Source organism: Aegilops tauschii, chromosome 6 (assembly GCF_002575655.3).
Source record: "Aegilops tauschii subsp. strangulata cultivar AL8/78 chromosome 6, Aet v6.0, whole genome shotgun sequence".
Lineage (NCBI taxonomy): Eukaryota > Viridiplantae > Streptophyta > Magnoliopsida > Poales > Poaceae > Aegilops > Aegilops tauschii.
Genome location: NC_053040.3, coordinates 187,519,559 through 187,807,916, shown reverse-complemented (window position 1 = coordinate 187,807,916; position 288,358 = coordinate 187,519,559). Strand labels below are relative to the sequence as shown.

Sequence of the window (288,358 nt, the reverse complement as noted above, 5' to 3'; positions counted from 1 at the left end):
GGTCATACAAGCAATTCACAAATAATTAGTATAAGGAAGAGAACTTTCACATGCAAATACACTATCATGGAAATCTTTTGTGATTGTTAGCCCCCATCAAAATATTATATGCCAAAATTGTTGACGTTGGACAAGGAAGACAACATAATATTTATGTTTGCTCATATTCACATAGAAGTCATATTGCCATAGATCCTTCAACATGTGGTGCTTGCCCCCCATCTTTGCTAGCCAAAAATTCCGCACCAAGTAGAGATACTACTTGTGCATCCAAAAACCCTTAAACCCAAATATTATTTTCAAGAGTCCACCATACCTACCTAAGGATTGAGCAAGATCCTTCAAGTAAGTTATCATCGGTGCAATAAGGCAATAAAAATTGCTTCTAAAAGTGAGATCATTTAGTGTAAGAGAAAATTGAGCGTTGTACGAACTTGGATGGCAAAGAATAAAAGCGACAGACTGCATAATAAAGGTTGCCATCTTAAGGGGCAATACAACATGACGTTATTTTGCACTAAGGGATTGAGCATACAAACAAATAAGCGCATGGCAACCTCTGCTTCCCTCTGCGAAGGGCCTATCTTTTACTTTTCAGTATTTACTTTTATGCAAAGAGTCAAAGTTTTTCTCTCTATTCCTTGTTATTTTTCTCTTTTGGCAAGCATCATGTGGCGAGGAAAGATCTAGGCACACATGTCTAGTTGAATATGGGTAGCATGAATTATTATTGTTGACATCACCCTTGAGGTGAATACGTTGGGAGGCAAAATAATAAGCCCTATCTTTCTATGTGTCCGGTTGAAACGTTTTGCTCATGTGTATGTGGTGAGTGTTAGCAATCATAGAAGACTATATGATGGTTGAGTATGTGGAGTTCTTACTTAAACTCTGTTGAATAAGTTGAATTACAATTTCTTGGTGACTGAGAACATAGGTTGTCGAGTTTCAAGAGAATTCATTGTTTGAACCTTAACATGTGAATTGGTTGCTACTTTAACATGAGAAGTTTTATAAGAAAGAATTGCTGTTATGATGCTAGGAAAAGTGATTGAAATTATCATTGATCAAACTTATGCACTTTGCTAACATTAACACTTCATAAATTATTTCTTTTATCATTTGCCTACTCGAGGACGAGTAGGAATTAAGCTTGGGGATGCTGATACGTCTCCAACGTATCTATAATTTGTGAAGTATTCATGCCATTATATTATCATTCTTGGATGCTTTACAATCCTTTTATAGCAACTTTGTATATTTTTTGGGACTAACATATTGACCCAGTTGTTGGGGAACATAGTATTTCAAAAAATTTGCCTACGATCACGCAAGATCTATCAAGGAGAAGCATAGCAACGAGCGGGGAGAGTGTGTCCACGTACCCTCATAGACCGAAAACGGAAGTGTTTAGTAACGCGGTTGATGTAGTCGAACGTCTTCCCCGATCCAACCGATCCAAGTACCGTACGCACGGCACCTCCGCGATCAGCACACGTTCAACTCGATGACGTCCCTCGAACTCTTGATCCAGTTGAGGCCGAGGGAGAGTTCCATCAGCACGACGGTGTGGCGACGGTGATGATGAAGTTACCGATGCAGGGCTTCGCCTAAGCACTACGACGATATGACCGAGGTGTGTAACTGTGGAGGGGGGCACCACACACGGCTAAAAGATCAACTTGTGTGTTCTAGGGTGCCCCCCTCCCCACGTATATAAAGGAGGGAGGAGGGGAGGGCCGGCCGGCCCCTAGGGCATGCCCAAGAGGGGAGTCCTACTAGGACTCCCAGTCCTAGTAGGATTCCACCAAAAGGGAGAGAGGGGGAAGGAAGGAGAGGGAGAGGGAGTAGGAAAGGGGGCGCCCCCTTCCTGTCCAATTCGGACTACTAAGGGGGGGGGGGCGGGGGGCGCGGCCTGCCCTGGCGAGCCTCCTCTCTCTCCAATAAGGCCCATGGTGGACCATTAGTTCCCTCGGGGGGTTCCGGTAACCCCCACGGCACTCCGTTTTTACCCGAAACTACTCGGAACACTTCCGGTGTCTGAATAACATGGTCCAATATATCAATCTTTATGTCTCAACCATTTCGAGACTCCTCGTTATGTCTGTGATATCATCCGGGACTCCGAACAAACTTTTGTACATCAAATCACATAACTCATAATAAAAAAATCATCATCGAACGTTAAGCGTGCGGACCCTATGGGTTCGAGAACTATGTAGACATGACCGAGACACATCTCTAGTCAATAACCAATAGCGGAACCTGGATGCTCATATTGGTTCCTACATATTCTACGAGGATCTTTACCGGTCAAACCGCATAACAACATACGTTGTTCCCTTTGACATCGGAATGTTACTTGCCCGAGATTCGATCGTCAGTATCCTCATACCTAGTTCAATCTCGTTACCGGCAAGTCTCTTTACTTGTTTTGTAATGCATCATCCCGTAACTAATTCATTAGTCACATTGCTTGCAAGGCTTATAGTGATGTGCATTACCGAGAGGGCCCAGAGATACCTCTCCGATACACGGAGTGACAAATCCTAATCTCGATCTATGCCAACTCAAAAAACACCATCGGAGACACCTGTAGAGCATCTTTATGATCACCGAGTTATGTTGTGACATTTGATAGCACACAAGGTGTGCTTCCGGTATTCGGGAGTTGCATAATCTCATAGTCAGAGGAACATGTATAAGTCATGAAGAAAGCAATAGCAATAAAACTAAACGATCATTATGCTAAGCTAACGGATGGGTCTTGTCCATCACATCATTCTCTAATGATGTGATCCCGTTCACCAAATGACAACACATGTCTATGGTTAGGAAACTTAACCATCTTTGATTAACGAGCTAGTCAAGTAGAGGCATACTAGGGACACTCTGTTTTGTCTATGTATTCACACATGTACTAAGTTTCCGGTTAATACAATTCTAGCATGAATAATAAACATTCATCATGATATAAGGAAATATAAAACAACTTTATTATTGCCTCTAGGGCATATTTCCTTCAGTCTCCCACTTGCACTAGAGTCAATAATCTAGTTCACATCGTCATGTGATTTAACACCAATAGTTCACATCTTTATGTGATTAGTTCACATCTCCATGTGACTAATACCCAAAGGGTTTACTAGATTCAATAATCTAGTTCACATCGCTATGTGATTAACACCCAAAGAGTGGTCATGTTTTGCTTTGTGAGAGAAGTTTAGTCAACGGGTCTGCCACATTCAGAGCCGTATGTATTTTGCAAATTCTCTACGTCTACAATGCTCTGCAGGGAGCTACACTAGCTAATTGCTCCCACTTTCAATATGTATCCAGATTGAGACTTAGAGTCATCCGGATTAGTGTCAAAGCTTGCATCGACGTAACCCTTTACGACGAACTTTTTGTCACCTCCATAATCGAGAAACATGTCCTTATTCCACTAAGGATAATTTTGACCGCTGTCCAGTGATCCACTCCTGGATCACTATTGCACACTCTTGCCAAACTCATGGTGAGGTACACAATAGGTCTGGTACACAGCATAGCATACTTTATAGAACCTATGACTGAGGCATAGGGAATGACTTTTCATTCTCTTTCTATTTTCTGCCGTGGTTGGGTTTCGAGTCTTTACTCAACTTCACACCTTACAACTCAGACAAGAACTCCTTCTTTGACTGATCCATTCTGAACTTCTTCAAAATCTTATTAAGGTATGTACTCATCGAAAGTCTTATCAAGCGTCTTGATCTATCTTTATAGATCTCGATGCCCAATATGTAAGTAGCTTCACTGAGGTCTTTCATTGAAAAATTCTTATTCAAGTATCCTTTTATGCTATCCAGAAATTCTATATTATTTCCAATCAATAATATGTCATCCACATATAATATCAGAAATGCTATAGAGCTCCCACTCACTTTCTTGTAAATACAGGCTTCTCCAGAAGTCTGTATAAAACCTTATGCTTTGATCACACTATCAAAGCATACATTCCAACTCCGAGATGCTTGCACCAGTCCATAAATGGATCACTGGAGCTTACACACTTTGTTAGCACCTTTCGGATTAACAAAACCTTCTGGTTGCATCATATACAACTCTTCTTTAAGAAATCCATTAAGGAATGCAATTTTGACATCCATTTGCTAAATTTCATAATTATAAACCGCGGCAATTGCTAACATGATTCGGACAGACTTAAGCATCGCTACGAGTGAGAAGATCTCATCGTAGTCAACTCCTTGAACTTGCCGAAAACCTTTCGCAACAAGTCAAGCTTTGTAGAGAGTAACATTACCGTCAGCGTCATTCTTCTTCTTGAAGATCCATTTATTCTCTATGGCTTGCCGATCACCGGGAAAGTCAACCAAAGTCCACACTTTGTTCTCATACATGGATCCCATCTCAGATTTCATGGCCTCAAGCCATTTCACGGAATCTGGGCTCATCATCGCTTCCTCATAGTTCGTAGGTTCATCATGGTCTAGTAACATGACTTCCAGAAAGGATTACCGTACCACTTTGGTGTGGAGTATACTCTGGTTGACCTACAAGGTTCGGTAGTAACTTGATCTGAAGTTTCATGATCATCATCATTAGCTTCCTCACTAATTGGTGTAGGAATCACTGAAACTGATTTCTGTGATGAACTACTTTCCAATTTGGGAGAAGGTACAATTACCTTATCAAGTTCTACTTTCCTCCCAGTCACTTCTTTTGAGAGAAATTCCTTCTCTAGAAAGGATCCATTCTTAGCAACGAATATCTTGCCTTCGGATCTGTGATAGAAGGTGTACCCAACAGTCTCCTTTGGGTATCCTATGAAGACACATTACTCCGATATGGGTTCGAGCTTATCAGGTTGAAGCTTTTTCACATAAGCATCACATCCCCAAACTTTAAGAAACGACATCTTTGGTTTCTTGCTAAACCACAGTTCATATAGTGTTGTCTCAACGGATTTAGATGGTGCCCTATTTAACGTGAATGCAACTGTCTCTAATGCATAACCCCAAAATGATAGTGGTAAACTGGTAAGAGACATCATAGATCACACCATATCCAATAAAGTACGGTTACGACGTTCGGACACACCATTACGCTGTGGTGTTCCAGGTGGCATGAGTTGTGAAACTGTTCCACATTGTTCTAAATGAAGGCCAAACTCGTAACTCAAATATTTGCCTCCACGATCAGATCGTAGGAACTTTTATTTTCTTGTTACGATGATTTTTCAACTTCACTCTGAATTTCTTTGAACTTCTCAAATGTTTCCTATTGTGTTTCATTAAGTAGATATACCCATATCTGCTCAAATCATTTGTGAAAGTCAAAAAATAACGATACCCGCCGCGAGCCTCAACACTCATCGGACCGCATACATCGGTATGTATTATTTACAATAAGTCAGTGGCTCGCTCCATTGTTCCGGAGAATGGAGTCTTAGTCATCTTGCCCATGACGCATGGTTCGCAAGCATCAAGTGATTAGTAATCAAGTGATTCCAAAAGTGCATCTGCATGGACTTTCTTCATGCGCTTTACACCAATATGTCCTATACGGAAGTGCCACAAGAATGTTGCACTATCATTATCAACTTTGCATCTTTTGGCATCAATACTATGAATATGTGTATCACTATGATCGAGATTCAATAAACCATTTATATTAAGTGTATGACCATAGAAGGTTTTATTCATGTAAATAGAACAACAATTATGCTTTGACTTAAATGAATAACCGTATTACAATAAACATGATCCTATCATATTCATGCTCAACGCAAACACCAAATAACATTTATTTTAGGTTCAACACTAATCCCGAAGGTAAAAGGAGTGTGCGATGGTGATCTTATCAACTTGTAATCATTTCCAATATACATCGTCACCTCGTCCTTAACTAGTCTCTGTTTATCTTGTAACTCCTGTTTTCGAGTTACTACTCTTAGCAACTGAACCAGTATCAAATACGGAGGGATTGCTATAAACACTAGTAAAGTACACATCAATAACATATATATCAAATATACCTTTATTCACTTTGCCATCCTTCTTATCCGCCAAGTATTTAGGGCAGTTCCACTTGCAGTGACCATTTCCTTTGCAGTAGAAGCACTCAGTTTCAGGCTTGGGTTTAGCTTTGGGCTTCTTCATGGGAGTGGCAACTTGCTTGCCATTCTTCTTTGAAGTTCCCTTTCTTTTCCTTTGCCCTTTTGCTTGAAACTAGTGGTCTTGTCAACCATCAACACTTGATGCTTTTTCTTGATTTCTACCTTCGCTGATTTCAGCATCGGGAAGAGCTCGGGAATCGTTTTCATCATCGCTTGCATATTATAGTTCATCACGAAGTTCTAGTAACTTGGTGATAGTGACTAGAGAACACTATTAATCACTATATTATCTAGAAGATTAACTCCCACTTGATTCAAGTGATTGTAGTGCCCAGACATTCTGAGCACATGCTCACTAGCTGAGCAATTCTCCTCCATCTTATAGGCAAAGTACTTGTCAGAGGTCTCACACCTCTCAACACTGGCATGAGTCTGAAATACTAATTTCAACGCTTGGAACATCTCATATGCTCCATGGCATTCAAAACGGTTTGAAGTCCCGGTTCTAAGCCGTAAAGCATGGTGCACTGAACTATCAAGTAGTCATCATACCGAGCTTGCAAAACATTCATAACGTTTGCATCTGCTCCTGCAACAGGTTCGTCACCTAGTGGTGCATCAAGGACATAATTCTTCTGTGCAGCAATGAGGATAATCCTCAGATCACGAACCCAGTCCGCATCATTGCTACTATCATCTTTCAAATTAGCTTTCTCTAGGAACACATTAAAATTCAATGGAACAGTAGCACGGGCCATTTATCTACAACAACATAGATATGCAAAATACTATCAGGTACTAAGTTCATGATAAATTAAAGTTCAATTAATCATATTACTTTAGAACTCCCACTTAGATAGACATCCCTCTAGTCATCTAAATGATCACGTGATCCATACCAACTAAACCATGTCTGATCATCATGTGAGATGGAGTAGTTCTCAATGGTGAACATCACTATGTTGATCATATCTACTATATGATTCACGCTCGACCTCTTGGTCTCAGTGTTCCGAGGCCATATTTGCATATGCTAGGCTCGTCAAGTTTAACCCGAGTACTTTGCGTGTGCAAAACTGGTTTGCACCAGTTGTATGTGAACATAGAGCTTATCACACCCGATGATCACGTGGCGTCTCGGCACGACGAACTGTAGAAACGGTGCATACTCAGGGAGAACACTTATACCTTGAAATTTAGTGAGAGATCATCTTATAATGCTACCGCCGTACTAAGCAAAATAAGATGCATAAAGGATAAACATCACATGCAATCAATAGAAGTGATATGATATGGCCATCATCATCTTGTGCCTTTAATCTCCATCTCCAAAGCACTGTCATGATGACCATCGTCACCGGCTTGACACCTTGATCTCCATCGTAGCATCGTTGTCATCTCGCCAACTATTGCTTCTACGACTATCGCTACCGCTTAGTGATAAAGTAAAGCAATTACATGACGATTGCATTTCATACAATAAAGAGACAACCATATGGCTCTTGCCAGTTGCCGATAACTGTTACAAAACATGATCATCTCATACATCAATTTATATATCATCACGTCTTGACCATATCACATCACAAAAAGCCCTGCAAAAACAAGTTAGACATCCTCTACTTTGTTGTTGCAAGTTTTACGTGGCTGCTACGGGCTTCTAGCAAGAACCGTTCTTACCTACGCATCAAAACCACAATGATTTTTCGTCAAGTGTGCTGTTTTAACCATCAACAAGGACCAGGCATAGTCAAACTCGATTCAACTAAAGCTGGAGAAACAGACACCCGCTAGCCACCTATGTGCGAAGCACGTCGGTAGAACCAGTCTCATGAACGCGGTCATGTAATCTCGGTCCGGGCCGCTTAATCCAACAATGTCGCCGAATCAAAGTAAGACGTTGCAGGTAAGCAGTATGACTATTATTTCCCACAACTCATTGTGTTCTACTCGTGCATATAACATCTATGCATAGACCTGGCTCTAATACCACTTTTGGCGAACGTAGTATTTCAAAAAATTTGCCTACAATCACGCAAGATCTATCTAGGAGAAGCATAGCAACGAGCGGGGAGAGTGTGTCCACGTACCCTCGTAGACCGAAAGCGGGAGCGTTTAGTAACGCGGTTGATGTAGTCGAACGTCTTCGCGATGGACCAGAACACCCAGGATGGGCCAGAGAAGCACCTGGGGGTGCCCCGAGGGGGGCACAACCCACCAGGGCGTTCCCAGGTGGGTTGTGCCTACCTCGGTGGCCTCCCACACCCCCTCTTTACCCTATAAATTCACATTCTAAAAACCCTCGGGGTTAACCTAGATCGGAATTTCCACCGCCGCAAGCCTCTGTAGCCAGCAAAAACCAATCGGGGCCCCGTTCCGGCACCCTGCCGGAGGGGGAAATCATCACCGGTGGCCATCTTCATCATCCCGGCAGCCACCACGATGAGGAGGGAGTAGTCCACCCTCGGGGCTGAGGGTTTGTAACAGTAGCTATGTGTTTAATCTCTCTTTCTCTCTCGTGATCTTAAGATGTCACGAGCTTGATATATCATGGGCTTTGTTAACATAGATGGATCATATGATGTTTCTCCCCTCTCTACTCTTGTTGAGACGAATTCAATCTTTACCCTTTGAAGTTTTGTCTTGTCGGATTGAATTTTCAGATTTGAGAACACATGATGTATGTCTTGCGGTATGAATACTTGAGGTGACAATGGGGTATCATATTGATTCACTTGATGTATGTTATGGCACTCAACTTGCAGATTCCCGAGGTGACATTGGGGTAATCTATGCATAGGGGTTGATGCACCTTTTTATTATCTTTTCTCCGATAGAAACTTTGAGGTCTCCTTGTAGTTCTTTGAGTGGATTGAATATTATGATCATGAAGTTGTTTGATGCATATCGTAGACTTAACTCACGGATACTCATGGTGACATTGGAGTATCTAGGTGACATTAGAGTTGGTTGATGTGTGTCATATGGTGTTATTTTAGTACGAACTCTTGATTAGATCGATCGAAAAGAATAGCTTGCGTTATTTTAGTATGAACTCTAGGATAGATTGATCGGAAAGAATAGCTTTGAGGTAGTTTCGTACCTTACAAACAATTTCTATCTTTTGTTCTCCGCTAATAGGAATTCGGGAGTGATTCTTTATTGCACTTTGAGGGATAATCATATGATCCAACTATGTTAGCATTGTTGAGAGATTGCACTAGCGAAATTATGGACCCTAGGCCTCATTTTCAAGCATTGCAATACCGTTTGTTCTCACTTTTGTTACTTGCTACCTTGCTATTTTTTATTGTTACTATTACAAAATTCAATATCTACTATCCATATTACACTTGTATCACCATCTCTTCGCTGAACTAGTGCACCTATACAAATTACCATTGTATTTGGTATGTTGGGGACACAAGAGACTTTTTGTTATTTGGTTGCAGGGTTGCTTGAGAGAGACCATCTTTATCCTACACCTCCCACGGATTGATAAACCTTAGGTCATCCACTTGAGGGAAAATTGCTACTGTCCCACAAAACCCTGCGCTTGGAGGCCCAACACGAGTCTACAAGAATAAAGTTGCATAGTAGACATCACCCCGCTCCGGGAAAGACGATGAAAAAGGTGCCGGAGCCGCTGCTGAAGGTATGGAAGACGAGGTCTGTTTTCTGGGACTTGGAGTACTGGCACAAACTCGACATGCCTCATTGCCTTGATCAAATGCATATCTGTAAGAATGTCCTTGAGAGCTTGCTTGCGACACTGATGAACATGCCGGATAAGACCAAGCATAGGCCAAAGGCAAGAAAAGACTTGCAAGATTTGAAAATCGGGGCAGATCTGCACATGCCGCCCCGTAAAAAGTCAGAGGAGACAGAGACGGAGACGGGGGCGTGATAACACACAAGTATAGGGGATCAATTGTAGCCTCTTTCGATAAGTAAGAGTGTCGAACCCAACGAGGAGCTAAAGGTAGAACAAATATTCCCTCAAGTTCTATCGACCACCGATACAACTCTACGCATGCTTGACGTTCGCTTTACCTAGAACAAGTATGAAACTAGAAGTACTTTGTAGGTGTGATAGGATAGGTTTCAAGATAATAAAGAGCACGTAAATAAAATCTAGGGGCTATTTAGATAAAGACACAACTTAGTTACGTTTTAGTAGAGAGCTTTTGTCAACAAGAAAGTTATTTGTCCCTAGGCAATCGATAACAAGTGCCAGTAATCATTCTTGTAATTTTATATGAGGGAGAGGCATGAGCTAACATACTTTCTCTACTTGGATCATATGCACTTATGATTGGACCCCTAGCAAGCATCCGCAACTACTAAAGATCATTAAGGTCGTGAAACCCAACCATAGCATTAAGTATCAAGTCATCTTTACTCCCATACGTCATACCCCAGTTACTCTAGTTTAAGTTTCTGTCACTCTCGCAACCCACCATAAGCGAACCATGAACATATTGCAACACCCTACAGCGAGGGCCCCTCACGTTTGTGTGAGAACGGAGGGCACCGTAGGATAGCATCATAAATAAAATATACAATCATACCAACCAAGATCACGATTAACCCACAGGACAAAACGAATCTACTCAAACATCATAGGATAACCATAGATCACTGGGAAATAATATATGGAGTTGAGCACCATGTTTAAGTAGAGATTACAGCGGGGGGAAGAGGTGTTACACCGCTGTATAGAGGGGGGGGGGGGGCGGGGGAAGTTGGTGTTGACGGTAGCAAGATTGTTGATGTAGATCGCCGTCCCGATCGTTGCCCTAGTGGCACTCCGACGCCACCGGGAGAGAGGGGGAGAGAGCCCCCTCCTTCTTCTTCTTCCTTGGCCTCCCCCCTAGATGGGAGGAGAGTTCCCCCTCTGGTCCATAGCCTCCATGGCGCCGGAGGGGTAGGAGCCCCTCTGAGATTGGCTCTCCCTCTCAGTTCTCTTCTGTTTCACGTTCTCCAGATCTGGCCGAAAACCGTTTCTTATATTCCCAGAGATCCGTAACTCCGATTGCGCTGAGATTTTAACATGATTTTTTTCCGCATATATGCTTCCTTGCGCCCGAAGTAGAGCCCCAACCGACGTACGAGGTGAGCACAACCCACCACACCATGCCTGGCTCCAGGACCGCGCCCCGGTGTGTTGTGCCCACCTCGGGCCTTCGTTTGCGATGATTCCAACTCCCAAAAATCACATATATTCCAAAATAATTCTGCGTGAAATTTTATTGCATTTGGACTTCGTTTGATATGGATATTCCGTGATACAAAAAACATGCAAAAAACAAGAACTGGCACTGGGCACTGGATCAATAGGTTAGTCCAATAAATCATATAAAAATTTGCCAAAAGTATGTAAAAGTTGTATAATATGGGCATGAAACAATCAAAAATTATAGATACGACGGAGACGTATCAGCATCCCCAAGCTTAATTCCTACTCGTCCTCGAGTAGGTAAATGATAAAAAAGATAATTTTTGATGTGGAATGCTACCTAACATAAACTTGATCATATGTCTAATCATGGCATGAATATTAAGACATAAGTGATTCAAAGCAATAGTCTATAATTTGACATAAAGACATAAATACTCAGGCATCCCAACAAACAATCATGTCTTTCAAAATATCAACGCTAAAGAAAGCTATCCCTACAAAATCATATAGTCTTGTCATGCTCTGTCTTCTTAACACAAAGTATTTATCATGCACAACCCCGATGACAACCCGAGCAATTGGTTCATACTTTTTAATGCGCTTCAGCTTTTTCAACCCTGACGCAATACATGAGTGCAAGCCATGGATATAGCACTACGGGTGGAATAAAGTATGATGACAGGGGTAAATATAAAGAAGACAAAAAGTAAGAAAGTCTCACACCGATGCGGCTAACCAACGGGCTATGGAGAGGCCCATCAATCGATATCAATGCGAGCAGTAGGGATTGCCATGCAACGGATGCATTGAGAGCTATAAGTGTATGAAAGCTTAGTATGAAAACTAAGTGGGTGTGCATCTAATCCTATAATGAAAAATTCCCACTAGTTTATGAAAGTAACAACATAGGAGACTCTCAATATGAAAAACATGGTGCTACTTTAAAGCGCAAGTGTGGTAAAGGATACTAACAATGCCCCTTCTCTCTATGTTTATTTTTGTTTTCTTTTTTTTTCTTTTTTCTTTTTCTTTTTTCCTTTTTCCTTTTTCCTTTTTCCTTTTTTTTCTTTTTTTTTTCTTTTTTTCTCTCATTATCCGGAGTCTCATCCCAACTTGTGGGGGAATCATAGTCTCCATCATCCTTTCTCACTGGAGCACTACTCTAAAAATGAATAATGATGATCATCACACTTCTATTTACTTATAACCCAAAGAAATAAAAATTACAACTCGATACCTATGGCAAAGTATGACTCTATATGAATGCCTCTGGCATGTACCAGGATGTGCAATGATCTAGCGTAACATGTATGAAAAATGATAAACGGTGGCTAGGCCACAAATACTATGTCAGTTATATGATCATGCAAAGCAATATGACAATGAATGCTCAAGTCATCAAATGAAAGCGGTGGAAGTTGCATGTCAATATATCTCGGAATGGCCATGGAAAAGCCATAATAGGTAGGTATGGTGGCTGTTTTGAGGAAGATATAATAAGGCTTATGTGTGATTGTAGTGACCTGACCTCAGACGTTCAAGTCTTTGTGCTTCAGTGTCATCCCTGGATCGGTAATGCTGACACACACAGTACTCGAATGGATTTATAACAGAGTAGCAATCACACACTTATTACATCAAAAGTCTTAAAAGAGAACTTATTACAATAAATATGGCTTAAGGCCATCTAAATAAGATAACAGCGGAAGGCTTGGAATATAAAGTGAGTCCATCAACTCCAATGGCATAGCTAAGTGCATGACAACGGCCTAGCGAACCTTACTCCTCGTTTGAAAAGTCTACAACATGATACGTTGCAGCCCGAAAACGGGTCAGCACATGGAATATGCTGGCAATATAACACAGTAGAGCAATGAATAGATAAATGCTATCACTACCTGCATATATGCCTGGTGGAGGCTCTAAGGTTATATTGTTTTGCGAAAAGCCAATTTTTCCCTAGAACAAAGGAATAGATTTTATTTTAACTATCATGGTGGTTGAAACATCATCTAGAAGGTTCCTCCAACTCAATCCCAATTAAATTAATCATTAACAACCCAACAAAATTTATTTAGAGTGATGAGATCAAATCGATAATTCGAGTACCAGATACTCAAGATGTCCATAACCGGGGACACGGCTAACCATGATTAGTTTATACACTATGCAGAGGTTTGCGCACTTTTCCCCGCAAGACTCGATCTCCTCCGTTGGATTTCTCGCACTACATGGTGTTTGAGAAATGGATGACCGAGACACAGTCTTTCAGAAGCATTAACTCTTTACTCTGGGTGGACAGTTACACCTACTTTCCCTCTACATCTGCTAGCCCACCACTGAAAGAGGTCACACAACATACCCAACTATGCCATAGCCCATAATGGCTTGTGGCTGCACACGGAAGTTTCTAGCATGAATAATCTTATGATCCCTTTGAGCCTAGGTGGCGGACCGTAGGACGATCACACGGGTACTCCGGGATATCCTAGGACAACACTGGATTCTCTAGGTGCCCACAAGCAATCCACCCAGATGTGTATTAAAGTTGCCACCTTAAGTTGAACCATTAATTAACAATCTCACATCTGTCATGGATACACTCAAACCCAATCCACGTCTACGAGCATAGCATAGCAATATAAGCATAACATAGAAGTAACGCCCAAGGGTTTGATAATGAAACAGGTAATAGGTTCTACCTCATCAACTACTTCCCAAACCCACATGTTAAGAGATCCTACTCATGCAATGTGTGAGGGTTGTAACTAATGCATAAAAACTGGGTAATAAAGGGGTATGATCAATGTGTTACTTGCCTTGCTGAAGATCTGCAAATCCTAAAGACTCGTAGTAGCACGCTTCGCACTCCGGGCATTCTATCACAAACAAACAATAGAATACATAAGAAATCAAGCAAAGATGCAAGGGTAAATATCAAATAAGAAGATCTAACCATAAAGTTCAACTAAAGAACTCCGGTTTGCAAAAAGAATCAAATCAAACGGAGCAACGAAACTCAAACTGCGAAAGAAACAAGATCCGATTACTAATCTGGGCTAAAGTCAAATTTTACAGTACCCAAAATATTGTTCAAGTTGGTTAAACAGAAAGAGGGCTTCTAGACGAAGATCTAGGCGCTTGTTTCACCTGATTTGGATGAACGAGCGAAAAGTTATACTAGATCGAAGATTAGGGCAGAAATCGCGACCGAAAATAATCGCGGAAAACTCTGGAAAAAGAAAAACTGACGAATAGGCTAACGGATGAACGTTCGCTGTCAGCGGCTAACGGGTGAACGGCGTTTGTTAAAACGAACGTACGGACGAAAGTCCGCTATTTAACCGAACCGGAAAAAAACGAAACAAAACCGATCTAAAACAAAAAAAAGAGATCTAGGGTTTCGAAAAAAAACCGAGCGGCTTTCTAACAAAAACCGGCAGCGGCGGGCGGCTACCTCGGCGAGGTCCGGCGGGGTCGGCGGCGGCGGGGCGGCGGAACGGGGCGGCGGCGAGGCGGCGCGCGGCAGCTGGCTAGTGTTTCGGCAGGGCTGGCGGGTCGGGTGGGCTGGCGGGGCGGCTTATAAGGGCCGGCCGGGTCGGAGTCCAGGTCGGACACGGCCCGGTTAGGTCGGTAATTTAAAAAAAACCTGACGCGGAAAAACGAGTAAAAGAAATACTAAACTGACTCCAAAAATACTGAAATAAATTTTCACGGTCCTCTAATAATATCCCGAACAAAGTGAACATTTATTTGGACCTCTAATGCAATTTTGAAAAATGCATAATTTTTTCCTAATTCAAATAAAATTGCGATAAAAATCAAAATAAAATGTACTTATTGATTTTAATATCTTTCCTCCAATATTTCCTTATTTTTGGAGAAGTCATATTATCTCCTCTCATATATTTTAATACGAAATATTTTCGGAGAGAAAAATAATAAAACCAAAATGATCCTTGTTCAATATTTGGTAAAATTCAAATATGAAGAACGTGAAATCCCCAACTCTCTCAGTGGGTCCTTGAGTTGCTTAGAATTTCGAGGATCGCAAACGAAAATGCAATAAAATATGATATGCATGAATGACCTATGTATAACATTCCAAATTGAAAATTTGGGATGTTACAAACCTACCCCCCTTAAGATGAATCTCGCCGTCGAGATTCGGGTTGGCTAGAAAATAGGTGTGGGTGGTCTTTGAGTAGATCGTCCTCTCGTTCCCAGGTGGCTTCGTCCTCGGTATGGTGGCTCCACTGAACTTTGCAAAACTTGATAACTTTGCTGCGAGTAACTCGGCTGGCAAACTCGAGAATCCTGACAGATTTCTCCTCATACGTCAAATCACTATCCAACTGAATTGCTTCCAGGGGCACTGTATCTCTGAGAGGAATATCGGCCATCTCTGCATGGCACTTCTTCAACTGGGAAACGTGAAACACATCATGAACTCCTGACAGTCCTTCGGGTAACTCCAATTTGTAGGCCACCTCTCCCATGCGTTCCAAAACACGGTACGGTCCTACAAATCTCGGGGCTAACTTTCCCTTGACTCCAAAACGTTTAACTCCTCGCAGAGGTGACACTCGCAGATATGCTCTGTCTCCGATTTCATAGACTACCTCCTTGCGTTTTGAATCTGCATAACTCTTCTATCGGGACTGAGCTACCTTCAGTCTATCTCGAATCAGCTGAACCTTCTCTTCATATTCCTTAATCAAATCCGGTCCAAACAACTAGCGGTCTCCAACTTCATCCCACATCAACGGTGTTCGGCATCTTCTTCCATACAGGGCTTCGAACGGTGCCATCTTCAAACTGGCCTGGTAGCTGTTGTTGTATGAGAACTCCGCATAGGGCAAGTTGTCATCCCAACTAGATCCATAATCTAGCGCACAAGCTCTCAACATGTCCTCCAGAATCTGATTGACTCTCTCAGTTTGTCCATCTGTCTGTGGATGAAAAGCTGTACTGAACTCTAGCATGGTTCCCAAAGTCTGGTGTAGCTAGTGCCAAAACTTCAAAGTAAACTGTGTTCCTCTATCTGATACGATGGTCCTTGGAACTCCGTGCAGACATACGATCCTGGTCATATATAGCTTGGCCAACTTTGCACTTGTATAAGTGGTTTTCACTGGGATAAAGTGAGCTACTTTGGTCAAGCGGTCCACTACTACCCAGATAGAATCATATCCCGATCGGGTCCTGGGTAATCCGGTGATAAAATCCATGCCAAGCTTATCCCACTTCCATTCGGGTATCGGCATAGGCTGCAGTAATCCTGCGGGCTTCTGATGTTCTGCCTTCACTCTCTGACATACATCACATACGGCTACATACTCGGCAATATCCTTCTTCATTCCAGTCCACCAGAAATGCTCCTTCAAATCCCCATACATCTTGGTGTTTCTGGGATGTATCGAGTATGGTGAGTCATGGACCTCCTGTAGTATCAATTTCCTAATCTCTGCATTGGTGGGCACATATACACGGTCCTCAAACCACAAGGTGTCGTGCTCATCCTCACGAAAACCTTTGGCTTTTCCTTCACTCATCTTCTCCTTTATCTCGGCAATTTCTTTGTCATTCTTTTGAGCTTCTCGAATCTTTTCCAATAATGTTGACTGAACCTCCAATGCTGCAACAAAACCCCTAGGAACAATCTCCAAACGAAGCTCCCTGAGATCTTCTGCTAACTCCTTGGGCATTCCTCTGCTCACGAGGGTATTGACATAGCTTTTCCGGCTCAAAGCATCCGCTACGACATTGGCCTTTCCTGGATGATAGTGCAACTTCATATCATAATCCTTTATGAGCTCCAACCATCTCCTCTGCCTGAGGTTCAGCTCCTTCTGAGTAAAAATGTACTTCAAACTCTTGTGGTCCACACATCGCAACGGTTTCCATTGAGAAAATGTCTCCAGGTCTTGAGCGCATGCACTACAACTGCTAACTCCAAATCATGTGTGGCATAATTCAACTCATGCGGTCGAAGTTGTCGTGAGGCATATGAAACAACTCTTCCGTCTTGCATAAGTACTCCTCCAAGTCCTGAGCGAGAGGCGTCGCAATACACTTGGAAATCCTTGCGTATATCCGGCAGAATCAGCACTGGGGCTGTAGTCAAACGTTTCTTCAACTCCTGGAAACTTGCTTCACATTCTTCAGTCCAATGGAACTTGGTGTCTTTCTTCAACAATGCCGTCATAGGCTTCGCAATCTTAAAGAAATTCTCAATAAATCTCCGATAGTATCCCGTGAGTCCAAGAAAACTACGGATCTCTCCAACTGAAGTGGGTTCCAACCACTCGGTGACGGACTGAACCTTGGTGGGGTCCACTGCTATACCTTCTCCTGATATAACATGTCCAAGAAAACCAACTTCCTTCAACCAAAACTCACATTTGCTGAACTTGGCATATAACTGATGTTCCCTGAGCTTCTCGAGAACTAAGCGCAAATGCTCCTTGTGTTCTTCTTCATTCTTCGAGTATAACAAGATATCATCAATGAACACCACGACAAACTTATCCAAGAACTCCATGAACACTTTGTTCATCATACTCATGAAATAGGCAGGGGCGTTAGTCAGTCCAAATGACATAACTGTATACTCGTATAACCCGTACCTCATGGTGAAAGCTGTTTTAGGTATATCCTTTTCTCGGATCTTCAGCTGGTGATATCCTGATCGCAAATCGATCTTCGAAAACACTTTAGCTCCTTGCAACTGATCAAACAAATCATTGATCATCGGCCGTGGGTACTTGTTCTTGATCGTCACTTCATTCAACGCACGATAATCAACAACCATTCTTAACGATCCATCCTTCTTCTCGACCAAGAGCACTGGGGCTCCCCATGGTGATGAACTTCATTGAATGTAACCTTTCTCCAACAACTCCTTAATCTGCTTCTTAATCTCTTCCAGATCATTCGCGGGCATCCGGTACGGTCTCTTCGATATCGGTCCGGTGCCTGGCAACAGCTCTATCAAAAACTCGATGTCTCGATCTGGCGGCATGCCTGGTAGCTCCTCTGGAAATACATCCGGGTAATCCTTCACTACAGGCACTTCCTCCTGAACAACTCCTGAGAGAGAATTTACTTGGGTCCTCCTCGGCGCATGCCGGGATACATACTTGATCCTTTTTCCCTCCGGGGTAGTGAGCAAAATCGACTTACTAGCGCAATCGATGTTTCCCCCATACACCGATAGCCAATCCATGCCTAGTATCACATCGAATCCTTGTGACTCCAAAATAATTAGGTCTGAGGGGGAAATATGGCGTCCAATGGTCAATGGCATCTGAAAACATCCTTGACTTGCCATATACTCCGCTCCTGGTGAGCTTACTAACATAGGTGTCCTAAGTACTTTAGTGGGCAACTTATACTTATCCACGAATCCCCTTTATATGTATGAATGAGATGCACCAGTATCAAAAAGAACAATTACAGCAAATGACTTAACCAAAAACTTACTGATAACTACATTAGGCTCCTCTTCAACCTCCTCCACGTTCACGTGGTTCACTTGTTCCCCATTGAAAGGGTTGGGCTTCTTCCCAGAGCTTCCATTGCCATCCCCATTCTTCGCTTCAGGGCACTCAGTGGCATAGTGTCCAGTCTTCCCGCACTTGAAACAAGTAATGTGACTTAGGTCCTTCTTGGCGGGTGTGGCTGGAGTGGTGCGGTTCTGATTGTTGCCTGCTCCATTCCCATTCCTATTCTTGGGGCCATTGTGGTTATGGGAACTCCCTCCATTGTGGGTGTGGCCTCCATGGTTGTGGGTAAATCCTCCCGAGTTCGGGGTTAAGCGAGGCTTCTGCTGAGCTCCTGAGTTGTACCTTCCTTGTCCATACTTCCTCTTGCGGCTCTCACTCTGCTGCTGCTTCCCTTCAATCATAATATCCTTATCTACGAACTCCTGGTAGTTGTTAAATGTTACCACCATCAACTGCATGCTCATCTCATCATTCAGCCCTTCCATAAACTTCTCTTGCTTCGCGGCATCTGTGGCTACATCATCAGGGGCATAACGAGATAGCTTACTAAACTCATCCACGTACTGAGCCACAGTACGATTTCCCTGGCGCAAGTTGCAAAATTCATGCTTCTTCATGCTCATAGCTCCAGTTGAGACATGGGCTATGCGGAATGCTTGCTGAAACTGATCCCAAGTGATATTGGCTATGGGGAAAGTGGCTGTGTAATTCTCCCACCAGGAAGCTGCTGGTCCATCCAATTGGTGTGCGGAAAAACACACCTTCTCAGCATCAGTGCAACCTGCGGTGGTCAACTCCCTTCCAATCTTGCGTAGCCAGTCATCAGCAACTATTGGCTCGGTGCTACTGGAAAACACCGGCGGCTGCAACTTCAGGAAACGGGCTAAGTTGTCAACTGGAGGCGGGTTGTTGTTGTTGGTGTTGTTGCCTTGGTTCTAGACTAATATCTGCATCAAGGCATTCTGCTGCTGGATCAACTGGGTGATCTCCGGTGGGAAGACAAATCCGGTGTCACGTCTCGGAGGCATCTGATGTGTGTAGAGGGAAGAGATTAGAATAGAATGAGGTCTAGTGAGAAAACACTACCCATATGCACATGAGACAAACATAATCATTTCATATCACTCAATCAATCAAACAAGGACATACAATCGGTCTAGAACTAACGTTACAAAAGTGCTCGGACTACTACTATATACATGGAGAAAAACTACTGATCATATGGTGGTCATCTAGAAATATTGATCGGTGGAAGACTCCATGATATCTGCTCCAGCTTCGTCTTCATAATCATCATCACTACCATCAGGGTCGGAGTCGGTGTCGTCGATGATGATGTAGTCTTCAGAACGAATTTCCTTGGGTTCGTCGTCTTCTCCTCCTAGCGCGGGGTCTCCCAAGAATACTCCTATCTTTCTTATCAGGTCATCATTCTTCTCCACGAGTATCGTCATTTCCTCTTCATATCCATCGCGTGTACACTTGAGTTCCTCTTCTAGCTCTGTAATCCTAGTCATCGCCTTCTTCAAATCTATCATGCTTGAGCACATCTGGTTCTCCTGTCGACGAATGTGCTGGTTTAACTCCTGGATGAAAGCTGCAATGGACCTATCCTTCCTGGTGCTGATCATCTCACATTGCTCATCTCGGCGCCCACATATCTGGTAGATAGTGTCCTTCAGCTCCTGTTTGTAGATTTCTCCAATACGTCCCATAGCAATGCGGGCTGCCATGCTCTTGCCTAGGCTCTAGGTGGGTGCATCAAAGGAAAACTCTATTGGCACGGTGACTGGCGTGAATGTCCTTCCTGGAACTTGAACTCGAATCATCCATCGCTCCTCTTCTAGTAAAGTGGCGGTGTAGGTCCCGGTGAAGCTAGGTATTCCGATGTTCAGGTACCTAGTGACTTCCTTCAAGTGTCGTCCAAAAGGTGTGTCTTCATCCGGTTGTGCAAACTTGTTCCTTGAGTCCGTCATCCTAAAGAGTAGAAAATGGAGAGAAGTCGGAAATGAGTAGAGAGGAGTGACCTATGGCTTATCTTAGTGGTCGTGTCCTACATTCAGCATGTGCTCTGATACCATCTTGTAGCGACCCAACCTCAGACGGTCAAGTCTCTGTGCTTAAGTGTCATCCCTGGACCGGTAATGCTGACACACATAGTACTCGAATGGATTTACTCTGGGTGGACAGTTACACCTACTTTCCCTCTACATCTGCTAGCCCACCACTGAAAGAGGTCACACAACATACTCAACTATGCCAGAGCCCATAATGGCTTGTGGCTGCACAGGAAGTTTCTAGCATAAATAATCTTATGACCCCTTTGAGCCTGGGTGGCGGACCGTAGGATGATCACACGGGTACTTCGAGATATCCTAGGACAACACTGGATTCTCCAGGTGCCCACAAGCAATCCACCCAGATATGTATTAAAGTTGCCACCTTAAGTTGAACCATTAATTAACAATCTCACATCTGTCATGGTACACTCAAACCCAATCCACGTCTACGAGCATAGCATAGCAATATAAGCATAATGTAGAAGTAACTCCCAAGGGTTTGATAATAAAACAGGTAATAGGTTCTACCTCATCAACTACTTCCCAAACCCACATGTTAAGAGATCCTACTCATGCAATGTGTGAGGGTTGTAACTACTGCATAAAAACTGGGTAATAAAGGGGTATGATCAATGTGTTACTTGCCTTGCTGACGATCTGAAAATCCTAAAGACTCGTAGTAGCACGCTTCACACTCCGGGAATTCTATCGCAAACAAACAATAGCATACATAAGCAATCAATCAAAGATGCACGGGTAAATCTCAAATAAGAAGATCTAACCAGAAAGTTCAACTGAAGAACTCCGGTTTGCAAAAAGTATCAAATCAAACAGAGCAACGAAACTCAAACTCCGAAAGAACAAGATCCGATTACTAATCGGGGCTAAAGTCAAATTTTACAGTACCCAAAATCTTGTTCAAGTTGGTTAAACAGAAAGAGGGCTTCGAGACGAAGATCTAGGCGCTTGTTTCACCTGATTTGGATGAACGAGCGAAAAGTTATACTAGATCGAAGATTAGGGCAGAAATCGCGATCGAAAATAATCGCGGAAAACTCTGGAAAAAGAAAAACTGACGAACAGGCTAACGAACGAATGTTTGCTGTCTGCGGCTAACGGGTGAACGGAAAACAAACGTGCGGACGAACGTCCGCTATTTAACCGAACCGAAACAAAACTGATCTAAAAAAAGATCTAGGGTTTTGAAAAAAACAAGCGGCTTTCTAACGAAAACCGGCGGCGGCGGGCGGCTACCTCAGCGAGGTCCGGCGGGGTTGGCGGCGGCGGCGGCGAGCGGATCCGGCGGCGGGGCGGCGGAACGGGGCGGCGGGGGCGCTGCGGGGCGGCGCGCAGCGGCTGGCTAGGGTTTCGGCGGGGCTGGCAGGTCGGGTGGGCTGGCGGGCGGCTTATAAGGGCCGGCCGGGTCGGAGTCCAGGTCGGACACGGCCCGGTTAGGTCGGTAACTTAAAAAAAACCTGACACGGAAAAACGAGTAAAAGAAATACTAAACGGACTCCAAAAATCCTGAAATAAATTTTCATGGTCCTCTAATAATATACCGGACAAAGTGAACATTTATTTGGACCTCTAGTGCAATTTTGGAAAACGCATAATTTTTTCCTAATTCAAATAAAATTGCAATAAAAATCCAAATAAAATTTACTTATTGATTTTAATATCTTTCCTCCAATATTTCCTTATTTTTGGAGAAGTCATATTATCTCCTCTCATATATTTTAATACGAAATATTTTCGGAGAGAAAAATTATTAAAACCAAAATGATCCTTCTTCAATATTTGATAAAATTCAAATACGAAGAATGTGAAATCCCCAACTCTCTTCGTGGGTCCTTGAGTTGCTTAGAATTTCGAGGATCGCAAACGAAAATGCAATAAAATATGATATGCATGAATGACCTATGTATAACATTCCAAATTGAAAATTTGGGATGTTACAGTGATAGAGCATATCATATCACGGGGTTTGGATGCACCTGCGACGTTTGCACCACGTCTCGATGTGAGAAAGGGAAATGCACGGTACCATAGAGGCTAGCAAATTGCGGAAAGGTAAGAGTGTGTATAGTCCATGGACTCACATTAGTCATAAAGAACTCATATACTTATTGCAAAAGTTTATTAGCCCTCGAAGCAAAGTACTACTACGCATGCCCCCAGGGTGATAGATTGGTAGGAAAAGACCATCGCTCGTCTCCGACCGCCACTCATAAGGAAGACAATCAATAATAAATCATGCTCCAACATCATAGCATAACGAGAGACTATACGTGCATGCTTCGGGAAACACAAACCTTAACACCAATATTCTTACTAAACATAACCATTTACTAGTACCTACCACATATTCCATCTCTATATCGCAAAACTATTGCAAGGAATCAAACATATCATATTCAGTGATCCATAAGTTTTAGGGATAATTAGATTTATGCCCCTAGTTGTGTCCCACTCGTCTGTTTTACCCCTAATTCCCAAAAGTCACTGGTTCTGTCCAAGTCACTTTGCTCCTATTATGCTTTTTCCCTTTGACCGTTTGACCATCAGTTTGAAAACTCCATAACTAATTCATACTAAATCACAAAATGCAAATAAGATACCAAAATGTTCAGAAAAACATCACATATATGTCAGTGTCATTTGCATTCATGAAAAAAGTGTTGGAAAGTGCCCATCCGAGTTTTAGCTCTTATGCTACCACCATGAATAGTAAAATCTAAAAAAGTTCAAAAAAAATAAAAAAAGTTGGTGGCAAAGAATGACAAATGTTTTAAGTGCCTGCCAAGTTTCATCAGGGAATAACATTCGTGGGTGCCGCGGCAAAAAAAACAATCAGCACTCCAAAATAGATTATTTTTTTGCCACGACTTCCACGAATGTCGTTCCCTAATGAAACTTGGCAAGCACTTAGAACCTTTGTTGTTCTTCGCCACCATTTTTTTGAATTTTTTTAGAGTTCACTATTCATGGTGGTATCAAAAGAGCTAAAACTCGGATGTGCACTTTCCAACACTTTTTTCATGAATGCCAATGACACTGACATATAGGTGATGTTTTTCTGAACATTTTGGTATCTTATTTGCATTTTTCTGATTCAGTATGAATTAGTTATGAAGTTTTCAAACTGACGGTCAAACGGTCAAAGGGCAAAAGCATAAGAGGAGCAAAGTGACTTGGACAGAACCGGTGACTTTTGGGGATTAGGGGTAAAACAGACGAGTGGGACACAACTAGGGGCATAAATCTAATTATCCCTAAGTTTTATGTAGGATTTTATGACTAACCATGCAATTGACCAATTCCTTTTGACTCTCTAAATAGATATAAGTGAAGCATGAGAGTTTAATTCTTTCTACAAAAGACCATGCTCTAATAAATATAAGTGAAGCAAAAGAGCATTCTACAAACCACGGTTTTCTATGTGAAGAGAAACAGGCAAGCCAAACTTCAAATGATATAAGTGAAGCACATGAAGCATTCTACAAGGCCATACTCAAAAGATATAAGTGAAGTGCAATGAGAATCCTACAAATAAACCATGGACTATCTCATACCAGCATGGTGCATAAAAGAAAAATGAAAACTAAATTCAAAAGACGCTCCAAGATTTGCACATATCACATGAACGAAACGAATCCGAAAACATACCGATACTTGTTGAAGAAAGATGGGATGCCTTCCGGGGCATCCCCAAGCTTAGACGCTTGAGTCTCCTTGAATATTTACTTGGGGTGCCTCAGGCATCCCCAAGCTTGAGCTCTTGCCTCTCCTCCTTCTCCTCACATCGAGACCTCCTCGATCTTCGAACACTTCATCCACACAAAACTTAACCGAACTTTTAGTGGCGGGGTTAGTGAATATGGCAATGAAATCCCATCATGTACTGCTGCAACATTATTGTATAATTATAAACAAACATTACCCACTATATGCATGCTATCACAATTCTATGGCCCCAAGTCAAGGGGGCTTCAACAAGAATTCAAACATACGCAAATAATGAAGCTATAACAGCAATCTGTAAAAACAGGACAATCTGTAAAGATTTGAACATCCACCATACTTCTGTAACTCAAAAAAATCTGAAAAATTTAGGAAAAATAAAATTTTTGTATATAAAGACAGTGCAAAAAGTTTCAGAACCGTTTGATGTTCCAGTAAAAAATGTAAAATCGAACACTACAGCCAAAGTTTCTGTTTTGCACCGTACAAACCAACAAGCAATTTAAAAATCCTAAAGGTAAACCTTGGCACATTATTTTTATAATACAATGGAATTGTACAAGGGGATATTTATTTTTGTTGAAAAGTTTGTGTAATTAAGATTCACAAAGTTTCCATGGGCATGGACAAATTTCAAGGCATGCTCCCACTTCCACGGTGCTTGTCTATCTCACTTTCACTTTTCTTTTTGTGAAGTTTTAAGTTCCCCTCTATATTTTTTTTGCTTTCAAACTTTATAAAAGCACTCAACATAAATAAATGACTCTCTAAAACTTCCGGGTTGTCTCCCTGGCAGCGCTTTCTTTAAAGCCCTTAAGCTAGGCATAAAGTGCTCAAGTAATGAATCCACCCGAATCCCAAGGTATATCAAAGCCAATTTTAATTAACAATGATTTGGCATTTAGTAGTGAGCACAAATAAACATATATCATGCAATGACGAAGTCTAAATCTCTTCCTATGCATCGGCATGTCATACAGGAACAATTCATGAACATCAAGTAAAGGCCAATACATAGCATAAGAAGTTTCTTGCAATTCTTTCGTGTTGGAAACATAGAGAGGCGGAGATATAGTTCCTCTCGCATAATAAATTTAAGTAGGAGCAGCAAGCACATGCATATTATATTCATCAAAATCATCATGTGTAGTGGTAGAATGCAACCCATCAATATAATCCTTAATAAGTGCAAACTTCTCCGATATAGTGTAGTTGGGAGAATCCAAAAAGATAAGAGGACTATCATGTGTGGGTGCAATAGCAACAATTTCATTCTCAACATAAGGGACTATATCAAGTTCATCTCCATAAGCATAATTCATATTGGCATCTTGGCCACAAGCATAGCAAGCATCAAGTTCATCAAAAAGGGATATTTCAAATGAACCAACGGGATCATAGCAATTATCATAGCATTCATCCTTCGGTAAGAATGAAGGGACATTAAACAATGTATGACTTGAAGAGTTACTCTCATTAGAAGGTGGGCACGTGTGATCAATCCGCTCTTCCACCTTTTGTTCTTCACTCTCCTCATCATCTTTTTCATCCAATGAGCTCACAATATCATCGATTTCTTCTTCCATGGACTCTTGCAAAATATTAGTCTCTTCTTGGACAGCGGAGACTTTCTCAATAAACACATCAATATCGTAATTGCATTTATAATTATCATAGCAATATTTAAGGATAGCAAAATTTTCAGGTCTATAAACTGAATCATCAAAATCTTCATACTTTTCGAACAAAGATTCAATTTCATAAGCACCCTTAAAAGAAACAAATTCTTCTATTCGTTCCACATCATAATAATCATATCTACCATTAGCATAAGAAGCCAAGGTTTCATTATCATTAAATTCACATGAAAAGGGAAGATGTGGAGCGTTCATCCTAGAGCAACAAGTATAATCATATCTCAAGCATAGCTCCCGAGCATACCAATGCAACATATGAATTTGTTCCATAACAATTTCCCTTATGAGTCAAGTGACAATCCCTAAAGTATTCACGTTGATCCAAAGTTACTCCCATTATATAGTTGAATGGGGTTTTCTCAGGATTATCAAAGTAGTGCATAATATCTTTTACATAACGAGCATCGTGGGTTTTAGGAGATTCCCCATCTCCATGAGTAGCAAGTACAACTAATTTTTTTGGTTTTTCGTGTTCCATATCCATAACTAAAGATAGAGAACAACTTAGAACAGGAAATAAAAACTACTTAGTGACAAAGCAAACAAGCACACACGAGAATATTCACCCCACGTCATTGCTCCCCGGCAACGGTGCCAAAAAAGGTCTTGATAACCCACAAGTATAGGGGATCAATTGTAGCCTCTTTCGATAAGTAAGAGTGTCGAACCCAACGAGGAGCTAAAGGTAGAACAAATATTCCCTCAAGTTATATCGACCACCGATACAACTCTACGCATGCTTGACGTTCGCTTTACCTAGAACAAGTGTGAAACTAGATGTACTTTGTAGGTGTGATAGGATAGGTTTGCAAGATAATAAAGAGAACATAAATAAAATCTAGGGGCTGTTTAGATAAAGACACGACTAAGTTAGTTTTAGTAGAGAGCTTTTGTCAACAAGAAATTTATTTGTCCCTAGGCAATCAATAACAAGTACCGGTAATCATTCTTGTAATTTTATATGAGGGAGAGGCATGAGCTAACATACTTTCTCTACTTGGATCATATGCACTTATGTTTGGACCCCTAGCAAGCATCCGCAACTACTAAAGATCATTAAGGTCATGAAACCCAACCATAGCATTAAGTATCAAGTCATCTTTACTCCCATACGTCACACCCCAGTTACTCGGATTTATTTCTGTCACTCTCGCAACCCACCATAAGCGAACCATGAACATATTGCAACACCCTACAGCGAGGGCCCCTCAAGTTTGCGCGAGAATGGAAGGCACCGTAGGACAGCACCGTAAATAAAATATACAATCATACCAACCAAGATCATGATTAACCCACAGGACAAAACGAATCTACTCAAACATCATTGGGAAATAATATATGGAGTTGAGAACCATGTTTAAGTAGATATTACAGCAGGGGGAAGAGGTGTTACACCACTGCATAGAGGGGGAGAAAGTTGGTGTTGACGGTAGCAAGATTGTTGATGTAGATTGCCGTCCCGATCGTTGCCCCGGTGGCACTCCGGCGCCACCGGGAGAGAGGGGGAGAGAGCCCCCTCTTCCTTCTTCTTCCTTGGCCTCCCCCCAGATGGGAGGAGTGTTCCCCCTCTAGTCCATGGTCTCCATGGCACCGGAGGGGTGGGAGCCCCTCTGAGATTGGATCTCCCTCTCTGTTCTCTTCTGTTTCGTGTTCTCCAGATCTGGCCGAAAACCGTTTCTTATATTCCCGGAGATCCGTAACTCCGATTGCGCTGAGATTTTAACATGATTTTTTCCGCATATAAGCTTCCTTGCACCCGAAGTAGAGCCCCAACCGACGTACAAGGTGAGCACAACCCAGCACGCCTCGCCTGGCTCCGGGACCGTGCCCTGGTGGGTTGTGCCCACCTCGGGCCTCCGTGTGCAGTGATTCCAACTCCCAAAAATCACATATATTCCAAAATTATTCTCCGTAAAATTTTATTGCATTTGGACTTCGTTTGATATGGATATTCTGCGATACAAAAAACATGCAAAAAATAGGAACTGGCACTGGGCACTGGATCAATAGGTTAGTCCAATAAATCATATAAAAAGTTGCCAAAAGTATGTAAAAGTTGTATAATATTGGCATGAAATAATAAAAAATTATAGATACGACGGAGATGTATCAGGGCGCGGGAGAAGAAGGGCAAAAAAGTAAAGGAAGAGGATTATTGCCCCCCTTCTTGATTCACCTTAAGTTTGACTGAGATGGATCGATTCTTCAAGTGCCTTACATGAATCAAAGTTAGTTCCGGTTACTGTGGGAAGATAAGCAGATTTCTAGACACGAAGAAGAGAAGGTTCAGCGGGATGAAGTCACATGACTGTCATGTGATGATGATGCAGATACTACCTGTTGCCCTTAGAGGGATAATGGACAAGAACATCCGTGACACGCTTATTGGTCTCTGTAACTTTTTCGACGTCATCTCTCGAAAGTCGATCAATGTGAAGCAGCTCCGAAGGCTACAGTAAGAGATCGTTGTGATACTAGATGAGCTTGAGATGTATTTCGTGCCCATGTTCTTTGACGTCATGGTGCATCTGTGTGTCCATATTTTCGATGACATAATAGGCCTGGGGCGGTCATTCCTGCACAACATGATATCGTTCAAGAGGATGAATGGGGTCATCAAAGGATTCGTTCGTAACATCTCCCGTCCGGATGGAAGCATCGTCCAGGGCTATCTAATACAAGAGTGCATCTCTTCCTACGAGAATTATCTATATGGCGGAGACCGGCCTGGTGTTGGTTTGCCCGTTAAGAAGCACCTTGGGAGGCTCAAAGGAGAAGGTCGCTCCAACGGTCGCAGGGAACTGCATGTGGCCTACTCAGATCGACGCAAGGACCTTGACAGTGCAAACTTAGTAGTGCTACAACACCTGGACGAGGTAGATCATTTCATGACACTGCACAAAGAAATCATTGCAAAGAAGTATCGTGACCGGGGGCTATGCAGGACGGATGCCGAAGTTACTAGAGAGCACAACTCCACTTTTCTGCATTAGTTCAAAGAGCATATTCTTGCTAATCCCCCGGAAGAGGGCTCTAAGGACGGATTGCTCATATACGCCTTAGCACATGGCCCCTCCGCCAACCTCACGACCTATCAGGTATACGATATCAACAGATACACGTTCTACATGGAGGCCAAAGATATGAACAGTGATTTCAGAACTCAGGGGTGACGATTGAATGCATGACCGGCAGCGACAACGGCGCAACTGAGAGATTCTACGGAAGGGTCGAGGAGATCTGGGAGTTTGACTACTCTGGACTGTACAGCGCGACGATGTTCCATGTCAGATGGGCTAAGAATGTCAAAGATAAAACCGGTATTTCACTACCATGTCTATACCCTACGCCAAGAGAGCTACCGTGGACGCCATCGCAAAAAAGGAGCCATGGGTACACACTAAGCATGTGACACAATGCTTCTTCATAACCGACCCAAGCAATCCCAGACGTGTTGTCGTGAGGAGAGGCAAAAGGAACATCATTGAAATGGATGGAGTCGCCAACGAGGAAGACTACGACCAGTACAGCAACCCGATGAGGGAAGATGACGATGTCGATGAAGTATACGTCAGAAGAAGAATCAATACTACATTACCTAAGAAAGATCATACTCCATGGAAAAGGAAAAGTCACAATGAGGGCTCAATTATTCGTCAACGAACAAGAAGGGAAAGAAACTCACTCAAAAAAGGAAACATCGGCGTTGAGAAACTGTTATGGGTCAAACGATGTAATATATATGTTATGGGTCAAATGATGTAATATATATGTTCCTATTTTGTATGCACACTTAACCGTTATGGGTCAAATGATGCAATATATATCGCCTTAGTTATATGCATTGTATCACCTTCCCTTTGTTCTGGCTCTCAGAAAAAAAGGAAAAGAAAAGAAAAAGAAGAAAAGAAAACGAAGGTAAAGAAAATAGAAGAAACAAACAGGAAAAGAAAAGAAAAGAAAAGAAAAGAAAAAGGAATAATGAAAACAATAGCAGAAGCGCCTGTTGAGGAAAAGCGCTATAGCTAATGGTGATAGTAGTAGTGCGGTTACGGAACACGCGCTGTAGCTACTTTAGTAAGCAGTAGCGCTTTTTTTTGGAAATGCGCTATAGCTACCTTAGCTATAGCGCATGTTTTGGAACCGTGGTACTGCTACATTGACATAACCCCCCACGGGCTTCCCTCCTCTGCTTCCTTCCCCAAATACCAACCCCGGCCTCTCTCTGTGCCCTCGCCGTCGGAGCCCCTACCCTCGCCCCGCCCGCCCTCGCCGCTGGATCCCCTGCCGTCGAGCATCACCAGAGCCCCTCCCCTCGAGCATCGCCGGAGCACTCACCACTGTCTCCCTCGATAGCCACCGCTGCGCCAGCCTCGTCCCTTCCTCCTCCACCTCCCTGCCTATGTCTCCCCCGACAACCACCTCCCCACTGTAAGCCCTCCTCTCCTCTCCCCTCTTCTCTCTCTGCTCTCTGTCATTTGAACCTAGGTTAGTTAGGCTATATTATGAACCCTAGGTGCCATTTGAACCCTAGGTAGTATGAACCCTAGTTAGTATTAACCCTAGTTAGTATGAACCCTAGGTTACAAATTAGGACAGATTAGTTAAAGCAATTGTTGCTATTTAATTTTTTTAGTTAAAGCAATTGTTGCTATTAAAAAACAAAATTAGTATGGGTTAAATGAATTATAGGTATCTTAGGTGTAGTTAACAGAATTCTAGGTATTTACTTTTTTAGTTAAAGCCTTGTTGCTATTTAAATATGAAACAGAATTTGGACAGGAATTTAGCTAGGTTTTCAAATTAGGACAGAAATTTATCTATGTTTCAAATTAGGACAGAAATTTAGGTAGGCTGAATTTAGTTTCAAATATTGTGAAGAAAAATGACTTCTTGCATTTTTCTTCATGTTCTATATTTTTCTTCCTGTTACATGCAAATTTGAAGCGGACATATGTGATATGTGGACATGTGATTTGGACGTGTCATATTTGGACATGTGATGTTTTGGACATGTCATATTTTTAAAATGATGATCATGTGCAGGGTAAATGATCCAAGTGGCCTATATTTCGCCAGAATGTTGATTCATTTCTGTTTCGGTGAATTTCAGGCGCTCGATATGTCCACTTTTTAGCAAATCTCATGCCGAAATTTCCCATGATTTTTGGCATGACGTGTGCTAGAAAGTAGGCATATCGAGTGCCGGGATTTGCTGGGAAACGACATTCCGACAAACCATAGACCTTTTTTTATGTCATTAATCGTTTTATTATAGTTTAAGGATTAAACAAGGAAACTTAATCATAGGAAACATGTCGAACAACGAAGAAACCGGGCCTTCTGACCACGATGCAGACAAGATGGATTATGAGGGTGAACAACAGTACCTCGACTATTTTTCTACTAAGCATAGTCAAGGTTTTTAGGGCGGCCTCAATGATGGTACTGACGCCGACATCGACACCGACGGTGCTGGCACCGATGGCAGCACCGAGACCGGCGGGGAAGGTACCGGCGCCGAAGCCGCTAATGAAAAGAAGAAGTAGAGGATACGAAAACCTAACAAACTCGGCATCAGACGACTGGTGATCACAAAGATGGCCCCTAGCAAGTTTGAGCCATTAGAGCCAGAAGAACCTCGCAAGTGCTACGGGAACCAAGTCGGATGCATCCTACGGGAAACCGCGAGCATCAAAGATGACCACTTAAGGGGTAAAGAACATTTGACGCAGTTGCTCCTAACAAAGCTGCACAAGAGATTCAAGTTCCCCGACGGGATAACGACATGGAACACCCGTGGGATGATCCAAAGATGAAAAAGATTAACAATCACGCCATGGGCATGTTCAACAATGATTTGGCCTCCTGTAAAGGGAGGGTGAAACGAGCTATTGAGGCTGAGGAACCCCTGTCCAAGATTCAGAAGGAAAATCCGACACTTACGGAAGAGGAGTTCCAAAAGTCAAGGACACTTGCACTACCGAGGTAGCGAAGGCTAAGGCTGCAAAATTCAAGAGCCTTCAGCAAAGGAACACAGGGAACCAATGCCTCGGAAGCCGTGGCTAGCTTGGCAAAAGGCCCATATGGGATAAGGAGGACGCGGAACGTGAAGCCACGGGTCTCCCAGAACCCTTCATGAAGTTCACCAACCCTTGGAGCGTGACTTCATCACGGCCCGCTACAAGTGGGACAAGGAAAAGAAGGTTTTTTACACGGAGCCGATCATGAGGAAATTGATTAGAATACTGGTAATTATTCTTTTACCACCTTACATTTAGCTTCTGATCAAGTCGACTACACATTCGTAAATGATTCACGTTCCTTCCGCGGGACAAGCAACACAAGCTTGCAGCCGAAAGCCGGTTGTAGGATCAAAGGTATGTCTAGAGGGGGTGATTAGACTACTTGACCAAATAAAAATCTAGCCTTTTCCCAATTTTAAGTCTTGGCAGATTTTAGCAACTTAACACAAGTCAAGCAATCAACCTACACATGCAATTCTAAGAGTATAGCAGCGGAATGTAAATCATTGCATATGAAGGTAAAGGGGAGGAGTTTGGAGGGAGCAAACGCAATGTAGACACGGAGATTTTTGGCGTGATTCCGATAGGTGGTGCTATCATACATCTACGTTGATGGAGACTTCAACCCATGAAGGGTAATGGTTGCGTGAGTCCACGGAGGGCTCCACCCACGAAGGGTTCACGAAGAAGCAACCTTGTCTATCCCACCATGTCCATCACCCACGAAGGACTTGCCTCACTTGGGTAGATCTTCACGAAGTAGGCGATCTCCTTGCCCTTAGAAACTCCTTGGTTCAACTCCACAGTCTTGACGGAGGCTCCCAAGTGACACCTAACCAATCTAGGAGACACCACTCTCCAAAAGGTAATAGATGGTGTGTTGATGATGAACTCCTTGCACTTGTGCTTCAAATGATAGTTTCCCCAACACTCAACTCTCTCTCATAGATTTGGCTATGGTGGAAAGATGATTTGAGTGTAAAGCAACTTGGGGAAGGCTAGAGATCAAGATTCTTATGGTTGGACTGGAATGTCTTGGTCTCAACACATGAGTAGGTGGTTCTCTCTCAGAAAATGAATGCTGGAAGTGTAGGCACGTTCTGATGGCTCTCTCTCAAATGAAGAGGGGGTGGAGGGGTATTTATAGCCTCCACACAAAATCTAACCGTTACACACAAAAGAGCCAACTCGGTCAGACCGAATGGTGAAACTCGGTGAGACCGATTCAGTCCAGAATGTGAACGTTAGGATTTTCGGTGGGACCGACATGATCAACTCGATGAGATCGATGCACTAGGGTTAGGGCAAAACTTGATCTCAATTTGACCGATTACTTCAACTTGGTGGGACCGATTTCAGTAATAAGCAAACAGAGAGTTGGTCAGGCAAACTCAGTGGGACCGATCGCTCATTTCGGTGAGACCAAAACGTTACGAAAAGGAAACAGAGAGTTTTCATTGCCAACTCGGTGGGACCGATCGCTCATCTCGTTTATATCGAAACGTTATGAAGGGAAACAAAGAGTTTGCAATCCCATCTCGGTGAGACCGAGATCCCTACCGGTAAGACCGAACAGATTAGGGTTTCTGGCTATGGCTATGTCAAGTGAACTCAGTGGCGCCGGATAGATCAAATCGGTGGGGCCGAGTTTGACTTTAGGTTTGGGACATATGTGGAAATGAGAAAGTGGTTGAGGGATTTTGGAGCATATCACTAAGAATTTTGAGCAAGCAAGCCATTAAGCAACACCTCATCCCCTTTTAATAGTATTGGCTTTTCCTATGGACTCAATGTGATCTTGGATCACTAAAATGAAAATGTAGAGTCTTGAGCTTTTGCCAATATGTGTCCTTAGCATTTTGAGGGGTCCACATCTCTTAGTCCATGTCATGCCAATCATTGAACTATCTGAAATGATTATCTTGAAAGATTATTAGTTCAATGAGCTATATGTTGTTTAGAATTACCAAAACCACTCAGGGATTAGTTGCACTTTCAATCTCCCCCTTTTTGGTAATTGATGACAACATATAGATCAAAGCTTCGACAAGTGATAATAAGAATGAAATACATCGTGGCTTTGAGAAGTATGTGATAAGCAAGAGCTCCCCCTAAATTTGTGAATTATTTATGATTTTATTTTGAATGTGAATGCACAATAGATTAGGATCATGGGTTACTCTTCCATGTCACATACATCTTGGTGGAGCGCTCGAAATGATAGAATGTTAAATATGCACTCATCACCAAGACAAGATGTGAATGATCATACATGAGAGATAGAATATCATCATTCAAGCACAAACATTAAAGTATGATATGATCAAGCACATGAACATATAAGTATCTCACACACACATAAGTAGAGTATCAACCAAACAAGCAAGAAAATAAGTAGCAAGAGAGACCAAAAAGCAGCAAAACACACACTCTCTCGAAGCCTATGATCTATACACTTTCTCCCCCTTTGGCAACAAGTTACCAAAAAGCTCGAAAATGCATAGTGCTATACGACACTCTAAGCACGATCTCCGGGAGCTCCGGAGTGCAAAGATGGCATGGAGAGAACAACATCTGTGAAGACTTCTGCTGACGTCTGATGAGCTAGAGGGGTTGCCACTGGAGGGGCAACTGAGGCTGTGGCTGCAGAAGCTGAAATTGTGGCCCTAGAGTCAATCACTGGCACTGCTGCAGACCTCTATCTTCTAGGCACCCTCTGATAGGCATCTGTGGTTGTCTTGTCACTCCTGTCCTCAAGCTCTTCTTGTATCTTCTCCACTGAAGTCTGAATCTCTGTGACTTTGACATCCAAGTCATGAAGCTTTGTCTCAAAGATACTCTCAAGGCTATCTTGATTTCGAGTCAGGGTAGCTAGTCCTTTCTCTATTCTCACAGTGGCCTCAAGCAGATAATTGAGCTGGTCCTGCTTGGTCTTGAGATTGACTGCAGAAGGATCTGGAATCTTTGAAGCTTTTTCAGCTTGTGCCTTCTCTCTCTTCTCTTGAGCCTCAATAGAAGTTGGATGTGAAGTATCCATCACAACAATGTTATCCTCAAAATCAGGCCTCAAGGGAAGGTGCTCTCTGTCCAACAAATATGTGCTTGTGCCCATCTTGGAGTTTATGAGCATTTGAATATGTGGAGCATAGCCACATGATCTTTTCTGATCTGCTGCAGTTCTCTTGATAGTCTCTACAATCAAACTCGTCACTTTAAATTTCTGTGGCACATCAAACATCTAAAGCAAGTTGATGGAGTGGCCTCTGATCATCCCGTGATCTCTTGACTTGGGCAATAAAGTGTGCCTCAATATAGTGTTCATGGTGGCCAAACCAGACAACAAGTAATATACTGAGCCTAGCTTGTGTGTCTCCAAGGCCTTGTTAGGTATCTCCTTGTACATATTGGCCATGGAGTTGTGATCTTTCTTATGCTTGCATAGACATCAGTGTCATCTTCAGCTTATTTGGGGGCATTGATCAACTTGGCCTACTCATCAATAGTAGATTGGTACCTAGTACCCTCAGTCATCCAGACCATCCTTCCATCTGGGTAAAAATGTGCAGTGGAATAGAACCGCATCACCATCTCATCATTCCATCTTGTCAACTTCTGGCCAACAAATGTGTCAATTCCATTCATTCTGAAGCTCTCATGAACTCCAAGAAAATGGTCTTCATTGTTGTCAATGTATTTCTAGTCCACCCATCTCATGTCACACACAATGGGCTTCTTGTCCAAGAGGACTGTCTCATAGAAGTCCTGATGTTCCTTAGTGTGAAACTTGTAGTCTACAGCAGTCCTTCTTCTGGTGGCATATGGGTTTGTCTGCCTCCATAGCCTGAGACCTGCATCCTTTCTTATCTTCATGTTCTCAGCAACTGGATGATTGTCATCATGATCAGGAATCTTTGGTTTGAGTTTTCTGAGCACTTGGGCTTCTTCTTCTTCTTCTTACACTTCAGGCACTGGGGCCTTATTCTTCTCAGCAGCTCGTATGTTCCTAGTTGATCTCTTGGGTGATGTAGGCTTAGAAGCTTGAGCAGCAGTAGCAGCCTTGGGGGCAATCTTGGGCTTTGATGGAGCAGCCCCTGACTTGATGGCATCCCCCATCAACTTCTGAGCTTTAGGAGTTGGGGCAGCAACTTCTTCTTCATCCTCTTCCTCATCAGATTGGATCATCATAGATGGCTTTCAAATAACTCTAGCCATGGTCTTCTTGACCCTTTCCTTCCTCCTTTTGCCTTCACCAGCCTCCTTTGCTGGCTGAGCTTCCTCCTAAGTAGATGCTCTAGCTTTTGACATTGGGATCCTTTTGGCTGGTGCCTTCTTCATACTTGGCTTGGTTGAAGTTGCTATACCAAACTCTTTCTTGACAACCTTTTTCCTTGAAGTAACTTCCTCATCAGCAACATAATCTTCATCCTAAGAATCTGAGTTTCTCTAAACTCTCTGCCTAGTTGCAGCCTTAGGCAGGTTGCCTGCGGTGCTTCTGCTACCCTCATCATAGCTGCTTGAGGGACTAGTGCCCTCACTCAAGTTAACTTGTTCCTCAGACTTGTTTTGACTATTACTATTATCTAACATGACTGAAAGATGACCCTGTGAATAGATATAGTTGAGATAGAGTGGATGAGCATCATAAAGTGCAGAGATTTTGTAAAACAAATGAGTCAAAAACTTAGTTTTAGTTTTCTACAGAAGGCATTTCGGAGCTACCGATTTGTTGAACTCGGTGACACCGAAGCAATATTAGAGTCTAAACTAGTGAAATCGGTCAGACCGAGACACAGTTCAGTGACTTCGAGATTGCTAGGGTTTCACTAAGAATTGAACTCGGTCACACCGATTTGTAAGTTTCGGTCAAACCGAAAATTGCAAGTGCAATGGCCTAGGCCAAATCGGTGAGACCGATTTCTACAACTCGGTTGGTCCGAGATGAATTCAGCGGAAACCTAACCCTAAGTTTTAGAATCAAAACTAATCTAAAGGAGTTTTTGATTGGATAGAAGTATCTCAAACATGGTAAGATTCATGGCATTGACCTAAGTGCAGGAATCAGAGGTAAAGATTGCACATAGGGATCAAGTTCATACCCTAACTCGGTGGTGAACTCGCTACAGCGACAACGTTCGGCAAAGATTCCATTGATGGCGGCGGAGACCAGTGACAGGAGGTCGCTGGTGAGGGAGACCTGGACTAAGGGGTCCTCGGACATCCGGATTATGGTACGTGGGCCGGACTGATGGGCTGTGAAGATACAAGACCGAAGACTCTCTCCTGTGTCCGGATGGGACTCTCCTTGGCGTGGAAGGCAAGCTTGGCGTCCAGATATGAAGATTCCTTTCTCTGTAACCGACTTTATATAACCCTAGTCCCCTCCGATGTTTATATAAACCGGAGGGCTTAGTCCGTAGAGATAGGAATAATCATAGTCATACAGGCTAGACTTTTAGGGTTTTAGCCATTACGATCTCGAGGTAGATCAACTCTTGTAATACTCATATTCATCAAGAACAATCAAGCAGGAAGTAGGGTATTACCTCCATAGAGAGGGCCTGAACCTGGGTAAACATTGTGTTCCCCGTCTCCTGTTACCATCAACCTTGGACGCACAGCTCGGGACCCCCTACCCGAGATCCGCCGGTTTTGACACCGACATTGGTGCTTTCATTGAGAGTTCCGATGCGTCGTCTTCAAGAGGTTCGATGGCCCCGTCAATCATCTACAACAATGCTGTCCGGGGGGAAGTCTTCCTCCCCGGAGAGATCTTCGTATTTGGCGGCTTCGCACTGCGGGCCAACTCGCTTGGCCATCTAGAGAAGATCGACAGCTACGCCCCTGGCTATCAGGTCAGATTTGGTGGCTTGAACTACGTCGCTGTTATCCGCAGAAACTTGATCTTCGATGGATTCGAGCCCACGGTAGCCGCTCCCTGCAATCGTGATGAACATGACTTAAATCTGTCATCGGACGACACCCAGGAGATAGCACCTGTAACTACTCTGGCCTTAGACCCGGAGCAGATCGCGCCATCCAAGGATGGGAAGCTCAACCCCGCCACGGAAGCCGCAGACTCAGCAGCGTTGGAGCCGCACACAGACCCAACCTCAGGTGGAATCTGTGCCACCGGAGCCTCAGACTCGTTTCCGGTTACAGGTTCTGAACCACGTGCGTCCACGTACGTCGAGCTTGATCGAACATCGGTCGTCGAGTTCAGCTTCACAGACATCTTCCGGCACTCACCTTTAGGCGATGTGCTAAATTCATTAAAAACACTCTCCTTAGCGGGGGACTCACAGCCGAATTATATCCGGTTCGAACTGGAGGCTGATGATGGAGAATTTCGCTCCCCACCCACCGCCCACTTCATAGCCACTGTCGAAGACTTAACCGACATGCTCGATTACAGCTCCGAAGACATCGACGGTATAGACGACGATGTCGAAGAGGAGTAGGGCCAAAACATGCCGTCACCGGGTGCTGGACGGCCACTTCTTCATACGACGTGTACATGGTGGACACACCTAAAGAGAACAATGGCGATAACGAGGAAGATCCAGTCAAGGATGAACCTCCTAAGATACAACCAAAGCGCCGACATCAGCGGCGCCGCTCTAAATCACGCCACAGAAAAATAGCAATACCGGCACAGGAGAAGATAACACTCTGGACGGTGCCGAAGATAGAGAAGACCCCGACGAGCAAACTGGCGAACAGGACGACCGGGAAGATGGGAAAGTTAGCCCTGATGAACAGGCCATAAACAAAGACTCGGAGGACAGCAATTATCTACTACTCTTCGAGGAGGAGGTGAGTCTCGGTGACAAAGACTTCATCGTACCCGAGGAACCTCTCGAGCAGGAGCGCTTTAAGCGCTGGCTAATCGCCACTGCAAGGAGCCTGAAAAAGAGGCAGCAGCAGCTTCAAGCTGATCATGATCTGCTCAATGATAGGTGGACTAATGTCCTGGCAACCGAGGAATACGGCCTCGATCGCCCAACTAAGAGTCACCCGAAGCGCAAATTGTTACCTCAGTTTGATGACAAGGCGCTGGAGCCCGTACCATCATCGTGCAACGCGGCTGACCGACCACTACGTGGCCGGGACAAAGCGGCAACTCAAGCCGAACACCAGCCCGCACCACCTCACCGTACAGGCAGAGATAAAACAGCTCGGGGACATACATATGACCTGCGGCAGAACTTGGACAGTAGAGCAGGGCAGAACAGATCGATCTATGGATCACGGGGGCGTGCCCCGACACGTGACAGCGGCTACCTAGCCGGACGCAACAATCATAATCACGCCCGGGCTGAGAACCGCAGACGTACTCCATCCGAGCTACGTTGCGACGTGGCCCGATATAGAGGCGCCGCACACCCCCTTTGCTTCATCGACGAGGTAATGGAGCACGAATTCCCAGAAGGGTTTAAACCCATGAACGTCGAATCATACGATGGAACAACAGATCCCGCGGTATGGATTGAAGACTTTCTTCTCCATATCCACATGGCCCGCGGTGATGATCTCCATGCCATCAAATACCTCCCACAAAAACTAAAGGGACCAGCGCGGCACTGGCTAAACAGCCTTCCAGAGAACTCCGTTGGCAGCTGGGAAGACCTGGAAGATGCTTTTCGTGATAACTTCCAAGGCACATATGTCCGGCCACCAGATGCCGACGACTTAAGCCACATCATCCAGCAGCCCTGAGAGTCAGCCAGGAAGCTCTGGACTAGGTTCTTAATTAAAAAGAACCAAATTGTCAATTGTCCGGACGTCGAAGCCCTCGCGGCCTTCAAACACAGCGTCCGGGAGGAGTGGTTCGCCCGCCACCTCGGTCAAGAAAAACAAAAATCCATGGCAGCCCTTACCGCTCTAATGACCCGCTTTTGCGCGGGAGAAGACAGCTGGCTCACGCGTAGAAGCAACAGCGCCAGCGATTCGGGCACTTCCGAAGCCCGAGACGGCAACGACAAGCCACAACGCAATAAACACAAGCATCGCAATAATAATGAAAGGATGCAAGACACGGCGGTCAACGCCGGATTCAGCGGCTCCAAACCCGGTCAACGGAAAAAGCCATTCAAGGCAAATAGAGATGGGCCATCAATCTGTTGGGTCTTCAAACAAGTTACTCACACCGATAGAAGCTACTCACACCGACAGAAGCTGTTGGGTCTTCAAACAAGTTGGCAAGCTTAATGCCGAACACAAGGGGAAGGGGCCGCCCAGTGACAGCGATGACGAAGAGACTCACCAGCCAAATACCGGGGGTCAGAAGCAATGTCCCCCTGAAGTGAAAACCGTAAACATGGTATACGTGACGCACACCCCTACAGGGGAGCGCAGGCGCACACTACGGGACGCATACGCCATAGAGCTGTTACCCCCAAAATTTAGCCATATCTGTCCCGGAGGTTCGGCGGCTCTGATCATCGATCCAATTATCGATGGGTTCCATCTCACGAAAGTCCTTGTGGACGGCGGCAGTAGCCTTAATCTACTTTACCAAGACACTGTCCGCAAAATGGGCATCGATCCTTCAAGAATCAAGCCCACCACAACTACCCTCAAGGGAGCAGTACCCGGCGTAGAAGCTCACTTCACGGGCTCCATCACATTGGAAGTCGTTTTTGGTTCGCCAAACAACTTCCGAAGCGAAGGCTTGACCTTTGATATTGTCCCGTTCCACAGTAGCCGCCATGCACTTCTGGGGCGTACCTCTTTTGCTCGTTTTAAAGCGGTCCCACTCTACGCCCGTGCAAAACTTAAGATGCCGGTCCATGTGGCGTCATAACAATAAATGGAAATACGGAACACTCCCTCCGTACAGAGGATCATACTATGGCTACTACAGCCGAAATACAAAGCGGCCTCCTCAAGCCGCATATCTCATCGGCCATTAAGCCGCCGGTCTCTATTAAATGGAACCGAACAATCTCAGAGCTGGATTAGCAGTTCGGCCTCCGTCGTTCGCCTCATATACCCGTGAAGTTTATACCACGCATACATAATTATGTACTTAGAATATCCTGGTCATCGGCGGAGACACAATACGGACAGCCCTACAAACACTCCCATAGCCTCCTTTTCTTTTCTAACTATTTTTTATCTTTTACCACAGGTGGCTCAAAGACTGGTCATCTCACGGACTCTTTCGGAGTTCGGGTTCGTACACTTGCCCAAAGGCTATTCCCGTTAAGGAGTCCTTACACCGAGGTAGGGCGGCGCAGACGTGCGACAGGAGGTCCAAATAATTTTTCGTAGACCGCACTCTCTATTTCGAGCCTGTAAAGTGCCTTCTCCCTCAGCCTTCGACCACCGGCATGTCAAATAGCCTGGTTCGCAGCGTTATTATCTGTAAAATGGCAATTGACATATCAATCAGGTTCTAGTGAGCATAATTCGTATTCAGTATTCGCCTTTTCTAAAGAACTGAATTTTGCTTCTTCGGTTGTTTCACACACGCACCTCGCCACAAATTGCCAGGGGCTCAATATAGGAACAAATGAATTGCCGGCAAGTCCGAACAGCTTCATAGCACACTTCGGCGTCACGAGTTTGTCCTTATATAAATCAGCTCCGAATCATGTCTTTGGTCAATAGTTGGGTTGCCCGGCTCCTGTGCTTACTACCTTACGTTCCGCTCTATCGGCTAGGGTAGTAAAGGGAGAACTACTGCGATTGTGTCCTGGTTTATCCGGATGAGCACCTCAGTAGAGAAAGCCGAAAACTGACTGTCATGATGCGGCGAGAGCTGGTCAACCACTCGATGACTTATCAGAATCTTTCGCGATTCCTTCTGTATTACACGAAGGACCGTTCTTCTGGTCACCTATGTAACGCACCGTATTCGGATAAGCATACATACCAGGGGCTATATCGTAGACCCACCGTCAAACTCCTGTGGCTAAGTGAAAGTGTTAAAGCCCTATAGTCTGATTGCCTTGTTCGCCGCATTGACACCTCCTTCACGGACCAAGACGTTGGGTCAAGAGTGATCAAGTACTTTTCCGAACACACCCAGTATGCGAGGGGGCTGAAGCCGACGACTGGAAACTTTCAGATTATACAAAAATGGCCGCACAGGAGGAGCCAAAACTTTTAGGCATAGCCTTAAAATATCATAACGTTGTTTTTACAATTTCAATACATTTCACTCGAATATCATATCTTTCGAGCACTGACCCTCTATCAAGCAGGCTCCCTCTAAGACATCCTCAAAATAATGCTCTGGCGTGTGATGGTCCTTGCCCTTGGGTGGACTTTTCGCTGCAATATCGGTGGCCTTCATCTTCACCCAGTACGTCTTGACGCGGGCAAAGGCCATCCGTACACCTTTAATGCACGTTGACCGCTTAACGGCGTCGATACGTGGCACCACATCAACAATTCGCTGCACCAAACCGAAATAACTATTCGGAATTGGCTCAGTCAGCCACAGCCGGACCACCACGTCCTTCATGGTAGAACTGGATATCTTGTGGAGCTCGGCTCACTGGGCCATCTGTTCGTTCAGCAACAGCGGGCGCTTTGGCATGCCAAATTATGACCAGAAAAGCTTCTCCGTTGCATACCCTTCATGCGCTTGGTAAAATTGCGCCGCATCGGAGGCGCTCTTCGGCAAGTCCAAGAATGCGTCTGGAGAGCTCCACATTTGATTAAGTGGGGCATACTTCGGATCACCGAATTTAGTCTGTAATAAGAAAGGCTTACCGGCTCCTATCTCCCCAGCTTTCCGGATCTCCTCCCGAGCCACCCTAGACCCGGATCGTGCTTCTCTCGCCTCTTGTAAGGCCTTGTCGAGACTGGCCGCTTTGGCTTTGTTATCCCCCTCGAGGAATTCGCACCGGATAGTGGCTTCCTTTAGCTCGCGCGCCATAGTAGACATTCTCTCCTCGCACTGGCGCCGAGCAGCCTGCTCGGCTTTTAACTCATCAGCTGCCTTCTTGGCAGCCACATTACTCATCCGGGCTTGCTCCTTGGCTCGGGCAAGTTCAGCCCGAAGGGTCTCCACCGCGGCAGCACTATCTGCAGTTGCATATGTCTCAGTATATAATTCTAGCTTCATGCTCATGTTATTATACATACACACACTGACCGCCCCAACATACCTTCCGCCTCGTCGAGCCGCCTATTAATAAGCGTGATGTCGTCATCCACCACATCAAGTTTTGGCTTCAGACCTGCAACCTCTGTAGTGTGGACAGTCGGCATGGAAGCAACAGCCTGCGTTTCAATTCATTAGATTATTTCCTAGGCATATCTTTTCTGATCCTCTGATTGCCTCCCTTTGGACGCCAACCAGAGTCTCAGGGGCTACTATCTATACACAGGTGCATTTTGCGTGTAGAGCACAAAGCGAAAATACCTCGAAGCCTCTTAGCAGGCTCATGAAGGCTTCATTCAATCCGCTTTTCACGGACTGAATCCTCTCAACCACCGTACCCATCAAGGTACGATGTTCCTCTGAGACGGACGAATATCGCAACATGTCCATCAGTGTATCCAGCGCCTCCGGATTCCTGGAAGCAGTTGTGGGAGTACGGACTTCCTTTGAAAGGATATGTTTGCTCGACCCTAGAGTCGTCTCCGGCTGTAAACCGGATAGTCCGGGGCCTTTATTGTTGGTCCCCGTAAGGACCGCACAACCCGGACCCTGGGCGGCCGAAGTTTCACCTTGGGGCGTTGTCTTCATTATCCTCTGTTGATCGGGAGAGATCCTTCGGGACGACACCTTGAAGCCGTCCGCCCTATTGGGCGAGGAAGCTTGTGGAGGCGTCTCTCTTTACATCATCTCCGGAAGAAGATCCCCCGAGGAAGAGGATTGTTGAGGAAGACTGTGTGCCGGACTACAAAACATATATTCTAGATGTTACCCTTGTAACAGGAAAAGGAACGGGATATGTTTAAAACACCTTTGTTCACTTACGATTCGGCTAAAGGCTTGTCCTTACGCAGGAACTGTGCGACAACGTCGCCTTCCGAGCCCGAACCGCCTGACAGGGGCGTCTTACCTCGCTTAGGAGCCTTCACCTCCCAACCTTCGGAGGCGGCCCTTTTCTTACTATGGGGAGAATGGATGTCAGCTTCTCCTTCTCTTTTGTCTTCGCAAGAGAGAGCCTTAATCTCCTCGGACACAGTGTTTGGTGTACCTTCGGAATGGAGGTTACCTTTGGCCTTCCTACTCTCCTCATTGTCCTCTTTCACCGGCACCTAGTATGGTGCCGGGACCAGCATCCTTGTTAGCACAGGACTAGCCGAGTCTTCGGGAAGAGGGGCCAAACACCTAATTCGGTCCGCCTTCTTTATCCAGCCTTGGAAGAAGATGGTTTTCTTAGTATCTTATCACGGGATATTTAACTAAGCTGTGTTCAGGAGTCAAGTGCTTACCAAGGTATCCGGATGGTTGTAGTCGAGGCCGATGTCCTCGGTGGTGTCCGACCACTGTTTTCGTGTCCCAAAATATAACTTCCACATTCCTCTGTGCGTCGCGCTGAAGAAGTGCTGAAGGGTTCGTGGTCCTTCTCGATTAAACTCCCACATACGGAGGGGCCATCACTGGCACGGGATGACCCGGTAGACTAACATTACTTGAATCACATCGATGAGATCGGTGTCCTTCTCAAGGAGACTCCTGATGCGGTTCTGTAGAGTCTGCACTTCATCGACTGATCCCCAGTCCAACCCCTTATTGATCCATGATGCGAGCTGACTTTGAGGGCCAGATTGGAACGCATGTGTAGCTGTGCACTTGGTACCACGGGGTTCAGTGATGTAAAACCACTCCCGCTGCCATAAGTCGGAAGATTCTGTGAAGGATGCTTTTAGCCAAGAAGCGTTGATGAGTTTGCTCACTGTAGCACCACCACACTCCGCTTGTTTCCCATCAACTACCTTCGGCTTCACATTAAAGGTCTTGAGCCACAAGCCGAAGTGTGGGGGAATACGGAGGAAGGCCTCGCACGTGATAATGAACGCCGAGACATGAAGAAAGGAGTCCGGAGCAAGATCATGAAAATCTAGCCCGTAATAGAACATGAGCCCTCGAACAAAGGGGTGGAGAGCGAACCCTAGCCCTCGGAGGAAGTGGGAGATGAATAGGACCCTCTCGCTAGATCTGGGAGTAGGAATAACCTTCCCTTGAGCAGGAAGCCTGTGGGGGATTTCCGCGACCAGGTATCTTGCCGCCCGGAGCTTCGCAATATCCTCCTCTATGATAGAGGAAGCCACCCACTGACCTTGAGGGCTGGGTCCGGACATGACTGGGAAGCTCGAAGCAATTAAATTGAACCTTGGGTGCTGGAGCTCGAGGTTGGAGAGGTTGAGGAAAGGGTTGGCGTGAAGAAGCAAGACAGGTCTTAGTCCCTATATAAAGGCGATGAATATCGAGTGCCTCCTCCTAAGCCTTGAAACTTGCCTATTCCTAAGGAATCATGCCAATAGGATGGTTGTGATACCCACGCCCGTATTGATGAGGATCCCGCAATAAGGGGGCACGATCTCTGCTTTGACAAGATGTGCCAATGAAACCGCGTCTCGAAACATGGAGCGGCAGGCTAAAAAACGGTTCGAAATAATAACCGGGCAGGGACGTGATGTCACGCTACAAAAAGTTGTCAGCGGATTGGACTCGTGAAATATTATACTCTCTGCGGTTGTGTGTGGTACTTGTTTTGCAGAGCCGGACACATTCGTTGTGTTCAAAGAATGTGTTGGAGTATTCAGAGAAGGAACCCGTCTTGCAATGCCGAAGACAATCTGCGCGCCGGACACGTCGTCATTGAAAGCCTGGTTCGGGGGCTACTGAGGGAGTCCTGGACTAAGGGGTCCTCGGGCATCCGGATTATGGTACGTGGGCCGGACTGATGGGTTGTGAAGATACAAGACCGAAGACTCTCTCTCCCGTGTCCGGATGGGACTCGCCTTGGCATGGAAGGCAAGCTTGGCATCCAGATATGAAGATTCCTTTCTCTGTAACCGACTTTGTATAACCCTAGTCCCCTCCGGTGTCTATATAAACCGGAGGGCTTAGTCCGTAGAGACAGGAATAATCATAGTCATACAGGCTAGACTTTTAGGGTTTTAGCCATTACGATCTCGAGGTAGATCAACTCTTGTAATACTCATATTCATCAAGATCAATCAAGCAGGAAGTAGGGTATTACCTCCATAGAGAGGGCCCGAACCTGGGTAAACATTATGTCCCCCGTCTCCTGTTACCATCATCCTTGGATGCATAGCTCGGGACCCCCTACCCGAGATCCGCCGGTTTTGACACCGACAGCTGGCGATCGAGGAGACGATCCGGAGACATCGAGTCGGCAGAGCTGGATATGCGCGGGTGAAGGGTTTCGGAGAAATTTCCAAAATTTGACCCGTGGGTATATATATCCAGACCCTGTCGGTGTGACTGACTAGAACGACTCGGTGGCACCGAGATGCAGAATAGCAAACGGTTACTGCAACTCGGTGTGACCGAACTGTTCAAATCGGTTGCACCAAGATTGAAACCTAGATCAACTCAATGAACTCAGTATGACCGAAAGGAATGAATCGGTCAGACCGAAATACATTGAGAGGTTTTGTAAGTTTAAGTCTATGACGAATCGGTGGCTTTGAGGGCTCCTCACCCAGAGGGTTCAAATCTGACTTGATCAAACTTTGTGATGTAGCATGAATAGAGTTTGAGACGAGAAAATCATAGATAGCTAGAGGGTGTTCTTAGGCATTCTTATCCATCCTTCTGGCAAAAATAAAATACCAAACAATCAAAGCAACAAATGGATGTCCTCGAATGAGAAAAATATGCACTCAACATGCTCACACAATAAGATGGCAAATGAAATATGTGGCGAAGCATGCACAAACACTCTAGCATCTATCAAGCAATTTGTGATAACTAGGTCATCTATATATGAGTATATTGACTGAGGAGTCAAATGAGAACATTTGATCTTAGGTCATACTCATCGTTTAAGCACAAGTCGGGTTACCACTTTTACATAAAGCATTGTTGTGTTCACACCATTAGAGTTGCTTTAGCTCAATTCTTTAGAGTAAAGCTCCCCCTAGATGTGATATCCCCCCCCTAAGAGGGATGAACTAACCTTGGGTTTTGTCGATGATGACTTCATGTAGGTGTTGAAGATGTAGATGCTCAATGTTAATGTAGATCATTTGGAGCAATCCATGGATATCCATAGACATAGAGTGAAGTACACACAAGATGATGTCCATGAAAGCATTAGGTTACCTTGTCCCTTGACTTACCAACAAGAGGGTTTGTGACTCCTTGAACTAGTGCTAGTGTGAAAGTTGATTGCACACGTCCTTGCCAATATGAATATGAGTGAAGTATGTTGGCGGAGTCACCCTCAAGAACTCTCTAGTTCTTCTTCTTCGGGATCCACATCATCTTGATGGGAATCCTTGGAGTTGTAGTCGTACTTTATGAAGTAGAACTTGATGTAGTCTTGGGAACCCACTTGACCAAGGCCTTTGGTGCTTCTTAAAATGCGTCAATCTCCTCTTGAAGCTTGTCCTTGCCTTTTAGCTTGTGGTCTTGTGGTGGAAGATCGTCTTGAGCTTGTGTCCCCTTGAAGGAAGTAGGATCATACTTCTCTTGTTGAGGAACAAACTTCGCCTTGGGGTATTGATCTTCTTCCCACTCAACTCCATTGGCATTGAACTTGCGTTCAAAACAAACACCTTGATTCTTTCGGTGCCTTCCTTGCTTGCGTACAATTTCCTCAAATTTCTTACTTCCGACAAGGCTCTTATAAACACATTTCTCTATAATTCCCTTCAATAAGCTATTTTCTTGCTCAAGTGTAACTTGGCTAAGAGAATCATTAGTAGAATCAAGAGAACTACTAGAAGCAACAACATTGGATTTAACATGGTTATTGTTACTACTAGAAGAATCTTTCTTACTCTTGTTGCTAGATTTAACTTGTGGCATGTAAGTAGACAAGAGTAAACGCTTGGCAATGTAAGAAGAACTTTTCTTACGAAGATCATCATTGATTGCTTTTAAGAACCCATGCTCTTGCTCTAGATTGAGCTTTTCAAAGCGTAGCTTCTCATGAGTCTTTAAAAGCTCTCGATGATCTTCCAAGGTAGTTTCATGAGCTAACTTAAGAGTGTTTAGTTCTTTAGTTAGACGCTCAATCTCCTTCTTATCATCGTCATTCGTTTTATCTTGATTAGCATGATTAATAGCAAGTTCATCATAGTTTTCATCACTAGAGTTGTCAATAAGTAAATCATCATCTCCTAGCAAATCATCTTCATCACTATTGAAATCAACATACTTGGGGTGTGATACCTTTGGACCTTTAGCCATGAAGCATCTTCCAATTCCTTCATTGGGTGAATCAAATATGTCGTAGGAGTTGGATGACACAAGTGCTAGACCGGCAACACCTTCATCTTGAGTATTTTCGGAGTCGGAGTGATAACTTCTCTCGGAGTGGTTGTCGGAGTCGAAACCAGATACCCATTTACCAACATGAGCTTGATGTCTTCGTTTTGTGTAGCTCCTTGATGACTTGTCCTTCCTTTCCGAATCCTTGCTTCTGCGAGAGGTTCTTCGTTCATAACGATCATCTCTACTCCTTCTCTCTCTTGGAGGTGATTCTTCTCTTCTACTTCTCCTTTTAGGTGAGTCTTCTCTTCTTTTGTAGGATGTCGTACACTCACTTGAGTAGTGTCCGGGTCTTCCACAATTGTAGCAATTGCGATCACGACTAGAAGGTCTATTGTCATTGTAGGACCTTGACTTGGAACTTCTTTCTTTGCTTCTACTCTTGTAGAACTTGTTGAAGTTCTTCACCATTAAGCTCAATTCCTCATTGAAGACTTGTTTCTCACTTGATGATGTAGGAGCATCACATGAAGCTTTGTAAGCGCCACTAGAGTTGTTGTGAATTTGTCCTTGAGTGACATCTCATGAGCAACAATTCTACCAATGGGTTTGGATGGCGACTCCCACCCCCCTCCCACCCACGGCGACTCCCATGGCGACTCCGGCCTTCTGCCCTAGTTTCCACCCCTGGCGACTCCAATGGACGGCCTCCTCCATTGGGACTTCTCCCCCAGCCTTAAGGTCGAGGACCACTGCGTGCACGTTTTGGATCTATGGTCCATTTCGTCCCCAACCCCAACTCCAAGGAGTTCTTCCTTGAAGTTTCTTTCTCCCCGGCCTCTTTTCCCCTCTCGGAAGATTCAGTGGGTTTGGCCTTACAATCTTGTATTGGAGGGCTCAGTGAAGGTTTCAATCTGCTCCGTTTGGGAGATCGTCGTTTTCGGTTCTCGGTGGCATCTAATCGTGTGGGTCATTTTATTTTTGTCCTAAGTGATCGCATCTGGACGGACTTCATATGCCATTTTCACCTCCATCGAGATGTTAAATCTCTCCCTCGGGTTGTTGGTTGGCATGCGAACACTGAGCTCAAAGGATTGGCCTCCTCACCTAGTCCGGCTATTAAATCCAAATGGCTTCTTACTAAGTCCAGAGATGATATTGAACCAGCCTCGATCTCGGTTTTTCAAAATTTGGGGTTGATCCCGGCGCCGATGGTGAGACATTCCGGCGGCTGTACCTTACCGAAGATTTCTTTTGGAAGTTTTTCTGGTCCGGATTCTTAGGAGGATCAATATCCTTTTCGTATTCGGACCTTCAATGTACCAATTTTTTCCGGATCTCATGTCACGTTGCCGTCTTTTCACCGACATCGGTTTTCCCAAGGTTTATGGGATGCTATTTCTGATGATAAGCTTCTGTCTATTCTGGATGGTTGGCAAGCTGGATATGATAATGAAAGTGTTAAGTTGATGGTGGATCTCTCTAATATCCCAACGAAGGAATATATATATAAACGGCTTAAACATTGCTCTCTCTGTGATAGGTTTGGTCATCTGCCTTCAAACTGTACTGGTTTTTTTGTCAAAGATGTGGGGATGTCTCTGGGAATTGTTATTGTGTGGCATCTTTGCCTCAGCAGGTAGTTGATCACAATATTCCGACCTCACCACGTCATGAGCCATGCATGTTGGGCCCTCCTCTACCTATTCTAACCTGTTTGGCTTGCTCAGCCACTGGACACCGGGCGCTCAAGTGCCCTAGGCTCCGTCGATGCCGTATTTTTCATCACCGGCTACGTAAACTGTATTGGACACAAATTAGACCGCATGCAACAAAATCTGATGAGATCCTACCCAGGAATATCCCGATATCTCCTACGGCAGGTAACTCTACAGTTGTTGGTATGACCCGTGCTAATCGGGATACGAGGGCGAGTATGATTTGGATTCAGAAACAGAGAATCCCACGCCCATCGGGCGTGGCTCCCTCCCATTTCTTGACGATACGACTCCCTCCTCCTCGGGAAGTCAATTCCACCTGCCATAGACACCAATCGGCTGCAGAGACGTCCTCCTCGAGCTCGCCACCCCCACCAAAAAACCCCATTTGCTCCTCGCCGCCAGCTGCTCCCACTCCGGTTCATTGTTCTCCGCCGCCGACTGCTGCTATGGCGAACTTCCAGGTGCGCCCCTTTGCCTTTGCTCTGGATGGATCGACGTTCGACAGAGGCCCTGCTCATCGCGTTCAACGCCTTGTCATGGTGGTGGATGATCCTCCGCTCAACCATGATAGGTACGCCATCGTTTCTGTCGATCCCCCCGTTCCTGACCATCAGAAGGAGTTCTAGCTTGCTGAAGTCTGCCGCATTATCACGGTTGATCTGGAGTATGATTTGCTTGATGATTTCATCTATCCGCTTGGCATTGGCTGTGTGGTGTTTGCGGATATGGAGAGCAGAGATGCTGCAATTAGGGAAGGGCCTCACGCTTTGACTGATGACTCTATTTTCTCTTTAGTTCCGCATGATGAGAGTATCAATATGCATATGCCTGCTTTTGAATATGAGGTCTGGATTATGTTTCTTGCGTTCCCTATGGATTATCAGACTGAACATTATATCCATAAGGCAGTCTCTAACTTTGGTAAACTGCTAGTCTGGCCGCGTCCGGGTCAAAACAAAGCCCGCGTTCTGGTTAAGTGTCACATTAAGGATGTTGCTGAAGTCCCGCATAGTCTTTTGGTCACTAGAGTTGGCTTGCTGCCAGGTCTTGGTCGCTCTTGGTCAGTTCCAGTGTATGTGCTCAATGGCAAAAACACCATCCCAGGTCTGGTTGGCACTAAGGAAGCTCCTCCTCTCCTTAATGCATCACCGCATCCGTATGAGCTCCCATACTATACTCTCATGCAGCAGGCCAGAATTGATGATATGGTTGCGTAGGATGCTCTGAATGAAGCTGCCTGGAATGCGCCTGTGCCTGCTCAGGAACATGTTCAGGAGAATGGGTGGCGTATGTGGCCACTGATCCTCCCACCGTACTTTGGTTTCAGCTTCAGAACCTTTTCTCAGTATGATGGGTCGTCTTTGATGGATGGAGTGGACCCTGAGCATAACATTTTGGATAACTTGTCTGATGTTTGGTCTTCTAAAGAGGAGATTGAGGCTGTCGAAGCTTTAGCTGACAGTTTTGTTCTTGGGAATCCAGTTACATGTATGGCCTTTGTTAGAGCTGGTGGAGAGTTGGTTAATTTTACTGTTGCACTTGATCATGAACTGCTGCTTTGGATGGGAGGAATGCTCAAACGCATGTACACACCTGCCCTTACCAATGTGCAGTTGGAAAATGCCATGTTCCCTCTTATCCCTTCAGGATCATTCAGAGTCAACTGAACTCTGTCGTTGCTGCGTGGATGCTTCGTGTTGCGCCAGAACCAGTTTGTATGTCTGTGATCTTCTGTTCTAACTTTCAGTTGGGAGCCAGCATAATTCCCCATAACCTGCTGCATGAGGACTCTCTTGTCATGGTTGATACTGCCAATGTGGAATGGAACTTGGTTGATCGATCCCCTGGGCTCAAGGCTATTACCGCGAATTTTGCTTCTGAAACTGCAGGCTCTCAGTCAGTTCCTGTTGCTATGCCTGACCAAGGGAATGCCCTTCAGATGCTTGCTTCTTCGGCTCTGTTTTAGGCTACTACCTCTCGTAATGCTAAGGTGCCACTTGACACTACTGCAGTTAGAAGGAGTACCAGATCAAACAAGTATGATGTCTTCAAGGTCAACCATGTTTCTGACACCAAGCAAACCAGATCAAGGGTGAAAGCTCGTGTGGTGCCGTCTGTTAGTGCTATTTCCATGGCTGGTGCTCCTGCACAGGTTGTTGCTGGTTCTCACCCGCCTCCTATTTCCATCGAGGAAATTCAACAGATGGGCAGCCGCTGCGGGATTGCTCCTGACGATGTGTCTGCAGAGAAGCTGCTGGATGGCCAGCAGACGACCTCTGACAGTGAAATCTGATCCTTCCTTCGACATGAATAAATCTTGGAATGTGTTATCATGGAATATCAGAGGCATAAACTCTAATAGTAAACTTTTGGCTCTTAGGAATGCTATTGATACTAGCGGTTGTTCGGTGCTATGTATCCAGGAAACTAAGCTTGAATCTTTTGATTTAGCTTTTATTAAAACCTTCTGCCCCGAGCGCTATGATAAATTTGTGTTTGCGCCCTCGTTGGGTGCCTCGGGTGGTATTATCACTATTTGGAATAGTTCTGTGTTTGTGGGAACGCCGTGGCACATTGATTCTTTTGCGGTGGGTGTTTCTTTTGTTGCCACGCAATCCAGTGAGTCCTGGAATCTAGTTAATGTTTATGGTCCCTGTTCTGGTCAGAGATGGGTGGACTTTACTTTTCTTGGTTATTTGATCTTAATATACCTGATGATGAAAACCGGTTGATCTTGGGAGACGCTAATTTCATTCGTTCCACGGCAAATAGAAATAAACCAGGAGGAGACGCTGCGGATATGCTCTTGTTTAATGAAATCATACGAGCACAATCTTTGATGGAACTCCCTGTCAAGGGCAGATCGTTCACTTGGAGCAATATGCAGGATGATCCTCTGCTCGAGCAACTCGACTGGTTTTTGTCATCATCTAATTGGACCACATCTTTCCCGAACACGATGGTCTTACCGTTGGGCAAACCTGTTTCTGATCATATCCCGTGTGTGGTGACCATTGAATCTAAAATCCCCAAGTCCAAATTGTTTCTCTTTGAGAACTTCTGGGTCAATCATGCGGGCTTCTTAGATGTGGTCACTAGCTCCTGGTCCAAGTCATGCATGCTCCTAATTCTGCTGTGCTTATCTGCAAAAAGCTCAAAACTTTGCGATATGATCTCAAGCATTGGAGCCGGGGTATCTCAAATATGAAAATCATGATTCAAAACAGTAATGAGGCTCTCGCTCAGCTAGATGACCTTGAGGACAAGAGAACACTCTACGTCCAAGAAATGAACTTCAGGTGCATTTTAAAACTGCATCTGAACATGTTGCTCAAATATCAGATTGAATACTGGAGAAAGATATGCACTGTCAGATACTGCAGGTTTGCTGATGAAAACACCAAACTCTTTCAATCACTTGCGACGGAGAGGTTTAGACATAATTATATTGCCAATATACGGGATGGAGACGTGGTGGTGAGTGATCACGTTGGCAAAGAGGGGGTGTTGTACAAAACCTACAAGGAGCGCTTGGGTTCATCGAAGCCTACCAGCATGCGTTTTGATCTCTCTCGAATCATCCGACGGATTGATGGCTTGGATGAATTATTGGCCCCCTTCTCGAATGAGGAGATCGATGCTGTGGTTAAGGAAATGCCGACTGATAGGGCTCCTGGCCCTGATGGATTTAATGGTTGCTTTCTTAAGAGTTGTTGGCAGATAATCAAAGAGGATTTTTACAGAATGTGCCAGGATTTCCATGGTGGCAAGCTTGATATAACTAGTATTAGCGAAGGGTACATTACCTTGATCCCGAAGATCTCATCTCCAGAGACTGCCAATGATTACAGACCTATAACTCTGCTTAACTGCTGTATGAAAATTGCCATGAAAATTTTGGCTAATCGTCTGTAGAAAGTCATTTTGAAAATCATACGCCAGAATCAGTATGGCTTCATTAAAGGTAGAACTATCCAAGATTGTCTAGCATGGACATTCGAATATATTCATCAATGACAGACATCATAGTGTGAGATTGTGCTCCTTAAGCTTGATTTTGCCAAAGCTTTTGACACAATCGAGCATGCCCCCATGCTAGAGATCATGCGACACATGGGCTTTGATGACAAATGGCTGGGCTGGATGGAAACAATTTTTGGCTCTGGTGTTTCTTCTGTTCTCCTTAATGGAGTTCCTGGCAGGAAGTTTTAGTGCAAATGTGGGGTACGGCAAGCCGATCCTTTATCACCATTGATTTTTGTCCTCACTCCAGATCTCCTTCAAGCCGCGATCAATGATGCTTTTGCTCGGCACCTGATTGACCTGCCCCTTCCATGCAATCATAGTGGCGACTTCCTAGTGGTGCAGTACGCGGACGACACCATTCTGGTGATGCCAGCATGCCCCGATCAATCTGCTTGTATGGAAACCATCCTGGAGGATTATGCTGCCTCGGTAGGTTTGAAAATAAATTTTCACAAGTCCACCCTGATTCCCATCAACATCGACCGGCAGTGTGCTATTGAGTTGGCGCGGGTTTTCGGCTGCTCTGTTGGCTCGCTCCCATTCACTTACCTTGGCCTCCCCATGGGCACGACGAGGCCAACCTTGCTGGAACTCATGCCATTGGTGCATGGAGTGGAAAGGAAGATGTCTACGGCACTGTCTCTGATGTCGTCCGGGGCCAAGCTCACTTTGGTCAATTCAACTGTAACGTTGATGCTGATCTATGCCATGTGCACGATCAAACTGCACCCTAAGGTGATTGAGCACCTTAACAAACTGCGCAGATATTGTCTTAGGGCTAAAAACTCTGAAGATGGGGTCAAGAACAATTCTCTGGCGGCCTGGGAGTTGGTGTGTAGAACAAAACGTAAAGGTGGACTTGGGGTTATTGACATCAAAACCCAGAACGTAGCCCTCCTTCTAAAACACCTTTTCAAGTTCTATAACCGTGAAGAGGTCCCTGGGTGACCTTGATCTGGGATGCCTACTACACGAACAAAATTCCGCATGCAACAGACCCAGTTGGCTCTTTTTGGTGGTGTGATGTAATGCAACTCAGCGATGTGTTCCGTGGGATCACTAGAGTCACTCTTGGGAACGGTTCTTCTTCCCTGTTCTGGAAAGACGCCTGGTTTGATAGTGACCGAGATGCCACCCTCATGGAGCTCTTCCCTAGGGCCTTCTCTTTGTGCGTAGATGAGGATGAATCTGTTGTTAATGTTATTACAGCTACGGATCCGAGCATGCTCTTCCACCTGCCTCTATCGACTCAGGCTAGAGAGGAAGCCAGGGAGATCCAACAAGGCTCGATGCATGTGATTCTGGAGAGGGACTGCAATGACACTTGGGAGTGCACCCTTGGTGGGAAATTCTCCTCCAAGAAATTCTATGACCACTGCTTCAGAGAGACGGTTGCTGACGATGCTTTCGTCTGGCTTTGGAAGGCCAAAATCCCGATCAAATTCAAAATGTTTGGGTGGCTGCTGCTGGTGGACCGCTTAAACACGAGAAACATGCTGAGATGTAGGCACTACGTCGTTGCGGGCAATAATTACACTTGCATGTTGTGCCAAAACCCTCCTGAGGAAACTGTCGAACACCTATTTTTTGCATGCCCGTTCAGCCAACGTTGTTGGGATAAAGTTGGCATGCAATGGCCGGCGTTGGGCAATAGAATCTCTTTGTTACAAGGTGGCAAGGAGAATTGGCAGCAACCTTTGTTTATGGACATTTTTGTGATGGCTGCGTGGAGTTTTTGAAGGAGAGAAACAATGAATATTTCAGAGGGATCCCACACTCTTTTGGTTCATGGTTGGCTAGGTTCAAAAATATTTTGGGCCTTATAGTACACAATTGTAGAGAGGAACTTTGTCCTTTCTTAGCTACTTACATACAAGGCTTGTAAATCTTGTTGTTTAGATTCTTGAGGCCATGGCCGGGGGGCCACAAAAAACCCACTTGTAACATTGATGTATCTGTTTCCCTGTGAGTAATACAAAAGTTAGTGGGAGCCTCTCCTACTATCATTTACAATAAAAAACAATTCTACCAATGACTTCCGTTGGCTTGAGATCTTTGTAATTGGGCATCATTTGGATCAATGTGCACACGGTGTCATCTTTTCCATCCAAGGCTCTTAGGATCTTCTTGATGGTGAATATGTCGGTCATCTCTTCACTTCCCAAGCCGGCAATCTCATTTGTGATGAGAGCAAGCCTAGAGTACATTTCAGCGACACCTTCACCATCCTTCATTTTGAACTTGTCAAGTTGACTTTGAAGCACATCCAATTTGGATTCCTTGACGGAGTCGGTACTGTCGGATCTGGGGTTCCGGCAAAACCCTTAAGGTTCGAACTCTGGGGTGCGCGCGAAGTTCTTTCCCTCTTACCGATCCACGCCCTAGCTCGCTAAGATCTCGCGGACGAACTCGATGAACTAGCAACACAGAATGACACGAGATTTATACTGGTTTGGTCCACCGTTGTGGTGTAATACCCTACTCCAGTGTGTGATGGTGGATTACCTCCTGGGCTGATGATGAACAGTACCAGGGGAAGAACAGCCTCCTGAGGTTGGGGTGTTCTTGTGCTTGTCGAACTTGTGGGGGTGAGGACTCGATCAGATCTCTCCCCCCCACTGTGGTGGCTAGTTCTACTTATATAGTCCCTGGTCCTCTCCCCAATATTGAGCGGGAAGGGAGCCAACAACGATGGGCTAATTTAAAAGGGTACAGCTAGTACAAGCTATCCTGACAAAAGTGGTCTTCGCCTGCGAAAGGCTCTGGTAGTGACGCCGTCTTGGGCTCCATGGTGACCTCCGTCCTGCTGGCCGGCTGGTCTTGGTCTCGTTGCACTGATATGGAAACCTTTGCCTGATGCCTCGGTACTCCGCGCCTGCGCTTGCTTCCTTAGCACCAAAGAGGAAACAAGGATGCTGCGCGCGCTGGCGCCTGCCTGGCACCCGCCTGGTGCCGATCGTCATGGCTCACGTCACGAGAGCCTCGCGAGGTTTTCCCCACCTTGATATCTCCGCTCCTCGCGAGGCAGCCTGGAGAGGCCGCTCCTGAGGAGGTCTTGCGTCGTCCGCCTCGCGAGGCTTGGCCCCTCGCGAGGGTCTTGGACGCCTGGTTGATGAAGATGGGCCATACAAGCCCGCTAGCATAGCCACGCCGTGGGCCACAGGCAGGCAAGTCCGGGGACCCCCGTTCCCAGAACACCGACAGTAGCCCCCGGGCCCAAGGTGCGCTCGGGCTTGGCTTCGAGGCGAAGCCAAAGGTCAAGTACGGAGCGCCGCGGGCCCCAAAAGCCTGCGGCCTTGGTTGACGCATGGCGGTTGATTGGACGTGGGCATCTTCGCTTCCCCACGATGCCTTTGAATCCGCCTGGCTATGCGGCCCCCGCATCCTACACAGTTATTCTTCCTTCGCCCACGCCTGGCTCCCCAATCTCTCTGCTTCCTCGAGACTCTGCTCCTCCCTTCCAACCTGACCTGCGCTCCGCCTGCTTCATCGCCATGGCGCCAAAACAGGCTGACATTGGGAAGAAACCTCTGTCTTTGCCAAGTGCGCCTCCGTCCTTCGAGCCTGCGCTCAGCCGTCCCCGGGTGCTCAACGACGAGGCCATGGACAAGGTGCGCCCCATGCTTGCTTCCAGTTTCAATGAGTGGGGAGAGACGGTGGCTTGGCCCGCGTCTCGTTTCCGCATTGCTCGGGCAGCCACTGAGGTCCCAATCTTCATAGATGCCCTTTGGGCTGGCCTGATTCCCCCCTTCTCCGCCTTCTTCAACGCGGTGCTCGAGCATTATCAGATCCACATGTTGCATCTCGACCCTCAATCCGTGACTCTTCTCGCCGTCTTCGCCTTTGTGTGCGAAGCCATGGTTGGCATCGCCCCTCCTGTGGCCCTCCTTCGCCATTTCTTCTCATTGCATCTGACTGACCCTCGGCAGAGCTCAGGGTGTGTGAGCTTCCAAGCCGTGGCCGCGACAGCGGGCGCGGGGATCGACTTTGAGCTTCCTCCATCCACGAGCGAGTTTCGAACCCGATGGGTGTTTGTTGACGCCGGTGTGCTCAGCCCTCTGCTCCGTGCTCCACCAGGGCCCACTGTTCCCAACTCCAGTTGGGGCCACCAGATGCTAGCGAGCCCCTGTCTCACCCCCATCTGGCTCAGGCTGAGGAGGTTGAAGGACCGCAGCGTGACAGCGCCTATGGTGGTGAAGGAGTTCGTCAAGCGCCGAGTCGCTCTGCTTCAGCGCCATTCCCGCCCGATGTGGGCCTTGCTCAGCAGTCAGGACCATATGAGGTTTCTGGAGGAGGGGCTTCCTCTTACGATGCGGCAAACGGTGCTGACGGTCCTGACGGGTGTCCCTTTGCCGGACGACATGCCCAGGAAGAGCTGTCTGCTGTACCGCTGTGAGAACAAAGCCGAATTTGCCGCGAGCATGCCCTCCTTTGATGAGTGGGGGCTGCGCCCGATCGGCCTGGTGGGGCCCCGCGAGAACCCTGTCGACGTGGTCCCCTTCCTCGCCGCCGGTGCCGAGCTCGCCCCAAGTGAGGGTGCAGGAGGGCGAGCTCCGACGGAGACCTGTGGCCCAAGCGCTGAGGAGCACATGCCGCGTGGTGATCCTGGGGCGCCGTCCTCAGGAGCTCGCGATCCCTCACCTGGGGCATTGGTTACTGAGGCGACGCAGCATGCGGTTCCCGAGGTCAAAGCCCCGGAAGCCTCGGAAGGTCGTGGCGAGACGGCGCCCGACTGTTCACCGCAGCCGGGCACCCCTGAAGTTGTCCCTCCAAGCTCTCCTTCGGCCCCGCCTCGCGCTGGCCGCCACGTCCAGCGCTTCGGTCGGCTTTGCGTGGACTACGAGGAGTTCCGCAAGAGGAAAGGATCCCCGAGCGGCAACAGCATCTTCAGGCCGTTGAAGCGGGGAAAGTACTTCGCTGTCGACGAGTAAGTACTGCACCTTGCAATTTCTTGATTGTTGCTTTCCTTCCTGACGCTAGCTCTTCAGGACCCCTTCTGCCAGGACCGTTGGGTCCCTCGTGAAGCAATCCTCGCCTTCCTGGGCACCCCGATTGGCCTTGTGCACCCCGAGCCTGCATGCCGCGCCCGGAGCTGGGCCGATCAAGGGGGTGCGCTCGCCTTCATGGAGCCTCGAATCTGCGACCTCGTTGCCCTTCCTGCATGGTCTGGCTCGGAGCCTGGCGGGCATTCCCCGTTCTCCTCCTCTGGTTACGGACAGCAGCTGGTTGGGCTCGGCCTTCAGCTCCTCCTCAAGCGGCGGGCCCCGACTGGCTAGGGCCCCCCGCAAGGACTGGCTGGCGCCTGGGGCAGCACCAGCCCCAGCCCCCTGCCGAGAGGTGGTGCGTCGCTTGATGTCCCGCTTGCAGCCCCCGGGGTGGAGGATGAGGTGAGCCGTGCGTTCGAGTCCGAGCGCGGGCGAAGCGTCGTTCGCCATGAGCTCTTCTAGGAGGCGATGGGCGCGATGAGCCGACTTGGCGAAGAACTCGCGGGTGTCGACTCGCGTCTCGAGGCTGAAGGTCTTCGGCTGGCGGAGGAGTGGCGCAAGCTGAGGGTGGCTGTCAACCTGGGCCGCTACCAGCGTGATCTTGACAATGCGAAAGCCGATGCGTCCCTCAAGGTTTCCACGAAGCTCGCTCCCGAGCCTTGGAGGAGGCTCGCGAGGCTGACCATTGTCGCGAGGCTGCGGAGAAGCGCGCGTGGGAGCTCTAGGCCTGGAGTGCGTCCCTCGAGCAGCAGGTGGAGACGCGGATAGCCGCCCTTGTGTCGCTAAGGGGGACGCCTGCCGAGGAAGAGGAGGTCTGGAAGCGCGAGGAGGCGCTAGCTCTAGAAGCCGTGGAACGCAGCCTTGAGCTCGAGCAACTGGAGACGAGGGAGCGTCAAGTTGCTCAAGCAGAAGATGCCGTCGGGGCTCGCGAGGCCAAGATCCAGGAGGAAGTCGATCGCCAGGTGGCCCGGGTTCGCGCGGATCTTGAAGATCGGTACGACCTGAAGCTAAAGCTTGCAAGAACTGAGGCGGCGGGCAGGACCGCTGCTCTCAGGCCCAGGTTAGACGAGGCGGAGAGACGTGGGGAGGCCGCGGCCGCTGCCTTGGTCACGGCGCAGGCGGACTTGGCCTCTGCCCGCGCCGAGCTGCTTTTGCTCCAGAAACGGGTTGATGATGCCGAGGTCATCGCGTGACAGAACAGGGAGGAAGTGCTTCAATGGTGGACGTTGGAGCGCGAGCACGCCCCCATGCTTCAGGACCTCCAGAACAGGGCTAACACCGCCCTGGGCTTCATCTGCGACCAGGATGCACCGCCCCCCCCACTCGAATGACTATGCCAGCCACCTGACCTTCTTCACCAACGTGGTGACGCGCCTGGAAGCCTGGTCGGACAGGGCCCACCAGCTCGTGGAAGAGAGGAGTCGGGGCCTGCTCGGGCGCGCGTTCTCCCGCGTCTTCAGCCATCTCCGGAACACCTTCCCCGACTTCGACTTCGACGCCGCCATTGCCCCCGTGCCACAGGCCGTCCGAGGCGACCTGGCACGGTGGGTGGAGGACAACGTAGATGCGCTGGTCAGAGCCTTCGCCTCTGACAATGATGCGGTGGTGGTCGTCGCGGACGAAGGCGACGTGGTTGACGACGGCGACGGTGACGCTGAATACAACGACGACACGAGTGACGCGTCCGAGGGCGATGTAGCGAGCGACATATCTGGCTGATCCCGTGTTCTCTTGTCGTTTCATCCTGTACTCAAAAACTCGGGCATGGCGCCTAAAGATTGTGAGAGCATTTTGGGAGGGGGAGCCCCTCATGTAAGCAAATCATGATTTCTACTCCTTTATGCCGAACCGAAGGTGCGTTTTGGTCGGTCATGAGTCCGGTGGCAAGTTTTGCCGCTGCGGCTTACCTTAGCTGGAGTGAGCCCTGGATCGGGTTGTGAGGTCGAGAGTCGCCACGGGGCTCCGGAAGGGTCTGCTGACCCGCCCGAGAGGGCCTCGCGAGGTTCGTGCGCCAATCGGCGCGCGCGCCGCGTTCCCAGCCCCGCTCGCGAGGGGAAGGCGGCGAGCGTGAGCTCCAGAACAAGGCAAGAACCAGATGACAAGAAATCGCTCGAACGAGAAAATACACCCCCCGCACGCAACAACAAAAGCTTGACTTCAACTTAAATCCAAATCTAGAAAGCCAGGCTACAGAAGAAGAGATGCAAAGAAATGGCTGCGTCCGGCACCTAGTCTAGTCTTCTGGTCTTCGAGTCTTCTCACCAGCGCGGAGCTAAGTGCTGCCACTAGGCGTGGGAGGGAGCCCCAGGGCCTGAGGCCGGCACCCCTGGGACTCTGGGGCGTGTACAACCCCACTCATTATTATGTGAGAGTGTCATGGGCGGCGAGCTTCACAGGCACTGGGCCTTCTTCACAGGAACCGGCCTTGCTTCATATCGCCAGACGAGGGCCCCGCCTTGCGCCACCCTCGACCACCTTTGAGCCGACCGGCAACCTGGACAACACAAAGGGGGGGAAAGGGACGCCAGCGGTGCCCCCGGCGACCACGGGTCCTCTGCCGGGGGAAGGCTCACCGGCACCTTCCCAGCATAGGGCCTACCTCCGGGCGTTGCCTGGCTTCACGCGAAGCGGGGAGGGGCCTTGCTCCTGGCTCCCTCCTCGTGGCCCCCAGTGTGCTTCCCCCGGCGGAAGGGATGCCGCTGCGCCGGGGTCGTCGACCGATGCTGTGACCTGATTCACTTGCAACCCATGGTTAGCGTAAGCCTGCTCCTGAGAGATTTGCGGTACCCTGTAGCTGTTGTTGCTGGCGCAATCATTGCGGTTCTCCGTCGGTTCCTGGAACGCTTCAACTTCTAGGGTTCCTTCTTCCCAATCTTCTCCGAGGAACGAGCCAGGGTCGTCCTCTGGTGCGTACTCCTGGTTCATCATGCGGGCACGTAGGCTTTCGGGGCCGTTACCCCGAACACCTCGCCGTGGTGCCCCACACTCCATGTCGCCCGGCCCAGCGTGGCGTCCTGAGGATGGTAGCGCGGCATCACACCTAGACCATGGGAGGCGACGCTTGCGCTCATGCTTGTCGCGGGCGGCACGGGGGCGGCGGAGCCCCCGGCGCCGCCGGCCGTGCTGGCGTTGACGAAGCCCCCAGGCACACCCATGGGCGCGTGGTGGCGGCGAGGCCCGCCGTGAGACCCCGTAGTGGCCTGAGGAGGAAGCTGGTAACAGAAAGGTGGCGCTCCCGATGCTGCCGCATCCAGCAGCTCGGCGACGCGTTCCAGCAGCGCATCCCGACTAGGTTCAAAAATCTTTTGGGCCTTCTAGTACACAATTGTAGAGAGGAACTTTGTCCTTTCTTAGCTACTTACATACAAGGCTTGTAAATCTTTTTGTTTAGATTCTTGAGGCCATGACCTGGGGGCCACAAAAAACCCACTTGTAACATTGATGTATCTGTTTCCCTGTGAGTAATACAAGAGTCAGTGGGAGCCTCTCCTACTGTCATTTACAATAAAAAAAACAATTCTACCAATGACTTCCGTTGGCTTGAGATCTTTGTAATTGGGCATCATTTGGATCAATGTGCACACGCTGTCATCTTTTCCATCCAAGGCTCTTAGGATCTTCTTGATGGTGAATCTGTCGGTCATCTCTTCACTTCCCAAGTCGGCAATCTCATTTGTGATGAGAGCAAGCCTAGAGTACATTTCAGCGACACCTTCACCATCCTTCATTTTGAACTTGTCAAGTTGACTTTGAAGCACATCCAATTTAGATTCCTTGACGGAGTCGGTACTGTCGGATCTGGGGTTCCGGCAAAACCCTTAAGGTTCGAACTCTGGGGTGCGTGCGAAGTTCTTTGCCTCCTACCGATACACGCCCTAGCTCGCTAAGATCTCGCGGACGAACTCGATGAACTAGCAACACAGAAAGACACGAGATTTATACTGGTTCGGGCCACCGTTGTGGTGTAATAGCGTACTCCAGTGTGTGATGGTGGATTGCCTCTTGGGCTGATGATGAACAGTACCAGGGGAAGAACAGCCTCCTGAGGTTGGGGTGTTCTTGTGCTTGTCGAACTTGTGGGGGTGAGGACTCGATCAGATCTCTCCCCCCACTGTGGTGGCTAGTTCTACTTATATAGGCCCTGGTCCTCTCCCCAAATATTGAGCGGGAAGGGAGCCAACAACGGCGGGCTAATTTGAAAGGGGACAGCTAGTACAAGCTATCCTGACAAAAGTGGTCTTCGCCTGCGAAAGGCTCTGGTGGTGACGCCGTCTTGGGCTCCATGGTGACCTCCGTCCTGCTGGCCGGCTGGTCTTGGTCTTGTTGCACTGATATGGAATCCTTTGCCTGATGCCTCGGTACTCCGCGCCTGCGCTTGCTTCCTTAGCACCAAAGAGGAAACAAGGACGCTGCGCGCGCTGGCGCCTGCCTGGTGCCGATCGTCATGGCTCACGTCACGAGAGCCTCGCGAGGTTTGCCCCGCCATAATATCTCCACTCCTCGCGAGGCAGCCTGGAGAGGCCGCTCCTGAGGAGGTATTGCGTCATCCGCCTCGCGAGGCTTGGCCCCGCGCGAGGGTCTTGGACGCCTGGTTTATGAAGATGGGCCGTACAGGCCCGCTAGCATAGCCAAGCCGTGGGCCGCAGGCAGGCAAGTCTGGGGACCCCCGTTCCCAGAACGCCGACAGGTACCTTCGTGCATATCAATCAAAGTATCACAAATTTCCTTTGCATTCTCAAGACGACTAATTTTGTTGAATTCTTTGGGGCTCAATCCATTTAAGAGGATATCGCAAGCTTGAGCATTGTATTGTAACAACTTTAATTCTTCAGCGGTTGCTTCACGATTCGGTTCCCTTCCATCAAAGAATTCACCTTGCAAGCCAATACACACAATATCCCAAATGGCGGGGTTATGTCCAAGAATATGCATTTTCATCTTATGCTTCCAACAAGCAAAATTAGTACCATCAAAGTAAGGACCTCTACGGTGGTAATTTCCTGCTAAACACCATACTCTCCTAGGTTGTGAAACCAAGGCTATGATCACCAAAGCTATGGAAATCAAGGCAAATGGAGACCAAAGCTCTGATACCACTTGTAGGATGGAAAGTATGTCTAGAGGGGGTGATTAGACTACTTGACCAAATAAAAATCTAGCCTTTTCCTAATTTTAAGTCTTGGCAGATTTTAGTAACTTAACACAAGTCAAGCAATCAACCTACACATGCAATTCTAGGAATATAGCAGCGGAATGTAAATCATTGCATATGAAGGTAAAGGGGAGGAGTTTGGAGGGAGCAAACACAATGTAGACACAAAGATTTTTGGCGTGGTTCCGATAGGTGGTGCTATCGTACATCCACGTTGATGGAGACTTCAACCCACAAAGGGTAACAGTTGCGCGAGTCCATGGAGGGCTCCACCCACGAAGGGTCCACGAAGAAGCAACCTTGTCTATCCCACCATGGCCATCGCCCACGAAGGACTTGCCTCACTTGGGTAGATCTTCACGAAGTAGGCAATCTCCTTGCCCTTACAAACTCCTTGGTTCAACTCCACAATCTTGACGGAGGCTCCCAAGTGACACCTAACCAATCTAGGAGACACCACTCTCCAAAAGGTAAAAGATGGTGTGTTGATGATGAACTCCTTGCTCTTGTGCTTCAAATGATAGTCTCCCCAACACTCAACTCTCTCTCACAGATTTGGCTATGATAGAAAGATGATTTGAGTGGAAAGCAACTTGGGGAAGGCTAGAGATCAAGATTCTTGTGGTTGGAGTGGAATGTCTTGGTCTCAACACATGAGTCGGTGGTTCTCTCTTAGAAAATGAATGCTGGAAGTGTAGGCACGTTCTGATGGCTCTCTCTCAAATGGAGAGGGGGTGGAGGGGTATTTATAGCCTCCACACAAAATCTAACCGTTACACACAAAAGAGCCAACTCGGTCAGACTGAATGGTGAAACTCGGTGAGACCAATTCAGTCCAGAATGTGAGCGTTAGGATTTTTGGTGGGACCGACATGATCAACTCGATGAGACCGATGCGCTAGGGTTAGGGCAAAACTTGATCTCAGTTTGACCGATTACTTCAACTCGGTGAGACCGATTTCAGTAATAAGCAAACAGAGAGTTGGTTAGGCAAACTCGGTGGGACCGATCGCTCATTTCGGTGAGACCGAAACGTTACGAAAAGGAAACAACGAGTTTGCATTGCCAACTCGGTGGGACCTATCGCTCATCTCGGTTGGACTGAAACGTTATGAAGGGAAACAGAGAGTTTGCAATCCCATCTCGGTGAGACCGAGATTCCTATCGGTAAGATCGAACTGATTAGGGTTTCTGGCTATGGCTATGTCAAGTGAACTCGGTGGCGCTGGATAGATCAAATCGGTGGGGCCGAGTTTGACTTTAGGTTTGGGACATATGTGGAAATGAGAAAGTGGTTGAGGGCTTTTGGAGCATATCACTAAGCATTTTGTGCAAGCAAGCCATTAAGCAACACCTCATCCCCTTTTAATAGTATTGGCTTTTCCTATGGACTCAATGTGATCTTGGATCACTAAAATGAAAATATAGAGTCTTGAGCTTTTGCCAATATGTGTCCTTAGCATTTTGAGGGGTCCACATCTCTTAGTCCATGCTATGCCAATCATTGAACTTTCTGAAATGATTATCTTGAAACAATATTAGTTCAGTGAGCTATATGTTGTTAAGAATTACCATAACCACCCAGGGATTAGTTGCACTTTCACCGGTCTTCGTCGATGAGGCCCAAGTGGGACACCCCTCTCAACCGGGCCTTGAACGAACTTAAGGGACTCCCTTAGGACCAGCGGCCGCAATATGGACGTGTGCACGACGCTGGAGACGGCACCACATGGAAGGTCTTTTACAACGAGGGCCCGGAGGCCATGAAGCAGAAAAAGAAGTTCAGTCAGGCGGACATCGACGAGAAGGTGAAGCTTGCGTTCGATAAAAAAATAGCCGAGGACGCGAAAAAAGCAGCTCAGGAGAAAAATGAGTTGGTCCGGCAGGCAGTTGCTGCAGCTGTAGATGCCTGCAGAAATTATTTCGCTACTAACTTGATCCTGGCTATCATCAACTGGACGAAGGAAAATCCAGACAATACGGTAGGTGATTTTCCCGTGCCCAGCTTGATACGTCTCCAATGTATCTATAATTTATGAAGTATTCATGTTGTTATATTATCATTCTTGGATGTTTTAGAATCATTTTATAGCAACTTTATATCATTTTTTGGGACTAACCTATTGACATAGTGCCCAGTGCTAGTTGTTGTTTTTTGTTTGTTATTTACTTCGCAGAAAATCAATACCAAACGGAGTCCAAATGCAACAAAACTTTGTGGAGATCTTTTTTGGACCAGAAGACATCCAGTGGGCCAAAGAAGTGCCAGAGGGAGCCCCGAGGGGGGCAAAACCCACCAGGGTGCTCCTAGAGGCCCAGGCGCACCCAGGTGGTTTGTGCCCACCTCAGTGGCCTCCCGCACCGCCTCTTCGCCCTATAAATTCCCAAATATTCCAAAAACCCTAGGGGAGTCAATAGATCAGAAGTTCCACTGCCGTAAGCCTCTGTAGCCACGAAAAACCAATCTAGACCCCATATCGGCACCCTGCCGGAGGGGGAAATCATCACCGGTGGCCATCTTCATCATCCCGGTGGCCACCATGATGAGGAGGGAGTGGTCCACCCTCGAGGCTAACGGTTTGTACCAGTAGTTATGTGTTTAATATCTCTCTCTCCCTCTCGTGTTCTTGATGGAACGATCTTGATGTATCGCGGGCTTTGTCAATATAGTTGGATCATATGGTGTTTCTCCCTCTCTATCTTGTTGTGATGAATTGAGTTTTCCCTTTGAGATTTCGTTTTATCGGATTGAATATCTTTATGGATTTGAGAGCACCTGATATTTGTCTTGCATATGAATACCCGTGGTGACAATGGGGTATTATATTGATTCACTTGATATATGTTTTGGCATTCAACTCGCGGATTCCCGAGGTGACATTGGGGTAATCTATTCATAGGGTTGATGCACATTTTCGTCCTTGTTTCTCCGGTAGAATTCTTGGGGCACTCTTTGAGGTTCTTTGTGTTCGATCGAGTATTATGAATCTGAAATTGTTTGATGTGTATCGTATAATTAACTCATGGATACTTGTGGCGACATTGGAGTATCTAGGTGACATTAGAGTTGGTTGATGCGTATCCTATGGTGTTATTTTAGTACGAACTCTTGGATAGATTGAACGGAAAGAATAACTTTGCGTTATTTTAGTACAAACTCTTGAATAGATCGAACGGAAAGAATAACTTTAAGGTGGTTTCGTACCCTACAAACAATTTCTTCTTATGTTCTCTGCTAGATAAGAATTTTGGAGTGATTCTTCATCACACGTTGAGGGATGGTTATATGATCCAATTATATTAGCATTGTTGAGAGATTGCACTAGCAAAAGTATGGACCCTAGGCCTCATTTTCCAGCATTGCAATACCGTTTGTGCTCACTTTTCTACCTTGATATTTTTTATTGTTACTATTACAAAAATCAATATCTACTATCATTACTACACTTGTATCATCATATCTTCACCGAACTAGTGCACCTATACAATTTACGATTGTATTTGGTGTGTTGGGGACACAAGAGACTCTTTGTTATTTGATTGCAGGGTTGTTTGAGAGAGACCATCTTCATCCTATGCCTCCCACGGATTGATAAACCTTAGGTCATCCACTTGAGGGAAATTTGCTACCGTCCTACAAAACACTGCGCTTGGAGGCCCAACACGTCTCTACAAGAACAAATTGTGTAGTAGACGTCAAGCTCTTTTCTGGTGCCATTGCCGAGGAGGTGAGTGCTTGAAGGTATATCTTTAGATCTTGCAATTGCATCTTTTAGTTTCTTGTTTTATCACTAGTTTGGTTGATAAAAAGAAAACTACAAAAAATGGAATTGAGGTTGCATCATATTGTTCATCTTTATAATGTCTTTCGTGAAAATGATGGAAAGGAAAATTGTGCTCAATTGATAGAAGAAGAATTATATAAAATGTTTGACAAAAAGTCTTTGAATGATGAGCATGATTGGAGTGTTGTTGGTATGAACTCTTTGAATATCCATGATGCTAACGATATGCAAAGCCATAAGCTTGGGGATGCTATATTTGATGAAGATGATATTTTTAGTCCCCCAAGATTTGATGAGAAAATTTATTATGATATTTGCATGCCTCCTAGTTATGATGATTATATTGATTAAAGTGGATTTGGAGAGGTCATGACTTTATTTAATGATGAATCCATTATTTTGGAAGAGGTTCCAATTTACTATGACAACAAAGTTCCTTTCTATGATGATTATGGTGATGACATGTATGCTATATTGAATAATGATAACCATGAAACTTGTCATCATGATTTTAATTTTCAATCCCATGATAGTTATTTTGTTGAGTTTGCTCCCACTAGTATTCATGAGAATAAATTGCTTATGTGGAGAGTAATAAAATTTCTATGCTTGTGGATCATGAAAAGAATGCTTTATCTGATAGTTATATTGTTGAATTCATTCACGATGCTACTCAAAATTATTATGAGAGAGGAACTTATGCTTTTACTTATCTTAATAATATCAAGTTTCTTCTCTATGTTTTGAAAATCTTGATGTTTTGCTTGTTTTGCCTTCCTATGCTAGTTGATTATTGTTCACATAAGTTGTTTTCTCACAAAATCCCTATGCATAGGAAGTGGGTTAGACTTAAATGTGCTAGTCATATGCTTCATGATGCTCCCGTTATGTTCCAATTCTTTATTTTTATGTGAGCATCATTGAAATCATCATGCCTAGCTTAAAAGGCATTGAAGAAAAGCGCTTGTTGGGAGACAACCCAACACTTTACCTACTGTTTTTGTGTGTTCACATGATTAAACTACTATAGTAATCATGTTTTATAGTTGTTTCAATAAAGTGCCAAGTAAAGCCTTTGGGATAGTGTAGATGATAGTTGACTTGATTCTGTGCAAAAACACTCTCCTAGAACGTGATAAATTCTTGAATTTTTTTACAGATGATTGATGTACAAAGTTCCCATGTTTTCCTAGTTTTTCAGAATTTTTTGAGTAGAAGAAGTATGGTCGTTGTCCAGATCATTACAGACTGTTCTTTTTTTTGACAGATTTTGTTTTCAATGCATAGTTTGCTTGTTTTCTAGTTTCTATGGCTTATATTGCTCAATATAAATTGTGGAAATGATATGGTACAGTAGGTATTGTGTAGCGCCCAAGATGCGATTCTATCCCAATCACGTGATGAACTCATGATTGGGGCACAACCGCATTTCGAGCGCATAGCAAGGTGAATATCATTACAACATACCATGTACTGACTAGATGAGAATACAAGATAAAGGCTTACACTCGCCACAAGCTACATCATGCATACAACAGTTCATCAGTACATAGCAATCATCAGAGAGAAGAGCATGATCTGACTACGGATGAAATCAAACGAAAAAAGAAGAACGACATCCACCCTGCTAATCCCAGGCTCCCCGACCCGGAACCTATCCCTTGATCGAAGAAGAAGAAAGAAGAAGAAGCAGAAGAACTCCAAGCAAGAAAGCATCGCACTCGCGTCAAAGCTCCACATAACTTGTACGTGCAACTGTTGTTGTAGTAATCCATGAGCCATGAGGACTCAGTAATCCCATTACCATGGGTATCAAGACTAGCAAAGCTTAATGTGTAAGGATTGGATAAGTGGTGAGGTTGCAGCAAGCGACTAAGCATTGTATGGTGGCTAACTTACGAGTACAAGAATAAGATGAGAAATTACGCAACGGTCGCAAACTAGTAATGATCAAGAAGTGATCCTGAACTACTTATGTTCAAACATAACCCCACCGTGTTCTCTTCTCGAACTCACTCGAAAAGAGACGGTCACGGTTACACACGCGGCTGGTGTATTTTAATTCGAATCGCGTGTCAAGTTCTCTACAACCGGACGTTAAAAAATTCTCATCTGCCACATAACCGCGAGCACGGCTCTCGAAAGTTTAAACCCTACAGGGGTGTCCCAACTTAGCCCATGACAAGCTCACGATCTGCGGAGACAATCCTCCATCGCGGGACATCCGATCAGACCCGGGATCCCGGTGCACAAGACATTTCGACAATGGTAAAACAAGTCCAGCAAGACCTGCCGGCGTGCCGACACCCTGCTAGTAGCCGCACGTATCTCGTTTCAGGCCATGACCGGATGGGACAACCTACGAGTAAAACCAGATGCTCGGGTTGCGCCGTGGTGGCCCTGCAGTCTACCCGTTTGGGACCAACACCATCACCACTGGTCCCTCCCTATATTATGTTGAAAGAATCCTCGGGGACGCGGCCCCCTATGCCAATTAATTAATTATTAGGTTTATTATTATGTTAGCAAATGGTAAAACCAATGTTGGGCCTTGCTGGAAGAGTTTTATTCAAAGTGAACTGTCAAGAAGGCCCATAAACCCTCATCGTGTTAGGGACGCAAAATCAGGGAACATAACACCGGTATGACGGAAACTAAGGCGACAAGAGTGGAACAAAACACCAGGCAGAAGGCTGAGCCTTCCACCCTTTACCAAGTATATAGATGTATTAATTAAATAAGAGATATTGTGATATCTCATGATATCCATGTCCCAACATGGAACAAACTGCAACTGCACCTGCAACTAGCAACACTATAAGAGGGGCTGAGCAAAGCGGTAACATAGCCAAACAACAGTTTGCTAGGATGGTGAAAAAGGTAGAGGTTGTTTCATGGCATATTGGGAGGCTTGATAAACAAGTGGTAGGTAGCGCGACATAGCGATAACATCGAGACCACTAGCAAAGCAAAGATAGTAGTGGTATCCAGGGTAACAGTCATCTTGCCTGAAATCCCGCTAGGAAGACGACCGAGTCCATGAAGTAGCCGAACCAACGTAGTCGAACGGATCCTCACAATCGCAACATAACCGTAACTATCAAGAAGAAGCAACACCGGAAAAAAAGCAAACAATATAGTAAACAACCAAGCATAAACATGGCATGATGCACAATCAAGAATAATGCATGTCCAGTTTAATGAGACATGACATGGTAAAGTGCAACAAATAATACTACAAATTAAGTGGAGTTCAATATGCAACGGGTTGCATATTGACGAAACACCACATTCAAGTTATTTAGTTCTCTCTCATTTATGTACCCAACAATATTAAATGTTGGTTAACATGGCAAGAAGTGAGGCATAAGTAAACTACACATTTTAGGCAATTTAAATGAGGCCGAAAATAATTAACAACAATTCCGGAAAATCTCCATATGCATATTTTAAATTTAATGCAAACAACAGTTTTAAACATTTTAAATATTGTTATCATGATGCGGATGACATATCCAAGTTTTATGCAATTTTGTGAAAATGTTGGCATGAGCATGTTATGAAGCATTTGTCACCGTGGCGGAACGAAAGGGATGCCACGGCAACGACAACGAAAATGGTGCCACGGCAACATTCCGATGATCTGACAACTCATTGAGATACCGGTGCAAAAGAGCAAGTGTGCGGATGTGCGGAACATGCTAGAGATGGTGGGGTGATCCCGGATTACCGGGTTCCCACGGGTCGACGACATGGCGAACAAGGAGGAACGTGCAATGAGAACTCGGACATGGTGCAAACACGAGCATCTCATACAACACACATGCATTTGCCCACGGGTGGTCATCTCGGGTTTATACCTTCGAAGCGTGTGTTTTGAGGCGGACGGGTTCGATGGGATGTAGAGGGAGTAGACGTTCTCGGGACGGTCGTAGTGGAAGTAGTGGTACTCAGCGGTCTTGTCGGATCTATGGTGACGGTAGTGGTACATGGTTCAAAGAGGAACTTGACGACTCTTAGACCTCTGAGGGTCGACGGTAGTCGTACTTGACGGTCTTGGCGTTTCGGTGCGGTAGTCGTTCGGGTGTCTATGTAGTCTTGCCGATGGTGTACTTGCCGATATCCGGGGCGGTCTTGACGCATCCGTGCGTAGAGATACTTGGCAGTTTCGTGTAGTCGGTCTTGATGGCTTGAGCAGGGCCTTGGTCAACGCGTCAGGTTTTGGCCGTGGCTCGATGCGGCCTGTGTTGCTGGTCGTCTCCTTTGCGAGGTGACTGAACAAAGATGGCGGTAGGGGAACTCCAGCGCAGAACGCAGCGAGGCGGGGGCACGACGAGGACCTCCGGATCTGGCGAGGAGTCGAACGAGGAGGTCGGGGATGGGTCGTCGAGGCTGGATCCAGTGCGGAGGAGGTCATCGGCGAGGCGGTGGAAGGCGGGGCGCGGCCTAGGCTTGGTCGCATGGTTGACGACGGGGTCGGGGCGGTCCAGCGATGGAGGCGGGGCAGAGGACGGGCGGAGCAGAGGAGCTGCGGCAGAAGATAGTCGGGTCCAGCGGGAGCTCCTGCAGGGTGCAACTGCGGCGAGGGGCGGCCTGAGCAAGGAGATGGGCGCGGGAGGCCGACGGCTGCGGGCGACGAAGCAGCAGAAGCGTGGGCGCCGGGCCATGGCGACGGGGAGACGAGGCTTGGGGCGACGCAGAGGCGTGGGGGTTGAGGGGATCGGGCGCGGACGCGTGCGGTGGTGGAAGAGAGCAGGGGAAGGGGTCGCGCGGAGGAAGAAGAACCGCGGGGGCGGAGCTGACGGAGGAGGGAGGCACAGTGGGTCAGCCATGGGAATCGAGGCGAGGAGCTCCTCTCCTGTGGGTGTGTGGCGGTGGCAAGGGAACGAGAGGGAGAGAGTGGAGAGGTCGATAGATGGGATCGATCGGGCTAGGGTTATAGGGATCGCTGGGCTGGTGGAGGCCAACTACTGGGCCTTGGTTGGTCGGTCGGCCTGGTTGGTGAGGCCCAAGAGGCCGGCGGGTGGAGGCTCTCTCTCTCTTCCTTTTCTTTTCATTAACAGAGAACTGGAAGAAAGGAAAGGAGAGAAGAGAAGGTTAGAGGAAGAATTTTGGCATGCGGTTAATTTTCTTGGACTCACAAAAATGAGCTTGATCCAAGAAAAATAGAAAGTGAGCATGGGTGTGAAGTTGAATTCAACCTCATTTGAATTTAATTCAAATGAGTGTGAGAAAGAAGTGGGTATTCGGTAGGTCCAAAAATGTTGAGAATTTAGGAGGAGCCTCGATAAATGGAGAAAGAATTATGGAGAAAGGTTAGAGAGTCAAAACTTGAAGACGGAAAGGCCAAGGGATTTAACATGCACATGTGTTGTGGTAAATTCCAAATTAATGAAATATTATTTTATAGCTCCCTAAATATCGAGAGGATATGTTATAAAGAGAAATCACCATGTAAATTCCCTCAATTTAAATGGATCAAAGACCCATGCAATTTATTTATGAGAAAACATTTAAGTTGGTAAAGATGACATGATGCAATGCAAATGATGCAATGATGAAAGCAATGAACAAAACAAATCACACAACGGAACTCATAATACATGGAAGACATCTGAAGTGTTGGTCTCGGGTCGTTACATATTGTGTGAGAACAATTATGAATCTTGTCTTTGAAAGTACCAAAGTGAATGGTTTGCTCTTTACCACACTAACCTATCTCATGAAGTTCCGTTAAGTTTTGTGTGATTGAAGTTTTCAAGTTTTTTGTGAGATATCGATATGAGGAGAATAAGGAGTGACAAGACCCTAAGCTTGGGGATGCCCAAGGCACCCCAAGGTAATATTCAAGGAATATCCAAGCAACCAAGCTTGGGGATGCCCCGGAAGACATCCCCGCTTTCGTCTCCAACATTATCGGTAACCTCACTTAGGACTATATTTTCATTCATCACATGATATGAGTGTTGCTTGGAGCGTCATTTTATTTTGTTTGTATTTGCTTGATCTTATTTAGAATAATGTTTTGCATCTTTTAATTCAATAAAGATGTCAAGGATAGCCTTTACCATGCTTATTTTGCAAGTCTATTTGTTGCTGTTTCAAAACAACAAGTTTGTCGCTATTGCAAAAATTCCAGAGAAAAGTCAGAATGTGATAAAATGTTGAAACTTTTTTCACAATAAGCTATGACAAAATTTCTAAAGTGTGGTAAATTTTCATAATTTTTGGCTTTAAAGAAGTATGAATATTCTTGCATTCTTTACAGACTGTACTGTTTTGACAGATTGTTGTTTTGTTTGCATATGTTTGCTTGTTTAATGATTCTATTTGAGGATATGATTATTAAATATGCAGAGGCATTTAGTATGCAAGGTTAAATAATAAATTTAGTGATTTTCTAATGTAGGGAATGATAAGGTTTTTGCATTGATTTATACTAACTTATCTCACGAGTTCTTGTTGAGTTTTGTGTGGATGAAGTTTTTAAGATTTAGGGAAACCGTTATATAAAAGGAATTAAGGAGACACAAAAGTTGAAGCTTGGGGATGCCCAAGGCATTCGAAGATAATATTCCAAGAAGTCGCAAGCATCTAAGCTTGGGAATGCCCCGGTAGGCATCCCACCTTTTTTCTTCAAGAATTATCGGTTAGTATCGGTTGAGCCTAAGTTTTTGAAGGAAATATGCCCTAGAGGCAATAATAAAGTATTATTTATTTCCTTGTATCATGATAAATGTTTATTATTCATGCTAGAATTGTCTTAACCGGAAACATAATACATGTGTGAATATATAGACAAACAGAGTGTCACTAGTATGCCTCTACTTGACTAGCTCGTTAATCAAAGATGGTTATGTTTCCTAGCCATAGACATAAGTTGTCATTTGATTAACAAGATCACCTCATTAGGAGAACGATGTGATTGACTTGACCCATTCCGTTAGCTTAGCACTCGATCGTTTAGTATGTTGCTATTGCTTTCTTCATGACTTATACATGTTCCTATGACTATGAGATTATGCAACTCCCGTTTACCGGAGGAACACTTTGTGTGCTACCAAACGTCAGAACGTAAATGGGTGATTATAAAGGTGCTCTACAGGTGTCTCCAAAGGTACTTGTTGGGTTGGCGTATTTCGAGATTAGGATTTGTCACTCCAATTGTCGGAGAGGTATCTCTGGGCCCACTCGGTAATGCACATCACTATAAGCCTTGCAAGCATTGTGACTAATGAGTAAGTTGCGGGATGATGTGTTACGGAACGAGTAAAGAGACTTGCCGGTAACGAGATTGAACTACGTATCGAGATACCGACGATCAAATCTCGGGCAAGTAACATACCGGTGACAAAGGGAACAACGTATGTTGTTATGCGGTCTGACCGATAAAGATCTTCGTAGAATATGTGGGAGCCAATATGGGCATCCAGGTCCCGCTATTGGTTATTGACCGGAGACGTGTCTCGGTCATGTTTACATAGTTCTCGAACCCGTAGGGTCCGCACGCTTAATGTTACGATGACAGTTTTATTGAGTTTTGATGTACCGAAGGAGTTCGGAGTCCCGGATGAGATCGGGGATATGACGAGGAGTCTCGAAATGGCCGATACGTAAAAATCGATATATTGGACGACTATATTCGGACTACGGAAAGGTTCCGAGTGATTCGGGTATTTTTTGGAGTACCGGAGAGTTACGGGAATTCGTATTGGGCCTTAATGGGCCATACGGGAAAGGAGAGAAAGGCCTCAAAAGGTGGCCGCACCCCTCCCCGTGGCCTGGTCCGAATTGGACTAGGGAAGGGGGGCGCACCCTTCCTTCTTTCTCCTTCCCCCTTCCCTTCTCCTACTCCCACAAGGAAAGGAGGAGTCCTACTCCCGGTGGGATTAGGACTCCCCCCTATGGCGCGCCTCTCCTCTTGGCCGGCTGCCTCCCCCTTGCTCCTTTATATACGGGGGCAGGGGGGCACCCCAGAGACACAACAATTGGTCCTTGAGATCTCTTAGCCATGTGCGGTGCCCCCCTCCACCATATTACACCTCGATAATACCGTTGCGGAGCTTAGGCAAAACCCTGCGTCGGTGGAACATCATCATCGTCACCACGCCGTCGTGCTGACGAAACTCTCCCTCAACACTCGGCTGGATCGGAGTTCGAGGGACGTCATCGAGCTGAACGTGTGTAAAACTCGGAGGTGCCGTACGTTCGGTACTTGATCGGTCGGATCGTGAAGACGTACGACTACATCAACCGCGTTGTGATAACGCTTCCGCTGTCGGTCTACGAGGGTACGTGGACAACACTCTCCCCTCTCGTTGCTATGCATCACCATGATCTTGCGTGTGCGTAGGAATTTTTTTGAAATTACTACGTTCCCCAACAGTGGCATCCGAGCCTGGTTTTATGCGTTGATGCTATGCACGAGTAGAACACAAGTGAGTTGTGGGCGATATAAGTCATACTGCTCACCAGCATGTCATACTTTGGTTCAGCGGTATTGTGAGATGAAGCGGCCCGGACCGACATTACGCGTACGCTTACGCGAGACTGGTTTCACCGTTCGGAGCACTCGTTGCTTAAAGGTGACTGGCGGGTGTCTGTCTCTCTCACTTTAGTTGAACCGAGTGTGGCTACGCCCGGTCCTTGCGAAGGTTAAAACAGCACCAACTTGACAAACTATCGTTGTGGTTTTGATGCGTAGGTAAGAACAGTTCTTGCTAAGCCCGTAGCAGCCACGTAAAACATGCAACAACAAAGTAGAGGACGTCTAACTTGTTTTTGCAGGGCATGTTGTGATGTGATATGGTCAAGACATGATGTGATATAATTTGTTGTATGAGATGATCTTGTTTTGTAACCGAGTTATCGGCAACTGGCAGGAGCCATATGGTTGTCGCTTTATTGTATGAGATGCAATCACCATGTAATAGTTTTACTTTATCACTAAGCGGTAGCGATAGTCGTAAAAGAAATTAGTTGGCGAGACGACAACGATACTACGATGGAGATCAAGGTGTCGTGCCGGTGACGATGGTGATCATGACGGTGCTTCGGAGATGGAGATCACAAGCACGGTGCTTTGGAGATGGAGATCACAAGCACAAGATGATGATGGCCATATCATATCACTTATATTGATTGCATGTGATGTTAATCCTTTATGCATCTTATCTTGCTTTGTTTGATGGTAGCATTATAAGATGATCCTTCACTAAATTATCAAAGTATAAGTGTTCTCCCTGAGTATGCACCGTTGCGAAAGTTCTTCGTGCTGAGACACCACGTGATGATCGGGTGTGATAGGCTCTACGTTCTAATACAACGGGTGCAAAACAGTTGCACACGCGGAATACTCAGGTTAAACTTGACGAGCCTAGCATATAACAGATATGGCCTCGGAACACGGAGACCGAAAGGTCGAGCGTGAATCATATAGTAGATATGATCAACATAGTGATGTTCACCATTGAAACTACTCCATCTCACGTGATGATCGGACATGGTTTAGTTGATATGGATCACGTGATCACTTAGAGGATTAGAGGGATGTCTATCTAAGTGGGAGTTCTTAAGTAATATGATTAATTGAACTTAAATTTATCATGAACTTAGTCCTGATAGTATTTTGCAAATTATGTTGTAGATCAATAGCTCGCGTTGTTGCTTCCCTGTGTTTATTTTTGATATGTTCCTAGAGAAAAATTATGTTGAAAGATGTTAGTAGCAAAGATGCGGATTGGATTCGTGATCTGAGGATTATCCTCATTGCTGCACAGAAAATTATGTCCTTGATGCACCGCTAGGTGACAGACCTATTGCAGGAGCAAATACAGACGTTATGAACGTTTGGCTAGCTCAATATGATGACTACTTGGTAGTTTAGTGCACCATGCTTAACGGCTTAGAATCGGGACTTCAAAGACGTTTTGAACGTCATGGACCATATGAGATGTTCCAGGAGTTGAAGTTAATATTTCAAGCAAATACCCAAGTTGAGAGATATGAAGTCTCCAACAAGTTCTATAGCTTAAAGATGGAGGAGAATCGCTCAAATAGTGAGCATGTGCTCAGATTGTCTGGGTACTACAATCGGTTGAATCAAGTGGGAGTTAATCTTCCAGATAAAATAGTGATTGACAGAATTCTCTAGTCACCATCACCAAGTTAGTAGAACTTCGTGATGAACTATAGTATGCAAGGGATGACGAAAGTAATTCCCGAGCTCTTCGTGATGCTGAAATCGACGAAGGTAGAAATCAAGAAAAACATCAAGTGTTGATGGTTGACGAGACCACTAGTTTCAAGAAAAGGGCAAAGGGAAGAAGGGGAACTTCAAAAGAATGGCAAGCAAGTTGCTACTCAAGTGAAGAAGCCCAAATCTAGACCTAAGCCTGAGACTAAGTGCTTCTACTACAAAGGGACTGGTCACTGGAGGCGGAACTGCCCCAAGTATTTGGTGGATAATAAGGATGGGAAAGTGAACAAAGGTATATTGGATATACATGTTATTGATGTGTACTTACTAGTGTTTATAGCAACCCCTCAGTATTTGATATTGGTTCAGTTGCTAAAGAGTAGTAACTCGAAAACGGGAGTTGCAGAATAAATAGAGACTAGTAAAAGGCGAGGTGACGATGTGTGTTGGAAGTAGTTCCAAGATTGATATGATCATCATTGCGCACTCCCTATACTTTCGGGATTAGTGTTGAAACTAAATAAGTGTTATTTGGTGTTTGCGTTGAGCAGGAATATGATTTGATCATGTTTATTGCAATATGGTTATTCATTTAAGTTAGAGAACAATTGTTGTTCTGTTTACATGAATAAAACCTTCTATGGTCATACACACTAACGAAAATGGTTTGTTGGATCTCGATCGTAGTGATACACATATTCATAATATTGAAGCCAAAAGATGCAAAGTTGATAATGATAGTGCAACATATTTGTGGCACTACCGTTTAGGTCATATTGGTGTAAAGCGCATGAAGAAACTCCATACTGATGGGATTTTGGAATCACTTGATTATGAATCACTTGATACTTGCGAACCGTGCCTCATGGGCAAGATGACTAAAACGCCGTTCTCCGGGACTATGGAGAGAGCAACAAATTTGTTGGAAGTCATACATACAGATGTATGTGGTCCAATGAATATTGAGGCTCATGGCGGATATCGTTATTTTCTCACCTTCACAGATGATTTGAGCAGATATGGGTATATCTACTTGATGAAACATAAGTCTGAAACATTTGAAAAGTTCATATAATTTCAGAGTGAAGTAGAAAATCATCGTAACAAGAAAATAAAGTTTCTACGATCTGATCGCGGAGACAAATATTTGAGTTACGAGTTTGGTCTTCAATTAAAACAATGTGGAATAGTTTCACAAATTCATGCCACCTGGAACACCACAGCATAATGGTGTGTCCGAACGTCATAACCGTACTTTATTGGATATAGTGCAATCTATGATGTCTCTTACCGATCTACCACTATCGTTTTGGGGTTATGCATTAGAGACAGCTGCATTCACGTTAAATAGGGTACCATCTAAAATCCGTTGAGACGACGCCTTATGAACTGTGGTTTGGTAAGAAACCAAAGTTGTCGTTTCTTAAAGTTTGGGGCTGCGATGCTTATGTGAAGAAACTTCAACCTGATAAGCTCGAACCCAAATCGGAGAAATGTGTCTTCATAGGATACCCAAAGGAGACAGCTGGGTACACCTTCTATCACAGATCCGAAGGCAAGACATTCGTTGCTAAGAATGGATCCTTTCTAGAGAAGGAGTTTCTCTCGAAAGAAGTGAGTGGGAGGAAAGTAGAACTTGATGAGGTAACTGTACCTGCTCCCTTATTGGAAAGTAGTTCATCACAGAAATCTGTTCCTGTGAATCCTACACCAATTAGTGAGGAAGTTAATGATGATGATCATGTAACTTCAGATCAAGTTACTACCAAACCTCGTAGGTCAACTAGATCAAGATCCGCACCAGAGTGGTACGGTAATCCTGTTCTGGAGGTCATGTTACTAGACCATGGCGAACCTACGAACTATGAAGAAGCGATGGTGAGCCTAGATTCCACGAAATGGCTTGAGGCCATGAAATCTGAGATAAGATCCATATATGAGAACAATGTATGGACTTTGATTGACTTGCCCAATGATCGGCGAGCCATTGAGATTAAATGGATCTTCAAGAGGAAGACGGACGCTGATAGTAGTGTCACTATCTACAAAGCTAGAATTGTCGCAAAAGGTTTTCGACAAGTTCAAGGTGTTGACTACGATGAGAGAGTTTCTCACTCGTATCTATGCTTAAAGTCTGTCTGATTCATATTAGCAATTGCCGCATTTTATGAAATCTGGCAAATGGATAAACAAAACTACATTCCTTAATGGATTTATTAAAGAAGAGTTGTATATGATGCAACCAGGAGGTTTTGTCAATCCTAAAGGTGCTAACAAAATATGCAAGCTCCAGCGATCCATCTATGGACTGGTGCAAGTATCTCGGAGTTGGAATATACGCTTTGATAAGTTGATCAAAGGATATAGTTTTATACAGACTTGCAGTGAAGCCTGTATTTACAAGAAAGTGAGTGGGAGCACTACAACATTTCTGATAAGTATATGTAAATGACATATTGTTGATCGAAAATAATGTAGAATTATTCTGCAAAGCATAAAGGAGTGTTTGAAAGGAGTTTTTCAAAGAAAGACCTCGGTGAAGCTGCTTACATATTAAGCATCAAGATCTATAGAGATAGATCAAGACGCTTGATAAGTTTTTTCAATGAGCACATACCTTAACAAGATTTTGAAGTAGTTCAAAATAGAACAGTCAAAGAAAGAGTTCTTGCCTGTGTTACAAGGTGTGAAATTGAGTAAGACTCAAAGCCCGACCACGGCAGAAGATAGAAAGAGAATGAAAGTCATTCCCTATGCCTTGGCCATAGGTTCTATAAAGTATGCCATGCTGTGTACCAGATCTATTGAATACCCTACACTGATTTTGGCAAGGGAGTACAATAGTGATCTAGGAATAGATCACTGGACAGCGGTCAAAGTTATCCTTAGTGGAATAAGGATATGTTTCTCGATTATGGAAGTGACAAAAGGTTCGTCGTAAAGGGTTACGTCGATGCAAGTTTTGACACTAAATCTAGATGACTCTAAGTCTCGGTCTAGATACATATTGAAAGTGGGAGCAATTAGCTAGACTAGCTCCGTGAAGAGCATTGTAGACATAGATATTTGCAAAATACTTACGGATCTGAATGTGACAGACCCGTTGACTAAAATTATCTCACAATCAAAACATGATCACACCTTAGTACTCTTTGGGTGTTAATCACATAGCGATGTGAACTAGATTATTGACTCTAGTAAACCTTTTGAGTGTTGGTCACATAGAGATGTGAACTATGGGTGTTAATCACATGGTGATGTGAATTATTGATGTTAAATCACATGGCGATGTGAACTAGATTATTGACTCTAGTGCAAGTGGGAGACTGAAGGAAATATGCCCTAGAGGCAATAATAAAGTATTATTTATTTCCTTGTATCATGATAAATGTTTATTATTCATGCTAGAATTGTATTAACCGGAAACATAATACATGTGTGAATATATAGACAAACAAAGTGTCACTAGTATGCCTCTACTTGACTAGCTCGTTAATAAAAGATGGTTATGTTTCCTAGCCATAGACATAAGTTGTCATTTGATTAACGAGATCACCTCATTAGGAGAATGACGTGATTGACTTGACCCATTCCGTTAGCTTAGCACTCGGTCGTTTAGTATGTTGCTATTGCTTTCTTCATGACTTATACATGTTCCTATGACTATGAGATTATGCAACCCCCGTTTACCGGAGGAACACTTTGTGTGCTACCAAACGTCACAACGTAAATGGGTGATTATAAAGGTGCCCTACAGGTGTCTCCAAAGGTACTTGTTGGGTTGGCGTATTTCGAGATTAGGATTTGTCACTCCAATTGTCGGAGAGGTATCTCAGGGCCCACTCGGTAATGCACATCACTATAAACCTTGCAAGCATTGTGACTAATGAGTTAGTTGCGGGATGATGTGTTACGGAACGAGTAAAGAGACTTGCCGGTAACGAGATTGAACTAGGTATCGAGATACCGACGATCAAATCTCGGGCAAGTAACATACCGGTGACAAAGGGAACAACGTATGTTGTTATGCGGTCTGACCGATAAAGATCTTCGTAGAATATGTGGGAGCCAATATGGGCATCCAGGTCCCGCTATTGGTTATTGACCGGAGACGTGTCTCGGTCATGTTTACATAGTTCTCGAACCCGTAGGGTCCGCACGCTTAACGTTACGATGACAGTTTTATTGAGTTTTGATGTACCGAAGGAGTTCGGAGTCCCGGATGAGATCGGGGATATGACGAGGAGTCTCGAAATGGTCGAGACGAAAAAATCGATATATTGGATGACTATATTCGGACTTCGGAAAGGTTCCGAGTGATTCGGGTATTTTTCGGAGTACCGGAGAGTTACGGGAATTCGTATTGGGCCTTAACGGGCCATACGGGAAAGGAGAGAAAGGCCTCAAAAGGTGGCCGCACCCCTCCCCATGGTCTGGTCCGAATTGGACTAGGCAAGGGGGGCGCACCCTTCCTTCTTTCTCCTTCCCCCTTCCCTTCTCCTACTCCCACAAGGAAAGGAGGAGTCCTACTCCCGGTGGGAGTAGGACTCCCCCCTATGGCGCGCCTCTCCTCTTGGCCGGCTGCCTCCCCCTTGCTCCTTTATATACGGGGGCAGGGGGGCACCCCAGAGACACAACAATTGATCCTTGAGATTTCTTAGCCGTGTGCGGTGCCCCCCTCCACCATATTACACCTCGATAATACCGTTGCGGAGCTTAGGCGAAGCCCTGCATCGGTGGAACATCATCATCGTCACCACGCCGTCGTGCTGAAGAAACTCTCCCTCAACACTCGGCTGGATCGGAGTTCGAGGGACGTCATCGAGCTGAACGTGTGTAGAACTCGGAGGTGCCGTACGTTCGGTACTTGATCGGTCGGATCGTGAAGACGTACGACTACATAAACCGCGTTGTGATAACGCTTCCGCTGTCTGTCTACGAGGGTACGTGGACAACACTCTCCCCTCTCGTTGCTATGCATCACCATGATCTTGCGTGTGCGTAGGATTTTTTTTGAAATTACTACGTTCCCCAATAGTTTTTGCTTCTTCACATGATGTGTGCTATTCTTGGAATGTCATTTTATTTTCTTTTGCTTGCTGTTTTAATAAAATACTTAGATCTGAAATTTTTAAATAAGAGAGAGTCCTCAATTAGCTACCCATTTACTTAACTACTCGCTTGATCTTCACTTATATCCTTTTGGAGTAGTTTATCATTTACTCTTGTGCTTCACTTATATCCTATGAGTAAATTGTTGAATGAATTGAATGTCATGAATTTGAAGTTATATGTCCATATCATGCCTAGTAGTAGCTTCACATTGGGTTTAGAAAGTGAAATCTTTTGAAGCTTGATAATCACAATATTGGTCATACAAGCAATTCATGAATGATTAGTATAAGGAAGAGAACTTTCACATAGAAATATATTATCTTGGACATCTTCTATGATTGTGAATACCCATAAATTATTTTCAAACTTGAGCAAATTAGTTGAAGTTGGACAAGGAAGACAACGTAATGAGTTATGGTTTTGTATATTTTCATAGAAGTTATATTGTCATGGATCCTCCAACATGTGGTGTTTGCCTAGGATCATTTGCTAGCCAAAAATTCGTACTAAGTAGAGATACTACTTTTGCATCCAAAAACCCTTAAACCCAGTTTCTTGCCATGAGTGTCCACCATATGTCGTGGGAAACCACGACCACCTATGGGGCCATGAGCCCCTTGTGGTTCAGCAGGGGGATGAGCACATTGCACAAGGAGCGAAGAACGTAGCACAACACGACAGAGATCACACGGGCAATTTTACCCAGCTTTGGGCCGCCGTGAGGCGTAAAACACTACTCCTGCTTTGGTGGATTTGATGGTGGATTGTGGTGGAAACGCAACGCTCTAGCCTGGCAGGGTTGCCACGGGGCGAGAACGGCTACGCGCGTATGAGTGTACAAGGGTCCCAATCCTTTCTATGGTTGCCACGGGCCTCCTTTTACAGATCAAGGGGTCACCACAATGGAAAATCAGTCATTGTGTACTGATTAGGTAGCAAACAGTGCTATCATACCTAACTCTGCAGACAGGGCAGAACGCATTAAATGCGCCGCTTAGTGTCACATCATGGCATGCCCGACAAGCCTTGCTGGGCAGTTCGGCCACCTCCTCGCCTGCCTGCATGAGACGTCTTTGGACAAGTGTCATTTGGAGGTGATTTCCATAGGAAGTGGCTATCGTGTGTGAAGAAACAGCCATTTAGTCACTTGGGGGCTTGACACTGCACCGATCGATGACTTGCGTTGCTGTGAGGTGGAGCGGTGGAGCCTTGGCGGGGTGGTCCACCCTTGGTATCCTCGGCAAGCCTGCCGGGACAGTCTTGAGACTTGTCTTCGAAGCAACCTCGACCTCGCCAGGCTTGCCTGCCCGACAAGGGAGGTTTTCCCTTAGTGGTATCTTGCTTCGTTTGGCTTGACTTGGTATTCTTGATCCGCTCTCTGACTCCTCAAAGAGTTGATCTATGTTGCTTGGTCTGGTCTTGGATGTCACAATCTTGCCAGGCTGGTGGTTTGCTGTCCGTGCACAAGTCAGGGGGAAACATACACCCCTGTTTGTGTACCCTGACAGAAGCCCCCGGGCCTGAGCCATACGTGTCACTGGGCACATTGGGTTAGGCCCCAAACAGTGCACGGATACACGTGGTGAGAGAATGCTGCGCGTGCAGCGGTTTGTCATGATAACCAATCAATCCAACGTCTACTTCGTGTATACCGCGGGTCGTGGGGTAGTGGGATTGCAGCAGTTAATTGTGAAATGGTAACTTTCTGATGGGCCGTGCCCTCCCCCACGTCCTTTCCTTAAGAGAGGAAAACGCAGAAGGGCACTGCTCATTCATTGCCCGCTCCGCCCCTCTACCATCTTCTTCCGCAAGCCAAACGACCGTTCTTCCTCCTCGCCCATACTCACCGCCGATCCCTTACCCAACTTCCTTCCTCCATCCGCGTCGCAGCTTGTAGAAAAGGGGAAGAAAGCTGCCGCCAAGGGGAAGCAAGCGGCCACCGCGAAAGAAGCGACCGCTGAGGGGACCAAGAGAGCAACTGAGCTAGACAGGAGGCAGAGGGGAGGTGCCATCTTGTTCCCACTGAATCTGGACAGCGAAGTGCTAGAAGCAAGGTACGGATATCTGTGGGGGAGGGAAGTCCCGAAAGGGCATGGCGCACCCAAAGTTCTGGCGGAGGGGAAAGAGGACCCGCCAGATTCATACCGATTCTTCTGTGTGTATTTCATCTGCGGCCTCTGCCCTCCTTTCTCGGGTTTGTTTGAAGCAATGACAGATTCCATCTTCTGGATTTCACGCCAAATGCAATGGCGTGCATGGCAATTTTTGCCCACTTGTGCGAGAACTTTGTTGGAGTTGCCCCAATGCCGATTTGTTAAGGCATTATTTTGTCCCGCGGGTGGAGAACAAAGCCCACCATTCCGGGAACATAAGTTGGATGCCACGGGTGGCGAGGGGAAGCTGGGATTACCTCCCAGGTCAGCAGCGCGATAGATGGACGGAATGGAGAGCAAATTGGTGCTGGATCCAAGACGAGAAGGCCCCAGATTTCTGCCAAGCGCAGATAGAGTGTGTCGAGCGCGACAACGATTGGAGGGAAGTCAGCCTTTCCGACACAGGCTCCGCCCGACGATAAAAAGGATCACCCGCCTAAAGGCTACCGGGCTAACTATCGGGCATGTGGGAGCTCTCCGATACACAAAGTGACAAATCCTAATCTCGATCTATGCCAACCCAACAAACACCTTCGGAGACACCTGTAGAGCATCTTTATAATCACCCAGTTACGTTGTGACGTTTGATAGCACACAAAGTGTTCCTCCGGTATTCGCGAGTTGCATAATCTCATAGTCAGAGGAATATGTATAAGTCATGAAGAAAGCAATAGCAATAAAACTTAACGATCATTATGCTAAGCTAACGGATGGGTCTTGTCCATCACATCATTCTCTAATGATGTGACCCCGTTCATCAAATGACAACACGTGTCTATGGTCAGGAAACTTAACCATCTTTGATTAACGAGCTAGTCAAGTAGAGGCATACTAGGGACACTCTGTTTGTCTATGTATTCACACATGTACCAAGTTTCTGGTTAATACAATTCTAGCATGAATAATAAACATTTATCATGATATAATGAAATATAAATAACACCTTTATTATTGCCTCTAGGGCATATTTCCTTGAGTCTCCCACTTGCACTAGAGTCAATAATCTAGTTCACATCGTCATGTGATTTAACACCAACAATTCACATCTTTATGTGATTAGTTCACATCGCCATGTGACTAACACCCAAAGGGTTTACTAGAGTCAATAATCTAGTTCACATCGCTATGTGATTAACACCCAAATAGTACTTAAGGTGTGATCATGTTTTGCTTGTGAGAGAAGTTTAGTCAATGGGTCTGTCACATTCAGATCCGTATGTATTTTGAAAATTTCTATGTTTACAATGCTCTGCATGGAGCTACTCTAGCTAATTGCTCCCACTTTTAATATGTATCCAGATTGAGACTCAGAGTCATCCAGATTGGTGTTAAAGCTTGCATCGACGTAACTCCTTACTATGAACTCTTTATCAGCTCCATAATCGAGAAATATTTCCTTATTCTACTAAGGATAATATTGACCGCTGTCCAGTGATCCACTCCTGGATCACTATTGTACCCTCACTACTGCAAGATACTGCTAACACGACACTACGATCAGAGTCCCTTTGCCGAAACTGTGTGCGATGCAATAATCGCAAACGGTGGTGTAAAAAAACCGTCAAAAAATGTGTAAAACGTTTGCAATAGTGGGGCCATCAAACACGGTTCAGATTTTAGTTGCGTGTGTGATGCAGGACACACGATTAATCCATTCAAACTGTCTGCGATGAGGCAGAACAAATGAAACGAGCAGCCATAACAATGTGTATGCGATGCAGGACACACGGTTAATCCATTCGAACTGTTTGCGATGAGGTAGAACAACAGAAACGAGCAGCCATATCAATGTGTGTGCGATATACGGCATACGGTTAACTTGGACGAACTGTTTTCGATTAGGGAACACAACATGAATGGTTCAACTTAACAAGACGTGTGTGATATGCGGCATACAGTTCACATGGATGAACTATTTGCGATGAGCCAAAAGAACACAAATGAGTCGTGTAAACAAGATGTGTGTGATACGTGGCGAACAACCGACTCGGGTGAACTATTTGCGATGAGAAATTACAACACAGACGGTCAATGCAGTTACTTCATGTGCAATTCTGTGTGTACAAAAAACTTCGAAAAATGCAAACTAGTTGCTTGCGGTGGCGGAGTATCGCACACGATGCGTCTGCGAGTACTCGTGTGCGATGATTAGTATGTTACACATACGTTTCCTTATGTTAACATGTGTGTGAATTTGCAATATGGACAGTTAATATGCAAATGCCTTCTGGTCACTGGGCACACGCTTAAACTCAATGAACTGTGTACGATACTAATACTTTCCATGAAAATTTATGAACTTGGGTAACAGCATTTGAGTAACATATATATAGTGGTTACACTATTCGACAAAAGGAGGATCTTCGTAACACGGTTTTGACAACCATATGGTCCATATCTACATACTTAACATAGTAACAACTATCACATTTTAAGAGGCTAAGGGCCAACAACCATATGGTCTATATCTACATACTTAAAAGTATATAGTAACAACTAGCACATTTTAAGAGGCTAAGGGGCCAACAACCACAACTATCCACTGGAAGCAGCTTGATCATGGTGACTCGGCATCTCGTCAATGAAAAGGAAGAGCCCTCCCGTGCATTGGTAGATCATGAGTAGAACAGTGTCTCCAATTTTCCAATATGGATGCATTGCCACGAGAAGCGAGAACTTGTTAATTTGAATGGTTCCATTTCTGCGGGAAATGCAGTACCTTGCAACTACTTTGGCGTTATTAGCAGGCACAAGTGTAATTCTACCACGCCGGGAAATCGATCCAGGAACTGCTACAGGGGGATTTCTGTTGACGTGTAGAATATAAAACAGTTGTAACATATCATTGAAGATATATATAGTTTATGAGCATCAACATTAAAATAAGACTTTTTACCAGCATTTTGTGCACACAATTGGTCTTGTTCAGTGTGTGCACCATAGGTCTAATTAATCCCATCCAAAATCCAGCGTTCATACGTTGTGCTATCTCTGTCAGATTATCAACAAAGTTTATGACATGCTTCAAGTCCTTCCAGTGAAATTTGGTACGCTTAGTAACATACAGATCGATCACTATGCATCCAACATATCCTGCTTAAAAGGTGGGAAGGTATTATTTATTCAGAACATGGTAGAAGAATAAATAGTGCGCATAAATTGGTAAATAATTTGTTACTGCCTAGGAACGGAGTCAGAATATGATATCACAATTGGTTGCTTAAATAGCGATCAATTGGTTGCTTAAATAGTAATATGACAACAAGGAGAAAGTTGAAAGGACACTAACCTAGATCAGACTTTGATCGGCTGATGACGTTGGGGAAGTAAACATCCATGTTAATTAAACCAGGCTGTGGTGCATGCACTAGAATTGTATTGCCAGCTTTCAGTTCATAACACTTAGACATTTTTCTCCAAAGGTCCGCATTAAAATAGGAGTGCCATCTGTATCAAGTTTTACGCTAACTGTCATTGTAAATCCATGATGCGTTGTCAATATGACATCCTGGGAGTCATCAGCAAAGTAAAGCCCAAGATTTCCTTCTACTCCTGTTCTTGCAAAGCAAGGGATGTACTGCTTGAAATGAAAATTAAGATCGTAAATTAGACATATTGAAATAACAGAGCAAGATGCAAATATGGGAGTAACTAATAGAACAGATCCATATATATATATATATATATATATATATAGAGAGAGAGAGAGAGAGAGAGAGAGAGAGATATATGAAAGCAAAGTACAAAATATAGAATTAAAAGTAGATAATGTAACAAAGATTTGATGCAAATATATAGATAATGTAGCAACAGACGGTATATGTTCACAAATTTAGGCCATGCCGACCGTGGTAGGTTGAGATTGAACATACCGAGCTCCTTGAAGTCATCCGAATGGTGAGATAGAACTTCGTTTCCGACTGGGAAAGACCACAGTTGCCCGATTTGTGCTCGCACTATGGACACATGAATGAACACCCACGAATCAGCTAGAACAAAAATGATTCCACGGTGATTTCTGCCGGTTGATTAACAGCGACGGACGGACTGCGATAAGAGATGAGTGAATATTTGGCTAATTAAGTTGATTACCTTCTCCATGAGAAAAATCCCTAGCCCAATCCCGATGAAAACCCCAGTCGACCAGAGTCTAGAATGTCGGTGTAGATAGGCGGCGGAAAGCAGTGGAGGCGAAATCCGGTGCCGTTTGGAGCGCGACCTACGCCCGCCGCCAACAGCCATCGAGCTTAGGGTGCAGAGTTGCGGAGGAGTCTGTGGCGAGTGAGTGGGGATGAAGTGGGCGAGGGTTTTCTTTTCCTTTTGCATGTGTGAGTGAACACACACGGTTCATGGAGGCGACGAAGATGAATCGCGTGCGATAGTAAATAACCGAGATTGAATGGGAATCCAAATTTCCTTTGTTCTTCATCATGAGTTTTTTTTCTACATGAACATAAACCCTGCTAATCACCGTGTTCAAATTTGACACTTTTCCGGGTTCATTTACAGTGTTTAGGAGATTATGTGCATTTTATAGGCATTAATGCACGTAATTCAAATTCAAACAATCAGTGCATGAAAGGGTGCTCAATAACGGTCTGGAAAAACCATACTTGTGGTATTTAGTAACTTCTCAAGCCTTTTACAAGGAATGGGCAGAGATTTCAATGGAATGCGTGGCAATAGTCAACCACAAACGCATCATTTACTGGGTTATCAACTATAGAACAATGAAATATGTGCTTGAAAAATGTGACGGCTGGCATGGTGCCATGGTATGGCCTCACCGTGCCCTGGTTAAAAGCTGAGAAGGTCTGATTTATATCGTCATGCACTCCCTTCATAAATCGAACCATGACCGAGGAAGTTTAATGCTTTCGAGAGGGAAATCACCAAGATTGAAGGGGAATCCAAATTTCCGTCCTAGTTTGTCATTCAGTTTTTTTTCCAACGATCAACATACTGCCTCAAATGCAACGTGTTCAAATTTGACATTTTTCGAACTCATTTACCATATTTAGGGGATTATGTGCATTTTCTAGGCATTAATTATGCACATAATTCAAATTCGAACAATCGGTGCATGAAAAGGTGCACAAGAACGGTCTGGAAAACCATGCTCGTGCTATTTAGTACATTCTCATGCCTTTTACAAGGAATGGGTAGATATTTCAAGGAAATGTGTGGCAATAGTCAACCATAAATGCGTCGTTTACTGGGTTAACAACTATACAAAAATGAAATACATGCTTGGAAAAACATGACGCCTGGTGTGGTGCCATGGTATGACCTCACCGTGCCCTGGTAAAAATGTCCTCATGCACGCCTTTCATAAAACGAACCAACACCGAGGAAGTTTCATGGTTTCGAGGGGGAAATCACCAAGATTGAAGGGGGATCCAAATTTCCTATGTCCTTTGTCCACGAGTTTTTTTCTATGATGAACGTACAACCTGCAAATCACCGTGTTCAAATTTGGCACTTTTCCGGGTTCATTTGCCGTATTTAGGGGATTATGTGCATTTCTTAGGCATTAATGCACATAATTCAAGTTCAAACAATCGGTGCATGAAAGGGTCCACAAGAACGGCCTGGAAAACCATGCTCGTGCCATTTAGTAAATTCTCATGCCTTTTACATGGAATAATGGATAGATATTTCGATGAAACGTGTGCCAATTGTCAACCACAAATGTTTGTTTGTTGGGTTTTCAACTATAGAAAAAATGAAATAAATGCTTAAAAAACATGATGCCTAGCATGGTGCCATGGTATGACCTCACCATGCCCTGGAAAAAATTTGATAAGGTTTGGCTTATGTCGTCATGCACGCCCTTCATAAATTGAACCAGCACCAAGGAAGTTCCATGCTTTCGAGAGGGAAAATCCCCATGATTGAAGGGGAATCCAAATTTTCGTCCTAGTTTGTCATTCAGTTTTTTTCCAACGATCAACATACCGCCTCAAATGCAACGTGTTCAAATTTGACATTTTTCGAACTCATTTACCATATTTAGGGGATTATGTGCATTTTCTAGGCATTAATTATGCACATAATTCAAATTCGAACAATCGGTGCATGAAAAGGTGCACAAGAACGGTCTGGAAAACCATGCTCGTGCTATTTAGTACATTCTCATGCCTTTTACAAGGAATGGGTAGATATTTCAAGGAAATGTGTGGCAATAGTCAACCATAAATGCGTCGTTTACTGGGTTAACAACTATACAAAAATGAAATACATGCTTGGAAAAACATGACGCCTGGTGTGGTGCCATGGTATGACCTCACCGTGCCCTGGTAAAAATGTCCTCATGCACGCCTTTCATAAAACGAACCAACACCGAGGAAGTTTCATGGTTTCGAGGGGGAAATCACCAAGATTGAAGGGGGATCCAAATTTCCTATGTCCTTTGTCCACGAGTTTTTTTCTATGATGAACGTACAACCTGCAAATCACCGTGTTCAAATTTGGCACTTTTCCGGGTTCATTTGCCGTATTTAGGGGATTATGTGCATTTCTTAGGCATTAATGCACATAATTCAAGTTCAAACAATCGGTGCATGAAAGGGTCCACAAGAACGGCCTGGAAAACCATGCTCGTGCCATTTAGTAAATTCTCATGCCTTTTACATGGAATAATGGATAGATATTTCGATGAAACGTGTGCCAATTGTCAACCACAAATGTTTGTTTGTTGGGTTTTCAACTATAGAAAAAATGAAATAAATGCTTAAAAAACATGATGCCTAGCATGGTGCCATGGTATGACCTCACCATGCCCTGGAAAAAATTTGATAAGGTTTGGCTTATGTCGTCATGCACGCCCTTCATAAATTGAACCAGCACCAAGGAAGTTCCATGCTTTCGAGAGGGAAAATCCCCATGATTGAAGGGGAATCCAAATTTTCGTCCTAGTTTGTCATTCAGTTTTTTTCCAACGATCAACATACCGCCTCAAATGCAACGTGTTCAAATTTGACATTTTTCGAACTCATTTACCATATTTAGGGGATTATGTGCATTTTCTAGGCATTAATTATGCACATAATTCAAATTCGAACAGTCGGTGCATGAAAAGGTGCACAAGAACGGTCTGGAAAACCATGCTCGTGCTATTTAGTACATTCTCATGCCTTTTACAAGGAATGGGTAGATATTTCAAGGAAATGTGTGGCAATAGTCAACCATAAATGCGTCGTTTACTGGGTTAACAACTATACAAAAATGAAATACATGCTTGGAAAAACATGACGCCTGGTGTGGTGCCATGGTATGACCTCACCGTGCCCTGGTAAAAATGTCGTCATGCACGCCTTTCATAAAACGAACCATCACCGAGGAAGTTTCATGGTTTCGAGGGGGAAATCACCAAGATTGAAGGGGGATCCAAATTTCCTATGTCCTTTGTCCACGAGTTTTTTTCTATGATGAACGTACAACCTGCAAATCACCGTGTTCAAATTTGGCACTTTTCCGGGTTCATTTGCCGTATTTAGGGGATTATGTGCATTTCCTAGGCATTAATGCACATAATTCAAGTTCAAACAATCGGTGCATGAAAGGGTCCACAAGAATGGCCTGGAAAACTATGCTCGTGCCATTTAGTAAATTCGCATGCCTTTTACATGGAATAATGGATAGATATTTCGATGAAACGTGTGGCAATTGTCAACCACAAATGTTTGTTTGTTGGGTTTTCAACTATAGAAAAAATGAAATAAATGCTTAAAAAACATGATGCCTGGCATGGTGCCATGGTATGACCTCACCATGCCCTGGAATAAAATTGATAAGGTTTGGCTTATGTCGTCATGCACGCCCTTCATAAATTGAACCAGCACCAAGGAAGTTCCATGCTTTCGAGAGGGAAAATCCCCGAGATTGAAGGGGAATCCAAATTTTCGTCCTAGTTTGTCATTTAGTTTTTTTCCAACGATCAACATACTGCCTCAAATGCAACGTGTTCAAATTTGACATTTTTCGAACTCATTTACCATATTTAGGGGATTATGTGCATTTTCTAGGCATTAATTATGCACATAATTCAAATTCGAACAATCGGTGCATGAAAAGGTGCACAAGAACGGTCTGGAAAACCATGCTCGTGCTATTTAGTACATTCTCATGCCTTTTACAAGGAATGGGTAGATATTTCAAGGAAATGTGTGGCAATAGTCAACCATAAATGCGTCGTTTACTGGGTTAACAACTATACAAAAATGAAATACATTCTTGGAAAAACATGACGCCTGGTGTGGTGCCATGGTATGACCTCACCGTGCCCTGGTAAAAATGTCGTCATGCACGCCTTTCATAAAATGAACCATCACCGAGGAAGTTTCATGGTTTCGAGGGGGAAATCACCAAGATTGAAGGGGGATCCAAATTTCCTATGTCCTTTGTCCACGAGTTTTTTTCTATGATGAACGTACAACCTGCAAATCACCGTGTTCAAATTTGGCACTTTTCCGGGTTCATTTGCCGTATTTAGGGGATTATGTGCATTTCCTAGGCATTAATGCACATAATTCAAGTTCAAACAATCGATGCATGAAAGGGTCCACAAGAACGGCCTGGAAAACCATGCTTGTGCCATTTAGTAAATTCGCATGCCTTTTACATGGAATAATGGATAGATATTTCGATGAAACGTGTGGCAATTGTCAACCACAAATGTTTGTTTGTTGGGTTTTCAACTATAGAAAAAATGAAATAAATGCTTAAAAAACATGATGCCTGGCATGGTGCCATGGTATGACCTCACCATGCCCTGGAATAAAATTGATAAGGTTTGGCTTATGTCGTCATGCACGCCCTTCATAAATTGTACCAGCACCAAGGAAGTTCCATGCTTTCGAGAGGGAAAATCCCCAAGATTGAAGGGGAACACAAATTTTCGTCCTAGTTTGTCACTCAGTTTTTTTCCAACGATCAACATACCGCCTAGAATGCAACGTGTTCCAATTTGACATTTTTCCGAACTCATTTACCATATTTAGGGGATTATGTGCATTTTCTAGGCATTAATTATGCACATAATTCAAATTCGAACAATCGGTGCATGAAAAGGTGCACAAGAACGGTCTGGAAAACCATGCTCGTGCTATTTAGTACATTCTCATGCCTTTTACAAGGAATGGGCAGATATTTCAAGGAAATGTGTGGCAGTAGTCAACCATAAACGCGTCGTTTACTGGGTTAACAACTATACAAAAATGAAATACATGCTTGGAAAAACATGACGCCTCGTGTGGTGCCATGGTATGACCTCACCGTGCCTTGGAAAAAGTGTCGTCATGCACGCCTTTCATCAAACGAACCATTACCGAGGAAGTTTCATGGTTTCGAGGGGGAAATCACCAAGATTGAAGGGGGGGTCAAAATTTCCTTTGTCCTTTGTCCACGAGTTTTTTCTATGATGAACATACAACCTGCAAATCACCGTGTTCAATTGCCATATTTAGGGGATTATGTGCATTTTCTAGGCATTAATTATGCACATAATTCAAATTCGAACAATCGGTGCATGAAAAGGTGCACAAGAATGGTCTGGAAAACCATGCTCGTGCTATTTAGTACATTCTCATGCCTTTTACAAGGAATGGGTAGATATTTCAAGGAAATGTGTGGCAATAGTCAACCATAAATGCGTCGTTTACTGGGTTAACAACTATACAAAAATGAAATACATGCTTGGAAAAACATGACGCCTGGTGTGGTGCCATGGTATGACCTCACCGTGCCCTGGTAAAAATGTCGTCATGCACGCCTTTCATAAAATGAACCATCACCGAGGAAGTTTCATGGTTTTGAGGGGGAAATCACCAAGATTGAAGGGGGATCCAAATTTCCTATGTCCTTTGTCCACGAGTTTTTTTTCTATGATGAACGTACAACCTGCAAATCACCGTGTTCAAATTTGGCACTTTTCCGGGTTCATTTGCCGTATTTAGGGGATTATGTGCATTTCCTAGGCATTAATGCACATAATTCAAGTTCAAACAATCGGTGCATGAAAGGGTCCACAAGAACGGCCTGGAAAACCATGCTCGTGCCATTTAGTTAATTCGCATGCCTTTTACATGGAATAATGGATAGATATTTCGATGAAACGTGTGGCAATTGTCAACCACAAATGTTTGTTTGTTGGGTTTTCAACTATAGAAAAAATGAAATAAATGCTTAAAAAACATGATGCCTGGCATGGTGCCATGGTATGACCTCACCATGCCCTGGAAAAAAATTGATAAGGTTTGGCTTATGTCGTCATGCACGCCCTTCATAAATTGAACCAGCACCAAGGAAGTTCCATGCTTTCGAGAGGGAAAATCCCCAGGATTGAAGGGGAATCCAAATTTTCGTCCTAGTTTGTCATTCAGTTTTTTCCAACGATCAACATACCGCCTCAAATGCAACGTGTTCAAATTTGACATTTTTCGAACTCATTTACCATATTTAGGGGATTATGTGCATTTTCTAGGCATTAATTATGCACATAATTCAAATTCGAACAATCGGTGCATGAAAAGGTGCACAAGAACGGTCTGGAAAACCATGCTCGTGCTATTTAGTACATTCTCATGCCTTTTACAAGGAATGGGCAGATATTTCAAGGAAATGTGTGGCAGTAGTCAACCATAAACGCGTCGTTTACTTGGTTAACAACTATACAAAAATGAAATACATGCTTGGAAAAACATGACGCCTGGTGTGGTGCCATGGTATGACCTCACCGTGCCTTGGTAAAAATTTCGTCATGCACGCCTTTCATCAAACGAACCATTACCGAGGAAGTTTCATGGTTTCGAGGGGGAAATCACCAAGATTGAAGGGGGGGTCCAAATTTCCTTTGTCCTTTGTCCACGAGTTTTTTTTCTATGATGAACATACAACCTGCAAATCACCGTGTTCAATTGCCATATTTAGGGGATTATGTGCATTTTCTAGGCATTAATTATGCACATAATTCAAATTCGAACAATCGGTGCATGAAAAGGTGCACAAGAACGGTCTGGAAAACCATGCTCGTGCTATTTAGTACATTCTCATGCCTTTTACAAGGAATGGGTAGATATTTCAAGGAAATGTGTGGCAATAGTCAACCATAAATGCGTCGTTTACTGGGTTAACAACTATACAAAAATGAAATACATGCTTGGAAAAACATGACGCCTGGTGTGGTGCCATGGTATGACCTCACCGTGCCCTGGTAAAAATGTCGTCATGCATGCCTTTCATAAAACGAACCATCACCGAGGAAGTTTCATGGTTTCGAGGGGGAAATCACCAAGATTGAAGGGGGATCCAAATTTCCTATGTCCTTTGTCCACGAGTTTTTTTCTATGATGAACGTACAACCTGCAAATCACCGTGTTCAAATTTGGCACTTTTCCGGGTTCATTTGCCGTATTTAGGGGATTATGTTCATTTCCTAGGCATTAATGCACATAATTCAAGTTCAAACAATCGGTGCATGAAAGGGTCCACAAGAACGGCCTGGAAAACCATGCTCGTGCCATTTAGTAAATTCTCATGCCTTTTACATGGAATAATGGATAGATATTTCGATGAAACGTGTGGCAATTGTCAACCACAAATGTTTGTTTGTTGGGTTTTCAACTATAGAAAAAATGAAATAAATGCTTAAAAAACATGATGCCTGGCATGGTGCCATGGTATGACCTCACCATGCCCTGGAAAAAAATTGATAAGGTTTGGCTTATGTCGTCATGCACGCCCTTCATAAATTGAACCAGCACCAAGGAAGTTCCATGCTTTCGAGAGGGAAAATCCCCAGGATTGAAGGGGAATCCAAATTTTCGTCCTAGTTTGTCATTCCGTTTTTTTCCAACGATCAACATACCGCCTCAAATGCAACGTGTTCCAATTTGACATTTTTCCGAACTCATTTACCATATTTAGGGGATTATGTGCATTTTCCAGGCATTAATTATGCACATAATTCAAATTCGAACAATCGGTGCATGAAAAGGTGCACAAGAACGGTCTGGAAAACCATGCTCGTGCTATTTAGTACATTCTCATGCCTTTTACAAGGAATGGGCAGATATTTCAAGGAAATGTGTGGCAGTAGTCAACCATAAACGCGTCGTTTACTGGGTTAACAACTATACAAAAATGAAATACATGCTTGGAAAAACATGACGCCTGGTGTGGTGCCATGGTATGACCTCACCGTGCCTTGGTAAAAGTGTCGTCATGCACGCCTTTCATCAAACGAACCATTACCGAGGAAGTTTCATGGTTTCGAGGGGGAAATCAGCAAGATTGAAGGGGGGTCCAAATTTCCTTTGTCCTTTGTCCACGAGTTTTTTTCTATGATGAACATACAACCTGCAAATCACCGTGTTCAATTGCCATATTTAGGGGATTATGTGCATTTTCTAGGCATTAATTATGCACATAATTCAAATTCGAACAATCGGTGCATGAAAAGGTGCACAAGAATGGTCTGGAAAACCATGCTCGTGCTATTTAGTACATTCTCATGCCTTTTACAAGGAATGGGTAGATATTTCAAGGAAATGTGTGGCAGTAGTCAACCATAAACGCGTCGTTTAATGGGTTAACAACTATACAAAAATGAAATACATGCTTGGAAAAACATGACGCCTGGTGTGGTGCCATGGTATGACCTCACCGTGCCTTGGTAAAAATATCGTCATGCACGCCTTTCATAAAATGAACCATTACCAAGGAAGTTTCATGGTTTCGAGGGGGAAATCACCAAGATTGAAGGGGGGTCCAAATGTCCTTTGTCCTTTTTCCACGAGTTCTTTCTATGATGAACATACAACCTGCAAATCACCGTGTTCAACTGCCATATTTACGGGATTATGTGCATTTTCTAGGCATTAATTATGCACATAATTCAAATTCGCACAATCGGTGCATGAAAAGGTGCACAAGAACGGTCTGGAAAACCATGCTCGTGCTATTTAGTACATTCTCATGCCTTTTACAAGGAATGGGTAGATATTTCAAGGAAATGTGTGGCAATAGTCAACCATAAATGCGTCGTTTACTGGGTTAACAACTATACAAAAATGAAATCCATGCTTGGGAAAACATGACGCCTGGTGTGGTGCCATGGTATGACCTCACCGTGCCCTGGTAAAAATGTCGTCATGCACGCCTTTCATAAAACGAACCATCGCCGAGGAAGTTTCATGGTTTCGAGGGGGAGATCACCAAGATTGAAGGGGGATCCAAATTTCCTATGTCCTTTGTCCACGAGTTTTTTTCTATGATGAACGTACAACCTGCAAATCACCGTGTTCAAATTTGGCACTTTTCCGGGTTCATTTGCCGTATTTAGGGGATTATGTGCATTTCCTAGGCATTAATGCACATAATTCAAGTTCAAACAATCGGTGCATGAAAGGGTCCACAAGAACGGCCTGGAAAACCATGCTTGTGCCATTTAGTAAATTCTCATGCCTTTTACATGGAATAATGGATAGATATTTCGATGAAACGTGTGGCAATTGTCAACCACAAATGTTTGTTTGTTGGGTTTTCAACTATAGAAAAAATGAAATAAATGCTTAAAAAACATGATGCCTGGCATGGTGCCATGGTATGACCTCACCATGCCCTGGAAAAAAATGATAAGGTTTGGCTTATGTCGTCATGCACGCCCTTCATAAATTGAACCAGCACCAAGGAAGTTCCATGCTTTCGAGAGGGAAAATCCCCGAGATTGAAGGGGAATCCAAATTTTCATCCTAGTTTGTCATTTAGTTTTTTTCCAACGATCAACATACTGCCTCAAATGCAACGTGTTCAAATTTGACATTTTTCGAACTCATTTACCATATTTAGGTGATTATGTGCATTTTCAAGGCATTAATTATGCACATAATTCAAATTCGAACAATCGGTGCATGAAAAGGTGCACAAGAACGGTCTGGAAAACCATGCTCGTGCTATTTAGTACATTCTCATGCCTTTTACAAGGAATGGGTAGATATTTCAAGGAAATGTGTGGCAATAGTCAACCATAAATGCGTCGTTTACTGGGTTAACAACTATACAAAAATGAAATCCATGCTTGGAAAAACATGACGCCTGGTGTGGTGCCATGGTATGACCTCACCGTGCCCTGGTAAAAATGTCGTCATGCACGCCTTTCATAAAACGAACCATCACCGAGGAAGTTTCATGGTTTCGAGGGGGAGATCACCAAGATTGAAGGGGGATCCAAATTTCCTATGTCCACGAGTTTTTTCTATGATGAACGTACAACCTGCAAATCACCGTGTTCAAATTTGGCAATTTTCCGGGTTCATTTGCCGTATTTAGGGGATTATGTGCATTTCCTAGGCATTAATGCACATAATTCAAGTTCAAACAATCGGTGCATGAAAGGGTCCACAAGAACGGCCTGGAAAACCATGCTTGTGCCATTTAGTAAATTCTCATGCCTTTTACATGGAATAATGGATAGATATTTCGATGAAACGTGTGGCAATTGTCAACCACAAATGTTTGTTTGTTGGGTTTTCAACTATAGAAAAAATGAAATAAATGCTTAAAAAACATGATGCCTGGCATGCTGCCATGGTATGACCTCACCATGCCCTGGAATAAAATTGATAAGGTTTGGCTTATGTCGTCATGCACGCCCTTCATAAATTGAACCAGCACCAAGGAAGTTCCATGCTTTCGAGAGGGAAAATCCCCGAGATTGAAGGGGAATCCAAATTTTCGTCCTAGTTTGTCATTTAGTTTTTTTCCAACGATCAACATACTGCCTCAAATGCAACGTGTTCAAATTTGACATTTTTCGAACTCATTTACCATATTTAGGGGATTATGTGCATTTTCTAGGCATTAATTATGCACATAATTCAAATTCGAACAATCGGTGCATGAAAAGGTGCACAAGAACGGTCTGGAAAACCATGCTCGTGCTATTTAGTACATTCTCATGCCTTTTACAAGGAATGGGCAGATATTTCAAGGAAATGTGTGGCAGTAGTCAACCATAAACGCGTCGTTTACTGGGTTAACAACTATACAAAAATGAAATACATGCTTGGAAAAACATGACGCCTGGTGTGGTGCCATGGAATGACCTCACCGTGCCTTGGTAAAAATGTCGTCATGCACGCCATTCATAAAACGAACCATTACCGAGGAAGTTTCATGGTTTCGAGGGGGAAATCACCAAGATTGAAGGGGGGGTCCAAATTTCCTTTGTCCTTTGTCCACGAGTTTTTTTCTATGATGAACATACAACCTGCAAATCACCGTGTTCAATTGCCATATTTAGGGGATTATGTGCATTTTCTAGGCATTAATTATGCACATAATTCAAATTTGAACAATCGGTGCATGAAAAGGTGCACAAGAACGGTCTGGAAAACCATGCTCGTGCTATTTAGTACATTCTCATGCCTTTTACAAGGAATGGGTAGATATTTCAAGGAAATGTGTGGCAATAGTCAACCATAAATGCGTCGTTTACTGGGTTAACAACTATACAAAAATGAAATCCATGCTTGGAAAAACATGACGCCTGGTGTGGTGCCATGGTATGACCTCACCGTGCCCTGGTAAAAATGTCGTCATGCACGCCTTTCATAAAACGAACCATCACCGAGGAAGTTTCATGGTTTCGAGGGGGAGATCACCAAGAATGAAGGGGGATCCAAATTTCCTATGTCCTTTGTCCACGAGTTTTTTTTCTATGATGAACGTACAACCTGCAAATCACCGTGTTCAAATTTGGCACTTTTCCGGGTTCATTTGCCGTATTTAGGGGATTATGTGCATTTCCTAGGCATTAATGCACATAATTCAAGTTCAAACAATCGGTGCATGAAAGGGTCCACAAGAACGGCCTGGAAAACCATGCTTGTGGCATTTAGTAAATTCTCATGCCTTTTACATGGAATAATGGATAGATATTTCGATGAAACGTGTGGCAATAGTCAACCACAAATGTTTGTTTGTTGGGTTTTCAACTATAGAAAAAATGAAATAAATGCTTAAAAAACATGATGCCTGGCATGGTGCCATGGTATGACCTCACCATGCCCTGGAAAAAAATTGATAAGGTTTGGCTTATTTCGTCATGCACGCCCTTCATAAATTGAACCAGCACCAAGGAAGTTCCATGCTTTCGAGAGGGAAAATCCCCGAGATTGAAGGGGAATCCAAATTTTCGTCCTAGTTTGTCATTTAGTTTTTTTCCAACGGTCAACATACTGCCTCAAATGCAACGTGTTCAAATTTGACATTTTTCGAACTCATTTACCATATTTAGGGGATTATGTGCATTTTCTAGGCATTAATTATGCACATAATTCAAATTCGAACAATCGGTGCATGAAAAGGTGCACAAGAACGGTCTGGAAAACCATGCTCGTGCTATTTAGTACATTCTCATGCCTTTTACAAGGAATGGGTAGATATTTCAAGGAAATGTGTGGCAATAGTCAACCATAAATGCGTCGTTTACTGGGTTAACAACTATACAAAAATGAAATACATGCTTGGAAAAACATGACGCCTGGTGTGGTGCCATGGTATGACCTCACCGTGCCCTGGTAAAAATGTCGTCATGCACGCCTTTCATAAAACGAACCATCACCGAGGAAGTTTCATGGTTTCGAGGGGGAAATCACCAAGATTGAAGGGGGATCCAAATTTCCTATGTCCTTTGTCCACGAGTTTTTTTCTATGATGAACGTACAACCTGCAAATCACCGTGTTCAAATTTGGCACTTTTCCGGGTTCATTTGCCATATTTAGGGGATTATGTGCATTTCCTAGGCATTAATGCACATAATTCAAGTTCAAACAATCGGTGCATGAAAGGGTCCACAAGAACGGCCTGGAAAACCATGCTCATGCAATTTAGTAAATTCGCATGCCTTTTACATGGAATAATGGATAGATATTTCGATGAAACGTGTGGCAATTGTCAACCACAAATGTTTGTTTGTTGGGTTTTCAACTATAGAAAAAATGAAATAAATGCTTAAAAAACATGATGCCTGGCATGGTGCCATGGTATGACCTCACCATGCCCTGGAAAAAATTTGATAAGGTTTGGCTTATGTCGTCATGCACGCCCTTCATAAATTGAACCAGCACCAAGGAAGTTCCATGCTTTCGAGAGGGAAAATCCCCAAGATTGAAGGGGAATCCAAATTTTCGTCCTAGTTTGTCATTCAGTTTTTTTCCAACGATCAACATACCGCCTCAAATGCAACATGTTCCAATTTGACATTTTTCCGAACTCATTTACCATATTTAGGGGATTATGTGCATTTTCTAGGCATTAATTATGCACATAATTCAAATTCGAACAATCGGTGCATGAAAAGGTGCACAAGAACGGTCTGGAAAACCATGCTCGTGCTATTTAGTACATTCTCATGCCTTTTACAAGGAATGGGCAGATATTTCAAGGAAATGTGTGGCAGTAGTCAACCATAAACGCGTCGTTTACTGGGTTAACAACTATACAAAAATGAAATACATGCTTGGAAAAACATGACGCCTGGTGTGGTGCCATGGAATGACCTCACCGTGCCTTGGTAAAAATGTCGTCATGCACGCCTTTCATAAAACGAACCATTACCGAGGAAGTTTCAGGGTTTCGAGGGGGAAATCACCAAGATTGAAGGGGGGGTCCAAATTTCCTTTGTCCTTTGTCCACGAGTTTTTTTCTATGATGAACGTACAACCTGCAAATCACCGTGTTCAAATTTGGCACTTTTCCGGGTTCATTTGCCATATTTAGGGGATTATGTGCATTTCCTAGGCATTAATGCACATAATTCAAGTTCAAACAATCGGTGCATGAAAGGGTCCACAAGAACGGCCTGGAAAACCATGCTTGTGCCATTTAGTAAATTCTCATGCCTTTTACATGGAATAATGGATAGATATTTCGATGAAACGTGTGGCAATTGTCAACCACAAATGTTTGTTTGTTGGGTTTTCAACTATAGAAAAAATGAAATAAATGCTTAAAAAACATGATGCCTGGCATGGTGCCATGGTATGACCTCACCATGCCCTGGAAAAAAATTGATAAGGTTTGGCTTATGTCGTCATGCACGCCCTTTATAAATTGAACCAGCACCAAGGAAGTTCCATGCTTTCGAGAGGGAAAATCCCCGAGATTGAAGGGGAATCCAAATTTTCGTCCTAGTTTGTCATTTAGTTTTTTTCCAACGATCAACATACTGCCTCAAATGCAACGTGTTCAAATTTGACATTTTTCGAACTCATTTACCATATTTAGGGGATTATGTGCATTTTCTAGGCATTAATTATGCACATAATTCAAATTCGAACAATCGGTGCATGAAAAGGTGCACAAGAACGGTCTGGAAAACCATGCTCGTGCTATTTAGTACATTCTCATGCCTTTTACAAGGAATGGGTAGATATTTCAAGGAAATGTGTGGCAATAGTCAACCATAAATGCGTCGTTTACTGGGTTAACAACTATACAAAAATGAAATACATGCTTGGAAAAACATGACGCCTGGTGTGGTGCCATGGTATGACCTCACCGTGCCCTGGTAAAAATGTCGTCATGCACGCCTTTCATAAAACGAACCATCACCAAGGAAGTTTCATGGTTTCGAGGGGGAAATCACCAAGATTGAAGGGGGATCCAAATTTCCTATGTCCTTTGTCCACGAGTTTTTTTCTATGATGAACGTACAACCTGCAAATCACCGTGTTCAAATTTGGCACTTTTCCGGGTTCATTTGCCGTATTTAGGGGATTATGTGCATTTCCTAGGCATTAATGCACATAATTCAAGTTCAAACAATCGGTGCATGAAAGGGTCCACAAGAACGGCCTGGAAAACCATGCTCATGCCATTTAGTAAATTCGCATGCCTTTTACATGGAATAATGGATAGATATTTCGATGAAACGTGTGGCAATTGTCAACCACAAATGTTTGTTTGTTGTGTTTTCAACTATAGAAAAAATGAAATAAATGCTTAAAAAACATGATGCCTGGCATGGTGCCATGGTATGACCTCACCATGCCCTAGAAAAAAATTGATAAGGTTTGGCTTATGTCGTCATGCACGCCCTTCATAAATTGAACCAGCACCAAGGAAGTTCCATGCTTTCGAGAGGGAAAATCCCCAGGATTGAAGGGGAATCCAAATTTTCGTCCTAGTTTGTCATTCAGTTTTTTTCCAACGATCAACATACCGCCTCAAATGCAACGTGTTCCAATTTGACATTTTTCCGAACTCATTTACCATATTTAGGGGATTATGTGCATTTTCTAGGCATTAATTATGCACATAATTCAAATTCGAACAATCGGTGCATGAAAAGGTGCACAAGAACGGTCTGGAAAACCATGCTCGTGCTATTTAGTACATTCTCATGCCTTTTACAAGGAATGGGCAGATATTTCAAGGAAATGTGTGGCAGTAGTCAACCATAAACGTGTCGTTTACTGGGTTAACAACTATACAAAAATGAAATACATGCTTGGAAAAACATGACGCCTGGTGTGGTGCCATGGAATGACCTCACCGTGCCTTGGTAAAAATGTCGTCATGCACGCCTTTCATAAAACGAACCATTACCGAGGAAGTTTCATGGTTTCGAGGGGGAAATCACCAAGATTGAAGGGGGGGTCCAAATTTCCTTTGTCCTCTGTCCACGAGTTTTTTTCTATGATGAACATACAACCTGCAAATCACCGTGTTCAATTGCCATATTTAGGGGATTATGTGCATTTTCTAGGCATTAATTATGCACATAATTCAAATTCGAACAGTCGGTGCATGAAAAGGTGCACAAGAACGGTCTGGAAAACCATGCTCGTGCTATTTAGTACATTCTCATGCCTTTTACAAGGAATGGGTAGATATTTCAAGGAAATGTGTGGCAATAGTCAACCATAACTGCGTCGTTTACTGGGTTAACAACTATACAAAAATGAAATACATGCTTGGAAAAACATGACGCCTGGTGTGGTGCCATGGTATGACCTCACCGTGCCCTGGTAAAAATGTCGTCATGCAGGCCTTTCATAAAACGAACCATCACCGAGGAAGTTTCATGGTTTCGAGGGGGAAATCACCAAGATTGAAGGGGGATCCAAATTTCCTATGTCCTTTGTCCACGAGTTTTTTTCTATGATGAACGTACAACCTGCAAATCACCGTGTTCAAATTTGGCACTTTTCCGGGTTCATTTGCCGTATTTAGGGGATTATGTGCATTTCCTAGGCATTAATGCACATAATTCAAGTTCAAACAATCGGTGCATGAAAGGGTCCACAAGAACGGCCTGGAAAACCATGCTCGTGCCATTTAGTAAATTCTCAAGCCTTTTACATGGAATAATGGATAGATATTTCGATGAAACGTGTGGCAATTGTCAACCACAAATGTTTGTTTGTTGGGTTTTCAACTATAGAAAAAATGAAATAAATGCTTAAAAAACATGATGCCTGGCATGGTGCCATGGTATGACCTCACCATGCCCTGGAAAAAATTGATAAGGTTTGGCTTATGTCGTCATGCACGCCCTTCATAAATTGAACCAGCACCAAGGAAGTTCCATGCTTTCGAGAGGGAAAATCCCCAGGATTGAAGGGGAATCCAAATTTTCGTCCTAGTTTGTCATTCAGTTTTTTTCCAACGATCAACATACCGCCTCAAATGCAACGTGTTCCAATTTGACATTTTTCCGAACTCATTTACCATATTTAGGGGATTATGTGCATTTTCTAGGCATTAATTATGCACATAATTCAAATTCGAACAATCGGTGCATGAAAAGGTGCACAAGAACGGTCTGGAAAACCATGCACGTGCTATTTAGTACATTCTCATGCCTTTTACAAGGAATGGGCAGATATTTCAAGGAAATGTGTGGCAGTAGTCAACCATAAACGCGTCGTTTACTGGGTTAACAACTATACAAAAATGAAATACATGCTTGGAAAAACATGACGCCTGGTGTGGTGCCATGGTATGACCTCACCGTGCCTTGGTAAAAATGTCGTCATGCACGCCTTTCATAAAACGAACCATTACCGAGGAAGTTTCATGGTTTCGAGGGGGAAATCACCAAGATTGAAGGGGGGTCCAAATTTCCTTTGTCCTTTTTCCACGAGGTTTTTTTCTATGATGAACATACAACCTGCAAATCAACGTGTTCAATTGCTATATTTAGGGGATTATGTGCATTTTCTAGGCATTAATTATGCACATAATTCGAATTCGCACAATCGGTGCATGAAAAGGTGCACAAGAACGGTCTGGAAAACCATGCTCGTGCTATTTAGTACATTCTCATGACTTTTACAAGGAATGGGTAGATATTTCAAGGAAATGTGTGGCAATAGTCAACCATAACCGCGTCGTTTACTGGGTTAACAACTATACAAAAATGAAATACTTGCTTGGAAAAACATGACGCCTGGTGTGGTGCCATGGTATGACCTCACCGTGCCCTGGTAAATATGTCGTCATGCACGCCTTTCATAAAACGAACCATCACCGAGGAAGTTTCATGGTTTCGAGGGGGAAATCACCAAGATTGAAGGGGGATCCAAATTTCTTATGTCCTTTGTCCACGAGTTTTTTTCTATGACGAACGTACAACCTGCAAATCACCGTGTTCAAATTTGGCACTTTTCCGGGTTCATTTGCCGTATTTAGGGGATTATGTGCATTTCCTAGGCATTAATGCACATAATTCAAGTTCAAATCGGTGCATGAAAGGGTCCACAAGAACGGCCTGGAAAACCATGCTCGTGCCATTTAGTAAATTCTCATGCCTTTTACAAGGAATAATGGATAGATATTTCGATGAAACGTGTGGCAATTGTCAACCACAAATGTTTGTTTGTTGGGTTTTCAACTATAGAAAAAATGAAATAAATGCTTGAAAAACATGGTGCCTGGCATGGCGCCATGGTATGACCTCACCATGCCCTGGAAAAAAATTGATAAGGTTTGGCTTATGTCGTCATGCACGCCCTTCATAAATTGAACCAGCACCAAGGAAGTTCCATGCTTTCGATAGGGAAAATCCCCAGGATTGAAGGGGAATCCAAATTTTCGTCCTAGTTTGTCATTCAGTTTTTCTCCAACGATCAACATACCGCCTCAAATGCAACGTGTTCCAATTTGACATTTTTCCGAACTCATTTACCATATTTAGGGGATTATGTGCATTTTCTAGGCATTAATTATGCACATAATTCAAATTCGAACAATCGGTGCATGAAAAGGTGCACAAGAACGGTCTGGAAAACCATGCTCGTGCTATTTAGTACATTCTCATGCCTTTTACAAGGAACGGGCAGATATTTCAAGGAAATGTGTGGCAGTAGTCAACCATAAACGCGTCGTTTACTGGGTTAACAACTATACAAAAATGATACATGCTTGGAAAAACATGACGCCTGGTGTGGTGCCATGGTATGACCTCACCGTGCCTTGCTAAAAATGTCGTCATGCACGCCTTTCATAAATCGAACCATTACCGAGGAAGTTTCATGGTTTCAAGGGGGAAATCACCAAGATTGAAGGGGGGTCCAAATTTCCTTTGTCCTTTGTCCACGAGTTTTTTTCTATGATGAACATACAACCTGCAAATCACCGTGTTCAATTGCCATATTTAGGGGATTATGTGTATTTCCTAGGCATTAATGCACATAATTCAAGTTCAAACAATCAGTGCATGAAAGGGTCCACAAGAACGGCCTGGAAAACCATGCTCGTGCCATTTAGTAAATTCTTATGCCTTTTACGAGGAATAATGGATAGATATTTCGATGAAATGTGTGGCAATAGTCAACCACAGATGTTTGTTTGTTGGGTTTTCAACTATAGAAAAAAATGAAATAAATGCTTAGAAAACATGACGCCTGGCATGGTGCCATGGTATGACCTCACCATGCCTTGGTAAAAATTTGAGAAGGTTTGGCTTATGTCGTCATGCACGCCCTTCATAAATCGAACCATCACCGAGGAAGTTCCATGCTTTCGAGAGGGAAAATTCCCAAGATTGAAGGGGAATCCAAATTTTTGTCCTAGTTTGTCATTCAGTTTTTTTCCAACGATCAACATACCGCCTCAAATGCAACGTGTTCAAATTTGACATTTTCCTGGGCTCATTTACCATATTTAAGGGATTATGTGCATTTTCTAGGCATTAATGGACATAATTCAAATTCGAACAATCGATGCATGAAAAGGTGCACAAGAACGGCCTGGAAAACCATGCTCGTGTTATTTAGTACATCCGCATGCCTTTTAAAAGGAATGGGCAGATATTTCAAGGAAATGTGTGGCAATAGTCAACCATAAACGCGTCGTTTACTCGGTTAACAACTATACAAAAAATGAAGCACATGGTTGGAAAACATGACGCCTGGCGTGGTGCCATGGTATGGCCTCACCATGCCCTGGTAAAAATTGGAGAATGTTTTCCTTATGTCATGATGCGCGCCTTTAATAAATCGAACCATCACCGAGGGGGTTTCATGGTTTCGAGGGGGTAATCACCAAGATTGAAGGGGGGGGTCCAAATTTCCTTTGTCCTTTGTCCACGAGTGTTTTTCTACGATGAACATACAACCTGCAAAACACCATGTTCAAATTTGGCACTTTTCCGGGTTCATTTGCCATATTTAGGGGATTATGTGCATTTCCTAGGCATTAATGCGCATAATTCAAGTTCAAACAATCGATGAATGAAAGGGTCCACAAGAACAGCCTAGAAAACCATGCTCGTGCCATTTAGTAAATTATCATGCCTTTTACAAGGAATGGACAGATATTTCGATGAAATGTGTGGCAATAGTCAACCACAAATTTTTGTTTGTTGGGTTTTCAACTATAGAAAAAATGAAATAAATGCTTAAAAACATGACACCGGGCTTGGTGCCATGGTATGACCTCACCATGCCCTGGTAAAAATTTGAGAAGGTTTGGCTTATGTCATCATGCACGCCCTTCATAAATCAAACCATCACCGAGGAAGTCCATGCTTTCGAGAGGGAAATCCCCAAGATTGAAGGGGAATCCAAATTTTCTTCGTTCTTTGCCCTGGAGTTTTTTTTCTACGACGAACATACACCCTGCAAATCACCGTGTTCAAATTTGGCATTTTCTGGGCTCATTTACCATATTTAGTGGATTATGTGCATTTTCTAGGCATTTAGCGCATATAAATCCAATCCAGCTACAGGTGCACGGGTGTGATGTGAGGGACGTGGATTGCCATTTGATCGCGGCGCATCCAACGGTGCACACGCGCGATCCGCGTGGCTGGGGTTCCGACCAATCATAACGCAACACACAATAGGCTCAGCGCACACTGTTTCCGGAAGCGACGGAGATGAACCGTTTGCGATAATGGACGAGCAAAATTGTAAGGGAAGCCAAATTTCTGTTGTTGTCTGTCGTTGAGCTCTTGAATACCACCACACTGTACGGCTGCCCGGCCTCTCCATCCCAGAGCTCTCTCCAGACGTCGTCCATGGCACCGCGACACACAGTAACAGGTAAGGAAGCGATGGCATCCCGCCACGCCACGTTCCTCGCCGCCTGCGACCGCACACATGGTAAGGAAGCGATGGCATCTCGCGGCGCCGAGTTCATCGCCGCCGGCGGCCAGACAGTTACATGGGCGGACTTTGAGGCTCCCATGGCCGAATGGGTGGTGGATCTAGAGGCGGCCAAACCCGCACAGAAGGAGCGGAAAAGGCAGAAAACAGTCAAGAAAAGAGAGTCCCGCCACCGCAAGAAAAAAGAGGCCGCACGCCGTGGTGAGGAGAGCTTGGCGGAGATCGAAGCACGGTGGGCTGCCGCTACAAGGTCGGGAAGGAGAACGCCGGCGTCTGGCCAGCATGCCCTGATGGCAGCATGTGAGAAGTAGTTTAAGTTTGTAGTATTAGAGCAAATTACCAGTAGTACTTTAAGTTTGTAGTATTAACGTACAATGTCGGTAAGAGCATCCTTTGAGGGCTTTGAGCGTTGATTAGCATGTGTGCCCGTGTGCGTTTTTTGCGTTAATCATTAGAAGATCATAAAACACACAGTTTCTATGTCGTACCCGTCTGCATTTTTTTGCATTAATGACCCATAAGTCAGTTACCTATGTGATATTTCCTAATAAACCATGTGTACCATTGACAAAAAAAAATCAAGTACACGTGTACATTTTTTTGGAGACGGGATCTGCCAACTTTCTTTTTTCTCGCACACGATTATTTTACGCGCTTCGTCTGCGTTGTGTGTTTCCCCAGCCCAAGTTTCAAGTTTCGCACCGAAATTTTCATTAGGCGCGCGATTTCAGAATTTATTCCTCCAACCACATCCCCTTCCCCTCAGTATCCCCCCTCCCTCGCGCCTCCCCCTACCGGCATCTCAAACCGCCACTGCCGCAACCATAGCTTCAACCACATCTACATTCTGCTCGGATCCAGTTAGGTAACCCACCGATCTCTATCACATCCCCTGCCTGATTGTTTAAATGGCGCCTGCGAAACATCCTCATGCCTCCAAATCCCCCACCAGGAGCTGATGGCGGTCCATGGCGCGATGGCCACTGTGTGTGTTGACCCGGAGGAACACCTCGCCTCCTCCGCCGCGCCGATATGGTGAAGGCTCTGGCCCAGATGAAGTCCCCCAGCGACTACCCCCCAGGACTTAACAGGTAAGATCTGACTAGCTAAATCTTACCAATACCACATGCAATGACTATGATTTGTACGGTTGATGTATTAAGCATGTTCGTGCCTTGTTTATTTCAGTACTGCACACTATATGATGTTCAAATATTACCATGTCCAGCTCAATTTCACCAATACCAGCAACAAACTTACAATACATGACTCAGGATATCACTAGAGATGCTGCCCATTTGCTATTTTTAGTGGATGCTTTTGTTTGCCGTCGAGGTGAGCTGCATCCCATGTCTTACAGTATTTCACATAATTTGTGCAATTGCAGTTTAACTTCTACCATTTACTGGTTGCCGTAGGTACACATGTCAGTGGCACTGATCCATGCTTCGACCCGGAGGAACAGCTCGCCTCCACCGTTGCTGACTTTGGGAGAGCTCTGGCCAAGATGAAGTGCCCCAGCAGCTACCTCTTTGGACTTAGCAAGTATGTACTCACCAGTTCAGTCTTACCAATACCAGTTGCAATTAATGGCTATGTTCTGTACGGTCGATGTATTAAGAATGTTCTAGTAAACATGCCTAACACATTTTTGCTACTTTCCCTACCTTTTAATAGACATCTGGGCCATTCTCTGCTCTGGCAGCACCTGCCTTGTGACGTTTAACTATGCCAATTGCATTTTTATCAGTACCGGTTTCAATGTCTATTAAGCCTGTTGCAATTAACCATTGAATCCATTTTTAAACAGATGTATTTCAATGGCTACAAACTTACAAAACATGACTTAGGCAATTAACAGTTGTATCCATTTTTTAATCTGTCCATTTGCTACCATGCTACTCTCCGCAATGAACATATACTAGAGATGCTGCCCCATTTGCTATTTTTGGTGGATGCTAACCCTGTTGTACTTAACATGCTTGTCCATGTACTTACGCAGGGTCATAACGGCCGATGCTGTTGTTTGCCGTCGAGGTTAGCTGCATCCCATGTCTTACAGTATTTCACATCATTTGTGCAATTGCGGTTTAACTTCTACCATTTACTAGTTGCCTGTAGGTACACATGTCAGTGGCACTGATCCACGCTTCGACCCGGAGGAACAGCTCGCCTCCGCCGCCGCTGACTTTGGGCGGGCTCTGGCCAAGATGAAGTGCCCCAGCAACTACCTCTCAGGACTTACCAAGTATGTAGTCACCAGTTCAATCTTACCAATACCAGTTGCAATTAATGGCTATGTTTTGTACTGTCGATGTATTAAGCATGTTGTAGTAAACACGCCTAACACGTTTGAGCTATTTTCCCTACCTTTTTATAGACAACTGGGCCATTATCTGCTCTGGCAGCACCTGCCCTGTGATGTTTAACTCTGCCAATTGCATTCTTATCAGTACCGGTTTCAATGGCCATTAAGCTTGTTGCAATTAACTGTTGTATCCATTTTTAAAGAGTTGTATTTCAATGGCTACAAACTTAAAAAACATGAATTATGATGTTGTTAAGCCTGTTGCAATTAACAGTTGTATCCATTTTTTAATCTGTCCCTTTGCTACTGTGCTACTCTTTCGAAATGAAGATATCACTACAGATGCTGCCGTTTTATTATCATTTGCTATTTTTGGTGGATGTTAACCCTGTTGTAGTTAACATTGGTTTTCCATGTACTTACACAGGACTACAATGGGCGATGCTGTTGTTTGCCGTCGAGGTTAGCTGCATCCCATGTCTTATACACCATCTATTCCTAAATATAAGTATTTTTAGAGATTCCAATATAGACTACATAAGGAGCAAAATGAGTGAATCTAGATTCTAATCTAAACTATATCTATAATTCTATATACATCCGTATGTAGTTCATATTGAAATCTCAAAAAAATACATGTACTTAGGAACATAGGTAGTTGTATTTTACATCATTTGTGCAATCTCAGTTTAGCTTCTTACATTTACTGGTTGCTTGTAGGTACATATATGAGCGGTACTGATCCACGCTTCGATCCCTTTTGCGTATGGAGCAATGAGATATTCATGAACAAGCGTCAAGTGAGGAAACTAAGAAAGATTGTTAGGCGAAAGAAGCAGGTGATTGGAATTAAGCTCTTTATTTACACTTTGTCAAAGACAACAGTGAACTTTAGGATGGTAAGTAATGTGTTGCCTTTTCCCCCTGCCCACAACAAGTTACTCTTTTAGACCTCAATATCTGATATTTTTCTCTTTTCAGTGGTTTCCGAAGCTATTTACTGATGATTACCTTGCAAACTACATGACCGGAGTGGAGGCAACTAAGGTTAAAGTATATAATTCATGCTACCATGATAATGCTCTAGAAGTCTTCTTGAAGGCGGTAAGGATGGGCGGGCGATCGTCACAAGGGATTGGACAGAAGTGGTTCGTGCCTATGGCATGCAGGAAGGCACATTATGGGCATTCCTCTTCTTCAACACCGTCGGCAGTCAAAATGATTTACACTTATCTCTTCACCTTTACCGCCTTTAAATACTGTGGTTCATCATAGTTAATTGCTGCCTAATCCTATAATTACTGAACATATTGTACTAGCAATTTTATTTATGGATTCATTGTTGAACCATTGTGCTGAGAATTTGAATTGCATGTTTCATATTTCAAAATTTCCAATTAGAATAATAAATTATAGGCAAAAATAAAAAGAGAACAGACGGTCATGGAACTTTGCAAACGGTTCTGGCAGTAAAAACACTTGTGATGGATAGCCTAATGCCACACAGTTGTCTACATCAAATCGTGTGTGATGTAGTTAATGAAAGCAAACATTAACCAAGGCAGAGCGTGTGTGATAGTTACACCTTTCACACACGAGCGTATACATAAAACTGTGTGGGATGTACATCTGAACGGAAATGTTTTCCCTGGATTGACTGTTTGGGATGTACATAAGAACGGAAATGTATTCCTTGGATTGACTGTGTGTGATATACATACGAACGGAAATGATTTTCTGGGATTCACCGTGTGGGGTGTACATACCTATGGAAATGATTTTCTCGGATTACCGTGTGGGATGTACATACCTATGGAAATGACTGGGTTTTGATGCCTCGCCCGATCACACACCGCCCCAGCCTGTGTCCCAGGAGGGCCTAACCCCGACGATTTCTGGGTCGTGTAGGAAGGACACCCTATCGCACTCACTCACTTGGCGACGGTTCCAAATGTCATCGCGGAAAGGGGTTAAAAACTGTTTGTTTAGGACCGACGCGTACTAGTGCCTCTTGCCAAACTCATGGTGAGGTACACAATAGGTCTGGTACACAACATAACATACTTTATAGAATCTATGACTGAGGCATAGGGAATGACTTTTCATTCTCTTTCTATTTTCTGCCGTGGTCGGGTTTTGAGTCTTTACTCAACTTCACACCTTACAACTCAGGCAAGAACTCCTTCTTTGACTGATCCATTTTGAACTCCTTCAAAATCTTATCAAGGTATGTACTCATTGAAAAAAATTATCAAATGTCTTGATCTATATCTATAGATCTTGATGCTCAATATGTAAGCAGCTTCACCGAGGTCTTTCTTTGAAAAACTCCTTTCAAACACTCCTTTATGCTTTCCAGAAAATTCTACATCATTTCCGATCAACAATATGTCATTCACATATACTTATCAGAAAGGTTGTAGTGCTCCCACTCATTTTCTTGTAAATACAAGCTTCAACAAAAGTTTGTATGAAACCATATTCTTTGATCACCTTATCAAAGCGTATATTCCAACTCCGAGATGCTTGCACCAGTCCATAGATGGATCGTTGGAGCTTGCACACTTTGTTAGCACCTTTAGGATTGACAAAACCTTCTTGTTGCATCATATACAACTCTTCTTTAAGAAATCCATTAAGGAATGTAGTTTTGACATCCATTTGCCAGATTTCATAAAATGTGGCAATTGCTAACATGATTAGGACAGACTTAAGCATCGCTACGAGTGAGAAAATCTTATCGTAGTCAACACCTTGAACTTGTCGAAAACCTCTTGTGAAAATTCGAGCTTTGTAGATAGTAACACTACTATCAGCGTCCGTCTTCCTCTTAAAGATCCATTTATTCTCAATGGCTCGCCGATCATCGGGCAAGTCAATCAAAGTTCAAACTTTGTTCTCATACATGGATCCCATCTCAGATTTCATGGCCTCAAGCCATTTCACGGAATCTTGGCTCATCGTCGCTTCCTCATAGTTCATAGGTTCGTCATGGTCAAGTAACATGACTTCCAGAAAGGATTACCGTACTATTCTGGTCCGGACTACACTCTGGTTGACCTACGAGGTTCGGTAGTAACTTGATCTGAAATTTCATGATCATCATCATTAGCTTCCTCACTAATTGGTGTAGGAATCACTGGAACTGATTTCTGTGATGAACTACTTTCCAATTCGGGAGAAGGTACAACTACCTCATCAAGGTCTACTTTCCTCCCACTCACTTCTTTCGAGAGAAACTCCTTCTCTATAAAGGATCCATTCTTAACTTGCCTTCGGATCTGTGATAGAAGGTGTACCCAACAGTTTCTTTTTGGGTATCCTATGAAGACGCACTTCTCCAATTTGGGTTCGAGCTTATCAGGCTGAAGCTTTTTCAAATAAACATCGCGACCTCAATCTTTAAGAAACGTCAGCTTAGGTTTGCCAAACCATAGTTCATATGGTGTTGACTCAACGGATTTAGATAGTGCCCTATTTAACATGAATGCAACCGTCTCTAAAGCATAACGCCAAAACGATAGTGTTAAATCAGTAAGAGACATCATAGATCACACCATATCTAATAAAGTACGATTACGACGTTCGGACACACCATTACGCTGTGGTGTTCCAGGTGGCGTGAGTTACGAAACTATTCCACATTGTTTCAAATGAAGACCAAACTCATAACTCAAATATTCACCTCCAAGATCAGATCATAGAAACTTTATTTTCTTGTTATGATGATTTTCTACTTCACTCTGAAATTCTTTGAACTTTTCAAATGTTTCAGACTTATGTTTCATCAAGTAGATATACCCATATCTGCTCAAATCGTCTGTGAAGGTCAGAAAATAACGATACCCGCCGCGAGCCTCAACACTCATTGGACCGCATACATCAATATGTATTATTTCCAACAAGTCAGTTGCTCACTCCATTGTTCCGGAGAACGGAGTCTTAGTCATCTTGCCCATGAGGCATGGTTCGCAAGCATCAAGTGATTCATAATCAAGTGATTCCAAAAGCCCATCAGCATGGAGTTTCTTCATGCGCTTTACACCAATATGACCTAAACGGCAGTGCCACAAATAAGTTGCACTATCAGTATTAACCTTGCATCTTTTGGCTTCAATATTATGAATATGTGTATCACTACAATCAAGATTCAACAAAAATAGACCACTCATCAAGGGTGCATGACCATAAAAGATATTACTCATATAAATAGAACAACCATTATTCTCTGATTTAAATGAATAACCGTCTCGCATCAAATAAGATCCAGATATAATGTTCATGATTAACACTGGCACCAAATAACACTTATTCAGGTCTAAAACTAACCCCGACGGTAGATGTAGAGGTAGCGTGCCGACCGCGATCACATCGACTTTGGAACCATTTCCCACACGCATCGTCACCTCATCCTTAGCCAATCTTCACTTAATCTGTAGCCCCTATTTCAAGTTGCAAATATGAGCAACAGAACCAGTATCAAATACCCAGGTGCTACTATGAGCATTAGTAAGGTACACATCAATAACATGTATATCAAACATACCTTTCACTTGAAGGAAATATGCCCTAGAGGCAACAATAAAGTTATTATTTATTTCCTTATATCATGATAAATGTTTATTATTCATGCTAGAATTGTATTAACCGGAAACATAATACATGTGCGAATACATAGACAAACAGAGTGCCACTAGTATGCCTCTACTTGACTAGCTCGTTGATCAAAGATGGTTATGTTTCCTAGCCATAGACATGAGTTGTCATTTGATTAACGGGATCACATCATTAGGAGAATGATGTGATTGACTTGACCCATTCCGTTAGCTTAGCACTCGATCGTTTAGTATGTTGCTATTGCTTTCTTCATGACTTATACATGTTCCTATGACTATGAGATTATGCAACTCCCGTTTACCGGAGGAACACTTTGTGTGCTACCAACCGTCACAACGTAACTGGGTGATTATAAAGGTGCTCTACAGGTGTCTCCAAAGGTACTTGTTGGGTTGGCCTATTTCGAGATTAGGATTTGTCACTCCGATTGTCGGAGAGGTATCTCTGGGCCCACTCAGTAATACACATCACTATAAGCCTTGCAAGCATTGTGACTAATGAGTTAGTTGCGGGATGATGTATTACGGAACGAGTAAAGAGACTTGCCGGTAATGAGATTGAACTAGGTATCGAGATACCGACGATCGAATCTCGGGCAAGTAACATACCGATGACAAAGAGAACAACGTATGTTGTTATGCGGTCTGACCGATAAAGATCTTCGTAGAATATGTGGGAACCAATATGACCATCCAGGTACCGCTATTGGTTATTGACCGGAGAGGAGTCTCGGTCATGTCTACATAGTTCTCGAACCCGTAGGGTCCGCACGCTTAACAGTACGATGACAGTTATATTATGAGTTTATATGTTTTGATGTACCGAAGGTTGTTCGGAGTCCCGGATGTGATCACGGACATGACGAGGAGTCTCGAAATGGTCGAGACATAAAGATTGATATATTGGAAGCCTATGTTTGGACATCGGAAGTGTTCCGGGTGAAATCGGGATTTTTCCGGGGTACCGGGAGGTTACCGGAACCCCCCGGTAACTTAATGGGCCTTAGTGGGCCTAGGTGGAAGAGAGGAGAGGAGGCCAGGGCAGGGCCGCGCGCCCCTCACCCCCCAGTCCGAATAGGACAAGGAGAGGGGGGCGGCGCCCCCCTTCCTTCCTCCCCTCAACCTCTTCCCCCTTCCTCTCCTAGTCCAACATGCAAAGGGGGGGGGGGGAGTCCTACTCCCGGTAGGAGTAGGACTCCTCCTGGCGCGCCTCTCCTCCCTGGCCGGGGCAGGGGGGCACCTCTATACACACAATTGATCAACAATCTTTTAGCCGTGTGCGGTGCCCCTCTCCACCATATTACACCTCGATAATATCGTAGTGGTGCTTAGGCGAAGCCCTGCGTCGGTAGAACATCATCATCGTCACCAAGCCATCGTGCTGACGAAACTCTCCCTCAACACTCGGCTGGATCGGAGTTCGAGGGACGTCATCGAGCTGAACGTGTGCTGAACTCGGAGGTGCCGTGCGTTCGGTACTTGATTGGTCGGATCATGAAGACGTACGACTACATCAACCGCGTTGTGTCAACGCTTCCGCTTTCGGTCTACGAGGGTACGTGGACAACACTCTCCCCTCTCGTTGCTATACATCACCATGATCTTGCGTGTGCGTAGGAATTTTTTTGAAATTACTACGTTCCCCAACAGTGGCATCCGAGCCTGGTTTTATGCGTTGATGTTATATGCACGAGTAGAACACAAGTGAGTTGTGGGCGATATAAGTCATACTGCTTACCAGCATGTCATACTTTGGTTCAGCGGTATTGTGAGATGAAGCGGCCCGGACCGACATTACGCGTACGCTTACGCGAGACTGGTTTCACTGTTGCGAGCACTCATTGCTTAAAGGTGACTGGCGGGTGTCTGTCTCTTTCACTTTAGTTGAACCGAGTGTGGCTACGCCCGGTCCTTGCGAAGGTTAAAACAGCACCAACTTGACAAACTATCGTTGTGGTTTTGATGCGTAGGTAAGAACGGTTCTTGCTAAGCCCGTAGCACCCACGTAAAACTTGCAACAACAAAGTAGAGGACGTCTAACTTGTATTTGCAGGGCATGTTGTGATGTGATATGGTCAAGACATGATGCTATATTTTATTGTATGAGATGACCATGTTTTGTAACCGAGTTATCGGCAACTGGCAGGAGCCATATGGTTGTCGCTTTATTGTATGAAATGCAATCGCCATGTAATTGTTTTACTTTATCACTAAGCGGTAGCGATAGTCGTAAAAGCAATAGTTGGCGAGACGACAACGATGCTACGATGGAGATCAAGGTATCGCGCCAGTGACGATGGTGATCATGACGGTGCTTCGGAGATGGAGATCACAAGCACAAGATGATGATGGCCATATCATATCACTGATATTGATTGCATGTGATGTTTATCTTTTATGCATCTTATCTTGCTTTGATTGACGGTAGCATTATAAGATGATCTCTCACTAAAATTTCAAGATAAAAGTGTTCTCCCTGAGTATGCACTGTTGCGAAAGTTCTTCGTGCTGAGACACCACGTGATGATCGGGTGTGATAGGCTCTACGTTCAAATACAACGGGTGCAAAACAGTTGCACACGCAGAATACTCAGGTTAAACTTGACGAGCCTAGCATATGCAGATATGGCCTCGGAACACGGAGAACGAAAGGTGGAGCGTGAATCATATAGTAGATATGATCAACATAGTGATGTTCACCATTGAAACTACTCCATCTCACGTGATGATCGGACATGGTTTAGTTGATATGGATCACGTGATCACTTAGAGGATTAGAGGGATGTCTATCTAAGTGGGAGTTCTTAAGTAATATGATTAATTGAACTTGAATTTATCATGAACTTAGTACCTGATAGTATCTTGCTTGTCTATGTTAATTGTAGATAAATGGCCCGTGCTGTTGTTCCGTTGAATTTTAATGCGTTCCTTGAGAAAGCAAAGTTGAAAGATGATGGTAGCAATTACACGGACTGGGTCCGTAACTTGAGGATTATCCTCATTGCTGCACAGAAGAATTACGTCCTGGAAGCACCGCTAGGTGCCAGGCCTCCTGCAAGGGCAACACCAGAAGTTATGAACGTCTGGCAGAGCAAAGCTGATGACTACTCGATAGTTCAGTGTGCCATGCTTTACGGCTTAGAACCGGGTCTTCAACGACGTTTTGAACGTCATGGAGCATATGAGATGTTCCAGGAGTTGAAGTTAATATTTCAAGCAAATGCCCGGATTGAGAGATATGAAGTCTCCAATAAGTTCTACAGCTGCAAGATGGAAGAGAATAGTTCTGTCAGTGAGCATATACTCAAAATGTCTGGGTATAATAATCACTTGATTCAACTGGGAGTTAATCTTTCGGATGATAGCGTCATTGACAGAATTCTTCAATCACTGCCACCAAGCTACAAGAGCTTCGTGATGAACTATAACATGCAAGGGATGAATAAGACAATTCCCGAGCTCTTCGCAATGTTAAAGGCAGCGGAGGTAGAAATCAAAAAGGAGCATCAAGTGTTGATGGTCAATAAGACCACTAGTTTCAAGAAAAAGGGCAAAGGGAAGAAGAAGGGGAACTTCAAGAAGAACAGCAAGCAAGTTGCTGTTCAGGAGAAGAAACCCAAGTCTGGACCTAAGCCTGAAACTGAGTGCTTCTACTGCAAGCAGACTGGTCACTGGAAGCGGAACTGCCCCAAGTATTTGGCGGATAAGAAGGATGGCAAGGTTAACAAAGGTATATGTGATATACATGTTATTGATGTGTACCTTACTAATACTCGCAGTAGCACCTGCGTATTTGATACTGGTTCTGTTGCTAATATTTGCAATTCGAAACAGGGGCTACAGTTTAAGCGAAGATTGGCTAAGGACGAGGTGACGATGCGTGTGGGAAATGGTTCCAAAGTCGATGTGATCGCGGTCGGCACGCTTCCTCTACATCTACCTTCGGGATTAGTTTTAGACCTAAATAATTGTTATTTGGTGCCAGCGTTAAGCATGAACATTATATCTGGATCTTGTTTGATGCGAGACGGTTACTCATTTAAATCAGAGAATAATGGTTGTTCTATTTATATGAGTAATATCTTTTATGGTCATGCACCCTTGAAGAGTGGTCTATTTTTGTTGAATCTCGATAATAGTGATACACATATTCATAATATGGAAGCCAAAAGATGCAGAGTTGATAATGATAGTGCAACTTATTTGTGGCACTGTTGTTTAGGTCATATCGGTGTAAAGCGCATGAAGAAACTCCATACTGATGGACTTTTGGAACCACTTGATTATGAATCACTTGGTACTTGCGAACCGTGCCTCATGGGCAAGATGACTAAAACACCGTTCTCCGGTACTATGGAGAGAGCAACTGATTTGTTGGAAATCATACATACAGATGTATGTGGTCCGATGAATATTGAGGCTCGTGGCGGATATCGTTATTTTCTCACCTTCACAGAAGATTTGAGCAGATATGGGTATATCTACTTAATGAAACATAAGTCTGAAACATTTGAAAAGTTCAAAGAATTTCAGAGCGAAGTTGAAAATCATCGTAACAAGAAAATAAAGTTTCTACGATCAGATCGTGGAGGAGAATATTTGAGTTACGAGTTTGGCCTACATTTGAAACAATGTGGAATAGTTTCGCAACTCACGACCCGGAACACGACAATGTAATGGTGTGTTCGAACGTCATAATCGTACTTTACTAGATATGGTGCGATCTATGATGTCTCTTACTGATTTACCGCTATCGTTTTGGGGTTATGCTTTAGAGACGGCTGCATTCACTCTAAATAGGACACCATCAAAATCCGTTGAGACGACGCCTTATGAACTATGGTTTGGCAAGAAACCAACGTTGCCGTATCTTAAAGTTTGGGGTTGCGATGCTTATGTGAAGAAACTTCAACCTGATAAGCTCGAACCTAAATCGGAGAAATGTGTCTTCATAGGATACCCAAAGGAGACTGTTGGGTACACCTTCTATCACAGATCCGAAGGCAAGACATTCGTTGCTAAGAATGGATCCTTTCTAGAGAAGGAGTTTCTCTCAAAAGAAGTGAGTGGGAGGAAAGTAGAACTTGATGACGTAACTGTACCTGCTCCCTTATTGGAAAGTAGATCATCACAGAAATCAGTTTCTGCGACACCTACACCAATTAGTGAGGAAGTTAATGATAATGATCATGAAACTTCAGATCAAGTTATTACTGAACCTCGTAGGTCAACCAGATTAAGATCCGCACCAGAGTGGTACGGTAATCCTGTTCTGGAGGTTATGTTGCTAGACCATGACGAACCTACGAACTATGAAGAAGCGATGGTGAGCCCAGATTCCGCAAAATGGCTTGAGGCCATGAAATCTGAGATGGGATCCATGTATGAGAACAAAGTATGGACTTTGGTTGACTTGCCCGATGATCGGCAAGCCATTGAAAATAAATGGATCTTCAAGAAGAAGACTGACGCTGACGGTAATGTTACTGTCTATAAAGCTCGACTTGTTGCGAAAGGTTTTCGACAAGTTCAAGGGATTGACTATGATGAGACCTTCTCACCCGTAGCGATGCTTAAGTCTGTCCGAATCATGTGAGCAATTGCCGCATTTTATGATTATGAAATTTGGCAAATGGATGTCAAAACTGCATTCCTGAATGGATTTCTGGAAGAAGAGTTGTATATGATGCAACCGGAAGGTTTTGTTGATCCAAAGGGAGCTAACAAAGTGTGCAAACTCCAGCGATCCATTTATGGACTGGTGCAAGCCTCTCGGAGTTGGAATAAACGCTTTGATAGTGTGATCAAAGCATTTGGTTTTATACAGACTTTTGGAGAAGCCTGTATTTACAAGAAAGTGAGTGGGAGCTCAGTAGCATTTCTGATATTATATGTGGATGACATATTGCTAATTGGAAATGATATAGAATTTCTGGATAGCATAAAGGGATACTTGAATAAGAGTTTCTCAATGAAAGACCTCGGTGAAGCTGCATATATATTGGGCATCAAGATCTATAGAGATAGATCAAGACGCTTAATTGGACTTTCACAAAGCACATACCTTGACAAAGTTTTGAAGAAGTTCAAAATGGATCAAGCAAAGAAAGGGTTCTTGCCTGTATTACAAGGTGTGAGATTGAGTAAGACTCAATGCCCGACCACTGCAGAAGATAGAGAGAAGATGAAAGATGTTCCCTATGCTTCAGCCATAGGCTCTATCATGTATGCAATGCTGTGTACCAGACCTGATGTGTGCCTTGCTATAAGTTTAGCAGGGAGGTACCAAAGTAATCCAGGAGTGGATCACTGGACAGCGGTCAAGAACATCCTGAAATACCTGAAAAGGACTAAGGATATGTTTCTCATTTATGGAGGTGACAAAGAGCTCATCGTAAATGGTTACGTTGATGCAATCTTTGACACTGATCCGGACGATTCTAAATCGCAAACCGGATACGTGTTTACATTGAACGGTGGAGCTGTCAGTTGGTGCAGTTCTAAGCAAAGTGTCGTGGCGGGATCTACGTGTGAAGCGGAGTACATAGCTGCTTCGGAAGCAGCAAATGAAGGAGTCTGGATGAAGGAGTTCATATCCGATCTAGGTGTCATACCTAGTGCATCGGGACCAATGAAAATCTTTTGTGACAATACTGGTGCAATTGCCTTAGCAAAGGAATCCAGATTTCACAAGAGAACCAAGCACATCAAAAGACGCTTCAATTCCATCCGGGATTTAGTCCAGGTGGGAGACATAGAAATTTGCAAGATACATACGGATCTGATTGTTGCAGATCCGTTGACTAAGCCTCTTCCACGAGCAAAACATGATCAGCACCAAGACTCCATGGGTGTAAGAATCATTACTGTGTAATCTAGATTATTGACTCTAGTGCAAGTGGGACACTGGAGGAAATATTCCCTAGAGGCAATAATAAAGTTATTATTTATTTCCTTATATCATGATAAATGTTTATTATTCATGCTAGAATTGTATTAACCGGAAACATAATACATGTGTGAATACATAGACAAACAGAGTGCCACTAGTAACCCTCTACTTGACTAGCTCGTTGATCAAAGATGGTTATGTTTCCTAGCCATAGACATGAGTTGTCATTTGATTAACGGGATCACATCATTAGGAGAATGATGTGATTGACTTGACCCATTCCGTTAGCTTAGCACTCGATCGTTTAGTATGTTGCTATTGCTTTCTTCATGACTTATACATGTTCCTATGACTATGAGATTATGCAACTCCCGTTTACCGGAGGAACACTTTGTGTGCTACCAAACGTCACAACGTAACTGGGTGATTATAAAGGTGCTCTACAGGTGTCTCGAAAGGTACTTGTTGGGTTGGCGTATTTCGAGATTAGGATTTGTCACTCCGATTGTCGGAGAGGTATCTCTGGGCCCACTCAGTAATACACATCACTATAAGCCTTGCAAGCATTGTGACTAATGAGTTAGTTGCGGGATGATGTATTACGGAACGAGTAAAGAGACTTGCCGGTAACGAGATTGAACTAGGTATCGAGATACCGATGATGGAATCTCGGGCAAGTAACATACCGATGACAAAGGGAACAACGTATGTTGTTATGCGGTTTGACCGATAAAGATCTTCATAGAATATGTGGGAACCAATATGAGCAACCAGGTTCCGCTATTGGTTATTGACCTGAGAGGAGTCTCGGTCATGTCTACATAGTTCTCGAACCCGTAGGGTCCACACGCTTAACGTTACGATGACAGTTATATTATGAGTTTATATGTTTTGATGTACCGAAGGTTGTTCGGAGTCCCGGATGTGATCACGGACATGACGAGGAGTCTCGAAATGGTCGAGACATAAAGATTGATATATTGGAAGCCTATGTTTGGACATCGGAAGTGTTCCGGGTGAAATCGGCATTTTTCCGGGGTACCGGGAGGTTACCGGAACCCCCCGGTAACTTAATTGGCCTTAGTGGGCCTAGGTGGAAGAGAGGAGAGAAGGCTAGGGCAGGGCCGCGCGCCCCTCACCCCCCAGTCCGAATAGGACAAGGAGAGGGGGGCGGCGCCCCCCCCTTCCTTCCTCCCCTCCACCTCTTTCCCCTTCCTCTCCTAGTCCAACATGGAAAGGGGGGGAGTCCTACTCCCGGTAGGAGTAGGACTCCTCCTGGCGCGCCTCTCCTCCCTGGCCGGCGGCCTCCCCCTTGCTCCTTTATATATGGGGGCAGGGGGGCACCTCTATACACACAATTGATCAACGATCTTTTAGCCGTGTGCGGTGCCCCTCTGCACCATTTTACACCTCGATAATATCGTAGTGGTGCTTAGGCGAAGCCCTGCATCGGTAGAACATCATCATCGTCACCACGCCGTCATGCTGACGAAACTCTCCCTCAACACTCGGCTGGATCGGAGTTCGAGGGACGTCATCGAGCTGAACGTGTGCTGAACTCGGAGGTGTCGTGCGTTCGGTACTTGATCGGTCGGATCGTGAAGACGTACGACTACATCAACCGCGTTATGTCAACGCTTCCGATTTCGGTCTACGAGGGTACGTGGACAACACTCTCCCCTCTCGTTGCTATACATCACCATGATCTTGCGTGTGCGTAGGAATTTTTTTGAAATTACTACGTTCCCCAACATCACTTTGCCATCCTTCTTATCCGCCAAATACTTGGGGCATTTCCGCTTCCAGTGACCATTCCCTTTGCAGTAGAAGCACTCAATCTCAGGCTTAGGTCCAAACTTGGGCTTCTTCACTTGAGCAGCAACTTGCTTGCCTTTCTTTTTGAAGTTCCCCTTCTTCCCTTTGCCCTTCTTCTTGAAACTAGTGGTCTTGTTAACCATCCACACTTGATGCTCCTTCTTGATTTCTACCTCCGCAGCCTTTAGCATCGCGAAGAGCTTGGGAATTGTCTTATCCATCCCTTGCATATTATAGTTCATCACGAAGCTTTTGTCGCTTGGTGGCGGTGATTGAAGAACTCTGTCAATGAGACTATCTTCAGGAAGATTAACTCCCAGTTGAGTCTAGTGGTTGTGGTACCCAGACATTCTGAGTATATGTTCACTGACAGAACTATTCTCCTCCATCTTGCAGCTATAGAACTTATTGGAGACTTCATATCTCTCAATCCGGGCATTTGCTTGAAATATTAACTTCAACTCCTGGAACATCTCATATCCTCCATGACATTCAAAACATCGTTGAAGTCCCGATTCTAAGCCGTAAAGCATGGCACACTGAACTATCAAGTAGTCATCAGCTTTGCTCTGCCAGACGTTCCTAACGTCCGGAGTTGCTCCTGCAGTGGGTCTTGCACCTAGCGGTGCTTCCAGGACGTAATTCTTCTGTGTAGCAATGAGGATAATCCTCAAGTTACGGACCCAGTCCATGTAGTTGCTACCATCATCTTTTAACTTAGCTTTCTCTATGAACGCATTAAAATTCAAAGGAACGGTAGCATGGGCCATTGATCTACAACAACATAGACATGCAAAATACTATCAGGTACTAAGTTCATGATAAATTAAAGTTCAATTAATCATATTACTTAATAACTCCCACTTAGATAGACATCCCTCTAGTCATCTAAATGATCACGTGATCCATATCAACTAAACCATGTCCGATCATCACGTGAGATGGAGTAGCTTTCAATGGTGAACATCACTATGTTGATCATATCTACTATATGATTCACGTTCGACCTTTCGGTCTCAGTGTTCCGAGGCCATATCTGCATATGCTAGGCTCGTCAAGTTTAACCCGAGTATTCTGCTTCTGCAAAACTAGCTTGCACCCGTTGTATTTGAACATAGAGCTTATCACACCCGATCATCACGTGGTGTCTCGGCACGATGAACTATAGCAACAGTGCATACTCGGGGAGAACACTTGTACCTTGAAATTTAGTGAGGGATCATCTTATAATGTACCTCCGTACTAAGCAAAATAAGATGCTTAAAGGATAAACATCACATGCAATCAAAATAAGTGATATGATATGGCCATCATCATCTTGTGCCTTTGATCTCCATCTCCAAAGCACCGTCATGATCACCATCGTCACCGGCTTGACACCTTGATCTCCATCGTAGCATCGTTGTCGTCTCGCCAACTATTGCTTCTACGACTATCACTACCACTTAGTGATAAAGTAAAGCAATTACATGGCGATTGCATTTCATACAATAAAGCGACAACCATATGGCTCCTGCCAGTTGCCGATAACTGTTACAAAACATGATCATCTCATACAACAATTTATATCTCATCACGTCTTGACCATATCACATCACAACATGCCCTGCAAAAACAAGTTAGACGTCCTCTACTTTGTTGTTGCAAGTTTTACGTGGTTGCTATGGGCTTCTAGCAAGAACAGTTCTTACCTACGCATCAAAACACAACGATTTTTCGTTAAGTGTGCTGTTTTAACCTTCAACAAGGACCGGGCGTAGTCAAACTTGATTCAACTAAAGTTGGAGAAACAGACACCTGCTAGCCACCCGTGTGCGAAGCATGTCGGTAGAACCAGTCTCATGAACGCGGTCATGTAATGTCGGTCCGGGCCGCTTCATCCAACAATACCGCCGAATCAAAGTAAGATGTTGCTAGTAAGCAGTATGACTATTAGCACCCATAACTCATTGTATTCTACTCGTGCATATAACATCTACGCATAGACCTGGCTCGGATGCCACTGTTGGGGAACGCAGTATTTCAAAAATTTACCTATGATCACGGAAGTCTATCTAGGAGATGCATAGCAACGAGACGGGAGAGTGTGTCCACGTACCCTCGTAAACCGAAAGCGGAAGCGTTTAGTAACGCGATTGATGTAGTCGAACGTCTTCACGATCCAACCGATCCAAGTACCGTACGTACGGCACCTCCATGTTCAACACACATTCAGCTCGATGACGTCCCTCGAGCTCTTGATCTAGTTGAGGACGAGGGAGAGTTCCGTCAACACGACAGCATGGCGATGATGATGATGAAGTTACCGACGTAGGGCTTCGCCTAAGCATTACGACGATATGACCGAGGTGTGTAACTGTGGAGGGGGGCACCGCACACGGCTTAGACAAATCTTGGAGTGTCTTTGGGGTGCCCCCTGCCCACGTATATAAAGGAGGGAGGGAGAGAGGCCGGCCCTCCTAGGGGTGCGCCAAGTGTAGGGAGTCCTACTAGGACTCCCAAGTCCTAGTAGAATTCCCTTTCCTTTTTGGAGTAGGAAAGAAGGAAAGGAGGGAGAGGGAGAAGGAAAGGAGGGGCCGCGCCCCCACCCCTTGTCCAATTCGGTTTGGGTAGGGGGAGGCGCGCGCCACCTTGTGGCCCTTCTTCCCTCTCTCCACTAAAACCCAATAAGGCCCATTAACTTCCCCCGACGAATTCCCGTAACTCTCCGGTACTCCGAAAAATACCCGAATCACTCGGAACCATTCCGATGTCCGAATATAGCCTTCCAATATATCGATCTTTACCTCTCAACCATTTCGAGACTCCTCGTCATGTCCGTGATCTCATCCCAGACTCTGAACAAACTTTGTTCATCAAATCACATAACTCATAATATAAATCGTCATCGAACGTTAAGCGTGCGGACCCTACGGGTTCGAGAACTATGTAGACATGACCGAGACACATCTCCGGTCAATAACCAATAGCGGAAGCTAGATGCTCATATTGGCTCCTACATATTCTACGAAGATCTTTATCGGTCAAACCGCATAACAACATACGTCATTCCCTTTGTCATCGGTATGTTACTTGCCTGAAATTGGATCGTCGGTATCATTATACCTAGTTCAATCTCGTTACCGACAAGTCTATTTACTCGTTCCGTGATGCAACATCCCGCAACTAACTCATTAGTCACATTGCTTGCAAGGCTTATAGTGATGTGCATTGCCGAGAGGGCCCAGAGATACCTCTCCGATACACGGAGTGACAAATCCTAATCTCGATCTATGCCAACCCAACAAACACCTTCAGAGACACCTGTAGAGCATCTTTATAATCACCCAGTTACGTTGTGATGTTTGATAGCACACAAGGTGTTCCTCCGGTATTCGCGAGTTGCATAATCTCATAGTCAGAGGAATATGTATAAGTCATGAAGAAAGCAATATCAATAAAACTTAATGACCATTACGTTAGGCTAACGGATGGGTCTTGTCCATCACATCATTCTCTAATGATGTGATCCTGTTCATCAAATGACAACACCTGTCTATGGTCAGGAAACTTAACCATCTTTGATTAGCGAGCTAGTCAAGTAGAGGCATACTAGGGACACTCTGTTTGTCTATGTATTCACACAAGTACCAAGTTTCCGGTTAATACAATTCTAGCATGAATAATAAACATTTATCATGATATAAGGAAATATAAATAACACCTTTATTATTGCCTCTAGGGCATATTTCCTTCAACAGGTTCGCCTGGGAGTATGGAAATGCTATGGATAGGATGAGATTGCTCCCTAGCCTGGCCAACAATCTGTCAGTCTATGGCCATGCTTGGTTGTGCGATCAACTGTTTGGAAGCTTTGGGCTGTTCAAATTGCCGGCAAATGTCATCCCAATGAACATTAATTCTGCTAGGGACCAGATCTTGAAATGGATGCCAGATTGCAATGCTCATGGAGTTTCGGGCGACTGGAAGTTACCCATGCTCGATGAAGAGCTTGCATGGTCTCGACCCTGTGTAGCGACCAGACCTCAAATAGTCTAGTCTCTGTGCATCAGTGTCATCCCTAGATCGGTAATGCTGACACGCACAGTACTTGAAGGATTTATAACAGAGTAGCAATCACACACTTATTACATCGAATGTCTCAAAAGAGAACTTAATACAATACATATGGCTTAAGGCCATCTAAAAACGATAACAGCGGAAGGCTTGGAAGATAAAGTGAGTCCATCAACTCCAACGGCATCACTGAGTATAAGACCACGACCTATGGCACCTTACTTGTCGTCTGAAAAGTCTGCAACATGATGCGTTGCAGCCCGAAAACGGTTCAACACATGGAATATGCTGGCAATGTAACACATAGAGAGTAATGAACAGAATAATGCTATCACTACATGCATATATGGCTGGTGGAAAGCTCTATGGTTACAGTTTTGCGAAAAGCAAATTTTTCCCTACCACAAAGGAATAAATTTTATTTAACTATCATGGTGGTTGTTAAACATTGAGAAGGTACCTCCAACTCAATCCCAATTAAGAACGTGATTAACCCAATCAAATTAAATTAAGTAACATCATGATGAGATTCACATGATAATCCAAGAACTAGATACTCAAGATGTCCATAACCGGGGACACGGCTAACCATGATTAGATTGTACACTCTGCAGAGGTTTGCTCACTTTTCCCCACAAGACTCGATCGCCTCCGCTTGATTTCTCGCACTACATGGTGTTTGAGAAACGGATGACCGAGACACAGTCTTTCAGAAACAATACTCTTTACTCCGGGTGGACAGTTACACCTACTTTCCCCTACATCTGCTAGCCCACCTCTTCAAGAGGTCATGTAACCTACTCAACTATGCTAGAGCCCATAATAGCTTGTGGCTGCACACGGAAGTTTCTAGCATGAATAATCTCATGATCCCTTTGAGTCTGGGTGGCGGTCCATAGGAGGATCACACGGGTACTCCGGGATATCCAAAAATACAGGCAACACTGGGTTCTCCAGGTGCCTCAATCCACCCAGATGTAAATTAAAGTAGCCGCCTTAAGTTGAACCATTAATTAACAATCTCACATCTGTCATGGAAAAATTCACTCAAACCCAATCCACGTCTACGAGCATAGCATAGCAATATAAGCAAACGTAGAAGTAACTCCCAATGGTTTGATATAAACAGGGCAATAGGTACTACCTCAACAAATTTCCAAAACCCACATTTTAATTAGATCCTAATCATGCAATAGTTTGAGGATTGATCTAATGCAATAAAACTGGGTGGTAAAGAGGTATGATCAAAGTGTTAGTTGCCTTGCTGATGATCCGTGAAACCTAGAGACTCGTAGTAGCACGCTTCGCACTCCGGGTACTCTATTGCAAACAAACAATACATACATAAGCAATCAAGCAAGGGTGCACAGATAAAACTCAAAATAAGAGATCTAACCAGAAAGTTCAACTTAAGAACTCCGGTTTGCAAAAAGAATCAAATCGAATGAAGCAACGAGACTCAAACGGCGAAAGAAACAAGCTTCGTTTACTAATCTGGACCTAAGTCAAATTTTACAGTAGCAAAAACTTGTTTGAGTTGGTTAATCAGAAAGAGGGTTTCGAGACGAAACTCTAGGCGCTTGAATCGCCTGATTCCGATAAACGAGCGAAAAGTTATACTAAAACGAAAAACAGATCGGAAATCGCGATCGAAAATAATCGCGAAAAAATCCAAGAAAAAGAAAAACTGACGAACAGGCTAACGAACGAACGTTCGCTGTCTGCGGTTAAACGACGAAAACCGTTCGTTAAAACGAACGTACGGACGAACGTCCGCAAAATAAATAAACCGGAAAAAACTAAACCGGTCTATAAAAAAACAAACCGCGGTTTCCAAAAAAACCCACGGTTTTCCGAAGAAAACCGGCGGCGGCGCGGGTGGCTACCTCCGGCGGCGGCGAGGACAGGCGAGGGGCTGCGGAGCTCCGGTGACGGCTCGGGGCGGCGGCGTCGGCGGGCAGCGGCGACGGCGGCGGCGGCGGGGCGGCGGCTAGGGTTTCGCGGGGCGGGCGGGCGGCTCGGGCTGGGCTGCGGGGCTCGGCCTCCCGGCTTATAAAGGCCGGCCGGGCCAGAGTCCTAGCCGGACATGGCCCGGTAGGTCGGTTGGTTTTTTTTAAATCAGACGTGCAGAAAAAAAAGAAAAAAAATACTAAACGGACTCCAAAAATCCCGAAATAAATTTTCCCCGTCCTCTAAAAATAAGTCGGACAAGATGAACATTTATTTGGGCCTAAAATGAAAATTTGAAAAACACGTATTTTTCCTAATTCAAATAAAATCAAATAAAATCCAAATAAAATCAAATATTTGTTTTTAATATTTTTCCTCCAATATTTCATTATTTTTGGAGAAGTCATATTGTCCCCTCTCATATATTTGATATGAAATATTTTCGGAGAGAAAATAATTAAAACAAATGATCCTATTTTCAAAATTTGAGAAAACCCAAATATGAAAATAACGAAATCCCCAACTCTCTCCGTGGGTCCTTGAGTTGCGTAGAATTTCTAGGATCGCAAAATAAAATGCAATAAAATATGTTATGCATGATGATCTAATGTATAACATTCCAAATTGAAAATTTGGGATGTTACAAACCTACCCCCCTTAAGATGAATCTCGCCCTCGAGATTCGGGTTGGCTAGAAAATAGGTGAGAGTGGTCCTTCCTTAGATCTTTCTCTCGCTCCCAGGTGGCTTCATCCTCGGTATGGTGACTCCACTGAACTTTGCAAAACTTGATAACCTTGCTGCGGGTGACTCGGCTGGCATATTCGAGAATCTTGACTGGTTTCTCCTCATAGGTCAAATCACTATCCAGCTGAATCGCTTCCAATGGCACTGTATCTCTCAGTGGTATCTCAGCCATCTATGCGTGGCACTTCTTCAGCTGAGAAACATGGAACACATCGTGAACTCCTGACAATCCTTCGGGTAATTCCAACTTGTAAGCAACTTCTCCCATACGCTCCAAGACTTTGTATGGTCCTACAAAATGTGGCGCTAACTTTCCCTTAACTCCAAAGCGCTTCACTCCTCGAAGTAGTGATACTCGAAGATAAACTCTGTCTCCGACTTCGTAAACTGTCTCCTTGCATTTAGAATCCGCATAACTCTTCTGCCTGGACTGGGCTACCTTGAGCCTATCGCGAATCAACTTCACTTTCTGTTCAGAATCTTTAATCAAATCTGGTGGAAACAACTGGCGGTCTCCAACTTCGTCCCACAACAACGGTGTCCTGCACCTCCTTCTCTACAGAGCTTCGAAAGGGGCCATCTTCAAACTGGATTGATAACTGTTGTTGTAAGATAACTCTGCATACGGCAAATTGTCGTCCCAACTAGATCCATAATCTAGCGCACAAGCTCTCAGAATGTCCTCCAAAATCTGATTGACTCTCTTGGTCTATCCGTCTGTCTGTGGATGAAAGGCTGTACTGAACTCTAGCCTGGTACCCAAAGTTTCGTGCAATTGATTCCAAAACTTTGAAGTAAACTGGGTTCCTCTATCTGATACAATGGTCCTCGGAACTCCATGCAGACATACGATCCTGGTCATGTATATCTTTGCCAACTTGTATAAGTGGTCTTTACTGGGATGAAATGAGCTACCTTCGTCAAACGATCGACTACAACCCATATCGAGGCATAGCCTGAACGAGTCCTCGGCAATCCTGTGATAAAATCCATGCCTAGCTTATCCCACTTCCATTCGGGTATCGGCAATTGTTGTAGCAATCCTGCTGGCTTCTGATGCTCTGCTTTTACTCTCTGACATACATCACAAACTGCTACATACTCCGCAATATCCTTCTTCATTCCGGTCCACCAGAAACTGTCCTTTAAATCCAGGTACATCTTGGTATTTCTTGGGTGAATCGAATATGGTGAATCGTGGGCCTCTTGCAAGATCAACTTCCTGATCTCCGGATCATTGGGCACATAAACGCGGTCCTCAAACCATAAGGTATCGTGCTCATCCTCACGAAATCCCTTGGCTTTTCCTTTACTCATCCTTTCCTTTATCTCGGCCATTTCCTTGTCTGTCTTCTGAGCTTCTCTGATCTTATCCATCAAAGTAGACTGAATCTCCAATGCTGCTACATAGCCTCTCGGAACTATTTCCAACATAGTTCGCGAAGATCCTCTGCTAATTCCTTGGGTAACTCTCCGGTCATGAGTGTGTTGACATAGCTCTTGCGGCTCAACGCATCGGCTACTACGTTAGCCCTCCCTGGGTGATAATGCAATCTCATATCATAATCCTTAATGAGCTCCAACCATCTCCTTTGCCTGAGATTCAACTCCTTCTGCGTGAAAATGTACTTCAAAATCTTGTGATCCGTGTACACCTCACAATGGTTTCCGATGAGAAAATGTCTCCACGTCTTCAACGCATGCACTACGGCTGCTAACTCCAAATCATGTGTAGCATAATTCAACTCATGGGGTTTAAGCTGTCGTGAGGCATATGAAACAACTCTTCCCTCCTGCATTAGCACTGCTCCAAGTCCTCGACGAGAAGCATCGCAATATACTTCATAATCCTTGCGTTGATCTGGCAGAAAAAACATTGGCGATGTAACCAAATGTTTCTTCAACTCCTGGAAACTAGCCTCACATTCCTCAGTCCAATTGAATTTGGTGTCCTTCTTCAACAACTCGGTCATAGGTTTTGCAATCCTCGAGAAATTCTCAATAAATCTCCGGTAGTATCCTGCGAGTCCAAGAAAACCCCGGATCTCTCCAACTGTCGTGGGTGACTCCCAATTTGTCACAGTGTTAACCTTGGTGGGATCTACCGCTATTCCTTCTCCGGATATAACATGTCCAAGGAATCCAACTTCCTTTAACCAAAACTCGCACTTGCTGAACTTGGCATATAACTGATGTTCTCTGAGCTTTCCAAGTACCAAACGCAAATGCTCCTTATGCTCTTCTTCATTCTTCGAATAGACCAGAATATCATCAATGAACACTACGACGAACTTATCCAAAAACTCCATAAACACTTTGTTCATCATGTTCATGAAATAGGCGGGTGCTTTAGTCAGGCCAAATGACATAATGGTGCACTCATATAGCCCATACCTTGTGGTAAAAGCTGTCTTGGGTATATCCTGCTCTCGAATCTTCAACTGGTGGTATCCTGATCGCAAATCAATCTTGGAAAATACTTTAGCTCCTTGTAGTCGGTCAAACAGATCATTGATCATCGGCAGTGGGTACTTGTTCTTGATTGTTACTTCATTCAATCCATGATAATCAACAACCATCCTCAACGATCCATCTTTCTTCTCCACTAGAAGTACGAGTGATCCCCAAGGTGACGAACTTGGGCGAATATATCCTTTATCCAGTAACTCCTTAATCTGCTTCTTAATTTCTTCCAAATACTTAGCGGGCATTCTGTACGGTCTCTTAGATATTGGCCCAGTGCCTGGCAAAAGCTCAATCAAAAACTCGATGTCTCTATCCGGTGGCATGCCTGGCAACTCCTCTGGAAATACGTCAGGGAAATCCTTCACCACTGGCACTTCCTCCTGTACAACTCCTGATAAGGAACTCACTTGAGTCCTCTTCGGCACATGTCGGGATACATACTTAATCCTTCTTCCTTCTGGGGTAGTAAGCAAAATTGTCTTACTGGCGCAATCGATGTTTCCTCCATACATCGATAGCCAATCCATTCCCAAAATCACATCCAAACCTTGCGACTCCAAAACTATTAGGTCCGAGGGGAAAACATGCCTACCTATGGCCAATGGTATCTGAAAACATCCTTGGCTTGCCATATACTCTGCTCCTGGCGAGGTTACTAACATAGGTGTTCTAAGAACTTTGGTGGGAAACTTAAACTCATCCACAAATCCCCTTGATATGTATGAATGTGATGCACCAGTATCAAAAAGAATGATTGCAGTAAATGACTTAACCAAAAACTTACCTATTACTGCATCAGGCTGTGCTTCAACCTCCTCCACATTAACGTGGTTCACCTGTCCCCTGTTGAAAGGGCTCGGCTTCTTCCCCGAGCTTCCATTGCCATTTCCATTCCTAGCTTCCGGACATTCAGTTGCATAATGTCCAGTCTTCTGGCACTTGAAACAAGTAACGTGGCTTAGATCCCTTTTGGCTGGGGTTGATGGGTTGGTACGGTTCTGTCCGTTGCTTCCTCCATTCCCATTGCCATTCTTGGGGCCACTATGATTGTGCGAGCTCCCTCCATTGTGATTGTGACCTCCATGGTTATGCTGAAGGTGTCCTCCCGAGTTCGGGGTAAAACGAGGCTTCTGGTGAGCTCCGGTACTGTACTTTCCTTGTCCATACTTCCTCTTATGACTCTCAATCTGCTGCTGCTTCCCTTCAATCATGAGAGCTCTAACTACCAACTCCTGGTAGTTGTTAAAAGTTGCCACCATCAACTGCATGCTTAGCTCATCATTTAGTCCTTCCAGAAACTTCTCCTGCTTAGCTGCATCTGTAGCAATGTCATCAGGGGCATAACATGCTAACTTACTGAAATCCTCCACGAACTGGCCAACGGTACGTCCTCCTTGGCGTAAGTTGCGAAACTCATGCTTCTTCATGGCCATAGCTCCTGCTGAATCGTGGGCAGTACGGAAAGCTTGCTGAAACTGGTCCCATGTGACGGTGTCAATGGGGTGAGTGGTTGTGTAATTCTCCCACCATGATGCTGCAGGTCCATCAAGCTGATGTGCGGCAAAACGCACTCTCTCCGCATCTGTGCATCCTGCAGTGGTCAGCTCCCTTCCAACCTTGCGGAGCCAATCATCTGCCACAATCGGCTCGGTGCTACTAGAGAACATCGGCGGATTCAGCCTAAGAAAACAGGCTAAGTGATCAACAGGTGGTGGTGGTGGTGGGTTGTTGTTGTTGTTGTTGTTGTTACCTTGGTTCTGAACTAGCGCTTGCATCAGGGCATTCTGCTGCTGAATCAACTGAGTGATCTCCGGTGGGAAAACAAATCCGGTGTCGCGTCTCGGAGGCATCTGATGGGTTTTAGAAAAGATGAGAAAATACGATAGAATGAGGTCTAGAGGGAAAACACTACCCATATGCACATGAGACAAACACAATCATATCACTCCAATCAATTCAAACAAGGCATACCATCGATCTGACTATCGTTACAAAGTGCTTGGACTATACTATATACATGGTGGAATACTACTACTAATTTGGTGGTCTACTAGAAAAATTACTCAGTCGAAGACTCCATGATATCTGCTCCGGCTTCATCCTCCCAATCATCACTGGGGTCCGAGTCAGCATCGTCGATGATGATGTAGTTCTCCGGGCAAGTAGAATCGTCATCATCTCCTCCTGGTGCTGGGTCTCCCATGAAAACTCCTAGCTTCTTTATCAGGTTGTCATTCTTCTCCAACAATGTTGCGATTTCCTCCTCATATCCATCACGTGTAGCCTTGAGTTCTTTCTCCAGTTCCATGATCCTTGTCTTTGCCTTCTTCAGTTCTATCATGTCTGCGCACATCTGGTTCTCCTGGCGACGAATGTGCTAGTTTAACTCCTGAATGAAAGCTGCAATAGAGCTATCCTTCCTGGTGCTGATCATCTCCCATTGCTCGTCTCGGCGCCCACAAATCTGATAGATAGTATCCTTGAGATCATTTTGGTACACTTCTCCAATGCGTCCCATGGTGATGTGGGCTGCCATGCTCTTTCCTAGACTCCAGGTTGGTGCATCAAAGGAAAACTCTACGGTTCAGTGACTGGCATGAACGTCCTTCCTGAAACTTGAACTTGAATCATCCAACGCTCCTCTTCTAGTAGTGTGGCGTTGTAGGTTCCGGTGAAGCTTGGTATTCCGATGTTCAGGTACTTAGTAACTTCCTTCAAGTGTCGTCCAAAAGGTGTAGGTTCCGGTTGGGTGAACTTGTTCCTTGCATCCGCCATCCTAAAAGAGTGGAAGAAAGGAGAGGAGTTAGAAATGAGAAGAGAGTAGTGATCTAGGGCTTTAGCTTAGTGGTCGTGTCCTACAGTCAGCGTGTGCTCTGATACCATCTTTGTAGCGACCAGACCTCAAACAGTCTAGTCTCTGTGCATCAGTGTCATCCCTGGATCGGTAATGCTGACACGCACATTACTTGAAGGATTTATAACAGAGTAGCAATCACACACTTATTACATCGAATGTCTCAAAAGAGAACTTAATACAATAAATACGGCTTAACGCCATCTAAAAACAATAACAGCGGAAGGCTTGGAAGATAAAGTGAGTCCATCAACTCCAACGGCATCACTGAGTATAAGACCACGACCTATGGCACCTTACTCGTCGTCTGAAAAGTCTGCAACATGATACGTTGCAGCCCGAAAATGGGTCAGCACATGGAATATGCTGGCAATGTAACACATAGAGAGTAATGAACAGAATAATGCTATCACTACATGCATATATGGCTGGTGGAAAGCTCTATGGTTACAGTTTTGCGAAAAGCAAATTTTTCCCTACCACAAAGGAATAAATTTTATTTAACTATCATGGTGGTTGTTAAACATTGAGAAGGTACCTCCAACTCAATCCCAATTAAGAACGTGATTAACCCAATCAAATTAAATTAAGTAACATCATGATGAGATTCACATGATAATCCAAGATCTAGATACTCAAGATGTCCATAACCGGGGACACGGCTAACCATGATTAGATTGTACACTCTTCAGAGGTTTGCTCACTTTTCCCCACAAGACTCGATCGCCTCCGCTTGATTTCTCGCACTACATGGTGTTTGAGAAACGGATGACCGAGACACAGTTTTTCAGAAACAATACTCTTTACTTCGGGTGGACAGTTACACCTACTTTGCCCTACATCTGCTAGCCCACCTCTTCAAGAGGTCATGTAACCTACTCAACTATGCTAGAGCCCATAATAGCTTGTGGCTGCACACGGAAGTTTCTAGCATGAATAATCTCATGATCCCTTTGAGTCTGGGTGGCGGTCCATAGGAGGATCACACGGGTACTCCGGGATATCCAAAAATACAGGCAACACTGGGTTCTCCAGGTGCCTCAATCCACCCAGATGTAAATTAAAGTAGCCGCCTTAAGTTGAACCATTAATTAACAATCTCACATCTGTCATGGAAAAATTCACTCAAACCCAATCCACGTCTACGAGCATAGCATAGCAATATAAGCAAACGTAGAAGTAACTCCCAATGGTTTGATATAAACAGGGCAATAGGTACTACCTCAACTACTTCCCAAAACCCACGTTTTAATCAGATCCTAATCATGCAATAGTTTGAGGATTGATCTAATGCAATAAAACTGGGTGGTAAAGAGGTATGATCAAAGTGTTACTTGCCTTGCTGATGATCCGTGAAACCTAGAGACTCGTAATAGCACGCTTCGCATTCTGGGTACTCTATCGCAAACAAACAATACATACATAAGCAATCAAGCAAGGGTGCACGGATAAAACTCAAAATAAGAGATCTAACCAGAAAGTTCAACTTAAGAACTCTGGTTTGCAAAAAGAATCAAATCGAACGAAGCAACGAAACTCAAACAGCGAAAGAAACAAGCTTCGTTTACTAATCTGGACCTAAGTCAAATTTTACAGTAGCAAAAACTTGTTTGAGTTGATTAATCAGAAACAGGGTTTCGAGACGAAACTCTAGGTGCTTGAATCGCCTGATTCCGATAAACGAGCGAAAAGTTATACTAAAACGAAAAACAGATCGGAAATCGCGATCGTAAATAATCGCGAAAAAATCCGAGAAAAAGAAAAACTGATGAACAAGCTAACGAACGAACGTTCGCTGTCTGCGGTTAAATGACGAAAACCGTTCGTTAAAACGAACGTATGGACGAACATCCGCAAAATAAATAAACCGGTCTATAAAAAAACAAACCGCGGTTTCCAAAAAAAAACCACGGTTTTCCGAAGAAAACCGGCGGCGGCGCGTGTGGCTACCTCCGGCGGCGGCGATGTTCGGCGAGGGGCGGTGGAGCTCCGGCGACGGCGGCTACGGGCGGCGGCGGGACGGGCGGTGGCGGCGGCGGCTCCTGCGGCGGCGGCGGGGCGGCGTCTAGGGTTTCACGGGGCGGGCGGGCGGCTCGGTCTGGGCTGCGGGGCTCGGCCTCCCGGCTTATAAAGGCCGGCCGGGCCAGAGTCCTAGCCGGACACGGCCCAGTAGGTCGGTTCGTTTTTTTAATCGGACATGTAGAAAAAAAGAGAAAATAAATACTAAACGGACGCCAAAAATCCCAAAATAAATTTTCCCCGTCCTCTAAAAATAAGCCGGACAAGATGAACATTTATTTGGGCCTAAAATACAATTTTGAAAAATGCGTATTTTTCCTAATTCAAATAAAATCAAATAAAATCCAAATAAAATCAGATGTTTGTTTTTAATAGTTTTCCTCCAATATTACATTATTTTTGGAGAAGTCATATTATCCCCTCTCATATATTTGATATGAAATATTTTCGGAGAGAATAATCAAAACAAATGATCCTATTTTCAAAATTTGAGAAAACCCAAATATGAAAATAACAAAATCCCCAACTCTCTCCGTGGGTCCTTGAGTTGCGTAGAATTTCTAGGATCGCAAAATAAAATGCAATAAAATATGTTATGCATGATGATCTAATGTATAACATTCCAAATTGAAAATTTGGGATGTTACACCCTGGTGGAAGGGGCTACCAAGGTGGAGACCAATATGTACAAGTGCACCTCCAAGGTGGAGGAGGCGTACATCATGAAGCAGCCTGAGGAGGACATGGCGCTTCGAGCTGCCACAATGGCGAAGGCCGGGAAGGCAACAATGGGAACGAAGGAGGTTGTGGACGAAGGTTCCTCCCACGACAGAAGCATGGCGCAAGCCACGGAGGAGGCTGCCGGGGATGATCCTACCTGGGGCGAGCATACCGGGTACGAGCCTTTCGGGATTGAGGATCTGTACGTCACGGGCAGTAGAGGCCCAGGAGGAAGAGGAGGTTGAGGAGGCGGAGCAGCCCGAGGAGGAGTGGCTCGTGGAAGGCCCTCAAGCCCCCGAGCCAGTCTTGGACCAACGCCCTCGCAGGCGGGTTGCCAACCGGGGAGCAGTGGTTCCCGATCCTGCGCCTGCTGCCAAGAAGGTGAAGAAGATTACCTCCAAGGGCAGCAAGCCGAATGCGGTGCGCCAACAGTCTTCTCACCTTGCCGAGGCTAGACCCCCCGCCAAGCAATTGGTAGTTGCGGGAGTTGACTCCAGCTCCCAGTCCGGCTCAGGCTCTTCGCAGAGCTCGTCCTCATCGGAGCCCCCTGCGCCTCAGCAAGGCTCAAAGCTGCCGGGGAGCTCCATCCCTCGACTCCATAAGAGAAGCAAGCCGTGGAGTTCGAGCTGAGCTCCATGCTTATTGATGAGGGACCACTCCTCTTTTCTTGCAGTAGTTTCAGTGTGTTTGATTGCTCTAGTTGACTGATCTCGCTTGCCGTCGTTGACAGGGAGGAGGAGGAGACGAAGACCCTCATCCACCGGTCAAAATGGCTCAGGCATGCGGAACCGAAGACTGTGGAGGGTACGGGCCTGGTAGGGAGCAGCACAAACGACCCGACACCAAGCCCCCAACACGAAAGCACGGGATTGACCCCTCCCGTGGGGAGTGATGCAGGAGAGCTCCCAATCTCTTCGGCTAGAGGAGTGGGAGAGATGACCCAGGATGAGCCCCTTAAAGAAGGGCTTACTCCCCCCGCCGATCAAGTCAAGGAACCCCCGACGATGACTTCCTCGGGAGAGCTTGCCCAGGACGACGCTGTGGTTGTCGCGGAAGGGGACAGACATCATGGCCCGGCAACTGATGTTGCCGGGGAAACTAAGGCTTCCACCTGGCAGACTTCTCCAGGTAACTCATTTGCTCTTTTTCCTCGCTTCTTTCTTTTATCATCTCGCCCTATGCTTCTGGCTCTCTAATACTTCTGCTTCTTTATTATTGCTTGTTGTCTTCGCTTGCAGTCCCTCAGGCCGAAGAGCCTGAACTGCTGGAAGAAGTGGTCAGCATAGGAAGAGATGCCGCGGATGAAGCCGCCAAGATCGCCGTTGCAGAGGGGTAGGGACATGCTGCCGGGAGTATCCACGAGCCCCCGATGGAGATGGAGCAGATCCATGACATTGTGCCAGGGGCGGGGGCGACGGTCGAGGAGAAAACCCCCTCCAAACCATGGACCCCTCCCCTCATTTGGAACCACGGTGGAGGCCTCGCCGCCATCTTTGAGCCAGTTGGCGCTGGTGCTGGCGCAGCATGGGCTCAGAGCCCCCGCTCGTTAGTGGCGATGGGCACAGAACTTGATGAAGAGCTTCCGCGCATTCTGGCATCGCTGTACCAAGGGGTCGATGAGGCAGACGACTCTGTCGCTGTCTTGACGGACTTGTCTTTCCTGGAGTCCATGGCGGCAGGCATTAAGGAGATGTAGGGCCGGCACAGCCAGAAGTGGCAGGTGCTCAAGGAGCAGCGCAAGTCCGCCAACAAGGTGGACCAGCAGCTGAGGGATAAAGGTAACGAGCTGCGTGATTGGCACGGGCAAGCAGTTCCAGGTCCTGATGAAGCAGTACGATACAATCTCGATGGCGAGGGAGGATGTCATTGCCCGGGAGGCTCGCATGGAGGAGCGCAAGGTGCTTCTAGACGCTAGAGAGCAGGACATCTCTTCTCGGGAGGAGAAGCTCATGGCCACACTCCGCGCCAAGGACGATGATCTGGAAACCCTCATGCAACAACTCACCAAGGTGCTAGAGGACAAGCACCGAGCCGCCCTAGATGCCCTCACTACTGATTCTGCCACCCAATTGAAGAAGCTCGCGGATGACCTTGCCGCAGCATCCACTTCCAAGACTGACCTCGACCAATAGGTGGCCAAGCTAACTCAAGAGCTTGCCGCGAGCACCAAGGAGGTCATGACCCTCAAGGAGGAGGCGCAGAAAACAGAGATCCTTCTGAAGGATACACAATTGCAGCTCTCTTCCAAGAGCCAAGGCCTCGAAACTGCCACTAGCACCATTGAAGATCTGAAGGCCAGGATTGACACCTTGGAGAGCTCGGTGGAATCCAGCGGGGCCCGTGAGCATCAGCTGGCAAAAACCGGTATACCGCAAGGTGTCTCCGAAAGGATGCAGAGGATAAGCTGGTGAATCATTCCGAGCAGGTCGACCACTGGTCAAGAGCTTGATTGACATTGCCAAGCGTCTCACCGCTCAAGCTACAGCGATGGGCATGGAAGGGCCAGTCTTTTTGGCCAGCAGGCAGGAGGTCCCCAGCGTCAAGCTAGGGGTCTTCTTCAACGAGCTGATTGACAAGCTGAAGGTGCATGAAGAGGAAATGGTCGGTCGCTTCGTGACTGAATCCCAGAAGCTTGCCCGCAATGCCATCCTCATGGTTCTGAGCAACGCCGCCTGCCGCCATCTGGACCTCGACCTTGTCGATGGCTTCAAGAAGCCATCGGAGGGTGCAGACGTTTCTGCTGCCAAAGAGAAGGCTGCCCCCTCGTCGACAAGGTCATTTCCGTCCCTACGGCTTCGCGAGGTCGCCATGCCCGGCATTGAACTATCCTCGCCACCGCACTCTTCTGTAACAAAACATGATGCATGCCCAGTGTTTAGACATCGTACTGTTTATGCTTGTGTGAAACTGATGCTTTTGCTTAATCTTTGATTGCATGTTTATCCCTTTTAAATCTATCCCTCGGTGTTTGTATGATTAGTCCCTATGCATGTTTCGGTTGCCTGCCGGTATCATATGGCCGTGATTGTCGCAAGGGTCAGGCCCTTAGCATTCATCTTGGCATGGATGTGTGGTAGTTTTCGACGCAGCCACCCATTCTGCGAGCAGGCTCGGAACAAACGAGGGTGCAGACAGAAAACTAGCAAAGGTGCCATCACATGAAGGATTTCCTCATACGAACACTTCGATACGCAAGGGATAAACAAATGTGAAATCTTAAATTCATAAGGGAGTAATAACTGCATGGACTTAGCTTTTGTCCTCGCTTCCTCCCATTCCTCTCAGCTGCGAGCGCTTGCCGCGTTCGCATGCTTCAGGAAGAATGGATGCCATGCGCGTAGTTCTCGGGTTCCCGACAAGGGCCGATAAAAAATCATATTTATCTTGCGGGCGGCAGGAGTCGGTGCAAGGTACGACTGGTTTCTCTCTCATCCCCTCCATACTTTTCGTACAATCTGGTGGCGGCTGGCATAGAAGTCACGCTAATGCGGACGGCCTTGCCGGGGCGCACTTGCCGGGGTGTCAATCAATGGATTCGCACCAACAATCTAGTCAGGATTTCCCTAATTAGGATAAATGCTGAATCGAGTTTCGCGTGGTACTCGTCGACATTGACGATTCTAAAACCTAGAGTGGCTCGATTGTTGATAAGTGAGAGTGGCGGAAAGAGAAACCTTGTACCTATACTCTTTGTTCCTTTCCCCTAGAAGGGGCCTACATGGCGATCATGCTACCTTGAACCGTCGGGGTTGGCTCACCGCCATCACTACTGGTTCCCGCCACCGTAGCGGCCACGGCGAAGGGAGGCGATGGAGATTGAACAGGGTGTGGGGGAAGCGATATCGCTGCCCTTCTATGTTCCCATCATCCCCCACCTCTTCTTAGGCATCACGGATGATGAAGCCGTCGAGGAAGAAAATGATGATGAAGATGATGTGCTGTGTACGCTTCTCGGGTTCGCGCAAGCGCTTCCCCTACCTAGCGCGCCAAAGATGTCATGGGAAACCACAGCCACCTATGGGGCCATGAGACCCTTGTGGTTCGGCAGGGGGGATGAGCACATTGCACAAAGAGCGGAGAACGTAGCACAACACGACAAAGATCACACGGGCAATTTTACCCAGGTTCAGGCCGCCGCGAGGCGTAAAACCCTACTCCTGCTTTGGTGGATTGAGCTGGAAATGCAGCGCTCTAGCCCGGCAGGGTTGCCTCGGGGTGAGAACGTCTACACGCGATGAGTGTACAAGGGTCCCAATCCTTTCGATGGTTGCCACGGGCCTCCTTTTATAGATAAAGGGGTCACCACATTGGCAAATCAGTCATTGTGTACTGATTAGATAGCAAACAGTGCTACCTAACTCTCCAGACAGGGTAGAGCGCATTAAATGCACCGCTTAGTGTCACATCGTGGCATGCCCGGCTAGCCTTGCCGGGCAGTTCGGCCACCTCCTCGCCTGCCTGCATGACACGTCTCTGGACGGGTGTAATTTGGAGGTGATTTCCATAGGAAGTGGCTGCCATGTGTCAAGAAACAGCCACTTAGTCACTTGGGGGCTTGACACCACACCGATCGATGACTTGCATCGCTGTGAGGTGGAGCGGTGGAGCCTTGGCGGGGTGGTCCGCCCTTGGTATCCCCGGCAAGCCTGTCGGGACAGTCTTGAGACTTGTCTTTGGAGCAACCTCGACCTCGCCCGGCTCGCTTGCCCAGCAAGGGAGGTTTTCCCTTAGTGGTATCTTGCTTCCTTTGGCTTGACTTGGTCTTCTTGATCTGCTCTCTGACTCCTCAAAGAGCTGATCTCTGTTGCTTGGTCTGGTCTTAGATGTCGCAATCTTTCCGGGTTGGTGGTTTGATGTCCTTGCACAAGTCAGGGGGAAACATACACCCATGTTTGTGTACCCTGACGCCATACCTACCTGTGGATTGAATAAGATCCTTCAAGTAAGTTGTCATTGGTGCATAAAGCAATAAAAATTGCTCCTAAATATGTTTGATATTTTATTGTAAGGGAAAATTTAGCGTTGTACGAACTTGTGATGGCAAAGTAATAAAAGCGATGGACTGCATAATAAAGGTTGCTATCATAAGGGGCAATATAATGTGACATTCCTTTGCATTAAGAGCTTGGGCATCCAAATGAAAAGCGCATGACAACCTATGCTTCCATCTGCGAAGGGCCTATCTTTTGCTTTTCAGTATTTACTTTTATGCAAGAGTCAATAGTATGCATTCTCATTTCAACCTTAATTATTCTCTAGTTGTCAAGCATCATGTGGTGGGGAAAGATTTAGGAGCATATGACCAGTCAAATATATTTGATCATGAATTATTATTGTTGACAATTATTTCTATGATAAATGAGTTGGGAGGCAAAATATTAAGCCCCTCTCTTTCTCTGTGTTCGATGGATGCCATTTGTTCTAAGAATATGCTTTGAGTACTAGCAATCATGGAAGACTATATGATGATTGAGTATGTGCAGATCTTACTTAGACTTTGTTGAATAAGTTGAATTGCAATTGTTTGGTGACTAAGAATATAGGTTGTTGAGTTTCAAGGGAATTCATTGTTGGAACCTTAACATGTGAATTGGTTGCTACTTTAACATGATGAGTTTTATGAGAAAGATTTGCGCTGTTATGATGTTAGGAAAAGTGATTGGAATTATCATTGATCAAACTTATGCACTTTGCTAGCATTCACACTTTATAAATTATTTCTTTTTATCATTTACCTACTCAAGGACGAGTAGGGATTAAGCTTGGGGTGCTGATACGTCTCCAACGTATCTATAATTTATGAAGTATTCATGTTGTTATATTATCATTCTTGGATGTTTTACAATCATTTATAGGAACTTTATATCATTTTTTGGGACTAACCTATTGACATAGTGCCCGGTGCCAGTTGCTAATTTTTGCTTGTTTTTTACTTCGCAGAAAATCAATACCAAACGGAGTCCAAAGCAGCAAAACGTTTTGGAGATTTTTTGGGACCAAAAGACATCCAGTGGGCAAAGAAGTGCCAGAGGGAGCTCCGAGGGGGGCACAACCCACTAGGGCGCGCCTAGAGGCCCAGGTGCGCCCAGGTGGGCTGTGCCCACCTCAGTGGCCTCCCGCACCGCCTCTTCGCCCTATAAATTCCAAATATTCCAAAAACCCTAGGTGAGTCGATAGATCAGAAGTTCCGTTGCCCCAAGCCTTTGTAGCCACGGAAAACCAATCTAGACCCCATTCTGGCACCCTGCCGGAGGGGGAAATCATCACCGGTGGCCATCTTCATCATCCCGGCAGCCACCATCACTAGAAAAAAAAGACACATCCGTGACATTTTGGGCCGAACGAAATTTTTCTGTCATACTTATGACACTTCTATGACGATAATTGTGACAAAACCCGGTATCATCATAGATGTGGTGGGGTCCTACTTCTATGACAAAAAATCATGACAGAAAATGGGCTTTTCGTCCTGGGCGGGCCGGAGACGCAGCTGCATGACATTCTTTGGGCCGTCCATGACGGAAAAAACCGTGGTAGAAGCGAGGGCGAGGAAAATATCGGGGTGTTCTCGGTTACGGTGGGTGGTCAGGGCTGAGCGATGCGCGTTTCTCTCGTACACGCACGCGCGTGGGTGCGAGGCATTGGGCTCTAACTGAACCTGAGCGATTGCACTGCAGGCTACACGTTACTGAACCCGAGCGATCGATCGATGGTTGTTAACTGAACCCGAGCGAGCGATTCCTTCGCTACTGCTGCTAACTGAAGCCGATCGATGTTGCCTCTGGATGAACAGTGAGCGTTGCGGGGGGGTTTGGATGAACAGTTCCCGGTGGGGGTGGATGAACAGGACCCCGTGGTGTTGCCTCTGGATGAACAGGACCCCGATCGATCGAGCCGGTTGGGGCTGGATAAACAGGACCCCATGGAGGGCAGGATGAACAGGACCACCCCATGGAGGGCAGGATGAACAGTAGACGGTGGAGGGCTGGATGAACAGTAGCCCGTGGAGGGGTGGTTGAACAGGAGCCCGTGGAGAGGGCTGGTTGAACAGTAGCCAGTGGAGTAGCGCGCGGTGGAGGCTGGATGAACAGGAGCCCGTGGATGAACATCGTAGGTGGAGGCTGGAGGAGGTCGATGGTGGATGAACAGTAGCCCGTGGAGGCCGGAGGGGGTCGACGGTGGAGATGAACAGTATCCCGTGGAGTCCCGTTTTGCGGTACGCCACACCCCTCCCGATGAACAGGACCCCCGTTTCGACCGTGGCGCTCCAACACAAGTCCGTTTCCTCCGTTTTGCGGTACGCCATACCCCTCCCAATCAACAGGACCCCTGTTTCGACCGTAGGAGGTCCGTTTCATCCGTTTTGCGGTACGCGAGAGCCCTCCCGATGAACAGGATCCCGTTTCGAACGTGGCCGGTCGAACAAAAGGCCATTTCCTCCGTTTTGCGATACGCCAGGCCACGTTTCCATCGGCTGTTCCGTCCAAGCCCTCCCGATGAACACGACGACGCATTCCGTTCCGACCCAGCCGGTTGGCTCCCCATGAACACAACGACGACGCTGTTTCTCCGTTCCGACCCAGCCATGTACATGAGCCCTGGCAGTACGTATGCGCGAGTAGGCGTTCGAGACCCTGCCCGTATGTACGTACGTGGCCGTATTTTCTTTCTTGCACACTGGCCGCTGTACATATGTGTACATGCTACGTGCGCTCCTCTACTACGACACGTGCGCGCCTGTACATCGACCAGTATGTATGTACATGTTCGCGACCATAATGACAATGCTACGTACGCTTCGACGAGGTGGGTCCCGACTGTCAGGCACTTCCTTGCGTGCGAAGATGTAGCTGGTGGGTCCCAGCAGTCAGGGGGGCGAATCGTTTTTTTTGTTTTTGCCCAGACGCACTTCCTTGCGTGCGAAGATGTAGCTGGTGGGTCCCAGCAGTCAGTGGGAAATGTTTTTTTTTTGCGAAATACGGTGGCCCGTCCGGTGGATCCCCGCTGTCAGGTGGAGGAATAATTATTTTGCGCGTAATAAGGAGGCACTTCCTTGCTGCGGCCGTGGACCCAGCTGTCAGCCTCTCCACGTATAGTCCACATCCGATGGAAGCCGTTCCTTGACCACGTTGACCACGCCGCGCCGAGAGCACCAGGCGGTGGACGACGGCGAGGCCTAGGAAGGGGACGACGCGGAGCCGGGGAAGACGCGGCAGTGGATGCCCACGTGTAGAGGAGTACGAGGGTTCACTGGTTCGGCTGCGGTGTGAGGCTGCCATCGCCGCAGAATAACAAGGGGTGTGGGTGAGTAGAGGGATGGCCTGGCCAGCGGTGGGTATAGTAGGGGGCGGTGAGGCCTCCGGGGCAGCACAGCCAACCACGGGAGGCAGGAGGATGCGGCACGACCGGCGCTGCTTTGGGCGGCTGGAGCAACAAGACCATAGGTTGAAGAAGCACTACGGCCGTTGAATGGACATCGTATGGTCACTGGAGCTAGAATCGTTCATATTGACTAAGTTGACAAAGCACTCCGTCCCCGTCAACTTAGTAGGCCCACAAGTCAGCCTCCCACCAAGGTGGGTCCCAACTAGCAGGGGGAGTATTCATTTTTTTGTGCGTAATAAGGAGGCACCTCCGGTGGGTCCGAGCTGACAGCGGGGGGAACGTTTTTTTCGTGAAATACGTTGGCCCGTCCGATGGGTCCCAGCAGTCAGGGGGGAAACGTTTTTTCGCCAAATACGGTGGCCCGTCCGGTGGGTCCCCGCTGTCAAGTGGAGGAATAATTATTTTCCGCGTAATAAGGAGGCACTTCCTTGCGGCTGCCGTGGACCCAGCTGTTAGCCTCTCCACATACAGTACTCTTCCGATGGAAGTCGTTCCTTGACCACGTTGACCACGCCGGGCCGAGAGCACCAGGGCGGTGGACGACGGCGAGGCCTAGGAAGGGGACGACGCGGAGCCGGGGAAGACGCGACAGTGGATGCCCACGTGGAGAGGAGTACAAGGGTTCACTGGTTCAGCTGCGGTGTGAGGCTGTCGTCGCCGCGGAATAACAGGAGGTGTGGGTGAGTGGAGGGATGCCCTGGCCAGCGGTGGGAGCAGTAGGGGGCGGCGAGGCCTGCGCGGCAGCACAGCCGGCCACGGGAGGCAGGAGCAGGTGGCACGACCGGCACTACTTTGGGCGGCTGGAGCAAGAAGACCAGAGGCTGAAGAAGCACGATGGCCGTTGGATGGACATCGTACGGTCACTGCAGCTAGAATCGTTTATATTGACTAAGTTGACAAATCCCTTGATACGCGTCAACTTAGTAGGCCCATAGGTCAGCTTCCGAAACGGTGCGCCCCAGATGCCAGGGGGAGGAATCATTTTTGGGCGGGTGAAGCTAGAATATCCGAGATTGAAGAAGAAGCACGGCATCCGTTGGATGGACATCCAACGGCCACTGCTGCTAGAAGCGTGTGTTGACTATAAGTTGACAAAGCCTTGCATACGCGTCAACTTAGTAAGGCCACAAGTGTGTCCCAGCTGTCAGCCGCTTCTTGTGCAATTCTCTCGTTTATTGACTACATAGGTTGAGAATGGTGTGGGACCCTGATGTCAGGAAACCAGGAGGAAGCAAAAAAATTATTGTTTTATATACTAATAAGGAGGCACTTGCGTACGTGCAGCTATGGCCCTGGTGGGTCCCCACTGTCATCCTCTCCAAGTAAAGTCATCTCCTCATCCTCATGTCCGTTGACCATGTTGACAACGCGAGACGGCGGTGCCACGCCAAGCGCAACAACTCGAAGGACGACGGAGAGGGCCTCGCGGGCCCTGCGGATGGTCTGATACAGTGCTCGCTGCTCATTCGGGGAGCCAGGATCATAGGGCCACATGTCCGTGACGGCATTGTCGTTCGCTTGTTCACCGGTGCTTGTTGAGGAGACGGAGGTTGCAACACAGGTCCTCTTGTGCTGGTAGCCCTTCCACCATTAGGGCGTCGAAGTGCGGCCGCACCTGCTCTCTGGTCAACACGGCATGAACCGGCTTGGACAGTGGCGCCGGCTCCTGGTCGGAAGCTACGTCCATCGTCTGATTGTCGTCGCTCAGCTCGGCCAGGTAGCTGGCGATCCAGCATGTTCGGCTGCTGGACCGACCCGCTGCCAAGCACGAGTCTGACTGCCCTAGCCCACCTAGACCGCCTCCCTCGCCCGCGCGCGCTTTCCACCTGAAACGGTTAGCGCCGCCCGCCTCGCTTCCCGGTGCATGCGATTGCTCCGCCTTCAAACGACACAAGTGTCGTCCGTCCATCCTTCTACCGCCCACATTAATGATACGCGGTTGCCGAGGCGGCTACTCCGGCGCCACACGTCCATCCCTCCACCGCCCACCATTGCTATATAAACTGCTGCGCCGGCCATAGCCGCAGTCATCCGCATCTGTTCCTATTCTCCTGTCCACACCACTACTGCCCACCATGGCTTCCTCGCACTCCAGCGCTCTTCGGGATGGGCGGATGATGGACCACAAGGAGATGGCAGCCATTGCTGCCGACTGGCTGGCCGGCAGGCAGCCGGAGGACGACGACGTCCCAATGGAGAACATGGTAGTCGACGATCCGGCGCCAACCCCCTCCTCCGCGCCATCCTCGCCGGTGCATTGCACCATGACCATCAGCGAGGCCCGTGCCCAATATATGGACACGGTGAGTCAGAAGCATGAGGAGCAGTTCCGGGAGGCGCAGGCCGACGCCGCCTACAACCACCATCTCCTCCAGGAGCACCTGCAGGCGGAGGAGCAGATCGCCGCGGAGCGGGCGGAGCAGGAGGCGCTGCTCGACTTGTACCGCTCCGCCCGCGAGGGCCGCCTCGAGCGCTGGCGGTACCGCATGCGGGTGGCAGAGGCTGCGGCCGCCTACAAAGAGGGCGATGAAGCGGGCGAGGTGCTGTTTGGCGAGACCGAGGACGAGGTAGAGGACAATGCGGGCTCCGACGAGTCTCCGTTCCGCTGGCGTCGACGAGGCCCTGCTCCGCCAAGGCCCTGCGGCGCCAACAACGAGGCAGAGGACACCGCCGGCTCCGCCGAGGCCCCACCCTACCGGCAACGAGGGGGAGGATTTCCCCCGCTTCGCCGAGGCGCCGCCCGCCGGCAACGAGACAGAGGACATCGCCGGCTCCGCCAAGGCCCCGCCCCGCTGCCAGCGAGGCCACGCCACACAGAAAACAAGGAAGAGTAGAACACGGTAGGTCGCCGCCGCTCGGGTCCAAGTAAGGCCACCGCTACTACCCTCGGTTGAAGCCAAGCTAGGCGGGTTGACCACTGACGGCCGGTTAGCTTCTTGGCGGCAACGTGGAGTCGGAGAGCTATGTTGGAGAAGGACGCTGCTTCTACTTAACTGCTGGTGCAGTTGGCTGAATGACACGTGGGCCCAATAGGCATCTTGGCCACATGTCAGTTACGCAATTGCACCTGCAGTTAAGTCACTGAAGCTTCTATTCGGCTCAGCAGGACACATGTGGGTAGCTTCATTTAATTAATTATACCTCCGGCGCACCCTTTTTAGTTGAAGAATGTATGAAACGTAATGAAATCCGGCATGTTTATATGAAATCTGACCATGTATGAATGAATTTATTTTGATTAGTTTGAATTCTTGTATCACTGGCATTGGATGAACATGCAAAACAATACGTACTAGCATTATTCCCAGGGTGATCACCTCGTTTGCAGCAGTTTCGCATGTACTCCCTCCGGTCCTTTCTAGTCTGCATACAAGTTTTGTCTGCAGTCAAAGTATCTCTACTTTGACCAATCTTATAGAAAAAAGTATGCACTTTCACAATGTGCAAAATAAAAAGGAACAGAAGGAGTACAAAGAGTTTGAGAAGCTTTTTAGCGTTCCTGTACACTGCAATCAAACACACAAGCTTGGCAATTCATAGAGAACATTAAAAACAATCGATGATTATGCATCTCAACGATTCACATGTCAGAGCCAATATTTACTTCATAACTAAAGAATAAAGAAAAAATGGATCGACGCTGCTGAGAGCAAAGGGCGTCCCATTCAAAAATATCAAACGCATGTCTTCTTGCTAAAATCAACGAGCAAAATTTGACAAGGTTTTCCCATTCCAAAATATCAAATGCCTATGATTGTGGAATGGGCAGGGTTTGCCATCAGTTCGGACATTGACATGGCACCTTGTGCTAAATAAACCAGCTGTTCTTTTTGTGCAGTTCCACCAAAATCAACCAAATTCGTGCGTAGCTTGTATGATTTCGCCCTTATATGTTGCAACACCTTGAACTTTCAGCACCTCCTTTCTTGTGGTGGAAATGAATGATTCGATGTATTCATGAACATTTTGTGCAGTTCCCATTGAAATCAAGCTGAGCACCATGTTTGCACAAATACAAAAAAAGTGATTAGTATAAAGCAAACTGTACTATGAATTGACAGTTTAAACAGGCACCGACATGGTCCATGCAGAGCACACTTTTTGAAAAATGGAACTCATCAGAAAGAATCCTAGAACAACATTGTGCTCGCACATCACAGCAAGAAAATGGAGATTTGTCAGTCCTTCTGAGCTGAAGTTAGTTTGGTCTTGTGGGGGGTAATGTAACCATCCTTCAACTGCTCCTTCTGATGAGAAGACAGACATGGCTTCTTCATCCTGGCATAATCGGAACTAGTCACTTCACGTACTCCATATTCTTCTTCAGAGGAGGATGATCCTATTGTGCAAAGACAAGAGGATAACTAAATGCTAGCATCCCTGTTTGCTCGAAAAAAAGGAAAGGAAATATTTAAAACAACACAAATGAAGCACTTCTGAAGGACAATACCACTTTTTGATGACAGTATCTAAACAGTAGCACAACACCAATAGAGATGACAAAGCTCGATCATATGGATGAAATCAGTGGGCGAGTACCAACCTTTGTCAGGAGGCTTATTGTGTAGAGCATAGAGATGAAGCACTTCTCCGGAACCATCTGTTGCTATCTACTGTGGTGGCCATGCTTACTATATACTCCTCGATTAGATTAATGTTTCCAACATCTTCTTGTGCAGTTCCACTAAAATATATGGTATCTTCAAAGAAGAGACCTGTTTGCACAAGTAGAGATAATTACGTATTACATTAAGAGTGGCATCAAATCAGTGGCAAAACAATTGATCGTTCCAGCCATAGCAATAAATTAAGATGCAAAACTATATCATTACTTGTGTCATCATAGTTCCAGTGCTTCATTACAGCACCAGGAGTTGATTTTTGTTTTCCTTCCGCTTGTTCTTCCCCTTCATCACTTGGTTCAATAATAGACAAGCTTCGCCTTCAATGTAAGATTTGGCATGTCAATTAGGTTGCACAAGTATAGCACTAAACAATGACATTAATTTTCTGATGAAAGTGGCAAAATACAGGCCAACAGTTGTGAAATATCCTTATCTTACCTCAATGGGATATTGCGGTGCACATACGGATTGGAAGTCTTGTCTCCATTTGTGCAGTTCACTAAAATCAAGCAACATTACCGTACAAGTAGCACAACATATGAAAGCACACTGCGGAATCATGTGAAAGAAGGCTAGTACTGACCTCTCATGATGCGGAATTCAAACAACTCACAAGAAGAAGATCTGAACCAAATTTGCCAACACGGATAGGAAGTAAGATCTCCTCTTGTGCAGTTCCACTAAGATCAAGCAATAAACCAACGTTGTCGGTGTGAAATTTTGGTTGAACTGCACAAAACACTCTTAAACCAAAAGTGTTTTGTGCAGTGCAACAAAAGGTCAATGGCAACGAGGTGAAGTAGATAACCCTGTTTACACAGAGGTGCAAAGGAAACAACTACTGGTCAATAACGGTGGATGACACAGAAGCCAGCAAAAAGAAGCATCTACCTTACCTAAATGGGAAAGAAAGTAAGACGGTAGCATTTCTCAAACGGTGGCATTGATTAATATTAACAGAGAGATTATATTAACAATAAAATTTGTTAAACATGTAATTTCCTTTTAACTGTGGCATCGCATCAATTTTCCAGCGGCATTATTAGAGGGTGCTTGTTTGCAGGGACATTTTGGTGGAGGGACTAAAAAAACTCCATGTTAGTCCCATCTAAACCAAACAGGAGGGACTTTTAGGGACTAAAAGTGGGCATTTGGGACTAAAGAAAGAAGACCCCGAGGGAGAGTCTTTTTGGGACTTTTTCCAACAGTTGCCCCTGCCACGCGTTGCACCTTGTCTCTATTAGTTCATTACTAGGGGTAACATGGTCTTTTAGCATGTCATTTAGTAACCTCTAGTCCATGTTTAGTCCCTGGAACCAAGCAGGTAGGGACTAGGGAGTTTTTAACCAAACAGGGCCTTAGATTAACAACAACTAAAGAGTTGCACGGGACAGTGGACGCACCAGCACCATGTGCATCTACCGATGTACTGGGGTGATGCACGGTCTGTTGCAACAAAGAACAAACAACCAAGGAGCATATTCGTGTTGGTCCCAGTTTTGTTATCTTTAGACACCTTTCCCTATGTGAGCGCAGCAAATCTAGTCCTGCTCAAACTCTACAGCCTTGTCCCACAAAACAAAAGATCAGTTCGTTACAGATGTGCCTACTGCGTTTGTCATTGTTTTCCCTTTTCGACCAACGTAGGTGCTGGATAGCCAGTCTGTACTAGTACTTTCCCCACTTCCTTTCCTCTGTGGACCACATCCTGGATTTATGCTATACAAGTTTCCCCACTACTTTCCCCCATTCCCGTCCTCTTTGAACCACGTCTTAGATTCATGCGATACAACTTTCCCCACTACTTTCCCCCTTCCTTTCCTTTTTGAACCACGTCCTAGATTCATGCTATACAACTTTTCCCACTACTTTCCCCCATTCCTTTCCTCTTTGAACCACGTCCTAGATTCATGGTATACAACTTTTCCCACTACTTTCCTGCTTGATCCAACACCTAGATTTGAGTGCAGAAGCAGCCCACATGCAACTAGAGCAATGCATGTGGAATAAGTAAATTATACCTTAAGGTTCTTGGGGTGTGGTTCGGTGGGCGACCGGAGGCCGTTCGACCTACACTATGTACGGCGGCGAAGAAGAAGGGGCCGGAGGCCCTCCCGCGCCGCCGCTGGGTGAAAGTGAACAGCTGCGCCGGTAGTGGATTCCCTCCCTCGCCGACGGTGACAGCGTTAAGCCTCCTTCCCTTCCCGGCGGACGGATCCTGTCGGCTCTTTGACCAGCAGTGAGGGGAGAGAGAGAGCCCAACGAAGTCTTGTTTAGATCTGGAGAGGGTGAGAGAGTGTGAAGAGAGCAACTACAAGCAGACCAGCAGTGAGGGGAGAGAGAGAGGCCAACGAAGTCTTGTTTAGATCTAGAGAGGGTGAGAGAGTGTGAAGAGAGCAACTACAAGCGCTGAGGCTCCAGCGTGTATATATATACTGGAGAGAGTGTGAAGAGTGCAAACCCTAGAAAACAAGCGCCGAGGCTGCAGCTTATACGTGATGAGTTGATTATACAGTCACTACGAGATCTTATAGCTCCGTATCCATCCATTTTGACCAGTCAAAGAATCCTCCTGGCACGAATTATGCTCAAGTGTAGTTATCGAACCCGAGACCTCATGTTTGATGAGCGAACAGGCTAACCAGCTACACAACCCTCCCGTTATGTTCAACGAGAGGAAAATAACCTTTTATACATTCCTGCATTCGTGTGAGAAGCATGCCGTGTTTTTTTTGTGTGTGGGAGTCATTGGGATTTAAATCATAATCGTGTCATGTGGCTTTGGTGGTAAGACTATCCACATTGGTGCAGAAATAATGCAGCCTTAGTCACCTTACCTCTCTCCACGTAGTACGTTGGGTCCCACCAGCCAGAGGGTGAAACAAACAAATTAATAAGAAAAATTAAAAGCGCCAGCGGTGTATCTTACCTCACACATCTCGCTACTGCTCGGGAACACTGTCCAATTGATGCCTCTGTTCGCTCACGTACTATTTTAAGTGAATCCTTATTATAACATGCACACAATTTTGGGCACTTGTATTTGACCTAAGTCAGTGTGCCACCGTATCTCGTACGATTTCCTCCGTCTAGGTGTAATAAGTCACGTTAGAAGGTGCAGTGGGACCAAGGTGCAAGCAGATTGGAGGAGAAGGAGAAACTTGACCGGCCATCCCTCCAATCAAAGCCCTGATTTCTGTCTCTAAACGCAACAATTAATCCAAACAACTAAGAGATGCCGTTTTAGCTACCATGCAGGGCCACGTATTAACTCGCATGCAAACCGACTTTGATTTCTTGACTGATCAACACGTAGTTGCGCTCCATGCATTGGGTTTCCGGGGGAGATAACAAGGCAGAGTAAGGAGCGTTTTGTTACATTGCTTAGGCTGGTCATAGTGGTGAGTAACTTGGACTAGTACAACATGCATATGTTACTAGTCTATGTTACTACTACGCGAAGTTTGCCGTCGGAAGCGAGCCGATCTGGCTCTCCTGAGCTAGCAAGGTTTTTCTAGCCCACCCAAGCTAGCTGGCCCACAAAAGCTAACATATTTTAACAGTTACAAACGCCTAACCTTGCCCGGCTATGCTATAAGCTGTTCTTGCTAAGGATCCAAACGCTCCCTAAGTAACAACGCTCGCTAGCAACGAGGCCAGGAGGGGATTGAGATGCGAAGTTAATGGACGACGCCTAAACATTTTGGGAATATCTGATTTCCGTAGGATGACTTAAGACCTAGACGGAGGGAGTACTACTCCTCAGTCCAGGTTTGATGGAATATTCGTCACCTCTTCTCTTCTTGTACGTACTCCATTTGTATCTCACTTCCTGTGGCTTCGCACTCGCACGATTTTCCTATTCTATGAACCTGTGTGTGCGTGTGCGTGTGCGTGTGCGTGTTTAACAGCATGTGTGTGTTAGAGAGAGTGACAGATCGACCTACTCCTACAGAGAGATGGTGTGTAGTGTACGATTTTAGCCGCCAGAGTCGGTGCATCCTCTCGTTTCCGGGCGTCCGGTAGGGACAAGCGGCCAGCTGCCATGCCCGCTCCTGACTAGCCTGGCCCACTCAAAGCCCCTCCATCGCTCGCGCGCGCTACTCGCCCGAAACGGTCAGTGCCGCATTCATGCCCGGGCAGAGCGAATGCGACCTCTCACTGGCGCTTGCGTTGAAGGGAGAAGCGGATTCAAGAGTGATGGTTGCTTCGTCCTTCCAACTTACTGCTGGGTCTATGTGATTTGACGGCTCATTGGTCATTATTACTGAGGTGGTAGGACTGCTGGATGTCCCACGCTTTCGGCAAAAGGAGGTACTACTAGATTATAATTTTCTCCATTCTTACGGCGGAGGAGTGCAAGAGCAGTGAAAACACGCAGGCTCAGTGATTACATGGCCCACCTCACACTATCACCATATTTTCTGGACACCGTGCGACACCTAACTCTTTACATAGTACTCCCTCCGTTCCTAAATATAAGTCTTTGTAGAGATTCCACTAGGTGGACTACATACGGAACAAAATGAATGAATCTACACTTAAAATGCATCTATATACATCTGTATGTGGTTCATGGTGAAATATCTACAAATACTTATATTTAGGAATGGAGGAAGTACTTGTATAGTACGTACTGTAATTTATCAGCGAGATAGTACAATGCTATGAAGCTTCCAGCTTCTGTTACATGTATCTTGCCTCCAAGGTTGCCCGTTGCAACATTTCATCAAATACAAAGGAGACTAACATGCATGCTATTGCATCTCAATGATTGACAGATCATAGCAAATATGTACTCCCTCCGTTCCAAAATAAGTGTCTCAACTTTATGCTACATATGGAGCAAAATGAGTGAATCTACACTCTAAAATACGTCTATATACATCAGTGTTTGGAGTATGTACTAGTAGTTCATATTGAAATCTACTAAAGGACATATATATTCCAAACAATATGATAATCTCTCTAACCAAGGTAGTAGGGACGAGGAGTAAACGGAGGGAGTAGTAAAATTTTCTCCTCGTCCTGCGAGCCACCGCGTGCGTGGATGAGGGAGCGGGCGTAAGGCGTACAATACTACTACTACCCATGCAGTCCCTAGCCATTGAAACAGAGACGGCTAAAGAAAAAAACGATCCATGCAGTCCCTAGCCCTTGAACCGTAAACCCTAACCAGGCTTTAATTTGCTGGCAACGTCGGTGCTTCCTAAGAAATGAAGTTTGCAACCCTTTGACCATCGGATCATTTTGTGCAGTTTCACCAAAATCGAGATGAGCATCCCTGTGGCAAAGAAATTGAAGAAGCGTGATTAGAATAAGATTACTAGGACTAGTTGATGAGACATAAACTCATCACAAATACAGTACGTAGAAGCCAGTAGAGGTATGTGCGGGGCAAAGAAGTAGAGAAATATCCACATGGAGTGATGTGGGCAGCTGGAGCAGTGGTGCAAGCCGGCTGTAAAGGGCGTTGTACTTGAGGGATGTCGGGACGTAGCTCAACCTAGAGGAGGGTGGCGGGAGGAGGGAACTACCCACGTCGCGGCAGTGAGCAATGGACGAAGGCAACCTCACCGGCTTTGTGAGAGAGAATGGCGGGGACCCCTGATCGGGACGTGCCGACAGTGGGTTTTCGCCGTCAGCGACGGCGACCGCATGTACACTAAGCATCCACCCCTTCCCCCGGCGGACGTGATCCGCCGGGATGTTAGAGATGTGGCCACAGTGGTTTTGTGCGAGAGAGTGTGAAAACTGAAGAGAGCAACCCCAGCAAGCAACCGTGTAGGCTCGTCCTGCCTATGTATATACTGGAGCGGTTTCCTTTTCTCTCCATATTAACCTATTTATATTGCGTACGTGCCACTGAAGAAAAAAACTTTATTTATAAATGACGCGACACCTACTACTCGTTCTCCTATAAACCTTGCGCTTGGCATCTCCAAACTATTAACCTTGTGATTGTCTCTTCGCCTCTTCGGGAAGTCAAGCAATAATGGTACTGCAGTATATATCGTTCTGGCTATATGAGACCAAATGAATTGCTGCACGTCCACCATGTGGCGAGGGTCGAGGGGCGAGGGAGAGTGCGTACTATTACGCCCGTTTCAATATGGACTACATACGGAGCAAAATGAGTGAATCTACACTCTAAAATACGTCTATATACATCAGTGTTTGGAGTATGTACTAGTAGTTCATATTGAAATCTACTAAAGGACATATATTCCAAACAATATGATAATCTCTCTAACCAAGGTAGGGACGAGCAGTAAATGGAGGGAGTACTAGTAAAATTTTCTCCCCGTCCTGCGAGCCACCGCGCGCGCGGGCGAGGGAGCGGGCATAAGGCATAGTAAGCAAGCTTCACCTCATCCTGCGAGCCACCGCGCCCGTGGGCGGGGGAGACGGCATACTAAGCAAGCTTCTCCTCATTCTGCGAGTTGACGGGGCACATCAAAAGTACTCCAGTGTATAGAGCCTTGCCTCTAAGGTAGGCCCCACATGGTTTGCCTCTTTTTTAACATAACGCGTCAAGTCGCAATTTGTTTGTTCACCCGTGGTAGACGATCCTCCCTCCATCTAGTGGACAACCAGTACACGTGTCAAGTTACCACGTGGGCTGCCTTTTCGTACAGAAATGAGCTCCACCGTGTACCCCCGCGGGTGTGGTTGGGAAAGAGACGGGAGTACGTGCGCCGTGCGTGCACCTCTTCTCTTCGTGCACGCCCCCCACCTACGTGGGTGTGTGTGAGAGATACAAACCTAGACAAATGGCTTGTGCGTTCGTGAGTGTTTTTTTGGGGGAGGGGGAGGCTGATTTCGTGAATGTATTTATGGGAATATGTGTCGATGACATCTGAAACAAAATTTTGCATGCAATGTGTGTGAAATGGAGGCCTATCCATATCATATATAGAGGGTCGGGCGATCCACGAGAAGAGAGGGAGGGGTCATAGATATCGATAGTCGAAGAGAGGATCAAGTGGGTGGGTGCGAGCTCGATGAAGAGAGCCATCGAAATTGTGTGTGTGTGCAAGTCAAAGATATAGGGCGACTGACCTAGCTACCGGAACGTCAGAGGGCACAGGTCAAGTTTGTGTGTGGCAGGGAGACATGACTAGAGCGCTCGATGTATCGGTGTGTGTGTGTGTGTGTGTGTGAGGGGGTGGGGGAGGGGTAGGCAGAGGCCTAACTATAGAGGTAGAACGACTCGTATATGGGTTGAGAAGGAGAGACCCAGCTATGTCTTGAGGGAGATCGGTCGACGTCCATACATAACTGAAGGACGGGAAATAGGATGGGACAGAGAGAGAGAGAGAGGAGAGAGAGAGAGGGAGGGAGAGGGGTAGAGTGCTGGATGGGTGATGGAGTTGCTTCTCGAAGATGGTGGGACAGGCCTACTAGACAAACTGAGGGTGGAACTGCAATATTATCAATAAGAGTGGGGATGTGTTTCTGTGTGTGCCTGTGCGTGATAGATCTGTCGGGACACATCCGTGGATGATGAAGGGGAACCATGTGTTTGGTAAGCAAACCTGACTAGATCGGTAGATCAATTGTTGTTTGTCGGAGGAAGGGAGAGACACAACTAATGAGGTAGATCGATCGACGCGTGGGAAAAAACGAGTTATAAGGACCTAGCTAGCTATATGTATAGCAGGAGATCAGTCGATGTACGTCCATTTGTTAGAGGCAAATAAGGCCCGGCGAGACGGATAGACAGAGAGAATGGAGCTAGGAGGTGGTGCGAGAGGCCCAGCTACTAGCTAGATAGAGGGAGGAGTGTGCGGTTGTGAGATCGATGAAAAGAGGGGCGAGAGTTTACACGTGTGTGGGACCGTATGAGAGACACGAGGCAAGGACACATAAAGGAGGAGATTGAAGGTGAGTGTGTATGTTGTAGGAAGACATCGCTGGAGAGGTTTATCGATTGGTGTGTGTCGGAAAGGAGTTGTGGAGACTGTGGGAGAAGGACCTAAATAAAAAAATGAATGTGCGCGATGGATAGAATGCTGAGGGAGGGGGAGGGCGTGTGCATGCACCAGAGAAAGTTAGTGGTAGCTACAAAGTTAAGAGGATTGTGTGGTTGTAAGAGACTAACAAAGATCATAATTTTATATGAAAGTGGATTCGTATATTTGAACAGGAGATCATAGTGTTTTAAACATATGCATGCATGAATATAGCGGTGGTACGCGTGTTGTGGTTTTGCACATGTTATACCAAAATGTGATAATGCATGGCGTTTGCAACTCACAGCTAAATGTCGAACAATCTAAACCATACTATACATCGAACAATCTCACATTTTATTTGAATTTGTGATAATGTGTGGCGTTTGCAGCTTACAACTAAATACCGAACAATCTAAACAATACTATATATCGAACATTCTCACATTTTATTTGAATTTGTGGTAATGTGTGGTGTTTGCAACTCACATCTAAATACTTGTAGGCGTAGGGGGCGGGGCACCATACATAATGTGATAAACACATTATACATATGAGACATGGTTTAGTTTGTGAAGATCTCGCTAGAGCTTGAAATGTACTATGATTTGAAATCAACATAAAGTGGATTCAAAAAATCGAGTTCGAGTTCATATAGTACACATAGTTCATATGTAACTCGAGACTAATAACGTGGTGTGCTGTGAAGATACTACACAAACGATGGTTTAACTTGACAATAATGACGATTGTAGATCTTATTAAAACAGAGAAATGAATTCAAATGCTTTGACTTCACAACAATCATTATTGTAGATCTTATTCAAATATAGAAACGAATTCAAATTTAGTTCATATTGAAGCGGTAGTATATACGTTTGGAATGCACTAAAACGTTCATTTGAGTACTAGGTTGCATGCATTATACACGTAGCGAAATATTTTAATTGAACATAACATGAATTCAAAGTTTTGAATGACATTTGTAGTGCGAATTGATTTGGTACAGTACACGTTAGGCTTGTCCGGAAATTTCAACCCGCGCCTTGTTAGCCCGAAATATTTAAGATATATCTTTGTCTCGTTGTGCTCCGACAACTCCCTCCATCTCAACGCGCCCCTTGCTATTCCAAAATTACAACGCGCGCGAAAACTCCCACCTCCTGTGAAATCCCGACACGCGAAATGCCCGTGATACCCCTGAACCGAAAGAACCGCCTCAAATCGGTGGGGGTACTTTCATAACTTACCCCACATTTCAAACAAGCGCGTCCCTAAGCCATGGTTCCCCACTCCCATCCCATTTGCCCACCCATTCGTACACCGAGGCCGGGAAAACCCGCGAAGCCCCACACCCTCTTCCCCGACGACGTCGTCCACAGCAACACCTCGACGTCCCTCATCCACCGTACCGGATGAGGATCCGTCGTCAATCTGGTCGTCCCGTCCTCCACCTCCAAGGAGTTGCCCCGATGTTCCCCTCGTCTTTCGCTCCACCTCCATTCCCACACCGCCGTCTTCACCTGCACCACCGGAAGAGCATCATCATCACCGTTTCCTCGGATGAAGCTGTGGCCTAATCGGCGCCACCAAAGAGGTTGTACACTAATCAACGTCGATCTCATGGTGCTGTCGGTGCTCGGTCCCGAGCCGACACGGCGCGGCTCCATCCATGGCGGCGTCGCCGGCCACTTCCTCCATGGTGTCGCTCCCTCGGCGGCGGCGTCCACATTAGTAGGAGCTGCTGCTGCTTTAGCTCTCGCTCGCGCTGCTGCTCTGCTCTTGCTCTCGGTCCCCTGCCTGGTCTGCTCTTGCTCTTGCTTTTGCTCGCGCTGCTGATCTTGCTCTTGCTTGCGATGCTGCTCCGATTTAACTACACTTAAGTCGACTGAATCGACTTTTGGGTCAGTCAATTTTAGTGGGTGGGGGGCGGGGGCTCGCCGGAGTTAAGGAAGAACCAGCCACAGCGGGGAGGGGGGCTCGCCGGAGAGGTACCCCACTATCTATCTTAGGGTTCGGGGTGGGGGCGGTGGTCGCCGGCGGTGGTGGGGCGGTGGCGTGGGGATCGCCGGAGAAAAAGTTCGGCACGGGGGGGCCTATAGGGATGGCCGGGGCGGCGGCGGACCGACGGTGGGGAGTGTTTTCGGGGTGGGAGGGGCGGCGGGGGGGGGGGCTGTTTGGCCGGTGGTGGCTAGCAGCTCGGGGGGGGGGGTGGAGGTTGAAGATGAACTGCAGGCCCTTGATTTCGTATCCAACGGCTGCAAAATTGACTGACCAGAGATGAAAAAGTCAGTCGACTGACGTGTAGCCTCACCTTTAGTGCGTTCAGTTTCGACAGTAAAATTCAGTTTCGACAGCAAAATTCAGTTTCGACAGTTAAGTTCAGTTTGGACAGTTAAATTCAGTTTCGACAGTTAAGTTCAGTTTGGACAGTTAAATTCAGTTTCGACAGTTAAGTTTAGAGATGAGTGGCTGATGTATACATCTAGCACTTTGTGGTTATGTATTTTACATCATCTATTGGAGATGCTATTAGAATTCCACTCAGGTTAACGTTGTCTCTGTTGTCTTGCTTCAGCCTCGGGGTCGTACAACTCACCGGAGCTGCTCCAACGACGAAACCCTCCATCACAGCGGAGCAGTACCCCGGGCTCCATCTCCAGACGCCTAAGATCTTCTTCCCCTCCTCCGACAACCAAGTCATCCGGAGCATCCTCACTGGCCAACCCAATCACGCTGAGATCGACATGGCTTTGCCAAAGAGGTTGTACACTTGTTGGATATCTTTTTACTCTACATGTTATATATATTGTCCACTGAGCACACGAAGTAACGGGAAATACGATCATTTTATCCTACTATATGACAGGCAGTGAGGTACCAGGCAACTTAGCTATCTGTGATGGACTCTCTTGAACGCCATCATTATTTATCTCTGCGCGTTTGAGCTGTGCATTTGTCGATGGCCCTGGGAGTTGAGCTAGTAGGGCAGTGGCCTGGGTCCAAAGTAATAGAAGTAGCACAAAAACATTTTTTTAGTGTAGGCTTTTCCTTGCTCAAGCCTTCCTACTGGAATCGCTAGTGCTTGAAAGGAAAAGTGAATGAAAAACATAGGAATTGGAAAGTTTCGTATGGTACTACTTTTCATGAATTTGGTGCAAAGGAATGGAGCAAAGGAAACTGTAGGAATTGTTCCTTTAGTGTCTCCTTGAAAGAAAACCGTAGGAATTTTAATTTCCACTTGTCCTCCTTTTCAAATTCCTATTCATGAAGCACAAGACTAAGAGATAGTAGCATAATAGCATTATAACCGTACATTTTCTTGTGGTTTGACTTAATCTCACCATGCTTCTTTGCATCCTGTGATCTTCCAATTCTTGTGAACCAAACACCCAGATTGGCAGAAATCCTCTGTTTTTAAATTCTCTGTTTTGCACGTGCATTCCTATCCTATTCCTATCTATTTCCTATCCCTGCATTGTTAGAATCCTCAAATTCAAACAAGCCCTTACACAATTACTTCTATTACAGATATGTGTCAAAGAAAACCTTGTGTGGTTTGTCCTGCTCTTGCGGTGCTGTGTTCCACCCCAGCTCAGCTGCTCCAACGACGGAAGGGTTCACCACAGCAGGGATCCGCTCTCCAGACTGTCTTTCGCCGACTCAGATCTTCTTCCCCGCTGCCGTCAGCCACGACAACTACATTACCATCATCAACTGAGCAGATGACCTTGAGGACTACACGGGTCCGCAAGAGAGGTCGCACTCTCCCGTGTCTGCTTACGTTATGCATCACTTAATATGATGACATGCTACTTTATCATCGTGTTCACCTATTAGACTCCGAGTCAGGTCCAAACTTATGCTGAAACTTGAGTTTTTAAATGGTTGTGGGGTACATATGATGGCATCAATCAGTACTATCTGTCTACTATCTGGTTAATCTCGGGTGTCTACTATGAGTTTCATGTTGGGTGCAAACAAACATTAAAGGAGCCATTATCTGTATTTTTTAACTAAAGCTATTATCTGCTTGTTATCATTGGTTTTGGGTCTATCCACAGTTTGCTACCATCACTCTGGATTTGTGCATGCCTCCTTACATAATCTCACTATGTTTTATTCCTATGCATGTCAGTTATTGTACACAATGGAACTGAACATGTAGAGCAAAAGAGACGAGCCTTGCGTGGCAATAAAATTTCATGCAGACGTCGCTCCATGGTGGGCGCAAAGGCAGCCCCCCTCCACCCATTTCAGATCGTAATCAAGAGGAAGATAACTGTTCTAAGGGGGATTCAGAAGCAGAAGACCACTCCTATTTACCCCATGAGGTCTTTGCTCTAACTTGGCATGCTGATGTTGGTTATATCATGCATATGGTGCCTTGCATTGCTTACTTTATACATCAAATATGTCAACTGCTTAGTTTAGACATGCTTTGTGTGAATGCCATCCATTTAGTTTATTCATCGTTTATGTGAATTATGCAATGCCATCTTGTTTAGCTAGGCATCATATATGTGAATTTTGCAATGCCATCCTGGTTAGCCAGTCATCTTATATGTGAATTATATCAGGCCATCCTTCTTTTTCGTTACATATTACATTTGTCAACAATGTTAGTACATTCAACTACTCTTCGTGTGCATCAGACATTTGACACGGTGATGGAAAATTCTGGAGTGAAAACAAGGTCTTCAGAGCAGACTATGCTATCTGACGAAGCGCATATCTCGCTGGTTACGGATAGCTTCTTAGAGGAGGATTCAGAGATAGATGACCAGTCCTATTTCCCCCCGAGGTGTATGCTCTAGTTAACTTGGCAGTGTTATGTTGCTCATATCGTGCGTATGGTGTCTTGCATTGCGATGTCATTTGATTAGTTTAGACATGCTTTGTGTGAATGCTACATGTTTAGTGTCTAATTACCATATATGTGAATTACGCATTGCCATCTTGTTGCAAGACATTATATATGTGAATTACGCAATGCTATCTTGTTGCAAAGGCATTATATATGTGAATTATGCAATGCCATGCTGTTGAGCCAATCATCATGTATGTGAATTATATCATGCTATCTTTTCTTGTATTACGTGTTCCATTTGTCGAAATGTTTGTATATTCAACTACTCTTCCTGTGCATCAGCCATTTGAAGCGGTGATGGAAGTATCTGGAGTGAAAACAAGTTATTCAGAGCAGACAATGCTACCTACTGAAGCAGACATCTTGCTGGATACAGAGAGCTCCTCGGAGGAGGATTCAGAGACTGATGACCAGTCCTATTTCCCCCCTGAGGTCTATGCTCAAACGTGGCAGGGTTATATTACCCATGTCATGCATGTTGTCTTGCATTGCTTAGTTTTTACATCATTTATGGATTGCCATCTGCTTACTTGCTTACTATATAAATCATATATTTGAATTATATCATGCCATCATGTTTACATACACAACATCTATCTGAAATATGGCATGGCAACCCATTTAATAAAGACATCATATAGTTATATCATCTCATCCTGTTTAGTGTTTACAGTCATCATATTTTGAATTATGTCATTCTATCCGGGAATTATATCATGCTATCATGTTTCCATAGGTGGCATGTATGTGAATTATGGCATGCCAACCTATTTAATAAACACATTATATAGTTATATCATGTCATCCTGTTTACATAGTCATCATATTTTGAACTATGCCTTTCCATCTTTTTTAGTTAGCCATCATAATGTGAAACTGTATCATGCTATCCTGTTTAGTTAGCCATCATATATGTGAAACTGTGTCATGCTATCATGTTTGGTTAGAAAACATAAATGTGAATTATTTCATGCCCTCTTTTATTCCCCACTATCCATTGCACCTGTCTATCATACAATGTCTGTACATTCAATTACTTTTCTTGTTTATCAGCCATTTGAATTGGAGAGGGTGATGGCAGTATCTAAGGGAGTAACAACACGGTTTTCAGAAAATATAGTGCTACCAGTTGATGCAGATAGAACCACGGTTGTACTTGCCCAAGAACCAGCCCCACCACACATAACCCAGACTCTCGCAGATTGTACCCCTACCCAGTTGGACAAAGAACCAGCTACACCCCTTCTAACCCCAACCCCAGCAGATAGTAACCCAGTTCCAGTTGACACAGCACCGTCTCCACCACAGAGCACCCAAACACGAGTACTTAGTAAGGGAACTGCAGTGCCCAAAGCACGAGGACCACCACTCCGAATCCCAACTCAACGCTTAAAGGAGAAGAAGAATTGTTCTCAGGTCAGGTTCTGTAGCTATGGTTCATACTCCTTTGCTCTTGCATCACTGTATTTACTCAGACCAACTATTTTCAAATTTGAAGGATGGAATTGAAACTCCAATGGCGCAACAGGTATGTTTTAAACTTGTTTCTTTAACTGGTTTGCTGTTGTAACTTGCTCTATATTAATTTCAGTTTCAATTGAATAAACAGTTATGTTCTCATGTCATGCACATTACAAGTGTCTCTATATTTCCCACATTTATATTCTGTCTATTCTGCTTTGTCTTGAACAAATATTATTTGAACTGTGTCTCTATCTTGATTTGGCAACAAAAACTAGAATGATATAGACCATAGAGTGACAATGGTACATAGATATATGTTTGTTTCATGCTATTATCCTGTGCACTTTACTACTGAACTGATTTACCAAAATGAGTTTCATATACAACACGGTAAACCTGTGACGTGTCTGCTTGTTTCTCTTTTAGAATGCAGACAAAATATTGGAGAACAATACCCCGTTATGCAATGGTGAAGGAAGTAATGCAGATAAGGTTCAAGATAGTGAGAGATCCCTGTTGGTCTCCAAGAAAGCTGATAAAAACTACCTTGACGACAGTGAGAGAACCCGGAAGTCCTGTCTTGATGTAGTGTTCGAGTTACTGGGCACTACTGCTGGCACAAGCTCTTCGAACTCGCTGCCTGAATCAGTTCGTCTTCTTGAGTCTCAGCTTCAAGTTGAAAGACATCGATCAGATGTGTTGCGACAGGAAGCTGAAGGACTGAGGAAGTCCCTGCAGAATTCAGATGCATACTTTCTGGTGCAACAGCAAGCGCTGGAGGATTTAAGCGCCAAACAAGAGAAAGTTAATAAGCTTGCTAAGCATCTTGCCAGCGTTATGGGTACCGAGGATATTGTTTGTTGAGATCTTCTGAAGTGGTTTCAGTTCTGGACTTGTTTTACTGCGGTGTTTATTTGCACTGGTCGCCAACTTTGACAACCAGTGTATATGATATGCTGCTTTGTTCCCTATATTTGCACTGGTGGCGAACTTTGATGCCCAGTGGATGTAATATGTGTAATAGCCGCGATAGCCTAGCGTAAGTTGCTTGCTTATTTATTTCCTTGTTGTCTTGTTTATTTGTTTGCTTGTAGTTAGTGCTGTTCTTCTTCCGCGGTTTGCTAGTGGCCGCAATAACCTATTTTTTAAAACTGGGCCACAATAACCATGGGCTACATATTTACTGTAGTGACACTGGGCCTTCTACGGGCCATAGAAACAATGGGCCTTCTACGGGGCGTAGAAACGATGGGCCTTCTACGGGTCGTATCATCAATGGGCCTTACACGGGCCGTATGATCGATTTCCCAAACATGGGCCAATAACATTCCGCTTTATGGCCATAAACGGGCTAGAGCTGGAATCGTCCGTTCATGGGCCGACCATAATGAGCCGTCGTTAATCGACGTATTTGATGACTCTATGAAAACGGCCCAGCATATTAATGGGCCACAAACAGGCCGACTATAAGCATGGGCTGAATTTGGCCCACAAGCAGAAAATGACAGTAATGGGCCGTAAGTAACCGAATGCTGGAAATGAGCCCAAGAATAAATGGGCCCTGAGAAGGCCGAAAGATAACATGGGCTAGAAACGGCCCAACGGAATAATGGGCCGTTAATGGGTATAAAGTGATACACTGTTCATTACGGGCCAGTTTTACCACAGGCCGTTAATGGGCCGAGGGTTACTAAGGGCCTCATATGGGCCAAAAGACGTCATGGGCCATACATGGGCCGGAAGTTAAAACGGGCTGGAATTATATTGGACGACCCAGATGACGCTACTGAGCCTAATTCGGATAGGCCGTAAACGGGCCCTGGGTTAGCGGGCGTATATGCGAACATGCCGTTAACAGGCTTGCCGTGGGCCGGCCCGCCACCTTTTCACCAAGTCAAACGGGCCGGCCTTTTTACAGGAATGGGCCTCTGTTGGGCCGTGCCACGTGTCGACGTATCATTGGCGCTTTGGGTCCAATGAGTGGATGACATCTGTCCCAACGGTGAGCCGACACGTGTTTCCTCCAGCCAATGATGGTTTTACATGTGGAAAATCCCCATTGGTTGGGGCTGTTAACGGGTTATCGGATCCAAAACCGGACCCGATAGCTTAACGGCGTTCCGTTACGGTGGATGCCACGTGTCGGTCACCCTTGACGAAAGCACTTCTGTGACGCGTGATTTATCGTCATGGAAGTGGACACTTCCGTGGTGATAATTTTGGTAATGTCACGGAACACTTCTACGACAGCACATGTATGACTATCTTGATTCTTTCATAAATTTGTCATGGATGTACATGCATGACAGAAAACGTGACCTACTATGACAAACACGTATCATCACGGAAGTGTATTTTTTTGTAGTGATGATGAGGAGGGAGTAGTCCACCCTCGAGGCTAAGGGTTTGTACCAGTAGCTATGTGTTTAATCTCTCTCTCTAGTGTTCTTGATGGAATGGTCTTGATGTATCGCTGGCTTTGTTAATATAGTTGGTTCATATGGTGTTTCTCCCTCTCTATCTTGTTGTGATGAATTGAGTTTTCTCTTTGAGATTTCGTTTTATCGGATTGAATATTTTTATGTATTTGAGAGCACTTGATATATGTCTTGCATATGAATACCCGTGGTGACAATGGGGTATTATATTGATTCACTTGATATATGTTTTGGCACTCAACTCGCGGATTCCCGAGGTGTCAGTGGGGTAATATATGCATAGGGGTTGATGCACGTTTTCGTCCTTGTTTCTCTGGTAGAAATATTGGGGCACTCTTTGAGGTTCTTTGTGTTGGATCGAGTATTGTCAATCTGAAATTGTTTGATGCGTATCGTATAATTAACTCATGGATACTTGTGGTGACATTGGAGTAGCTAGGTGACATTAGCGTTAGTTGATGCGTATCATATGGTGTTATTTTAGTACGAACTCTTGGATAGATCGAACGGAAAGAATAATTTTGCGTTATTTTAGTACGAACTCTTGAATAGATCGATCGGAAAGAATAACTTTAAGGTGGTTTCGTACCCTACAAACAATTTCTTCTTATGTTCTATGCTAGATAAGAACTTTGGAGTGATTCTTCATCACACGTTGAGGGATGGTTATATGATCCAATTATATTAGAATTGTTGAGAGATTGCACTAGCAAAAGTATAGACCCTAGGCCTCATTTTCAAAGCATTGCAATACCGTTTGTGCTTAATTTTGTTACTGGCTACCTTGCTGTTTTTTATCGTTACTATTACAAAAATAAATATCTACTATCATTACTACACTTGTATCACCATCTCTTCACCGGACTAGTGCACCTATACAATTTACCATTGTATTTGGTGTGTTGGGGACACAAGAGACTCTTTGTTATTTGATTGCAGGGTTGTTTGAGAGAGACCATCTTCATCCTACGCCTCCCACGGATTGATAAACCTTAGGTCATCCACTTGAGGGAAATTTGCTACTGTCCTACAAAACTCTGCGCTTGGAGGCCCAACACGAGTCTAGAAGAACAAGTTGTGTAGTAGACATCACAGCTTCATCGGGAGCAACTCGGTGAACATCACAACTGCACCATCACGTGCTCACGCAACCGCGCCCGTTCCCGCACCCGCACCCGCTCATAGCAGCCCGTTCTCAGTCTCTGGCGCGCAAGGTGGGCCTTCGTCTTTGGCTGAGCTTGACGCCCTCACGGTAATTACACGTCGCACCAACATATATCTAGAATATTCGGTTTTCGTTGCCTTTTGAATGTTTTACATCGCATGCATGTCTTTGCAGGCCAACGAAACCCCGTGCACCATACTCTACTTGATCAAAGGCCAGAAGGTGGACGTGGGAAAGGCGGTGATAACGAAGCCCTTTGAACTCACGTTCCACGGCTAGCCGATACCCAGTGGCCACTTCAGGGTTACCTTGTCCAGTGTGAAATTGGGGCACGAGGATTTGCCTCTTCCAGTACGGCTCGGGGGAGAGGACGATGAGACCCCGCTGCGGCTTGGAAACTGCAAGGGTTGGATGCTGCTATGGCCGAAGAATCTTCTTCGTCTGGAGCAGGTTGAGAGCACACCAATAACCACACCCCATCAAGCAGGTATGAACACCACCACCCCGCCTACGCAATTACCAGCGCCTATAGTGCCGGGTGAGAGCGGCAGATGACGCGAGGAAGCGGGTCCAATAGTGGCTGATGTAATCGCCCACGTAGAAAAAAGAATGGAGGATGAGATGGATGAGGATGACCCTCTTCGGTTCCTAAATACAGGCACCTATGATGATAACCTAGAAATGATGAGTCAGCCATATGACGACTCGGGCTATCAGCATGCTGACGAGGAGATGGATGATGTGCCCAGGCAGGAACGTCCTAGCAGGGTTGATTGCAAGAAGTCTCTCTTCATGCAACCCTCATAGGGCACGCCTAAAGATGTCGCCTCGATGCACGCTCAACTAGCCGAGGGTCGTACACTGCTTAGTGATACGTCTCCGTCGTATCTATAATTTTTCATTGTTTCATGCCAATATTCTAGAACTTTCATATACTTTTGGCAACTTTTTATACTATATTTGGGACTAATATATTGATCCAGTGCCCAGTGCCAGTTCCTGTTTGTTGCATGTTTTTTGCTTCGCAGAAAATCCATATCAAACAAAGTTCAAACACGTTAAAAACTTATGAATATTTTTTTGGAATATATGTGAATTTTGGGAAGTGGAATCAACGCAAGGCGATGCCCGAGGGGCCCACAAGCCCTTGAGGCGCGCCCCCTACCCAGGGCGCGGCCAGGGGGCTTGTGGCCACCCCAAAGGTCAGTTGGAGGTGTCCTTCAGACGCAAGGAAGCTAATATCCGGATTAAAACCATGTTAAAATTTCAGCACAATCGGAGTTATGGATCTCCGGGAATTTAAGAAACGGCGAGTGGCCAGAATCTGGGAACGCAGAAACAGAAGGAAACTAAGAGAGAAAGATATCCAATCTCGTAGGGGCTCCCGCCCCTCTGCCTCCATGGAGGCCATGGACCAGAGGGGAAACCCTTCTCCCATCTAGGGGGGCGGCCAAGGAAGAAGAAGGAGGGGTCTCTCTCCCCCTCTCCCGGTGGCGCCGGAACGCCGTCAGGGCCATCATCGTGAGGACGATCTACACCAACAACTTTGCCGCCGTCACCACTAACTCTCTCCACCTCTATGCAGCGGTGTAACACCTCTTCTCCCCGCTATAATCTCTACTTAAACATGGTGCTCAATGCCGTATATTATTTCCCAATGATGTATGGCTATACTATGATGTTTGAGTAGATCCGTTTTGTCCTATGGGTTGATTAATGATCATGGATGGTTTGAGTTGTATGTTTTATTATTGGTGTTGTCCTATGGTGCTCTCCATGTCGCACAAGCATGATGGATCCCCGTTGTAGGGTTTGCAATATGTTCATGATTTGCTTATGGTGGGTGGCGTGAGTGACAGAAGCATAGACCCGAGTAAGTAGGTTGTTTGCGTATGGGAGTAAAGAGGACTTGATACTTTAATGCTATGGTTGGGTTTTACCTTAATGATCTTTAGTAGTTGCGGATGCTTGCTAGAGTTCCAATCATAAGTGCATATGATCCAAGTTGAGAAAGTATGTTAGCTTATGTCTCTCCCTCATATAAAATTGCAATAATGATAACCGGTCTAGTTATCAATTGCCTAGGGACAAATAACTTTCTTGTGACAAAAAGCTCTCTACTAAAACTAACTTAGTTGTTTCTTTATCTAAACAGCCGTTATCTTTTATTTACGTGTTCTTTATTATCTTGCAAACCTATCCCTTTACACCTACAAAGTACTTCTAGTTTCATACTTGTTCTAGGTAAAGCGACTGGGCGCGAAGCGCAAACGAACGTGAGCTGCTATACCGAATCTCCCGCTGGCCGTTAAGCGTGCGTAGAGTTGTATCGGTGGTTGATAGAATTTGAGGGAATATTTGTTCTACCTTTAGCTCCTCATTGGGTTCGACACTCTTACTTATCAAGAAAGGCTACAATTGATCCCCTATACTTGTGGGTTATCAAGAGATTTTGCTTGTGCCGTTGCCGGGGAGCAATAGCGCGGGGGAATATTCTCGTGTGTGCTTGTTTGCTTTATCACTAAGTAGATTTTATTTGTTGTTCTAAGTTGTTCTCTATCTTTAGCTATGGATATGGAACACGAAATACCAAAAAAATTAGGTGTACTTGCTACTCATGGAGATGGGGAACCTCCTAAAACCCTCATTGCTCGTTATGTGAAAAATATTAAACACTACTTTGATAATCCTGAGAAAACCCCATTCAACTTGATAATGGGAGACGCGTTGGATCAACGTGAATATTTTAGGGATTATCGCTTGACTCTAAAAGGGAAACTATTACGGGAGCAAATTCATATGTTGCATTGGTATGCTCGGAATTTATGCTTGAGATATGATTATAGTTGTTGCTCTAGGATGAAGGCTCCACACCTTCCCTTTTCATGTAAATTTAATGATAATGGAACCTTGGATTCTTATGCTAAGGGTATATATGATTGCTATGATGTGGAACAAATAGAAGAATTCGATCTTTGTTTGAGAAGTGTGAGAATTATAATGATGCTGTTTGCAGACCTGGAAATTATGCTATACTTAAATATTGCTATGAGAATTATGAATATAATGCCGATATTAATGAGTTTATTGAGAAAGTCTCCATTGTCCAAGAAGAGATTAATATTTTGCATGAATCTATGGAAGAAGAAATTGATGACACTGTGAGCTCATTAGACGAAAAAGATGATGAGGAGAGCAAAGAACAAAAGGAGGAAGAGCGGATTAGCTACCCGTGCCCACCTTCTAATGAGAGTAACTCTTCAACTCATACATTGTTTAATTTCCCTTTGTGTACCGAAGGATGAATGATGTGATAATTGCTATGATCCCTTGGATTCGTTTGAAATATCCCTTTTTGATGAAATTGATGCTTTCTATGCTTGTGGCCATGATGCCAATATGAATTATGCTTATGAAGATGAACTTTCTATAGTTCCTTATATTAAGAATGAAATTGTTGCTATTACACCCACGCATGATAGTCATATTATCTTTTTGAATTCTCCCAACTACAATATATCAGAGAAGCTTGCGCTTATTAAGGATTATATTGATGGGTTGTGTTTTACTACTACACATGATGATTTTGATGAATATAATATGCATGTGCTTGCTGCTCCTACCTGCAATTATTATGAGAGAGGAACTACATCTCTGCCTGTCTATGTTTCAAATACGATAAAATTGCAAGAAACTGTTTATACTATGTATCGGCCTTTACTTTGTGTGCACGAATTGTTCTTTTATGAGATACCGATGCATATGGAGAGAGTTAGACTTCGTTGTTGCATGATATATATATTACTTTGTGTTCACTACTAAAATACACATTGTTAATTAAAATTAGCTTTGATATACCTTGGGATCCGGGTGGACCCATTACTTGAGCACTATATGCCTAGCTTAATGGCTTTAAAGAAAGCGCGGCCAGCGAGACAACCCGAAAGTTTTAGAGAGTCATTTTATTCTGTTGTGTGCTTTTGTAAAGTTTAAAAACAAAAAATATAGACGGGAACTTAAAAAAATTCAAAAATAAAAGTGAAAGTAAGACGGATGAGCACCGTTGAAGTGGGGGAGCTCCTTGAACTTTGTTCATGCCCATGGAAACTTTGCAAATCTTGAATTACAAAAAAAATTCAAAAAAAATAATTATCCAATGCAAGTCAGTGCCGGACAACCATTTCGTACATTTCCATCATTCCTTCTCGCGACATATGGAGAATACTTTGAGGTGTTTTTTCCCCGCAGCAACGGGCGCGCCATCCTTATCGTCCTTTACCCATGAGTCTCCCACGCCATGTATTTCGACCGTACCAGAAACTACAAGAAGAAGGACTACACCCACATAATGAATATTCTAGATGATGCTCTCCAAGGCTTCAGCTTAAGGGGTGGCAACCTGTAGACCAGGAAACAAAGGAACCGCAAGACGGGTTTCTCGCATAAAACTAACTTCTGCTGCATCCATGTCCCGAAACCAAGCAGGAACGATGGATTCTACCTCCTCCATCTCATGATGGAGTTCAGAAGGGATCACCAAAAGCTTCGCATGATAACCAGAAGCGATGATCATATCCGCAAGTGGGTAGTCTCAAGGAGCAGCGGATTATAAACTTAGAGATGAGTTCTTTCGCATGCAGAGGGACATTGCGACAATCATCATGAAAGAAGTCGTCGAAGAGAAGGGGATGTTCCACCACGGCTCTATATCACGAGCTGACGTCCGAACTTGCATGGGCATGCAACGTTAGGACCTCACACCGTTCAAGAAGCTAGGGTGCATCCTCGATGATATGGAAGGATGGAACTGAAGGAAATATGCCCTAGAGGCAATAATAAAGTTTTTCGCAAATACGCAAAAGGCTAGCGTATCATTGCATTGATAGGAGGGAAAAATAGCTGTTACAGGAGTAGCCTCACAAGCAAGTACACGGGAGGGCGTTAGTGAAAGCTACGGTGGCGCATACAAGGGAAAGGGGTGCGCACAGGCCCCATGGACAGAGTAGCTACGAGAGGGGAGCAGGTTGCTGAGCCCCTTGGCTCCGGTGGCTGCCCAGCCGCAAGCGTCTTCTTTGATGTCGTGGACGAGTAGGGAGATTGAAGGATTTGTGACGTTGAAGATGCAGGCATTCCACGCTTTCCAGATACGCCAGGCCGTGAAGATGATCTCCAAAGCGAGGCCGCGTCGCAGCGAGGCCGGCGCGTCCTGCACAGCCAGGGAGAACCAGTCACGGAAGTCCGACGTTGGGTCGGGGAGGGGGGTATTGATACGTCTCCAACGTATCTACTTTTCCCAACGCTTTTCCTCTTGTTTTGGACTCTAATTTGCATGATTTGAATGAAACTAACACCGGACTGTCACTGTTTTCAGCAGAACTACCATGGTGTTGTTTTTGTGTAGAAATAAAAGTTCTTGGAATGGAACGAAACTTTGCAAGGAATTTTTACACAGTAAAAGAGAATTTATGGAGCCAAGAACCATCAGAGGGGGGCACCTGGGTAGGCATAACCCACCAGGGCACGCCCCGCTCTAGGCGCGTTCAGGTGGGTTGTCCCCACAGACCCAGAAACCGACGCTATAAATCACATTTTTCTAGAAAAAAAATCAGGGGGAAAGAATTATCGTGTTTCACGAGACGGAGCTGCTGTCACCTCCTGTTCTTCATCGGGAGGCTAGATCTGGAGTCTATTTGGGGCTCCAGAGAGGGGGATCTTCGATCTTCGTCATCACCAACCCTTCTACATCGCCAATTCCATGATGCTCCCCAACAGGAGTGAGTAATTCCTTCGTAGGCTCGCTGGTCGGTGAGGAGTTGGATGAGATTCATCATGTAATCGAGTTAGTTTTGTTAGGGCTTGATCCCTAGTATCCACTATGTTCTGAGATTGATGTTGCTATGACTTTGCCATGCTTAATGCCTGTCACTTTGGGCCCGGGTGCCATGATTTCAGATCTGAACCGTTTATGTTATCACATTTATATACATGTTCTAGATCCAATGTTGCAAGTTATAGTCACCTACTACGTGTTATGTCTGGCAACCCCGGATTGACAATAGTCTGGACCACTCCCGGTGATGATCGTAGTTTGAGGAGTTCATGTATTCACCGTGTGTTAATGCTTTGTTCCGGTTCTCTATTAAAAGGAGGCCTTAATATCCCTTAGTTTCCAATTGGACCCCGCTGCCACGGGGGAAGGGGGGGTAGGACAAAAGATGCCATGCAAGTTCTTTCCTTAAGCACGTATGACTATTTACGGAATACATGCCTACATTATATTTATGAACTGGAGCTAGTGCTGTATGGCCCTAGGTTATGACTATCACATGATGAATATCATCCAACAAATTACCGATCCAATCCCTATGAATTTATCTTATATTGTTCTTGCTAAGTTGCTACTGCTATCGTTACTGTTGCACTTGTTACAAAACTACTGCTATCACTGTTAGCGTTACCATTGCTGCTGCTACTATTATCAAAACTATCATATTACTTTGCTACTGATCACCTTGCTGCAGATAATTAATATCCAGGTGTGGTTGAATTGGCAACTCAGCTGCTAATACTTGCAAGTATTCTTTGGCTCCCCTTGTGTTGAACCTATAAATTTGGGTTGAATACTCTACCCTCAAAAACTGTTGCGATCCCATATACTTGTGGGTTATCAAGACCTTTTTCTGGCGCCGTTGCCGGGGAGCATAGCTATATTTGTTGAGTCACTTCAGATTATTATGAATTTATCACTATGAAGAATCTTTAGGATTCTAAGACTAAGATTTATCCCTCTAAGACGAGGGGACGTAAGGAACTGCCATCTAGCTCTGCTTTAGATTCACCTTCTGTTATAAGTAAACTTGCAACACCACCACATGCTATTAATCGTGATATGTCGCAACTTATTGATGATGCTACTTCTTCTATGAATGATACTTATGATGATGCTAGTACCTTGCTTGATGATGATGATGTGCCACTAGGTGATTTTCTTGATGAACAAATTGCTAGAGTAAGACAACATGATATTGTTGAAACCAATGATGAGCTTGAAACTGAAAATCTTGACACACATACTATAACTAGCCCTCCTAGATATGAATTGCATAAGGTACTGGAAAGGTTATGTTATGAATGAGGAGACAACTAGAGATATTCTTGCTTGTAAGGATAGAGATGATCTAGAGAAATTACTATGCAAGTATGAAGAAAAATCCTTGAATGCTAGAATGCAATATGATCCTAAGTTTGCTACCTCACCTATCTTTATTGATGATAAGGATTATGAATTCTTTGTCGACCCAGAGTTAATTACTTTGGTTGAATCTGATCCTTTCCATGGTTATGAAACTGAAACTGTTGGCACATCTTACTCAGCTGAATGACATAGCCACCCTTTTTACTCATGATGAGAAAACTCGCTACTACTATATTCTCAAATTATTTCCGTTCTCATTAAAGGGTGATGCTAAAGCTTGGTACAATACTCTTGCTCCTGGTTGTGTGTGTAGTCCCCGGGATATGATTTATTACTTCTCTCAAAAATATTTCCTACTCATAAGAAACAAGCTGCCTTACAGGAAATATTTAACTTTGTGCAAACTGAAGAAGCGAGTCTCCCACAAGCTTGGGGGAGGCTTTCCCAATTGCTTAATGCTTTGCCTGATCATCCTCTCAATAAAAATGAAATACTTGATATCTTCTATAATGGACTAACCGATGCTTCTAGGGATTTCCTATATAGTTGTGCTGGTTGTGTTTTCACGGAACGAACTATTGGGCAAGCTGAAGAATTATTGAATAACATATTGAAAAATTATGATGATTGGACTCCCCCTGAACCACCGCCTAAACCCACTCCAAAGAAGAGGGGTATATTATATCTCAGTCCTGAAGATATGCAAGAGGCAAAGAAATCTATGCAGGAAAAAGGTATTAAAGTTGAGGATGTCAAAAATTTACCTCCTATTGAAGAAATACATGGGCTTGATACACCACCACAAACTAAGGTGGTAGAGGTAAATTCTCTAATGAAATTCAATCCTCACAGTATGCACCCTAGGCAATGCCTTTATGAGTTTGAAAATTACATTAGAAAACAAGATCACTTCAATGCAAATGTTATGAAACAATTGAAATACAATTCAGATATGATTGCTCGCTTGAGTGACTTGTTATTTAGAATCTCAAATGATGTTAGAGGTGTGGGGAAGCATGCTTCTATGGTTCAAACTCAGTTAGAACAAGTTGCTAAATCTCAAAGAGAGTTGCTTGATGAAATGAATAATAATATAAGTGACTTTGCTGTTAGAGTAGCAACTAGAGGAGGTAAAATGACTCAGGAACCACTTTATCCTGAGGGACACCCAAAAAGAATTGAACAAGACTCTCAAAGAGTTAACACCAATGCACATAGTCCTTATAAAAAGAAAAAGAAGAAGAAAAATGATAGGACTTTGCATGCCTCTAGTGAACCTGTAGTGGAAAAACCTCCTCATAATGATAAATGAAATCTCTATCTCTGATGCTGAAACTCAGTCTGGTAATGAACACTCACCTTCTAATAATTAAAAATATAATGATGAGGTTCATGAAAATATTGAAACGAGTAGTAAAGAACCAGACAATAATGTTGAGATAGAACCCGCAACTGATCTTGATAACCCACAACCCAAGAATACACGATATGATAAAAGAGACTTTATTGCTGGAAAATACGGTAAAGAAAGAGAACCACAGGTTCAAAAATCTATTCCTTTTCCACCTAAGTCAACTAAAAAGAAAGATGATGAAGAATTTGAACGCTTTGCTGAAATGCTGAGGCCAGTCTTTTTGCGTACTCGCTGACTGATATCTTAAAAATGCCTACTTATGCAAAGTACATGAAAGACATGATCACCAATAACAGAAAAATACCGGAAGCTGAAATCTCCACCATGCTTTCTAATTATACTTTTAAAGATGGAGTACCTAAAAAACTCGGAGATCCGGGAATACCAACTATACCTTGCTCCATCAAAAGAAATTATGTGAAAACTGCTTTATGTGATTTAGGAGCTGGTGTTTGTGTTATGCCTTTCTCTTATATAAAAGACTTGATTTGAGTAAACTCACACCTACTGAGATATCTTTGCAAATGGTTGACAAATCAACTGCCATACCTATTGGTATTTGTGAGGATGTGCCCGTTGTTGTTGCTAATGTTACTATTTTGACTGACTTTGTTATACTTGAGATGCCCAAGGACGACAACATGTCGATTATCCTTGGTAGAACCTTCTTGAATACTGCAGGGGCTGTTATTGATTGCAATAAAAGCAAGGTCACTTTTCATATCAATGGTAATGAGCATACGGTGCACTTTTCGAAGAAACAATTCCAAGTGAATGGTATTAATGTTATTGAAAAATCTCTGACAATCACTATTGGAAGTTTTCAACTACCTACTATTAAAAAGAAATATGAAATGATTATTGTTGGGGACATTCATATCCCGTTGAGGTAACTTAGTGATTCACGAAAGTTCTTCGGTTTAATGCTAATCGAAAGTGGTTGTTAATAAGACTTGATCAACCTTATTAATGGATCATTTTTGAGAGGTATGAAGTTGATGAATTTAGTAAGCACTACCTTTTGTCCATACTTTTTGTTTTCTGTTTTTATTAGTTAAATAAAATAAAATGCCATGTTTTGTCTGTTTTCTGAATTTCCCGTGCAATAAAAAAATGACCAAAAAATAAAAGTTCTCAGAATGCTCTGAAAATTTAATACGATTTTTTCTGAATATTTAAGAATTTTTGGTGCAAATAACATTAGAGGGAGGTGCACCAGGTGGGCACAACCCACCTGGGCGCGCCAGGACCCCTAGGCGTGCCCTGGTGGGTTGTGGTCCCCACGTGGGCCCCCTCACTTATCTCTTCATACCACTTCATCACCTACCTCCAGAAAAAAATCACCATTGCTCTCTCTCTCTCATGTTCTTGCCCTGAAACCCATGGATTTCGATCTCTTTGCTCGAAGCTCCATTTCTGAAACTATTTCGGAGGATTGTTGCTTGGTATGTGCACTGGTACGCGTCGGTCCTAAACAAACGGTTTTTAACCCCTTTCCGCGACGGCATTTGGAACCGTCGCCAAGGGAGTGTGTGCGATAGGGTGTCCTTCCCACACGACCTAGAAATCGTCGGGGATAGGCCCTCCTGGGACCCAGGCTGGGGCCATGTGCGATTTTGCGAGGCATCGAAACCCAATCATTTCCGTAGGTATGTACATCCCACACGGTAATCCGAGAAAAACATTTCTGTAGGTATGTACATCCCACACGGTGAATCCCAGAAAAACATTTCCGTAGGTATGTATATCACACACAGTCAATCCAAGGAATACGTTTCCGTTCTTATGTACATCCCACACAGTCAATCCAGGGAAAACGTTTCCGTTTGTATGTATATCACACACAGTCAATCCAAGGAATATGTTTCCGTTCTTATGTACATCCCACACAGTCAATCCAGGGAAAACGTTTCCGTCCGTACGTACATCCCACACAGTTTTATGTGTAGGCTCATGTGTGAAAGGTGTAACTATCACACATGGTCTGCCTTGGTTAACTGTTTGCTTTTATCAACACACGATTTGATGAAGAAAACTGTGTGTCATTGGGCTATCAATCGCAAGCGCTTTTACTGCTAGAACCGTTTGCAAAGGTCCCTGACACATTTAGCAGGTTTATTAGTTTACAATTAATAATTCCAATATTACGCAAATTCACATTTCATATCAAACAGTTGTTTGCCAATTTCATATCAGGCACATAAATATATTATAACATCAGAATACGGTAGCTACATGAAAACAACACAATACAACATATAGCTAGTTCAATTTCATAAGAACAATATATTCATTTACCTAATCGAGATCATCCAGGCTCGTCTTATCCACCTCTGCTTTAAGTTCAGTAAGAACCTGTTTTGCATGGGCCAACTGGGAAAGTACCTCCTCCTTCGCCAACACCATCTTAGCGAAGTCCGATTTAAAAAATCCGGGCTCATTCTCCACCTTCAACTTTTTATCCCGCAGCTTGAAATATTCTTCAGCGTTGACAACAGTTTCTCTAAGCCTACGTATGTTCTCTTCCTTATACATGCTCCAGAGTTTCGCTAGGCACATCTTCAAAGACTGTGGCCACTCTGGATCAACCCACTCCAAGTAAGAACACTTCCGTTCATCCTATAATATTTAAAACTAGATCAGTAACAATTGTAGGGGAAATGGGTTTATAGCAACATAGAAAATCACCAATGCTTATTTTGAAAAACTGAAGAAACATGTTAATTATGACATGTCTTCTCAAAAAGATCAATGTGCAAATGAAATAATTGGTGCTGAGACAACAACCAAATTCTGGAACATCAGAAGCTATAATTAACTACAACGACGCTACAAGTTCTTACCCATGTACAATAAATAACAAATTGAACATTTTATGAGGAAGGTAAATATAACTGCAATAGCATAGCGACAGTGTTTGGATGACAGCAAATTGATACTAACAGGTGTGTACATGCACAAATTTAGTAACATAGAACTAATAGCACTAAGGCTGTCCACTATGTATGCCAAAACTGGGGTAAGGACAACTGTTGCTACATCTCGCACCGGTGCCCTGCAGTGGCGAGCCGATGCAGCGGAAAAAAATCAGGGACCCGGACTCCGGAGCACGTAGTTGCTCCGATGCCCAGTTCCTTTGTGCCATAAAGATTTAGTATTTTACTGCTTGGCCGCTCGGATGTGTGGACCAAAGTTGGCTGCACAAACTGCTGAAGCGATGCCAAATGTTTTTCTAATGGCACCGCTGATGAGGTGGCAACAATTTAAGATACTAGGTACAAACTGTGACACTGTCTTAGGATGCGTTTGGTTGAAGGTGTGGTAAGAATGGGTTGGGACCGTGACAATGTTTGAATCACATCTAACAAATGATTTGTAACAACAAAAGAGGGTCTAACCTTCTCTGCACATGCCAGAAACTTCCTCCCACTGTCCACAGAATCAAACGCAACTAGCTTCACGCATGGAGATTGATGGTGACAACGAGCAGATAGATCTTCAGCCACCCCGCTCCATTCGTTGCCACAGATAGTCCTAGGAAGATACAAGAGGAAGAAATGACTCAAATAAACCGTCGGGTAAAAATCCTTCATTCCAAGTCATAGCCCGAGAGAGAGAAGAGAGGCATAACCGGGTGGTGAAGGAGTAGTCACCGAAGGAGGAACCGTTGGAGAGGTCTTTGAAGAAGACCATGGCGACCCCGGTGGTAGGATGTGAGACGACGAGAGCGAGGAAGCGGCTATAGCTTAGCAAGGAAGGAATGAGGAAACAGGGGAAATGTGACTTGTGGTCAGGGAGAAAAGGGGGTGGGTAAGGGGGTCGCGGTAGATATTTTGGCGGTAGGCCAAAATTTTGGAAATGTGGAGGGAAACTTTGCGTGCGGTGCCGCCGGACCATTCACTTTGAATGAGAGTGTGCATCGCAAATGATTCTTCTGCTTTACGCACATGGGATGAGTTCGATAATTCAAATTTTGGTGGAAATTTCCCCGGGCACGTCATTGCATAATTTAACATCGCTTGCTAATTTGGGCACACAAAAGAGCGTACAGCAGACATACCACACATACTGAATCGAGATATTTAAGTAATTAAACAGAGCCAGTTGACCTAAACATTGCTCTAACAAAAGACCAGCATTAAAAACAAAGCCTAAGTACGCATAATTTTAACAAATCCGCCGCTGCGCCGGCCTATGCATCGCCGATGTGAGATGAGACGTCGATGACTTGTCCTGGCGACATGCCGCCGTTGGTGGACTCCGCGTCCCCCCTGCTGAAGTCGACCGCGTCATTGTCCTCGTCCTCGTGCCGCCCTCAAGGTTGTAGTACTCGTAGTAGTGGCTGCGCCAGAGCTCGCGTTGGTACTCCACCGCCGGTTCCTCGATGGACAGACTCTTCTCTACCTCAACCTCGGCCACACGCAACTCCTCCTCCCGGCGCTTCTCGATCTCCGCCGCCTCCTGCATCTCCAGCTCCCGCTTGGCGACCTCATGAGGAAGCAGGTGCTCCATGGCCACCGCCGCCTTTTCAGACATGGGTTGCATGCTGGAGTCCGAGGTGGCCTGGAATATCTTGGCGTGTGAATCCTCGGTCTTGGCGTGCATGGCCTCGACCCAGGCCAAGGCGACATCAGCGACACGGACGGCAGCTCGAGCGCTCTCGGCGTTTGCAGCCGCCGTCGCAGTAGGAGCTGCAGCCGTCTCGGCTGCTGCAGCTGCCCCGTCGGCTGCAGTAGACGCCCTCTCGGCAGAAGTGGCCGCACTCAATGCGGATGCGGCGTCACTCTCGGTGTAGGCGGCGGCGCAGTCGGCGCAGGCGGCGGCGCTTGGGGGAGGGACGCGACCATCGTACGGGCCTTCACGAAGCGTTTCCATGGCGTCATCTTTGCAAGAAGGGGGTGCGGGAATGGGGATCGGGATTTGTGGATTAGGGGGTTGCCGGCACTGGAGCAGATGAGCCGGCGAAGCTTAAGGAGGGAGACTTAAATAGACCCAGATATTTTCATCGCAAACGGTTCCTAGAAAACAACTGTGTGTGATGTTGTAGATATTTTTTATTAGCTGTGAAAGACGAATTTGGAGTAAAGTGCCAACGGATGGTGTTTTAAATGAACGAGAAATTTGGTAGTACTAATACAACTGTCATGTCAAATTTTGGAAAATTTCAGGGGTCATTTGACCTTTTAAGACATTTAAGTGATTTTCTAGCCATTTAATGACAATAATTGAAATTTGAACTACGTGTACATGCAACAGCTAACCATAACGGTTTGAAAACTCATATTTCGTGTACTTGTGTGCGATTTAATTCCATGTGCAGTAAATTGGAAGGAATTTTCAAACATATTGGTCTAACGGCTATGACACAATTAAGCATGGAGTGAGATGGCATTTTAATTCCAAAAAAAAAATCAGAAACACATGAAACCTTGGTTGATGTAATGTCATGCCACCAAGATGACATGGTAAAAAAATTGGCATGTTTGACGAAAGTTTGGACACACACCCCTCACAAACCGGAGCAAGTCACTAGAAGGCTCGTGGTTCCGAGAGGAAACAATGCATGTTTGATGACGAACGGGAGATAGCTTCCTCTTACGGCCTTCAATTTTTTTCTACGTCTAATGTGCACTACTACAACTGTAATGTGAAATTTTTGAAAATTCTAGGGGTCATTTGACCTTTAAAGACATTTAAGTGATTTTCTAGCCATTTAATGACTGTAAATCAAATTTGAACTACATCTACATGCAACGCCTAACCAAAACGGTTTGAAAAATCATATTTGTGTACTTATGTGCAAGTTAATTCCATGTGTAGTAAACTAGAAGGAATTTTAAAACATATTTGTCTCACGACACGGACACATGCATGCATACGTATGTCGGCGTCCTGGGAACGAGGGTACCCAAACTTGCCTGCCTGCGGCCCAGGGCATGGCTCCACCAACGGCCTGGTACGACCCATCTTAAGCAGCAACCACTCAAGACCCTCGCGAGGGGCCAAGCCTCGCGAGGCGGACAACACCAAGACCTACTCAGGGGCGGCCTCGCTAGGCTGGCCCCCGAGGAGCGAAGATATCTATGCAAGGGATACCTCGCAAGGTTCGCGTGACGTGAGCCATGACGACCAAGGCCAGGCGGGCGCCAGCGGGCGCAGAGTGCCAGTTTCCTCTTTGGTGCTAAAGGGGCAAGCGCATACGAGGAGTTCCGAGGCGTCAGGAAAAGGTTTCCATATTGGTGCAACAAGACCAAGACTAGTAGGACGGCAGGACGAAGGTCATCGCGGAGCCCACAACAGCATCACCACTGGAGCCTTTGGCAGGCGAAGACCACCTTTTGTCAGGATAGCTTGTACTAGTTATCTCCCTTCAAAATTGGCCATTGTGGGATCCCTTCCCGCCTAACATTTGGGAAGAGGACCAGGGCCTCTATAAATAGGACTAGCCACCACCCTAGCAGGGGAGGGATCATTCGGACCATCCTTGCACACACAAGCTCACCGAGCTCAAGAACACCTCTCCTTAGGAGGCTGTTCATCCCTTGTACCAGTTCATCCTCAGCCTACTAGGCAATCCACCACACCACACTGGAGTAGGGTACTAAACCACAACGGTGGCCCGAACTAGTATAAACTCTTGTGTCTCTTGTTCCTTGGGTTTGACGAGCTAGGCCTTGAGATCGTTGCGAGAGCGAGCTAGGGAGAGAGAGAGAGATCTTCATGCGCACCCCAGAGTTCGAACCTTAAGGATTTGCCGGAACCCGTAATCCGACATTTGGCGCGCCAGGTAGGGGTGCACTGAAGCCTTTCCTCGGTCGATCGATGCTCGGCTGCTCCACCGCATCCATGGCTGAGGCTCGCCGAGCCCGTGCTAAGCGCCGGGCTGCTCTTGCTGCTCGCGTTGCTCAGACGACGCCTGTCGACGGACCTCCCGGCCGTTCTCCCTTGCCTGCTGCCAACGCTGCCACCGGCCCGGCCGGGCACGAGCAGCAAGCTTCATTGCTGCACCCCTCCGTGCGGCGGGACGGACGCACCTCCACCCCGTTGCTGACTCCGGCCGGCTCGTCGTCCCACGCTTGTCGCGCGCCCACGGACGCGCAGGCCGCGCTGCTCATGGCCCGCGAGCTCCTGCTTTACCGCCCGGTCGACGACCTCTACGACGACTGGATGGACCGCATCGCCGAGCTTGTCAGCGCTGCTGGGGGCTCTCCTGCACCGTCCCTCCTGCTACCTCGCCCACCTCCAACTGCGGGTGACGTAGCTCACGGAGCACCTCCGCCGCATCCGCACCAAGACGACGCCCTCGCACCAAGACGCGCGGTCCTGCAGCGTGACCCGCCACGCCAGGCGGCCGCGCATGAAGAAGGAAGCTGCCAAGATGTCCCGAGGCCGCAAGAAAATGCCCCTGCGCTCCCAGCACCACCGCGTCAAGACCGCGCGCCGCCTGCAGCGGCGGCGCATGGATATCAAGACCAGGCTCCGCCTCCGCGATAGGCTCCGGTGACCACAGCAGGCTGCCGAGCCTTCACTCCCGAGCACGCAGCGTCGTCTAGCCCGACAAGTTCAAGCCCGACCTACCTCCGCGCTACGACGACACCCCCGGCCCTGCTGAGTTCCTGCAGCTCTATGAGCTGAGCATCGAGGCGGCCAACGGCGATGAAAAGGTTATGGCGAACTGGTTTCCCATGGCCCTCAAGGATGGCGCGCGCTCATGGCTCCTGAACCTGCCCGCGGGATCGATCTCCTCCTGGGGCGAGATGCATGAGCATTTCGTCGCCAACTTCCAGGGCACTCGTGACCGCCCGCCGGCCGCAGGCGACCTGCGGCGCATCAAGCAGCAGCCAGGGGAAACCCTGCAGAAGTACATCCAACGCTTCAACAACGTCGCCTCAAGATCCCCAAGGTGACGCACGAGGCCATCATCTTCGCGTTCTCCGATGGCGTCTGCGACATCAAGATGAAGGAGGAGCTCGCCATCCACGAGGAACTATGCACGGCCCTGGAGATGTTCAATATGGCAACCAAGTGAGCAAGGTCTGAGGAAGGGCGCCTTTCCCTCCTCGAGCTCACAGCTACTGACCAGGAGGACAAGAAGGCCAAGATCAAGGACGTGAAGCGCAAGGGGGCGGCCGTGCTCACGGTGGAGCCAGAGACGAAGCACGGCCATGACCACCCTGAATCATCCAAGGCCAACCACCCATTCTGTGCCTTCCACAACGTTCACAGCCACAACACCAGTGACTGTCAGGAGCTCAGGGCCATCCGAGATGGGCGCTTCGGTCGATGCCCCGAGCGCAACGACCGGGGCTACGGCCGAGGAGGAGGGCGAAGTGGAGGACGCTGGGATGACCGCGGCCCCCGCCAGGAGTGGCGCGACCGGCCTCGTGAGGACCGCTGGCAGGACCAGCCTCGCGAGGGCGCCTGGAGAGACCAGCCTCGTGAGGACCGCCCCCAGGGCAATGCTGGCCTCCCTCCGCTGCCGCCACCACCAAGGAGGAACGACGGCCATCATCAGGACGAGGGGTGATAACCCACAAGTGTAGGGGATCGCAACAGTTTTCAAGGGTAGAGTATGCAACCCAAATTTATTGATTCGACACAAGGGGAGCCAAAGAATATTCTCAAGTATTAGCAGTTGAGTTGTCAATTCAACCACACCTAAAAGACTTAATATCTGCAGCGAAGTATTTACAAGCAAAGTAGTATGGAAGTAACGGTAACGGTGGCAAAAGTAACAGTAATAGTTTTTGTAGCAATCGTAACGGTGGCAACGGAAAAGTAACTAAGCAAAGATCGATATGTGAAAAGCTCGTAGGCAATGGATCAATGGTGGATAATTATGTCAGATGCGATTCCTCATGCAACAGTTATAACATAGGGTGACACAGAACTAGCTCCAGTTCATCAATGTAATGTAGGCATGTATTCCGAATATAGTCATACGTGCTTATGGAAAAGAACTTGCATGACATCTTTTGTCCTACCCTCCCGTGGCAGCGGGGTCCTATTGCAAACTAAGGGATATTAAGCCCTCCTTTTTATAGAGTACCAGACCAAAGCATTAACACTTAGTGAATACATGAACTCCTCAAACTATGGTCATCACCGGGAGTGGTCCCGATTATTGTCACTTCGGGGTTGCCGGATCATAACACATAGTAGGTGACTATTGACTTGCAAGATAGGATCAAGAACTCACATATATTCATGAAAACATAATAGGTTTAGATCTGAAATCATGGCACTCGGGCCCTAGTGACAAGCATTAAGCATAGCAAAGTCATAACAACATCAATCTTAGAACATAATGGATACTAGGGATCAAACCCTAACAAAACTAACTCGATTACATGGTAAATCTCATCCAACCCATCACCGTCCAGCAAGCCTACGATGGGATTACTCACGCACGGCGGTGAGCATCATGAAATGGTAATGGAGGATGGTTGTTGATGACGATGGCGACGGATTCCCCTCTCCGGAGCCCCGAACGGACTCCAGATTAGCCTTCCCGAGGAAGATTAGGGCTTGGCGGCGGCTCCGTATCGTAAAACGCGATGAATCTTTCTCTCTGATTTTTTACTCCCCGAAACTGAATATATGGAGTTGGGGTTGAGGTCGGTGGAGTCCCAGGGGGCCCACAAGGCAGGGGGCGCATCCCGGGGGGGGCCTGCACCCTCCTGGATAGGGTTTGGGCCCCCTGATGCTGATTCTTTCGCCAGTATTTTTCATTAATTCCAAAACGTGTCTCCGTGGATTTTCAGGTCATTCCGAGAACTTTTATTTCTGCACAAAAATAACATCATGGCAGTTCTGCTGGAAACAGCGTCAGTCCGGGTTAGTTCCATGCAAATCATGCAAGTTAGAGTCCAAAACAAGGGCAAAAGTGTTTGGAAAAGTAGATATGTTGGGGACGTGTCAACTCCCCCAAGCTTAAACCTTTGCTTGTCCTCAAGCAATTCAGTTGACAAACTGAAAGTGATAAAGAAAAACTTTTACAAACTCTGTTTGATCTTGTTGTTGCAAATATGTAAAGGCAGCATTCAAGTTTTCAGCAAAGATTATGAACTAACCATATTCACAATAACATTTAGGTCTCATAATTACTCATATCAATGGCATAATCAACTAGCGAGCAATAATAATAAATCTCAGATGTCAAGACATTCTCAAAACAATCAAAACATGATATAACAAGATGGTATCTCGCTAGCCCTTTCTGAGACTGCAAAACATAAATGCAGAGCACCCCTGAAGATCAAGGACTGACTAGACATTGTAATTCATGGTAAAAGAGATCCAGTCACATTCATACTCAATGTAAATTAATAGCAATGCATGCGCATGACAACGGTGCTCTCCAACTGGTGTTTTTAATAAGAGGATGATGACTCAACATAAAAGTAAATAGATAGGCCCTTTGCAGAGGGAAGCAGGGATTTGCAGAGGTGCCAGAGCTCGAGTTTTGAAACAGAGATAAATAATATTTTGAGTGGCATACTTTCATTGTCAACATAACAACCAAGAGATCTCGATTTCTTCCATGCTACACACATTATAGGCGGTTACCAAACAGAATGGTAAAGTTTATACTCCCCCACCACCAACAAACATCAATCCATGGCTTGTCCGAAACAATGGGTGCCTCCAACTTACAACAATCCTGGGGGAGTTTTGTTTGCAATTATTTTGATTTGATTTTAGCATGGGACTGGGCATCCCGGTTACCGGCCATTTTCTCGTGAATGATGAGTGGAGTCCATGCATCGTGAGAATAACCCACCTAGCATGGAAGATATAGACAACCCTAGTTGATACATGAGCTATTCGAGCATACAAAACAGAATTTCATTTGAAGGTTTAGAGTTTGGCACATACAAATTTACATGGAACGGCAGGTAAATACCACATATAGTAAGGTATGCTGGACTCTTATGGAATAACTTTGGGGTTTTACGGAAGTGGATGCACAAGCAGTATTCCCGCTTAGTACAAGTGAAGGCCAGAAAGAGACTGGGAAGCGACCAACTAGAGAGCGACAACAGTCATGAACATACATTAAGATTAATCAACAGTGAGTGCAAGCATGAGTAGGATATAAATCACCATGAACATAAATAACATGGAGGCTATGTTGATTTTGTTTCAACCACATGCGTGAACATGTTCCAAGTCAAGCCTGTCGGCGTTCTAGGAACGGGGGTCCCCAGACTTGCCTGCCTGCGGCCCACGGCGTGGCTCTGCGAGCGGGCCCGTGCGGCCCATCTTCACCAACAAGCACTCAAGACCCTCGCAAGGGGCCAAGCCTCGCGAGGCGGACGACACAAGACCTCCTCGGGAGCGGCCTCACCAGGTTGGCTTGCGAGGGGCGGAGAGATCAAGGCAAGGCAAACCTCGCGAGGTTCTCGTGACGTGAGCCATGCCGACCAAGGCCAGGCGGGCGCCAGCGCGCGCAGTGTCCTTGTTTCCTCTTTGGTGCTAAGGAAGCAAGCGCAGGCGCGGAGTACCAAGGCGTCAAGCAAAGGTTTCCATATCGGTGCAACGAGACCAAGACCAGCGGGACGGCAAGACGGAGGTCACCGTGGAGCCCAAGGCGGCGTCACCACCAGAGCCTTTTGCAGGCGAAGACTGCTTTTGTCAGGATAAGCTATACTAGCTGTCCCCTTTCAAATTGGCCGTTGTTGGCTCCCTTCCCGCTCAATATTTGGGGAGAGGACCAGGGCCTCTATAAATAGGATTAGCCACCACAGTAGAAGAAAACTGAGCCTTAGGCAACTTGTCTCGAACTCATTCATTTCATCCTCACACCCACCAAGCACAAGAACACCTCGCCTCAGGAGGATGTTCTTCCCCTTGTACTGTTCATCCTTAGCCCAAGAGGCAATCCACCACCACCACACTGGAGTAGGGTATTACACCACAACGGTGGCCCGAACCAGTATAAATCTTGTGTCCTTTATGCTGCGAGTTTGTCGAGTTAGTCCGTGAGATCTTAGCAAAGCTAGGACGTGGATCGGTAGGGGGAGATCTTCGTGCGCACCCTAGTGTTCGAACCTAGAGGGTTTTGCCGGAACCCGAGATCCGACATTTGGCGCGCCAGGTAGGGGTGCGCCGAAGCTTCCCTTCCATCGCTCCGCGCCCTGTTGCTTCATCGTCTCCATGGCGGACACTCGCCGAGCTCGCGCTGAGCGCCGGGCTGCCCTCGCCACCCGCGTCGCCCAGACGGCTCCCGTAGGCGGGCCACTGATATGTCTCCAACGTATCTATAATTTATGAAGTATTCATGCTATTATATTATCTGTGTTGGATGTTTATGGGCTTTACTAAACACTTTTATAATATTTTTGGGACTAACCTATTAACCGGAGGCCCGGCCCAAATTGTTGTTTTCTTGCCTATTTCAGTGTTTCAAAGAAAAGGAATATCAAACGGAGTCCAAACGGAATGAAACCTTCGGGAGAGTTATTTTTGGAACGGAAGCAATCCAGGAGACTTGGAGTAGACGTCAGGGAAGCTTCGAGGAAGCCACGAGGCAGGGAGGCGCGCCCTACCCCCTTGGCGCGCCCCCACCCTCGTGGGCCCCTCGTGGCTCCCCTGACCGACTTCTTTCGCCTATATATATCCATATACCCTAAAAACATCGAAGAACATAATAGATCGGGAGTTCCGCCACCGCAAGCCTCTGTAGCCACCAAAAACCAATCGGGACCCTGTTCCGGCACCCTGCCAGAGGGGGGAACCCTCACCGGTGGCCATCTTCATCATCCCGGCACTCTCCATGACGAGGAGGGAGTAGTTCACCCTCGGGGGGAACCCTCACCAGTAACTATGTGTTTGATCTCTCTCTCTCTCTCTCTCTCTCTCTCATGTTCTTGAGGTGGTACGATCTTGATGTATCGCGATCTTTGCTATTATAGTTGGATCTTATGATGTTTCTCCCCCTCTACTCTCTTGTAATGAATTGAGTTTTCCCCTTGAAGTTGTCTTATCGGATTGAGTCTTTAAGGATTTGAGAACACTTGATGTATGTCTTGCATGTGCTTATCTGTGGTGACAATGGGATATCACGTGATCTACTTGATGTATGTTTTGGTGATCAACTTGCGGGTTCCGTGACCTCGTGAACTTATGCATAGGGGTTGGCACACGTTTTCGTCTTGACTCTCCGGTAGAAACTTTGGGACACTCTTTGAAGTTCTTTGTGTTGGTTGAATAGATGAATCTGAGATTGTGTGATGCATATTGTATAATCATACCCACGGATACTTGAGGTGACATTGGAGTATCTAGGTGACATTAGGGTTTTGGTTGATTTCTCTCTTAAGGTGTTATTCTAGTACGAACTCTATGATAGATCGATCCGAAAGAATAACTTTGAGGTGGTTTCGTACCCTACAATAATCTCTTCGTTTGTTCTCCACTATTAGTGACTTTGGGGTGACTCTTTGTTGCATGTTGAGGGATATTTATCTGATCCAATTATGTTATTATTGTTGAGAGAACTTGCACTAGTGAAAGTATGAACCCTAGGCCTTGTTTCAACGCATTGCAATACCATTTGTGCTCACTTTTATCATTAGTTACCTTGCTGTTTTTATATTTTCAGATTACAAAAACCTATATCTACCATCCATATTGCACTTGTATCACCATCTCTTCGCCGAACTAGTGCACCTATACAATTTACCATTGTATTGGGTGTGTTGGGGACACAAGAGACTCTTTGTTATTTGGTTGCAGGGTTGTTTGAGAGAGACCATCTTCATCCTACGCCTCCCATGGATTGATAAACCTTAGGTCATCCACTTGAGGGAAATTTGCTAGTGTCCTACAAACCTCTGCACTTGGAGGCCCAACAACGTCTACAAGAAGAAGGTTGTGTAGTAGACATCAGCCACCCCGTCATTCTTCGTCGCCTGCCGCCAACGCCGCCACCGTCCCGGCCGGGAACGAGCAGCAAGCGTCCTCGTTGCACCCCTCGGTGCGGCGGGACGTCCGCACCGCCACTCCAGCGCTGACCCCGGTCGGTTCGTCATCCCATGCTCGTCACGCTCCCGTGGACGCGCATGCCGCTTTGTGCATGGCGCGCGAGCTCCTGCGCTACCGCCCCGTCGACGACCTCTACGAGGACTGGCTCGACCGCATCGCCGAGCTTGTCAGCGCCGCAGGGGGCTCCCCTGCGCCGTCCCTCTCGCTGCCCTGTCCCTCTCGCTGCCTCGCCATCCGCCAGCCATGGGCGGCCTGGCCCATGGAGCGCCTCCGCCACCTCTGCCCCAAGACGGAGTCTTGGCGCCCAGGCACGCGGCCCCATGGCGCGACGTGCCATGTCCGGCGCCCGCTAAAGAAGAAAGAAGCTGCCAAGAATTTCCTCGGCCACGAGAAAACGCCCCGCGCTCCCTTGCCACCACGGCAAGACCGCGCGCCGCCTGCGGTGGCGGTGCACGGACCCCATCAAGCACAAGTTATCCACCAGTGAAGAGCCCGGTGACCACGGCCGGTTGCTGCGCCTTCACCCTAGAGCTGTGTAGCGTCGCCTAGCCGGGCAAGTTCAAGCCAGACCTGCCTCCGCGCTACGACGGCACCCCCGACCCTGCGGAGTTCCTGCAGCACTACGAGCTGAGCATCAAGGCGGCCAACGGCGACGAGAAAGTCATGGCGAACTGGTTCCCCATGGCTCTCAAGGATGGTGCCCGCTCGTGGCTCCTGAACCTGCCTCCAGGCTCGATCTCCTCCTCGGACGAGATGTGCGACCGCTTCGTCGCCAACTTCCAGGGCACTCGCGATAGCCCACCGGCCGCGGGTGACCTACACCGCGTTAAGCAACAACCAGGAGAGACCCTCCTGAAGTACATCCAGCGCTTCAACAACGTTCGCCTCAAGATCCCCAAGGTGACGGACGAGGCCTTCATCTCCGCGTTCTCTGATGGCGTCCGCGACGTCAAGATGAAGGAGGAGCTCGCCATCCATGAGGAGCTGTTCACATCTTTGGAGTTGTTCAACCTGGCGACCAAGTGCACAAGAGCTGAGGAAGGGCGCCTCTCCCTCCTCGAGCTCCCAGCTGCGGACCCGGAGGAGAAGAAGGCCAAGGCCAAGGATGTGAAGTGCAAGGGAGCAGCCGTGCTCACGGCAGAGCCAGACACCAAGCGCGGCAGAGACCAGCCCAAGTCATCCAAGGGCGGCCGACCGTTCTGCGCCTTCCACAACCTGCATAGCCACAACACCAGATACTGTCAAGAGCTCAGAGCCATTTGAGAAGGACACTTCGGTCGACACCCCGAGCGCAACGACCGGGGCTGCAGCCAAGGAGGAGGACGTGGTGGCGGACGCTGGGATGACCGTGGCCCATGCCAGGAGTGGCGCGAACGGCCTTGTGAGGACCGCTGACAGGATCAGCCTCACGAGGGCGCCTGGAGGGATCAGCCTCGCGAGGATCGTCCTTAGGGCAATGCTGGGCTTCCTCCGCTGCCGCCACCAGCAAGAAGGAATGACGACCACCATCAGGACGAGGGGGCTGGGGGCTTCCAGGAGCCGCGTGCCATCGCTTGTATCCTGGGCGGAGCTCAAGCCCCAGCCTCACAACGCGTCTTCAAGCAGTTTGCGCGCGAGGTGAACGCAGTGCTCCCCAAGCTTGAAGCCACACGCCCGCTCAGGTGGTCCAAGTGCGCCATCACCTTCAGTTCGGCAGATCAGCTCAAGTGTGCGGCCACTGCTGGCGTTCTCCCCATGCTCTGTTCACCCGTCATCAGCAATGTACAAGTAACCAAGACTCTCATCGACGGCGGCGCAGGGCTTAGCGTCTTGTCCGTCGACACGTTCGACAACCTTCAAGTGCCCTACGACCAGCTTCAGCCTACCAAGCCTTTCTCAGGAGTGACCGACGGTTCCACCACACCGATAGGGCAGGTCCGCCTCCCTGTCACCTTCGGAGAATGCAACAACTACCACACCGAGCTCATCGACTTCAATGTCGCCCACATCCGTCTGTCGTACAATGCAATCCTCGGGCATCTAGCCCTGGCCAAGTTCATGGCGGTGACCCATCACGGCTACAATGTCCTCAAGATGCCAGGAAGTGGCGGAATCATCACGGTCCCATGCGAAGAAAGAGATGTGGTGTGCTCCCTTGAGCGTGCCTTCCAAGCTGCAGCAATCGACGACCCCAACAGCAAGGGAGAGTGCCCTCGTGAGGCCACCCCTAAGAAGAAGAAGCAGCTCCTCTGCGCAGGGCTTCAGGCAAGCGGCACCACGTTTGGATCGGCGCCCGCGCCTGTGGCGCCCTCCCTCCATCGCATAAGAAAGCGTGCCCGGCGCCCTTCTCGGGCAGGGCTCGGGGGCTCTCTTCTGGAGGGCCTTAGACCTTGCCAACATCACGAGGGAGGCGCTTGGGCACCACTTGGAGGCATACTTCACGGCACGTTTCCCTCAGGAGAACACACGGCGAGGAGCGCCCACCGCTCAGGAGTTCACCACCAGGACCACTCAGGAACTGCAAGACGCGAGGGCCATGCGCGGCAACCGACGCTCACCTGGCGTAGCCTCCCATCCAGGCGAGGATGCCGGGCTGCGCGTCTGCGTCGACGTCTCAGGGCTCAACTGGGCCATGTCTCAGGGCTCAACTGGGCCATGTCTCAGGGCTCAACTGGGCCTTTGCGCATGGGATGCTCCGAGGGTCCACCGCACAGCTACGTTCGCATGCCTTTTGGCCTGCCGAGCGTGGCGTCTGCCTATCAGCACAACCTGTGGCACGCCCTGGCGACTCAGGAGGCCAGGCACCACGCCGTCCTGATGGAGATGGAGACGGCCCTCAAGGAACCGCCTGGACCTCCAGAGCCTCCCGAGGCTCAGGGCCCCGACGGCTCATGAGGAACAACCCCTTCGCCGCGTACCTTCAGCTGCCCCAACATCCCTTCATCAACAGAACCAGGTGACATTTTCCAAGTTTACTTAGCTGGGAGCACCCTCAGGGCTGCATCATTCCCAGGCCGCGTGGGTCCGTACCTGCGGCATGTATCCCTTTTTATGTCTTTAGCTTACCTTGCTAGGGGCGCCCCTCGGGCTGCATCATCCCCAAGCCACTCGGGCCTGACCCAGTGGCATGTATCCTTCCTGCATTTACCTAGGCCAGTTTGTTTTCCATGCTTAATCTACCTATGACTATCACCTGCTTGATTGGCACTTACCTCGGGAGTTGCTCACTCTGGCACGACGCTTGTGCTTGGGTCCGTCCCTGCAACATCGACAAATCTGAGCGGCCGAGCTCTGGCCACGCGCGCCACCTCACCGGGCCCTCAATGCCCCCGTTCTCTGGCAAAGCGATCAGTGGCCGCCCGGCAACCATAATGGCAAACTGTGTCTCTCCTTGTGCTGGCTTGCAGGAATCTCCTGAGGACGACGGCAGGCGGCACCGCGAGCTCCCTCTTCTCCCGTGTGACCTGCTTCTGCGTTAAAAGGGGGGCTCCTGAGCATCGTGACTCAGAAGCTCTTACTGGCTCTCCAGCCCTGACCCCCTGGCCTTGACCACGGCACGTGACCTGGCATACCAGCGGCGGCTAAGCTCGCTCAAGGGCCGGGACCTGAGGACGTAGAGCACAAAGGAGAGCACGGAGAAGAGGGAGATGCTCGTATAGGCCTGGCCTAGCTATGCTATGGACGCCTACGCACGAATCTAGCGCATCATGGGGAACCGACTCCGGACCGTCAAGATAAGTCTCGTGTCCGGATTGGCTAAACCGCTAAGGACTAGGAACCACACTAGCCGCAGCCCTGCTGCGGCAACGTCACCGCCCTTTCCAACCTCTCGACGGCTGCTTGAGCGCTAAAGGGAACCTCCTGAGCATCGCGCCTCAGGGGCTCTTACTGGACCTCGGGCCGCTCACGTCCTGGCGTTGACCACGGCACGCGACCTGGCATACTAGCGACGGCTGCAGCCTGCCTGGGGACCGGGACCTGTCAGCATAGAGCACCAAGTCGTCGCGAGGTCGGAAAGGGGAGACCGAGCTGAAGCAAGACTCGCGCTCGCGCCAGTTCATAATAAGGTCAATATTGACAAAAGACATTACAGACCCTTTACACGCCCCCACGGGGTACTCCTTGATTCCTCGCAGGGAACAAAAGACAAGAACTTCGGGGATCCTATCTACACGTGCCCCTATGGACGACGCCATCATCAACAGTGGGCCACCAGAGGCCGGCGCCAACCTCATCCGGATCAACGGCGGCGGCGGCTGGACGCTGCATCCCTGCTCCGGGCTCGGCAAGAGCTTGGGGGCACGTAGCTGTCATCGCTCGTCTCCGGGGTCTTGTAGAGCACGGGAGAATCGTTGGACTCCCAAGCATCACTGCTGCTTCCGGAGGAGCCGCTGGCAACGCGAGCGGCAGACCCTGCCCTCGCTGCAGCACCAGCCTGCTGACCCCACCGGGGGCTGCACTCTAGACGGCGGCCTTCTGCGTGGAAGACCTTGAAGAACAGCGTGGAGGCGCCGTCGTACGCAAAGTGGATCGCGAGGGCGCCCCCCCACATGGCACACTCGAGCGACTTCGCCCCAGCCTCGGGTCATGAAGATCTTCCTCGAGGAGACGGCCTCAACCTCCGCTCCAGTCGTCGGCGTGTCGCAGTCGGCATGCTGCAGCCAAAGCTCAAGGGGCCCCCTCGGCGACATCTCAGCGGAAAAGAAAGAAGGGAAGCGGATCCAAGTGCTCGGGGGCATCACCGCCCACAGCACGAGCTCGCGCGAGGAGTCCGTGGAGTGGACTCCAGGAGCGGCGACGCGCGCCACCACGGCACGACGACCATGGCCACGGCGCGCGCACCGATGCCCATCGCCTCTCCCTCCTGAGCCCCTGGGTTGGGCGTACATGGGTAATGGATTCCCAGGAGGAGGCCGCTCGCACCAAGGCCTCATCACCACCTGCATCGCCACCGCGTCACGGCAGTGGACCGGCCTCTTCTTCGGCGGGAGCGGCACCGGCCCGTCAAGGGGAGTCTTTCCTTTCTCCGCGGCAGAAAACCTCCGGATGGGCGCCATTGGTGTCGCAGCTAGCAATGGAGCAAGGAAGAAGAAGCTAGCGGAATGGGAAGAGATGGGCGACGGGGGCTCCGCCCCCCTCCCCATTTATAGCAGGAGAAGGCCAACCAGCGGCCCCCACGATCACAGGTAATGATGGTTTTTCCTTGCATGTCGCAAGGACTTCGGGCAGTTGCCGAGGCAGCGTGGGGAAGCGAAGACGCCCACGTCCAATCAACCGCCACACGTCGACCAAGGCCGTAGGCTATTGGGGCCCGCGGCGCTCCACACTTGCCCTTTGGCTTCGCCTCGAAGCCAAGCCCGAGCGCGCCTTGGGCCCGGGGGCTTCCGTCGGTGTTCTGGGAATGGGGGTCCCCAGACTTGCCTGCCTGCGGCGCACGGCGTGGCTCTGCGAGCGGGCCCGTGCGGCCCATCTTCACCAACAAGCACTCAAGACCCTCACGAGGGGCGAAGCCTCGCGAGGCGGACGACACAAGACCTCCTCGGGAGCGGCCTCACCAGGTCGGCTCGCGAGGGGCGGAGAGATCAAGGCAAGGCAAACCTCGCGAGGTTCTCATGACGTGAGCCATGACGACCAAGGCCAGGCGGGCGCCAGCGCACGCAGTGTCCTTGTTTCCTCTTTGGTGCTAAGGAAGCAAGCGCAGGCGCGGAGTACCAAGGCGTCAAGCAAAGGTTTCCATATCGGTGTAACGAGACCAAGACCAGTGGGACGGCAAGTTGGAGGTCACCGTGGAGCCCTATCACGCCCAATATGCGATACTATCCTAAAGAGACTCGAAGGTCCCACCAAGGATAGAACCGCATATTGACACACTTTAGCAAGGTGGATATCATTACATCAACATTACATAATAGATGGGGATACATACATAAGGCACAAATGCCCCAAAGAATACATCAACATCATACATGAGAGCAACATCCGCCTACGGATGAAACACAAATAGAAACTCAAACGACAACCACCCTGCTAGCCCAAGCTGCCGACCTGGAACCTATCCCCTGATCGAAGAAGAAGCAGAAGAAGAACTCCAAAACAAGTAAACATCGCTCTCGCGTCATGATCATCGCATAACCTGTACCTGCAACTGGTGTTGTAGTAATCTGTGAGCCACGAGGACTCAGCAATCCCATTACCATGGGTATCAAGACTAGCAAAGCTTAATGGGTAAGGAAGGGGTAAAGTGGTGAGGTTGCAGCAGCGACTAAGCATGAATGGTGGCTAACTTACGAAACAAGAGCGAGAAGAGGAGCTTAGCAAACGGTCGTCAACTAGTAATGATCAAGAAGTGATCCTAAACTCCTACTTACGTCAAACATAACACAAACCGTGTTCTCCTCTCGTATAACCCCGAAAAGAGACAATCACGGTTACACACGCGGTTGGTGTATTTTAGAAGAGTTTACTTCAAGTCTACTACAATCGGATATTAAAAAATTCCCATCTGCCACATAACCGCGGGCACGGCTTTTGAAAGTTCAAACCCTGCAGGGGTGTCCCAACTTAGCCCATTATAAGCTCTCACGATCAACGAAGGATATTCCTTCTCCCGGGAAGACCCGATCAGTCTCGGAATCCCGGTTACAAGAAATTTCGACAATGGTAAAACAAGACCAGCAAGACTGCCCAAATGTGCCGACAAATCCCGATAGGAGCTGCACATATCTCGTTCTCAGGGCACACCGGATAAGCGAAGCGTACATGTACCAACGTAACCCAAGTTGCCAAGGGACGGTCCCGCACGATGCTCTAGTTTGGACCAACACTTAGAGGAGCACTGGCCGGGGGGTAAAATAAAGATGACCCTTGAGTCCGCGGAACACAAGGGAAAAAGGCTTAGGTAGGCAAATGGTAAAACCAATGTTGGGCCTTGCCGAAAGAGTTTTATTGAAGGCAAACTGTCAAGGGGTTCCCATAACACCCAACCGCGTTAGGGACGCAAAATCCGGGAACATAATACCGATATGACGGAAACTAGGGCGGCAAGAGTGGAACAAAACACCAGGCATAAGGCCGAGCCTTCCACCCTTTACCAAGTATATAGATGCATTAATAATATAAGAGATATTGTGGTATCCCAACATAAACATAATCCAACATGGAGCAATCTTCATCTTCACCTGCAACTAGCAACGCTATAAGAGGGGATGAGCAAATGCGGTAACATAGCCAAACAACGGTTTGCTAGGAAGGGTGACAAAGGTTAGAGGTTCATGGCAATTTGGGAGGCTTGATAAGCAAGTGGTAGGTAACGCGGCATAGCGATAGCATCGAGGCAACTAGCATAGCAATGATAGTAATGAGATCCAAGGTGACGGTCATCTTGCCTGAAATCCCGCTAGGAAGAAGAACGAGTCCATGAAGAAGATGAAGCCACGAAGACGAACCAAGCGCAGTCGAACGAATCCTCACGATCGCAACAAAACGGGAACTATCGAGGAGAAGCACATCCGGAAAGAAGCAAACAACATCGTAAACACACAACACATAAACATGACATGATGCTCAACCAAGTAAGATGTATGACAAGGCTACGTGAAGCAACTCATGGCAAGAGATGATGCATACAAGAACAACAAAAACAAGCAAGTTTAAATGAGGCCGGATACAACATATAACAATTCCGGAAAGACCCCATATGAAAATTAAGAATTTCATACTGTTCTGAACAAAACATTAAGTTAAAGTGGTTAAACAGCAAGTTAAAGATCACCAAAGCAATCTACACGAAATTCTAGTCAAGTTACATTTAAAGTTCATTAGATTCGGAGCTACGGCCTAAAAGATAAGAGCAACACAAGATTAACATGGCATCGATGCAAAATGCATTCAAACATCAAGCAAACACCTCAAAACATGGATGCAACAAGGTAAACATAAATCTACATTCAAAACTAAGCAAGTTTCATATAGAGCACACTCAAAACGGAGCAACGGTTCAACACATACACACAATACAAGTTTAAAGAACAAGCTGTCCAAAACAGCAACTAGGCATCTTGCAAGCATCAAAAGAATATGCTACAGCCACTCAACATGAAAACAAAAGGCATGGACATGAAGTAAAGGTAAATCATAACGAAACATAAACAATGAGCTATCTCCAGAAATCATTATAACATGCTCAAAAGGACATGGCAAGATTGCAAATAATAACAGTTCACAGACTTAGTAGAATTTCACTGGACATGGCAGAAATAACATCAGGTTGCAATGTTCAGAGCTATCAAACAACATGTTACAGCAAGCTATCATGGCAAAAGAAGGCATGTCATGCTAATACGGAAAGCACTTAACAAAACTCCCTTACTGAGCTAAATCCAAAGATCGACAGAAAATATGGTGGCACCCATGCAAACATGGCAAATGATATGACAGATTCAGACTTGGTGAAATAACAGTACATGGCAGGAACAACAACAAGTAGGCATGTCGGTGAGCTTGTACCACTCACCACAGAGCATTTCATGGAATGTGAAGTCAACCGACAGTAAGATGACATAAATATGAAGCAAAGCATGGCAATATCAAGTCCATAGGTTACATAGATCACTAGTTGCTCACATGGCAAAACTGAACTTAATGGTAACAGGCTGACAACAACATTATTTAGCAAGTTTGGAGCATTATAACAACAAGCTACAGTAGGATATAAATGCAAAACAAGGCATTTATGGATTCATCATAACATGTGTATCAAAACATCCTTAGTTAACATCTCCAGATTACGCATGGAACTCATGGTAGAAGCTGGTTTACATAGCATCACAATGTATCAGACTCAAGACTGCAGAAATGACTAAGTCATAGAAAATAGCAACATCACGGAGGCTACTTTGCAAGCTTGATTCAGACAATACATAGCATATAATGAAGAGTGGATTGCACCACAGCAAAGATGGCAAGGCGGTGCTTCACAAACATGTAGACATCATGCTCATAGGGTGCACACCCAAAATGCAACGAAAAAGACATCAACAAGTTCTGTTAAGACCAGCAGTTAACATCATATAGCACTATTGCAACAGGGATAAACATGGAATAATGCATCCTAACATGCATTAAAAACACACCATCACATAGACCACAGAGTGTAGATAATTTTACATATATAGATCATTTCAATCGGACAAACAAGCACAGAGATACAGCCAAAACCAAATGCATATGTGCTGTTTGAAAACTCAGGGTCTTGGTGAAAATCAACCTGCGAGAAATCAACGCGGGATCGAGCGGAGCGGGACGGTGCGGTGCAGCGAGGCTGTTTGGATCGATGAGCCGGTGGATCTCATCCACCCGGCGGTTCCGGGCCGGATCTCGCCGGATCCACCCAGAGGCGACTCCGGTGAGGCGCGGGAAGGCGCGGGCGAGCTCCGGCGATGGAGGAGCGGGGCGCCGGCGAGGAGGAGGCGACTCCCGGCGGCGGCGGCGAGGTCCAGCGGACCGCGGCGCGGCTGCGGACCAACGGCGACGACTGCAGGCGCGGGCGGCGCGACGCGGCGCAGCAGGCGGGGGGGGGGGGGCGGGCGGAGCGCGACGCGGCCGGCGGAGCAGCGGCGCGGTGGAGGTGCGGGGAGGCGCAGGTGGCGGTGCGAGGCATAGGTGACGGCGCGGGGAGCGGGGAGGCGCGGGTGTGCGGTGACGGGGTCCGGCGAACGGCGGCGGAGGAGCTCGGGCGGCGGGGGCGCGGTGCGGGCGCCTCGGGCCCAGATCGGCCCGGGGCGGGCCTTGGATGGGCTTCGGCGGGCCCGGCGCGGTGGGAGGCTCGGGGAGGACGCGTGGCCTCCCCGGATTGGCCGCGGGAGGCGGCTCGGCCACTAGCGGCGCGCCATGTGGCGGAACGGTGGTGGCTGGCGCCGGAAAACGAGGGAGAGGCGGCTGGATGTTGCCGGCAGCACGGATTTCAAGGTGGCGGCGGCGTCTGATCCGAGGGGGAAGGCTAGAGGTAGGTGGAGGGGCCAGGGATGCCAAAATTGGAAGGGGTGCATATATATGGTAGGTGGCTAGGGTTAGGGGCCGTTTGATCGTCATCGGACGGTCCGGAGCGAAGGGGGTAGGTAGTTGGGCCTAGTGGGCTGTGTAGATGAGTTGGGCTGAGAAGAGAGAAGAGAATAGCAGCCCGGCAATGGTTTTCGGAGACCGAAAATGTCTGACGTTTGACCAGCAACGACGCCGCTATAAGTTTAACGATTGGGCTATCAAACGGGCTCCGAATGCGACAAAACTTGACAGGCGCTCTGTCTACACTATAATAAGATCGCACGGCAAGTTTCGACCCATTCTGAGAACATTTTTCGGCCACTTATAAAATAATATTTCGGAGGTGCCGCGGGCGCGTGCGAGTGTGTCTGGGCTCGAAACGGACAACAGAAGGAGCGGGAAGACCGGGATGGATGCAAGTTTTGCAAATATGAGGATGCAAAGCATATGATGACATGGCAAAATGCAACACGCAAGCAAATGACATGGCAAGGACGACGAATAACTGGCGGACACCTGGCGCATTGGATCCGGGGCGTTACAAGCCCAAGGCGGCGTCACCACCAGAGCCTTTTGTAGGCGAAGACTGCTTTTGTCAAGATAAGCTGTACTAGCTGTCCCCTTTCAAATTGGTCGTTGTTGGCTCCCTTCCCGCTCAATATTTGGGGAGAGGACTAGGGCCTCTATAAATAGGATTAGCCACCACAGTAGAAGAAAACTGAGCCTCAGGCAACTCGTCTCGAACTCATTCAGTTCATCCTCACACCCACCAAGCACAAGAACACCTCGCCTGAGGAGGCTGTTCTTCCCCTTGTACTGGTCATCCTTAGCCCAAAGAGGCAATCCACCACCACCACACTGGAGTAGGGTATTACACCACAACGGTGGCCCAAACCAGTATAAATCTTGTGTCCTTTGTGCTGCGAGTTCGTCGAGTTAGTCCGTGAGATCTTAGCAAAGCTAGGACGTGGATCGGTAGGGGGAGATCTTCGTGCGCACCCCAGTGTTCGAACCTAGAGGGTTTTGCCGGAACCCGAGATCCGACAAAGCCACTCAAACCGTTCAAAGGAGGATACCACCCTATCATACCACATCACAACCATTTTAATAGCATGTTGGCATGGAAGGTAAACCATTAGAAACTCCAAGCAAATTAAGCATGGCATGAGCAACTATAATCTCTAATTGTCATTGCAAACATGTTTCATTCATAATAAGCTGAAACAGGAATGATGAACTAATCATATTTACAAAAACAAGATAGGTCGAGTTCATACCAACTTCTCTCATCTCAATCAGTCCATCATATATCGTCATTATTGCCTTTCACTCGCACGACCGAACGGTGTGGATAATAATAATAGTGCACGTGCATTGGACTAAGCTAGAATCCGCAAGCATTTAATACAAGGGAGAAGACAAGGTAATATGGGCTCTTGGTTAAATCAACAAGAATTCATATGAGAGCCACTCAACATTTTCATCATGGTCTTCTCCTCTCGACCCCCAAAGAATAAGAAAAGAAATAAAACTATTTACACGGGAAAGCTCCCAACAAGCAAAAGAAGAACGAGAAATCTTTTTGGGTTTTCTTTTAGTTACTACTACTACAGGAATGGAAAGTAAACTAGCTAAAAGCTACAATTTTTTTGGTTTTTCTTAAGGTTTTTCAAACACACAAGATGAAGGCTTAGAAAATAAAATAAACTAGCATGGATAGTACAATGAAAAAGTATGAACACCGACAACTAGAATGAGTGTGTGAACATGAATGTAATGTCGATGAGAAATACATACTCCCCAAGCTTAGGATTTTGGCCTAAATTGATCTATGGCCACTGCTGACCTGGCAGATATCCAAAGTTGTAGCTGGGGTCGTACTGAGATGCAGCAGCTACTGCCTGAAGAGCTGCAGCTTGGAGGTGAGCTGCCTCCGTCTTCCTCTCATACTCGTTCGCCTCCTCCCTGGTTATAACATATCTCCTTTTTGCCTGAAAGTTAAAGAAAGTAGGAGCAGGGAGGGCAAGATGGACAGTGCGCTGTCTGTCAAAGATTAGTGGTACTGGAGGAACTGTTCATTCCTCTCAAGAAACTGATGGCACACCATAGCACTATAATCTAGATAAGCAGGAGGCAACTTCATTTCATTTCCATGTACGGGTACACCAAGATAATTAGCTACCCGAGTTGCATAAATTCCACCAAACAAATCTCCACTTGTACTGTTAAGATGCAACCTTCGTGCAACAATGGCCCCCAAGTTATATTGTTTATCACCTAATACCGCACTCTTGAGGACACTAAGATCTGGAACGCATATGTGACAAGCCTCATCCTTACCGTTAATGCATCTACCTATAAATAGAGCAAAATAATGTATGGAAGGGAAATGGATGCTCCCTATGGTATCTTGTGCGATTTCCCTAGATTCCCCCACAGTGATACTAGCAAGAAAGTCTTTATATTCAGATTTGCGAGGCTCACTAACATTGCCCCACTACGGGAGTTTACAAGCAGTATTAAAATCTTCTAGGTCCATGGTATATGATTTATCATAAAGATCAAATAAAACAGTGTGAGAATTGCGCGAGGATGTAAATTTAAACCTCCTCACAAAGGAATCAGTTAGGTAGAGGTACTGTAGGCACTTATCAGACATGAAGTCCTCAAGATCAGCATTACGCACATACGCGTCAAATTCATCCTTGATGCCTGCCTGGACCATAAACTCCTGTGATGGCCATTCACAAGGCCGTACTTGAGCTTCCCTCGGTGGTTCATCGTCCAGCTCACGTACCGCGAGCCTTGGTTCTTGCTTCCTTGAGGAACCACCTTGGTACATTTTCCTATGCATTTTTCTTTCTCTGAAAAATTTCTGAAATTTTAGTGACTCAAAGTAAAAGTGAATCAAACTCAACAAGATTGATAGCAACTACTCCCATAAGTGCCTAGAGGCTATATCATGCATTAAAATTATTTTTGACCATATAAATTTGACGTGCAAGCTCAAGAACAGGGTCACCTTGGCAGCAAAAATTTGCAATAAATAAAGCACTAGAACAAAAACTAATTGGACCATTGGAGGAGTCACATACCGAAGAACAATCTCCCCAAATAGTTTTGTGAATGGAGCTTTGAGCAAAGAGATCAAAAATGGCAGCAAGATGAGCTAGAACACGGGTTTGAGCTATGGGAGGATTTTTTCTGGAGGAAGATGAAGTGAGTGGGTGCTGGAATAAGTGGAGGGGGTCCATGTGGGGCCCACGAGGCAGGGGGCGCCCCAAGGGTCTGGGCGAGCCATGTGCTCTCATGGCCAAATGGTGGGGGCCCCTGGTGTGTTCTCAGTGCCAGAAATTCTTAAATATTCTACAAAAATCATATTTCATTTTCAGGACGTTTGGAGAACTTTTATTTTCGGGGTATTTTTATTGCAAGGATAATTCAGAAAACAGACAAAAAATACTATTTTTCTTTATTTAATCTAAACAACAGAAAGTAAAAGGAGGGTACAGAGAGTTGTGCTTTCTAACATCATCCATCTCATGCTCATCAAAAGGAATCCACTAACAAGGTTGATCAAGTCTTGTTAACAAACTCTTTCCGAATCGCATGAAACCGGAGAATTTTCGAATAACACTAGGTTACCTCAACGGGGATATGCATGTCCCCAACAATAAGAATATCATATTTCTTCTTGACAATAGGAAGAGGGAATTCAAAACCTCCAATAGTAATCATTGAAATTTTTCCAATAGAATTGATACTGTGGACTTGAGGTTGTTTCCTCGGAAAGTGTACCGTATGATCATTACCATTAACATGAAAAGTGGCATTGCCTTCGTTGCAATCAATAACAGCCCCTGCAGTATTCAAAAGGGTCTACCAAGGATAATAGACATACTATCGTCCTCGGGAATATCAAGAATAACAAAGTCCACAACCTCACAAATACCGACAGGTATAGCAGTTGATTTATCAGCCATTTGCAAAGATATTTCAGTAGGTGTCAACTTATTCAAATCAATTCCATGATATAAAGAGAGAGGCATAACACTAACATCGTATCCAAGATCACATAAAGCAGTTTTAACATAGTTTCTTTTAATGGAGCATGGTATAGTTGGTACTCCTGGATCTCCAAGTTTCTTTGGTATTCCACCTTTAAAAGTATAATTGGCAAGCATGGTGGAAATTTCAGCTTCCGGTATCTTTCTTTTATTTGTAACAATACCTTTCATATACTTAGCATGGGGATTCATTTTAACCATATCAGTCAAACGCATACGCAAAAAGATAGGTCTAATCATTTCAGCAAAGCGCTCAAAATCCTCATCATCCTTTTTCTTGGATGGTTTAGGAGGAAAAGGCATGGGTTTCTGAACCCATGGTTCTCTTTCTTTACCGTGCTTCCTAGCAACGAAGTCTCCCTTATCAAAACGCTGATTCGTTGATTGTGGGTTATCAAGATCAACAGCAGGTTCAATCTCTACATCATTGTTATTGCTAGGTTGAGCATCAACATGAACATCATCATTAACATTATCACTAGGTTCATGTTCATTACCAGATTGTGTTTCAGCATCAGAAATAGAAATATCATTGGGATTCTCAGGTGTGTCAACAACAGGTTCACTAGAAGCATGCAAAGTCCTATCATTTTTCTTTTTCTTCTTCTTAGAAGGACTAGGTGTATCAACATTAGTTCTCTGAGAATCTTGCTCAACTCTCTTAGGGTGGCCCTCAGGATACAAAGGTTCCTGAGTCATTCTACCCCCTCTACTCATAACTCTAACATCATTATCATTTTTCTTATTATTTAATTCATTAAGCAAATTATCTTGTGGTTTAAGCACTTGTTCTACCTGAGTGGTAACCATAGAAGCATGTTTACTAATAAGTTTAAGGTCACCTTTAACTATAGACATATAATCACTCAAGTCTTCAATCATATAAGCATTACGTTTCAATTGTCTACCAACATAAGCATTGAAGTTTTCTTGTTTACCAATAAAATTATCAAACTCATCCAAACATTGGCTAGCAGACTTATTACGAGGAATATCACCTTCATCAAATCTATAAAGAGAATTTACCTTTACTACCCGTGTCGGGTTATTAGGACCATGTATTTCTTCAATAGGTGGTAAATTCTTAACATCTTCAGCTTTAATACCCTTTTCTTTCATAGATTTCTTTGCCTCTTGCATATCTTCAGGACTGAGAAATAGAATACCCCTTTTCTTCGGAGTTGGCTTAGGAGTTGGTTCAGGAAGTATCCAATCATTATCATTACTCAATATATTATTCAATAGCAATTCAGCTTGCTCAACAGTTCTTTCCCTGAAAACACAACCAGCACAACTATCCAGGTGGTCTCTGGAAGCATCGGTTAGTCCATTATAAAAGATATCAAGTATTTCATTTTTTGAGAGGATGATCAGGCAAAGCATTAAGTAATCGAAGAACCCTCCCCCAAGCTTGTGGGAGACTCTCTTCTTCAATTTGCACAAAATTATATATTTCCCTTAAGGTAGCTTGTTTCTTATGAGCGGGGAAATATTTAGCAGAGAAGTAATAAATCATATCCTGGGGACTACGCACACAACCAGGAGCAAGAGAGTTAAACCATGTTTTAGCATCACCCTTTAATGAGAACATAAATAACTTAATGATATAGTAGTAACGAATTTTTTCCTCATGAGTGAATAGGGTGGCTATATCATTCAATTTAGTAAGATGAGCCACAACAGTTTCAGATTCATAGCCATAAAAAGGATCGGATTTGACCAAAGTAATTAACTCAGGATCGACAGAGAAATCATAATCCTTATCAGAAATACAGATAGGTGAAGTAGCAAAAGCAGGGTCATATTTCATTCTAGCATTCAAAGACTTTTCTTTCAGCTTAGCTAATAGTTTCTTAAGATCATATCTATCTTTGCAAGCAAAGAGGTCTCTAGCAGTTTCTTCATCCATAACATAACCCTCAGGCACATCAGGCAATTCATATCTAGGGGGAGAATCTTCATCATCACTTTCATCAATATTATATGTTTCAATAATTTCATTCTCTCTAACCCTAGCAAGTTGTTCATTAAGAAATTCACCTAATGGCACAGTACTATCAAGCATAGAAGTAGTTTCATCATAAGGATCATGCATAGCAGAAGTGGCATCATCAATAACATGCGACATATCAGAATCAATAACAGGTGTAGGTGTCACAAATTTACTAATAACAGAAGGTGAATCAAGTGCAGAGCTAGATGGCAGTTCCTTACCCCCCCTGTAATTGAGGGAAAATCTTAGTTCTTTCATCTTTCAAGTTCCTCATAGTGATCAACAGATATAAATCCCAAGTGACTCAAAGAATAGAGCTATGCTCCCCGGCAATGGCGCCAGAAAATAGTCTTGATAACCCACAAGTATAGGGGATCGCAACAGTTTTCGAGGGTAGAGTATTCAACCCAAATTTATTGATTCGACACAAGAGGAGCCAAAGAATATTCTTAAGTATTAGCAGTTGAGTTGTCAACGCAACTACACCTGAAAGACTTAATATCTGCAGCAAAGTATTTAGTAGCAAACTAGTATGGAAGTAATGGTAACGGTGGCAAAAGTAACAGTAATAGTTTTTGTAGCAATAGTAACAGTGGCAACGGAAAAGTAACTAAGCAAAGATCAATATGTGAAAAGCTCATAGGCAATGGATCAATGATGGATAATTATGTCGGATGCGATTCCTCATGCAAAAGTTATAACATAGGGTGACACTGAACTAGCTCCAGTTCATCAATGTAATGTAGGCATGTATTCCGAATATAGTCATACATGCTTATGGAAAAGAACTTGCATGACATCTTTTGTCCTACCCTCCCGTGGCAGCAGGGTCCTATTGGAAACTAAGGGATATTAATGCCTCCTTTTAATAGAGTATCGGACCAAAGCATTAACACTTAGTGATTACATGAACTCCTCAAACTACGGTCATCACCGGGAGTGGTCCCGATTATTATCACTTCGGGGTTGCCGGATCATAACACATAGTAGGTGGCTATTGACTTGGAAGATAGGATCAAGAACTCACATATATTCATGAAAACATAATAGGTTCAGATCTCAAATCATGGCACTCGGGACCTAGTGACAAGCATTAAGCATAGCAAAGTCATAGCAACATCAATCTTAGAACATAATGGATACTAGGGATCAAACCCTAACAAAACTAACTCGATTACATGGTAAATCTCATCCAACCCATCACCGTCCAGCAAGCCTACGATGGGATTACTCACGCACGGCGGTGAGCATCATGAAATTGGTGATGGAGGATGGTTGATGATGACTATGGCGACGGATTCCCCTCTCCGGAGCCCCGAACGGACTCTAGATCAGCCTTACCAAGGAAGGTTAGGGCTTGGCGGCAGCTCCGTATCGTAAAACGTGATGAATCCTTTGTGATTTTTTTCTCCCCGCAAGTAAATATATGGAGTTGGGGTTGAGGTCGGTCGAGTCCCAGGGGGCCCACGAGGCAGGGGGCACACCCAGGGGGCGCACCCTGCACCCTCGTGGACAGGGTGTGGGCCCCCTGATGCTGATTCTTTCGCCAGTATTTTTCATTAATTCCAAAACGTGTCTCCGTGGATTTTCAGGTCATTCCGAGAACTTTTATTTCTGCAGAAAAATAACACCATGGTAGTTTTTCTGAAAACAGCGCCAGTCCGGGTTAGTTCCATTAAAATCATGCAAGTTAGAGTCCAAAACAAGGGCAAAAGTGTTTGGAAAAGTAGATACGTTGGAGACGTATCAAGGGGGCTGGGGGCTTCTAGGAGCCGCGCGCCATCGCCTGTATCTTGGGTGGTGCTCAGGCCCTAGCCTCTCAGCGTATCTTCAAGAAGTTTGCTCATGAGGTGAACGCATCTGTTTCCAGGCTCGAGGCCACGCGCCCGCTCAGGTGGCCCAAGTTCGCCATCACCTTCAGCTCGTCAGACCAGCTCAAGTGCGCGGCAACTGGCGGCGCCCTCCCGATGCTCTGCTCACCCGTCATCAACAACGTTCAAGTCACCAAGACCCTCATCGATGGCAGTGCGGGGCTCAATGTCCTGTCCGTCGAGACGTTCGACAGCCTCCAAGTGCTATACGATCAGCTATAGCCTACCAAGCCTTTCTCAGGAGTGACCGACGGCTCCACCACCCCGATAGGGCAGGTCCGCCTCCCTGTCACATTCGGCCAGCGTGATAACTACCGCACCGAGCTCATCGACTTCGACGTCGCCCACATCCACCTGCCGTACAATGCCATCCTTGGGTATCCAGCCTTGGCCAAGTTCATGGCAGTGACCCACCACGGCTACAACGATCTCAAGATGCCTGGTAGCGGCGGCATCATCACGATCCCTTGTGAAGAAAGAGATGTGGTGTGCTCCCTTGAGCGCGCCTACCAAGCTGCAGCGGCCGAAGACCTCGACAACGAAGGCATCCTGTACCCTCCTGAGGCCATCCCCAAGAAGAAGAAGCAGCTACTCCACCCAGGGCCTCAGGAGAGCGGCGTTCCTAGCGGCACCACCTCAGGATCTGTGTCTGCAGCCGGGGCGCCTCCCTCCCTCGCATAGGAAGGCGCGCTCGGCGCCCTCCTCAGGCTGGACTTGGGGGCTCTCTTCTGGAGGGCCTCAGACCTAGCCAGCGTCATGAGGGAGGTACTCGGGCACCATGTGGAGGCGTGCTTCGCTGCACGTTTCCCTCAAGAAGGCACAAGGCATGGAGCGCCTGGTGCTCAGGAGTTCATAACCAAGGCAATCCAGGAGCCTCAAGAGGCAATGACCATACGCGGCGACCGCCGCCCACCACCCGACGTAGCTCCCCATCCTGGCGAGGACGGTGGGCTGCGCGTCTGCGTCGACATTCCAGGGCTCAACATGGCTGCATCACGGGGGCGCTTCTAGCCTTCGCGCGTTGGACGGTGCGAGGGCCCACCTCACAGCTATGTTCGCATGCCATTCAGCTTGCCGAACGCGGCTGTCACCTTCCAGCGCCACTTGCAGAGCATTCTGGCGGCTCAGGAGGCCAGGCATCATGTTGTCTTGGCAGAGATCGTGACAGTTCTTCAGGAGCCACCTGGGCCTATGGAGCCTCCTGAGGCTCAGGACCCTGGCGGCTCGTGAGGAGCAACTTCCTCGGCAGGCATCTTCGGCTACTCCAACACCACTCCAGTTACGGTATCAGGTGACTCTTTCCAGTTCATGCAGTTGGGGGAGCCCCTCGGGCAGCATTATCCCCGAGAGGCGCCCCAAGCAGGTGACTCTTTCTTGCGACATGTATCCTTTTGCATCTTTAGCTCACTCTGCTAGGGGCGCCTCTCGGGATGCATCATCCCCAGGCAGCTTGGGTCCATCCCAGTGGCATGTATCGTTCTTGCATCTATCTGAACTAGCTTGCCTCCTCGCATGAATTACCTTATGATTGTCACCTGCCTATCCGGTACTTCGATACCCCACCCACGACCGCCCTCGTTACCACGGGAGCCGTGCGCCGGTTGTCTTTCTTTCGGATTCTTTGCATGAGTAGGCTAGGCACGGCGTCTGTGCTCGGGTCTGTCCCTGCAGCGTCGATAAACCCAACGACTGATCTCTGTCTGGCGGGCCGGCCCCGTTCACGTCACCTCCTAAGAAGATTCGTCCGGCGCAGGTTGCCTATGTTGGGGGAACGTAGTAATTTCAAAAAAATTCCTACGCACACGCAAGATCATGGTGATGCATAGCAACGAGAGGAGAGAGTGTTGTCCACGTACCCTCGTAGACCGACAGCGGAAGCGTTATCACAACGCGGTTGATGTAGTCGTACGTCTTCACGATCCGACCGATCAAGTACCGAACGCACGGCACCTCCGATTTCTACACACGTTCAGCTCGATGACATCCCTCGAACTCTGATCCAACCGAGTGTTGAGGGAGAGTTTCGTCAGCACGACGGCGTGGTGACGATGATGATGTTCCACCGACGCAGGGCTTCGCCTAAGCTCCGCAACGGTATTATTGAGGTGTAATATGGTGGAGGGGGGCACCGCACACGGCTAAAATATCGTATATCAAGTGTGTTTAGAGGTGCCCCCTGCCCCCGTATATAAAGGAGCAAGGGGGAGGCCGGCTGCCCTAGGCGCGCCAAGGAGAGGGGGGAGTCCTCCTCCTAGTAGGAGTAGGACTCCCCTTTCCTAGTCCAACTAGGAAAAGAGGGGGGGAAGGAAAGAGAGGGAGAGGGAGAGGGAAAGGGGGCTGCGCCCCCCTCTCCTAGTCCAACTAGGATTCCTCCTGGGAGGGGGCGCACCACCTCCTGGCTGCTGCCCTCTCTCTCCCCTCAAGGCCCACTAAGGCCCAATACTTCCCCGGGGGGTTCCGGTAACCCTCCGGCACTCCGGTTTAATCCGAAACTTCTCCGGAACACTTCCGGTGTCCGAATATAGTCGTCCAATATATCAATCTTTATGTCTCAACCATTTCGACACTCCTCGTCATGTCCGTGATCACATCCGGGACTCCGAACAACCTTCGATACATCAAAACTTATTAAACTCATAATATAACTGTCATCGTAACGTTAAGCGTGCGGACCCTTCGGGTTCGAGAACTATGTAGACATGACCGAGACTCCTCTCCGGTCAATAACCAATAGCGAAACCTGGATGCTCATATTGGTTCCCACATATTCTACGAAGATCTTTATCGGTCAAACCGCATAACAACATACGTTGTTCCCTTTGTCGTCGGTATGTTACTTGCTCGAGATTCGATCGTCGGTATCTCGATACCTAGTTCAATCTCGTTACCGGCAAGTCTCTTTACTCGTTCCGTAATACATCATCCCGCAACTAACTCATTAGTCACAATGCTTGCAAGGCTTATAGTGATGTGCATTACCGAGTGGGCCCAGAGATACCTCTCCGACAATCGGAGTGACAAATCCTAATCTCGAAATACGCCAACCCAACAAGTACCTTTGGAGACACCTGTAGAGCACCTTTATAATCACCCATTTACGTTGTGACGTTTGGTAGCACACAAAGTGTTCCTCTGGTAAACGGGAGTTGCATAATCTCATAGTCATAGGAACATGTATAAGCCATGAACGAAATCAATAGCAACATACTAAACGATCGAGTGCTAAGCTAACGGAATTGGTCAAGTCAATCACGTCATTCTCCTAATGAGGTGATCCGTTAATCAAATGACAACTCATGTCAATGGCTAGGAAACATAACCATCTTTGATCAACGAGCTAGTCAAGTAGAGGCATACTAGTGACACTCTGTTTGTCTATGTATTCACACATGTATCAAGTTTCCGGTTAATACAATTCTAGCATGAATAATAAACATTTATCATGATATAAGGAAATAAATAATAACTTTTATTATTGCCTCTAGGGCATATTTCCTTCAGTCTCCCACTTGCACTAGAGTCAATAATCTAGTTCACATCGCCATGTGATTTAACATCAATAGTTCACATCACCATGTGATTAACACCCATAGTTCACATCGTCATGTGACCAACACCCAAAGGGTACTAAGGTGTGATCATGTTTGATTGTGAGATAATTTTAGTCAACGGGTCTGTCACATTCAGATCTATAAGTATTTTGCAAATTTCTATGTCTACAATGCTCTGCACAGAGCTACTCTAGCTAATTGCTCCCACTTTCAATATGTATCTAGACCGAGACTTAGAGTCATCTAGATTAGTGTCAAAACTTGCATCAACGTTACCCTTTACGACGAACCTTTTGTCAATTCCATAATCGAGAAACATATCCTTATTCCACTAAGGATAATTTTGACCGCTGTCCAGTGATCTACTCCTAGACCACTATTGTACTCCCTTGCCAAAATCAGTGTAGGGTATACAATAGATCTGGTACACAGCATGGCATACTTTATAGAACCTATGGCCAAGGCATAGGGAATGACTTTCATTCTCTTTCTATCTTCTGCCATGGTCGGGCTTTGAGTCTTACTCAATTTCACACCTTGTAACACAGGCAAGAACTCTTTCTTTGACTGTTCTATTTTGAACTACTTCAAAATCTTGTTAAGGTATGTACTCATTGAAAAACTTATCAAGCGTCTTCATCTATCTCTATAGATCTTGATGCTCAATATGTAAGCAGCTTCACCGAGGTCTTTCTTTGAAAAACTCCTTTCAAACACTCCTTTAAGCTTTGCAGAATAATTCTACATTATTTCTGATCAACAATATGTCATTCACATATACTTATCAGAAATGTTGTAGTGGTCCCACTCACTTTCTTGTAAATACAGGCTTCACCGCAAGTCTGTATAAAACTATATCCTTTGATCAACTTATCAAAGCATATATTCCAACTACGAGATGCTTGCACCACTCCATAGATGGATCGCTGAAGCTTGCATATTTTGTTAGCACTTTTAGGATTGACAAAACCTCCTGGTTGCATTATATACAACTCTTCTTTAATAAATCCATTAAGGAATGTAGTTTTGTTTATCCATTTGCCAGATTTCATAAAATGCGGCAATTTCTAACATGATTCAGACAGACTTTAAGCATAGAAATGAGTGAGAAACTCTCTCATCGTAGTCAACACCTTGAACTTGTCGAAAACCTTTTGCGACAATTCTAGCTTTGTAGATAGTAACACTACTATCAGCGTCTGTCTTCCTCTTGAAGATCCATTAATCTCAATGGCTCGCCGATCATCGGGCAAGTCAACCAAAGTCCATACTTTGTTCTTCATACATGGATCTTATCTCAGATTTCATGGCCTCAAGCCATTTTGTGGAATCTGGGCTCACCATCGCTTCTTCATAGTTCGTAGGTTCGTCATGGTCTAGTAACATGACCTCCAGAACAGGATTACCGTACCACTCTGGTGCGGATCTTACTCTGGTTTACCTACGAGGTTTGGTAGTAACTTGATCTAAAGTTACATGATCATCATCATTAACTTCCTCACTAATTGGTGTAGGAGTCACAGGAACAGATTTCTGTGATGAACTACTTTCCAATAAGGGAGCAGGTACAGTTACCTCATCAAGTTCTACTTTCCTCCCACTCACTTCTTTCGAGAGAAACTCCTTCTCTAGAAAGGATCCATTTTTAGCAACGAATGTCTTTCCTTCGGATCTGTGATAGAAGGTGTACCCAATAGTCTCCTTTGGGTATCCTATGAAGACACATTTCTCCGATTTGGGTTCGAGCTTATCAGGTTGAAGTTTCTTCACATAAGCATCGCAGCCCCAAACTTTAAGATACGACAACTTTGGTTTCTTGCCAAACCATAGTTCATAAGGCGTCGTCTCAACGGATTTCGATGGTGTCCTATTTAGAGTGAATGCAGCCGTCTCTAATGCATAACCCCAAAACGATAGTGGTAAATTGGTAAGAGACATCATAGATTGCACTATATCCAATAAAGTACGGTTATGACGTTTGGACACACCATTATGCTGTGGTGTTCCAGGTGGCATGAATTTGTGAAACTATTCCACATTGTTTTAACTGAAGGCCAAACTCATAACTCAAATACTCTTCTCTACGATCAGATCGTAGAAACTTTATTTTCTTGTTACGATGATTTTCCACTTCACTCTGAAATTATATGAACTTTTCAAATGTTTCAGACTTATGTTCATTAAGTAGATATACCCATATCTGCTCAAATCATCTGTGAAGGTGAGAAAATAACGATATCCGCCACGAGCCTCAATATTCATTGGACCACATACATCTGTATGTATGACTTCCAACAAATCTGTTGCTCTCTCCATAGTTCTGGAGAACGGCGTTTTAGTCATCTTGCCCACGAGGCACGGTTCGCAAGTATCAAGTGATTCATAATCAAGTGATTCCAAAATCCCATCAGTATGGAGTTTCTTCATGCGCTTTACACCAATATGACCTAAACGGCAGTGCCACAAATAAGTTGCACTATCATTATTAACTTTGCATCTTTTGGCTTCAATATTATGAATATGTGTATCACTACGATCGAGATCCAACAAACCATTTTCGTTGGTGTGTATGACCATAGAAGGTTTTTATTCATGTAAACAGAACAACAATTGTTCTCTAACTTAAATGAATAACCGTATTGCAATAAACATGATCAAATCATATTCATGCTCAAGGCAAACACCAAATAACACTTATTTAGTTTCAACACTAATCCCGAAAGTATAGGGAGTGTGCGATGATGATCATATCAATCTTGGAACTACTTCCAACACACATCGTCACCTCGCCTTTTACTAGTCTCTGTTTATACTGCAACTCCCGTTTCGAGTTACTACTCTTTAGCAACTGAACCAGTATCAAATACCGAGGGGTTGCTATAAACACTAGTAAAGTACACATCAATAACATGTATATCCAATATACCTTTGTTCACTTTGCCATCCTTCTTATCCACCAAATAGTTGGGGTAGTTCCGCTTCCAGTGACCAGTCCCTTTGTAGTAGAAGCACTTAGTCTCAGGCTTAGGACCAGACTTAGGCTTCTTCACTTGAGCAGCAACTTGCTTGTCGTTCTTCTTGAAGTTCCCCTTCTTCCCTTTGCCCTTTTCTTGAAACTAGTGGTCTCGTCAACCATCAACACTTGATGTTTTTCTTGATTTCTACCTTCGTCGATTTCAGCATCACGAAGAGCTCGGGAATTACTTTCGTCATCCCTTGCATACTATAGTTCATCACGAAGTTCTACTAACTTGGTGATGGTGACTAGAGAATTCTGTCAATCACTATTTTATCTGGAAGATAAACTCCCACTTGATTCAAGTGATTGTAGTACCCAGACAATCTGAGCACATGCTCACTAGTTCAGCGATTCTCCTCCATCTTTTAGCTATAGAACTTGTTGGAGATTTCATATCTCTCAACTCGGGTATTTGCTTGAAATATTAACTTCAACTCCTGGAACATCTCGTATGGTCCATGACGTTCAAAACGTCTTTGAAGTCCCGATTCTAAGCCGTTAAGCATGGTGCACTAAACTATCAAGTAGTCATCATATTGAGCTAGCCAAATGTTCATAACGTCTGCATCTGCTCCTGCAATAGGTCTGTTACCTAGCGGTGCATCAAGGACATAATTTTTCTGTGCAACAATGAGGATAATCCTCAGATCACGGATCCAATCCGCATCTTTGCTACTAACATCTTTCAACATAATTTTTCTCTAGGAACATATCAAAAATAAACACAGGGAAGCAACAACGCGAGCTATTGATCTATAACATAATTTGCAAAATACTATCAGGACTAAGTTCATGATAAATTTAAGTTCAATTAATCATATTACTTAAGAACTCCCACTTAGATAGACATCCTTCTAATCCTCTAAGTGATCACGTGATCCATATCAACTAAACCATGTCCGATCATCACGTGAGATGGAGTAGTTTCAATGGTGAACATCACCATGTTGATCATATCTACTATATGATTCACGCTCGACTTTTCGGTCTCCGTGTTCCGAGGCCATATCTGCATAAGCTAGGCTCGTCAAGTTTAACCTGAGTATTCCGCGTGTGCAACTGTTTTGCACCCGTTGTATTTGAACGTAGAGCCTATCACACCCGATCATCACGTGGTGTCTCAGCACAAAGAACTTTCTAAACGGTGCATACACAGGGAGAACACTTTTATCTTGAAATTTTAGTGAGAGATCATCTTATAATGCTACCGTCAAACAAAGCAAGATAAGATGCATAAAGGATTAACATCACATGCAATCAATATAAGTGATATGATATGGCCATCATCATCTTGTGCTTGTGATCTCCATCTCCGAAGCACCGTGCTCGTGATCTCCATCTCCGACGCACCGTCATGATCACCATTGTCACCGGCGCGACACCTTGATCTCCATCGTAGTATCGTTGTCGTCTCGCCAACTTATTGCTTTTACGACTATCGCTACCGCTTAGTGATAAAGTAAAACTATTACATGGTGATTGCATTTCATACAATAAAGTGACAACCATATGGCTCCTGCCAGTTGCCGATAACTCGATTACAAAACATGATCATCTCATACAAAAAATTATATCACATCATGTATTGACCATATCACATCACAACATGCCCTGCAAAAACAAGTTAGACGTCCTCTACTTTGTTGTTGCATGTTTTACGTGGCTGCTACGGGCTTAGCAAGAACCGTTCTTACCTACGCATCAAAACCACAACGATAGTTTGTCAAGTTGGTGCTGTTTTAACCTTCGCAAGGACCGGGCGTAGCCACACTCGGTTCAACTAAAGTGAGAGAGACAGACACCCGCCAGTCACCTTTAAGCAACGAGTGCTCCGAACGGTGAAACCAGTCTCGCATAAGCGTACGCGTAATGTCGGTCCGGGCCGCTTCATCTCCCAATACCGCTGAACCAAAGTATGACATGCTGGTAAGCAGTATGACTTATATCGCCCAAAACTCACTTGTGTTCTACTCGTGCATAGCATCAACGCATAAAACCAGGCTCGGATACCACTGTTGGGGGAACGTAGTAATTTTGAGAAAATTTCCTATGCACACGCAAGATCATGGTGATGCATAGCAACGAGAGGGGGGAGTGTTGTCCACGTACCCTCGTAGACCGACAGCGGAAGCGTTATCACAACGCGGTTGATGTAGTCGTACGTCTTCACGATCCGATCGATCAAGTACCGAACGCACGGCACCTCCGAGTTCTACACACGTTCAGCTCGATGACGTCCCTCGAACTCCGATCCAGTCGAGTGTTGAGGGAGAGTTTCGTCAGCACGACGGCGTGGTGACGATGATGATGTTCCACCGACGCAGGGCTTCGCTTAAGCTCCGCAACGGTATTATCAAGGTGTAATATGGTGGAGGGGGCACCGCACACGGCTAAAATATCGTATATCAAGTGTGTTTAGAGGTGCCCCCCTGCCCCCGTATATAAAGGAGCAAGGGGGAGGCCGGCTGCCCTAGGCACGCCAAGGAGAGGGGGGGAGTCCTCCTCCTAGTAGGAGTAGGACTCCCCTTTCCTAGTCCAACTAGGAAAAGAGGGGGGGAAGGAAAGAGAGGGAGAGGGAGAGGGAAAGGGGGCTGCGCCCCCCTCTCCTAGTCCAACTAGGATTCCTCCTCGGAGGGGGCGCACCACCTCCTGGCTGCTGCCCTCTCTCTCCCCTCAAGGCCCACTAAGGCCCAATACTTCCCCGGGGGGTTCCGGTAACCCTTCGGCACTCCGGTTTAATCTGAAACTTCTCCGGAGCACTTCCGGTGTCCGAATATAGTCGTCCAATATATCAATCTTTATGTCTCGACCATTTCGAGACTCCTCGTCATGTCCGTGATCACATCCAGGACTCCGAACAACCTTCGGTACATCAAAACATATTAAACTCATAATATAACTGTCATCGTAACATTAAGCGTGCGGACCCTTCGGGTTCGAGAACTATGTAGACATGACCGAGACACCTCTTCGGTCAATAACCAATAGCGGAACCTAGATGCTCATATTGGTTCCCACATATTCTACGAAGATGTTTATCGGTCAAACCGCATAACAACATACGTTGTTCCCTTTGTCATCGGTATGTTACTTGCCCGAGATTCGATCGTCGGTATCTCGATACCTAGTTCAATCTTGTTACCGGCAAGTCTCTTTACTCGTTCCGTAATACATCATCCCGCAACTAACTCATTAGTCACAATGCTTGCAAGGCTTATAGTGATGTGCATTACCGAGTGGGCCCAGAGATACCTCTCCGACAATCGGAGTGACAAATCCTAATCTCGAAATACGCCAACCCAACAAGTACCTTTGGAGACACCTGTAGAGCACCTTTATAATCACCCATTTACGTTGTGACGTTTGGTAGCACACAAAGTGTTCCTCCGGTAAACGGGAGTTGCATAATCTCATAGTCATAGGAACATGTATAAGTCATGAACGAAAGCAATAGCAACATACTAAACGATCGAGTGCTAAGCTAACGGAATGGGTCAAGTCAATCACGTCATTCTCCTAATGAGATGATCCGTTAATCAAATGACAACTCATGTCAATGGCTAGGAAACATAACCATCTTTGATCAACGAGCTAGTCAAGTAGAGGCATACTAGTGACACTCTGTTTGTCTATGTATTCACACATGTATCAAGTTTCCGGTTAATACAATTCTAGCATGAATAATAAACATTTATCATGATATAAGGAAATAAATAATAACTTTTATTATTGCCTCTAGGGCATATTTCCTTCAGCCTAACCATCTCGTAGGACCGCGACAGCTATCAAGAATCAAGACCAGGCTCAACCTTCTTTGAGGTAGGGCCTCGTGAGTCCCGCGCTGGCTCATGAGTGCCTAGACACACCTCGTCTAGCCCTGCCATGCAAGCCACGTGTCAGGGCGGGGCTGTATACGCCCCGAGGGCTCCACTCAGAGGGAGCCCTCACCCACGCACCAGTGGAAGCACCATGCTCCGCGCTGGCAATCGACACGGTCGAGGAGCAGCTACGCCCGTGCAAGTGCGGAAGCGCTATGCTCCGCGCTGGTGATAAACAACTGAGGGCGGCCCCATGGCCGTACCAACCTCAGGGAGCCTCCGGGCTCAGTGTCCAGCCTCGTTGCAACACCTCCCCTCGGGAGAGTCCTGCGAGGGGGCTGGGCACGGGGGCGACGCTCAGGTCATGCCTAGCGTACGCCGCCCTGCCAGGTCCCTCGGACCTGGTTGTCGTGCACCCCTCCCGAGCGGGATCTCGGCGGGGACAGGTATGAAGGTCTGTTTGAGCGTCAAGTGGGATTCCTGAGCATCGCGACTCAGGAGCCTAACTAGCCACGTAGCCCCTCACCCCTTGGTCCCGTCCTGGTGATCCGGATGGCCCAACGGCGGATGAGGTACGCGCGGGTCGTGCCCTGCCGACGTAGAACCCTAAGGCCTATTTCCACATCTCCTTCCCGCAGGCCGTTTGCGCGTCCAGGGGGACTCTTGAGCATCGCAACTCAGGAGCCTAACTGGCCACGTAGGCCCTCACCCCTTGGTCCTGTCCTGGTGATCCGGACAGCCAAACGGCGGCTGAGGTATGCGCGGGGTCGGGCCCTGCCTACGTAGAACCCTAAGGCCTATTTCTACATCTCCTTCCCGCAGGCCGTTTACGCGTCAAGGGCGACTCCAGAGCATCGCGACTCAGGAGCCTAACTGGCCACGTAGCCCCTCACCCCTTGGTCCCGTCCTGGTGATTCGGACAGCCCAACGGCGGCTGAGGTATGCGCGGGGTCGGGCCTGCCGACGTAGAACATCTAGCAAACGGAAAGGAGATCGCGGAATCTAAATAAAATATTACACACCATAATGTTCCATAAAACCAACCGGAAGTTTTATTGCCTCCACGAGGCATGTCGCATGTTGCACGAAAGTAAAAGCAGGAAGGGGCACTAACGTTCACCAGCGAGCCTCCTCTTCAACCTCGAGTGCCGTCGTCAGGAAGCGCCTATTCATCGGGAGCGTCGCCGTCGTTGGCCTTGGTCGCGGGATCGACGGCGCCATCGGCTAGAGGTGTTGGGTCGACGGCAAGGAACTTCTTCAGCAAGGCCCCCACCTGGCCTTCGCGGCTTCTGCGGCGGCTTCACAGCGCCCCTCGTCCACAAGTTCAAGCAGGACACCAAGGTCGGCGTTGGGGTTGCGAAGGTGAAGGTGGCTGACGACGCGCGTCAGGGCCGATGAGGAAAGTGCATGCGCTTCCCCCTCCACCATGGGGCCGATTCCATCAACAACGTCCTCGAGCGTCTTAACGAGCTGAGGAAGTAGTTGGGCGGAGCCTTCGTCATCAGTCACCAAAGGCTTCTCCAAGCCCTCCTCGTAAAGTCCCCGCAGGGCCACGCGGGACCTCTGCTCGAGAGACTTGAAGGTCGCGCGGTCCTTAGCCAGAACCTTCACCTTAGCTTCCAGCTGGGTCTTCTATGCCTCCACCTTCGTCTCCAGCTTCTCCAGACGGATGCGTTCTACGACATGCGCCCTCGCCGACTGCTCAGCTCGGCGTCACGGCCGGCGACTGCGTCTTCTCGGGCCTTCATCTTCTCCTCCTCCGCCTTGCGATCGCGAGCCTCGGTCGTGCGCTCCTTGCGTAGGTTCTCTAGCTCGACCTCCACCACCCTACAGCGCTCCTTGGCGGCCTCGGCGTCCTCCAGCGCCACCTCGCGGGCGGCCACGGCTTGGTCGGCGGCCTGCTTATCCTCCTCAGAAGCTGCCACGGCCTGGCCCAACGCCGCCCTGACAAACGCGTCGGAATGTAGCCAACCTGAGATCAGCTCCAGGCGCCCCGCCACCAGGCGACAATTAGCACCTTGAAGGTCATCCCGGAGCCGGGTCAGCGCGAAAAGAGCCTTCTCCCAAGCGTTGGGCGAAGCAGAAAGATCACGAGCTAGCGGTATGATGGAAGGAGCAGGCAGCGTTGTGCCCAAGATCTACGAGTCGGTGGCAGTATAAGAAGAAGCTGGGGGCTCCAGAGCCCATGGGACCTTGGCCGGCGAGCTAAGAACGGGCGCCTCCGGAGCCAGCTTGGCTGCGGAGGTCGACTTCTCCTGGGGACGGTCCTCCAGGCCTTGTGAGGATGACCGGGCCGGAGAAGTGCGAGGGCTGTAGCCACCCTTCGGTGCCGGGAGAGGTGCGGCCGTGCCGGGCTGCTGGGTCCCCGAGGGTGCGGCCGCTCCCTCTCTCTTCTTCTTCGCCGCCCGTGTCGGCTTGGTGGTGCAAGGAGGGAACATCAGGAAGCAGCGACAAAAGTAGGAGCAAGAACAGAATCGGGACAAGGTGCTTACTGGTCCACGGCGGCGTAGTCCCGTGGCCTCTTCAGAAGCATGGAGCCCGGAGGCCTCGCAGCCTGGGGCACCGGCGTGCGAGCCCCAGGAGCGGATGATGCCGCCGCTGCCGACCCTGCGGTGGCACCAGTCGACGTCAGAACAGGGGCGCCACCTCGGGAGACCAGCGTCGACCTGCTCTTCATCGGGACCATGGCAGACGGCTTCTTCGGGGGGGGTGACCCTGGACCTCGTGGTGACCCCACCAGGGGGGAGGGCCTCCCTCACCGGGTGGTCGTTGGCGTCGTCATCGTCAGGGAAAGCACGGAGGAGATCGGCCTTGCGCGGAGGGGAAGTCTCCCTTGATCCCTCCTGGGTCGCCTCCGAGTCCCGCTCCTCACCCTCGTTGGAGTTGTGGGAGGACAGCTCCACTGGGGCCTCGGTGGGCACCGGCGGCACTAGCCCGTACTCGTTGAAGAAGGGCATGGCGGCAACAATCCCTGCCCCGTCAGCACGATGGTACAGCGGGAGATGCGAGTCCGGCGGGAACCCCTAGTCCTCCCTGACCAGGAGTCGCAGGGTCGCGTCCAGCTCCTCGTCGAACAAAGGATCGGGGCGCGGGCGGGGGTTGTCCCCCTCGTCCTCAAGCTTCCATAGGGGGCGCGAATGCGCCTGGAGCGGGGATAGGCGCTGCGCCAGAAACTCCTTGAGTATCATGGCCCCCGTCATCTTCTGCGCCCTCGGGTCGGCGGCCATCTTCTCCAGCACATGCTTTGCCCGGGGGTCGGCGAGCTTCGCGCTGAGCCAACTCTCGTCAGAAGAAGGCATCCCAGTCGGCAGCAACAAACTGTGGTAGGAGCACTTGGCGTCCATGAGGACCCATTTGTTCCTGAAGCCCTCGGCCTTCTTCCCCGCCTTTGATATAGCGCTGGTCCCTTTGGCTGCGATGAAATTAGCGCACCCCGAGTAGTGGCCACCTTGACCGGAAGGTAGAAGAAGTGGTGCAGCAGCACCACAGATGGCATCACCCCCACGAATGCCTCGCAGTAGAAGGCAAAAATCGACAGGAGGAGAACAGAGTTGGGATGGAGGTGGAGAGCATGGAGGCCGTAGTGGCTGAGCATGGCGTAGACGAAATCGGAAAAAGGAGGGACCAGCACCGCAAACACGCTATTCAAGAAGAAAGGACAAAAGGTGCTACCCGAAGCCTCAGGCTTGGCGGAGCCGGCTCGCAGCGCCGCCTTTCTTTCCTCGTCGTCGTCGCCCACTGTCATCCGGCGCGCGGCGGCAAACTTTTCCTCTGCAACAGTGGGCGAGCTGAAGGCCGACTCGTACCAGGCGGGCGAGACGCGCGAGGCCTTTGCCTTTTCAGGAGCCATCGGATGCAAGCTCCGGGAGGATTTCTAGTAGATTGGGAGACTCATGGGGCAAGAAGGAGAAAGGGGATCTGGAGCAAGGCGCAGGAAGGCAATGAAGGTTCTGCGGCGCGCGCCAGCCTTTTGTCAGTCGGGCAGTTGCTGAGGCAGCGTGGGGAAGCGAAGACGTACACGGCCTATCAATCGCCACACGGCAATCAAGGCCGCAGGCTATTGGGGCCCGCGGCGCTCCGCACTTGCCCTTTGGCTTCGCCTCGAAGCCAAGTCCGAGTGTGCCTTGGCCCCGGGGGCTACTGTCGGCGTCCTGGGAACGGGGGTACCCAGACTTGCCTGCCTGCGGCCCAGGGCATGGCTCCACCAACGGCCTGGTACGGCCCATCTTCAGCAGCAACCACTCAAGACCCTCGCGAGGGGCCAAGCCTCGCGAGGCGGACGACACCAAGACCTCCTCAGGGGCGGCCTCGCTAGGATGGCTCCTGAGGAGCGGAGATATCTATGCAAGGGACACGTCGCGAGGTTCGCGCGACGTGAGCCATGACGACCAAGGCTAGGCGGGCGCCAGCGGGCGCAGAGTGCCAGTTTCCTCTTTGGTGCTAAAGGGGCAAGCGCAGACGAGGAGTTCCGAGGCGTCAGGCAAAGGTTTCCATATCGGTGCAACAAGACCAAGACCAGCAGGACGGCAGGACGGAGGTCATCGCGGAGCCCACAACAGCGTCACCACCTGAGCCTTTGGCATGCGAAGACCACCTTTTGTCAGGATAGCTTGTACTAGTTGTCTCCCTTCAAAATTGGCCCTTGTGGAATCCCTTCCCGCCTAACATTTGGGAAGAGGACCAGGGCCTCTATAAATAAGACTAGCCACCAACCTAGCAGGGGAGGGATCATTCGGACCATCCTTGTACACACAAGCTCACCGAGCTCAAGAACACCTCTCCTCAGGAGGCTGTTCATCCCTTGTACCAGTTCATCCTCAGCCTACTAGGCAATCCACCACACCACACTAGAGTAGGGTATTACACCACAATGGTGGCCCGAACGAGTATAAACTCTTGTGTCTCTTGTTCCTTGGGTTTGACGAGCTAGGCCTTGAGATCGTTGCGAGAGCGAGCTAGGGAGAGAGAGATCTTCGTGCGCACCGCAGAGTTCGAACCTTAAGGGTTTGCCGGTTCCAGTAATCCGACAACGTATGCATGGAGTGACATGGCATTTTAATTCCAAAAAAAATCAGAAACACATGAAGCCTTGGTTGATGTAATGTCATACCACCAAGATGATGTGGTAAAGAAATTGGCATGTTCGACAGAAGATTGGACAAACACCCCTCACAAACCGGAGCAACTCACTAGAACGCTCGTGGTTCCGAGAGGGAACAATGCATGCTTGATGACGAATGGGAGATAGCTTCCTCTTACGGCCGTCAATTTTTTTCTACGTCTAACGTGCACTACTACAACTGTAATGTGAAATTTTGGAAAATTCTAGGGGTCATTTGACCTTTTAAAGACATTTAAGTGATTTTCTAACCATTTCATGACCGTAATTCAAATTTTAACTACATCTACATGCAACGCCTAACCAAAACGGTTTGAAAAATCATATCTGTGTACTTGTGTGCGAGTTAATTCCATGTGCAGTAAATTAGAAGGAATTTTCAAACATATTGGTCTCACGACATGGACACATGCATACGTCTGCATGGACTGACATGGCATTTTAATTCCAAAAAATAAAAGAATGATCAGAAAAACATGAAACAAAGGTTGATGTAACATCATGCCACCAAGATGATGTGGTAAAGAAATTGGCATGTTTGATGAACGTTTGGACACACACCCCTCACAAACTGAAGCAACTCGCTAGAAGGTTCGTGGTTCCGAGAGGGAACAATGCATGTTTGATGACGAACGGGAGATAGCTTCCTCTTACAGCCTTCAAAAAATTTCCTACGTTTAACGTGCACTAATACAACTGTCATGTGAAAATTTGGAAAATTTCAGGGGTCATTTGACCTTTTAAAGAATTTAAGTGATTTTCTAACCATGTAATGATCGTAATTCAAATTTGAACTACTTCTATATGCAACGCCTAACCATAACGGTTTGAAAAATCATATTATTGTGTACTTGTGTGCGAGTTAATGCCATGTGCAGTAAATTAGAAAGAATTTTCAAACATATTGGTCTCAAGGCATGGGCACATGCATGGAGTGCCATGACATTTTAATTCCAAAAAATAAAAAAATAATCAGAAAAACATGAAACCTTGGTTGATGTAATGTCATGCCACCAAGATGATGTGGTAAAGAAATTGGCAGGTTTGACGAACGTATGTACACACAACCCTCATAATTCGGAGCAACTCGCAAGAAGGTTCGTGGTTCCGAGAGGGAACAATGCATGTTTGATGACAAACGGGAGATAACTTCCTCTGACGGCCTTCAAATTTTTCCTACGTTTAACGTGCACAAATACAACTGTCATGTGAAAATTTGGAAAATTTCAGGGGTCATTTGACCTTTTAAAGACATTTAAGTGATTTTCTAACCATTTAATGATAGTAATTCAATTTTGAACTACAGCTACATGTAACGCCTAACCATAACTGTTTGAAAAATCATATTTTTGTGTACTTGTGTGCTTGTTAATTCCATGTGCAGTAAATTAGAAGGAATTTTCAAACATATTGGTCTCAAGGCATGGGCACATGCATGGAGTGCATGCCATGGCATTTTAATTCCAAAAAATAAAAAATGATCTGAAAAACATGAAACCTTGCTTGATTTAATGTCGTGCCACCAAGATGATGTGGTAAAAAAATTGGCCTGTTTGACGAAAGTTTGGACACACACCCCTCACAAACCGAAGCAACTCACTAGAAGGTTCGTGGTTTCGAGAGGGAACATGCATGTTTGATGACGAATGGGAGATAGCTTCCTCTTACGGCCTTCAAATTTTTTCCTACGTTTAACGTGCACTAATACAACTGTCATGTGGAAATTTGGAAAATTTCAGGGGTCATTTGACCTTTTAAAGACATTTAAGTGTTTTCTAACCATTTAATGACCGTAATTAAAATTTGAACTACATCTACATGCAATGCCTAATCATAACGGTTTGAAAAATCATATTTTTGTGTACTTGTGTGTGAGTTAATTCCATGTGCAGTAAATTAGAAGGAATTTTCAAACATATTGGTCTCAAGGCATGGGCACATGCATGGAGTGCATGCCATGGCATTTTAATTCCAAAAAATAAAAAATGATCTGAAAAACATGAAACCTTGCTTGATTTAATGTCATGCCACCAAGATGACGCGGTAAAAAAATTGGCCTGTTTGACGAAAGTTTGGACACACACCCCTCACAAACCGGAGCAACTCACTAGATTGTTCGTGGTTCCGAGAGGGAACAATGCATGTTTGATGACGACTGAGAGATAGCTTCCTCTTACGACCTTTAAATTTTTTCCTACGTTTAACGTGCACTAATACAACTGTCATGTGAAAATTTGGAAAATTTCAGGGGTCATTGTCGGATTACGGGTTCCAGCAAAACCCTTGAGGTTCAAACTGTGGGGTGCGCACGAAGATCTCGCTCCCCCTAGCTCACGCTCTCTCCACGATCTCAAAGCCTAACTCGCCGAACCCGAGGAACAAGGGACACAAGAGTTTATACTGGTTTGGGCCACCGTTGTGGTGTAATACCCTACTCCAGTGTGGTGTGGTGGATTGCCTTGCAGGCTGAGGATGAACAGGTACAAGGGATGAACAGCCTCCTAAGGAGAGGTGTTCTTGAGCTCGGTGAGCTTGTGTGGTGGCCTTGGTGGAATGGATCCAATCCAAGATGAGATGCCTCCTACGGTGGTGGCTAATCCTATATATAGAGGCCCCCGTCCTCTTCCAAAATATTAGGCGAGAAGGCATCCCACAACGGCCAATTTGAAGGGGGCAGCTAGTACAAGCTATCCTGACAAAAGGTGGTCTTCACCTGCCAAAGGTTCTGGTGGTGACGCCGTCGTGGGCTCCGTGATGACCTCTGTCCTATCGTCTTGCTGGTCTTGGTCTCGTTGCACCAATATGGAAACCTTTGCCTGATGCCTCGGGACTCCTCGTCTGCACCTGCCCCTTTAGCACCAAAGAGGTAATCGGTACTCTACACCCGCTGGCGCCCGCCTGGCCTTGGTCGTCATGGCTCACGTCACGAAAACCTCACGAGCTGCCCCTCGCCTAGATCTCTCCGCTCCTCACGAGCCAGCCTAGTGAGGCCGCCCCTGAGGAGGTCTTGTGTCGTCCGCCTCGTGAGGCTTGGCCCCTCGCGAGGGTCTTGAGTGTTTGCTGGTGAAGATGGGCCGTACCAGGCCGTTAGAGGAGCAACGCCCTGGGCCGCAGGCAGGCAAGTCTGGGGACCCCCGTTCCCAGAACGCCGACAGTCATTTGACCTTTTAAAGACAGTTAAGTGATTTTCTAACCATTTAATGACCGGAATTAAAATTTGAACTACATCTACATGCAAGGCCTAACCAAAACGTTTTGAAAATCATATTTTTGTATACTTGTGCGCGAGTTAAAAAATCATCAGACGATGTAAATATATGGTGTTCAAAAAAGAAAATGTAAAGACCTGGCAAGACAACCGGTCCCCACACGATTGGCACTCTATCTCGTGGCTCAAGGTTTGGTAGGTGATTGGCGGGGATCATTAATGAGACACAGTTCTGTATTGGAAACCGCCAGCTATTATGTTCACACATGGATTTTGCTGCGGGAATCGTGTGTAATTCAAACTACAGTACTCGTAAATTCTGGCAACCGGCGTGTGTACTGTCCCTATCGATCTAGATTCTGGCCACCAATAAATACTACCTTCCTCACATCCTCCCCTCACTCGCCCTCTCTTTCTCTCTCTCAAATCTCTGCCATGGCACCGTCGGTCTGCCCATTCGCCGACGAGGAGTCGCCATCCCCCGAGGATGCTCACTCGATTAGCAGCGACGAGGACCCCTACGCGCCGCCTGACGAGGTTGCGCCGGACCCCCCAACCTTGGGTTGGTTTTGGGGCCAGTACAATCTTTGTCTATGGAAGTCGCTGCCGCCAGCTGAGAAAGCCAGGCAAGTGGCATTCAAGAAGGAGACGGTGGAGGAGGAAGCCAGGTACCAGGCGGCCTGTGAAGCCCGTGATGCTGCCCGGAAAAAGGTGTACGAAGATGGGTACTTCGCGAGGAAGGTTATAGGCGCTGGGCGCCTCGTCGCTGCGTGGAGGTGGGCCGATAAGCTCCAGCGTACAATCGACGAGGAGCTCCGGTGGGAGCCCAACGAAATGGCAAGATCGGCTGCGCGTGTCCGCCAGCAAGAGGTATATCGGTACGTCAAGCGCTGCGGGGCGGAGGAGTCGGAGTACTGCCTCCGCACTGGGAAGACGCCGCGCACCAGGGAGCTGCTGGCGAGGGGCTGCCAGAATACTGGCCCCAGGAGGGATTATTCATTTTAGTATTGTTGGTTTACAATTTTATGCATTGTACCTAGTAGTTAAGTATCATCACATATATGCGATGATATACATGATGCACTAATGAACAATTAATATATATATATATATTCTGTGATGATATATTCTATGATGCACTAATGAACAATTAATATATATATATATATATTATGAATTCCATTTTCTATCTATTTTTGTATACTAATTTGAATCTAGCTGTTATCATCCACATATACAGAATGGAAAGCGTATATACACACATTGAAACAGAACATATAAGAATGGAAGACAGAGTACACACATTGAAACAGAGCAATACTATGATTGCTGTGAGTACATAGCTATCCACGTCGAAACGACTTTTCAAAATAAAATGCGTCCATGAGACCATGACCAGCAGCCCTTGCCGAGGGTAACTCTTGGCTCTGCCTGAACTCATGCAGGCGTTCGTCCAAGCGGTCGAAATGCTCGCGGTACATCTGGACCGCGATCTCGAGCTCCAAGTTGGCTATTTCATCGGAGATCACCAGCTCGAGGATGCGACGGCCGTGTTCCTCTACTGCACTCACGTGGACACCTGGGCCAAGGAGGCGGTCGAGCCTATGGACCAGCGCGTTGGCATCTTGCGGGCCGCGGACAAGGCAAACGGCGGCACCCATGCGAACGGCGCAGCGGGCGTCCGGTGCAAGTACGGCGCGGCCGGCCTCTGGTGCAAGTAAGATGCTGAGGGCATCTGCCCAGTCCTGGCGAGGAATGGGGGTACTGACGGGATGTGTACCCAGCTGCGACGCCGTGTCGACAGCAGGCAAGCGCTGATGGATCTGCTCTTGCTGTGCGGCGCGCCGCGTCCCTCGCTCTGCCGCGCTCCAACGGTCTCGCCGTGCGGCGAGACGCAACCTATCGGCGCGGACGCGCCTAGCTTGCTCTGCGGCGCGCCATCGATCATGTTGTGCGGCGAGCTGCAGCCTGTCGGCGCTGACATGCCTATCTTGATCCGCGGCGCTCAAGCGCCATGCGCCAAAGGTCTGCTCAACCCTGGCGAGGACGCGCATAACGACATCGTCCATCGCGTTGCCGGGGAGCGCCTCGACCTCGACGGGCCGTGGCGCCTGCTCGTTTTCCGCGTCGACGAGGCTGATGGCAGAGGCGACGCTTTGGTGGGTTGGCATGCTTGGAAAAGGTGGATGTGCTACAGGCTGCGCTTGTCGCCTCCGTGCGTCGCGCACCGCCTATACGCAATATATCTGGGTGGCAGGAAACGGGTGAGGAAATGGCGGGAAACGGTGGCGTGTTCATAAAACGCCATCAATTAATGGAAACTTAGCATAGAAGGAACATCGAGCTAGCACAAGAAGTAGATGATGATCAGATGAACACGGACCACACTAGCGAACCCGTCGGTGATGAATTCATCAATCCCAAATGGTCGAATACTAGCAAGCTATTGCCCACAACACACACGGCCTATTCCATCACAAACAGGTCGGATGGATCAACTGTATGCCACGTATCGCACATTGTCAAAAAGTAATGCAGTAGACCTTCTTTAACATGTGTTAAAAAATAAATAAATAAAAACAAGGACTTCGAGGTTAATTTAACATCAACACAACTTCCCATCCAGTCACCCATCTCATGGCTGTTCCAGCCTGAGCACACTTAACTTGAGAGTTTTCTTACATGAGCTACTGGTGGAACAGCTTGTCCTTGCTGATAGATGCCTCTTCGCATCCTTATGGCGTCTCTAGATGATCGCCCATCCCCAATGGCCAATAGATGTTGTGTAGACAGAGCATATCACATACGTCTTATTAGCCGCAACCGTATGTGTTATTATCGGTCTTCGTACACATTTCTGATTACAGACCTATTTGCTGCATATCACACACATCTTGTTATATTGAACCGTGTCTGTTCTCTTGTCTCAACACAAACAGTTCATCCGAGTGAACCGCATGCCGTATATCGCACACACTTTCATCTGGCTGACCGTTTCTTTTGTGTTGCCTAATCACAAACAGTTCACCCGAGTGAACCGTATGCTGTATATCGCACACACCTTCAGCTGGCTGCCTGTTTCTTTTGTTCCTCCTCATCGCAAACAGTTAATTGAGCTGAACCGTATGCCCTGCATCGCACACGCAACTAAAATCTGAACCGTGTTTGATGCATCCTCCATCGCAAATGTTTTGCACCTTTTTTGATGGTTATTTTACACCACTGTTTGCGATTATGGCATCGCACACAGTTTCGTCGAAGGGTCTGTGATCGTAGTGTCGCGTTAGCAGCATCCTGCAGTATTGGTGACTCCTCCGTTTGTCCAATTAGTTTTTGCTTTAGTGGTTTATATTTTGAATAATTAGCTAGGTGCGCCAGGACCCCCAGGCACGCCCTGGTGGGTTGTGGTCCCCACTTGGGCCCCCTCACTTATCTCTTCATACCACTTCATCACCTACCTCCAGAAAAAATCACCATTGCTCTTTCTCTCTCATGTTCTTGCTCTCAAACCCACGGATTTCGATCTCTTTGCTCGAAGCTCCGTTTCCGAGACTGTTTCGGGGGATTGTTGCTTGGTATGTGACTCCTCCGTTTGTCCAATTAGTTTCTGCTTTAGTGGTTTATATTTTGAATAATTAGCTACTCTTGGTGCTGTTGTAGATGAGCTTGCATGTTGAATTCTTAGAGTTCTAAGTAGTTTGAATGCTTGCTATGGCCTCTATGTATCCCTATGAGCAATCTTGTAAAGTTTTGTTGATGAATTTTTGTCATCCAAAAAATTTCAGAAAATTGTATGTGTTACCTATATGTGTCCTCCGGGGGGTTCCGGTAACGATCATTCCAGATGAGTCCACCATACCTACCTATATGTGTTATTACCCTGCCGTCCTAAGTAAATTTGCATGTGCCATCTCTAAAAAACTTAAAATAAATATCCTTTTTGTGTGCCTGGATCGTTCATGGAACGACAGGAGCTAGTCGGTATCTTCCATGCTAAGCAAGTTATTCTCAGGATGAGTGTTTATTCACTTGCCATCGCACGAGAAAAGGGCGGTAATAGGGATTCCCAGTCCCGAACTCAAAATTGCAAATAATTAAACAAAACTCCCCCGGGACTATTGTTGGTATGGACGACACTCGTTGTTTCAGACAAGCCGTGGAGTGTGATTGTTGGTGGAGGGGGAGTAAATCTTTACTTTTATCGCTTGGGAACCACCACTAGCGTGCTTAGCATGGAAGATATTGATAGATGATGGTTGTGAAGTAAACAAGAAGGGTGTATTTCTCAAAATATCATTTACCTCTGTTTTAAAACTTGAGCTCTGGCACCGCTGCAAATCACTGCTTCCCTCTGCGAAGGGACTTTCTATTTACTTTTATGTCGTGTCATCACCTTCTAAAATAAGCACTAGAACCTGAGAGCATTCCTGTCATGCTGATGCAGTGTGTGTACCTAATGTTGGGTGCATCATGACTGGATCTTTTCTACCATGAATTACAATGTTTAGTCGCTGCTTGAACTTTGGAGGTGCTCTCCATTTATGTTTTGCGGTCTCAGAAAGGGCTAGCGAGATACCACTATTGTCATGTTATATCATGGTTGTTTTGATAACGTGTTGCTGTTTGAGATATCTTATTATTGCTTGCTAGCTGATTATGTCATTGATATGGGTCAATATAATTTTTTAGAGTTATTGTCGGCATGGTTAGTTATAATGTTGGCTGAAAATCTGGGTCTTGTTTAAGCTTATTTATGCAAACAAGAGCAAAAGAGTTCGTAAAAGTTTTTCTTTTTCACTTTCAGTTTATCAACTGAATTGCTTAAGGACAAGCAAAGGTTTAAGCTTGGGGGAGTTGATAGGTCTCCAACATATCTACTTTTTCTAACGCTTTTCCTCTTGTTCTGGACTCTAATTTGCATGATTTGAATGAAACTAACCCCGGACTGACGTTGTTTTCAGCAGAACTACCATGGTGTTGTTTTTGTGCAGAAATAGAAGTTCTCGGAATGAAACAAAACTTTGTGAGGAATTTTTACACAATAAAACAAAATTTCTGGAGCCAAGAACCACCAGAGCGGGGCACCTGGGTGGGCACAACCCACCAGGGCGCGCCCCCTCCAGGCGCGCCCAGGTGGGTTGTCCCCACCTGGTGGCCCCACATACCCTGAAACCGACGCTACAAAATCACATTTTTCTAGAAAAAAATCAGGGAGAAAGAATTATCACGTTTCACGAGACGGAGCCGTTGTCACCTCTTGTTCTTCATCGTGAGGCTAGATCTAGAGTCCGTTTGGAGCTCCGGAGAGGGGGATCTTCGATCTTCATCATCACTAACCCTTCTCCATCGCCAATTCCATGATGCTCCTCACCAGAAGTGAGTAATTCCTTCGTAGGCTCGCTGGTCGGTGAGGAGTTGGATGAGATTCATCATGTAATCGAGTTAGTTTTGTTAGGGCTTGATCCCTAGTATCCACTATGTTTCGAGATTGATGTTGCTATGACTTTGCTATGCTTAATGCATGTCACTTTGGGCCCGGGTGCCATGATTTTAGATCTAAACCGTTTATGTTATCACATTTAGATCCATATTTTAGATCCGATCTTGCAAGTTATAGCCAGCTACTACGTGTTATGATCCGGCAACCCCGGTGTGGCAATAGTCGGGACCACTCCCGATGATGACCGTAGTTTGAGGAGTTCATGTATTCACCGTGTGTTAATGCTTTGTTCCAGTTCTCTATTAAAATGAGGCCTTAATATCCCTTAGTTTCCAATTGGACTTTGCTGCCACGGGAGGGTAGGACAAAAGATGTCATGCAAGTTCTTTCCTTAAGCACATATGACTATTTACGGAATACATGCCTACATTATATTTATGAACTGGAGCTAGTGTCGTATCGCCCTAGGTTATCACTATCACATGATGAATATCATCCAACAAATTACCGATCCAATGCCTACGAATTTATATTATATTGTTCTTGCTAAGTTACTACTGCTATCGCTACTGTTGCACTTGTTACAAAACTACTGCTATCACTGTTACCGTTACCATTGCTGCTGCTACCATTATCAAAACTATCATATTAATTTGCTACTGATCACCTTGCAGCAGATAATTAATCTTCAGGTGTGGTTGAATTGACAACTCAGCTGCTAATACTTGCAAGTATTCTTTGACTCCCCTTGTGTCGAATCTGTAAATTTGGGTTCAATACTCTACCCTCGAAAATTGTTGCGATCCCATATACTTGTGGGTTATCAGGTATCAGTGATGCGGTACCAAGATAGGACCTCATGGCAAGTCTGCTGGGAGAAGGGGCAGCCAGCAAGGAGGTGCTCCATGGTCTCAGGCTCCTGGTTGTAGAGTAGGCAAAGCGGGGCGTGGGCGAGGCCGCGGCGGGCAAGACGATCGGTGGTCCAGCATCATCCTTGGAAGGCTAACCATAGGAATACCTTGATGCGGAGGGGTGCCCAAGACTTCCAGGTTAGCTTCCAGGAGGGCTCGATCATGGACCCAACAAACAGAGCCTTGTAGCATGAGCTGGCGGAGTACATGCCAGTCGAGGTCCAGCGCCAGGTGAGGGTATCCGGGGCGTCAGTGAGAGTGAACTGGCATAGCCGAATCCAGAGGTGGATGTACTGCACTAGCTAGGGCCTCCGGCCCTAGGGAGCTCTGAATATCCTGGATCCAAGCGCGGGAGTCAAGGCCCGCAGCCATGGTGTGCGCTTTGCGGTGCCGACGGGGCACCACAACGAAGACGAGGGGGCCAGCTCAGCAATGGAGGCCCCATCGATGTAGTGGTCCTCCCAGAAGAGGCAGGTCATGCCGTCGCCAACAGCCCAAGTGGTGGAGGCCCGGAAGATAGCCTGCATGGCCGGGCTGCTAGGAATTTGGAGGTGGATCCACGGGTGGGTGGGGTCGGTCTTGCGCAGCCAGAGCCAACGGGCCCGCAGGGCATGGGCGCTACGCTGGAGATCCAGGATGCCGAGCCCGCCAAAGGCGAGTGACCGGCAGATCCCTGCCCAACTGACGAGGCATTGCCCTCCGTTGGTGGTTTTTCAGCCTTGCTAGAGGAATGCGGATGAGGCGATTCACTTGTCTGAGAAATGAGGTGTGCAGCGACATGGCAATCAGGATATGGGTGGCAATCGCGCATAAGACATGGCGGAGAAGGGCCAACCGCTCGCCGCGAGAAAGCATGGACGCCCACCAAGGGGAGAGCTTCTTCTCCAGCCTCTTCACGAAGGGCTGCAAGGCGGAGGCAGGGACCTTGCGGATGGAGAGTGGGATGCCGAGATACTTGACGGGGAACTCGCCAAGAGGGCAGGGGAAGAGACTTGATAGGGAGTCTCGAAGATCAGGAGTGCACTGGATGGGTAGCGCGGCGCATTTATCCAGGTTGGTGTGGCGGCCCAAGGCGGTGCCGAACATCCGAAAGATGCATCGGACCGCAGAGAGGCCCCGCTCGTTGGGGCGGCAGAACAACACAACGTCGTCTGCATAGAGCGAGAGGCTCGTGGACATGTGGCGATCGGTGAGCCATTGGAGGAGCCCGCAGCTAGTGGCGCGCCGGAAGAGGCAATTCAGTACGTCGATCACGATGACAAAGAGCATGGGGGACACGGGGTCACTTTGCCGCATCCCCTTATAGTGGCGAATTGGCGGCCCCGGGGATCCGTTAATGAGCACCCGAGTGCTAGCGGTGGAGATGACGATGGAGATCCAGTTGTGCCAGCGTGGCCCGAAGCCCAAGTGCTGAAGCACCTCGAGGAGAAACGGCCAGGAGACGGAATCGAAGGCCGAGGCAATGTCTAGTTTGAGCAAAATACGCGGTAGACAGAGACTGTGGAGCTATTTCACGGTTTGCTGCACTAGCATGAAGTTCTCGTGGATGGTACGGCCAGCGATGACGACACTCTGGTTGGTGGAGATGAGCTCGCCAAGGCACGGCGCGAGCAGAGGGAAAGGACTTTGGCGACGAGCTTGGCGAAGAGGTGTATGAGGCTGATCGGTCTGTACTCTGAGAGCGTGGAGGCATCCGGCCCCTTCGGGATGAGTGTGAGAAGGGCCTCGTTGAGCTTGTGGAAGCCACAACCATTCAGCTCGTAGAGCTTGCCAAAGGCCTCGACGAAGTCGTCACGAATGATGTCCCAAGCCGCGAGCAAGAACTCGGAGGTGAAACTGTCAAGGCCGGGTGCCATGCCATGAGGTAGCTGGCGGATGGCGGCCCAGATCTCGTCGACCGAGAAGGGCTGATCAAGCGCAGAGAGGTCGAAATGACGGTCATCGATCTCCTCGAGGGCGATGGTGTGATCGTGGTGGTTGGTGGTGCCAAGAAGGTCAGAGAAGTGGCGGTAGGCTGCCTCGGCCATGGCCGCGGGGTCGGTGACGACGGAGTCGTTCACGCAGAGCTCATGGATGTGGTTCCACTTCTTGCAATGAGCAGCATACAAATGAAGGAAGGCGATGTTGGTGTCTGCAGCACGCAGCCAGGAAAGGTGGACACACTGGCGGGCGATGGATCGATGGAGGGAGGCGAGCCCAAGGTAGGTCCTCTTAAGTTGGCGTCGAAGCCAGGATTCCACCGGGGACGGCTGTCTAAAGTCTTGGGCCGCGTCGAGGCGCGCGATCAGCACACGCGAGACGGAGAGGCGGAGCTCAACATGGCCAACTGAACGTGCACTCCAGCTCTGAAGACGGCGGTCCATGGATTTGAGACGAGAGAAAATCCGCCGAAATGGATCACGGTTGCGAAGCGTCTCGTGCCACGTGGCCGCCATGGTCTGATGGAATCCCTAAAGCTTGGGCCAAAATGTCTCGAATTGTAAGCGTCGAGGGCCTGTCGAGGGCGTAGCACAGTCGATGAGGAGGGGTGCATGATCCGAGGCAGCAGACGAGAGGCAACGCACGAGACAGTTGGGGTGGGCAGCCTCCCAACTAGGTGAGCAAAGCACATGATAGATATACACAAGAGTGGAGGGTCTCGCTCGCTGGACCAGGTGTAGCGCCTACCATGGAGGTAGATGTCGCGCAGCTTGGCATTGGCCATAAAACAACGAAAACATCGCATGGACCTCACATCATTAGGAGAATGATGTGATGGACAAGACCCATCCGTTGGCTTAGCATTATGATCGTTAAGTTTTATTGCTATTGCTTTCTTCATGTCAAATACATATTCCTTTGACTGTGAGATTATGCAACTCCCGGATACCGAAGGAATGCCTTGTGTGCTATCAAACATCACAATGTAACTGGGTGATTATAAAGATGCTCTACAGGTATCTCCGAAGGTGTTTGTTGAGTTGGCATAGATCGAGATTATGATTTGTCACTCTGAGTATCGGAGAGGTATCTCTGGGCCCTCTCGGTAATACACATCATAAGCTTGCAAGCAAACGACTAAGGAGTTAGTCACGAGGTGATGTATTACGGAACGAGTAAAGAGACTTGTCAGTAAAGAGATTGAACTAGGTATGAAGATACCAATGATCGAATCTCGGGCAAGTAACATACCGATAGACAAAGGGAATAACGTATCTTGTCATAATGGTTCGACCGATAAAGATCTTCGTAGAATATGTAGGAGACAATATGGGCATCCAGGTTCCGCTATTGGTTATTGGCCGAGAGGTGTCTCGGTCATGTCTACATAGTTCTCGAACCCGTAGGGTCCGCACGCTTAACATTCGATGATGATATAGCATTAAATATGAGCATCCAGGTTCCGCTATTGGTTATTGACCGGAGAGGTGTGTTGGTCATGTCTACATAGTTCTTGAACCCGTAGGCTCCGCACGCTTAACGTACGATGACGATATAGTATTATATGAGTTATGTGATTTGGTGACCGAATGTTGTTCGGAGTCTCGGATGAGATCACAGACATGACGAGGAGTCTCAAAATGGTCGAGAGGTAAAGATTTATATATAGGACAATAGTATTCGGACAGCGGAGGTGTTCCGGGGGTTACCAGGTACATATCGGGTCACCGGAAGGGGTTCCGGGCACCCCCGACAAAAGATATGGGCCTTATGGGCTAAGATGGGAAACACACCAGCCACTAGGGGCTGGTGCGTGTTACGTCTCCAACGTATCTATAATTTTTAATTGTTCCATGTTGTTATATTATCATTCTTGGATGTTTTACAATCATTTTATAGTCATTTTATATCATTTTTTGGTACTAACCTATTGAGATAGTGCCCAATGTCAGTTGCTTTTTCTGCATGTTTTTTACATTGCAGCAAATCAATACCAAACGGAGTCCAAATGCAGCGAAACATTTTGTGGATTTTTTTGGAGAAGACATCTAGCGGGCCAAAGAAGTACCAAAGAGGGAGCCCGAGGTGAGCACAAGACACCAGGGCGCGCCTGGGGGTTGTGCCCACCTCGGTGGCTTCCCGCACCGCCTCTTTGCTCTATAAATACCCCAATATTCCAGAAACCCTAAGGGAGTCAAAGAAAATCAATTCCAGCCACCGCAAGTTCCAGAACCACCTGATCCAATCTAGACACCATCACGGAGGGGTTCATCATGTCCATTGGTGCCTCTCCGATGATGCGTGAGTAGTTCATTGTAGACCTACGGGTCCGTAGTTAGTAGCTAGATGGCTTCCTCTTGCTCTTTTGATTCCCATTACAATGGTCTCTTGGAGATCATGTGATGTAACTCTTTTTACGGTGTGTTTGTTGGGATCCGATGAACTTTGAGTTTATGATCTGATCTATCTCTTTATCCATGAAAGTTATTCGAGTCTTCTTTGATCTCTTATATGCATGATTGCTTATAGCCTCGTATTTCTTCTCCGATATTTTGGTTTTGTTTGGCCAACTTGATCTATTTATCTTGCAATCGGAAGAGGTGCTTTGTGATGGGTTCGATCTTACGGTGCTTGATCCCAGTGACAGAAGGGGAACCGACACGTATGTATCATTGCTATTAAGGATAACAAGATGTGGTCTATTTCTACATAAATAGATCTTGTCTACATCATGTCATCGTTCTTATTGCATTACTCTGTTTCTCCATGAACTTAATACACTAGATGCATGCTGGATAGGAGTCGATGTGTGGAGTAATAGTAGTAGATGCACGCAGGAGTCGGTCTACTAATCTTGGACGTGATGGCTATATAATGATCATTGCCTGGATATCATCATGATTATTTGAAGTTTTATCAATTTCCCAATAGTAATTCGTTTACCCACCGTTTTCTATTTTTCTCGAGAGATGCCACTAGTGAAATCTACGCCCCCCGGGTCTCTTCTTTATTATATTTGCCTTTGCGATCTATTTTTATTTGCTTTTATTTTCAGATCTATTAAACCAAAAATACAAAAATACCTTTGCTGCAATTTATTCTTATTTATTTTATCTCGCATTCCCGCAAGATCTATGTATCCAATCTATCATATTTTTATCCCGTCTACTTGCCAATTTCTGGCGCCGTTGCCCGAAAGGGATTGACAACCCCTTTAATACGTCGGGTTGCGAGTATTTGTTATTTGTGTGCAGGTGTCGTCCACGTAGTGTTGCGTGGTTCTCCTACTGGTTTGATAACCTTGGTCTCATCACTGAGGGAAATACCTACCGTTGCTGTGCTGCATCATCCCTTCCTCTTTCGGGAAATACCGACGTAGTTCAAGTAGACATCAAAAAGAATATCTGGCGTCGTTGCCGAGGAGACATCATCAACATCTACCAGGTTCCTAATCACAAATCTCATCTCCCTGAAATTTACATTATTTTCCATTTGCCTCTCGTTTTCCTCTCCCCCACTTCACAAAAATTTGCCGTTTTATTCGCCCTCTTTTTCGTTTGCCGTTTTCTTGTCAGATCTCTTGTTTGCTATCTCTACTTGTGTTACCATGTGCCTTCTATTTGCTTGCATCTTTGCTTGCTAAAAATCTATTGATATGGATCCTCATCCACTTGCTGATCTTTTCGAAAGATCCAATTATGATGAACCAATTGATTGTGAATTGAATTCACTAGATTATCTTTATGAAGTTTTGCTTGAGATTTATGAATCTGAAAATTGTGATGAAGTGTTAAACGAAGGAATTTATGAAGTGATTCATGATAGCTCCTTGAATGAAAAGCATGACTGCAATGATGTTATTATAAATTCTATTAATGTCAATTGTGTTAGGGATATGCAAAACCCCAAGCTTGGGGATGCTTGTTTTGTTATGCCCACTACTTATTGCAATGATCATGATTGGGGTGATAGTGATTCTTATGATCTTGAAATTTTATTTAAACCTCATGATGATTATGCTTGTGGTAATATTAAAAGTGGGTCTGGAAGAGTGTTCAATCTTATGAAATTTTTGATAAAAGTGGGCTTGGAGAGGTCATGAATTTATTTGATGATGATCCCACTATTTTGGAAGACTGTCAACTTTGCATGCATGTGGATCATGCAGAGAATATTTTATGTGATAGTTATATTGTTGAATTTGATTATGATCCTACATGTAATTATTATGAAAGAGGAAAATATGGTGGTGGAAATTTTCATGTTACTAATTTACCTCCCGTTTTGTTGAGATCGTCAATAATTTATTCCTCTGCTTTGCATATGTTACATGTTTCTTATCTTGATAATTCATTTTCTTATAAAATTCATATGCATAGGAAGTATGTTAGACTTAAATGTGTTTGTTATATGTTTCATGATGCTCTCATCGTGCTTCATTCTTGTCTTTCATGCAAGCATCTTTAAAATTATTTATGCCTAGCTAGGGGCATAAAATGACAGCGCTTGATGGGAGGCAACCCAATGAATAAAATTTATTTTTGTCTTTTGCTTAATGTTCTTGAGTGTTTTCACAATTATGCTACTGTTGTGATTGTGTTTTTTGTGTTTTAGTTAGTGTTTGTGCCAAGAAAAGCCTTTAGGATCTTGTAGGGCGATAGTTGTTTTGATCTTGCTGAAAAACAGAAACTTTTGCGTCCAGAGAAACAATTTTTAGAAATCACAGAAGCGACGAAAATTTCAAAACAATTTACAGTAGATTGATATAGAAATTTCTGAGGTTGTCCTAATTTTTCAGAATTTTTGGAGTTACAGAAGTATTCGAAATATCGAGATTGCTACAGACTGTTCTGTTTTTGACAGTTTTTGTTTTCTTTGTGTTGTGTGCTTGTTTTGATGATTCTATGGTTTTCTTTGAAGAGTTTTTGCCATATAAAAGTTGGAATACAGTAGATATAACGCAAGAATAAAATATGAATGGGTTTGTAACAGTACTTATAGTAGTGATTTGCTTTCTCATACTAACGGATGTCGCGAAGGTTTTGTTGAGTTTTGTGTGATTGAAGTTTTCATGTTTTGGGTGATGTTACGATGGATGAAGGAATAAGGAGTAAGAAGAGCCTAAGCTTGGGGATGCCCACGGCATCCTAAGCTATTATCCAAAGAGAAGCAAGCAACTAAGCTTGGGGATGCCCGAGTGGCATCCCCTCTTTCGTCTAACGACTATCGGTATTTTACTCGAAGCTATATTCTTATTCGTCACATACTATGAGTTTTGCTTGGAGCATCTTGTATGATATGAGTCTTTGCTTGTTTTGCTTTTTGTTTTAAGTCATGAATCCTTGCTGGACACACCTATTTGAGAGAGCCAAAATTATGCCGTGGCTTCTGAGAATTGCTCTCTATGCTTCACTTAAATCTTTATGAGCTATGGAATTGCTCTAGTGCTTCACTTATATCTTTATGAGCATGGTGTGATTTAGTATTTTTGAAGAAATGCTCTCTTGCTTCACTTAGATTTATTTGAGAGTTAGTAAATTTTTTAAGACATTCTCTCTTGCTTCACTTAAATTAATTTGAGAGAAAGAAATATTATGCCCATGATCTTCACTTATATTTGTTTGAGCTTATCAAAAGCAACACATGAAAATTAGTCCCAAAGTGATAGATATCCAAGGAGGATATAATAAAAACTTTCATGAAGATCATTGGACAAAATAAACTTGATTCCTTGTAATGGTTTTGAGATATGATGATGTGATATGTGAGTCACGTTGATGAATAATTATGCTTTAGTAAGAATATTGGTGTTAAGGTTTGTGATTCCCTATGCAAGCATGAAAGTCAATAGTTATGCAATGAAATTACATCCTACTTGTGGTGCATAATTCAGTGTTAGTTATGCTTAATGCTCGCTTATGAGATTTTTCGTTTCTTGGTTGGTCGCTTCTCAATGTTTTGCTAGCCTTCATTTTGCACTAAGTATGATCACTACTTGTGAATCCAAAATCCGTTAAACCAGTTTTGCCACATGAGTCCACTATACCTACCTATATCCGGTATTCTTTTGCCATTCTGGGCAAATTTGTATGTGTCATCTCTAATTTTCAAAATAAAATTTTCTTTTGTATGCTCGTACCGCTCATGAAATGGTAGGGGGTGGCTAATATATTTCCATGCTAGATATGTTATTCTCAAGATGAGGGTTTATTCATTTCTCATTGCGCGAGAGTAAGGCAAAGGTATCAGGGATGCCCAGCCCTGAAATGAAAAATGAATTTACTTTATGTTGTCAAATAATAAATTCCTTGGAAGTGTTGGTATGGAAGGGCACCCGTGGACACGGCGGGCTAGCCATGGAAAGTGAAAGTATGGTTGAAAAAGGAATAAACTTTAATTTCTGTTTGGGAACCGCCGATGATATATCTAGCATGGAAAGTATTGGGAACTACTCGATCATTTTCATTGACAGGAAAAGCATGCCTCCCAAAATGTTTTTATCTCTATCTTTTTCGCTTTGAGCTCTAGCACCTCTACAAATCCCTACTTCCCTCCTCGAAGGGCCTTTCTTTTACTTTACGCAATTTTTTTATTTGAGTCTCCATCTTCTCTTATAAAGCACCAACTAAGGGGCACTATGATCATACTTGAGCATTGGGTGTAGCTAATATGCGAGTGTGTTCCATGAATGGATCAATGATTGAGCATAATGGGCTAGGGGTAACCTATTTTAGTGTTGATATTTTGAAAGACATGGTTGCTTGTTGATATGCTTGACTATTGAAATTCTCATGTCAAAACTAGACTATTGCTTTGAACCATATAAAAGTCCAAATGTCCATGCTACAAAGAAAAGAATATGAGATGAGCATGTTAGGCAGCATTCCACATCAAAAAAATTCTGGTTTTTGGACCAGAAGACATCCAGTGGTCCAAAGAAGTACTGAATAGGGAGCCCGAGGTGAGCACAAGACACCAGGGCATGGCTGGAGGCCCAGGTGCGCCCTGGTGGGTTGTGCCCACCTCGGTGGCCTCCCGCACCGCCTTTTTGCTCTATAAATACCCCCAATATTCCAGAAACCCTAGGGGAGTTGACGAAAATCAATTCCAGCCGCCACAAGTTCCAAAAACACCTAATCCAATCTAGGCACCATCACAGAGGGGTTCATCATGTCCATTGGTGCCTCTCCGATGATGCGTGAGTAGTTCATTGTAGACCTAGAGGTCCGTAGTTAGTAGCTAGATGGCTTCCTCTCTCCCTTTTGATTCTCAATACAAAGGTCTCTTGGAGATCCATATGATGTAACTCTTTTTGCGGTGTGTTTGTTGGGATCTGATGAACTTTGAGTTTATGATCAGATCTATCTTTTTATCCATGTAAGTTATTTGAGTCTTCTTTGATCTCTTATATTCATGATTGTTTATAGCCTCGTATTTCTTCTCCGATATTTGGGTTTTCTTTGGCCAACTTGATCTATTTATCTTGCAATGGGAAGAGGTGCTTTGTGATGAGTTCAACCACGAATCCATAATTCAATGCACAGGTACATATACTAAAGAACTACAGAAGCACCAAGTAAAGAATGATGAACCACAGTTGTACTAAAGTCTGTAAAGAGAGAGGCGAAAGACATTCTGTTTGCTGGAGAAGGTGAAGCGGAATACCCATATTGTGCCCTCCTTCATGCGTAAGGCGCGCACAACTCTAGGCCAACCCCTTGTGATGGCTGCCCATCCATCCTTCACTGTCTTCATTAGGACTTCTCCATGCTCATTGTAGTCTAGATGAAATACTTTAACCTTCATTGCGTGTCCACCAATCGTGTATTTTGCGAGGTAATCTTGAGTGAACTGCTTCGGGAACCACTGTGAATGAAAAAGAATCAGACATTGTTGTCTAACAACTCATTATGGGCAGTAAAAAGAAAAGGCTGCAGAGTTTGTAGTTACCATCCTACAGCTACTGTTGTGTTGGATAGAGCATAAACAAATAATTTGCTTGCCACCATTCGTATCTTTTTGCTAATAATCCTTATAAGTTTCCTCACTTGATGCTTGTTCATCAATATCTCATTGCCCCATACGCAAAAAGGGTCGATGCGTGGATCCTTGCCAAGGGCATATGTACCTACAAGCAATAAGTCAATATTAGAAGCTAACTAGTGTCCATGCCTGGATCTATATGCACTACATTATGGAACGACGGGGGGAGTACAAGCCGAGGGATGAAGCTAAACTCGGCGGAAAATGGTGGCCACTCTCGTTATTGTCCTACATAAGTAGTGGGAAGGCATGATAACTACAACAATCTTAACATCAAACAAATATAGCAAAGGTAAACAACACCATCTCCAAATGATAGCTTGAATGTGTTGGTTTCAGCATGCTGTTAAAGCAGATATAAAATGGAAGGCAATGTTAAAGACAGCAGGCTTAATAGCCATCAAATATTGCAATTCAAACCGGTATTGTTGAAAATGAATAGAACGTAGGTAATGTTTAAACATCACACTGGATAAATGTGTAAAACTGAAATAAAGGTCATGTGTTAACTACACCAAGAATAACTGGAACCAAATATAGCCGTTCAAACTGGTATTGATGTAGTCGAGCGGCACAGTTCCGACTTGCACATAATGAACAACACATTGTGAATGACTGAAATAAACAAGGCATAAATGACCAATATAACAACCAAATATAGCCATTGAAAACTGGACAGAGTCTCACTTCAACCAACCTAACAAGCAAATACAGATAAACAGGGCATATGCTTGAAAACTGGACAAATGCTCACTGCAAGCAACCTAACAAGCAGATAAAGATAAACAAGGCATCTGCTTGATAACTGGACAAATGCTAAAAAAAGCAACCTAACAACCAAATACAGATAAACAAGGCATCTGCTTGATAACTGGACAAATGCTATAAAAAAGGCAACCTAACAACCAAATACAGATAAACAAGGCATCTGCTTGATAACTCGACAAATACTCACTGCAACCAAACTAAGAACCAAAAATAGATAAATAAGGCATCTACTCGATAACTGAAAAAATGCTCACTCCAACCAACCTAACAACCAAATACAGATAAACAAGGCATCTACTCAGTATAAACAACCAAATATGGCCATTCGTGAAACTAAAGTGTACAATTCATACTTAAACATCACATACTCCTATTGAACAATACATTTTTGCATAACTGAAATAATTAAACACGGCACAGTTAAAGTACCGCACGGAAAATGCTACTACAACAAAGGGTACTTTTACGCATTAGCCCCCAAGTGCCAAGTGTCTTTGCTTGGAAAACGCTTGGGACTTTTAAATTTGCATAGTTACTGTTCATGCTATAACCCGGAAATTATGCAGGCTGCTGGCAAGAAGTTTGAAGCTGACATCGCTGATCTCAAGACCCGTCTGAAGACGCAAGAGACGGAGACCCGGAAAGCAAACGCCAAATTTGTGTCCAGCATTGCTGCGCAAGAAAAGCTGAAGACAGACTTTGATGCTGAACGGAGAGCCTGGGCCGAAGAGAAGGCCACTCTGGTGAGCCGGGCCGAACAGGCGGAGAAGGCTCTCTCAGAGAAGACCGCCGAACTCTCCGGCTTAAAGCGCCAAGTGTCCCAGATGGTTGCCGCAATCTTCGATAAGTCATCTCACCAGCTTTCATCAAGTTTAGAATCTGTATATCTCATAACTCATCCTTGTCGGCGGCTTATCTTATTCTGTTAAACAGGTCCCAGAAGCGCCAACCTCAACCAAAGCGTGGTAACCAAGCTGAAAGCCGTGTACACCCTGTTGGAGCAACTCTACACCGAGTCACAGCGTGCTCTGGCTGTGGTGGCCCTATCCAACGAGGTGCCGACTCACCTGGCTGAGGTTCTTCGCTGGCTCGCCGTTCTTCCTCAACGCATCCAAGAGCTACGACGGGCCTCTGCAAGAGCCGGAGCCATAGCGGCTCTAAGCCGGGCTAAGGCGTTCCTTCCAGAGCTAGACCCGGCGGACATCGCTCTGGGCTACCCCAGTTTCAAGGAAGACGGCACCGCCTTCGACCAGAAGGACTTCGCAGCTTGCGTGAAGATCATACACCCGGTGGCCACTCTGATTAGCAATGATACAGATCTGACTAAGTATCAGCCGGGTTACGATGCAGAGAATCAGAGGATCCCCACTCCGCGCTATGAGGCCCTCAGCTTAATCCGGCCGACTCGCAAGCACACCTTCGCCCCGGAGATTGACCCGGCGGGGTTAATTGACGAGGAAGCTCAATTCGAAGCTCTGAGCGGCATCGACTGGAAGTCATCGACTTTCCAGACCTTGGGAACAGCCGGAGGAGAAGAGAGGGATGAGCCGGAGACTTCAACCCAGCAAGCGTCGTAACTCTGTAGACGATTTATGTGAAACAATGCTTCACCCTTTTGGACTCAACGAGTCTTGTAATAGAATAGGGTCAACACTTTAACTGTGCTGTGCCATTGTGCACGTGCTGAATGCTGAATCATTATGAAAGTTGCTTCCTTATATGTCTCCGGGTTACAGTTGATCAGTCATATTCCTTAAGCTGAAATAGTTGTCTTTAACTACCCTGCATGAAAAGACAAATCACAAGTCTCGAGGCGGCTTACCGCATGGAGAATCATAGTCTTATGCCTATAACCCGGAATATGATTCACCAAAGACTTGCCCTCAATGATGTCCTTGATATAATCATAACAACACACTTACCAGCCTGCAAGCACACTGTCGGCTTAGATAACCCGGGCTATGAGTTTGGTACCTCAATTCCGGTTTACCAGTCTTAATAACGCCAATTGTGTTCGACTAGCACTGCAAATCAAAGTTAAGCCGGCAAAGTGCGACCCGGCCGTGCATACTTGACATAATCAGAAGAACTTGCTACAAGTCAGAAAAACTTAGGGGCTTCCAGTTCGAATACGACCAGAGACCCGTCCCAAAGGGGTTATGCTAAGATTCGAATGCGATCATATAGCCCCAAGTGGGTGTGGCGATGCCAATCAAGAGGGTACCGACAGCTATGTTCTCTTTGGTTCGAATACGACCCATGTTTGAACAGGAAGCCCCCAAGTGATTTTAAGATTTGTTTAACGACGCTGATTCGAATACGATCCACGTCGGCTCCCAAAGGGGTGAAACTAAGATTCAAATATGATCAAAGAAAACTCCCCAATGAGCTCGGCACTTTGCCAATCAAATGGGTATCGACAGCTATGTTCTCTTTGGTTCGAATACGACCTATGTTTGAACAGGAAGCCCCCAAGTGACCTTATTACCGATGGCTAGATTCGAATACACCGGATCCTCCTTCAAGTTATCATGTAATCTTGCAATGAAAACAACACGTGCACATTTTTAGGAGAAAAAAGGACAGAGGTCCTGCTTTATTGCTTATCATAATATATACATGGCCGAGAGAAATATGTACATTATGAGAGCCGGTGGCTCAAGTGTAGTAAGGCCGAAGCTGAGCTATGTTCCACGGCCGACGGGTCTCTTCCTCCGACTTACGTGAATCTTTGTGCTCCCGAATGTCAATGAGGTAATATGACCCGTTGTGCAAATTCTTGCTAACCACAAAGGGCCCTTCCCAAGGCGGGGATAGCTTGTGCACATCTGTTTGATCTTGGATGAGCCGGAGCACGAGATCGCCTTCCTGGAAGACCCGGGATTTAACCCGGCGACTATGATAACGACGCAGGTCTTGTTGGTAAATCGCTGAGCGGGCTGCTGCCACATCACACTGTTCGTCCAACAAGTCAAGAGCATCTTGGCGCGCCTCCTCATTATCCGCCTCAACATAAGCCGCCACTCGAGGCGAGTCATGACGGATGTCACTGGGGAGGACTGCTTCTGCCCCATAAACCATGAAGAAAGGCGTAAAACCTGTAGACCTGTTAGGAGTAGTGTTGATGCTCCATAACACGGAGGGCAACTCCTCCACCCAACAACCCGGCGTCCGTTGCAAAGGGACCAAAAGCCGGGGCTTGATGCCCTTCAGAATCTCCTGATTAGCTCCCTCAGCTTGACCATTGGATTGAGGATGAGCCACCGAGGAAACATCAAATCGGATATGCTCTCGTTGACAAAATTCTTCCATGGCGCCTTTGGATAGATTGGTGCCATTGTCAGTTATAATGCTGTGCGGAAAGCCAAAGCGAAAAATCACCTTTTTCATAAATTGAACCGCCGTGGCTGCATCACACTTGCTAACTGGCTCCGCTTCAACCCACTTGGTAAATTTGTCAACTGCCACCAAGAGGTGGGTCTTCTTATCCTTGGACCTTTTAAAAAGCCCAACCATATCAAGCCCCCAGACCGCAAAGGGCCAAGTAATTGGGATCATCCTCAGCTCCTGAGCCGGCACATGAGCCCGTCGTGAGAACCTTTGGCAACCATCACATTTACTGACCAAGTCCTCCGCATCAGCATGAGCCGTCAGCCAATAAAAACCATGACGAAAAGCCTTGGCCACAAGAGATTTTGAGCCGGCGTGATGGCCACAATCCCCTTCATGAATCTCACGCAAGATCTCTTGACCTTCCTCAGGGGAGACACAACGCTGGAATGCTCCCGTAACACTGCGGTGATGCAACTCGCCATTGATAACAATCATTGACTTAGCCCGCCGGGTTATTTGTCTGGCCAAAGTTTCATCCTCAGGAAACTCTCCCCGGGTCATGTAAGCCAGATAGGGCATTGTCCAGTCCGGTATGATGTGGAGAGCCGCCACCAGTCGTGCCTCCGGGTCAGGGACAGCCAAGTCTTCCTCTGTAGGCAACTTAACAGAAGGGTTATACAGGACATCCAGGAAAGTATTAGGCGGCACCGGCTTTCGCTGAGAGCCCAGCCGGCTTAGGGCATCAGCCGCCTCGTTCTTCCTGCGATCAATGTGCTCTACTTGGTAGCCCTGAAAGTGCCCAGCAATGGCATCAACTTCGCGGCGATAAGCCACCATGAGAGGGTCCTTAGAGTCCCACTTGCCTGATACTTGTTGAGCCACCAAGTCTGAGTCACCGAAACACCTTACCCGGCTCAAGCTCATCTCCTTAGCCATCCGAAGACCGTGGAGCAAGGCCTCGTACTCAGCTGCGTTGTTGGTACAAGGAAACATCAATTGTAGCACATAATGGAACTTATCACCCTTAGGGGAAGCCAATACGACTCCAGCCCCCGAGCCCTCCAACTGCCTGGACCCATCAAAGTGAATAGTCCAATATGTGTTATCCGGCTTTTGCTCGGGCACTTGCGACTCTGTCCAATCATTGATGAAATCCACCAAGGCCTGAGATTTAACAGCAGTGCGTGGCACGTATTTGAGACCATGAGGTCCGAGCTCTATGGCCCACTTAGCTACTCTTCCTGTGGCCTCTCTGTTTTGAATGATATCACCAAGAGGAGCCGAACTAACCACAGTGATGGGATGACCCTGGAAATAATGCTTAAGCTTCCAGCTCGCCATGAACACACCATAAGCAAGCTTTTGCCAATGTGGATACCGCTGTTTGGACTCGATGAGCACTTCGCTGACATAATAAACCGGCCGCTGAACCGGATGCTCCTTACCCTCTTCCTTGCACTCCACCACCACAGCCACACTGACAGCTCGTGTGTTCGCCGCCACATACAGTAATAAGGGCTCCTTATCAACCGGAGCAGCAAGGACTGGGGGCTCTGCCAGCTGCTTCTTCAAATCCTCAAAGGCAGTATTAGCTGCATCATTCTAGACAAAGTTATCAGTTTTCTTCATCAACTGATATAATGGCATGGCCTTCTCACCCAAACGGCTTATAAACCGGCTTAAAGCAGCGATGCGACCCGCCAAGCGCTGAACATCATTTATACACGCCGGCTTAGCCAGGGAGGTGATGGCCTTGATCTTCTCCGGGTTAGCTTCAATGCCTCTGTCAGAAACAAAGAAACCCAAGAGTTTGCCTGCAGGAACACCAAAAACACACTTGGCCGGGTTAAGCATCATCTTGTAAACCCGGAGATTATCAAAGGTTTCCCTCAAATCATCTATTAGGGTTTCCTCCTTTATAGATTTAACCACAATATCGTCCACATAAGCATGAACATTGCGCCCAATCTGGTTATGAAGACAGTTCTGCACGCAACGCTGATAAGTCGCCTGTGCACACTTGAGTCCAAAGGGCATAGATACATAGCAGAAGGCTCCAAAGGGAGTGATGAACACCGTCTTCTCCTGGTCCTTAACTGCCATTTTGATCTGATGATAACCGGAATAAGCATCCAAGAAACTTAAGCGCGCACAACCTGCCGTAGCATCAATAATTTGGTCAATACGGGGAAGGGCAAAAGGATCAGCCGGACACGCCTTGTTTAAGTCCGTGTAGTCCACACACATCCGCCAAGTGCCGTTCTTCTTGAGTACGAGGACCGGGTTAGCTAACCACTCTGGGTGAAAGACTTCAACAATAAACCCGGCCGCCAAGAGCCGGGCCACCTCTTCACGAATAGCTTTCCACCTCTCCTCATTGAACCGCCGAAGGAACTGCCTGACCGGCTTAAATTTCGGATCAACATTGAGAGTGTGCTCAGCGAGTTCTCTAGGTACACCTGGCATGTCAGAAGGTTTCCATGCGAAGATGTCCCTATTCTCACGGATGGACTCGATGAGCGCGCTTTCCTATTTTGGATCCAGATTGGCACTGATGCTAAACTGCTGAGATGAATCTCCTGGAATGAAATCAACAAGTTTAGTCTCATCAGCCGACTTGAATTTCATTGCCGGCTCATGCTCCGTAGTCGGCTTTTTCAGAGAGGTCATATCTGTTGGGTCAACGTTGTCCTTGTAAAACTTTAACTCCTCTGTTGCACAAACAGATTCTGCATAAGCTGCATCGCCTTCCTCACACTCCAGGGCCACCTTCCGGCTTCCATGAACCGTAATGGTCCCATTATGACCCGGCATCTTGAGCTGTAAATACACGTAACACGGCCGTGCCATGAACTTGGCGTAAGCCGGCCGCCCAAATATGGCATGGTACGGACTTCTTATCTTGACCACCTCAAAGGTCAATTTTTCCACCCTGTAGTTGTGCTCATCTCCAAAGGCCACTTCCAACTCGATCTTGCCGACTGGATAAGCCGACTTACCAGGTACCACACCGTGGAAAATAGTGTTTGACTGGCTGAGGTTTTTATCAATCAACCCCATACGACGGAACGTCTCATAATAGAGGATGTTGATGCTGCTGCCTCCATCCATGAGCACCTTAGTGAACTTATATCCTCCCACCTGAGGAGACACCACCAAGGCCAAGTGACCCAGATTATCCACCCGGGGAGGGTGATCCTCCCTACTCCACACTATAGGCTGCTCAGACCACCGCAAGTAGCGTGGAACCGCCGGCTCAACAGCATTCACAGCCCTCTTATGAAGCTTCTGATCTCGCTTACACAGACTGGTGGTAAACACATGATACTGTCCACCGCTAAGCTGCTTTGGATTGGTCTGATAACCCCCCTGCTGGTGTTGATGACCCTGGCCAGACTGCTGATTAAAGCCCCCTTGACCGTTCTGAGGATTAGAATTTGAGCCGCCGCCCGGGCCATGAAAACCGCCGGCGCCTGAGCCGCCGCCCGGGCCATTGTAATTTTAAAAGGCCTTCATGATTGCACAATCCTTCCATAGATGGGTAGGTGGCTTCTCTCTAGAGCCATGCCTTGGACAAGGCTCATTCAACAGCTGTTCCAGCGTCGGGCCTGACCCGCTGGCTCGGGGAGGGGGCCTCCCCTTGCGTCGCTGGTTATTACCCTGTGAGCTGGCGTTGGCTACAAACTCTAGGCTACCATCGGCCTTGCGCTTGCCACCTCCTTGATTCCCCGGGTTATGCTGAGGACCCTTGCCATTGCCATTCTTCTTTCCCTTCCTTGTCCTTTCATCATCTGAAGCGGGGTCCTTGGTACCATCAGAATCGGCGTACTTGACAAGAGCCGCCATCAGTGTACCCATATCATTGCAGTCGCGCTTAAGCCGCCCGAGTTTCATCTTCAGGGGCACGAAATGACAATTCTGCTCCAACATTAAGACTGCAGAGCCGGAATCCATCTTATCTGATGAATGTATGATCTCCTTGACCCGGCGAACCCAATGTGTCGTGGATTCACCCTCCTGCTGCTTACAGTTAGTCAAATCCACAATTGACATAGACTGCCTACAGGTATCCTTGAAGTTTTGGATGGACCGGGCTTTCAGCTCAGCCCAAGACCCGATGGAATTCGGTGGTAGCCCTTTCAACCAAGTGCGGGCAGTCCCATCTAACATCATGGTGAAGTACTTGGCCATTGCCGCCTCACTGACCTCCAGCAGTTCCATGGCCATCTCGTAACTCTCGATCCAGGCTGCGGGTTGTAAGTCAGCCGTGTAATTAGGCACCTTCCTAGGGCCTTTGAAGTCCTTGGGTAGACGTTCATTGCGGATAGCTGGTACTAAACAAGGGACACCCCCAGTCCTGGTGGGGATACCCACGTCGACAGACGTCGTCGGGTAAGCAGGGGGAATCTGGTAAGCCGTCAACTGAGGCACCTGCTCCGCCTCTTGCCGCACTCTGTCTTGGTCTGCTGCATGAAAGGCTCCGTTATGAGTCGGGCCATGGCCAGGGGGCGGGTCATGGCGTCGGACGTTACTTGAGCCGGTCGCTGAGACCATGTGTCTGCTGTAACTCGGGCTCCGGCCTGGACGAGGGGTCGAGTGGATCCTGTCCCGGCTATAGGAGTACGCCTCTTGTTGCGCCAGTGCTGTCTGAAGGAGTTCCCTGACCCAGCGGGTTTCAATAGCCGTCGGAGAGTCACCGTCAATTGGGAGAGCCGCCAGCCGTGCTGCCGCGGCGACCATGTTCTCCAGCGGGTTGGCATAATGACCCGGTGGTATTGGCACGTACTGAGGCGGGGCAGGGGCACCTGGGGAGGCCCCATCACTTGTGGCTGAATAGGGGTCCCAGACCCGGGCACTATGACCCCTGGCGGGTTACTAGACCCTGCACCTGGCGTGTTGAAGAGGCTTCGTGGATCGTAAACCGGAGGGAGCCGAGATTGGGCCTTCTGATGCCTCCTTCTCATGACCTCATTGGACGCGTTCTGATCCATCGTGAGCCGGAAAGACTGCGCCTGGATCAATTGTGTTTGGGCGTCGAGAGCCGCCCTCTCCGCAGCCATCCTGATCCCTTCCGCTGCCAGGTCCTCCTTAGCTCTCACTAGATCTAACTTTAATTGCGCCACCTCCGCATCATGCTGAGCTTGATCCGCCGGGTCTACCGCGGCAGTTAACAGGGCCATCATCTTATCCGTGAGATCCATCAGCACCTGAGCCGGAGAGGGCACCGGGTTTCCCGCTCCAGCAGCAGGGTTCTGAACAGGCTGTGCACCGGCCATAAAGACTCCCACCTGACTTGGCGGCTCAAACGGGTCTGGAATACTATCACCATCGGAACAACCCATGAGCCTGCCATCTTGAAGTTGATACAACGAGTTTGACCCATCTGTGGACGACTCGCCATCAGGGCCGGCGGCCGTCTCATCACCAGATCCAGATCGATCAGAGAGCCCTCCATGGATACATCCCACAAAAGCATGCTTTAAGGCAGGCCGGGCCCGGGCGGGTCGTGCGTGCTGAGCCGTCTCGATGAGATCGGCGCAGAGATCCGGCTCAGGGCCCGGCTCACCAATCTTGCCAATGAAAACATGAATTCCACCGAAGGGGACCCGGTACCCGTACTCAATTGAGCCGGCGTCGGGGCCCCAGTTTGCATCGTCGATGTAGAGCTTGCCGCGACGATTCTTGGTCATCCGGCCCACATCGTATCCCTTGAGCCCTTCGAAGCTGCCCTTCAAGAACTCAAATCCACGGTGCGCTAGCCCCACGGTGGGCGCCAACTGTCGTGGAATTGTCACGGCAGATGTCCTCAAGCTAGGACTTAGTCGTGGAGCCATCGCCGCTAGGAAGCTTGAAGGGGTTAACGGGACAAGGAACACAAGGGTTATACTGGTTCGGCCCCTTACGGTGAAGGTAAAAGCCTACGTCCAGTTGAGGTGGTATTGATTAGGGTTTCGATGACCAGGGAGCTTAATTGCTATGCCTGGCTCTCGACGAGATCTTCCTTGTCCCTAAACCGCTGCCGGGTCGTTCCTTTATATAGGGAGGCTGACGCCCAGCAACTCTCAGAGTCCTGGCCGGCTCATAAGAGTGTCCGGCTCGGACTCTCAACTATTCTTGCCTTACACTACAAGTTCTACCATAATAATGATTGTAACTACGGGCCTTAAGCCATATCCGGGTCTTAAGCCCATCTTTGGCCCACCGTCTTCAAGCTTGGCGCCGGGCTTCTGGCAATGACCATTATGAGTAACCCGGCCCCTCCTGGCGGGTGACTCTAAGGTCTATATCCTCAACAGGTTGGCAAGCTAGAAAAGGTAATATTTGCTGATAGAATGTTGCCTCACATTTCATGGACAGGATCCGTCCAGTTGGAAGAGCACAGACGCATGGTGCGCTCTCTGATGTCACAGATGGGCTGTTTCACCTTGGAAGAACCTTCGTGGGTGCCCTACTCGTGGTCGTGGTCGTGGTCGATGAGATCTGACTTGGCAATTGAGGATCCCAAGCCGCCGCCGTAGAACATGTCCTTCAGCAGTGACAAAATGGGCTCGATGGCGTATAAAGCTCGCAAATCCTTGACTGCTTGGCGGAGGAGATCAGCGGCAGGGCCGTCGAAGAGATCGACGATGGTTGAACCAGAGGGGTTGGGGATGGACCACTTAACCTGTGACATGGCCCGCGTGAAGCCGTCGGTGTGGACGAGCTTGATGTCGTAGCCAGCTTTACCGAGATATACTAATACGCTAGCCCGCTGACATGAAGCCTTCAGCATGGCAACGTAGTCAACGTGTAACGCCCACGATGCGGCTATATCTCCCACGTGTCGAGGCACGACTTAGAGGCATAACCGCATAGTGGTTTTGTCGCAAGAAGGGTCATCTTCACACAATCCCATGTAATGAACAAGAATGGGATAAAGAGTTGGCTTACAATCGCCACTTCACACAATACATAAATATTATTCATACATCATCCAAAATACAAGCATATAGACCGACTACGGTCAAAATCCAGATGAAAATAAGTCAACCCCAAATGCTAGATCCCCGATCATCCCAACTGGGCTCCACTACTGATCATCAGGAAAAGACACATAGTAACGACCACATTCCTCGTCGAACTCCCACTTGAGATCGACCCCATCATCTGCACTGGCATCGTCGGCACCTGCAACTATTTTGGTAGAATCTGTGAGTCACGAGGACTCAGCAATCTCACACCCGCGAGATCAAGACTATTTAAGCTTATAGGAAAGGAAGGTGTAGTGAGGTGGAGCTGTAGCGGCAATAGCATATAGGGTGGCTAACATACGCAAGAGAGAGCGAGAAGAGAAGCAACGGAACGGTCGTCATCTAGCAATGACCAAGAAGTGATCCTGAACTCCTACTTACGTCATACATAACATAGACCATGTTCACTTCCCGGACTCCGCCGAGAAGAGACCATCACGGCTACACACGCAGTTGATGTATTTTAATTGGGTCAAGTGACAAGTTCTCTACAACCGGACATTAACAAATTCCCATCTGCCTCATAACCGCGGGCACGGCTTTCGAAAGATAATACCCTGCAGGGGTGTCCCAACTTAGCCCATCATAAGCTCTCATGGTCAACGAAGGATAAACCTTCTCCCGGAAAGACCCGATCAGTCTCGGAATCCCGGTTTACAAGACATTTCGACAATGGTAAAATAAGACCAGCAAAGCCGCCCGGTGCGCCGACAAATCCCGACAGGACCTGCACATATCTCGTTCTCAGGGCACACCGGATGAGACATCCTACGAGTAAAACCAGACCTCGAGTTTCCAGGAGGGGGCCCCGCAGTCTACTCAGTTCGGACCAACACTCGAAGGAGCACTGGTCCAGGGGGGGGGTTAAAATAAGATGACCCTCGGGCTCGCGAAAACCCGGGGGAAAAGGCTTAGGTGGCAAATGGTAAAACCAAGGTTGGACCTTGCTGGAGGAGTTTTATTCAAGGCGAACTGCCAAGGGGGTCCCATAAATCACCCGACCGCGTAAGGAACGCAAACTCAATGAACATAATACCGGTATAACAGAAACTAGGATGGCAAGAGTGGAACAAAACACCAGGCATAAGGCCGAGCCTTCCACCCTTTACCAAAAATATATAGATGCATTAATTAAATAAGAGATATTGTGATATCCCAACATATCCATGTTCCGACATGGAACAAACTTCAACTTCACCTTCAACTAGCAACGCTATAAGAGGGGCTGAGCAAAAGCGGTAACTTAGCCAAACAACGGTTTGCTAGGAAAGGATGGTTAGAGGCTGACATGGCAAAATGGGAGACATGATATAGCAAGTGATAGGTAGCGTAGCATGGAATTCGAGCGAACATCTAGCAAAGCAAAGATAGAAGTGATTTCGAGGGGTGGTCATCTTGCCTGCAAGGTTCTCAGAGTTGTCGAAAGCTTGATCCTCGAAAGCGTACTCAACAGGTTCGTCGTTCACGAACTCGTCTCCCGGCTCTACCCAAGACAAGAACACAAACAAACGGAACCACAATCAACCACGAGAAATGCACAAGCAACATGATGCAAAACATGTATGATATGCAAGATATGATATGCGATGCATATGCGTGCTCCGGAAGGAAAATGATGAACATGGCAGTAACATGGCCAACCAGGCATTCCACTAGAAAGATGAGATGATTTCGGTCGAAATCGATATAAAGATCACCGGAAACGGATGCACGGTTTGCAAATGGCAAGCAAAACAAGAATGACACGAATCTGCGATTAACAGCATGATAGCACTTAAAATGCAACAAACAACAATGCTACAGCACTCCAACATAGCAACAAAGTACATGGCAGTAATCTACAGGAGATGCTTGACAAAAGATGAACACTGAGCTACGGCTAGATCACAACATATGAAGCTCAAACAAGCATGGCAAAAGTGCAAAAGATAACAGGTTCACAGACTTGGTGAAAAACTGGACATGGCAGAAAACAGCATCACGTAGCAATGTTCAGAGCACGAAATCAACATGCTACAGGAATTTAACATGGCAAAACTTGGCATGGAAGTATTCTACTAGAAGCATATGACAAAAGTCCCTTACTGACCATAAGCCAAAAAGGAGCAGAAGATACGATGGCAAGCATGTAAACATAGCAAGTTTCGTTACCAGGTTTCAGACAGCAGAAACAGAGCATGGCAGAAACAATAATATGTAGGTCTCTTTGTGAGCTTGATGCACTCACCACAAAATAATTCATGACAAAACAAGCATACCTACAACCAGATGGCATGTTTATGAAGCTATCCATGGCAAGAACAAAATCATAGCATGTATGGATCAACTACAATAAGCTTGGCAAAATTGCTTATCATGTTAAGAATCTGCCAGAAATATTTTATAGCAAAAGTAGAGCAAGATTGAGTCATGCTATGGCACTCCATAATTTCAAACAAGGGCAGAAATGGATCAATTGCAACAATATCTACAAAACATCCTTAATGAACATCACCAAAATATGCATGGATCTCTCTGTAGCATCAAGTTTACATGGCCACAAAATAACAGCAGACAAGGACTTAGAGAAATCACTGTCCCTGAAATCAGAAACATTACGGAGCCTAATTTGCATGCTTGTGCTAATCACCACAGAGATCACAAAAATACATGGCATACACCGTTGGAAAGATGGCATGGCATACAACAAAACACATGTGGAGCTCATGCCCATAAGATGCACAGATTAAATGATACAAAAATGACAAATCTCCAAGTTCTGATAAGAACCAGCAGATAACAGCAACTAGCCCTCTTGCAAGAGAGATTTGGGCATCAAGATGACCTCTAATGAACATGCTGCAATTGAACAAAATGTAGAGCATCGCGAGGCGAACAATTTGACATATTACACGCGTGAATCGGAGCTATATGCAAGGAGTTATGCACTATCGAACATGAGCATATGCTGTAACAAATCCAGGACTTGGAGAAAAAAATCGGGCACGGGAGAAGTCAACGCATACAGTGGATCTCAGATCCGATCGGCTCGGGCCCGTGGGCGCTCGTCTCCGGCGACGAGAGGAAGGGGAGGCCGGCGGCCGGTGATGGGAGAGTGGAGGAGGACGGTGGCGGGCGGCGCGGCCTCGGGGAGAGGACGCGGCGGCGCCGGCGGCGGCGGTGCGGCGGGGCGCGGGGTTGCCGGCGGCGGCGGCCGGACTCGGGCGGCGCGGAGGCAGACGGCGGCGGGGCAGACGCGGGCTCGCGCGGGCCCTCCCTGGGCTCCGCGGGCCGGCGCGGTGGAGAGGGCGGCGGCGACAAGTAGCGGCCCCCGATTCGTCGGGCGGAGGCGGCGGACACGTCCGGCGGCGGGGAAAAATGTCCGGGCGTGAGGTGGAAGAAGGTAGGGTTTGGACTGCGATTCGTATACGGGAGGGGATGCTCTTTTATAGCTAGAGGGAGCTAGGAGGCTCCAAATGAGGTGCGGTTTCGCCCACACGATCGTGATCGAACGACCTAGAGCATAGAAGAGAGTTTGGCGGGTTTTGGGCTGGTTTTTGAGGGGGGTTTTGTTGGACACTCAAATGGACTTTGCGGATGCCCGGTTAACCGATGGAGTACCAAACGACCTCCAAATGGAACGAAACTTGGCCGGTGGTTTCCGGGTGGTATATTAAGGCCACTTGAGAAGCCTCGGTCCATTCCGAGAATGTTTGACACCCGCTCACGAAAGAAAACAAGAGGGGTGCACCGGAGGGGATAGGAACGCCGGATTGCAAAACGGACAACGGGGAAAATGCTCGGATGCATGAGACGAACACGTATGCAAATGCAATGCACATGATGACATGATATGAAAAAGCATGACATGACAAAATGCAAATCGAAAGACAAAACCCGACCACGGAGGGAATATCATAGCACATAGCCGAAAATGGCAAGAGTCGGAGTTACAAATATGGCAAGTTACATGCGGGGTGTTACAACACTCCACCACTATGAGAGGATCTCGTCCCGAGATCTAGGACTGAAAGAACTCCGGATATTCGGAACGGAGATGGTCCTCGCGTTCCCAGGTGGCTTCCCGGATGGAATGGTGCGACCACTTCACTTTCAGGAATTTGATTGACTTGTTGCGAGTCTTGCGCTCAGTTTCTTCAAGAATAGCAACGGGGTGCTCATGATAAGACAAATCTTCTTGGAGGTCAATCTCTTCGAAGTTGATAGTGCGCTCAGGCGTCTTGAAGCACTTGCAGAGCTGTGACACGTGGAACACATCGTGCAGGTTCGCGAAGTTGGAAGGAAGCTCAAGTTGATAGGCGAGGTCGCCTCTTTTGCCAACGATCTTAAAAGGACCCATGTATCTAGGGGCAAGCTTCCCTTTGATACTGAAGCAACGAGTGCCTTTCATTGGAGAGACGCGGAGGTAGACATGGTCTCCGATCTCGAAAGCCAAATCACGATGCTTACTATCATAGTAACTCTTCTGTCGCGATTGCGCGGCTTTGAGATTATCACGGATGACTTTACACATTTCTTCAGCTTCAGTGATTAAGTCATTGCCAAGAAGTTGGCGTTCACCAGTCTCTGACCAATTGAGAGGAGTACGACACTTTCTGCCATAGAGAATCTCAAACGGGGCCTTGCCCGAACTTGCTTGAAAGCTGTTGTTGTAGGAAAATTTAGCATATGGAAGGCAATCTTCCCATTTCATGCCAAAGGAAATGACACAAGCCCTGAGCATATCTTCAAGAATTTGATTGACTCGCTCGACTTGGTCACTAGTTTGAGGATGGAAAGCGGTGCTGAAACGAATGTTTGTGCCCATGGCCTTCTGGAAGGAGTCCCAGAACTTAGAGGTGAAGATGCTTCCATGATCTGAAGAAATCAATTGTGGAATGCCGTGCAAAGAGACAATTCTAGAGCTGTAAAGCTCTGCCAGCTGAGCTGCTGTGATGAATTCTTTGATTGGAAGGAAATGAGCCACTTTAGAAAGCTTGTCAATGACAACGAAGATAGCATCATTTCCGCGCTTGGACTTTTGAAAACCAGTCACGAAGTCCATTTCGATATGATCAAACTTCCATTCTAGGATAGCAAGAGGTTGAAGGAGACCAGCTGGTCGTTGGTGTTCTGCTTTCACTCTTCGACAGACATCACATTCATTTACGAATTGAGCGATTTCTCGCTTCATTTGAGTCCACCAATAAGACTGCTTGAGGTCATGGTACATCTTCGTACTTCCAGGATGAATGGAAAGAAGAGAATTGTGTGCCTCGTTCATAATGACTTTCCTTAGATCACCTTTAGGAACCACAATCCGGTCCTCGAATAATAAAGTGTCTCTGTCATCAATGCGATAGCACTTGTATTTGGAAAGACCCTTGTCGATACCACGTTTCAGCTTCTTCACCATGGCATCAAGGAGTTGTGCCTCACGAATTTGATCTTCCAAAGTAGGAGAGACTATGAGGTTGGCAAGTAAGCCTTGAGGAACAACTTGGAGATTCAGCTTGCGGAAAGCTTCACAAAGATCCGGTTGGAAAGGCTTGAGGATTAAGCTGTTGCAATAAGCCTTCCTGCTTAAAGCATCTGCAATGACATTGGCGTTGCCTGGAGTATATTCAATACTCGGATTGTACTCTTGAATCATTTCGACCCATCGAGTCTGCCTGAGGTTGAGGTTGGGCTGAGTGAAGATGTACTTGAGACTCTTGTGATCGGTGAAAATGTCCACTTGTCTTCCCAACAAGAGATGTCTCCACGTTATCAATGCATGGACAACTGCCGCCAATTCAAGATCGTGAGTGGGGTAGTTCTTCTCGTTGGGCTTCAACTGACGAGAGGTATAGGCCACAACTTTCTTCTCTTGCATTAACACCGCACCGAGACCTTGGAGAGAAGCATCATAGAAAACTTCAAATGGCTTGGATTCATCAGGAGGAGTCAAGACAGGAGCTGTGACTAGTTTCTCTTTGAGAGTGTTGAAAGCAACGTCACACTCAGGAGACCAGACATACTTCACATGCTTCTGGAGGAGGTTGGAAAGAGGCTTTGCAATCTTAGAGAAATTCTCAACGAATCTTCGGCAATAGCTTGCAAGACCAAGAAAACTGCGGAGCTGCTTGACATTCTGAGGAGGTTCCCAATTCACAATTGCGGACACCTTCTCGGGGTTAACAGCGATGCCCTTGGCAGAGATGATGTGACCAAGGAAAAGAACTTCATCGAGCCAAAACTCACATTTGGAGAACTTCGCATAGAATTGATACTGTCTGAGCTTGTCGAGCACCAATCGCAAATGTTTGGCATGATCCTGCTTATTCTTGGAGAAGACCAAGATATCATCGAGATACACCAGAACGAATTCATTGGTATAAGGGTTGAAGATGTAATTCATCATCCGAGAGAACACTGGAGGAGCATTGACGAGGCCGAAAGACACGACAGTATATTCATAAGAACCAAAGCTTGTTCTGAATGCTGTCTTGGGAATATCTTCTTCACGAATGCGAATCTGATGATAACCCATACGAATGTCAAGCTTGGAGAAAAATTTAGCACCTTTGAGTTGCTCAAATAGCTCATTGATGTTGGGAAGTGGATACTTGTTCTTGATTGTCTTCTTGTTCAATGGACGGTAGTCGACACAAAGTCGGTCTGTGCCATCCTTCTTCTTGACAAAAAGAACACCACAACCCCATGGAGAAGAACTCGGTCTTATCAAACCCAGACGCTCTTGTTCATCGAGTTGTTTCTTCAATTCCTTCAGCTCGTTGGGTCCAAGCTTGTATGGACGCTTGCAAACGGGTTCAGTACCAGGCTCTAGTTCGATAACGAACTCAACTGGCCGATGAGGAGGCATACCCGAAAGCTCCTCTGGAAAGACATCTTGATACTCACAAACGACTGGAATTTGAGAGATGGCATTCAATTCGCCCTTCTCATTGAGAGAAAAAAACCGAATGGTTTCATCACGAGCGGCATAAACAATGACATCCTCAGAAGAATGTGTCAATTGAATTTCCCTGGCAGCACAATCAAGTTGAGCCTTGTGCTTAGAAAGCCAGTCCATCCCGAGAATTAGATCAATATCTGAGTCACCAAGAACAACTGGAGAAGACATAAATTTATAGTCGCCCATCTTGATGGAAACATCGGGAGCAACCAAACTAGAAGACAAAAGCTTTCCCGGAGAAACAACTTGCATAACTTTGGATAAGATCTCTGTCTCAACATTGTGCTTCGATGCAAAAGGGTATGACAAGAAAGAATGCGATGCACCAGTATCAAAAAGAACTTTTGCAGGAATATCATTAACAGGAAGATTACCCATTATCACATAAGTCGATTCCTCCGCTTGAGCTGCATTCATCATGTTCACCTTTGCAGACTTTGGATTATGCTTGACCACTGCATTGCTGGAAGATCTGACAGGAGGAGGAGGAGGTAGACGCCTTTGGTTGAAGCACTTGTTAGCATAGTGACCTTTCTGCTAACATTTGTTGCAAGTCACCTCTGAGAGTGGACGGTGATAAGGAGCATTGGACTTTGGAGCTTGATTCTGAGACTTGTTCTGATAGCCAGAGTTGGAAGAGTTGGAAGAACCATGGCCACCTTTGTTCTTCTGCTGGTAAGGCTGACAAAACGGAGGAGGAGGAGGCAACCAGAACTTCTGTTGCTTAGCTGTCACAAGTGAGGAAGAAGAAGACTGAACTGCGTCTCTGACTCTTTTCTTAGAAGCCTCACACTTGAGCTGAGCAGCCTCTTGCTTCAGTGCCATATTATAGAATTGATCAAACTGAGTAGGCTCAACAAGAACGAGAGCTAACTGCAGATCCTCTTTAAGGCCACCTCTGAAGTGATAGATCATGCTCTTCTCATCAGGAACGTCTTGTTTAGCGAAGCCAGCAAGTTTCTGAAACTGGATGTTGTATTGATACACAGACATGTTGCCTTGCTTGAGATTGCGGAACTCCTCACGCTTGCTCTCAACAACACTTTGTGGAATGTGGTGCGCTTTGAAGTCCCGACAGAAGTCAGTCCAAGTGATCACACGACCTCCTCTGGAATCTTTGTATTGTTGAAACCAATCAGCAGCTTGGTCCTTGAGCTGGAAATAAGTGAACTTGACATAGTCCTCAGGCCTGACATTGCTACATTCAAAATGGTTGTTGATGTCCACGAGCCAATCATCGGCATCCGTGGCCTCGGCACAGTAGCTGAAAGACTTGGGCTGATTTGCGAGAAACTGGTTGAGAGTAGCGAAGTGAGGCTGATTGTTGCCTTGACCTTGATTGCCTTGATTGCCTTGCCCTTGAGTACGTTCTTGCAAGAGTTGCAGAATCATCTGAGCATTGGCGTTGGTGGCTGCCATGATAGCTTGCCATGCCTCCGGAGGTGGAGGTGGTGGCGGAGGGTTCTCTTGACTCCCTTCATTGCGATCCGGATTCTGACGCGTTGGCGGAGCCATCCTGAAGAGGGTGACATCCGTTAGCATCTTGATAGACAAATAGATAAGTAGAATCAACGGATAGAAATTGCAACATATAGTCTTCACAATAAACATTCGAACGAAGATGAACGAATGAATTCCGTAGTAAATCATCACACTTCCATAAGTTGAGAAGCCACTTAGAAAATATATGGAATCAACATATGACTTCGACGCAACTCGAATACCACAATTCAAAACAAAACAAAGTATTGGCTTGCAGAATAAGCCGGAACAAACATATGATAGAGATTTCGTCCGAAGTTTTTGTGGTGGGGCCCACACGGGCTCAATCGTACAGCACCATCATGTACAAGGCTGTGCACATGACATACGAAGCGTCCCCGAGTCGGCATAGCCATGGACTCTTTAAGACACTACGAGACCACTGTAAAACCAACCGTGTACAGGCGGACCACTAGACGTCGAACCCCAATCTCATATCATGCGTCTGTCGGAAAGATATCCTAAGGCTACTTGAATTCCCACTTATAAACTCCCGAAACTTTCTGGTTATGCAATCTGGTGTAGGGGATACAGGGGACACAAAATATATCACCCAAACTAACAATCCCTATATCCAGCTGTATCCATCCGTCAACACATAACCAAGAAACCTTCGGAAATCGTTTACCTCAACCTTCGAAAAAACATCCGTTATACGAGTTATGGCAATACTCCCGAACTCCTGCCCTAGTACTGGGTGGCGTCGAGGTGATCTCACCAACAACTGCATAAAAGAGATTTCGATGTCGGCGAAACTCAGGTATTCCAGAACTGCAACGATAAAATTGTGACGACAACACCTCGGAGCTCAACTCCCCGGGAAACTGCCACAACCCCTAAATGTCAGGAGGCACCAAGAACAATGTTCTCGTCACAAAACCATCGGAACGATTCCAAGATACCCGCGTGATCCTAATTTTTTTTAGTGAAATTTGAGGAGAGAATAGTCAAAACTTCTACGTCAGGAGACCTCACCAGAGCGACGAAGGGACTGAGGAGTAAAAAGAATCCTACTCTCTGATATATATAATCCTAAGACTCAAAACATTTTTGTTCTAGACTCAACAACGCCAGCGATTCGATCAAGTAGGGGGCTCCTAAGTCAGGGATGGCTCTGATTACCAGCTTGTAATGCCCACGATGCGGCTATATCTCCCACGTGTCGAGGCACGACTTAGAGGCATAACCGCATAGTGATTTTGTCGCAAGAAGGGTCATCTTCACACAATCCCATGTAATGAACAAGAATGGGATAAAGAGTTGGCTTACAATCGCCACTTCACACAATACATAAATATTATTCATACATCATCCAAAATACAAGCATATAGACCGACTACGGTCAAAATCCAGATGAAAATAAGTCTACCCCAAATGCTAGATCCCCGATCATCCCAACTGGGCTCCACTACTGATCATCAGGAAAAGACACATAGTAACGACCACGTTCCTCGTCGAACACCCACTTGAGATCGACCCCATCATCTACACTAGCATCGTCGGCACCTGCAACTGTTTTGGTAGAATCTGTGAGTCACGAGGACTCAGCAATCTCACACCCGCGGGATCAAGACTATTTAAGCTTATAGGAAAGGAAGGTGTAGTGAGGTGGAGCTGCAGCGGCAATAGCAGATAGGGTGGCTAACATACGCAAGAGAGAGCGAGAAGAGAAGCAACGGAACGGTCGTCATCTAGCAATGACCAAGAAGTGATCCTGAACTCCTACTTACGTCATACATAACACAGACCGTGTTCACTTCCCGGACTCCGCCGAGAAGAGACCATCACGGCTACACACGCAGTTGATGTATTTTAATTGGGTCAAGTGACAAGTTCTCTATAACCGGACATTAACAAATTCCCATCTGCCTCATAACCGCGGGCACGGCTTTTGAAAGATAATACCCTGCAGGGGTGTCCCAACTTATCCCATCATAAGCTCTCACGGTCAACGAAGGATAAACCTTCTCCCGGAAAGACCCGATCAGTCTCGGAATCCCGGTTTACAAGACATTTCGACAATGGTAAAATAAGACCAGCAAAGCCGCCCGGTGCGCCGACAAATCCCGATAGGAGCTGCACATATCTCGTTCTCAGGTCACACCGGATGAGACATCCTACGAGTAAAACCAGACCTCGAGTTTCCAGGAGGGGGCCCCGCAGTCTACTTAGTTCGGACCAACACTCGAAGGAGCACTGGCCCGGGGGGGTTAAAATAAGATGACCCTCGGGCTTGCGAAAACCTGGGGGAAAAGGCTTAGGTGGCAAATGGTAAAACCAAGGTTGGGCCATGCTGGAGGAGTTTTATTCAAGGCGAACTGTCAAGGGGGTCCCATAAATCACCCGACCGCGTAAGGAACGCAAACTCAAGGAACATAATACCGGTATAATAGAAACTAGGGCGGCAAGAGTGGAACAAAACACCAGGCATAAGGCCGAGCCTTCCACCCTTTACCAAAAATATATAGATGCATTAATTAAATAAGAGATATTGTGATATCCCAACATATCCATGTTCCGACATGGAACCAACTTCAACTTCACCTTCAACTAGCAACACTATAAGAGGGGCTGAGCAAAAGCGGTAACTTAGCAGAACAACGGTTTGCTAGGAAAGGATGGTCAGAGGCTGACATGGCAAAATGGGAGACATGATATAGCAAGTGATAGGTAGCGTAGCATGGCAATCGAGCGAACATCTAGCAAAGCAAAGATAGAAGTGATTTCGAGGGGTGGTCATCTTGCCTGCAAGGTTCTCAGAGTTGTCGAAAGCTTGATCCTCGAAAGCGTACTCAACAGGTTCCTCGTTCACGAACTCGTCTCCCGGCTCTACCCAAGACAAGAATACAAACAAACAGAACCACAATCAACCACGAGAAATGCACAAGCAACATGATGCAAAACATGTATGATATGCAAGATATGATATGCGATGCATATGCGTGCTCCGGAAGGAAAATGATGAACATGGCAGTAACATGGCAAACCATGCATGCCACTGGAAAGATGAGATGATTTCGGTCAAAATCGATATAAAGATCACCGGAAACGGATGCACGGTTTGCAAATGGCAAGCAAAACAAGATTGACACGAATCTGCGATTAACAGCATGATAGCACTTAAAATGCAACAAACAACAATGCTACAGCACTCCAACATAGCAACAAAGTACATGGCAGTAATCTACAGGAGATGCTTGACAAAAGATGAACAGTGAGCTACGGCTAGAGCACCACATATGAAGCTCAAACAAGCATGGCAAAAGTGCAAAAGATAACAGGTTCACAGACTTGGTGAAAAACTGGACATGGCAGAAAACAACATCAGGTAGCAATGTTCAGAGCACGAAATCAACATGCTACAGGAATTTAACATGGCAAAACTTGGCATGGCAGTATTATACTAGAAGCATAGGACAAAAGTCCCTTACTGACCATAAGACAAAAAGGAACAGAAGATATGATGGCAAGCATGTAAACATAGCAAGTTTCGTTACCAGGTTCCAGACTTTGCAGAAAACAGAGCATGGCAGAAACAATAATATGTAGGCCTCTTTGTGAGCTTGATGCACTCACCACAAAGCAATTCATTACAAAACAAGCATACCTACAGCAAGATGGCATGTTTATGAAGCTATCCGTGGCAAGAACAAAAGCATAGCATGTATGGATCAACTACAATAAGCTTGGCAAAATTGCTTATCATGTTAAGAATCTGCCAGAAATATTTTATAGCAAAAGTAGATCAAGATTGAGTCATGCTATGGCACTCCATAATTTCAAACAAGGGCAGGAATGGATCAATTACAACAATATCTACAAAACATCCTTACTGAACATCACCAAAATATGCATGGATCTCTCTGTAGCATCAAGTTTACAGGGCAACGAAATAACAGCAGACAAGGACTTAGAGAAATCACTGTCCCTGAAATCAGAAACATTACGGAGCCTACTTTGCATGCTTGTGCTAGTCACCACAGAGATCACAAAAATACATGGCATACACCGTTGGAAAGATGGCATGGCATACAACAAAACACATGTGGAGCTCATGCCCATAAGATGCACAGATTAAATGATACAAAAATGACAAATCTCCAAGTTCTAATAAGAACCAGCAGATAACAGCAACTAGCCCTCTTGCAACAGAGATTTGGGCATCAAGATGACCTCTAATGAACATGGTGCAATTGAACAAAATGTAGAGCATCGCGAGTAGAACAATTTGACATATTACACGCGCGAATCGGAGCTACATACAAGGAGTTATGCACTATCGAACATGAGCATATGCTGTACTAAATCCAGGACTTGGAGAAAAAATCGGTCACGGGAGAAGTCAACGCATACAGTGGATCTCAGATCCGATCGGCTCGGGCCCGTGGGCGCTCGTCTTCGGCGACGGGAGGAAGGGGAGGCCGGCGGCCGGTGATGGGAGAGTGGAGGAGGACGGTGGCGGGCGGCGCGGCCTCGGGGAGAGGACGCGGCGGCGCCGGCGCCGGCGGTGCGGCGGGGCGCGGGGTTGCCGGCGGCGGCGGCCGGACTCGGGCGGCGCGGAGGCAGACGGCGGCGGGGCAGACGCGGGCTCGCGCGGGCCCTCCCTGGGCTCCGCGGGCCGGCGCGGTGGAGAGGGCGGCGGCGACAAGTAGCGGCCCCCGATTCGTCGGGCGGAGGCGGCGTACACGTCCGGCGGCGGGGAAAAATGTCCGGGCGCGAGGTGGAAGAAGGTAGGGTTTGGACTGCGATTCGTATACGGGAGGGGATGCTCTTTTATAGCTAGAGGGAGCTAGGAGGCTCCAAATGAGGTGCGGTTTTCGCCCACACGATCGTGATCGAACGACCTAGAGCATAGAGGAGAGTTTGGTGGGTTTTGGGCTGGTTTTTGAGGGGGGTTTTGCTGGACACTCAAATGGACTTTGCGGATGCCCGGTTAACCGATGGAGTACCAAACGACCTCCAAATGGAACGAAACTTGACCGGTGGTTTCCGGGTGGTATATTAAGGCCACTTGACAAGCCTCGGTCCATTCCGAGAATGTTTGACACCCGCTCACGAAAGAAAACAAGAGGGGTGCACCGGAGGGGATAGGAGCGCCGGATTGCAAAACGGACAACGGGGAAAATGCTCGGATGCATGAGACGAACACGTATGCAAATGCAATGCACATGATGACATGATATGAAAAAGCATGACATGACAAAATGCAAAACGAAAGACAAAACCCGACCACGGAGGGAATATCATAGCACATAGCCGAAAATGGCAAGAGTCGGAGTTACAAATATGGCAAGTTACATGTGGAGTGTTACAAGAAGCCTCGTGGTTCTGATAGGGAAACGTGTTCCCCTTGTGGGCGAAACGTAATCACTACCTCTTTTCGCCCTGTATTTTCTTCCATTGGCAACATGGAACCATAGGATATCCGTGCTGAAATTTAAACTTATAGAATGATGTGATTGACTTGACCCATTCCGTTAGCTTAGCACTCGATCGTTTAGTATGTTGCTATTGCTTTCTTCATGACTTATACATGTTCCTATGACTATGAGATTATGCAACTCCCGTTTACCGGAGGAACACTTTGTGTGCTACCAAACGTCACAACGTAACTGGGTGATTATAAAGGTTCTCTACAGGTGTCTCCGAAGGTACTTGTTGGGTTGCCGTATTTCGAGATTAGGATTTGTCACTCCGATTGTCGGAGAGGTATCTCTGGGCCCACTCGGTAATGCACATCACTTAAGCCTTGCAAGCATTGCAACTAATGAGTTAGTTGCGGGATGATGTATTACGGAATGAGTAAAGAGACTTTCCGGTAACAAGATTGAACTAGGTATTGAGATACCGACGATCGAATCTCGGGCAAGTAACATACCGATGACAAAGGGAACAACGTATGTTGTTATGCGGTCTGACCGATAAAGATCTTCGTAGAATATGTGGGAGCCAATACGAGCATCCAGGTTCCGCTATTGGTTATTGACCGGGGACGTGTCTTGGTCATGTCTACATAGTTCTCGAACACTTAGGGTCCGCACGCTTAACGTTTCGATGACAGTTATATTATGAGTTTATATGTTTTGATGTACCGAAGGTTGTTCGGAGTCCCGGATGTGATCACGGACATGACGAGGAGTCTCGAAATGGTCGAGACATGAAGATTGATATATTGGAAGCCTGTATTTGGGTATCGGAAGTGTTCCGGGTGAAATCGGGATTTTACCGGAGTACCGAGGGGTTACCGGAACCCCCCGGGGGCTTAATGGGCCATAGTGGGCCTTTGTGGAGAAGAGGAGAGGCGGCCAGGGCAGGGCCGCGCGCCCCTCCCCCCTAGTCCGAATAGGACAAGGAGAGGGGGCGGCTGTAACACCCCGGATGTAACTTTCCATATTTGTAACTCCAGCTCTTGCCATTTTCGGCTATGTGTTATGATATTCTCTTCGTGGTCGGGTTTTGTTTTTCGTTTTGCATTTTGTTCATGTCATGCATCTCATATCATGTCATCATGTGCATTGCATTTGCATACGTGTTCGTCTCATGCATCCGAGCATTTTCCCCGTTGTCCGTTTTGCAATCCGGCACTCCCACCTCCTCCGGCGCACCCCTCTTGTTTCTTTTCGTGAGCGGGTGTTGACTGTTCTCGGAATGGACCGAGGCTTGTCAAGTGGCCTTGGTATAACACCGGTAGACCACCGGTCAAGTTTCATTCCATTTGGAGGTCGTTTGGTACTCCAACGGTTAACCGGGTAACCGCAATGTTCGTCTGTGTGTTGCAGCAAAAACCCATCTAAGTCTCTTCCATGCTCTAGGTCGTTCGATCACGATCGTGTGGGCGAAAACCGCACTCCATTTGGAGTCTCCTAGCTCCCTCTACCTATATATACACCTCCTCTCCCGAGATATTTCGCAGATCAAACCCTAAAAATTCACCCCGCCGCCACCGGACGTGTCCGCCGCCACCGGACACCTCCCCGCCGCCGCGCCCGGCCACTCCCCGCCTGCCACGTGGCGCCGTACGCCGCGCCGCCGCGCGAGCCCGCGAGTCCCGCGAGTCCCGCGGGAAGCCCTCCCGGCCCGCGCGCCTGAGCCAGCGCCTCCCGCCTCCCGTCGCCCGCGCCCAGGGCGCCCCGCCGGCGGCCGCCGCCGCTCTGCCCCGTGGCCGCCGGAGCCGACCGCCCCCGCCGCCGGCGCGCCGTCTCCCCGCGCCGAGGTCGCCGACTCCGCCGCGCCCCGAGCCGCCGTCTCCTCCCTCTCCCTCCGGCCGGCCGATCTCTCCTTCCTCCAGCCATCCTCGAGCTGTGCCCCGATGAGCCAGATCTCGATCCGCTTCGGGTTGACTTTTCTCCCCTCTCCCGAAATTCTCCAAGTCCTTTGCATTTTACAGTATAAGCCCCTGTTAATCGCATCATAACTCTCTGCATATAGCTCCGTTTCGTGCGTTTAATATATCAAAATGTTTGTCTCGAGATGCTCTTCATTTTATTCCATTTCACCATGTTCATTTGAGCCCATCTTGATGCCCAAATCTCTGGTGCAAGAGTGCTAGTTGTTGTTATCTGCTGTTACTTATCACAACATGAGGATTTGTTATTTTTGTTGCATTTAATCTGTGCATCTTATGGGCATGAGCTCTACATGTGTTTTGTTGTATGCCATGCCATCTTTACAGGGGTGTATGCCATGTATTTTTTTGATCTCTGTGGTGGCTAGCACAAGCATGCAAACTAGGCTCCGTAATGTTTCTGATTTCAGGGACTTGGTAAATTTACTAAGTCTGTCTGATGTTATTTCGTTTCTATATATCCATGTGTCTACAGAGAGATCCATGATTATTTTGGTGATGTTCACTAAGGATGTTTTGTAGATATTGTTGTAGTTGATCCATTCCTGCCCTTTTTTGCAATTATGTAGCGCCGTAGCATGACTCAATCTTGCTCTACTTTTGCTATAAAATATTTTTGGCAGATTGTTTACGTGTTATTCAATTTTGCCAAGGTTGTTGTAGTTGTTTCATATATACTATGTACTTGCTCTTGCCATGGATAGCTTTATAGACATGCCATCTTGCTGTAGGTATGCTTGTTTTGTCATTCATTGCTTTGTGGTGAGTGCATCAAGCTCACCAAGATGCCTTCATATTATTGTTTCTGTCATGCTCTGTTTTCTGCCAAGTCTGAAACCTGATAACGAAACTTGTTTTGTTTACATGGTTGCCATAATATATTCTGGTCCTTTCTGGCTTATGGTCAGTAAGGGACTTTTGTCATATGAATTTAGTAGAATACTTCCATGCCTTGTTTTGCCATGTTAAGTTCCAGTAGGATGTTCATTTCGTGCTCTAAACATTGCTACCTGATGCCGTTTCTACCATGTCCAGTAATTTCTCTAAGTCTGTGAACCTGTTATCTTTTGCACTTTTGCTATGCTTGTTTGAACCTGCTGTGGTGTGATCTAGTCGTAGCTCAGTGTTCATCTTTTGTCAAGCATATCCTGTAGATTACTTCCATGTACTTTGTTGCTACGTTGGAGTGCTGTAGCATTGTTACTTGTTGCATTCTAAGTGCTATCATGCTGTTAATCACAGATTCGTGTCATTCTTGTTTTGCTTGCCATTTGCAAACCGTGCATCCGTTTCCGGTGATCTTTATATCGATTTCGACCGAAATCATCTCATCTTTCCAGTGGCATGCTTGGTTTTCCAAGTTACTGCCTTGTTCATCATTTTCCTTCCGGAGCACGCTTATGCATAGCATATCCCACCTCGCATATCATTCATGTTTTGCATCATGTTGCTTGTGCATTTCCCGTGATTGATTGTGGTTCCATTAATTGTGTTCTTGTCTTGGGTAGAGCCAGGAGACGAGTTCGTGAACGAGGAACCTGTTAAGTACGCTTACGAGGATCAAGCTTTCGACAACTCTGAGAACCTTGCAGGCAAGATGACCATACCCTCGAAATCACTTCTATCTTTGCTTTGCTAGTTGTTCGTTCTATTGCCATGCTGCGCTACCTACCACTTGCTATATCATGCCTCCCATATTGCCATGACAGCCTCTAACCATCCTTTCCTAGCAAACCGTTGTTTGGCTAAGTTACCGCTTTTGCTCAGCCCTTCTTATAACTTTGTTAGTTGCAGGTGAAGTTGAAGTTGGTTCCATGTTGGAACATGGATATGTTGGGATATCACAATATCTCTTATTTAATTAATGCATCTATATATATTTGGTAAAGGGTGGAAGGCTCAGCCTTATGCCTGGTGTTTTGTTCCACTCTTGCCGCCCTAGTTTTCCATCATACCAGTATTATGTTCCTTGAGTTTGTGTTCCTTACGCGGTTGGGTGATTTATGGGACCCCCTTGACAGTTTGCCTTGAATAAAACTCCTCCAGCAAGGCCCAACTTTGGTTTTACCATTTGCCACCTAAGCCTTTTCCCCGGGTTTTCACGAGGCCGAGGGTCATCTTTATTTCAACCCCCCCCCCGGGGCAGTGCTCCTTCGAGTGTTGGTCCGAACCGAGCCGCCTGCGGGGCCACCTCGGGGAAACTCGAGGTGTGGTTTTACTCGTAGCCTGTCTCATCCGGTGTGCCCTGAGAATGAGATATGTGCAGCTCCTATCGGGATTTGTCGGCACAGTCGGGCGGTCTTGCTGGTCTTGTTTTACCATTGTCGAAATGTCTTGTAAACCGGGATTCCGAGACTGATCGGGTCTTCCTAGAAGAAGGTTTATCCTTCGTTGACCGTGAGAGCTTATAATGGGCTAAGTTGGGACACCCCTGCAGGGTATTATCTTTCGAAAGCCGTGCCCGCGGTTATGAGGCAGATGGGAATTTGTTAATGTCCGGTTGTAGAGAACTTGTCACTTGACCCAATTAAAATACATCTACTATGTGTGTAGCCGTGATGGTCTCTTCTCGGCGGAGTCCGGGAAGTGAACACGGTTTGAGTTATGTATGACGTAAGTAGGAGTTCAGGATCACTTCTTGGTCATTACTAGTTCACGACCGTTCCGTTGCTTCTCTTCTCGCCCTCATTTGCGTATGTTAGCCACCATATATGCTTAGTGCCTGCTGCAGCTCCACCTCATTACACCATCCTTTCCTATAAGCTTAAATAGTCTTGATCTCGCGGGTGTGAGATTGCTGAGTCCTCGTGACTCACGGATTCTACCAAATAGTTGCAGGTGCCGACGATGCCGGTGCAGATGATGAGGTCGACCTCAAGTGGGAGTTCGATGAGGAACGTGGTCGTTACTATGTGTCTATTCCTGATGATCAGTAGTGGAGCCCAGTTGGGACGATCGGGGACCTAGCATTTGGGGTTGTCTTATTTTCATTTGGATTTTGACCGTAGTCGGTCTATGTGTGTATTTTGGATGATGTATGAATTTTATTTATGTATTGTGTGAAGTGGCGATTGTAAGCCAACTCTCGTTATCCCATTCTTGTTCATTACATGGGATTGTGTGAAGATGACCCTTCTTGCGACTAAACCACAATGCGGTTATGCCTCTAAGTCGTGCCTCGACACGTGGGAGATATAGCCGCATCGTGGGCGTTACAAGTTGGTAATCAGAGCCATCCCCGACTTAGGAGCCCCCTGCTTGATCGAATCGCTAGCGTTGTTGAGTCTAGAACAAAAATGTTTTGAGTCTTAGGATTATATATATCGGAGAGTAGGATTCTTTTTACTCCTCAGTCCCTTCGTCGCTCTGGTGAGGCCTCCTGACGTAGAAGTTTTGACTCTTCTCTCCTCAAATTTCACTAAAAAAAATTTAGGATCACGCGGGTATCTTAGAATCGTTCCGATGGTTTTGTGACGAGAACATTGTTCTTGGTGCCTCCTGACATTTAGGGGTTGTGGCAGTGTCCCGGGGAGTTGAGCTCCGAGGTGTTGTCGTCACAATTTTATCGTTGCAGTTCTGGAATACCTGAGTTTTCGCCGACATCGAAATCTCTTTTATGCGGTTGTTGGTGAGATCACCTCGACGCCACCCAGTAGTGGGGTGGGAGTTCGGGAGTATTGCCATAACTCGTATAACGGATGCTTTTCGAAGGTTGAGGTACACGATTTCCGAAGGTTTCTTGGTTATGTGTTGACGGATGGATACAGCTGGATCTAGGGATTGCTAGTTTGGGTGATATATTTTTGTGTCCCCTGTATCCCCAACACCAGATTGCATAACCAGAAAGTTTCGGGAGTTTATAAGTGGGAATTCAAGTAGCTCCTAGGATATCTTTCCGACAGACGCATGATATGAGATTGGGGTTCGACGTCTAGTGGTCCGCCTTTCCACGGTTGGTTTTACAGTGGTCTCGTAGTGTCTTAAAGAGTCCTTGGCTATGCCGACTCGGGGACGCTTCGTATGTCATGTGCACTGCCTTGTACATGATGGTGCTGTACGATCGAGCCCGTGTGGGCCCTACCACGAAAACTTCGGACGAAACCTCTATCATATGTTTGTTCCGGCTTATTCTGCAAGCCAATACTTTGTTTTGTTTTGAATTGTGGTATTCGACTTGCTTCGAAGTCAAATGTTGATTCCATACCTTTTTCTAAGTGGCTTCTCAACTAATGGAAGTGTGATGATTTACTATGGAATTCATTCGTTCATCCTTGTTCGAATGTTTAGTGGGAAGACTATATGTTGCAATTTCTATCCGTTGATTCTACTTGTCTATTTGTCTATCAAGATGCTAACGGATGTCACCCTCTTCAGGATGGCTCCGCCAACGCGTCAAAATCCGGATCGTAATGAAGGGAGTCAGGCGAACCCTCCTCCACCACCTCCGCCTCCGGAGGCATGGCAAGCTATCATGGCAGCCACCAACGCCAATGCTCAGATGATTCTGCAACTCTTGCAAGAACGCACCCAAGGGCAAGGCAATCAAGGAAATCAAGGCCAAGGCAACAATCAGCCTCACTTCGCTACCCTCAACCAGTTTCTCGCAAATCAGCCCAAGTCTTTCAGCTACTGTGCCGAGGCCACGGATGCCGATGATTGGCTCGTGGACATCAACAAGCATTTCGAATGTAGAAATGTCAGGCCTGAGGACTATGTCAAGTTCGCTTCTTTTCAGCTGGAGGACCAAGCTGCTGATTGGTATCAACAATACAAAGATTTCAGAGGAGGTCGTGTGATCACTTGGACTGACTTTTGTCGGGACTTCAAAGCGCACCACATTCCACAAAGTGTTGTTGAGAGCAAGCGTGAGGAGTTCCGCAATCTCAAGCAAGGCAACATGTCTGTGTATCAATTCAACATCCAGTTTCAGAAACTTGCTCGCTTCGCTAAACAAGACGTTCCTGATGAAAAGAGCATGATCTATCACTTCAGAGGTGGCCTTAGAGAGGATCTGCAGTTAGCTCTCGTTCTTGTTGAGCCTACTCAGTTTGATCAATTCTACAATATGGCACTGAAGCAAGAGGCTGCTCAGCTCAAGTGTGAGGCTTCTAAGAAGAGAGTCAGAGACGCAGTTCAGTCTTCTTCTTCCTCACTAGTGGCTGCTAAACAACAGAAGTTCTGGTTGCCTCCTCCTCCTCCTTTTCGTCAGCCTTACCAGCAGAAGAACAAAGGTGGCCATGGATCTTCCCACTCTTCCAACTCTGGCTATCAGAAGAAGTCTCAGAATCAAGCTCCAAAGTCCAATGTTCCTTATCATCGTCCACTCTCAGAGGTGACTTGCAACAAGTGTCAGCAGAAAGGTCACTATGCTAGCAAATGCTTCAACTAAAGGCGCCTTCCGCCTCCTCCTCCTGTCAAATCTTCCAGCAATGCAGTGGTCAAGCATAATCCAAAGTCTGCAAAGGTGAACATGATGAATGCAGCTCAAGCAGAGGAATCTACTGATGTGATAATGGGTAATCTTCCTGTTAATGACTTTCCTGCAAAAGTCTTATTTGATACTGGTGCATCGCATTCTTTCATGTCATACCCATTTGCATCGAAGCATAATTTTGACATAGAGGATTTACCTAGAGCAATGCAAGTTATGTCTTCGGCTAAGCGTTTGAGATCTACCATGTTGGTTCCGAATGTCGGTATCAAGGTGGGCAACTATAAATTTCTGTCTTCTCCAATTATTCTTGGTGACTCGGATATTGATCTTATTCTCGGGATGGACTGGCTTTCTAAGCACAAGGCTCTACTTGATTGTGCTGCCAGGGAAATTCAATTGACACACTCTTCTGAGGATGTTATCACTTATGCCGCTCGTGATGAAACCATTCGGTTATTTTCTCTCAATGAGAAGGGCGAATTGAATGCCATCTCTCAAATTCCAGTCGTTTGTGAGTATCAAGATGTCTTTCCAGAAGAGCTTCCGGGTATGCCTCCTCATCGGCCAGTTGAGTTCGTTATCGATCTTGAGCCTGGCACTGAACCCGTTTGCAAGCCTCCATACAAGCTTGGACCCAAGGAGCTGAAGGAATTGAAGAAACAACTTGATGAACAAGAGCGTCTGGGTTTGATCAGACCGAGTTCTTCTCCATGGGGTTGTGGTGTTCTTTTTGTCCAGAAGAAGGATGGCACGGACCGACTTTGTGTCGACTACCGTCCATTGAACAAGAAGACAATCAAAAACAAGTATCCACTTCCCAACATCAATGAGCTATTCGAGCAACTTAAAGGTGCCAAAGTATTCTCCAAGCTTGACCTTCGTATGGGTTATCATCAGATTCGCATTCGTGAAGAAGATATTCCCAAGACAGCATTCAGAACAAGCTTTGGTTCTTATGAATATACTGTCATGTCTTTCGGCCTTGTCAATGCTCCTCCAACCTTCTCTCGGATGATGAATTTCATCTTCAACCCTTATACCAATGAATTCGTCCTAGTGTATCTCGATGATATATTGGTCTTCTCCAAGAATAAGAAGGATCATGCCAAACATTTGCGATTGGTGCTCGACAAGCTCAGAGAGTATCAATTCTATGCGAAGTTCTCCAAATGTGAGTTTTGGCTCGATGAAGTTCTTTTCCTTGGTCACATCATCTCTGCCAAGGGCATCGCTGTTAACCCCGAGAAGGTATCCGCAATTGTGAATTGGGAACCTCCTCAGAATGTCAAGCAGCTCCGCAGTTTTCTTGGTCTTGCAAGCTATTGCCGAAGATTCGTTGAGAATTTCTCTAAGATTGCAAAGCCTCTTTCCAACCTCCTCCAGAAGCATGTGAAGTATGTCTGGTCTCCTGAGTGTGACGTTGCTTTCAACACTCTCAAAGAGAAACTAGTCACAGCTCCTGTCTTGACTCCTCCTGATGAATCCAAGCCATTTGAAGTTTTCTGTGATGCTTCTCTCCAAGGTCTCGGTGCGGTGTTAATGCAAGAGAAGAAAGTTGTGGCCTATACCTCTCGTCAGTTGAAGCCCAACGAGAAGAACTACCCCACTCACGATCTTGAGTTGGCGGCAGTTGTCCATGCATTGATAACGTGGAGACATCTCTTGTTGGGAAGACAAGTGGACATTTTCACCGATCACAAGAGTCTCAAGTACATCTTCACTCAGCCCAACCTCAACCTCAGGCAGACTCGATGGGTCGAAATGATTCAAGAGTACAATCCGAGTATTGAATATACTCCAGGCAAAGCCAATGTCATTGCAGATGCTTTGAGCAGGAAGGCTTATTGCAACAGCCTAATTCTCAAGCCATTCCAACCGGATCTTTGTGAAGCTTTCCGCAAGCTGAATCTCCAAGTTGTTCCTAAAGGCTTCCTTGCCAACCTCATAGTCTCTCCTACTTTGGAAGATCAAATTCGTGAGGCACAACTCCTGGATACCATGGTGAAGAAGGTGAAACATGGTATCGACAAGGGTCTTTCCAAATACAAGTGCTATCACATTGATGACAGAGACACTTTATTCTTCGAGGACCGGATTGTGGTTCCTAAAGGTGATCTAAGGAAAGTCATTACGAACGAGGCGCACAATTCTCTTCTTTCCATTCATCCTAGAAGTACGAAGATGTACCATGACCTCAAGCATTCGTACTGGTGGACTCGAATGAAGTGAGAAATTGCTCAATTCGTGAATGAATGTGATGTCTGTCGAAGAGTGAAACCAGAACACCAACGACCAGCTGGTCTCCTTCAACCTCTAGCTATCCCAGAATGGAAGTTTGATCATATCGAAATGGACTTCGTGACTGGATTTCCAAAGTCCAAGCGTGGAAATGATGCTATCTTCGTTGTCATCGACAAGCTTTCTAAAGTGGCTCATTTCCTTCCAATCAAAGAATCTATCACAGCAGCTCAGTTGGCAGAGCTATACACCTCCAGGATTGTCTCCTTGCACGGCATTCCACAATTGATTTCTTCAGATCATGGAAGCATCTTCACCTCTAAGTTCTGGGACTCCTTCCAGAAGGCCATGGGCACAAACATTCGCTTCAGCACAGCTTTCCATCCTCAAACTAGTGGCCAAGTCGAGCGAGTCAATCAAATTCTTGAAGATATGCTCAGGGCTTGTGTCATTTCCTTTGGCATGAAATGGGAAGATTGTCTTCCATATGCCGAATTCTCCTACAACAACAGCTTCCAAGCAAGTTCGGGCAAGGCCCCATTCGAGATTCTCTATGGCAGAAAGTGCCGTACTCCTCTCGATTGGTCAGAGACTGGTGAACGCCAACTTCTTGGCAATGACTTAATCACAGAGGCTGAAGAAATGTGTAAAGTCATCCGTGAAAATCTCAAAGCCGCGCAATCGCGCCAGAAGAGTTACTATGATAGTAAGCACCGTGATGTGGCTTTCGAGATCGAAGAACATGTCTACCTCCGCGTCTCTCCAATGAAAGGCACTCATCGCTTCGGTATCAAAGGGAAACTTGCCCCTAGATACGTGGGTCCTTTCAAGATCATTGGCAAAAGAGGCGACCTCGCCTATCAACTTGAGCTTCCTTCTAACTTCGCGAACGTGCACGATGTGTTCCACGTGTCACAGCTCCGCAAGTGCTTCAAGACGCCTGAGCGCACCATCAACTTCGAAGAGATTGACCTCCAAGAAGATCTGTCTTATCATGAGCACCGAGTTGCTATTCTTGAAGAAACTGAGCGCAAGACTCGCAACAAGTCAATCAAATTCCTGAAAGTGAAGTGGTCGCACCATTCTGACCGAGAAGCCACCTGGGAACGCGAGGACCACCTCCGTTCCGAATATCCAGAGTTCTTTCAGTCCTAGATCTCGGGACGAGATCCTCTCGTAGTGGTGGAGTGTTGTAACACCCCGGATGTAACTTTCCATATTTGTAACTCCAACTCTTGCCATTTTCGGCTATGTGTTATGATATTCTCTTCGTGGTCGGGTTTTGTTTTTCATTTTTTATTTTGTTCATGTCATGCATCTCATATCATGTCATCATGTGCATTGCATTTGCATACGTGTTCGTCTCATGCATCCGAGCATTTTCCCCGTTGTCCGTCTTGCAATCCGGCACTCCCACCTCCTCCGGCGCACCCCTCTTGTTTCTTTTCGTGAGCGGGTGTTGAACGTTCTCGGAATGGACAGAGGCTTATCAAGTGGCCTTGGTATAACATCGGTAGACCACCGGTCAAGTTTCGTTCCATTTGGAGGTCGTTTGGTACTCCAACGGTTAACCGGGTAATCGCAATGTTCGTCTGTGTGTTGCAGCAAAAACCACTCTAAACAGCCCAAAACCCATCTAAGTCTCTTCCATGCTCTAGGTCGTTCGATCACGATCGTGTGGGCGAAAACCGCACTCCATTTGGAGTCTCCTAGCTCCCTCTACCTATATATACACCTCCTCTCCCGAGATATTTCGCAGATCAAACCCTAAAAATTCACCCCGCCGCCACCGGACGTGTCCGCCGCCACGGGACACCTCCCCACCGCCGCGCCCGACCACTCCCCGCCTGCCACGTGGCACCGTACACCGCGCCGCCGCGCGAGCCCGCGAGGCCCGCGGGAAGCCCTCCCGGCCCGCGCGCCCGAGCCAGCGCCTCCCGCCTCCCGTCGCCCGCGCCTAGGGCGCCCCGCCGCCGACCGCCGCCGCTCTGCCCCGCGGCCGCCGGAGCCGACCGCCCCCGCCGCCGGCGCGCCGTCTCCCCGCGCCGAGGTCGCCGACTCCGCCGCGCCACCGCCCGTCTCCGCCGCGCCCCGAGCCGCCGTCTCCTCCCTCTCCCTCCGGCTGGCCGATCTCTCCTTCCTCCAGCCATCCTCGAGCTGTGCGCCAACGAGCCAGATCTCGATCCGCTTCGGGTTGACTTTTCTCCCCTCTCCCGAAATTCTCCAAGTCCTTTGCATTTTACAGTATATGCCCCTGTTCATCGCATTATAACTCTCTGCATATAGCTCCGTTTCGTGCGTTTAATATATCGAAATGTTCGCCTCGAGATGCTCTTCATTTTGTTCCATTGCACCATGTTCATTTGAGTCCATCTTGATGCCCAAATCTCTGGTGCAAGAGTGCTAGTTGCTGTTATCTGCTGTTACTTATCAGAACATGAGGATTTGTTGTTTTTGTTGCATTTAATCTGTGTATCTTATGGGCATGAGCTCTACATGTGTTTTGTTGTATGCCATTCCATCTTTCTAGGGGTGTATTCCATGTATTTTTGTGATCTCTGTGGTGGCTAGCACAAGTAAACTAGGCTCCGTAATGTTTCTGATTTCAGGGACTTGGTAAATTTACTGTCTTTGTCTGCTGTTATTTTGTTGCTAAGTATCCATGTGTCTACAGAGAGATCCATGCTTATTTTGGTGATGTTCACTAAGGATGTTTTGTAGATATTGTTGTAATTGATCCATTCCTGCCCTTTTTTGCAATTATGTAGTGCCATAGCATGACTTAATCTTGCTCTACTTTTGCTATAAAATATTTCTGGCAAATTGTTTACGTGTTATTCAATTTTGCCAAGGTTGTTGTAGTTGTTTCATATATACTATGTACTTGCTCTTGCCATGGATAGCTTTATAGACATGCCATATTGCTGTAGGTATGCTTGTTTTGTCATGCATTGCTTTGTGGTGAGTGCATCAAGCTCACCAAGATGCCTTCATATTATTGTTTCTGCCATGCTCTGTTTTCTGCCAAGTCTGAAACCTGATAACGAAACTTGTTTTGTTTACATGGTTTCCATAATATCTTCTGGTCCTTTTTGGCTTATGGTCAGTAAGGGACTTTTGTCATATGCATTTAGTAGAATACTGCCATGCCTTGTTTTGCCATGTTAAGTTCAAGTAGCATGTTAATTTCGTGGTCTAAACATTGCTACCTGATGCTGTTTCTGCCATGTCCAGTAATTTCTCCAAGTCTGTGAACCTGTTATCTTTTGCACTTTTGCCATGCTTGTTTGAACCTGCTGTGGAGTGATCTAGTCATAGCTCAGTGTTCATCTTTTGTCAAGCATATCCTGTAGATTACTGCCATATACTTTGTTGCTACGTTGGAGAGTTGTAGCATTGTTACTTGTTGCATTCTAAGTGCTATCATGCTGTTAATCACAGATTCGTGTCATTCTTATTTTGCTTGCCATTTGCAAACCGTGCATCCGTTTCCGGTGATCTTTATATCGATTTCGACCGAAATCATCTCATCTTTCCAGTGGCATGCTTGGTTTGCCAAGTTACTGTCTTGTTCATCATTTTCCTTCCGGAGCACGCTTATGGATCGCATATCCCATCTCGCATATCATTCATGTTTTGCATCATGTTGCTTGTGCATTTCCCGTGATTGATTGTGGTTCCATTGCTTGTGTTCTTGTCTTGGGTAGCGCCGGGAGATGAGTTCGTGAACGAGGAACCTGTTGAGTACGCTTACGAGGATCAAGCTTTCGACAACTCTGAGAACCTTGCAGGCAAGATGACCATACCCTCGAAATCACTTCTATCTTTGCTTTGCTAGTTGTTCGTTCTATTGCCATGCTACGCTACCTACCACTTGCTATATCATGCCTCCCATATTGCCATGACAGCCTCTAACCATCCTTTCCTAGCAAACCGTTGTTTGGCTAAGTTACCGCTTTTTCTCAGCCCTTCTTATAGCGTTGTTAGTTGCAGGTGAAGTTGAAGTTGGTTCCATGTTGGAACATGGATATGTTGGGATATCACAATATCTCTTATTTAATTAATGCATCTATATATATTTGGTAAAGGGTGGAAGGCTCGGCCTTATGCCTGGTGTTTTGTTCCACTCTTGCCGCCCTAGTTTTCCGTCATACCGGTATTATGTTCCTTGAGTTTGCGTTCCTTACGCGGTTGGGTGATTTATGGGACCCCCTTGACAGTTCGCCTTGAATAAAACTCCTCCAGCAAGGCCCAACTTTGGTTTTACCATTTGCCACCTAAGCCTTTTACCCCGGGTTTTCGTGAGCCCGAGGGTCATCTTTATTTCAACCCCCCCCCCCCCCCGGGCCAGTGCTCCTTCGAGTGTTGGTCCGAACCGAGCCGCCTGCGGGGCCACCTCAGGGAAACTCGAGGTCTGGTTTTACTCGTAGCCTGGCTCATCCGGTGTGCCCTGAGAACGAGATATGTGCAACTCCTATCGGGATTTGTCAGCACAGTCGGGCGGTCTTGCTGGTCTTGTTTTACCATTGTCGAAATGTCTTGTAAACCGGGATTCCAGGACTGATCGGGTCTTCCTGGGAGAAGGTTTATCCTTCGTTGACCGTGAGAGCTTATAATGGGCTAAGATGGGACACCCCTGCAGGGTATTATCTTTCGAAAGCCGTGCCCGCGGTTATGAGGCAGATGGGAGTTTGTTAATGTCCGGTTGTAGAGAACTTGTCACTTGATCCAATTAAAATACATCAACTGTGTGTGTAGCCGTGATGGTCTCTTCTCGGCGGAGTCCGGGAAGTGAACACGGTTTGAGTTATGTATGACGTAAGTAGGAGTTCAGGATCACTTCTTGGTCATTACTAGTTCACGACCGTTCCGTTGCTTCTCTTCTCGCCCTTATTTGCGTATGTTAGCCACCATATATGCTTAGTGCCTGCTGCAGCTCCACCTCATTACACCATCCTTTCCTATAAGCTTAAATAGTCTTGATCTCGCGGGTGTGAGATTGCTGAGTCCTCGTGACTCACAGATTCTACCAAACAGTTGCAGGTGCCGACGATGCCAGTGCAGATGATGAGATCGACCTCAAGTGGGAGTTCGATGAGGAACGTGGTCGTTACTATGTGTCTTTTCCTGATGATCAGTAGTGGAGCCCAGTTGCGACGATCGGGGACCTAGCATTTGGGGTTGTCTTATTTTCATTTGGATTTTGACCGTAGTCGGTCTATGTGTGTATTTTGGATGATGTATGGATTTTATTTATGTATTGTGTGAAGTGGCGATTGTAAGCCAACTCTCGTTATCCCATTCTTGTTCATTACATGGGATTGTGTGAAGATGACCCTTCTTGCGACTAAACCACAATGCGGTTATGCCTCTAAGTCGTGCCTCGACACGTCGGAGATATAGCCGCATCATGGGCGTTACAGCGGCGCCCCCCTTTCCTTCCTCTCTCCCTCCTCTTTCCCCCTCCACTCCTAATCCAACTAGGAAAAGGGAGGGAGTCCTACTCCCGGTGGGAGTAGGACTCCACCTGGTGCGCCCCTCCTGGCCGGCCGCACCTCCCCCCTTGCTCTTTTAGCCGTGTGCGGTGCCCCCTCCACCATAGTCCACCTCGATAATACTGTAGCGGTGCTTAGGCGAAGCCTTGCATCAGTAGAACATCATCATCGTCACCACGCCGTCGTGCTGACGAAACTCTCCCTCAACACTCGGCTGGATCGGAGTTCGAGGGACGTCATCGGGCTGAACGTGTGCTGAACTCGGAGGTGTCGTGCGTTCGGTACTTGATCGGTCGGATCGTGAAGACGTACGACTACATCAACCGCGTTGTGCTAACACTTCCGCTTTCGGTCTACGAGGGTACGTGGACCACACTCTCCCCTCTTGTTGCTATGCATCACCATGATCCTGTGTGTGCATAGGAATTTTTTTGAAATTACTACGTTCCCCAACAATGGCACATATATGTCGTGGTAAAAACATTGTCAATTTGGCCAAGCTTTATTACAAACCTCTTACAAACCGGAGCCTGTCGCAAGAACCCTCGTGGTTTCGATAGCGAAACGTGTCCCTTGTGGGCCAAACGATAATCACTCCCTCTTCTAGCCTCATATTTTCTTTTACACGTGACACGGAACAACTAGAGATTCGTGCTGAACTTTGAAATTATTCAGGGTTCGTTCGACCTTTTTTATTCAATAATTGAGTTTTCTAGGCATTTAATGTCCATCATTCAAATCCGAACTACAAATACATGCTCCAGTGCACCAAAATGGCTAGAAAAAACGTACATGTTTCCTTGGGGTACATGTTTAGGTCCCATGGAACGAATGGGAACGAATTCAACCGTCTCGCTGTCCTAGCCTGGCCACA

At 46.3% G+C, this 288,358-nt stretch overlaps 2 protein-coding genes across 2 annotated transcripts; one reads left to right on the top strand and one right to left on the bottom strand.

Moving 5' to 3' along the window:
• The first annotated feature begins 53,986 nt into the window (after window positions 1–53,986).
• On the top strand, window positions 53,987–55,405 carry LOC141025949 (uncharacterized). Its single transcript, XM_073501880.1, has 2 exons — window positions 53,987–54,305; window positions 54,705–55,405. Exons 1-2 carry the CDS (start codon window positions 53,987–53,989, stop codon window positions 55,403–55,405), a joined length of 1,020 nt encoding a protein of 339 aa, XP_073357981.1.
• A 183,540-nt stretch (window positions 55,406–238,945) lies between these two features.
• On the bottom strand, window positions 238,946–239,854 carry LOC141025948 (uncharacterized). Its single transcript, XM_073501879.1, has one exon. The coding sequence runs from the start codon at window positions 239,852–239,854 to the stop codon at window positions 238,946–238,948; it is 909 nt and encodes a 302-aa protein (XP_073357980.1).
• Window positions 239,855–288,358: the final 48,504 nt, after the last annotated feature.

Coding starts and splice junctions, on each gene's coding strand:
- LOC141025948 (XM_073501879.1), bottom strand. CDS start 239,854: ATGGCGGCCACGTGGCACGAGACGCTTCGCAACCGTGATCCATTTCGG.
- LOC141025949 (XM_073501880.1), top strand. CDS start 53,987: ATGCGTTTTGATCTCTCTCGAATCATCCGACGGATTGATGGCTTGGAT. Junction 54,306..54,704: donor TATAACTCTGCTTAACTGCT/GTATGAAAATTG, acceptor TCCTCACTCCAG/ATCTCCTTCAAGCCGCGATC.